Here is a 229,158-nt window from a genome sequence, read left to right as displayed (position 1 = left end):
TTCTTTCCAAGGGACTCCTGTAGAGGTTTAACCTAAAACCTGACTTGGAGCAAGGGGTTAGTGGAATCTGGCATTTGCTAGGTATGGGGGCAATGCTGTTTCTGCCATGAAGATTCCTGTTGTGCTTCCCTGCTGCTCATACAATTTTGGTTAGGGACTTTGACTTTTTGGACTGTTCTACTGGGGGAACACAAGCTACTTTATCAGAAAAATCGTATTAAATTTTCAACGCCTTTCAGGAAAAAATTTCTCCTAAAGGATCTTGTGCCCCATTAACAGGGTAGGAAAGGAGGTTCTATTCTGTGTCAAGGCTGTGACTTAGCGGGTTTGGGGCAAATCCTTCCCAGTTTTTCACTGTGATGTTCTTTTTGATGGAGGAGTTAGTGAGCTTTTTAAAATTGATCTTTTCTACAATATCTGAAAGTCACATTTTTTATTGGAGTTGGATCTAGTCTTTCATTCTCCTCCATTCAATATCAAAAGCCTTTTTATCAAGGTCAGAAAAATTCTAATGAACTTGTTTTTCAAAGCAATATGCAGTTTAACTTGCTCTGGGTGAGATTGTCTTACCTGAACCATGGCAAAGATCTGTGCTCTGCTCCTTGAGTAGCCTGCTGGTAGTAGGATCTGAAGATTTACCATCTCCTTGTTTGAGGTGGGATTAAACTGTAATGGTTCTATAGCTGCAGCATGTGTTTCTGATCCATGGAGCTAGAGGGAAAATTGTTAACATTTATCTAAAATGCACTGTGCATTGTGTGGCTTCTGGGTTCTTGCTACTTTCTGCTGGGGTGCTTTGACTGAAACTCAAGACAGGTGCTGTGTTTGCATTTTTATGTACATACCAGGCTGTCTTAGCTGTCCTTGCCTAAATCCATGAGCTGGTGCTGCACCTTTGCAGTTTCTCATTGCCCATCACTGCCACCATCTCGGAGCAGCCACGTCTTTCTTGCTGAAGAAAGAGAACCCCTCTCTGCAGAGACCGAAATTAGGACAAGCTTGGGGTCTAATTGCATTCAGCTGAGTGAGTGCAATGAGGTTTGGCTGAGGGGAGGATGAATTGTTCTGGGATGTTAACACATATCCCATCAGATCTTTGCTGACCCACTCCCCACTCCAGAAGTTGATCAGGAGTTTTTAGATCTTACCGTGTTCTGTTAATAACTTACTATTGTCAGCATATTGCACTGCTGAACATCTGCTTTGGAATTAAGCAGGGCATTCCAGTAGTCAGCCCCTAATCACAATTAAAGAGTATTTTTTCCTATTAGATTGCTTTTGAAAAGGAAGACATTCATAAGTAGGGGGGCAAGTTTTTTCAACAGCCTGATAGGAACCCCACCCTTAAGTTGGCCAGTAGTGTAAGCAAAAAAAAAAAAAAAAAAAGTGATTTTGATTTATGCTGAGCCTCAAAGGTTTAAGATTATTTTCTGTTTCTTGACAGCTGAATATACAGCCTCTTGGGTCAGAGCTGTGGGATCCGGTAATGATACATTGATCATGGTTTAAAATGTCAGAATTAACTGTCTGCTGGCCTAGATTCCCTCTTCAATTTCAAGCAGGAGTGGGCAGGTGAAAGTACCAAAGAGATCAGCAGAGGAGGACAATGAAATTATAAAGTCAAGTAGAATTCAGCTGTATTCTGAGCATTTCCTTCATTAACCTCTCTGTGATAATTGTTTCTTGTCTTTATCTCTTGGCCAAATCTCTGGAAAAGTGTTGCCAGAGGCTTTTCATGGTGCTTTGGACAGTGCCTGAAGGCAGCTATTTCTGCTCAAAATCCTGTGGCTTTACTCAAACCTGGATGCCCCGTTGGAGCTGTAATGGAAACTAGAACAAGTGGATGTCGAGATTCAGTAAAGACCATAGAAGTATTTTTGAAGAATGTGTCTTGACAATTTTTTGGCAGATGGAAAGCAGACACAGATTCAACACAGATATTTCCCTGGCCCTGTGAGAAGTGTTATTTGTTGTGCTGTGGGATCTCAGCTTTGCCAGAGTTTCTAATCACATGTTAAATTAGCAGAATGTTAAGCTAGTGTTGTAGCTTGTTCCACTGTGGGTCAGATTCGGCAGAACCTGCTCCATTCTTTCAGACTGTGGGTGGGAAGAGTAAAATCTGAGCATAACATCAAATCTCAGTAAGGTGGGACTGTGCATTTCTGGTGCAGCAGACTTGCGTGGCAGTAGCACAACAGCACATTTCTGAGAATGTCTCTCTTCAAAACATCTGGCAGTTGGAGATGCCCTGGTTTCAAATGGTTCTGCTCAATCCAGGACTGTACAATCCCTTTGAAGCTCTCTGTGTGCTCTTGTACTGAAGAGTTTCGAAGCCAGAATCCATCTGGGCAGTAACAGATTTCAGACTCCCTCTTGTGGCTGCGTTAAGCTGATTTTGGGCGTCTCTCTGAAGAGTCTGCCATCGTGAAAATCCAAAGGCCACTTAAATACAGAAACTTGATTAGATCTTTTGTCTTTGCTATAAAATTCACGTTGTCTCAACTTTATTTTTCCTACATATAAAAACTGTTGAGTATGAAGAGAGGAGAGGAAGAAAAATGATTTGAAACCTATTGCCTCAGTCACTTTTGTTGTGGTTTAAGGAAGCTAAGGTAGAGTCAAAGTAGATGGAGATGCTGGGAAGTCACAGTGTACATTATAATTCCTTCTCTGAATCCAGAAAGGAGATGATCCTGGTGCTGCAGAGAGCTGGGTGGTTCTGCACTTGTGGTGCTGGTGGGAAATGAGTGGGACAGGCAAGGATGAGAGCAGGTTAATTGCAATATTTACGTTTGTATGAAAGCGCATTATTTCTCTTTGTTAGGAATAGACATGGCCTCACCAAATGGGCTTACTAATGTTAATAACTCTGTTAATAATTTTCTGGTTTTTCTTGTGAGCCCTCCTACCTGGGGACTTGATCTGAATCTAAGGCTCCTTCTGCATGGCTGAGTGTGGTGCAAAGAGTACTCTGGCAAAGGGAGGAGTTCTGAGAAAACACAGCACAGCAAACTAGAAGCAAATAGTCTGTGGTGTGAATTTGGCTTTAAAGCAGTAAATCAGCACTGCAAGCAGAAGCAGATGCTGGAGGACAGGTGGCTCCCAGACCCCCAAGGCAGGTCAGCAACAGCTCAGGAGTTATTCCTGGGCTTGGTTTCTGCTTAACAAATTTCTCCACTCCCACGTGCTGCCAGAGCCTTGGCAAACCCCACAGGGGCACAGTGCAGGTTCCTCTGTGCTTGGCAAGGGCAGGCAGTGAGGGAGGAGAGCCCCATGCCCCAGTGCCCAGGCTGTGCCAGGCTGGAACACAAGCAGAAGCTGCTGGGACGTGAAGAGTTTTGCTATACGTCATACATCCAGGAACAGGGGTTCAAAGAAGAGAGTGTTTAATGGGGTAAAAGCTCTTTTGCATCCCAAGCATATCCCCACTGCTGCTGCCTGGGAAATATCTTAGATCGCGTTAGTCTGTTGCTGGTGCCTGAACAAAAGGATTCCAGTCTGCAAGTTCCTGTGCTCTTGGCTGGGCTTGGCCAAGGGCAGGTGGTTCAAGGGAGTGTTTGGTTCACACTGTGTTCTGCAGCACAAAATAGCAAACAGCTTTTGCACTTTAGATAGGGTTTAAATTAATTTTTCCCTTCTCACCAGGGTAAATGAGGGCTGGGAAGAATGGCCATGCCTGTTGCTTTGTTAAGCTCGGCTTTGGCTCCAATTCTGGCACCAAGAAAGGAAATAAAATACAGGGAAGGGGAGCTCTATAAAAGAGCTATGGGTCTGCTCCCAAGTTGATAGGTTAAACCACACAAAACCCTGAATCTGAGGCATTGCTCTAATATTTGTAAAATCAGCATGGCAGCTCTGTTAAGGGCTATGAGTCAGCCTGAGGGTGGTTCAGCTCTTTATAAGTAGTAGCACAGCCTTCTGCTTCCATGCAAACAGGAGCGAGGATTTTAATGGAGCCAGAATTACCCCTTTGGTTAGAGCACCGTCTGACCTCTGCTTTGTTCTCGCTGCCTCCCGTGTGCAGCTGTGTCGAGACAAGACCCTGACCCAGCTTTGGGAGAAAAGGGCTGAATGGAGCTCCTAAATGTGTGATCAACGCAGCTCTCCCTCCCCGGCCCAGCCCGGGCTGTCTCCGGGCTCTGCCGCTCGGCTCCTCGCGCTGCTCCCCGGCCCCAGCGTGTGCCTGAGTGCTCAGGCGTGGCCGCCCGGGCTGCGGCTCTCGGGAAGCAGCGGCGGGGCTGCCCCGGCCGTGTGCGCACAGCGGGAGGCTCTGCCCGTCCCCTGGCGCGGCCGCCGGCGCTCGTGGCCAGCCTGAGCTCCAGGCTAAACAGAGGAAGGTGAGGGTCAGCCGCTGAGAGCTCTGCCCAAGGCTCAAGGAGCACATTTTGGCAGAGAAAAGAAATACAATACAAGCAGGGAGGGAAACTCCACTTCCATCCAACTCCCTCCAAGAAGCTTTTGGCTCCCTACAGCTGCTGGAGTCTTTACTACCAGTTACTGGGCTCTTTATTTTTACAGGCTTTCGTGTGTTTGTTTTCTGTCTCTTAGACCAGTGTTTCAGAGGGGACAGAGGAGAGCAGAGCAGGAGCAGTGGGGACTGGAGGGTACAGCCCTGAACCGGGGGACAGGCAACCCAGCTTCCCTTTCCTGCCTGTCACTATCTCATTGTGTGGCCTTGGGGCACTGTCGCTTCCCTCTCTGCCCTGGCTCCTCTTCCATGGGGTGGTTCCACCCAACACAGCTCTCTGCTTGTTTACCATCTTTGTCCTTGTGAAGTGCCTTAGGGGAGTCTTGGAAGCTCTGCCTGGGCAGGGCAGGCACAGCCACAGGCCCTGTGCTGTTCTCCTTGCCCAGAGCAGCAGGAGCCACACAGTCACAGAGCGTGGGTGGGCAGAGAAGTGCCTGTCACCTGTCCTGGAGCCTCTGCCCTCTGTGGGCACCCAGCTCTGTGATCAGAGAGGCAGCTGGAGACCTCACTGCGGGGTAGAAGAGAGAAATGTCTCTCTCAGCACTCTTGGAGGGGTATTTCCCAGTTCTGAGCTGCTCCTGCCTGTCAGAGATCACAGTGGCAACACCCTGCCTTCTGCTGGGAGCCATCCTTTGGCAGTGCTGGGAATGGCTGTGTGCAGGGAGCAGGGGAGGAGGTTACAGCAGAGACAGTCCCCAGAACACGGGTAGCATCCAGCCCTTGAACACCCCTCTCTGCTCTCCATCACTGCTTGCTCAGAGCCTTTGTTTCTTCTAACCATGAGTGAAACCAGTTGTGGGAGGTTGTGCTCAGCCATGACATAATCTGAGTCTGGGACTCCACTGGAGGAATCCTTTTGAAGATTTACTAGTCTGGCTAATTACAATAAAACTATGAAGGTGCTGTGTTCTAAATCATCAGAAATTAATAACTGGAGGTTTCTGCTTTCTTGTGCTTTTTGCTAGGACACAAACCAGAGCAATTCTGGCTACATCAGCAGTGTTTTCTTTCAGGAAGGTCTGTCAGAGGCACATTAACATGTTCACAGAGCCATTGTCCATCACTGGTTTTGGTAGCAGATAATTTGATTAAAAAGATGTCACTTCCTTGCTCCTTCTCTGCATTGCCTTTCTGTGTTTGTTTCAGCTTGAGCAGCAACAAAGGCCTGCAGGTTTTATCTGCTGTTTATTGACATTTTCCCTTTCTGAAGTGCATCCTTACGTTACCCCACAAAGTTCAGCTTGTGTCAGCCACAGATGGCTGATTTGAGGAAAGGCAGCAGTAGCTGGAAATGCCCCTGCCATCCTCATTCCTTCACAAAACACCCATATTAGCAATGCACTTAAAAACTCTGAATTTGAATATCTACTTCCCTTTTAGCTGTTGTTGACCTTAAAATACGTATTTGCTATTTTCATCTGTATTTTACATTTTCATCTGTATCCTACTTTTGAGAGGGTGTGTAATTCCTTGTCATCTGGAGTAAGCCTGTGGTGTCTCATTCTCTGCTGGGACCGAGTCTGCTCCCTCTCGGTGTTCCTGCCAGGCTGTTCCTGCCTGGCCACTGATATTTCCTCTCCTTTTTTGCCCTGGGGTTGTAGCTGGGGTCACACAGGTTGGTGTCTCACCTGTAGCTTTCACATCCACGTTCACAGGTGAAATCTTGTGTTAAACCAGGACTCTGGAGCTGTAGAGAACCTCGTGGACTTCAAGCCCCATCTTGGTGTTTCTTTCTGCCATCACAGGCCACCTGCCCTGTGGATCTGGGGGAAGAGAGGCTGAGCCCCACAAGCCCTGCTGGAGCTTTGTGTCCACCTGTCTGCAGTGTTTCCAGAGCACCTGGAGCAGCCCAAGCTCCCGGGTCCTGGCGCTGGGCCAAGCCCCTCACTGGGATGTGGGTGGCTGGGCCCTGGTGGGCAGGCAAAGTGCTGTCGGAACAAAACTGAATTGAAGTGATTCTTTTCCTCTCCCCTTGGCCTGCGAGGAAATCTTTTTCCATTTACTATAAAACATGGTCCTTAATAGTGCTGAAGTGTTCTACATATTTTAAATAAACATGAGTGGATTTGAGCCCAGGAGGACATGAAAGAATGCAGCATTTGCGGGGTACCGGCCCGGCACACATGTCAGCAATTTGGCTGCCTTGTGTACTTTGGCTTTTAAAAAAGCATTTAAAAGTAAACAAATGAAGGAAAATCTGGCAGCTGGATTTCAAAGTAAATTGCTTTCAGCTGATATACCCTGTTTCCAGCTTGCTTGGGTAGTATCAAGCCATACACATCCAGCAAGAAGAGCGAGCGGCCAAGGAGAAGAGCGGGGGCGGGAGAGAGAACAAAAGCAGGGAAGTTCTGTGGATTTAATTCTTCCATTTCCTTCCTTTGCACCAAACCCTCCCTGCCTGTCAGTGCCCTCTCATCAGCCAGGCAGGTTCATGCTTCAGACAGCAAACTGTGCTCCATCTTCTCCTGGGCCCTGTTCTGCCAGGTTCTACCTCCCTTCCATCACGTCTGGAGCAGGAATGGGATGGTGTGGGATGGGATGGGAGTAGCATCCATAGAATGCTGTTCAGCTGTGACCTGTAGTGCTGCTTGAGCTGCTCTATCAAACCTTCATCCCAGCCACTGCCCCACCAAGCATGGGGTCAGCCCCTTCCCACAGGCCAAACCAGTGGGATGAATCCATCCCTGAGGGGTTTGGGAAGTGCAGGCTGGGATGCTGCTCCTTTGGGACTGCCAGGCTGGGGGGCAATCACTGCTCTGACAGTGGAGGGAAGCAGAGGTGGAAGTGACAGAGATAACAAGAGATAACAGAGTCATTAGAGGAGCAGGGCTGTGGGGAGGCCCCGCTCCTGCGGAAGGGCCTGGAGTGTCCCCGAAGGAGGAGATTCAGCAAATGCTGACAGATGACAGTGAGGTCCCGGGCTGGACAAAGAGGAGGTTGCTGAGGTCACACTTCAGCTCAGCTTAGGGCTCCTTCTGCTTTGACTTGCATTTCCTCAAGTTTATAAAACTTTCCACAGGTTGGTTCAGTGGAAAGGGCAGAGGAAACTGGTGGGTCTGGAGTCCCGGTGGTGCGGGGCCAGGGCAGGGCTGCTCCAAGCCCTCCGGCAGCCGCTGTATGCACAGCACTCATTGTTGGGACTGTGAGCTGTGGCAAGCCCCCAAGTGTCCCCAGGGGCTCCAGAGGGGACACAAGGAGAGTGCAATGCTGTGGGCAGGTGCCCTGGCTCAGCACCCCTGCAGAGCCCCAGGGGCCCAAGTAGAGCAGACACCTGCGGTGCCTGTGGTGCAGGTGTGGTGGCCCCATGGACAGAGTGTGAAGGTGGGACCTGCTGTGCCTGCACAAGGAGCTGTGGCATTTGTCCAGTCCCTTGGGGACTGCAGCCATGCCTCAGGTGATGCCAGGCTGGCAGGTGATGCCAGGGTCACGGGTGATGCCACGCTGGCAGCGTGCCCCTGCTGCTGCAGTTCCTCTGGAGCACCCAGGAGCCTGTATGATGCTCTCTGCAAAGCAGCAATTATTTAGTGTGTGTCCCTCTAATGGCTCTTCTCCTCCCTGGAGCCCAGCACATGGCCTCCCTTTCCCAATTTAGGACTAACTCCAGGCTCCTGGCAGTGCAGAGGTGCTGCCAGCTGGAACCTGCAGGGCAGAGCCTCAGGGTGGGCAGTGTGGGAGCTGGAGGCAGCCGGGGCTCAGCCTCTGTCCTCGGCTCGGGCTGCCAGCCGGGCTGACAGTGCCCAAGTTCCAGCATGGCTCCCATTATCCCTTGGCAGAGCAGGACCCTGGCACCTCTGCTGGGAGCTGGCAGTGCCCACATGCACCTGCCAGCACCAATGAGCTCACCAGCATTTTCTTGTCCCTCATTAACATGATGAAAAGTCATTTTTTGGGTCCTCTCCCCACTGCCACCCCCTGGATGAGGACTGGCATGGGAATGCCCAGTGGGCCCATGACCCTCCCACCCCAGGTGCACAAACCCCCAGCCCACCTCCCACCAGGCCAAGGGGAAGGAGGCCCTTCCCAGCAGCTCGTTTTTGGCTGATTCCATAAAGCTGGGAGGGAAAAGGGCCTTCCCCTCTGTGGAGCACATGGAGCCTCTCTGCCTGCAGCTCTGGTGAGTGCTGCGGGTACTGGGTTTTGGTGGGATAGGTTGTGCTGTGGGTCAGGCTGTGTCACACACCAGTGTGGCTGTCACAAGTCCTGCCAGGAGCCCTTGTTGGGCATCTCAGGTGCTGTTGGGCAGTGCTTGTGCCTGTGCATGAGCTCTGTCCCTGGGATGTGCCAGATGGCTGCAGCTGGAGTAGGAGGGTGAAACCCACTGGTGGTCCAAGTGCTCGTAACCCAAAAGTTCCTGATGACCTGTCGTGTGCCCACCTCCTCCCCTGCGGGATGGGCAAAGGGCTTTAAGGCTCTGTAGAAGAGACAAGTTGCTCCTATAAACCAAGAAATGAGGGAAGGAGGATAACTGAGCCTGCTCCTGGTGTCCCTGGCTGTGGGCAGCTCTGCCAGACCCTGCCCTTCTGGGTCCCCAAGCCCCTGGGGCAGAGGGACCCCTGGTCCCACAGCCTGTCCCTGCCCATTCCCGGGTCTCTCCACAGGCCGCAGGCTCAGTGTGCGAGGCCAGGCTCTGTCTGCTGTTTCCTTATAATTTAAAAGCCTTCCTCACATTAATCTTTTTATTTTTATTTTGACAAATGTATGTTTCCAGGAAGTTGCTGAGGTCAAAGCAGCATCTGTTGCTCGTTATTTTGGGGGATGCAGAGGGTCTTTGTGAGGGTTTCCAAAGCAACAAGGAATTAAGTGGTTTGTAAAGTGGAGAGGAGGAATGAGGAGCAGGCTGGGGCTTCCCGAAAGGAGGCTGAAGATGCTGATGAAAATCAGATCAACTTGGCTATATTTTCTTGGAAACTTGATCTATTTTTCTTGTACAACTGTCAGCTTGACTCCTGTATTCCAAGTGCTTGGCCACTGCCAGCTCCACGTTTCAGCGCTGGGATTAGCATGGCCCCGGTCAGACTCACTTTCCCCGGCTCGTGCCGGGTGCTGTGGAAAGGGAGTGGAGTTTTTGGGAGTGGCAGTGCATGTCCCCTGGGGTGGCCCTGATCGGGGACACGGGCCAGAGACCCCTGGGATGGGCACCAGGCCACTGTCCCCGGCCCCAGGGCTGTCCCTCACCCCCCAAACTCACACCATGAATTGCCCAGTGCACCCCACAGGGGGCCTGTAGCCAAAAGTGCCTTTTCTTTCAAAACAAGCTGAGGAGAGTCTGGTGCCAAGGCGAGGGCTGCAAGGAGCCCAGGAGATTTATCGCTGAGGAAATACTTTCTCCAGCGAGGGCTGACGGCCGCAGCAGGAACAATGGGAGATTCGCAACGTGAACAAAGCTGATTTCGTTCTTCTTTTTATCAATGCTTTTTCCTTGCGGATCCTCCCTTCCTGGAAGTGGGAGATGCAGCTTCCCCCGCGCGCCGGCCGTGTAATCAGCAGGAATGGCCATATCCTGGCTGGGAAGCGAGCTGTGAAACGCTGTCGCCCGCAGTGATTTATGAGCCCGTGGCAGCGGCCAGCGGCAGGGCTGGCCCGGGGACAAGGTGCCAGGGCGCGTGCAATATCCACGTATTCTTTCTGCTCCTCGCCGGGTCCCCGGGGAGCCGCCGGAGGAAGTTAATGGATTAGACACACACGTTCCACTTGATTTTTATTTTTTATTGCCTTGTCTTTCCAAATGCCTTTAGCAGATGTACAAGCACAATGGAGTCGGGCGATGAGCATCCCGGCCGGGCGGGCAGCGGGGCAGCAGCCAGGCTGGAAAGGTCAATGGGGAGAGTGCTTGCGTGGGGACACTGGGACAGCCTGTCCTGGCGGGTACCGTCCTGCTCCTGCTGCGGAGAGCAGGGATGAGGGGATTGCAGCTCCTCCGCAGCCGGTGCTGACCAACAGCCTAAGGCCGCACAGCCCCTTGCCCACAGGGCCACGGCGGAGGCAGCCGGTGCCTGGAACCGGGATGTCCTTCCCTGGGGGCTCACGCCTGTGGAAGTGGATCGTTCCGCCGCCAGGCTCACACTTCTGCCACATTATGCAATCTTCGCCCGATACTGGGAATATGAAATAATTATTCCAAGTGATCAGATTTTAATTATGCAACACAGAGGATGATTATTGTACACCAAATTGGTGCCGAGTGCTTAGTTATGTATATGCCAAATTTAGTCTATACTATTATACCCAGTGGGTGGCCGTAGACAATCAGGAAGTAATTAGTTTTGCTGGAGGTTGTTCGCCTGCCTGGTTCGCTGTGCTGTCTGGGGAGCGTCTTGCTGCGCTCCGTGAATACCGCGGGCTCCGAGTTCAATACCGTCTTTTTGTGACAAGCTAATAAGCTGTCTGCATGGCGGCCTGTAATTAGCGCTGTCGATATTCATTTGGAAACGGAGACCGCGCTGAGCGGCTCCGCCGACGGCGCTTCCCTTTGTCACGGCTCTGGGCTGGTCCCCCCGCACCGCCCGGGAGGGCGATGGGGATGGATGGGGATGGGGATGCGGATGCGGGCAGGGGCTGGAGGTGCTCGCGGCACCCTCAGGTCCCTGCTGAGGAGAGCCCCAGCCATGAGGGTCCTGAGCCCTGGAGATCAAACACCTGCCCCTCTCCCACTCCTGTGTCACCCCAGCCCTGTCCTCCAGGAGGGAGCTGCCCCTGGCCCCAGGTGTGGGATGTCCCCAGGGCTCTGTCCTAGACGGCTGAGCTGGTGTGGGGTGTCATGGGGATGGGGACGTGGAGGAGGCTTGGCCACCCCCTCCCCAGAGTCATGGGCACTCGGGGAGCCCTGAGCATCACTGGGGTGTGCTGAGGTCCTTTCCAGGCAGCCTGGTCCTGTGGGATCTGGGCTCTTTTGTAGAGGTCTCACATGCAGAATTCCTGAAGGGCCTGGGGCTACATGAGCTGGGAGATCACTGGAGCATCACTCCCCTGAGTAGTGTTTGCAGCTGGTCAGTGTTGTGGGGGCATGAGGAACTGTCCACTTCTCTTGGAATGGTCTGGATCTGCTGGGTGGGAATTGTCTGAAGTATGGAGCAACTTTTACCTCTGTTACACAAAGGAAACTTTCCTCCTCTTTCTGTCGGAGATGCTCACTCCATTGAGATGATTGGCATACTGGAGAGCTGAGAAACTAAATTGTTTATACACTAATGAATAGAAGCTTGATTGCAAGATCCTGTTTGGAAAATTATAGTGCTGAATTGAAGCCGTACAATTACATCCAAAATGCTGCATATTCATTTCATCTGCTTTGCATAGAGATTAACAAGCGAGCCCTAAAGCAGACTCTGAAATTAAAGCTAACACCAGATTTAGTCACAGGTTACAAACTAAATGGCATTGTTTGATGGATATGAATCTTTACCACCTGCCTGCCTGATGATTGCTAGCAGCTTAGCAGACAGCAAAGGAAAAAGTTTCTTCCCATGAAGGAAGCATAATAAGGCTCTGGGCTGGAAGTGCCCCCTCCCCACGCAGGCAGCCCCCTGGCAGATGTCTGCAGTGGGCCTGGGGAAGGGGGTCCCTGCTTCTCACTCTGCCATGCTGGAGGCTGCACCCACTCCATGGAGGGATGGAGAGTGGCCCTGAGACCCCACAGAGGTTCTGGGTGCTGGGTCCCTCCATTTGGGCCGCCTGTCCTGCATGGGGGAACAATCTCACAGGGTCCTTGTCACTTCTGGAGTCTCTGTGCTGAATTGCCCCTGGATTTCCTTCCTCACCTTGCAAGGGTCAGCAGTCTGCAGAGGGCAGGGGTCTCTTGCTCATCCTGGCTGCAGGCAGCCCTTGGGATCCCAGTGCTCTGGTAGCCACTGGTCCCATCCCATCCGGCTTTGCCATCTGCATTCTCCCACCCTCCATCCTCTTGCTGTGGCCAGGATTTATTTCAGCAGTATAAATGGGACCAGGAAAGAGCAAAAAGAGTATGTGGGAAGCAGGGCCCTGCCTGGTGGTGCCCATCCTGGCAGAGGCTGCTCAGGGAGCAGCTCAGGGGCTCAGCAGTCATTCTCAGCAGGAATCTTTCCTCTTTGGGAATACCTGGGAGTTCCCAGTCCACCCCACAGGCTCAGGACCCCCTGTGCACAGGCCCCACAGGGCAGAGACACAGCACTGGCTCTGCAAATCTGTTTATTTTTTTCTTTAAAAGTCCATTACCAAACCGCAGTGTCCTATGGAGGGGCTGGGCTGTCACTACCGCACTACGGGACAGCCCAGCCGAGCTTTACAACCCCCAGCCCGGTCCCCAGCCCCCTCCTGGCTCTGTCCCTGCCATGGCTGGCTCTGGGTGCATGTCCTGTCAGCCCCTCTCCCTGTAGAAGCAGCACCATGCCAGGGACAGGCAGCACAGCTACTCCAAGTCTCCATTTCTGCTTGACACTTCCCAACTCAACTCTCTGACACTTTCCCAACACCCTCTGACAAACAACCAAGGTGGATGAGCATCACCCCGCTTCTTCCTTAAACCTTAACTCCTCCCAGGACACTCACATTTCTGAGACCAAACCCAAACCACTCTGTAACACCCTAAAATCAGCACAAGGAGCAGGCTCCTGCCTGCAGCCACCAGCAGCTCGGGGGGCATGGGAGGGCTCTCTGCCCTGACCCCAAGACATGGGGTGCACCCTTCCTTAGGGGGTCAGCCCCCCTGCTGCAGGCTCCCATGGCCAGCCCTGCACCCATCAGTGGCCTCAGAGGGGTGGCCCAACCTGTGCAGTGGGTGCTGGGGAGTGGGAAAAGGCACCTATGGAGGCAGTGGTGGCTTCACTGCATGGGGACACAGTGGTGGCGCTGCTGTCCCCAAAGCAGGGCTGGGCACAGCGTGGGGCTGGTGGACACTGGCAGCTCTGGAGAGACCCAGTGTGGTGGCAGTCTGGGACATACCCTGGGGAGCTGGGCAGAGGAGTGACACCATGGCTGTGCTGCGTGGCCCTGCTCAGGCTGCCATGGGTGGCAACTGATGAACAGAACAGCCTCTTGTCCCACAGCGCTGCGCTGTGCCCTGCCCAGGGCTTCCACCCTGCAGCTCCCTGGGAATTCTCTGCTGTGAGCGTCCCTGGCTCTGTGAGCAGGGACAGGATGGCAGTGTGACAGCAGTGTGAGCTGGTGCCGACTGAGGCAGGGCTGGCCAGCCCCATCCTGTGGGGCGGCCTCTAGGTGGTGGGGGAAGCCATTATGTGGGACAGGAACAGGAAAGGGACCTGTCTTGTAGCCTGGGCACAGGGACCCCCAGTCCCAGTACAGGGTTGTGGATGGAGCTGCTGGGGCTGCCAGCCACCAGCTACCTCCTACTGTGGCCCCACTAAGGGGGGACTCTGCTGGGCCCCACAGCAGTGTCCAGCTCATCTTCGGAGAAACTGATGTGCAAGCAGGTGTCATCTGCAGGGGAGAAGGGCAGTGAGCTGTCTGTGGGGCTGCCCAGGGCTACTAACTCCTTGGCCAGGGTCTCGCTGGCTGTTGGGTCATGGATGCTGGCCAAGGGGGACATTGGCCCACTCTCTCCAGTCCTGTCCTTGCCCAGAGTGCGTTGGCAGGCCCCGCCAGGGCCGGGCTCCATACTGGAGGCAGCACTCCGTGCAGGAGTCCTTGCCTCAGGGTCCAAGAGGGTGAGGGAGCTGACAGTGATGCTGGTGAGGCTGGAGATGCTGGCACTGGGTAGGCTCAGGTGGGCAGTGCTCTCGGGCTTCACCTCCACTTCCAGGCTTGGGGAGGTCTTGCTTGACCTTTTGCGTAGGATGGGTGGTGGCGGGTTGAGCTTGGGAATGGGCGGCTGCCGCCTGCAGAGGGAAAGCAGAGAGAGGAGGTGATGGGCAAGTACATCCCTGCAGCACTCGGGAGACACAGGCACATCCCTGCAGCTGGCAGGAGACACAGGTGGCACACTCTACCTGTCCTCGTCCCCTCTGGCTGTGTCATCTGCCTTCTGCCGGCTGCTCCCGTTGGGCAGAGCAAAGTCGCCGACCTCGGAGCCCTCCACGCGCCGGCTGAGCCCATCCTGCCCCTCCAGACACTCGTCCTCCTCTTTGCTGCCGTAGCGGTGGCTGCCCCTGTCCAAGCTGGCGAGGTTGAGGTAGGAGTCCCTGGGGCCCAGGGAAGGCAGCGAGCCGGGGGCCACTGGGCTGCCCAGGATGCTGGCAGGGGTGGAGGTGGATGGCGGGTGGACATCCAGGCTGTAGTGGTTCTTCAGGTTCAGGGAGAGGGACTGGGCCAGGGACAGATTTTGCAAGGAGTGGTCAACTGTAAGACATGGACAAGGGGCATGTGAAAAACTGGGCGTCTCCAAAGCAGCTGCTCCCCTGCACTGTGAGGGGTGCAGAAATGCCCCAGACCCTCGGAGCCTGCTGGGATGGTACTGGGAGCACTACAGTTTTTTCCTGTGACTGCAAGGAATGCAGTGATTGTCCAGAGAGATGGAGCTGGCTGCATGCCAGCATCCAAACAACCCCCGTGAGTGTGTCACTGTCCTCACCCGACTGCCGATGCTCATCCCGGTGCTCCTCCCGGGCCTCCAGCACTGTGAGCTGCCGCACCAGCAGCGAGACGTGCTGCAGCAGGTCACGGTTGGTCAGCAGGAGCTGCCGCACCCGGGCCTGCGCCTCGATCCGCGCCGCTGTCTCGGCCGCCAGTTGGTCCTTCAGCAGCTGCACCTGCGAGACGGGACGGGGAGATGCGAACAGGGTCGTGCGGACGGGATGATTCGGACAGATTGGTGAGGGACCGAGCGATGCGGGACGGGAGGAGCATCCCCGGGAGCGCCCGGTACCGGCGGCGCCACAGCGCCCCCTGCCGGCCCCGCCGCGCCACCCCCGAAAGGTCCCCCCAGCCGGTCCAGCCGCGGGCGGGGATGCGGCGGCATCCCGGGGCTGTGTGGGGTGTCCTGCTGTCCCCTCCGGTAACGAGAAACGCGGAGGGCACCTGCCCAGACGGGAGGCACCGAGCTCCCCGCTCTGATGCTGGATTGGGGGTGGGATGGTTTCCAAAAACGGGATGAGATGGGGTGAAACGGGAGTTGGGGGCTCTACCGGGCCCTGCAACACTCCCAGAGCAGCTGGGGGCCGTGTGAGCAGCCAGCTCCGTGTCTGGGGGAGCTCAGCTGTGCTGCAAGCGATGCCGCACGTGGCGCTAAAAGCAATGCTGCGAGCCGGGCTGCAAGCGATGCTGCGAACGCTGCTGAGAGCTGCGCGACCGGGAACGCTGCCAGCACTGCTGCGAGGGCCCGGCCCGCTCCCACCTGCCCGGCCAGTCTGGCTCAGGGGGAGGAGAAGGGCTGGTGCCGCCTCAGGGGAGGGCAGGACGTGTACCTGGGCCACAGCCACCTGCGTCTGCTGCTGCTGCTGGAGGAGCTGCTGCTGGAGCAGCTGGAGGCAGTGCTGGGAGGCCAGCGGGGTGATGGAGGCCGAGGAGCAGGGGCTGCTCGGGCTGAGCAGCTGCTGGGAGCTGGCCAGGTGAAGGGAGCAGTTTTCGGCATCCTGGGCACAAAGAAATGGGCAGGTGAGCGGATTGACTGGCTCAGGCTGGCATTTGGATTTTGGTTCCCCATGGCACTGATCCCAGTGCAGCAGAGGAGCCCCAGTGCTCAGGACACCCAGGGGTGTTGAGAGGCAGCCCTGGGCTGTCAGCTCTGCACATCTGTGGGATCCCCAGGACAGAGTGTTTCCGAGAGGCTCCTTCCAGAGAGCTGGCAGAGCTGCCTTGGCTGTGTCTGGGGAGGGCGGGTCCCCAGTGCTCCCAGGAAGGAGATAGCAGGGAGTGACCCAAACCCTCCACACCTTTCCGTGCTGTGGCTGCCCCGGCTGGGCGGTGTCCCGGTGCCTGGAGCATTTGCCAGTGCCTGTGGCCACTGCCCTTCCTGCTGCTGCCCTCCCCTGCTTGGGCAGTGCCCGCAGGAATGTGCAGGAAAGCCCAGCCTTTGCAGGCACGCAGTCGAATCCCATGGATTCGGGGAGTGCATGTCACTGCAGCTGTTTCCAGGCAGCCCTGTGAGCGTTACTGTTGTGTGAGCTGAAGCAATGCCATTCAGGCCTCCGGGAAGGGCTCCCAGAGCTCTGTGGAGCATCCATTCATTAAAGTGGAACTGCTGCTGGAGCTGAACGTGCCGCGGGTGCCTGCGCTGCCAGGGCTGGGCCTCCTGGGGACGTTGCTCCCTGGGCCTGGAGCATGAGGGCAGCCAGGGACTGCTGCCAGGGCAGTCGAACAAGCAACTGCTGCAGAGCAGCACTGAGGGCACAGAAATCCAGCCTGGGGGGGTGAGAAGCCTGCTCAGCCATGCGCCGCAGCCCCCACCCCAGCCCTGGACATGGCCTTGCTGTGAGTGAACTGGGAGCTGAACAGCCTGTCCTGAGCAGGGAGCCAGGAGGGAGGGCTGCAATGGGGTCTCCATGAAAGCACCTCCAAATCAAGCCATGATACAGTGACCCTGAGCAGAGGGCCCTCAGCAGCAGCAGAGCACATGAACTGTTCTCCAGCCCACCCCCCAATTACCTGGCCATTCTTTTCCTTTGAGGTGTGCCCAGGTTTCAGCATGCCAAGGTCCCCCCTGGCACCTGGCAGCTCTCTGGGTCCCCTCTCGGACACACAGATGCCACCAGTATCGATGCCAACCTCGTCCACATCCGTGATCTTGGAACCCTTTATCTGGTGAACTTCAAACAAGATGGACACATGAATGTGAGCCTCCCTTCCCTGCCAGGACTTCAGGAAGAGCTGGGCCCCCACACAGGGCTGGGAGCTGGGGGAAGCTCAGGGACAAAGGCCAGGACTTGCTCCAAGTCTCAGCATGCTGTGAAGGGGCAGGAGGGAGGGATGGGTTGGCCGAGGGGCTGCAGACCCTCAGCTTGCTGAATGAGGGGGCTGAGCCTGCCCCTCCCCAGCGCTCAGTAGGAGTGGGCAGGCAGGGCAGATTCCCCGTGCTCCCCATCCCAAGGGGCCCAAAGCTCTCGCTCATGAAGGAGGTGCCACCTCGCGTGTCCCCACCCCAAAGCATCCCCACACCGCTGCCCTAGGGAGGGGCGTGCCCAGGCCCCTCGGGGCCGCCAGTCACCTTCCAGCGGCTGCTCCTCGGCCGATTTGTCGCTGGCACCATCAGCCTGCCCGTCGGCGTTCTGCAGGGCGTGCTGCAGGCTCAGCTTGTGGCACACCTCGAAGGCCTGTCCCACGGTGCGCACCACGCGCATGGCCTGGCTCTGCGGAGAGCCCAGAGCCGTGGGCTGCCGCTGCTGCCCCGGGGAGAACCGCGAGCCTTCCCTGCCTCCCGCCCGCCCTGCCGCCTCTCCTGCCGTGCTGGGTGCTCCAGCAGCGCCCCTGGTTCCCCACTCCGGCTCTGGGGGCTCCTGTCCCTGTGTGGAATGCGCCGCTGGCCGGGCCGGGCAGGAGGGGATGAGCACCAGGGACGCGGTTTTGGGGATACCCAGCACCGGCGCTGCCTCGGTCGCTCCCCAGGGACCTGCACCCTGCGGCCCCGCAGTGACGTGGGTGCACCCCCAGGAGCACCCTACCTTCTTCTTGGATTTGAAGACGTTGCACCTGAAGGAGTTGTTTGCGCCGTCTCTTGCGATGTAACTGAATATTTTCAGGTCTTGCGAGTCATGAGAGACGTAGAAAATTCTAGGTGGAAGAGAGACAAAGGGAATTAATTGAACACCATGGGGAGTCTCTGCCCTCCAGACCACCTCTGCTCCTGTGTGCCCCCAGGATGGGCTGGTTTGCAGCCCCCAGGATTGGAGGAACGAGGCAGGGCTGGTGCACGGCCCCTCCTGCAATTTTCAAGGCAGGAGGCGATGGATTTAGAGAGCGTTTCAGGCTTGATGGAAAACCTTCTGGTTTCTGAAGTAGGCAAAAGCTTTTTAAAGATCCTGTGGTAAACTGAGAAAATCTATAGTCTTGGAAAGCGAGTGGCTATTTTTAGCCCCAGCAATTAACCCCTGCCCAGGCTGTAGCGAGGCAGAACTGCCTGCATGGTGGTGTCGTTGCTGTCCCGCCCCTGGGGACCCAGAGGGTCCCTCCTGGGCAGTGGCAGGTGGCACAGCACAAAAGCCTCTCCCAGGGATGCTGAGTGCAGTCCAAGGATTTCTCTCTCTGCTGCTCAGGCTGACTCGCCTCCTTGTACTGCAAAACCATTTTGAAGATTTTGATACATGTTTGATCTAATTAGGTGAAAATGTAACAAGTGAGCTCAGCTCTGAATAAGGAAGAAACCAAAGGGATTCTTGAAATGTTTGTTTTCTTCTGCTCTTTCTGTCACTGGAATTTTCTGGGTGTTGAACTTGCAGTTAGAGCAGTTACTGCCAATGTACCACATCTTGTAGTAATCTTTCAAGAAAGCCAGAGGTGAGAAGTGGGCACAGATAATGCATCAGCACATCCTCTGCTTCTTCTCTCCTCACTAAGGGCTCTGATCCCAAAAACCAGTGTTGGGGATCCCAGTTCTTGGGGCTGTGGGCTCGGTGCTTGTGTACAAGGATTCACTTTGCAGATGCCAGAGCCTGGAGCACCCTGTGCTCTTAACCTGTCCCCAGGCCATGCATCACCCCTGGAGTCACTTCCCATCTCCAGGGGCTCCTGAGGCACCAGGTTTATGTTCAGGGTAAACCTCTGGATGGGGCTTGCGCCTCTGGAATACCTCCAAATCCCATGGAAGGTGCTATGGAAAGTCAGTGATTTCTTGCCATCTCTGTAAGGGTTAATTCCCAGTGAGCACTTACACCTTAGAGTAAGGCCCTGCTTCAGAAGCACAGGGAAGGAAAACCATGGGAAGCCTGTCTTCAGAGGCAGAACCAGAGAGAAATGCAGGCTGAAGCATCTCCAGGGTCACCCAGTCTAACCCTGCTCAAAGCAGAGCCAGCTTCAAAGTGAGATCAGTCCATCTCACTCTCCAAAATGTATGAAAAGGATTCTCCAGCAGCAGTAACTTTGTACCCTTGTTAATTTTAGATGCTCCTTTGGAAAGCCTTGGTGGAGGGGTCTCAGCAGCTGGGAGGAGGGCACGGATCCCCCAGGGCTGACTGGCCCTCCCTGGTTGCATCCCCTGCCATGTACCTGTACACAGGATCGTGCATCACCACCATCTTACTCTCGTCCCAGGTCCACTCCTTTCTCTGTAAGCAGAGACAAAATGACAGTAAATCAGGTGAAAGTGAAACTCCACCACACTGAAGGGCAGGGAACCTGGGAACAGTGCTTTTGTCCCAAGCCACAATCCAGGCTGCAGTGTGATTAGATGAGCCATGGCTGTTTCAACAATATCTCAGATAAAAATAGATTTTTTTTGGATCGTTTATCATATCTGATCACAGCCTTCAGGGCTGAAAATGGTCCCTAAGATTAATTTATAACATCAAATATGCAGAAGAACGACACGCTTTGGGGAAGAAGGCTTGGAGCTGGGGCTGAGGAGATCTGGATCAGTAACTTGGTGGAAAGGACAGTGGGGCAAAGAGCTGAGGGGTGCTCAGACCAGGCAGCCTGGAAAAAGCTTTCTAGTATTAGCAAGGGAAAGAAAAAATGTATCCCATGAGAGATAAATTTTTTGGATAGGAAAAAAATCCTCTTCCCACAGTGTAATATTCCCACTCTCTTTCCAGCAAGGTGTTATCATTAGTAGGATGGTAACTGGAGTGTTTTCTTGTGCAAATCCTGGGTGTTTTTTAGGAGAAGGCCAGTTTTGGTGAGCAGTGTGAGTATCCCTGGGCTGGAGCAGCCTCACCTTCTGCTTCTTGCGCAGGATCACCTTCACGCCGTCCACGGACACAATGATGCTCACCTTCTTCTTCTTAATGTTCTTGGCTTTGAATTCGTACTGGGGGAAGAGAAACCCGAGTTTGAGAGAGTACTGGGGGTACCTGGGACAGTGTGTGGTGGTCAGTGTGTGACAGGAAAATGTCAGGTGTTGGTTTAATCCCAGCTGCTGAGGGAGGTGGAAATTTGTTTCATTCTGCTGAGAAAAACTCTTTTGGGAAGGACTTGGTGCAGTAGCTGGGATGCCAGGCAGGATCCTGGCTTTGTCAGGAGCATCCCCTGGGAGAGGACAAGTGGAGTTCAATCCTCTGGACTACACCCAGACTGTTAATCTGGATCTGGAAAGAGTCTTCCCGATGCACTGGCCATGCCTGGTCCAGCAGGACTCTGCTCCAGAGGTCTGATGGGGAGGTGGCACCTGCAGCAAACACCAAGCAGTGACATCCCTGGTGCCCTTGTGTGTCAGCACTGCGCTGCACGGGGAATACAAAATCACTCAGGAGCTGCAGGGAGGGCCAGATGGGCGGCAGTAACGCAATTATACCTCAGTCATTTGCATAATCACATTAACCTCTGTGGGATCAGGATCTCTGGAGAAAAGCCCTGCAGGTGTCTGCAGCCTGAGCTCACCTCCATTTGTGTTAAAAATTAAACACTGACTTTTAAATGTTGCTTTAGCTGACAGTTAGAAGCATGGCAGAGCCCTTCTACTCTGGAGACCTTTGTTTACAGCATTCATCCTTCCTGCCCCCATTTTAAGCACCATTTTTAGCTTCCACACATAGCATTTTGATACTCTATATTTCTTGCAGTCCCTGTTTGAAATCCACCACTTTGTCACGTTGCTTTGGCAAATCAATACAGACTCTGATTCGTGGATGCGGATGTGGAGGAAAAGGCAATGCCAAGCAGCCTGAAATCTACCTAGGCCATGTAATTAGACATTTAATTAGAACTCTGATTTCTTTATAACAGCTGGGGACATGCAGGGAGCAAGTGAGATGTTAATGGAGTCCAGGCACCTCTTTTGGGATGCTGAAGTTGGAGGGCTGTGTGTGATTCTGTCACCCAAGCTCTGCAGAGAAGACAAACATCTTCCCCACTCCTCAGCACCCATTGTGAGCCACGCCAGCTTTACAGACAGAAAATTGGGTGGCTTTCATGTTGATCGGGCTTTTGATGCTGCTCATTGAATTCTTCGCACTCTGCAAGGTTTATGGTATCAGACAGACCCCGGATTAAACCACAGCCTTTTGATCTCCCCATGAATTATTACTTTCAGACAAGCTCTTTAAAAATCTATCTATGGTGCTCTTGCGTGTGAAGCTGGAACTAAATTAGCTGTACCCGTTTTTTATTTATGGGGAGGAGTGAGAGGAAGGGTGAGGTGCTGAGTGCATCCTGCAGGCTGCCAGGGGCCCCCGGGGATGCAGCAGGGTCTGGGGTCAGGCAGATGGACTCGTCAGGCTCAGCACCTGAGAGGGCTTCCCCACCCTCTGCCCCTCATGCCCAGTCCCCCCAGCCCAGCTGCTCCCCCGCCCTGTGCTCACCAAACTGTTTGTCCTTGTCTGCTCCATGAATGTCAATAAACCCGGGATAGACTGCTCTGCCCGCTAAAGAGCTGTTTATCTTTCTTTATACACAAATGGCTGGGAAAATACTAGCTGTGCTTTCCAAGAAAGAGCAATACAGTGTATTTTCCCATTGTAGCAACAGGGGTGCAATTACATTCAAACAAGGCTCTTTACTCAAAGGGTTTAAGCAAAGTCCAAGCCTGGATTTTGCAGAGATGCCTTTTCTTTCTCTCTTGGACGGAAAGGAACAATCGGGAGCAGCAGCGGTGAATCTGTGGGTGCTGCCAGGAGTGATGGCAAGACTCTAAACCCAGGGAACTCCAGCCAGCTCCCACACAGCACCACCCCAGCCTGGCTCTGCACAGGGCTACAGCTCCAGGCAGAGCTGTGCAGCACCACAAGCTGGATGAGGCCTCAGTGAGGAAGGACTTCGTTGGCCCTTCCCTCTCCATGGAGCCAGTGCCACTGCTGCATCCCTGCTGGAGCACACAGCCAAGGCACAGCTTGGCCTGGAAACAGTTAAAACTCATTGGTGCCTCAAATCTCTTCTAAAGGGTGAAACCCCTCAAGCAGCAGAAGCTGCAGCATGTCCCACATCCCAGCAGAGGAAGCAGGAGCACCAGCTGGGTGAGAGCACCAGGAGGAGGGCAGAGCCCCACGCTCATATCTCACCAGCTCGCCTTGGACTCTCTCTGCATCTCTCCACAGAAGAGGCAGATGGAACACAGCTTCAGTCATTTAATTGCTTCCTATCAAGCAGGAATCAGTATTTTAATGAACTGATTTATATAAGGGCAGGAAGGCACATGGGAAAAGGCACTCTGAGACAGCTGACTTTCTCCTGTAGAATGTTCAGGCACAACCCAACCTTTATACTGGCACAGGGCTCCAGGCTGACCTGTCACTGCTGTCACAGCACAGACTAGTCACTGATTTTCTTCTCACTATTGAATTGATGGGAGTTTTTCCCCTCAGATTTGTCAAGGTTACAACAAATCCAAACCCACACAGCAACACTTCTCTCTGCTGCCTTCCACAATTCAATCGTTACTCTCCTGTTGTTTTTGCTGTTCTATGGGGAAAAGCTTTCTGGATGCTAAAGGATCTGGAGTTTCCCCTACAAGTGGCAATACAGCAGCCTGGCAGCTTTCTTAACTATGCAGACAAGCTCGGACATTTTATTAAAAAAATGCAGGTCAAACAAGGGTAATAAATTTCATTTATTTTAGCAGTGTCATTAATTCTGTGTCTGCTGTGTTTGACCTGGAATACATTCCACTTCTGCTCTTAAATCCCTGTGTTCAAGACTTTGCCTTTCCTACGGTCCCACACACTGCTGGCATGAAATATTAACTTACCCATGAGCTAAAGACTGTATGACTAGAAATGTTAATGGCGCCGTGTGATGCATATTTCATTGGATAATTCCACCCAAGCAGATATAAATTACACATGCAGTTACCAGCTTCCATCTGCTGATGAAACTTGGGCTAATGCACATTGGAAATCATGTGCAGTTTCCAGCACTAGGAACAACCTGCATGAATACAGTTATTCAAGGAAGCAATTCTTAATGTGATTAATTACTGAAGGTATCAGGGCCTTCATTATGCAAATGAAAACTGTCATAAAATAGAGAGTTTGCAGGTCTTGGAGGCAGTCTCTGCTTCCAAAAAATGCATCTTCTTCATTAACAAGGAGCAGCAAGGCCAGAACATGCTCCTGGCCATGGTTCAAATGGTGTTTTAAGCTGTATTAAGGGAAATCAAAGCAGAGGCTCTGCAGGTTTTTGAAACTGGAGTATGTCAATGCCCCCAGTCACAGCTGGGTATGGACTTATTTGCATGCCCATAGGAAGATGCCACAGGCTTGGAAACCAGTGACTTCTCCCTGTGGCTGTGAATTCCCCAGCCAGCCCTCAGCCTGCTGTCCTGCCCTGGCCTCCCCTCGGCCCATCCCAGCCTGGCAGGCTGCAGGATCGATGTGTCCATAAACAACCCCAACAATGGCCTGTCCCAGCCCCTTCGCCAGGCTCGCCTTCAGACAGACACAGGGAGCATGGCAATGAGGAGTGGCAATGAGCTCGGCTCTGCCCCCCGACTGACCGGCTCCGGGCAGGGACCCCCAGCCCCTGCTCCCTTGCCTTGCCTTGCCTTGCCTTGCCTTGCCTTGCCTTGCCTTCCCTTCCCGTCCCATTTTAGGATTTAAAGCCATGATGATTCCAAGTATTTCCAGCTCAGGAATGTAATTAATTTCAAACCAGCTGACCTACACGGGGTGAGGACAGGGTGTTATCTGGGCTGCTGGTTGAACTACCCATGCTTGGAGTGCTGCCCTTGGAGCTGATGCTCCGGAAAACTCCGGAGCTCTCCCAGCCAGTGGGGCTGCCCTGGAGCTGACAAAGCAGCAGCGTCCATCCCCACCCCCTGGGCCACAGGCTGCTGGCTGTCCATGCTGACCCCCCTCGGCATCACATCCCACCTTCCCGAGGTCAGTGCCGCCCTCCCCTGGCTCTGTCTGGAGGCGTTTCCCGTGTGCCCCTTGGGAAGCAGGGCCTGGGGAGCGCTGCAGCCCCCGTGCCCCGGGGCTGCTCTGAAAGGGCCGGGCATAGCCTGGGCTGTGCTGCAGTAGCTGGGCAACACGGACACAAAAGCGACGCAGGAAGCAGCGGAGACCAGGAGTGCACCTCCTGCCCAGTGGAAAAATGAGAATTTATGATCCTTGGAAACATAAAACTGCTCACTGGAAAGCAGAAATCGAAAAGGGAGTACAATAGGCAAGGAGAATGCTGGCAATGTACTCAAAGTCTTTTTTTCTCATTTAAATGAGTTCCTTCCACCATCCAGCAAGCTCTCTGTAGATGCTGCAGAACACTTCCCAAGCTATCACGGGCCTGCTGGGTTTCTGGAAGTCCCAGGAAGGGCAGTAAGGAAATGTGACCCCAGTCCATCCCAAAGGATCCCTGGCTGACCTTGGGCAGGGGCAGTGAGGATGCTGCCCTGGCTGCAGCAGCTGGAGGCTGATCATGTCAGGGGGAGAAGGAGAAAGAGCTGCATTTTGTCCAGGTCTCCTTTGACACCTGAGGAATCCAGCTTCTGGAATCCAGCTTCTGTCCATTTGATGGACGTGGCAATACAGGCTTTCCTCTTCATCCCCCTTCTCCTCATTTCCAACAGATCCTATCCTTGGGAGGCCCCAGACTGCTGAAGTCTCAGACAGCCCTTAAGGATAACTCAATCTTTCTACCCTAAGGTGACACGGCAAAGGATGTGGCAGGAGTTCAGACATTTCTCTGTGCCAGTCAAAAGGACGTGGAGGAAAAAGCAGAGTTACACCCACAGGGCTGAGTGGGACTCCTGCAGGTGATGGGAGCTGGTGGGAGCCCAGGGCTAGCAGTGGCTCTGTAATTAGTCTGTTCCACCTCTGAAAAACCACAAACTGTCCTAGAACAAAGCTTCTTCCCTGCTTTTAAGAAAGGGTGGGACAAAAGCAGCCTTTTCATTGCCTCCTCCCTGTGGAAGAGATAGTGCAATACTGCTGAGCTCCATCCTGAGAGGCACAAGCAGCCTCACAGCCCAGCACAAGGTGACATCATCTGGCCTTCGGTGCCTCTCTGACAAAAGCACCATTGTGTGTCTGTCACTTCCAGGAGCTCCCTGCTGTCCCCAGGTTTAATAGGGAGCTTTCCCACACACAGCCCTTCAGTTCTTGTCTTGCCAGGGCAGGCCAAGCCCAGCTCATGGGGAAGCTGGGTTTTATTTTCCTCCCTACCTCTATTCACATTGCAGGAGGAAACAAATTACCTTTTCCATCTGCAGCGCCTTGGATGATTAATTAGCAGCTGTAATGAAGTAGTGTCTCGGGACCCCACCCCAACAGGAGCATGAAAATGTCCCTACCTGAAAAAGCTGCTAGGTTACTGCAAATAAAAAGTACTAATTTCATTAGAAGCAGGTCAGATTTACCTGAAATAACCCTGAGAAGTGAAACTGCAATTAAACTGCAATATCTTCAAGTCATTCCATATTCCCCTACAAACATCTGTGTCACCCTGCAGAGAAGGGCCTGGTTTAGTGCATGTTTCATATCCTACTTGCCCTCCAGTCTGGTATGTAGGACAAGAGGCAAGTTAGGAGACTGGATTGCTTTAAACCTTGTCCATCAAGGTTCACACAACAAAGCTCTGAAGAACAGGAGCCAGGACTCTGCAGCAAGCTCAGAGCTCCATGAAAAAGCCCCCGGCCCCCTGCATGGCTGTGGGAAGGTAACAGAGTATTTTCTGTGTCTGTTTCTCACTCACAAAGCAAGGATATTCATTTTCTACTCCATTCATTCAGTTGTTCTGGTTACAGCCAGCCCCTGCCAAGTGACAGCTACCCAGCACCTCGCTGGCAGGGCCAGGCCAGCAGACACTGCTTGTACAGACAGGAGCAGGAGGCAACTGAGGATTTCTGCAGCCTGCTCCAAAATTCCTGTGGCACCTTCAGTTCCTACCCAGCCCTCTCCATGAGCCTGACAGGCCACGGCAGGGGAGATGCTCCTGGCTCACTTCCTGGTGCTCTGGCTAGGCTGTGCAGAGAGGGAGAGGAGGAGCTGGTGTCCTCAGAAGCAGGAGGGGGAGATGGGGCAGGGGTGATCTGCTTTGCTCTGTCTCTGCAAGTTGGTGTTTATTGCTTGTTTGGAGAGAGAATAAAAGGCCAATTTTGTTCTTCTGTGGCTTTTCAGAGGTGTGTTTGTGATGCTGCTCTTCAGGAGAGCAGAGCATTGCTCAGAGCAGTTTGTGGCCATGGGAGCCAGGCAGGGCCTGCCACTGCAGAGTGTGGGGCAGGGGCTTAATGAGGGTCCTGGCAGGGACTCACTGGCACAGCACAGAGATGGGGAGAAAACCTAATCCCACGGCCATGTTCAGGCTCTGACTAAGGCAGGTACTGGGATTTTAGGCCTCTAAATAATGCAAGACTTTGTGTTTATGTAAGGATGCTATTTTAGTGCAGGTAGTCCAAGGGGAGGGGGATGGCAATCCAGAGGGAAAGGCAGCCAGAGCAGGCTGGGAGCCACACTCTGAGTGCAGGCATGGAGAGGGAATGTCAGCGCTCCTGAGACCTGGGGCAGGCACAGGAGGTTCAGAGGAAGAGGCAGAGAAGTGCCCACGTGTTCAGCCTGATGACCAAGTGAACCCAGCCCTGGCTCCCAACAGGGCCAGCTGTGACCTGCCAGGAGTCTCCATTTCCATCCCTGTGCTGCTCTGCAGCCTCCTCCCTTGCACTTCAGGGAGCTCAGCATGTCCTCCCAGGGTGGATACCTATCCAAAGGAGAAGGAGCAATCTAGTTTGCTGTTGAGAATCTGGAGAAGCTACATCTGCATGACTAACACCTGCTCTGTGTAAATGCTGCAGGGAGGGAACATCTCCTGGCTTCCACACTTGCTATCACACCCCACACGCATCTCGGGTGCTGTCCTCCAGCTCTGTGCCTTGCCACTTCTCCTAGCCACCTACTAGGGAAATTAGAATTAGCATTTCCTTTGCATATCCACAGCAGAGTCAGGAAGCTGGACTTGGCACCTTTATCTTTGAGCAAGCAGAATCCAAGCTAGAAGGAGGACCTGATCTCCATTTGCATTCAGAACCAGCACTTGATCACAAACTAGAGCAGAATGACAATGGGGGGATGCTGAGTGTGCTGCTGAGTGCAGACCAGGCTTCAGCACTCCTTTGCTAGGTGCAATCCATCTTTGTTCTCTTGCAGGGCTAAGAGCTCTTGGTTAGCTCAAGCCCTGGGTGCAGCTGAACCTTTCTACACCTCAGTGCCATGAACAGCCTTGCTATGTGCTCGTTTGAGACACTCAGGGACAGAAATAATCTGCTTTATTGCCAGGCAAGGAGACTTTTTCTCTGTTGCTGTTAATACTATCGATCTCCAGCAGTTCCACTTGAGCAAACATTTCTCACAGAATCCCAGTGACTTATAGCTGACCTCCAGGTGTGCACTGAAAGGATGAGCATTACCCAGATGTGCAGCCCTGAGCAGAGCCAGGCACAGCACAGCTCCCACACTGCTTCCCTCCAAGTGGGCCTTGCTTAGAAATTACTGAGTGCTAATAAAATTGCAGTTCCTAAATTTAAAGGGAAGTCTCTGGGCTCTCCTCAAATTGTCCACGAAACTTCACTCAAATTTGGAAACAAGACTGCTACTGTTAGAGAAAGAAAATTCAAGTCTAATTGTGTCATTTCCAAAACTCCAGAATATTAAGCAGTTCAAGGACTCTATTAGCCTCAGGGGAGCTACTGGGATTAGTGAATCATGATGAGAGAAAAGCCTGGGTTTAGATATGGAAATTATGGAAAAAGAGGGTTTTATGCTCTCAGTATTTATTGTCACTGAGGTCTTGTCACCAAAGCTGTACCAGAACATCACAGGCTCCTCTCTCCCTGCAGTGCTGCTCCCCGTGTCCCTGGGCTTGCAGTGGTGTCAGCAGGAGATGTGAAGTGTGGACATCAATGCATCCTGCCCTGCTCACACACAGGTCAGTGATTAACCCAGACAGAGTCCCTGCCCCAGCCCACAGCTCCTGCCACCTGCTGGGATCCAAGGAACCAAAACCAGCAGGAGACCAGCACTGCCCCCGGGGCAACAGCATGAAAATGGGAAATGTGCCTGGGATGGAAGTTTGTGCCTGTAATCATTAACAGAGGAGCACAGGCTGCAGCAGGACTGAGCAGGCCCATGGTGCTGGGGGATCACTGACCCTTGAGTGCTCCGTGAGCCACGTGTGGCTCTGCAGCAGGTAAAGGACACTCAACAGGTGGCAGGTGGCATTTGAGCCTGCAGGGAACCCTGTGCCTTACACACTCCTGAGGCAGCTGTGACTGCCTCATCCTCCACCACACTGCACCTGGCCTGAACATGTCCCTCTGCTCCTCTCCATCTGACAAAAATCATCTGATTTTTAGGAAGAAAAGCCTGTAGCTCAGAGAGTTTGGTGGGATTCCAGGGAGTACACTGGACCTGGCTGTGCAGGGAACAGAGTGATTTGGGGGCCTGGCCTGGGTGCTCCTTCCATGCACAGGGCCACATCCTGCCCTCCAGCAGAGCTACCCAGGCAGGATCTCTGCAGCAGCAGTGACAGAAGGATGGAGGAAGTGGGAAGTGACTCAGGTGTCCTGAAAGCTGTCAGGCAGCTGCCAATTAGTCCAAAGAACCCATCTGGTCCAGGGAAAAGACATTTAAATAATGTCTAATCACTGCTCCAGGAAAGAAAGAAAACCATTCCATAATGCCTTTAAAAAATCCCTGCTCCCTCATCAAAGCATCCTTCCTTCCAGGGAGCCATTCAAGACTTTTATGCTTTAGATTTATCACACTGTTATTTGGTCAAAACATGAAGCTTGTCAAAGTACTATGTGAAGTAGCATGGATTCTGTCTGTCCTCAGGCCTCATTCAGTACAGAGCAAAAGCAGATTGAAGAAAGCAAAAGCGTAGGACCAAGCTATTGTTAGTAAATCTTATTTCACTGGGCTGAATTTGGCTTTGTGGTCCCACTCCCTCAGGGTCCCTCTCCTCAGAACACTGATCAGTGAAGTACAAAGGGCCCTTGCATGTCACAAAATCAAGGCAACACCCACAGGGGCACCCACTGCTGTGCCCTGGCTGCCTCCTCCTGTGTCAGCACAGACTCCACCTGAGACCAGAGAGGCTCAGGCAAGGCATGAGGATTACCACTGTAGGCACAGGATGACTTTTTTTTCAGATTTTTCTCTGTACAGAGAGAGACTCCTGGGACAGATTTAGGTGTTTGTATCTTCATGGGTTATTTTGTTTTGTTCCTGGAACACATGAGCCTGCTCTGGTGGAAATCCAGCCCTGCACTTGTACTGGCTGGACAGGGAGGGTCTCTGCTCCACCCCAGGGCCAGCCCCAGCTCGGTGCCCCTGCAGCTGTCACTCACATTTAGGCAGCTCCTTGTTACCAAGCCAATCCAATGTGCTCTCTGCACTCTGGTTACATTCTCAATTACATTTTTTCAGGCACCAACAAAGGAGCAGCTTTGAGTTGTGGCTGAGTGTTCTTCACCAGAATGTAATTTGAAAGCCATTATATTTCATCTCTGTAATACTCTACAACCAGTAACATAATTGGTGAAAAAGTCTCTTTATTTCAAACTAGATAAAAGCTTTGCAGAGATCTCATATGGTGATATTTTAGCTAGGGAAATTAAATGCTTCAGTAATATAATGATAATACTGTTAAAGCCACTTTATTTTACAATTAAAAGGTACCTGCTTCATTGCCAAGATTCAGCATCAGACAAAAAGCTCTGTCTTGTTCTATTTAGCACTAACATTTTAATTTAGCTTTTATCCACTTAAATGCTGCTTTTATTAGCCTTCAACTAAACTCCAATCCACCATGACTCTTATGCAAAACAGAATTAATGTGCCTGACTGGTTCCACCCCCTCACTGGAGAAGCCAGGGGGTTCTGAGGGCTCTGAGGAAGGCAGGAAGGTCACTGTTGCCTGGAGATGACACATTTCAGTGACTGATCCCTCCACCCATCTGTTATCAACCCTGCACCGTGCACTCTGAACAGGGTGGAGGAACTGAAGCATCTCAGTCACCAGCCACTCCTCAAAAACTGGGTCATGAAATGTGGCTACCAAAAATGCCCTCAGCTGTCTTCTGGCACAGTGGCCTGTGTTCACAGCTTGACCAGTCCCACTCGTTTCAGCTCAGAGGTTAAGTGACAGAAGGTAACTAATTATTCTGTGGCAGGAAGTCCAGAGGTGATTTAGGGTTGGAGATGAGCAGGGTGGAAATCTTCAGGAGTTTCTAAGTCAGTGGGGCAGCTCCATTGTACAGTGAGACCCCCCAAGCAGTGAGCAGAAGGTTGGATTCTTGTGTAATCTCAAAGGTGTTTTTTCCTCTCCTCCCACTCAAGACACACACAGCATAGTCAGTTCTCCACCACATCACACAATGCTGCCTAGAAACACTGTGCACCATGCCACTGCAGAAAGAGCTCATTAAGAGCTTCTTCCCTTTGTTTCAAGATAATACAAACAGCAAAAAAATGGGTAAAACAAGCTTGGGTTTGTCTGAGACAAGGCAAACTCAATTTTTCTAGAAAGCCAGCTTCCACATTTTAATTAGTCTTTTGTAAGGCGAGGAAAGCAGCTTGTGCATGGAGCACACCAGAGCCTGTCAGGGTGACCAGAGAACACAAGGAGAGGGGCCTGAGGAGCTGCACCCCCAGGGCCCACCCTGCCTGGGGCCCCCTGGCAAGGGAGCTCTGGGAGATCTTGGCCCAGCTGGTGTTTTGGCTAACTGGTGCTGCAGGGCAGACTGGGAAGGGGAGAGGCTGCAGAACTCAGAGCAGGATGGGAGTAGGGTGAGGAGCAGTGCTAGGAGGCTGCAGCTCCTGCAGTCTCACACTGAAGCCACTTGTTTTGCCTGGAGAAATGGATTCTTGCCAGACATTCTGCCAGAGGGCTCAGCTCCTCCAGCATCCTGTGCTGCATGCAGGTAAGACCCATAACATATCTGTCATCCCTCAGGGTAAGGTGGCAATCCTGTCATGCTTTATCTTCCTAAAGAGCAGGAAACAGACTGTGGGAACCAAACCTGGGGGCCATTTGCAGTGTGGAGCAGTAGAATGCTTTGCAGCAGAGCTGTGCATTGAATGTGGTGGTTTCAGGGCAGCAAAGAGATTTCTGGCAAGGCTCAGAGACCCTCAGAGCACATGGTGGGACTCCTGTCTCCTGGGAAGCCCAGCCTGATCCCCATCTCTGTGCAGGAGACTCTGCTGTAGATGCAACAAACAGGAAAACAAACTAATGAGGCATTAGGGCTAAACTTAGCTGCAATTAACATTTAATTACTATCCTGAAAACACTTGCTGTATTTTGCCAGGGCCTGGAAAGGTAAACCCAATTAGCTTAATCTTGTGTGGTAGGAACCTTAAACTGGTTGAGATGCCTGTTCTCATGGATGGGACCCTGAGAGTAACTGGTGTTTCTGGGGCCTGGAGCTGAGCAGCCCTGTGGGCTGATCATGTACTGCCTGTGTAAAGCTGCAGAGCCTTTCTTAGACCTCTGCTTTGGAGAAGAGTCAGAACTGACAGCAGACCTTCTGCAGAAGGTGCCAGAGCAAGTTTGTACATGCTTGTGTATGTTGGTTTGGCTGCCACAGCTCCCTCCTGGAGGCCATAGGCTGTGTCCAACGCTTAGCAGGGTAAACAACCCTTGCACGGCTCACCAGAGAGCCAGGGGAGGTATCCTAGAAAGTGACGCTCTCTTGGAGCATGCTCTGGGGTGAATACAATGTCTTTGTCTTAGTGTGGGGGAGAAGGAGGAAGAGATGCCTGTGTTTCACACTCTAACCTTGTCAGAACTGTCACTGTTTCTCCTGCATCCTCCTGGAAATGAAAGGAAGGTGCATGGTGTTCTGGGAACTAAAGAAAGGTCCACCCCAGCAGTCTGAGGCTGCTGAAATATTTTAAGATACTAGACTTGCTGTCTGTCACAGCCCAGGGCTATCATTAGCTGAGCTTTGGATGCTCCTCCAAAGAGGCTGAAAGGGAAAACCCTCCAGGAACTGCAGCAGAACAAACTCCCATCCAACAACAACAACTCCTGGCGTGCAGCTACAGAGCTCTGTACCCCAGGGCAAGTGCTCCAGCAGTTTGCACTTCCATGTTTGAGTCTGTGCCTCAGCTACAGCTGACCAAATACCTTCATTCCAGAGGGAGAGGCTGCAGAGTCTAACCAAGAAACCCAGCTGGAAGTTCAGCTTCTCTCTTTTTTTTAGTTCTGATCACAACTCCAGCTCAGATTAACATGAAGCTGGCAGGAAAACATAGCTCTGAGCACAGTAACCCAGGAAGGGCTTATAGGCAGAATATGTCAGAGGAATCCATGCAGCAGTTCCTAGGTGAACTTCTGCCTGCCTGGGAAAACTGAGGGAACTGTCTTCTAGAACAATCTCATGGACAAGCCTATGAAACATCTCTACCTCTGAGACCTGTCACACAGTAATAAACTGAGAGGGCTGAAGGCAACCTTCCTGCCCTCTGCCATCTGTCCACCTGGCTCCTCTCCTTCTGTAGGAAGAGCAGATAAATCCCACCCATATTTGCTCCTGAACCCTTGGATTTTACAGCCTGGCAGGGCTTTAGGTGGAAGGTGCTGTGTGAGCCAGCCCAGCTCTGGGGCTGGGAGCTCTGGAGTGCACAGGCAGGTTCCCTGCAGCTGTCCCTGCTGCCTCTGCTTCACAAGTTTGTGCAGCAGCACTGTAACTTACTCATCCTGATTTAAATTGCTGTCATGTCACACTTCAACACCACCAGTTGATACTTGGCAGTCAGTCTGACTTACAGCGTGGCTGGATTGCACCTCCTCACTCAAGTACTGTGTGGAGAAACTGCAAAGTGCTGAGGCTCTGCTCAAAGATGGATGCAGCAAGAATGATCAGGATAAGAGGGAGGCTGAAGTGAGAACCCAGTTCTCATTCCAAGGAGAGCTCAGGCATTTCTCATGTATTCTGCACCGAGATTTATAAATGCTTCTGTTTCTCTGGCACACTGGCCTCTGGGGGAAAAGGCTTCTCAATTAAATTAAGCCCAAGAAATGTGGAGGTAACAGAAGACACATTACTCTGGATGCCTGCCCGTTTGCTCATCCTGGTGTTTGGACAGGCACAGCACCAGCTGGCTGTTCCCTTATAGAATGATTAAATAATCCAACACCTGGCTCCTTTCTGAGTGTCAATACCTGCATAGGGCCAAGCTAAACCTTCAGAGATTCTTAGGTGCAGATTCCAGGGAAACTGATTCTGTGCCTTGAAGGTAGACAAACTGAGTGTCTTGGGGAATTGCTGGCAGCAGGCTGCCTGTGGGGGTGACAGGCTTTGTCACTTACTCCTACTGTGTCCTGGTACAGCTCAGCACTCAAAATAGCAGCACTAGGCCTGCTCAGCTGGCTGTGAAGTGCTGGACTGAGGCTGGAGGTGCTCTGGGAAGGGAACAGCTAACCTCCTCCTCTGGTCAATGCTGGCTCTGGGGAATGCATGCAGGACGTGTGGCGATGGTAACCCTGCACCTGAAGCCATCCATTCCCTGGCTAGGATTTTCCAAGCAAACTCAGCAGCTTCAAGGAAGTGTTCTGTGTTTTACAAAACCCATCTTCACATTAGCTACCGCTTGAATTGTGAGGAGGAAAGATCTTGACTTGTACATAAACTCCCTGGAGTGCTGAGAAGGCTCCAGTACCTGCAGAGGGATCCACTCCAGCAGAAGGCAGCTCCAGCAGAACGCTGACAGAGCACAGGAGCTGCCAGACACCCAGACCTGGATGGCCTGGGGCAGCTGCAGGCAGCAGATGCTGCTCCCTGGGAGGTGGGGGAACACCTGCCCGGGGTGCTTGGAGCTCTGAGATGAACTGGAGTCTCCTGAGCAGGCCCTCGCTGTGCCTGTCAGGGTACAGTGTATTTATCCAAGCTGCAAACTCATTTCATCACCTCCCCTGCCAGGGCAAGAGGTAGAGGGATTAGCTTGAACTCTGATCATATAATAACAACATGGCAGCTGTAGGCAGCTAATAATCCACTGGGAGGATTAGCAAACTTGAAGTTGTCTAGCTCTGCATAATGGAAAGCTAAGAACAGCAGCTTCCCTGTTCTACCTCGTGCATTTGCATTCTCTCCAGTGGAAGCATAGAACATGATGAGACAAGGCTTTCCAGCCTGTTATGAAATGGGATCTAAAGTGTGACTAATGGAGTATTGCTGGCAATTCTACAAGCATCCATTCAGCCCAGAATATGGATTTAAGCTTTACTAAGAGACTGCACCTCAAATACCTACTGCCAAAGAGCAGGTCACGATTTCAGCAGGCTGATGCTAAAACTTGTTATTTGAGGCTGTCTGGGAGCAAGGTCCTGAAGTCTGCAGGCACAGTGCTCTGCTTACACATGGAGAATCCCCCTGATCCAGAATCCTGGTATCATTCACGTGTGACTGGCAAAAGAGCCCAGTACAAAACCCAGAAGAGGCCAAGGAGCAGACTCTGTCAACTGGTGCTGCTGCTCTCCTTAGGACCCTCTCAGGATATTTGGAGTTCCTGCCTCGGGAAGCTTTTCCCCCAAGGCGGTTTTGGCACTTGTATCAATTTACTGATGAGTAACCAGAGTAAGCAGCTCTGACACAGCCTGGAAAAGAGAGCTGTGACTCCTCATCCTCCTCCCTGCTTGCTGTGGAGCGGCACAAGCAGTGAGTAAGAGCCCTCCTGAGCTGTGGGCCAGCTCCAACAGCACCAGGATGGCTCCCACTCCTCCCATGGCACAGGGAGCACAGGGAATGCTCTGCTGGGGCTTGTACTGCACAACTTTTCTCTTCTGCTCCAGTGGAGAATTCCAGTGGAACACTGGAGTGCACAAAGGATGAAAGCTTCACCACGACATGCCCCTGCCAACACTTGGCAGGGCTGTGGGACCTTACTCACTCTTGCACTGCAAGCAGGCACTGCCACTCACAATAACATAGGAACAAAATACTCATTTCCCCCAAGAGCTTCTTCCACTGTTTCCTCCCAGTTGTAACTGGTGCTGCTGAGAGACCATGGGAAAAAACTCTAGTACAGACAAGGCCTCTGCATGCAAATGAATGCTACATAAATAACCCCCATCTTCCCTCCGTTCCTAGGTTGGGTACTCTGTGCACCAGAATTCTCTTCAAAGACCTCCCAGTTCATTCTTTATGCTCTAATTAAGGATCAGTGCCAATTAACTATCTTCAATAGAGGAGCATCTTCCGCTCAGCAGCCAGGAAGTGTCTGAATAAGATCCTGCTGTACAATGTGCACATGAAAAGGGAAGCCCTCCCTTTTTGGAATGGGCTTCCAAGATTAAAAACTCAGTATAGATTACTGGATGCCTGCTTTAAAAGTCCTGTGTGACAAGATTAAGTGACGGCACCCAGGAATGCAGAATGGGTTTTTCACATGTTTCTTGTGGTACTCAAGGATGCTATCACACTGCCAAGGCTCTGAGCTAGGTACCACTGTGGCAATAGCAGGTGTGAAAACAGAATGTGACACTTTATTTTGAGTGATATTAAAATACTGTTTGCTTTTTCTTAAAAAGGTGTCATAGATCAGCAGAAGTGCAGTGTCAAATCAGATGATAAATATTGATTGAGATGAAAAATTGCCAATAATTATGCCAGCACCTAAACTGCCCTGGAAGTCCTCACCTATTGCTTTTACTTCCTACTGATATTCACCTGTTCCATAAATAACCAGGCAATTTAGACTGCTGCTGAACTGTGTTCTGAGCAAGAGCTGTGCTAATAGTCTGAGCAGGCAAAGGGAGGGGAATGTCATTTCTAAGCTTGGCTGGAGATGAATACATCAACTCCCCAGCCAGTTACAGGCTAAGTTTAAAAAACACTATTCTAAAGGAAAATTAGATGGTTAAACACGGTGGGGGAAGGGGGGGAAATAGGATAATCCCTTCAAAGCTTTAAATGGAAGATTCTCAAACTTGCTTCAGCTGATGTGAGACATATGAACAGCTTCAGAATTAAGACCCCTGCAAAATTTCAGCCAGACACAACAGCTGCACTGCCTTTTGGGGGAGATGCACTTGAACTGGTTATACACGAAGCAGATGTAAGCCACCCAACCCTGCTAATCACAGCTAAATCTGGGGACCATTCACAGGCTGCTCTGCAGAATAAAGGGGCAGAGCAGGAAGAGAGCAGCCTTGGTGATGAGAAACAGGAACTGCAAAGCTGTACTGGAGCATGGGGAAAGCAGCAAATTATTCTAGGAGCAGCAGAATCCACAAAGTCTAGTCAGATGGGATTTACATCAATCACACCTGTCAGGGCACTGATATTTCAATATATAACACAATATATTTGGAACTGTCAAGGAACTCAAGTGCTTTGGTGAAGCACATTGTGTCCAGCTTATTTTTCACGCACACAAAATTCCAAACAGGCTAAATAAATCTCTTCGGTTCAAGGAGAAGCCCCATGGCTGCTCAGCACAGGAGAGGGGGTTACATTTGAGTTTTGATAACAGATTCCTTTGCAGAGAGCACAGGATGGGCCTATGCTAAGATGCCTTGAGAATTTCTTGTTGCAAACCTGATTGGGCTGAGATTTGAGCTGCAGACAGGAAGGGCTGTGGAGGGAATGAGGAACAGTAGATTGCAACCAAGTCACTGTGGGGAGTGTAAGCTTGAACTCTGTGTGGGGCTCAGCGCCTCTGGACTCACCCGGATCCTCCTCATGGCTGCCACGATCTCCACGCGGCTGTTGGGCCTGGGCACGTCCAAGCTCCCGATGTACTGAAAGACACAAGGTGAGATGGCCGGGCTGTAATGCACAGCTTCATGCGTGGGCTTCTTCAAAACAGACAGCATTCCTCACTTATTTAGTCCCTCCTTGCTTGCACTCCTTTGAGCCAGGACAGGATAGGAATATTTGCTGTAGATAATGTTATCAAGTTGGGGATTTCTGAGGTTGGGTGTGAGGCTCCGACCTCATTCAGGTTCTGGATTTGGCTTTACCAATGCTCTGCAGGGCGATGTCTGCTGCTAATTGAGTCATGATCCTGTGTGTCTGAAAATGGGACTGTCTATCCTTTGCTCCTCTTTCCTACACCTGGTCAAAACTGAAAGCACACAAGAGCTGTAAAGCTTCCAGGATGTGTAACAAACACCTTTCCTGGAACAGCCTTGTGATTCTAGCTTAAGTTTTCAGTCTGGACCATGCTAACTCTTGGTACTGCTGTCCCTGCTTGGTTAGACCAGCTCAGCGGTCTGCAGAATCCTGGCAAACCACCCAAATTTGTGTCCTACAACCCTGCTTAGGGGAGTTGCAGCCCTAACCAAACTGCTTGGGGTTGAGTGTGTGCATTCCAGTGTCTGTGCCAGTGCTAGCAGGGTCCCTTACTGGGGTCTGAGACATGGCAGATGGCAGGTTCCCATCACCTCCACCCCTAGCCCTGCACCACAGCTCCAGCTCCTCGAGCTGGTTGCCTATTCTCCCGAAAGGACTGGTAGCCCACTGCCCACGTTCCACAGGTTACCATGGAACACCCAGGGGCAGCTTCCTGCTGCTGGATTGCTGCCTCCTGTGCTGCCTGTTCTCTCCCCTCGTGTGCCAAAGCAGAACCTGCTCGTGCACCCCTTGGCACCGGTGACAGCTCACGGTGACAGCTCACGTGGCACGGCTGCACAGGAGTGCCCTGTGCTGCCAAGGGGAGGAGGCACAGAGCTGCCAGCTCAGCCTTGGCAATAAGGAAATGTGTGGTGCCCTGGACAGTCCCACGGCGTGGGGAGCAAAGGCTGCTGATGCTGTGAAGTGCTGTGGCTCAGCTCTGAGGGAAGACCTGCACGCCCAGGGCACGTTGGGGAGGACAGGGAGAATGTCACAGAGTGAGAGGCTGATGACAGCATGTGCTGGGAGTGGCCCTGGCAGCTGAGGGCAGCTGCTGGATTTGGTGCTGCTGGGGCCCAGAGGAGTCCATCAGCTCCCCCAGGGTAACACAGCCCATCTCTGCTGTTAGTGGTGGGGACTGAGAGCTGTTCACAGAGTTTAGTGACCCTCCCAGGAGCATTGGTTCATGAACTTGTCTGGTTTTTAGTGTGTGGTTACCAACTGTTGGTTTTTTGGAAGTTGTTCCCTTGTGGAGAGAAAAAGGAGCAGTTAACCAGGAGGTCCCTGCAAACATTCAAGGTGATATTATATATATGAACAGAGACAAAATAATTCCCCAGAACAGCCCCATAGGTATTGCTGTTACTGATAGTTCTGGATTTATTTCTCCACTGTACTGCTTGCAGATTGCAATGGGTTTTATCTTGTAAAATGTCTGCTTAAAAGGGCTTTCGGAGATGAGCTCTCCTGGCTCAGTCTTTAGTGCTCCTTCTCCTGCTTTGAAATAAACACCACAAGCAATCTGAAAGGTCATCTGGCTTTACTGCTGCTTCTGTAAATGCCTTTGCAAAATGGCATTTTTAAGAGCAGTTAAGTTCATCTATAGCCTTTGGGAAACCACAGGAGAACCAAGCTCAGAGCACGAGAGCTTGAGGGCAGCAGGGAGGGGAGCAGCAGAGCCAGGGCTTCCCTCTGGGCTGGTGGGGAGGGCAGAGCTGTACTGCTGCGATCTGCGGCCTCTTTGGTGTGCACATCTCCTTCCCTGCTCTGCTGGCTGTCAGGACAGTCACTGGTGATCCAGATGAGCTCCTTGCAGCTGGCTGGCCTTTTGTCTGCCAGCAGCAGAGCTGCAGTGGGGAACGGGCCATGCTCCTAATGACAAATTAATTGGGGCAAGAGGACAGCTGGGACTGCTGAGCCAGAGGAGATTCTATCAAACTCCCTGCTCTGGTCTGGCTGCAGAGTCTGGGTACCTGTGCTCCCACACAGAGCCATGAAACTCATGAAACAGCACACAAAACTCTGCCCAAACAAGCAGCTGCTCCCAGAGCTGACCTCCTGAAGATTATAGGGGGAGGAAGGCAGTTTGGAATGTGGAGATTAGAGAGCGAGTGTGGTCAGTAAGATTGCCTGGTGCCAGACACCTGCAGCCAGCTGCAGCCTTGTCATTGTCAGCGTGGCAGCTGACTGATGTGCCCACAATGAGCAGCATAATTGGAAGAGACAGACTGTAAAGCAGAACTGAGCAAGCATGTTACTAAGGTAATGCAAACCCCATCCCAGACCCACACATCCTAACAGGGTGTTATCCACTCTCCAGCTCTGGATGCCTGGAGCTGTCAATCTGAAAAGCCAGTTTCACTCAGTTAAAGGTACAGTTGCTTCCTATCTTTTAAAAATCAAATGAAGAATTTTTCTTCTCCTCAGCACAGTCTGCAGCACAGCAAATGCTAATTTAAATAGAGAAATCACAGATTAAATGTTTTCTTCCCTAAGGAAGATAAATTTTTTAAAATACATGATTAGCTGTCTATTCAGATTCATCCTGTATCCTGCTTAAATCTTACAGCTCTTTCGGCAGGAAAACCAAGAGGCACAAAATCCGTATTTCAAAGCTTTATTGGAATGTATATGCCCCTTCTTTCCAGCTCAGGAGACAGCAGGCGTGAATTCCATTTCTAATCTGTGTTAGGCCACCTGCAAAGAGGGGAAGGGAGCCTGTGAGTTGCTCCAGCAAAATGCAATTCTTCTTGTCAGCTGAATTATAAACCCATTCCCCATGCTGTCTACAGAATGCCAATTCCAATGGAGTCACTTTCTGAGAGTGCTGCTGTGCTGCCAGGCTGTTCTTCACGATCAATACGGAATTTCTGACAATATCAGTATTTCTTTCTGATGCCTGAAGGCTGCAGACCTTGTCTGGTCCAGCTTTTCATGCAGGGAAGGGGTCAGCTGTAGTAAGGCACTATTATTTGAGCAGGCCATAGCAGTCTGCTGGTTTCCAGGGGAATAGGGAGCTGTCACCCTGCCGTGGCAGGACAGGACAGGCACTGGATCAGGCAGGAATGAGCACCTGAGACAGCATCCACGGTGCTCTCAAGAGGGGTCATTCCAGAGCAGTTCCCAAACGCGGCACACAAGGCAGCGTCTAAGGTTTACACGGCCGCAAAAACACTAGGAAAAGAGCAAGAACCTGTTTGATTGTGCTAATTAAATGGAAGGCTTTCATAACGGATTGCTGTTTTCTTTAGACTCCCTTAGCATGGCCCAGGGGCACTTCCAGAGCTGAAGAACGGCCGTGGCAGGGCTGGGGGCACGGCGAGCCCGGGGCCATCGGCCCGCGGCCCGTGGGGGCCGCACCGGCGGCTGCTGGACAGCACCGGAGCGCAGCCCGCGGGGACCCCGAGCCCGCAGAGACCCGCAGCGCCCCCTCTGCAGCGGCCACAGCGGGGGAACCTCCCGGGCTCCGCTGCCAGGGCCCCCGGGCTCGGGGCTCGGGGCTGCGGCAGGCGGGGCCCGTGCGCCCCCCGGCCCGGGGGCTGCGGAGGGGAGCGCGCCCGGGGCTCACCTTGGCCTGGAAGTGGATGCCGTGCTGAAAGGCCTCCTCGTTGTGCAGCGGGACGCGGGAGTCGCAGCCATCGTCCACCAGGTTGTACCGGTTCTTCACCGGCATGGCGGCGGGCGGGCGGCCGCCTCAGCCCGCGGCCCCGCCGGGCATCGCGGCCGGCAGCGCCCGCCCCGCCGAGCCCCGGGCGCCGTGCGGGGCTGCGGGCGCCCGAGCCCGGCCGCGTTTTGAATGAGCGTCCGCGGGAGCGAGCGGGGCCCCGGCCCCGGCGCGGCGCCATTGGCCCGAAGTTCCCTCATGTGATGCGGGGGGCGGTGGAGCCGCCCGGCCCTGCCCGGCCGCCCCGCCCCGGCCCCGCCGCCGAGCCGCCGCCGGGACCGGCTGGAGCGCTCGGGATGCTCCGCTGGACGGACGCGAGGGTGTGAGGGGTCTGGAGCATCTCGGTTATGGGGAGACACTGCGGGAGCTGGGCCTGGTTAGTCTGGAGAAGAATGAGAGGGGATCCCACCAATCCATACAAATATCTCCAAGGGGTGTCCTGAACGAGTGGTCATTTACGTTATGTATGTTTCATGTCAATGTGACTTACAGCTCTGTTAGAAATTAGCACACTCCCTCTCTCAGAATCCTGACGCACAGTCGGTACGCACTGTGTCACTCGGTATCCTGTGATACTCGCAGGATTTGTGGCACCCCGTGTGCTCTCGGTGCTCTTTCCTCCCAGCTTTCTCTCGGTGATGAGACGCTGCCAGGCATCCCTGCGGATGCCACTCTGGGACACCTGGCACACCTGAGCGGGACGTTCCTCAGCGGGCACCAGTGCAGGGAAGGGATGAGACGTGCCCAGCCGTGATGGCAAGGCCCAAGGTTTGTCTTCTGACTCTTAGTACCGCCACACTCCATGTACAGGGATGATCAGAAATGTGAATTGTGTACAATCCAAAGGGTAGAAGGTTACATGTGTGCCAATGGATCTCATCTGGGTTCCCTCAAGTTAATTTTTGAGTCTTAAAAGTAACTCCCAGCCAGGTGTTTGAATGTTTTTGGACACCACCTTTTATGTGGCTTTTGCATTAGCAAGAAAGAAAAGTTTGACCACAGGCAGACAGTGCACAGTTCCCAGTATCCATCTCAGGAGCGTGATCACCCTGAGCTTCTTGGCATTTCTGAGTACTTGCAAGTCAGTGGGAGATGGGCAAGAGCCAAGAATCCAGAAACTAATAATTAAGACAGGGAGAAAAAACCCAAGGAATTAATATTGGTTCACAGACTATGACCCTACATGTTCAAATATTTTTAGGTATTAGCAGCTCTTTCTGGGGAGGGTTCTGTGGTCAGCCTTCTGTCTTTGTGAAGTCTTTCTGTTTCCAGACAGACTTCTTTCCTTCCAATCTATAGCACTGCATTATCTTCTCATTTAAATATTCACAAGTTTATGCTAATCCCACTTTTATACAGCATAACTCAATATGGGTTTTGTCAGTTGGTTTCTGTCCAAGATGCTCCTCTAGATACACATCTCGCCTGCAGATGCATCGGTTTAGTTCTTTGTTGGGGATTTTTTGTGTGGTCTGTGCTGGTGTTTAGTGTGTACTTAGAACATTTCATGGCACTTTTCTTATCTTTTACATATCTTGATCAAAAAAAATCTGTTGACCTGAATGAATAACCTAGATTTTGTGTGCAAATGTCCTTGGACTGATTGAGCAACGTTCAGGTCTTTGGTTCTCCTAAGCCCAAGGAGGAGGAGATGCCACCCAGTCAGGCTATGCTCATGCTTCCTTTGATGCTAACGCCAGCAAAGCTCAACTCATATGGGGAAGAACCTAACACAGCTACTGGTGAGTGTCTACATTGATTCTGCAATACTGCATTTCAGCTGAGGCGTGCAGGAACCTGCCATCGTGCTGAGCTGCTCAAAGCTTCTCCTCATTACCCTCCCATTGCCACAAAAGCATTCCTATATACGTGGGAGCATATGGACTTCACTTGGGATAGTTAAATTTTTAAATCTGATAGAAAGAACAGGATGAAATAACAAGAATGGTCTTTTTAATTCCATTCTGGTGCTCTCCAGTATCCCGCAGATTATAAAATCCTTTGGGTAGGAGGAAAGAAATATCTCATGGGAATCTTGAGAAAAAGAAAGCAACTCTTATTTAATAAAGCTTGCAGTGCCAGTTTCTGTTAGATCACAATTGAATGGAGGTGTTTAATACTCCCTGTTCATGAACTTCTGTGAACTTTTCATAGGGCTTAAACCTCCTGAGGTTAATGGTTTGGATCTGCGTTCGAGAATTGAGTTTGAAGGCTGCTAAACTTAAAAAGCCATTAATTTTCTAGTTTGTTTGTGGGGCAAAGAAAATTCTTTGACTCCACTGGAAGTAAGAAAGCTGTATGCCTTTTCTTCTGGACAATGAAACTGGGCAAATATGTGGAATGAAGCCTTTACACAGGACATCGTCACGGATTTAGTATAAACAAACCCTGAGTAGCATTGAACAGTTGGCCAAACCTCATGGTGGGTGTTTGCATCACATGGAGGTACTGAGTTATTCCTTTGATGTGCAAAGCACTCACAGAAAGTCCTGATTCTCTGAACACAGTAGGAGTGAAGGCCCAAGACAGCTTCTTGGCTCGGAGCTGCAAGTGTTTTTGCAGGGACCAGGTTTGTATCAGCTTTCTTTCTCGGGTGCAGGCTCCCAAGATTTCCTTCCTTCTCTTTCTCTCACATGGGTGCATGTTCCTGCCTGCCCCAGGACTCTGCATGAAGTCCATTTTCTTACATAACTTCATCTTTTGAGGAGACCTTGAACGTGGTGTAAATGGGGTGGTGGGTGTTACCTGCAGGGTGTTCTTTAATCAGCTCCTTGGCTGGTTTGTAGGGAAGGGATCTTTTGCTCCTGTCTGATCCTGTCAGATTTTTCCAAACCCACCATCACAGATAAAGGAGGAGCCCAGGTCTTGATGCCATGGAATTTTCCTCCTTTCTGCTAACCCTTTTAAGCACTTATATCTGCCCAGCAGAGTTGCAGAGATTTTGAATGACAAATAAGATGTGACATGGAAGAGCAACCAGACAGACATCCAGTCATGGCAGACAAAACCTCTTTAACAGGAGAGCCCTTCCATATCACACATAAGAGCTGTGAGGTCTGTGCATGCTTCCTGTCCTAGGAGATCTGGGTTTGTCATGCCACTTTAACATTATAATTAACATTATTAAAATGCACTTGTGCTGGTGCAATTTTTAGAGCACAGCCTCCAGTGTACTAACACACTGGGAGACTTCGTAGAAATGCTGCTGTGGGATGAAATGTGGGGGCAAGAACAGATAAACCAGCTGCTGTTGACTGTTGTGTGATGTTACCCCCTGATGCATTGGGGATTCCAAGAATGCTGAGAAAACTCTTAAACAAAATCTTTGAGTCTCTTGAGCTGCCCCATGAAGGGAACTCAGAGGGGACATGTGGAACTGATGGTTTCAGCCTCCTCAGCGACTGTCATACGTGTCCTCTGCAAGCACAGGGGCTGCTTGGTGAGATGCTTACAGCAGATTTGTGTTGCTCAAGAAGAAACAGAAGCTCCATGTCTGGGTGGTTCAGCTGCGCAGCACGGCCAGGCAATGTGCCCGTCAGGACTGCAAGCCTCTTTCATGCATGGCCAGCTCCAAAGGGCTATGCAGCAGGACTTGGCAAGCAAAAATGTCATCTACAATTATGCATATTTTCATCATCTTCTATCATGCAAATCCCCCCACCCCAAATATGCAGCAAATGTTTTGTTTGCATATGTAGGTCAACCACAAATCTTCTGTGGTCGAACATAAACATGGGCAGCATGGAGTGATGTATTTGGATTTAAATCCAGCCTGAAGCATAAGCCCACCACGGACATTTTCCAAGTGGAGTCTGTTTGCTAGATTTGTTTTCTTCTGACTTTTCATTTTATAGAGCATTGTTTTCTCATGGATTTGTGAAAGAACAACTGACAGGAGATACCATAGTTGCAAAGCACTATTAACTTCAGACACAGATGGATAGGATGGATAGTTCTTCATGAGTAACTTTTTTTTTTTTTTTAACAATAGTTTAAGGAATGTGTTCTTTTTCAAAAGGGTACACTGAAGTATTTCTGCAAATCTGCATTTGGCAGGAGGCCAGTTTTATATGATATTTTAAAAAGATGGTATGTTCTTTTTGCAAATGACATGCTACTTTGTTTTTCTTATCTTGGCTATCTTTAAAAAAGAAAAGTATAGAAAAGAATACAGTTATTGCCCTTATGATGCTACATAAAAGCTAAAAATGTTGATCCCACCTTGGAAACAAAAATGCTTACTAGAAGAAGGGAAATATATTAGTAAAGAAGAATGTTACTTGTTAACCTCATAAGCTTGACATGTTCACACGCCCAACTCATGAATTCCATGTACCACAGGTTGGCAGTACAGTCCCTCAGTGTGAGCTGCTGGGATCAGCATGGTGTCATGATGGAAAACTGTTCAGTTTGCTGTATCTGTAAAACTGCTTTATTCCTGGATTGCTCCTTGGACCTGGCACTTACCTGTGCACACACAGACATCAGGTAAGTGATGATTTCAGGTAAATGAGAGTGAAGTTGTTGGTCTGAGAGATGAGTGTCCAGTCAAACAGGATCCTTCCTCACTCCCATTAAATTAGGCCAGTACCTCTGCTGTCTTTGATATCCTGAATTTAATTAATGAGAGCATAGGGACATTACAGTTCTCCTGGATGGAATCCACATTCTTGTTCACTTATTATCACAAGATAGTAACAGTCTGTTCTTATCAACAACTCCCTCTGAGCAAGGGTCTCAGGAAACAGCCTTGTGTTTAAGAGGGCCCTGTAACTAAATTTCCCCTCTCCTCACAGGGAGCAGATGACCTCAAGTTTCTCATTTCTCTCCTGCTGCTAGACCCAGCTTCTGTATTCAGCAGGATTCTCCTTCTGCATTACCCTGTGCCTCACTGCTGCCCAACCTACACTTTGCTGCCCACCTTGCTGTACCTGAATGCCACGTGCAGCCTGACCCCACAGCGCAGCCCATCCCTGTTCATCCCAACAGGAAATTAAGGTTTTATCCACAGGCAAACCAGGTATGGGATCGATTACAGCTTCTCTGGTAGAGGAACAACTAGTCTGTTATTAGCCTGTAAGAAATGTGGATATATGATAATTAGATATAAAAATATTTCCCCTTTGCAATCATTTTGTTTGGTATTTCCCATGCTCCAATGTCTCTTAATGCTTTGGCCCAGCGTAACTCTATCCCTGGCTTTCTTTCAGCATTGCTGACATTGGTGAGGATAAATTTCTGGGTTAAAAATATTCATCTGGGAGCCTGGCAGTAAAATAAGAGACAGTCAGAGTCAGGTCACTGCTTTAAATCACACTCCAACATCTCTGAATTGCTTTTTTTACAACTGAATTTTTATGCCAATGTTGAACATAAGCAAAATATTAATTTTTCCTTCTGATTTGTACCTGCCCATGGAAGAGGTTTGGAATGAGATCATTAAGGTTCCTCCCAGCCCAAACCTTTCTGTGATCTGGTGGTGGTGGCGAAACCAAGGATGTGTCTTCAGTGATGGACACGGAAAAGACACCACCCAGACAGCTCATCCTGCCAACATTACCAGCCCCTCTGAGCTCCTGCTGGAACATGGAAACGTTCCCAAGTTTTTAATTAAACACTGCCACAGCTATAAAAAAAGAATGTACATCTTTTAATAGCAACATGAGAGCACCCAAGAGCAAGGTACCTGACCTCGGCCTTCCTGGCCCCTTCTCGTTGCAAGACACCACTCTATTTAATTAATTAATTTGTTTATTCATTTTCTGCAAGGGTAAATGATGGAAGACTGGCGAGGCACTGAAAAAATAAGCATCTTGACACGACCTTGTTATTTTATCTCGCAGCTAACTGGCAGTGCCAACTTTTTCTGCATTTATTTAAATTTTGATGTAGTTTAAATAATTTCTGCTGAGATCCTGTTTCAGTCCTGTTCCAGATCACGGCTCTGGTGATCGCTCCTTGACACAGAACCCTGATTATTCCCGTTTTTCCCCCAGTCCTGGCTCCCGGCCGGATTTCCCGGGGCGCAGCGCCACCGCCCGCCCGCAGCCCCGCGTCCATCACCCGGGCTGTGCTGCGGCCGCTGCACCGACCGACACGTTCTGCGTTTCACCGCCTCACGGCCCGACCGTGAGGGAGTCACAGCTCTGGAGTGGCTTGGGCGCGTTAAAGTTTATATAGTTCCAACCCTCTGTTCTAGGCAGGGAACCTTCCAGCTGCTGTTAAGGTTATTCATTGCATTGCTGACAGTGTAAAAGCCGTTTCCGTATTTCCCTGCTGTGCCTCAGAGCGTTCAAACTCCGCAGATGGGCTGTCCCGGCATGGATGCAGCTGAACCTGAACGGTCCATGGGAGCACCCTTTGTGAGAGGCAGCGCTTTGTAAAGGCGGCCAGAGCCCCGTCTCGCATGAGAACCTTTCGGGCGCACGGTAAGGAGCGGACCGAGTGTCGGAGCCGCCCGGGCGGTTCGGTGGGGAAGGGCACGGCGGGCACCGCGCCCGGCCTGAGGCGGCGCCTCGCCCGCTTCCAACATGGCGGCCCCGCCCGCTCCGGAGGCCATTTCGGGCTGCGCGGGGCGGGGCCTGTGCCCCATCCCAAAATGGCGGGGCCGGCGTCAGCGCCTCACGGCGGCGGGGCGGGGCCAGCGGGTCACCGGCCGCGCCGCTGCCATGGCAACGGGCGGGGAGCGGGGGCGGGATGGAACCAGCGGGGATGGAGCCGGCCGGGCTGGGGACAGGGGAAGAGGGGATGGAACCAGCGGGGACAGGGACGGGGACAGAGGGGACACAACCGGCGGGGATGGGGACAGAGACAATGGAGCCGGCCCGGCTGGGGACAGGGACAGAGGGGATAGAACAGGCGGGGACAGAACTGACGGGGACAGAGGGCATAGAACGGGCGGGGATGGGGACAGAGGCAATGGAGCCGGCCAGGCTGGAACCGGCCGGGCTGGGGACAGCGGGGACGGAGACAGAGGGGATAGAACTGGCGGGGATGGGGACAGAGGGAATAGAGCCGGCCAGGCTGGAACCGGCCAGGTTTGGGATAGCGGAAATGGAGTCGGCCGGGCTGGAACCGGCGGAGATGGAGCCGGCCCGCGAGGCGGAGGAGCCCCCGGGGTCCCCGGCCCTGCCCGCTGAGGCCCCGCAGGGCGGCCCGCCCGTCGCGGCGCTCTCGGGGGAAGGGGCGCTGCCCGCCGCGGCCGGCCGGGAACGGGAACGGGAACGGGAGCGGGAGCACGAGCGGTGCCGGCGCGGGGCCGGCGCGCAGGGCTCGGCCGGGCGGGCGGCGCGGGGCAGGGCCCGGCGGGCCCCGGGCCGCCGCAGCGGGGACGAGAGCGCCCGGCGGCCCGGGGTCACGGTGGACAGCTCCAAGGCCAAGACCTCCCTGGAAGCCCTGAAAATCAGCCTGCGGCAGCTCCGCTGGAAGGAGGTGAGCGCTCGCCGGCGGGACCCTGCGGGCCCGCGTCCCCATCCCCGCCCCTGCTCCGGCCCAGCGCCGGTCCTGCCCACACTCCGCTCCCCTGTCTCGGGTCTGCCCCCGGCAAAGCCTTCCTCCATTCTCCTCCTCCTCCCGTGCCTTCCGAGGGCCTCTGCAGCCGGGGGTCTCCCGGCTGTGCCCCCCGACCCTCGGGCTATTTCTAACCAGATGCCGGGTGCGGAGCTGATTTGATTCATGATCACGACTGGCACGGCCAGTTATGCAAGCCAGAACAGGGGTAATCGGGTATTGCGCTCCCGAGGTTAAACTGATCGGAGAGAGGGCAAGGAAGAAACCCGCTGCCCCGGGGAGGCGTTTGACGCGTTGTGTGGATTTGCATTTCTTGCCTGCCGCCCTCCCTCTGGGCTCGGGGCAGCGCAGGAAGGTCTGGCCCGGCAGAGCCGCTGGCCCTGTCCAAGGGAGAGCGCGGGCTGTGAATGCATTGAGCTAGCTGACAGCACACACATAACGGGCTTTAGCCTGCTAATTTACTTTATGTAGAGCAGCTATAGCTGTTTTTTTCTCCTGCTGCTCGAGTCATGTGTTTTCTCATTGCTTTGTGAGGATTTCTGTGACTGCCAGTATGTGCTGAACTGGAATCAGGACATTAGGGGAGCTGGCACAGAACTGATGCTTTGCAACTCTTTATTTAAATCCTGGAGAGATTTTTTAGATACATCTTACTATAGATGGTAAATAGTTCTCCAGCTGTAAAGATTTTCTTTACCTAACAGCTTTATAAATGGCTTTATAGAAGTTGAGATGGATTCTAGGAGCTTTGTGAGGAACTTGTGTAAGAAAAAGGGTACTTGTAATCCATTTGTAGGAGGGAAGTTGGAGGGAAAAGGAGGAATAAACCTGAGGATGAACTGTTTCTCACGTGCAGAGCTAGGACAGAGCTGTGTGATCTCTGACCTGCAGCTACTCCACTTTACAAAGCTGTCTTTGGGATTCCCACTTACGAGATGATATTTTTGTGCACTTGATGCCTATTAAGCAAAATCTGTACAGACTTGGGGTAGGCCGTATATTCTGTGCTGTTCCTTACCTTGGAGTTAAATACTGCAAATTTATTTTCTGGAGGACTGAGTGGCAGTAAATGTTGTCCATGTTTATTCATAATGTCCTGCGTACCTAATCCCACAAGGATATGTATGCTCTGTGTCAGGAAGAGTAGTGCTTTCTCCTTCTCTGACTTCATAAAATTCTATTTCAGTATTTTTGTTATTTAAATCCAGTGGCAGGATTTCAAAACCGCTTTGCACCAGCGCCCCAGTTCTCAACTCCTGCTTGTACAGCAAAATAGTGACAACATACCAGAGCCCTGAAATTCAAACCTGCTACATTTACCTCTCTTAGCCCTCAGTGCACCTGTGGGGTGTCTGTCAGCAGCCTTGCTCCATGTTTTATGCAGCGACATGCAGAGCAGGGGCACTTCATACTTAGTCTCTTTGTTTTTAGGGTTAAGTTTTATGTTCGGAGGGTGGGGAGCCATTCCAGAGAGGTTTTCTGGATCACTAATATCAGTTAGCCTTGCAGATTGTGCTGGGAATGAGCCACACTTAGTGGTAATTTTGTCTTTATAGTTTCCTGAGACTTCACTGTTTTGCATTTGTCTTGCACTTGATAGCCTTTCCTACTAATTGACTTGTTCCACAAGCTCCTGTTCCTCTCATGAATCTCTGTGCTGCATTAATCAGCTTTTTCCTTCCTGCTTTGCATCTCCCAACAGCAATTGCTGCTGCGTTCACTTCATCTCTCTTTGTTCCCTGTCTCCCTCGATATCCTCTCTCCTCCATCTCTTTCTTGGGTCAATATTTTTCATTTAGTTTGTTGCTTCCTCCTCTGGCTACTTTGTCTCTTAATAAAGAAGAGGCCTAATACGGAATTTTGTGATGCTTGACTGGGTGGCTGATAACTCATTCCCTGTAAACAAGTCACTGTCATGTATTGCTGTGTATCTTCAGCTTTTCAGCTTATAAATAGGTTAATACGATCTGGGCAAGGTTTGAAGAGAAATATTAACGAAATTGAGAAGATCAATCCAAGAAAAACTCTTGATTCAAGCCACATGTAATTCTGGAAGGTCTCCCTTTCAGACGGTTAGAGAAATAGCAGTAAAATACTTTCTCAGAGCTCTGTCAGGAGTGGCCAGAGCCTTGGAGCTGGTTGCACTGTTACAGCAGGACCAGCAGAGGGAACACGGGTGTTGCATCCAGGATCCATGAAAATAATGCAAAAAAAAAGTCCTGGAAGTAGTAATGAAATACATGTATTTTAAACACTGATGTGTCAGGGAGTGCTGTTTTGCTGTTATCCCTTGTACAATACTTTTGATCCTTTTCCTTCTCTACTTTTTTTACATTTTCCTATTGCTTTTGTTTAATTTCTGCTGTTTGCTGCTGGATGTGTTGGCTGGAGTATTTTGTTGGGAGGAGACAATATAATGTACTTTTTCAAGTAGTACTTTTGTACTTTTGATTCATAACTTTTGCTGTCTAATGTATAGCATTCTTACAGTGTTACATATCAATTTTTTATTATTTTATTATTCATTAGTGAACTGACATATGGTAAATATCATTAGAAAACACATAAAAAAGGGAAGAATAAACATTGGTAATATTGGTGACATATTCTGTGGTAGTGATATATGGGGAAGAGGTGAAGGGGTGCAAGACAGCACACTGACCATTGAGATTCTGTTCTCAGAAGCAAAAGACAGCAAAAAACCCTTTTTTTTTTTTTCCAGCTGTGGGAATTTTGAGTAAATGAAAGACTCAGGTTTGCTAGGGCTGTGTGGGTGGACCTTCCAAGAAGCAGTGCAGAGTTCCCCTGCGTGTGCCAATTCCTGCTCTGGGCTGGACCATCTGATGCAGCGTGTCAGATTCTTTAAATGAACATGAGATGCCAAATGAAATAATGGGCACAAATTGAGCTTGCATCTCGAGTTTATTCATCTCTTAATAAATTATTTCTTCAGCAAGCTTTCAATTACCAGGAAAATGGAAGAAGCAGATGTCCCAGGCATCAAATATCCCAGCGCCGAGCGTTTCATTTGTCTTGCTGTTCTGGAGAGTTTCAGGTTTTATGCTGGGAAAAGCTGAGGGGAAAACGAGTCATTTAACTTGTCATTAAACATGATGGAACAGACTGATGTGACCTGTGAGACAATTTAAATTACTGGCTTCTAATCCAAAGGTAGAAATGACCTGTCAGACAGATTTGACTGGGATGGATTATTAATCATGTCAGAGCTGTGGAAACAACTCTATTCTCTTTATGGCTCCTTGTTTCTTCTTTACTGACAAATGTTGCCCAAATCTGACTAAAAAAGATTTAAAAGATTTTGAAAAAGGATGGCTCCAGCCACTTTTCTTTTTCAGCCACTGTCCCACACCAGGAGCTGGAAATGTGGTGCAAGGGCCTCTCCCAGGACTATAAGATTAATTATATCTGCCTGGCACTGCCAGAGGCACCAAATAATCAAACTTGTTGGCTCCTCTCCAAACACCACTCTTACGTAAAGTGTAGTGCAGAGGTTACAGAATCCAGCCCAGCTCATTCAGGAGGTGAGTTTGATCCCATTGTTGGATAAATCCAGTTAATCTTGATTTCAGGAGCAGGGCCCCTGCTGTGCTGTCCCAAATTTCCAACAAGGGGGTGCAGTGGTTCCATCTTCCTGTCCAGAGCTGCTCACTCCTCATCTGTTGTGAAATGATTTCTGTGCAGTGTTTGTAGAGAGCTTTGATATCCTCTGTAGATGAAAGGTGTTATATAAATGCAAATTTTGTTCCTTTCATTTCAATTTCTTTTAATAAATAAATAAATTGTTCAGGTGTTAGTGGGAAGGGCACTCTGAGACCGAATGCTGCATCTGTATTCTGGATATACCTGTGGAGAGAGGTTAAGGCCACTGATTGTCTTTCAGAGCCCAACAGAATTAATTTTCACTTGTACAAAACCAGATTTTGCAGGCTGAATAATAATGAAATAAGTGCAGAATCCACTGGTTCTTGTTAAATTGGGTTTTTCATCCCTGCAAGTAAGGAAACAGAAAGGATGCATTGCTCAATTAGCATTTTAAATTAATTTTTCAAGGCTATTTACTGAGGAAACTGAAATTTTAATTAAAGTAGCAAATAAAGTAATGCACTCAAAAGGTTTATGCAATTCTTTTTTCTGTCATGCTCAAAGAAAAATGATCCACTGCGTAAAGAAATGTTTTAAAATAAGAAAAATTACATATCAAGTAAAGAACAAGAAGTTTCTGTGAAATACTGTGGTTCTTTCAATAAGTAAATGGCACTGGGTGGTAGATGGTAGATATTTAATGCAAATGTGTCCTAAAATGCTAAATATAGCAGATTTATTTGAAAAAGATGTAGCCTAGTAATAGAAGCTATTCCTGTGACTGTATTCCATATGGTAGTTAAATGGCATCTGCATGGAGCTGCAGATAAAATGGGGTTTTTGGATTGATAAATGGGGCTGTGTCAAAGAGAATAAGGGTGAAAAAGAAGAGCAGCTTCTTTTCTTTTTTATAAACCACTTTACTGCTATTAGAAACTTGCTCTCAGTAATTGGCAGTGCTGCTTCTGAGCTCTTCAGACTGCTTAAAAAAAGTGATCTTTTTGATAATAGAAAACAAACTACAGTTTTCCAATTTACAGTGGAATCATGTGTGAATCGGAAGAGAACCTGGAATACTTAATATTGTTGAAATAAGCACCTTAGTTCTTGATAGTGGGAATATGTATGCTCAACAAATGATTAATTGAATTGCAAGCTTTTATTTTAATTACAGGCTATTAGTACCAGAAAGGAATTAATACTGTAGAAATTAATACTTATAACTGGATATATATGAATGAATAATGCACTTATTGCACTTACATATCCTGCTTTGAGTGTCCACTTTATAACTTGACTGTGGTTGATCAGAGGCTCAGGAGTTCTCACTACAGCCATGCCTCAGTCATTTGGGTTTGGTTTTTAAAAACCTCTCTTGGGTTGTTCATTTAAAGTCTTTGAGTCGATCCAAATATTCTCAGTTTTGCAGCCAATGTACAGAGCTTGTTTTCTTTTGACAGTCAGAAGACTGTTCTTGAGCGGTTTATGCTTCAGAGGAGTGTTTAAAGCAGGCAGGAATGAGGAGATATTCCCAGATTGCTCCAAACTTGTCTGCTCTCTCCTGCAGTTTCCGTTTGGCCGCCGCTTGCCGTGTGACATCTACTGGCACGGGGTGTCATTCCATGATAGCAACATCTTCTCAGGGCAGGTCAACAAGTTTCCAGGTACTTCACTTCTCCTTCTAGATTAAACAACTGCTTTGAAAACAGGGTTATTGGACCTAGTTCTGTGTTTTACTGGTTTTTAATGCGAATTGTCTGCTAATCAGCTGATAGTATATTTGGCATATTACTGGGTTTGGTGAGGGGGTGAGAATATCACAGTGGGTGTCTGGAACAATTTCTGAACTGAAATTTGGTTTGGAGAGAAAGTGGTTTTGTTGAGAAGAATACTTCATACACGTGAAGTTAGGAAAAAGCAGAGTGTTAGGCCATAATTTAAGTGAAGTATGCAATTACTGACTGTTATCTGGCGCTGATAACAGTGCTGTATCTTTGGATTTGGTTTTGATTCAAAGTGGAAAGAATCTGTTTTGTTTCATACTCTGGCTTATCTCAGGGAGAAGCTCGAAGCAGAATTCCTTAAATGGATTTTTTAATATTGAAGAGTTCATGTCAGTCCTCATCTTATGATGACTCTTCTATTTTTTTAAGCTCCTTTTTTTCTCATTTAATCCCTGTTGAGATCTCTCTAAATAAGAGCTAAGAGCTTAGGTATTGACTTATCTAAGCCCTTTACTTCAGATTTATGGCTGCTGTTAGTGTGCTGTGAGCATAAGAACCTCAGCTATTGAACTCCAGGCTTTATTTACCCTGACTTTCTCCTGCCTGAGGGAAGTTCCCACTCAGGTGTAGGATGGTGTTGCTGTTTTCTGATGGTTTAAATCCTTGTTAGATGAATGTTACCTGTCTGTGTTTTGGCTTCTACCTGGTGAACAAGTGGCTGCACAGGAACCAAACCAGAGCGCTTCTGGACTAGACCTGATTTCCAGAAATGTTGTGCTAATGTGATGCAGGGTTTTACCAGAACCTTTTCCAGAAAAATATCTTTTTAACCATATTCCCAATGGACATAAGACTTCAGCAAATGTTTGTTTGGCTGTTCACAAAATAACCTGTTTGTGATGCAGATACTTAAATAACTGCAAAGGAAACGAACGAGGTTGATTACATTTAAGTTACATTTGTACCTGTTCCTGGAATGATAGATTAGAAAAATAATTTTGGATTATGGCAAAGGCACTAGTAAGTATTTGACTAAAGCTTTTATTCTGAGCTATATTTTTGAGAATTAATTTTTTTCTAATATTATACAGGAACACATACAATAGTAACTATGGCAGGGCAATGCCACAATTATTGTGTCAGATTTAAATCTCAAAAGATATTCAGCTTTATTGACAGCAATGACCAGAGGGCCTTCCCAGCAGGTGAGTAATGACACTCTGAAATGATTCATTTACTGTTGGGAGGAGGCTGCAGTGTGGGGTTTCTGTAACTTTGTTCTCTCCCCAGGCATGACAGAGACGGTTCGGAAAATCACCCTGAGCCGGGCCATGAGGACAATGCGAGATCTGTTCCCACTGGAGTACAACTTCTACCCTCGCTCCTGGATCCTGCCAGAGGAGCTGCCTCTCTTTGTGGCTGAGGTACAGAACTGACCCTCAGAGTACTGTCACTTGTTGGATATTGTATCCACGTCATTCTTTAATCTTCTATATCTACCAGATTTTTTAAAATCACACCTGGGGATGTGGATGACATCTTTTCCAGTCTTGGTCTGGATGTCAGCTTTGTTAGTTATGTTCTGGAATAAACTTCAAATCTCTTGCTCTGCTGTGCCAGGAGAGGTGTCTGAAAATTGAACCTTGCAGCATCAGCCCTTTCCCTGTATTTTCTGCTGGCCTAAGGAGGTTCCAGTACAGTGTGGGTTGTGTGGTGCTTCACCAGGTTCATTGTCACTGAAATAATTTTAATCCACTCGGCCTGTTGTACCCAAACCCTTCTGAAGAGTATTTTGCTTTGTTCATTTTTAAATACACTCACACCATCTCATGTCAAACTGCTCTTTTGTTTAAATATTCAGAATGTAATAAAATGCCATTATTTTTCAGCTTTTTTTTTTTTTTTTTTTGAAAAGAGTGATGCTGTGTGTTGCTGTTTGGTTCTGTTATTACAAATATTTTTAAATATGATATGTGTTTGTTTAACCCTGTCTGACCTGCCCAGGGTGTTCTTGCATCCTAGAGTATGCTGTGCTTAGAAATATGAGAGAAGAGAGGTCTGGGCTTTAAGAGACTTTTGCACTGGGTGCAACTTTTTAGCAAATTACCATATCCATAATCCAGTCGAATTCATTAACATATTTTAATAGCTAATCTTCAAGTGGGCTGGGTCGCTGCTGTAAGATCAGTCTGTAAAAGGAGTGTAAACAACCCAAGCAGTTTAGCAAGGCCAGGTAGATGAGTGCACATCACTGGGAGGCAGAGGGTGGGGAGGGTGCAGTGGGGCTGGGATGAGGCAGAGGGTGGGGAGGGTGCAGTGGGGCTGGGATGAGGCAGAGGGTGGGGAGGGTGCAGTGGGGCTGGGATGAGGCAGAGGATGGGGAGGGTGCAGTGGGGCTGGGATGAGGCAGTGTGGGAGGGTGCAGTGGGGCTGGGATGAGGCAGAGGGTGAGGAGGGTGCAGTGGGGCTGGGATGAGGCAGAGGATCGGGAGGGTGCAGTGGGGCTGGGATGAGGCAGTGTGGGAGGGTGCAGTGGGGCTGGGATGAGGCAGAGGGTGAGGAGGGTGCAGTGGGGCTGGGATGAGGCAGAGGGTTGGGAGCGTGCAGCGGGGCTGGGATGAGGCAGAGGGTGGGGAGGGTGCAGCGGGGCTGGGATGAGGCTTTTGGGAGCACGGGCAGTCGGGCCGGGCTGAGCTGCAGGTGACACGCTCAGCTGTGAGCTGGCACCAGGTGGCACTGCGAGTTAACGCTGCTCTGCTCTCACTCTGCAAACGCTGCCGCTTGTGTTCCAAGAGGAACAGATGTCCACTAACACACTCCTAGGAGTTTCCTTTGCATATGTTCTTCCATCTGTGTTGGAGAAAAGCATAGTTCTTGTTATCAAACATTATATTTTATGTTGTAAGAGTTTATGTTCTACTTAACACAAGTTTGGAGTGTAACCCCTCCAGAACAAGAAAAAATACAACCCAAAACATTCCAAACCCCCTGTGAACCATTAAAGGTTCAAAGCACTTTTCACTTGCAGTTTGGTGAGTTCTCAGCAGGAGTTCTCCAGTCTTTTCTGTTGTTTATTTGTTCATATGTGGTTTTGTTTGCTTTGCAACCCTAATGCTGCCAAAACTGTCAGCTCTCTGAGCCTGCATTTCAGCTTGCTCACAGCAGACAAGCGGGGAGAGCTTTGGTGGTGCCTGTATGTCAGACATGTCCCTGGAGGAGCTGGAACACTCTGGAATATGTTAATTATCAAAAGTCAGATTGTGTCAGTGCAGGTGTAGGTCAGACACGAGAAGATGGCTTGGTGCTGTTTGTAGTGTAGGATTTTGTTGCAAAGGGCTGGGTGAGAAATGAACACCTGTGAGATTTTGCCTGTAACAGAAATGATTATTGAAAGAAGAAACTCCATGAGAATTTAAATCTTGCTGCCTCTCCTGATGCACTACAGCATTTCAAAACAATTTATTTCTCAAATATCCTTATTGTGCCTCACTTCTGTAGTCACGATAGTGAATTTTATCATACAAATCTATTAATAATGAAATCAAATGCTGTCAGCTCTCCCCTATACCTAGATTCAGGTAGAAAACACTACAAGTAATGTAATATTAATCTTCTGTGCTTTGAAAGCCAGTAATTGAGAAAACTGCACTGGAGTTGTGGTGGATGAGCTTCATACTGGAAATACCAACAAAAAGGAGTTCCCTTAGTGTCATTTGTATTGAAATGAGATGGTAATAGGTGTTTTTATCAAAGGCTTAAAAGTTCGTTATACTAAGTAAATATCTATTTAGCTATTCTCAATATTCACAAATTTCTTAGTTTCTAAAATGTTTTGTACTAACATTTCACTGTAACAAAAGATGAATTACAGATAAGCAAATCTCTCAGGTACTGCAGTCATTGCTCCTTCACTAGCAGTGAAGAATCTCTTGGAATGTGTGTGCTAAGGACTTAGTTCTAACAATGAAATCCCAGTTTCTGAAGAGTAACTAGCTTGGGATTCAAACCAGGACCGTGATTGTTCTCATATTTCCTTCTTTGTGTTGTCTGTGAGGATGATGAATAGGCCAGTATGATTAATTTTTAATGAGAATCTAATTTGGATGGTCTAATTTCCAGCACAGCATATTTTTTGGTGGTTTAATCAGGTTTTCAGCTTTTGGATACCTCTTAGGCATAGGCATGAATATTCCAGTCTTTGTGCTGTCAGGTCTTATAGCCCATTATATGCATTTTTTCCAGAATACTATATTCATTCAGCATGTGTTTCCTCGTGAAAGCCAAACCTGCAGATTTTTACCAACTCTTCCCTTGCTGTTAACTGTAAATAGTTAACATGTTTTTTAAAGATAATTTCCTTCTGTCAAGCAAAGGACACAGAAATATCTCATTTCATATAAACTCATTTTCCTACATGACTGAATTTTCTAAGTCTGGACAAGCCCCCTCATAATGAGAATTTGAAAGAATATAGTTGAGGGGATTGCAGAGAATTTGAAGACGACTGTTGGGAATTTCCTTGAAGATCAAGAAACCATCTGTTTTCTTCAAGACAGTAAATCTGCTGAAAAACAGACTGAAGCTGAGTCTGGATTACTACTCCCCCTTTCCCTACCAGCCTGTCTTTATCTGCCATGTGTAGGTTTTGATGGACTAGAAAGCCTGAATAATATCTAGGCCTTTTAGTCCATTTAAAAAAATTGAACAGAATATGATGGAGAAAACTATTTGCTTCTTATTTTAAGAGCGCTCTCAGAGACCAGCGATTGTTAGAACGCAGTATTTTGAAAGGCAGGTTCTTTTTCATCTTCAGCAATAGTCCCTGGAAAGCATCATCTCTTTTGGAAAGCATCATCTCTTTTGGAAAGCATCATCTCTTTTGGAAAGGGGCTGCTGGAGCAGAGCAGACACAGTCTGAGGGGTGAGCAGCAGATGTGGGACTGGGGCAGATTCTTCCTCCTGGTGCCACAGAGGTTCTTCAGTATTTTCTGCTCTAGGACAGCACAATTGGCACTTTGTGTGTTCAGCAGGAGGCCCAGTGGGTGTGTTTGGTCACAGAGGGTTCGGATTAACCAGGTGTCTCTCCATGGTGCTGACTTTAACAACCGTGAGCCAGAGAACTCCTCTGCTCTGCAGGGTAATGTCACATCAGGGGAAGATTATTCTATAGTGGTAAAAAGACTAGGACATAAATCCTGCTTTCCTTCTTTGCTCATCTAGGCCTGCTGATCTACTTGGATCTATTTATCCACATGCCATTTATGTAAGCCTGACCTCCACTGAGGCGTTTATCCCTCGAGTGACCTATTTTGCAGAAGGATCTTTCACTGAGTCAGTGTGACACCTGTCCGTGAGAAAAATCCTAGTCTGGATAATGGATCTTGAATTCCTGCTGCAGCTGGTGGGAAGGCTCTTAGCAGTGTGACTCTGAGTGAAATAAATAACTGGGTGAGGTGGAGCCAGAAGTCCTTGAGGCCTTGGGAATGTCACTGCTGACAGAGCTGGGGGTCAGCACCTGGTGTTACAGCAGAGGTTGCTGCTCTCACGGTGATCTGACCATGCTCAGCCTTTTCCTGTGGACTGATTTTTCCCTCTTTCATTCTCCAGGGGTGGTGGTGGCAACTGATTTGTTCTTTCTTTGTTAGCTTTTGTCCACAGACTTCTAAAAGTCAATCTCCAGTTGTTGCTGGTGAGCCACAGGGTAAAACCAGCTCTCCAGTTGGGCTCAGCACGTGCCTGGCTGCAGGGAGAGGGAGAGCAGCTGCAGGTGGGGCCCTAAAATGTGGTGGGAGTGCAAGAAAGGAGTGGTCAGTGCTGGGACATCCCTCTGTTTTGGGAGAGAGAAGTTTTGAGAGCTTTATTGTTCTGAATCCCATGAGTAGCTGATAAACCTGCTAGCCTGCATCCTTCATTTCTTCAGCTGCTTTCTTTGTTAGGGCTCCCCTTTCTTTCTTAATTTCATTTCTGATTGAGGCATCCCCATGTGTGTAGTTCTGACTTTTGCTGTACAAGTAATAAATAACCTAGAATTTATTTAGGTAGTGGGAAATACACATGTAACACGAAAGCTCTGATGTTCAGTGGATGTGTCAGTGACATAGTTATACCTGTGCAGGGTTCAGCATTCCCCAGTTTTATTAACACTGAGTATCTGATGGTGGAAAAAGGTATTGTTAGTGACAAAGTTTTGCTTCAGTTTTCCTTCAGGTAGTATTTGCATTCATACCTCAATAGTAAGGCTCCTTTCCTTAAATTAATGATTGTCTTTGACAGTAGTTGTTCAAAATGCAGCATGAAAGTTTAACTTTGCAGTTTCATATACATTAGTGACTACTAGAATGGATCTCATGAGATATACCCCATTTCCTTCTGTAAATTGGAACAGAACATTAAAAAGAAGTTCCTGAAATGATTTGTACGGTGGCTTGTTAAATAAAATGACCTTTTATCTGTACTAGTAATTCCCTACTCATGCTTTTTTGTTTCTCCTTGTGCTTATCAGCACTGTTCATCTTCTGCCTTTTTTTGCATGCTGTTTACTACTCTGCTGATGTATCCATGCTATTTTTATTTAATTTTGTTGACTGGCTTTCACAGGACCAGCCCTTCTTCCCTTCCCCAGTTCGTGCCTCTCAGTGTAATGCTTTTCCTTCTAGGTTCGTACGATGAAAGACAGCAATCCCTCCTGGAAGCCCACGTTCATTGTAAAGCCTGATGGGGGCTGCCAGGGGGATGGAATCTACCTCATCAAAGACCCAAGTGACATCAGGCTGACAGGGAGCATCCAGAGCCGGCCAGCTGTGGTGCAGGAGTACATCTGCAAACCACTGCTCGTGGACAAACTGAAGTTTGATATTCGCCTCTATGTCCTGCTGAAGTCCTTAGAACCCTTAGAGATTTATATAGCCAAAGATGGACTTTCTAGATTTTGTACAGAGCCCTATCAAGAACCCACTCTCAAAAATTTGCACCAGGTTTTTATGCACTTAACCAACTATTCACTAAATATCCATAGTGGGAATTTCATCCATTCTGCCAGTGCAAACACTGGCAGCAAGAGGACTTTTTCAAGTATTCTGTGCAGACTGTCTTCCAGAGGAGCTGATGTCAAAAAGCTCTGGTCAGATATAATTTCATTAGTAATTAAAACAATTATTGCACTGACACCAGAACTGAAAGTTTACTATCAGTCTGACATACCAGCAGGAAAACCTGGGCCAACTTGCTTCCAGGTAAGTTGGAATTCCTGCCAGGAATGCAGTTACTTCTATGCATAGATTAATTTTCTGGGTGGTTAATGACTTTTCTGAAAGGTTTCTCTAGTGCTGCTCACTGGTGGGAGCTCAGAGCTCCTCACCCAAGTCAAACCTCAGTCTCCTGACCTGTGTTACTGCCAGCCCTAAGCAGATACAGAGAATTTTCAATGGCTGTAGTCTGTTAGTGACAGTTTTCACTCCAGATTCCATCTTCTACATGTTAGAAGTGAAGCTTTGCAGGTTCCTAACACAGTTTCGATCCTGGCAATTTCAAGACCCCTCTCCTCATGGGTGCCAAGATTCCATGTTGGCAGGTGCAGTGTTCAGGGATGGGGGTGCTGTGAAAGGAGCCATTGCTATGGGAGCCAAGGGCTTCTGGAGGTATTCAGCACTGTGGAGAGTTTCTCAGTTACTTCTTTTCTGCCCCTCAAATGTTTATTCCTCCTCAGTGTTGCCATATGGACAAACACTGCATTCTGTAGAACACCCTGAGTAGAACTGAAGTGACATATTGCTTATTATGCACAGATTTTAGGGTTTGACATTCTCCTGATGAAAGACTTGAAGCCCGTGTTACTGGAAGTAAATGCAAACCCCAGCATGAGAATAGAACATGAGCAAGAGGTAAGAGTTCTCAATGTGATACTGGAATGAAATTGCTTAGGTTGGGTTTTCTGGGCTTTTTTCCTTGTTTGAAAGATGAAAGCTGTCTGCTAATATGAAACCTCCAAGGTTCTCTGTAATTTTCTGCTTTGGAATCATTGCTAATCTTATACATAGGAAATATGACTTACTGGAATTGTGAAAGCTCTCCATCATCTCTGTCATAAATGCATTTATTCACCAGCTCCTGCAGTCGTTAATTGTGTTTAGGGGATTGTTAATAATCTTTTTCATGTTTGTATACATAATATAAATGATAACATCAGCAACAATCTTATTTATAATATTTCAGTTTACTAGAGGAATTTGTTGTAACATCATACTGAAAATGTGCAGGTATTTGTGCATCCTTGAAGAAGTCTTTTGTAATCCATCATCGTGTATTTAAAATATAGATGAAGCACATGGAGTTTCAGCAAATGTGGAATAAATCACCCTTAGTTCTGTAGTGAATAATTGTATCCCTCTGTGATGTGAAGCTTTCTCCTGGAGTATTTGAAAATGTCCCAAGCCCTGTTGATGAAAAAGTGAAAGTTGCTGTCATCAGAGACACTCTGCGCCTGATGGACCCTCAGAAAAAGAAGAGGAAGGATACTCAGTAAGTCTGCTGATTTTCCCTGGCTTTGCATCAGTGCCTTGCAATAAATAGAAAAATGAGATTGTTTTTCCCTGAGAAGGTCCACAAGCTGATAGCAAATCAGGATATATCAGTTTCCCTGGAATATCTTACTCTTAACTGGTGCAAACAGTTTAGAAACTCAGATTTATTTATTTACGCTTTCACTTGAGGCCTCTTTCTTTTTCATTCAAAACAGTAACGAGACATAAATTTGTGTATTAATTTGCTTGAAAGTCACAAATTACTCTGAATGAATTGCCCCATTGGAGCTGAAAAGTATGAATACTGTATTTAAAAATTGCTTCCTTAATCTGTGATAATAAACAGAGTTAAATCTATGATCTAGAAATGAGAACTGCCTGCAGCAGCTTGCACAGGAATGCCTGTGGTGGGATCAGGCTGAGAGAAATCATATCTTTTTTTTGATGAAACACTTCATTTTAAGCAGTTCTTGAAGACATGAAAGGATGGGGGTTTTTTCCTCTTATTTTTTTTGCCCTAGAAATTCTTGCTCATAGGTCTGCCTCCATGCTAAAGTATCCCTTTTGCTCTTCTCTTGGCACTTAGTGGTAACCTGAAATGTTATTCACATTCTGTAGTGATTTCAAGTGCAAATTTGCTGTCCTTTTGTAGACAGAGGCCCATGAACAGGACATGACTGATAATACTAACAAGTTCTGTATTACTGCAATATTATTAGGAGATCAAACTCCTCCTTCAAAGGCAGTGCCACACAGAGAAGTTGCTGTGGTCAGTGTACAGAACGTTTTGCAAAGCAATTTATACTCTGCGTTGCCCGTACTTAACCTGTGCCCTTAAAGATTACTTCAGTGCATGGAGCTGAAAAAGATCATTTTTTAACCTGTAATTATGTAACTAGTCGTGGTGGTTTTTTCTGCTGAAGTTATGTCAGGCATTCATTAACTTCATATTAGATATGGAAAAAAGGCAAATGATAATTACAAATAAATTGCTAGAGGACGCCAGTGTGTGGGGAAGGCTCATTCAGCTGAGGATTCTTCTCTGATACATTTAGAGTGCTAAATAATTTCTAACAGGATTAGTTGGTGGTGAGATAAACCACTGGCTCTTCACAGCAGAAATTCATCAGTGGTGCAGCTTTTCTTCCAGGGTAATCTGGTTAACAGAGCACCTTGGAGATGAATTATTTGTGTGTGCACCATAAGTCAGCCTGCCCAGGGCAGTGCCCTGGGACCTGCTGGTGGGGATGTGCAGGAACTCTGGGACAGCTGCCCATCCTTCCCATGACATCTCCCCCTCCTGCCTCCAAGTGCTTTTTAGGGAACTGGAGACAGTGTGTGGAACTTCTTGACCAAAACTTGGCCTATTGACAGAAAAAAAAAAAATCTGAAAGAATTGCTGTTCTGACAGCTAACCAGCAGCAAGCCTCACAGACTCAAATCTGGATGCTAATTAAGTAACAGGCATTAATCTCAGTAAAGTTTTAGCAATATATATAACATAGAGTTTGAACACACAGGGGAAATACTAAGAAGTCTGAGCTGCATCTCAGGTAAATATTCTGCTGTGGAGAATTTGATTTCCTGCTAATTATCTCCCAGATTAAAATAAATGAGGCATCTAAATGAAAGTGAGTTTTAGAAGTCATCCTGAAGTACTTCATTATCAGGAAGGATTAATAGCTCAGAATTTTTTTTTTAGTTTAATTTTCCCTCATCTTCATGGTGTTTTGATATTGCTTTCCTCCTTCCTATCATGTGATGTATAATATTGGAAAAAAAAGTTAAGCTGAATAAGATCGGTTTATCATTCCCTACATATCTCTTAATTTTTCCAGCACAACTCCAGTCTTACATGCAGGGATTGCTAGTAACTGTCTTGGCACTGCCAGCAATTAGGGGTTGAAAATCTGCATTGATACATGTTCAAATCAATGGAATGAAATATACATGGTGGCTTTTCTTCCACAGCAGAAGTGACCTTTTCCTAGTTTTAAGTCACTTATGTGGAACTCAAGTTTCACTCATCATTAAGAAATGAAAATATTTAATAAAATCTCACGGCAGGTACTGATGTTTGCTCTGTCTGTGTGGCAGTGCTGTCCTCATGGATTTGAGGGCTTGAGCAGATGATGGCAAACATGCAGGCCATTGACATGCTGGAGCTAACCCAGTGATTTGTGTGACTGAAACTTGTCTGAAGCCTGAGTAGTAATTATTAAACTTGCTCTGGATTCACTCCTTACACCAGAGGTGCTGTTCACAGCCTGCTGAAGGTGAGAGAAGGCTTCAGCTAAAGGAAATTTGCACAATTAAGTGAATGGTCTAATGACACCGAACAACATGTAAAGTAAATCAACGTTACTTATGTAAACAGCAGTTTAATTAAGATAATCACTGATGCAAATCATTGTGTATGTTGTGCCTCCAACAGAAAATCCATTTCAAAAGGCTTTGCAAACTTCTATTTTTCTGTGCCTAATTTGGAATCTTGATAGTAGTAAAAAGGTTTTAGTTTCACTGTTTGTTTAATTATTAGCAATTTATTCTTCCTCAAATAGCCTTAGATTGGAGGAGCAAAAAGGAGTCTCAGTCTCATGTAAATGCTGTGTATTCTCCACTGGATGTCAGATATTTGGAGGTATAAAGGCAAGCTGGCAGGATCATTTGGAGCAGGAGTGCTCAGCATGTTGTAGGAGGAACATTTATATCATCCCAAAAGTGCTAATGACCTGCTTTCCTGTCCTGTCAAAAATATTTATGGCCTGGTTTATTAATGCTAATTAATCCAGCAATAAGGACTCCTTTGTATTTCTGCTGCTGTTGTTTACTCTGTGTCCTAGTGTGATCTCTTGCATTTCCATGCCTAGTTTCTTACATATTTCAAGACAGAAAAGAACCATTTTATTCTTTTGATAAAGAAATCATAGCACTATGGCATGCGTGTCATTAGAAATATGAGTTTATCGCTCATGGAATGAAATCTGCTCTTTCCCTGCTAGAGATGACGAAGGTGCAGCCCCCTAAGTAATATAATGACTTTTATTCAGCTCTGAAATAGCCATTGACAGAAGAAAGAATTGAAACACTTTGGAAATGAAGTGTAATTTAATCTATGGCTGTTACAAAAACAATCAATTCCTTGTGCCCTCCAAACGGAATGCTTTTGGTTTATTACCTAGCACGCCCTTGCTGTTTCATTGCTAGTTTATCTTTTCTTGGGTGCTTTCTCTGTACATGCCACTGCAGTGCTTTTTTTCCATTTGAAACCAGCCTTGAAATTTATTTGTGATCTGATTTTTTTCCCCTTCTTTTTAAAAGATGTCAGGTACAATTCTCGTCTCTGGGTCCTGTGGCTCTAGAAAATGTCAAATATGATTAACTAATTTCCTGAGCAGGAAGAACCCCAATGTGGTTGCTCTCACATTTTTGCAAGATCAGCATGCAAACACTGGATAATGTCACTCTGTTCTGTGAGCACCCTGTAAATATTAATGTCTGTCAGACTGACTTCTTTTGTTTTATTCTTTTGCTGTTAGGAAGAAATTCAGTCAAAACAAGGTTTTTTTAGAAATTGCTACACAAAAGATCTTCCTCTTCTCTTGCACAAAACAGGGTGGTTCATTTTTTCCACTGTGTTGATTGCACAACTTTAGCTCTTGAAATGATTCCTTTCCATGACAGAGGAAAAAGTGAATAGTTTCTAGGAGGAGAATGGGATTTGTATTTAATGAAAACATGAATTAATTTCAGGTCATTATTTTGTATGTTCGAAAGACGTTTTCCAAATCCTAATGCTGTTTTTAATTTGTTGATGTTTGGGAGCAATTTTGTACTTTCTTAAGGAAAAGTCAGGAAATCACCTGTTCACACGTATTCCACATATTTTCCAGGTATTTTTCTTCAGTTTCATAACCTCCCCTGATGTTAGAGTCATGTTTAATGGAAAAATGAAAATCCACTGTGCAGAGATGTCTCGAGAGTATGATTAGCCTAGATGGTATTGGTGATAAAGTCATTCTTGCCATTTATTACTGTGTTTATCTCACTATCCACATTGTAGGGTTATGATTGGGTGACAGGGGTGGCTGAAGAGGGTCAGAAACTCAGTGCACAGACATGTGGAGAGGCTGGATGGGGGATGCTGGTGCTGCAGCTATCACTGATCAGGAAATAATGACTGTTCTTCAGGCTGGCTGTAATGCATCTTCCTTTCCGCTGCTGTGAGCAACTGTATTCTGTTCCTCAGGGATTCATTACTCAGGGCTGTCAGTGCCTTTTGCATTATATGGAGTGAGTTTAGTGCCTATCAAAATAAGCATGTAATAAACCCAGCTATGGAAATATCAGTGTTTGGGTTTCCATTTGCTAATTGACTTTATGGGCTGACTGCCAGCGCGTTTGGTTGATTCCTGCATCCTGCACGTCTGCTCAGGTTTGCAGCTATTCAAATGCCTCTCAAGCACCACCTCTTCACTCCAAGCTTTCTTTCTGCCTGAGACTGTGTAAACTCATGTGTGTGGCTTTCTTGAGATTGATCTTTCTCCTGTGGTTCATTTTGAAGGCTGACACAATTATTTTCTCCATCAGTCAAGATGACCCAGCATTCATATTGAGGCTCATTCTGCCAAAGCCCTTTGGAAGCACATTGAATTAGCCCCTTTCTCTTTCCTACAGGGCTTTCTGATTCAGTCCTTCATCAGGCAATCTGCCAGCTCCACTATCAATTCATGTCTGTTACATTAGCCTGGGCAGCTTTTGATGAGTTAGACATGTGAGGGAGACTTTTAAATGTGATGTTTGTCAATGTTCCTTCAGTTCAGATTACTGAAATGTTAACTTGGTTTTTCTGTAGTTGAGAGTATTTATTTCTACTGCTATTTCTCATCCTGCTCAAGGAACTTGCCTCAATGACTCTCTTCAGTTTTGTGAAGCAGATGTGGTATCTTGATCCTTGCTCTCTGTTCTTGCTTTTCCAATTATTTATCTGCTACATCCTTAAGAGCATTTAACCTTTCTCCTATTGATTAGGACAGGCCCTATTGGAAATTCTATGAACTACAGTGTGAGATGTCCCTCTATAAAGGGAAGGATCTGGTAATGCTTGACTGACAGAACAGTTCTACATTGGTTTTAAGAGCCACTTATGTTGTACTACAACAACAAAAAATATACTACTGAGTGCAGAACATTGGCAAATAATTTGAATGTGCTGTGGCAGAAGTCCCAACACAGAAAAGATAATTAAAGGTGATGATAGATCTTTTACTTTCTAAGTGGCTATAATCTGAAACATAATCTGAAATGTTTTAATTGACTAAAAATGGGTAATAATTGGTAATAGTATTTTTTTAAAAATAGCTAAAACCACTTCCCTTGCATAGATACAGATTAATTTATGATTATTCCTATTTTAGCTTTCACCACTGCAAAAAGTGCTGTTATTCACAGTCCAGTTTTGCAAGCAGGTCTGTGTTTGCTTACACACTGTATTCCAAGCACTCACATCTTGACTGGACAGGCTGTACTTTAACTTGAATTCACACGTAAAGAGTGAATTCAGTCTTATCCTGAATCTCTTGCAATGACCCCATATTGAGGGACAGCTGGAAGTGCTTACAATGTACTCAGCAAGTGAGTGGATGACAGGCCCAGCTCATTTGGTAATTTTAATGGACAAGAACTGATATGGGCTGCAGGACTTGAAAAGGTTTCATTTTCAGCACTGAGGAATTAATTGGCCCAAGCCCATGGTGTGCTTTAGCAGTAATTGGTGTGTGCAGTGCCCCTGGCTCTGGGGTGAGCCCGGCTCTGGGTCTGTGCTATCAAATTGGGACTGGAGACTTCTTTGGCCAATTAGACTTGAATCACAGTGTTTTGAGATGCAGCTAATCTAATTATTTTTTTATTGACATCTCTTTTCTTTCTTTTTTCTCTCTTGTGAGAAGTAGAGGAAGGAAGGGAGATAAGCTAAAGAACATGACCTGTCTCTCCATAAAACCTGAACTTTCCCAACATTTGAATGTATCAAAATATGCTCTAACAATTACATCTCTTAGATATTCATACCATATTACATTTTAAGTTGATCATTAAGAAGAGTTTGGGGTTTTTTTTTTTTGCTTTTTCCTCTCTTACAATGGTTATTACATAAAAGAAAGCCTTTGTGATAAAGTACAGAGGAAAGGAAAACAATGTCACTTTCCTCAAGTTTTTGTAGTGCAGTCATAGGATTGCTGTAATGTCCAAAAAGAAGGGAGGTCAGGAGTAAAGGTGGGGCTGCTTCATCTCTTTCCACATGGCATCAAAATGAACATGGAGGCAGCAGGTCTGAATACATCTTTGGATTCAGTAATTTGATTAGAAATTGAATCAGTGAGTCCTGGTGGTAGGAGAGCCTGGTTTAGGCAGGTTGAGATGCAGTTTGTGTCCCTCAGCACTGTCCCAGCAGCTCTGGCTGGGGCTCATCTCTGCTGTCCGAGCCTCCTTCCCAAGCTGCCACGTGGATCCTGGAGCTCCTCTGCTGTCTGCTCCTGCTTTGGCTGAATTCTAACAAACTAAGCTGCTTTGTGTTGCTTTGCTTTGTTTTTTAAACCATGAAGTCGCAGGACATCAGAGCATCCCTGGGAGCTGTGATGCATGCAGCTGTTTGCTGTATCCAGGCATTGCTGAGGGGCAGCTTCAGCTGGAACCAGTGAAAATTCCGGTTAAATATGGCCAGAGATGTGCTCCAGTTACATTGGGTAGGAAATAAAACAATAGCAATTCTGACCTTATCATCAACTACTGAAGTGTTTACTGAAGTGTTTGGTGGAGTCAGCCTTCTGCTGGAAGGCACCTTAGAGATCATTTCATTCTACCCCCTAGAATTTCCTCTCTAGTTTTCAATACAGTTTAAAGTTAAAACCACTTTTTTTCCCCTCTCCTAAAGTTAAAGGCAACATCTGTGTGTGCCTTCCCTGTCCAGGGGGGTTCACTGAATTTTGGTGTTCACACAGGGAAGGGCATTAATAGGTAGGTTTGAGTGCAAAGTGTTTTTTCCTGACACTTCAATATGTTAATCATTTGAGCTGAGTTTCTGCTATCAGCAAAATCATCTTCACCTCTGGGTAGCCTGTAGCTTGCTAACATAATCTAGTTTTTGGGTGGTATCTTACTGCAGGAGCAGTGATTCAGCTGCACTCTCGACTGTAGAGTTTTTTCCTGGCTTTTGTATATGCACAATTTCCATTACTAATCTTCAGTTAAATGCTTCTTGAATGAAATTTGATTTTCAGAATATTAGCTTAATTGCCTTGTCTAAAATGAAAGATATATGTATATTTAATTTGACTTTTTTTTCTCTTTCACCTTTTGGAGTGTTTGTGCTGCACAGAAGCAACTCTGCCTTTAAATCAATTTTCCCAGTTGCTCTGTAATGTAAACTCCAATAACTTCTAATTTTCTGTAATCTCTCTTACACTGAATTGCTTCCCACCAGATAGTTTTCATAGCATAAGTGTACAGGTACATACCACAAACAGAAACTGTAGTTACAGTGTGTGGATTTATGCCTGTATGTACAGCAGTATGGTATAAAAATGTCTTTATTTCTTACCTGTCTCCTGGATATCTTTACAATCTCTGTGTTACGTGTAACTTAAACTGTAACTAAAACTAAAAATGCAGCCAGCTGTGAGAGTTTTGTATAAAATATCTGGGGGAGCCCTGAATGCTTTGTCCTGGTCTCCAGTTCCTCATGTGACTCCTGAGTCATGGCATGTACTCTGTGTTCTCTCAGGAATGGCACAACCCATGAACAAATTGATTTCACAAAATCAGATTTCATGCAGCCTAGAAGATGTTAGAACCAATTGATCAGCCAAGGGCAGGCTGAGGTGCATCACCTCACCAGGAAAGAAACAAATCCCTCCTTGGAGCGGGGCCCCATCACAGACTCAGAGTAGGCAACAGTGAATGGAATAAATGAGTGTGCACACACAGATTATATCCCTGAACACCAGTGCAAAGTCCTTACATGCAGGTGCCTTGTAAGAATTAGAATTTAAAATAACATGGATATAAATGACAGCTGAACTACCTTTTTTCCTTTGACAGTACTGTGATTTCTTGGGACAAGTTGAAAATTTTATCTTTTTCTGGCAATATGTTTACATATCAAGACTTTTCTTCCCTGTTATAATTATGTGATAAATGCAAGCATTTATTTTTGCTAACATTTGGTTTTAAATAGACATGGAAAGAGAAGTGAAGGAAAAATGGAGACTATTTCACTGATTTTTTGCAGGAGGTTTATTATTCTCATTAGCTTCAGGCCATCAGAAAGGTACATGTCTCAGGCACTGCACATAATGAGTGAATATTGGATCATAAACATATTTGAGAACTGTTTGCTTATTGCCCTGTTCATACTCAAATAATGGTGAGGCAATGCGAAGCAGGTTTTTAAGGGACAGCAATATTAAGTGCTTGGATTTTGGTTTGACTTAAGCAGAGGCATTGAGCAGAAAAATAACATTTTCCCTCTTACAGATATCCTTCAGGTGTCAGTTCTGCAGGATCCTGGTTTTATTACATCAATCACAAGCAGCTTTAAGGCTTCCAAAAACATAGTCACAGACAGATGTTGAGCCTGTCTGGGGATTAGAAATATCCTCTTCCATTAAGTATAAATTAACTTAATCACCAGGTATGAAAGATAAGCAGCATAAACATCATTCCCTGAAGCTTTCATTAAAATTAAAATTCTATTTAAAACTAGGCTTGTACTTTCTATGACTTGATCCCCCTTCAAAGAGATTATATCTGCTGTAAATTTTTACAGTGACAGAGTGACAGAAATTAATGTATTGGGGGCAGTGATGTTCTCTATAATTTAGCTTCTGCTGCAAGTCATCTTTCAGCAAGAGAGATGATTGGCTTATTTTTAAGTAATAATTGGTCTCTAGTCTCTGAAACACTGAGAAAGCAATAAAACTGCCTAGCACCCAGTAGCCACCAAATGAAAGCATGAAGTCACATGACTTAATAGCAGTGTAATCATCAGGAGTGTTATTTTGTGTATGAGAATTCACCTGCTTTAATAGGAGGATTAAGGCTGATAAAATGCAATTGCAGTGCTGCTTTCTGCTCCCTGGGAGGACAGGGTAAAGCTCCTTTTCTGTCCCAGCATAAGCACAACTGCTTTCTAAGAATAATTTCCACATGGGAAGAAATATCCTGGGGTTTTATTTTTTTTTTTTTTCTGTTCTAATGTAAGACACTTGGTGGTCTTATTTCAGTGTATTCCCAGGCTTTACAGCTGGTTTGCCTTTGCACTATCCTGCATTATTATTTTTCAGGCACACTTTTCTAAAGAAACAAAAGAAACTCTGGAGAAATAATGAGGCACATAAGTACCTTGAAAGCATATAGTGAACACAAATAAATCTACTAGGAATAATAACAGCTACCTCCACAGAAAATAAAGTATTAGGAACTATATTTAATGATCTTTGTTCTGTAATAATTTTTGCTACAGTGGAACAAAGTCTTTGGATGCAGGATTTGCATTACTTATCCATTATTTCATTACAGTAATGCCATATTTTCTGCAGCACTCTTAGCTGACAGGTAATAACATGAGCATTCACTGCTTGTGTTACATTAAGAGTAATAAATCTGTAGTGAATACAGAATGATACCACCATTATTCTTAAGAGGAGAAAGTTGGAAGTAAAGAATCTCAATTAATAATTAGGAAATAGCTGGGTTTTTTCAGCACCTGAGACTCCTCAGATGCATTTCTCCTTTAATTATTTAAACTATGAATTAGGGAGGGCTACAGAGATCAAACCACAGCTCTAGACTTCTCTGCATATGAAATGAAAATGTCAGTAATGTTCTCATCCCTGGCTTTGTGTCCCTGGTGTGGAGCAGAGCAGGATCCCTGCCAAGTTTCTACATCTTGGAAACACTCATTAACACTGTGTGAAGGCAGAAAACTTTCCAGTCTTCTGTTTTCTGCCAAAAGCTATTTAATCTTTAATGAGAAGTGTTTATTTTTATAATAAATCCATCAGTCTGAAGAGGCAGTGAACCATCCTTCTCAGAAAGGGGGCTGATGGCTGTGGCAGACAAACAGCCCTCCAGAGACAGAGCAGAGAGCCCAGAGCTGCGGCTCAGAGCTGCTGGGATGGCTGCTGGCAGGCTGCAGGGGCTTGGCCTTCACTTTTCCAACAGTCTCATCAATTGTTTTGGGTTTGTTACTCCAATGGCAAAGCTATGGAGTACATTTTACCCATGGATTCACCTAGAATGTGTTTGCCAGCTCTCCAAAACAAGCAGCGTGCTCTGTGCCTTTCACCCTTCTGCAGGGACACCACTGTCAGGCCTGGAAGCTGCAGGTGAGGTTTAAAATCTTAAGTGAGGTGATTGACCCAATTTATTTCTTTAAATGAGATACTGGGTTTTTTTTTCTCTCAGAGAAAGATGGAAATTCTGCTTTCAGCATTTTCTGCTTCCCAGAGACAGGACAGCTGCTGAGTTTTCAAAATGTATTTGGTGTGATCAGAAGTTCGCTGTCTGCCAACGCCATGGTGATTATCAATCCTCATGTTTGATTGATTCTGCTCTTTGAAATATGTACTCTTTACTGGGGTTGCTCTGCCTCAAAGAATTCTCCAAAGTGTTGAATAAACTTGATATAAGAGCCCTAATTTTTCCAACATAATGTCAAAAATCTCTTACTCTGTGGGTTTAACATTCTTTTAATACTTCTATCTTTGTGCAACTATATTATTATTTTGAAAGGTGGAAATTTTTATGCTATTGATGTTTTTTTACTTTGCCAGAGGGTGAAGAGGAGATGAATATTCATTTTCTACAAATGGCACTCAGAGTGGCCAGAACAAAAAAAAACCTGATTACTCACACAACATGCAGGCAAACCATGAAACTGCTTGCTATGACATCCTGGCAGTGCTGGGAAGTCTCAGTGTTAATAAAATAATGGGATTAGTTCATAAAAGCAAATTCATGAATGGTTGATAATGCAGAGACAGTGCTGTGGCTTGGCCCAAGTTTCCTAAATGATTTATTTCTGTGAATGAACACACAAATGTATTTCCTTCCTACACGCTCCAGGTACAAACACTCACCCTTTCTTTGGGAGGTCCATATTCTATGGTGATAAATGGGTGGATAGATAGATTTGTCATGCACAATATCCTCTGCTTTTAACTATGTTAACATAGTCCTTGCGTGGAGAATAGAGGCTCAGCTGAGGGAATAATTATAGCTTCAGAATCCAGAACATGGTATTTTCTTTTATTAGGTAAGCAGTTGTAAGCTGATACTGAAATTGCTTAATTTATACTTCTAGCAATGCCCTAAATGTAAAATACATCAAGTAAGCATTCTTAGAAATATTAGTATTGTGATTCTTACCTCATTTTACTTTGAATTTGACAGCTAAATTTTATATACAAGTGTACAAAATGCTGCAAATTTTGAAGCCTTTAATTAGTAGTTGCAAATTTGTTTGTCCCTTAGCAACTTGTATTTGCATAAAGATTAAGGCTGGTCGGAAAGAAAGGAATAAAATGTAGATGGAGGAAACATTAATAAATTAGTAATAATGTATAAAAGATAAGTAGTCTTAGATATCATTTCCATAAGCTTTATTAAAATTTAAATTTTTTTTAAAACTGCACTACAGTTGATCCTTTCTAAAGAGTGATCTTTCATAAGCTGCAGAATTAGAGAAACTAATGTATTGAGGTCAGATATTAGTATGTAAATGAAGCTTTGCTTTTTTCTGTGTGGCAACAGAAGCATTACCTTATATTTGACCTTTCATTCATTTGCCTGACTCAGCTGTGTCAGTCGAAACAATTAATTCTAATGAGCAGCTTGAGAGAGTGGGGCTCAGCTCTCTTCTCCTCCCCTGGCCTGTTGGAAATCCCATGGCAGAGGAGCAAATGGAGGGAAGCTGGGCAGGGCTCTCTGGAGATGGGGAGTCCCTGGTCCCTCCCCCAGAGCCCCAGTGCAGCCCTCAGTGAGTCCCTGAGGTTGGCACCCCCAGCCCTGGCACAGGGTGCCTGGAGCAGCTGTGCCTGCCCCTTCCCTGGAATGTTCCAGGCCAGGTTGGACGGGGCTGGGAGCAGCCTGGCATAGGGAGAGGTGTCCCTGCCCATGGATGGACCTGGAGGGGCTTGAAGGTTCCTTCCAACTCATATTATTCCATGATTCTGTGAGATTCAGGTGAGATTACAAAAATGAGTACTTCTGTGTTTTTCAGGTGACTGCTGAGCTAAAGGTAGACATGGAGATGAAAATCCCCCTCACATTTTCACTGTTGCTTGACTCAGAGCTGTATTTCTGCTCTTTGTAGCTCCTTCCTCCTGCACTCTTGACATAATCTCTCCTCTCTGCTTGTTTTCTTTCCTCCTTTTTCTTCCTTCTGCTGTGCTCTGAGGAAGCTCTGACCCTGTTTTGGGCTGGGTGACCCCTGGGGAGCTCAGTCCCTCGCGGTGTGGCGCTGGCAGATGGCAGCCAAACACCAGAGAACCCAAAATGGGGCATTGAAGGGGGGCAGTTTGTCTGAGTGCTGAGGCAAAAATGGGCTGTGCACTCTTTCCTTGGAAATATGCAATCCCAGTAAAATTCTGTATTTATAGGCACTGCACTTGGCTGTAGGGACCTGCCCAGGCCGTTTGTCTTAATTAGTCATGTTGAGACCACACCGAGGTGGGGGCACACGGGTGTGTGAATAATACAGAAAATAAACTTTTACTGAGATAGTGTCTGTGGTAGCAGTGGAGAATTGTACCCTGAATATAGGCAGTGTAAATCAGGGAAGGTAAGTGTGCAGAATAAGCAGGTTTGTGGATCAATTCATAGTGCAGACACAGGCAAGCCCTTGTGCGCAGGTTTGCTTTGGAAAGTCTGAGTTTTATTAGAAGTGCAAAATATATATTTCACTGTAATTCAAATTGTATGATCATATTAATTGGGCTCTAGTGTTTTAAAAAAAGGAAAAGTAAGGAAATCTTGTGGGGGAAGCTAAAGAATGAAAACAAATCATTAAACTTAATGAAAGGCCTAACCTGCAAAAGCAAACTAAGAAGTGTGTTCCCTTTTCTTTCTTTTTTACTGAATAGCAGTACAAGATTTGGCAATAAAGACTAGATGAAATTTTCTTGTCCTGATTTAAATATTTTACAGACTTTCCCAATGTATAAGTGGAAAGGAATGAGACGTGGTAGCATATAAAAAACCACTGGTTTTAATTTTAAAATACTTTTCTAATAAGAAGTATGGATTTAAGAGCTCTCTCCAAACTTCAGTAAAAGTTTGAAATGGGATGCTGGTTCTGAGCTTTATGCATGACCTCAAAGACAGCTGTGGGCTTTTCTCCATAGAAAGGAGGGGAAGCAGGAAATTCTAGGTGATACTTTAGAGCCTCTACTTTATTGCATTCAAGAATATTTTTTCTTTGACCAAAGTACAATTTATTTTTTAATAAACCAAACCATAGATATTTTAGTTATTTGGCTGTGTCCATGTCCCCTTGGCCAGGGTGACAGAGTCTTCTGTGGCTCCCAGCAGGGATGATGTGTCCAAAGCACTGGGTCTGGTTTGGGTGTTCTCTCTGTGACACTTCTCATTGCTGTGGAGGATGGACGGTGAAAAATGAAGAGCTGAAAAAAACCTCCTTTAAAATACTCCTTCAGAAAATTCCAGGGGCTGCTGTTCAGCAGGGAAGAGGTGTGGTTTGGGAAGGAGCTGCAGGTTTGCAGAGGAGGAGATGCTGTTCCCCAGCCCAGTTTCAGAGCGTTGTGTGGATGGACAAGGCTCCAGCCTCGCTCCGAGAGCACTGGGCAGAATTCAGAGCTCTGAAGCTGATCCCTTTAATAGTCTTTTTTAGTGTTTGCTATAAAAAATGAAATATTCTCAACTCTGCTTCCGCCCTTTAAAGTAAAGCTTTACATTTTTAAAAATAAAAATATTAATGATGAATGAATAATGTACAATCCAAAACACTGTTGAATTTAGAATGAGAAAGAGTTTGGGGCTTCCAGGCATCATTAAAATGAGAGTTGTGTTAAAAACAGCACAACCTCCTCTCTGCTGAGTACAAGGTATCACATTTGGTCAAGGTCTGGTTCAGCTGGCTGAAGATTTGAATTTTTAAATTCATGAACAGACCTTTTGAGATTAAAAATAGAAGCCTGTGTACTTGTTGATTCTTGGCTGTACATACTCTTGCTCTTTTGGCAGGTGTTCAACAGCAGTGACACCCCCATCCCATCTTACATGAGAAAGAACAAAGCTAATAACTAAGCTTTACTTAACTAATGACAAAAATAATATGATTTTTCTGCTTCGCTATCTGCAGCAAAGAGGAACATTATCAAAGCACTACCTAAGGTTGTTATTTATTTTTAAAGATTTCTTAGGCTTTTATGAAAACAGTGATCACATTTATAGACATTCAACCTCAGTGAGTGTAAGTGTGGATACAAAAGAATATAATTATTTTAACATTTGGCAGCAACAGTCTTAGAAGGCCAGGTGCTTTGTAAACAGCAGTGTGACAGTGCCACCCCAACAGCAGTGGCTCGGTGTCCATGAGCACCCTGGTCTGTGGGAGGTGTCCCTGTGGTGGGGGCAGGATGGCTGAGCTCTGAGGTGTCCCTGTGGCAGGATGGGCTGAGCTCTGAGGTGTCCCTGTGGCAGGATGGGCTGAGCTCAGTCCCCCCAGGCTGACCCCTGTGGTTCTGTGTGCAGGTGCCAGAGTCCGGAGCGGGCGCCGGGAGCGAGCGAGGAGCCGCCGGACGCTGCCCCCGGCGCCGAGGCCGCTCTGCCCTCGCTGTGCCTCAAGCAGGTGTTCCCCAAGTACGCCCGGCACTTCAGCTACCTGCGCCTGGTGGACAGGGTGGCCGCCCTGTTCATCCGCTTCCTCGGGGTCAAGGGGACAACCAAGCTGGGCCCAACGGGGTTCCGCACCTTTATAAGGTCAGTGGGTAAAGGTGGCTCAGTTAGTGGTACCCTCAGCTTGCAGGCTGTGTGATGCCTTCCAATGTAGAGCCAGTGCCTGTTCTCTTCTCAAATACATTTTCATCAATCCAAGCTCCTGGAATACCTGACCTGTGAGTGTGTGTCTGGGAGGAAGTTGGGTCTTTATTTGACAGCAGATCAGTAATACTTTGGCAGATACAATTTGCCGTCTTCCTCAACGCATCACGTTCCCAGTAAATGGTGGAAATATCATTGTGAGGAAGTGACAACTGAAATTGGGTCACTTGATGTGATTCTGTTGGCTGTGGGGGCACTGCTGGCTGCCCCAGGCCGCAGGAAGGATTCCCAAATGCCAGTTCCTGGTGCACCGTGCAGGGAGGATTTGCATTGTGAAATTGCACCTTGCAATGTCAAGGAACTCAATTTATTTTTTCACATACTTTTTATTTAGGAGGGTTTTTTCATTGTTTTTTATGGCTATATCTGTTCTAGTCATGGTACAAATACCTCATTTTCTGTCTTTCATTGACTATGACAAAAGAAATGAGCAGCAGCAGCAGATGTACTCTTAAAACACAGATCCTGTTTCTATGCAGATGCATTTAGCATTCAGGAATGAATATAAAACAACTTGGTTTATACAAATGATGATATATAGAAAATGTCTGAAGGCATCTGCTCTATCCACAGACCAGCACAGGATTGCATCCAGTTCTGTATTTTTCGTAGTTTTACCCAGCCTTATTTTGGCACTTGTCAGAGGAACACAGAATAAATGCCAGCATTTTCTTTTAGGAATATTCAGATAAATTGCCATAGCTCAATGAAATAGCATTTGCAGTTTCTTAATGCATGTTAAATTAAACTTTTTAATACTGGCAGATATTTTTGTTTATTTTCTCCCAGAGCATCTATGCCAGCTATAAGGCCCTTTTTTGAAGAGCTGTCATTGCTGTTCATTTCAGAAGGAAGGTCAGGTTTCCGTGTGTTGTATCACTTTTCAGGAAAAAAATGGTACACGAGTGGGATTCTGTGTGTGGGCAGGTGCTTGCAAAGACTGTCCACCCAAATTCCGGCTCATCAAAATCTGTTTTCCTTTTATGTTTTCTTCATTCTAAAAAAGTAGCTAAAAGGGAAACACTGACTGTCTCTAGTTCTTGCTTGGATGCTGCCTGGGAGGTTTTGGGCTATCTAGGCAAGGCCTTACTCTGTTTTAAGGGAGCTCTGTTGAGGTTACTAAAGAGTGAGATTTGCTTCAATTGGCTGAGTTTGGGGTGGATTTTTTTTGTTTGTTTGTTTGTTTGTTTGTTTCTTTGGCCAGCTCGTTGGCATGGGCAGTGGTGGCAGCCAGGCTGCCAGACATCTGGAAATGCTGGACACAGGGCTGTTCCCAGGGCTGGTCACACAAATGCCAGCCCCACACCAGAGCTGCACCCAGAGCTGCTCTCCATGCAGGTTCCATTCCACGAGGGGCCATCCTGTCAGTGCTCAGGCATGGAGGAGCAAGGCTGTGCCTGAAAGCTTTCTCCAATCCTTTCCAAACAGGATCAGGCAGACAAATAAAAGGGTATTTCTCTGTGCAAACCCTGCCTCGTGCAGATAGTCTGTGCAGATTTGTGGTGAATTTTGCAGTGTACCAATTAATTCCATCTCTTACAGCCTCAGAGTACTGGCAATACCCTGGGAGAAAGCTCTGTGTAACAGTCGGGTCATGTTTTTAATTGAAGTATTCTGGGTTTGGGCCTGTTCCATTCAGATAGGAGCATTTAATGGATGCTGGTTTGTTTGCTCTCTGCTGTGTGTGTTTTATTAGACTAAGCACGTTACAGTGGGTCTGTACACATGACATGGGTAAACTTTTCTCCTGCAAGTTGCCCTTGCAGAATTTTTTCTTGGGAAAACTTGGGAGTTTGGATGAAATGAGAATCTCATCTTTATTTTGTTTCTTTTTAACAGAAACTGCAAACTGAGTAACAGCAATTTTTCCATGGCTGCTGTAGATATCCTATATATTGATATCACAAGGAGGTGGAACAGCATGGGCATTGACCACAAGGAATCAGGTAGCCCAGGTTTGTATTCAAAAACTATGAAATCTGACTTGGAGTTATTTTTTTCAATTTTAGTTGCTCAGGCACACCTCAAACATTGATAGAAATGGGAAGAAGCCATGTACACCTGAGGCATGCATGTACACAACCACTTCTCCTGGTTAGTGCTGTGGCAGTTACCCTTCAGGGTGGTATTACTTTAGGTACGTGAGGGTCACCTCAATTTCACAGCTATATACATTTCAGGGTGAGTATAAATCACTTACATGGTTGGCTGGTGGAATTTCACCAGGAAAAATAACAGATTAGCAACTGAATCTTCAGGCTTTCAAAAATGAAGAGATTTTGTGTATGGTCTCAATGAACCAGATGCTTTTTAGGTGTTCAAACCCAAACTGTCCACCTGTTCTCTTGGCTTCATGTTCAGCCCAATCCCAGCTGTAACCAAGACAAGCATGATTCTGTTGTTCTAGAACAGCTTCTAACTTTTTCCATAATATGCTTCACATGAGTGTCACTTCTGGGGAGAAAGTGTGTGTGTTACCAGAGGTGCTTTCCCTGCCTGCAGCTCACCGTGACTGATAAAATAATTTACTGAGCTGGCAGCTGCTGCTTTCAGATAACTCAACAATTCCTTTGCAAGCTGTTCTACAGCCAAGATCGTAAACGACCCCAGCTGCAGCCTTGGTTGAGAGAAATTATACTTCAGAATGTAATTGTCATATTTTGAAAAGGTGCCTTTCCTACAGCATCAATAAGCCAACACAGTTAAAAACCCCAAACCTTTCAATATCTCGTCCTAAAATAATCTTCTTAAGTGCATGTTCAAACTGGGAGAGCTTGTGGCATTCTGCACAACCAATTGGGGTCTGGCTTCTTAATTAAGAATTTGAGTAGGTATTACATCAAGGTTTTAAATACAATAATTAGTGTTAATACTCAGCTCCTCTTCCCCTTGGCTCTGGTAATGTGCTGTTAGCGAGATGTGATCGAAGAGCAGCTGAAGAGTCTCCCCTGCAGCACGGGGCTTCTGCAGGGGACTTTTGTGTGGGAAGAGGTAGAGCAGCTGTATTATAGCAGAGACATTTTTTGGCACTGCACTCTTCAGCTGTTTGTTTTTCATTCGGCTGAAACAAGTATTGTGGAGTTGCTGGGTATGACTGAAAAAATGGCCTCTTCACCTTCAAAAGGGTTTGTACCTGGTACAGGCTGTGTAGGAGGGAAGTAGCGCTTCAAACAAACTCATGTCTTGCTAAGGTGATACTTGGTAATGGGGTTAGCTTCACAGTGCTACAGACTGAAATAACACACTGCTGTGAACTTTTGGGTCAGATCTGTCTCTAAAAGACTCAATTCAGCTGCTGACAAAAACTTGTTTTTCTCTCCAGCTGGATTGTTTTCCTTGATGCTCAGTATGTTACTGTGTGTCTCATTTGGTTTCAACTTAATAATTTTGGCAGCAGAAATCAAAGCTAATACTACATCCGTGTAATGGTGTGATATCCTAAAATGGGTTCTTGCTGTACCACTTTGCCTCTGGATTGCAGGCTGAGGTCTGCAAAGCCAGAAGCTGCCTCAGTGATAGAGAATGTCAGCCATCTGTAACCCAGCCTGGGCCTACCCTGCCCTGAAACACCCAATGAGCGTGACAAATAAAACTTTGGTTTTTGGTCTTTGAAGGACAATTTCTTTGCTTTCTGAGCATTCCAGATTGCTGCCATTTAAAGAAAAAGATGTGAACTAGCAGGATTGTTTGTTTGTGTTCACACCCATCACACACGCCCTGCTGCCACAACAAACAAGAGACAGTATTATCCCTAAGGAATGCAGGCTGCTAGAAATGCCGCACTCCAGTCTCCTGTGAGCACCTTTTCCTTGCAGGAATGTGTCTGCAAGCCTTCGTGGAAGCTTTCTTCTGCCTGGCCCAGAAGAAGTACAAGGCGCTGCCGCTGCACAAGCAGGTGCTGTCGCTGATCGAGTTCTGCGAGTGTCGCCTGGCCGCCCTGCACGGGAAGCGCCTGGTCTGGGGCTGCGGCCTCGCCCAGCCCCGCGGGGCCCTGCGGGCCTCGGGCACCGCGCCCGGCCCCGGCTGCAGCGGCCCTGCCCGGCCCCACGGCCCCCAGGTGCTCCGGCTGCAGAAATCATCGCAGCTCAGGGCGCTGATGTGCCGGGACAGAACTGGGAGTTAATCCCCAGCCAGGCACGTGTACTGCTGGAGGAGAGACTGGCGCCGGAACCCCTTCATTTCAGAGTGACAACTATTTATTTTCAGCTGTATTTTTTATTTATGCTTTTCAAAAAGTCTGCTGCAACCTCCCGTTTTCAAATAATGACTCTGGCAATGGCTATTTCTTCACCTCTCTGTGGGATTTACTGTGCACATCCCGTGACAAACTGTGCATTCATCCTGTGTGGAAAAGAAGGACCAATCCACAGGGGATGATAACCAGCATCATGGGATTGGCTGCACTGACTGAGGCACACTCGTGTCAAAGGAATTACATTGCTTTGTGTGCACAGGACATGTCACAGCAACCAAGGAAGGAACTGCAGTCACAAATACCAGACTGGAGAACTGAAATCTGAACTTGCACTTGTGGTCAGACTTCAGGCCTTGACTCTCTTCTTTCCATGGCTTGGACTGTAGGTGTTGGAATCAATACAGATTTGGTCAATATCTATGTACTTATTTTTTAAAGTCAGTCTTAAAGCACTGAAATAATATTTTGGCTTCTACTTCTTTGTACATGTCTTTGCCATGACAAGTACTGTTAGTTTTTTAAAGAAGAACTAAAACTGTTTATCCTTTTGCTTCCACAAAACCAATAAGCTCACACTTATTCACAGAAAAAGATTTACTTTCTTAAGTCAAATTTGGTGAATCAAGTGGTGGTTTTGTCTTCAGGGATTCAGCACTGCTTCTGCAGAAAGCTGTGCAGTGTAAAGGCCGGAGAGGTCATCTAAATTCCAGTGGAACCAACCCTGTCACTGACTTTAGCCTAAACTAACCATATTCTAGGTTGGCTCATTTTTTGTCTTTTGCATGATTGTTACCCTCTCGGGACCTGCAGGAACATCTAGAGCAGATCTTCTTTGTGTCTTTGCTCATATTCTTAATTTTTCCCTTAAATAACAATGTAACTCTATACAAATTAGATCTAAGGATCTAAGAACTGCTGGGCTGTACTGCTGGAGTTGGACAGAGGGGTTTTATTATCCAGGAAATGAACCATGACTTCCATGATCACACAGTTCTTGTGGGGGCTGAGCAGAACATGAGACTGGCTGGAAGGACAGGAATAACTTGGAACTTCAGGGGTGTTGAGTGAAATTCTTTGTGGTCTCCCATTTATTACAATAATGAATGGCTACATCTGAGCTTGATTTTCCTCCTTTGTTCTACTCTTCAATGTTAATGACTTGGCTTACATTTTGGTGCCCTCCATGCTATCAGAAATGGCAAAGCTGTAAGATGGGCACTGAGCTTTGGGTTGGAGAACATTCCCTGAGCTCCGTGTCAAAATGTTCCAGTGGCTGATGCCCCCAAAACATCCTGTGTCACTGAGGGGGAGTCCACCTGTTTCAAGTCAGGGACTAAATGCACACATGGTGCATCAAGTGACTTTTCACTTCAGGGAATGTTTCTAGAGTTTTTTTCCTGATTTTAAGCAGCATGTGTTTTTCCCAATTGGCAATAGCAGCACAGCAATGCAATGCAGGAGTCAGGCTGAGCCCACACAAAACTAGTCCCCAGCATGTGTTAATCTCAGATGTGGGCATCCCTTCTCCTTACCTTTTTGTGTAACACAAATAAAACAGTAGTAGATGATCTTTTTTAGTTCAATGGCCAGACTTTGAAATTTTATGTATTGTACATAAGAGGACAATTGTAGACTAACTAATGCCACTGCCCTCAGCCTTGTTCAAATGTCATGAAGATTATTGCAGTATGAAGATAAAATGCAGAACTCCAAAGTCTGGCACCTGTCAGAACAAATGAAGCTGAAAGGGTCATTTTTTTCACACTTTCATTGTAATATATTTGAAGACATTCACAGGTTGAAAAATGGTTACTTCTCCTTTTGTGACATCTGACATTTGTCTTGCGATTGGCAGTGTGTTACTGGAAAATAGCTTACAGTTCCTCTCATCTCATGATTGATGTCCTGTAAAGACAGAGTTACAGAGGAGTCGGATTTGAAATGCTATGACTGCAAATGCCTTTCCCTGCACCTTTGAAGTACTATGATGTGTGGCCTGAAATATCCCTGTTTTGCAATTGTAGAACTCACCCTGATATCAGTGGAATAAATTAACTATTGTATATTGAACACTGATAAGATCTCTCTCTCTATGGGAGACCTTTATACTCTGGATCTAATAGAGGTTTTTATAGCTCGTGCATCCACAGGCTGATGCTGCATGCTCTATTCATCTCCCACTTCAAATATGAAAGGTCCCTTGTAGAATAGTCAAAATATTCAATTATCTGCCTCTAGTAATCCACTGTTCATGTATTTATATAATTGGAAAATTGAATGCTATATTATTCTGGGGGGAGGGGGGGAATAAACCAGGAATGCACCTTAGAAGATTTAATGGCAGTCACATTTCTCTTCCCTCCTGTCTAATTCAATTTCCTCTGAATATTATTTAGCATCCAATTGCATTGAGCTTTTAAGTTACCAGTCTGTGCCCATGCAAATGACCAGAGACACTTTATCCAGGATATGAATGCTAATGCACTGATAATCTGTTAATCCTGAGGTACCTCTCTAGCTAAAGAAACAATACAGGAAAGGCATCGGATTTTTAACAGCACTTTTGTGTATATTCTCTTCAGAGAATACCACAGTACTGCACTCATGATTCTATTTATGACATATATGATATGAATATTGTATACCAGTGAAATCTTTCATGTTATCAGACACACCAGGTCTGGTATTCCTTTCTGAGTAGAAATCAGAATAAAACAACATCTAACAAAAATTTGAGGCAAGTGAGTCCAGAATTTCAACCCTCTTCCCTGCAGGCTTGTGTGCAGCCTGAATGTGCACAGCCTCGCTCAGTGATTCCTTGTTGCATTTATGTTTTTTCTCTGCATCAGGCTGTTGCAGGTAAGGCACCTAAAATCTGCCCTGAGCTCTGGGTGCTCCTTGTCCTCAGTCCCACACGCCCCGTCCCTGCCGAACGTTCTGGAGCGCTGCACAGACCCCACACCGACCCCGCCGCTTGCCGCACACCTGTGGCCGCTCCCTTGGAAGCAAGCGCGGGGCAGGTGCTCGCTAATCAGAGTTAATGAGCACCTGGGAGACCCCGGCGCAGCTGCACCCGGCCGGTGCCCTCAGCGCGAGCCCCGAGCCCGGCTGTGCCCTCAGGGCCCGCAGGAGGGCACGGCCGCCGCCCCGGGACGGTGACGGCGTGTGGAGCCCCGGCGATGAGGAGGGATCTCGTCCCGCTCCGGCCCCAGCCTGGCGGGGTAGGTGCACTCTTCCTTGGGCTGGGTGCTCGGTCAGGCGGGGATTTTGGGGTGACCGGGGCGTGGCTCCTGCACTACTTTATGTGGGAGTCCCTGAAGCTGTGCTGGGGTTGTCGGAAGCCGGGCAGCCCCGCTCTGCTCAGGCCTTCTGCAGGGGCAGGATGGGGTCCGGTGTCTGGGATGTCCTTCGGTTTCACAGAGCAGAACCGTGGGGTGACTTCTCGGTCAGATCCTCCCGATGGAGCACCATGGGCTTCCAGGAGAGACCTGCGCAGGAAAATGTCCCCGGGAGGATCCCGGGCGCGGACAGAGGCCGGCGTTTCCAGAACCTTCCTGGCGGCGGGGCCGTGAGGGCGGGACGGGGCTGTGAGGGAAGGGGCGGCCGGGGTCGCGGAGCCCCGGCGGGTTGTCGCTGCACAGCCGGGATGAAGCGTTTCCATAGCAATGTCCAGGGTTTCCCCTCATTGTGCCGGACTGGGCCCTGTCAGTGGCCCATGGTGATGAGTGTGAAGGAGCTGGTACTTGCTTTGCTTTGTTCCACCTTCCGTCTCTGTCATTGCGGAGGTTGATTGGAACCTTCTGGAGTAGGGAGCACTCCATGGCATAGCTCGGTGTGGGGAATCTCATCACACTCTGTGCCATGGGCAAGGACACTTTCCACTATTCCAGGTTCCTCCAAGCCCTGTCCAGCCTGGCCTTGGACACTTCCAGGGATCCAGGGGCAGCCACAGCTTTTCTGGGCACCCTGTGCCAGGGCCTGCCCACCCTCACAGGGAGGGATTTCCTCTGCTGTCTCAGAGGTCCTGCTGCCTCTGCAGACACCTGGCTGTGCCTCGCAGGGGTCCCACAGCTCCTTGTGGCCCACCTGAGTAAGAACAACCTGCTCCAAGCAAAAGCAGAGCACTTGATTTTCTTAGGTACTGACTCTGCTCGTGGAGCCACCCCTCCTTCGGCCACACTGATGGGCACTCCTGCCACACCTCAGCCTGAGAGAGCGTGCTGGCTCTGTCCCTTTCCCCGCTGCAGATGTCCTGGGTGGATGCGAGATGGGCGTTTGGGCTCCAAATTCCTGCTGAAATAGCAGAGAGGTGTCTACATCTGCCCAGCTACGCTCAACTTGTCTCGTTCTACCCTCTGGTTGTTCCTCCATAAGGCGAAATTGATAAAGTATTTATTTCTCTCTGGCTGTTTCCATCTGTACTGCCTTGAGAGCATCCTCTGGCTCGCTTGGTTTGTTCCAGCAGGATGAGGTCCCAAGCTCCCACTATCCCTTCTCCAACCGCACGCAGCCCAGCTCGTGCTTTTGTCTCCGATTATTTCTGCCTTACTTACCTTCACTTCACCTTAAGCACACACACAAAAAATCATCAGCGCTACCCAGATAAATCCATCTGGTCTCTGTCTCAGCCTCATTTAACCTCCCATTGAAGAGATTGTATCACATGGTATTCAGCTGGAACCTATTACCTTGCATGCCCAAGCATATCACATTGAATTACCCTGGCCCACAGGCCTGCGGTGTTTGCTAATAGCTAATGGCTGCTTTTAACTTAGAGGTGATTTATTCGAGTGCGTTTCTATTCGCAGTGCAGCCCGGGGGGGTGTGGCAGTGTGTTAAGCCGAGCTCAGCGAGGGAGCGCCGGCGGGCTCCCTGGCATGGCTGAAGGCGGCCTTGCTTCACACCTCCACCAGCTGCTGACGCTTCCCGGTATTCCCGTTCCTCACCGCTGTCCCAGATGCAGCAAGTGTCAGAGAGCAGGAGTGAGTGCTCCTGGCTGCGCACAGCAAGGGATGCGGGACGGCACAGTGCTCTGCCAGCCTCTTGTCACCTGAGTGCCAGGGGGCATGTGGCACATCCGTGCGCTCAGGAATAGCCCGGGAAGGGGCAGTGTCCCCACACCATGTCCCCTGCCCTCTCCCTCAATTGCCTCTATGGGAGATGAATGTTTTTTTGCAGTTCTGATAGCAGAATTAAGTTCACTCGTGTCATTGCTGAATTTACTGCAGGTGTAGTGTGAAAGTGGTATGAAATTGCAGTAAAAGACAAAATTGAAAGCCTGTTGTGGTGATGTGATGCAATTTTTCCTCTTCCTTTGCCTCATCAGTGGAAATACAAAAGCCCTTCTGCAGGTCAGGTTCAGATCCATGGGTGAACAAGCAGGAGAAAAGAAGAATGAGAAGAATGAGAGTTTTGGAGGCAAACCAGCTCCCTGAAGTGTGGTTTGCTGAGTCTTGAGCCTTGTGTTTGTCCTCCCATCAGCCCAGGTCCTCCAGCACACAGCAATTCTCACTCAGGGGATGAGGAGGAAGAATAGTTAGTGACTGTAATAAATCAAAGGCAATCAACCTGGGAGCTCTGTTATTCAGGCTTCACTCCTTGATGATGCAGCACAAAAATCAAATGGTTGAGGTTATTCAACTATGGCTCATACCACCAATGGGGAAAGCTGATCATGTAAGGGGCCTGTATCAATATTATTTATGTGCAGAGGGGTTGTCAGGTTGGAAATAGCAGAAATCCTACAGGTGTCCGAGTCCTTCTCTCTCTTCCTCTCACTTAATAACCAAGTAACATGATCCACTGTCTGTCTAAAATCAATAATAGCACAGGGCACATTGTGACAAACTGAGGAACATTTTTCCTGAGTGTCTCAGGACATTGCAGGTGCTGAGGTGACGGTAGGGAAGGAGGTGCTGCCTGGCACGGGACACAAACCATCTCCATCCTGGCCTGGCTGTGGGCGGCACTGCCGGCCCTTTCTGCAGGATGTGGACGAGCGTAGGCAGTCAATAGACATGGATAAAATAAAGTTGTGAACAGCAGCAGGAGCTAAAATAGCAACATCAATAGCAGTTTCCAGATAATGATCTAATTAGCACAAACAACAAGTTTCCACTAATGACTCTTGTTCTTCCAGCTCCTTCCTTTCTGCTCTCCTGTCGTTATTGGCTCTCCGGCAGGGAGCGGCTGTGCTCCTGTCTCTGGGGCCAAGGCTTTGGAGGTTTGTTTACTGCCTGGCTTTGAATTACTTCTCCAGAGGATGTTTGCTCAGGAGCCTGGGCTGCTGTGTGTGGGATGGCTGCACGCAGAAGGTGGTGGGGGCGGAAGGAAAATCGGCTGTTTGGCTTTTGTAGCTTTTGGGAGGCCTTGGGAAAGTAGTGCTCCTACTGCACGTCCCTGTAGTGAAAATAAGGATGCTCATGTTCAACCACTGCAATGGAGTGGGAGCTGACTGCTTGTGAAGGGCTTGTGAAGCTGTGAGGGAAAGATGCTTGTGAGGAGCAGAGTAGAGACTGTTATTGGAGGAGCCGACACAAGCTGTTCCTGTCCCTTCCCTCCCTAGGTATGAGCCTCATCTCTGCACCTCCCTGCCTTCCTCCCACTAAAAAACAAACAGGCTCTTCTGTGCTCTTACAGATCCAGCTTGGCAAGTATTGGCTTAATGCTGTCCCTTCCTCAGTTTTCAGTGGCCACTGTTCTGGCTGCTGCTTTGTCCTCAGTTGTGGTGGGCAGGATTCTTGGATTTTGAAGATGCCCAGTTCTGACCTCTCCTAGCTGCCAGTTGCTGCTGGGCTTTGCTGGGGCAACGGAGTGGGACCACGGCTGCGCCACCTCAGCCTTGCCTGAGGTGCTGACTGGGCTGTGCTGGGGAAGGTGCTGCCTGGCACCAGGAGCAGCTCACGGGCCAGTAACTCTCACTGAACTCAGAACAAACCCTGTACTTGTAAGGGTGCAATTACTGGAACATCATTATTGCTAATGAGTCTTGTGCTAAAATGACTCTCCAGATTAAAAACCCCAAGCAAACACATCTGCACTCCCCAGCCTCCCAGCCCCGTATTCCCATGGCTGTTCTGGCTGCTGATCTGCAGTTCCGAGTCTCTCTCCTCCCAGCCCTGCCCGTCTGCCGGGGCCCACTGGGAATGGCTGCAGCCGGGCTGCGGAGCTGCAGATGCTGAGAGCTGTCAAGAGCACAGAGATGTTCTGGGTGTTTTTGGCTGAGAATTCAGCTTTGCTCTAATGAAGCTGAACAGCCGCTAAGGAGGTTTTATTCAAGTCAAGGTGGTTTTGAATAATCCCTCCTTGCAGCGTTTTCAGAGGTGCTGTGTATTTCCAGGGCTGCATTTTTCTTTCTCTCGGCCTTCAAAATCAACAGTGTTGAGGGAGAGCCCTGAGAGAGGATTTTGGCCTGGGTGGGTTTTGGCTTCCCTCCCTGGGCAGGGGCTGGTTCCTGACAGGAACAGGAGGAGTGTTGTCCCGGCCGGGCGGAGTCCAGTGCCCAGCCCAGCTCCAGCCCTGCTGAGCACAGGTATAGCCACAGGTGCCCTCCACATCCTGACCCATTTTGATGCAGCCAGCCTGACTTCCACCTCTCCCAGAGGGGCTAATTATGATTATGTTAATGAGGCAGAGGTGCTGATGCTGCCCAGGGTTTTAATGACTTTCCTCCAAGTTTTCTGCTACTTTTACTGGAGGCAGAAAAGTGGTTTGTAAGGACTGGTGGGGACAGGAGCAGGCCTGGCTGTCAGACCCCCCAAGCAAGTGAAGGGAAAGTGGTGGAGTCAGAGCTAAAATTCTACTGGGAGCAAATTTCAGTGATCTCTTTGGGGAGGCAAGTAAGACAGGTTTGTGTGTGCATATGGCATGTGCCAGGTGCCAGGATGCTCTAAAAGCTGGAAAATGACTGAGTAGAGGTGCTGGAGCACTCATGTAAAATATCTAAATAAATCTTTAATATTTCTAATTGCAAATGTACATAAATTGCACAGCCACATCATTTCTTTCAACACCAACAACTTTCTCTGTACATTATTACATAGTTTAAAAGGAGCTGAAGGAGATTCAGCAAACACTTCCACTTTGCATTTTTGTTTTTTAAACATACTTACAAAAAAAATTTGTTTTTCTTTATAAGAGGATATAAAACATAGTGACTGCTTATCAGGAACAAGTATCAGCCTAAGCAGATATACAGAGAGAGGTATATCTTAAGACACAGTGATGTATGATAAAGGAATATGTGAACATGGAGGCTGCACTCTGGGGTACTGGTAGCTGATGCAGAGCCACATGGCATTTACAGCAATGTCACAGCTCAGGTGATTTGTGAGTCAATGCTTGAACGTGACACCCTTTTTAGAAGCATGGTTGTTTCTGGATGTTGTGCAACGCCCTCAGGAGTGGATTTGGTTTGGACGGCCCATGAGCTGCATGTTCTCATGCTGCTCTTGTCCTCCTGCTCCCCCACGCGTGATTTTCCCCAAGGGAGAAGGAGAAGGCAGCAGTTTGTCTGTGTGGGGTCAGAGCAGGGCGGGTGCCACTGTCTGAGCCTTCTGGCTGAGCAGCCTCCTCTGAAATGGCCCTAAGGCTCAGAGACTGGCTGGGGATGGGCAGGGACTGCTCCTTCCTGTGGCCACTGCAGGGAGCTCCTGGTGGCTCTGAGGCTGTGGCTCTGCCCCACACGAGCTCCCAGTCCTGGACAGCCTGGAGGCCTGGACTGCTTTGAACACAAACCTTTGGGAGGAAATGCCCCAACAGTCACTGCAGGTGGGAAGGACGGAGCGTCCACCTAGGAACGGTGTCACAGGTGTTCCCTTTGGACTTTTGCTTTGTACTGTCCAGGCAAAGCTGTGTGAAGGACAGGGCAGGGACTGTGGTGGAGCTGCTGGACCCACTGGTCACAGGCTGCTGTCAGGAAGGCCTCGCCCCAGGGCTGCTCCCCCTGCCCTGGGACTGCTGGGGAAAATGAGCCCCTTTCAGATCAGACCCCTGGGCCACAGCCTGTGGCTGTCCTGGCTGAACACATCAATGCACCTGCCATCTGTGACTGGAAATCCTCTCTCTTTGTCCATCACAGAACAGACCTCAGCACATTTTCTATTACATCTGGGCGTGGACATTAGGAACAGGAAAAAGCTTATGAGCTATCTAAGCTTTGGGAATGATCGATTCCTTGCTGATCGCTTTTCTAGGAGAGCCTGTGACACCTCAGTGAGGTCCAGCAAGTCCCTTTGCCCTTTAGGAGTATTCATAGTAGCAGAACCTGTGTCCTGCAACCTTGCAGCAACCTCTGGGACTGGCTCCCAGACCAGAGGGTTCCACGTGTTCTCACAGTGCAATCAGTGCTTTACAGCTGCAAAAGCAGAAAACAAAACCAACCAGACTCAAATGACAATGCAAAGTGACACCGGACTCTTTGGATGGCGGCAGGATTTGCTTACACTGGTGCACAAGGGGCTGGTGACTACACTGTAGTATTAGTTGGCATGGGGAGGGACTGGGGTCCCTCCCATCTTTTGGCACTGAAGCCATAATCCCTGTCCAAAATGATGATACTTACAGTCTGCAGAAACCTTGGGATACCGGTCAGTCTCTTTTATCTCCCTTCACAGAAAACCGCTCATTTTTTCAGGAGTGTTCACTACAGTTTAACAAAACCCCAAATCAAAACTCTAAAAACAGAATCTTTGAGGTGGGCCCACCACAAATCTGGATCCATGGCTTTGCTCCCTTCCCTTAGATCCCCAAGGGAGGAGGCTGGAATCAGAACATGGGTCTGGATCTGGATTTGGCAGCCTGAACCCACCTCTCCAACACAGCAGTGAGATACAGCCAAATCCCGACCGAATAAGCAGCACCAGAAGTAAGTTACTATATACAACTGTTAGTGAGATAGATACGGTACAGTAAACACTGAGAACATTTACAAAAAAATATTAAGACTTGTATTAAGATAAAAATTGTTTTTGCTTTGTTTACACTTTGACGAGTTTGCACTAGAACAGCCTCTCACTGTAGAAAGCGCAAGAACCAGGAAGGAAATGGAGCCAATCACAAAACCTTGGGGACAGTGGTGGTTTGCTCTGGTGCTGCAGCACCTCTCGGGATCCAGGTATTGCTATGCCAGGTACCAGCTCCGAGGCCATGGCAGGGAACACGCGGGGCTCCTGCACTCACACACACATGCGCGCACACACACACACACACACAGAGAGAATGTACAGCTTATAAATAACAGAACACAAACTGAAGGAACAGAACTGAGCCTGGGCCTGAACACCTGCCCCCAAACCTTTTTAGGGGAAGAGTCATGGTTAGGTCCAGTTGTTGACAGTTGCAAGAAAAGGAAACAGGGAAAAACAGGGGGAAATCTCTACTGTAACGAGACTTCATCCTGATTTAAATTTCTTTTTGTACTGGCTTGGGAAACTAAGCATCAACTCCAGAAGGTGTTGGCACTGGAACTTTTTAAGATTTTAATAACTGGCTGTGGAAGGATTTAAGCATTCCTGCTATTTCAGCAGAACAATGTGTTCAGTAATTTGCAAGTTTGAGGGTAACCAGGAGTTTGTGACAGATTGGGGTGGGGAGGGAGCAGTGCCTTGGCTTGTGGTTGAGAAGATTAAGATGTACTGTGCTTAGCTTCAGCACTAAACAATTGGCTTGTGGGTGTTTCTTTTTCCAGCTCTTACGGAGAGCACTGACTGCATCCCAAAATTACTTCCATGTATGAATGGAAACGTCGCTGGTGGGGCGCCCGCCCCATGCCCTGTTAGCGTTTCCATTCCTCTATGTCACTTCTGTCTTGAAAAACTCCAGTCTCTCGCAACACAAATATTTAGAATTCAAAACAATCAGCTCTAAACAGGCATCTTAGGGCAAAAGCATTTAAAATAGTCTTTTTTGCAGGGTTCTTATGTATTTGACTCTGAGACAGTGGCAGGTGTAAATCTACGTACCCAACGGTTCACAGTACCCTGTATATTCCTAACCTGTCTGGGTCTTTCTCCAGTTGTAACCTTGTCAGATTTGTGAGGTTCTTCAAAGCCATCTGTGCTAGTCTCCAAAATTCAAAGGTGACTGTACTTGCCATAAGTACTGAGTTATGACATTGCTCTGAGGAGCTCCGTTTGGGGTCTGCTGTGTGCTGCACCCCTCGGCAGGTGGTGGCGGGGTGTGGAGACCTCAGTGCAACACGTTCGCTCCTCCTGGGCTTGGCCCAGGGCTTCCAGGGACCAGAAAAACGTGTAGGAAAAAGAGCATCTTAAATTTTGCAAACGATTGCATGAGGAAGAATGCTGTTAAGAAGCCTTACGGCTGTGGGGCAGCATGGCAATGCAGAGCTTACTGGCAAAGTGTTCTGCTCAGGCTGCCTGGGAAGTGTGAGGCTGGAGACGGTACCTAAGCAGAGCAGAGCTCAGGGAACGTCCTAGTCCCTTGGGCTGTACATTTACACATGGCAGGAGGAGCTAGGACAGGCGTTGAGCAGTGTTAACCTTTAGAGGGAGCATAGGCAGATGTCCTGTACACTGTACACTGTCCGTATCTCAGAGAAACCTCTGGCTCTCGGTACGAGGGACCTGCTCTGAGAGTGGGACTTGTGAAGGGCTAACTGCAAGAACCACAAACCCACAAGCACACCGTGGCGGCAGGTCAGCGGCATAGCCCCCGTGAAGGGGCGCCCCTCCGCTGAGCACAACGTGTCTGTGCCGAAGCTGCGCGTTTCGGCGCTGGGAAAGTCTAATCCTGGCTTATGCCTGCACAGTGCTCCTGACAAGGGGCCTTTCGGTGGTGGCTGCTGTTCTTGGTGGTTACTCCCTTATGACCATGTTTTACATTCTTCAAGCCGGTTAATTTCCATGCAGTGCTCATTCCCAATTTAAAGAGGACAGTATTCCAGAAAATGGGATCTTTTTTTTTCTAATGCATACTGTGAAAGAAAAGAAATACAATTACCGATCTTCATGGTTCTTCAGGGCTTTTTCTTGTTTCTTTGTCTGTTTTTCTCCCCAGAAATAGTAAAACTCTCAGCACAGAGCATTCCATCCCCACAATGAACCCTTGATCAAGCAGGAAGCTGCCACCTCACTCCCCCTCTACCACAACAGGCACCAGCAAATCCAGCCCCTGTCCCTTAATCACAGCTCAAGGACCAAGCTCAGGCAACATTCACTTTATTCTGTGGCAGGAAGTGTGCGTGGGACAATGCCTGGGGCTATTGCTTACAGAACTCTTCCCCTTTATTTGTGAGAGAGCAGAAGCTGTCCAAAGGAATCGAGTTGCCATTCACCAGGTGCCAGCTCCTCCCTCCACTCCTGTGCCAGAGCCTTGGCCTTGCTCTGTGCCCCTGGGCTGCCCAGGAACCCCCAGCAGCACCAGTCCTGCCCCCCTGCCACCGGGGCTCCCCACACAGCACCCCTTTGGCCACCACACCGCCCTGACCTTCCATCTGCACTGTACTCCCTGGGTGGGCGGAGTTAATTAACACTAATTAGCTGCATAAATGCCCTGTGGATGATGTAAAAGTCAGCAGCCTCACAAAAGCCTCCAGGAAGGATGCTGGGCTCAGCTGGAGTTCACTTTGGGAGGGCTGTGCTCCGGGGGGAGTCACAGGAGGAGCGGGCCAGGCTTTGCTGCCTTCCCTCGGATGCTACATCCAGCAGTACACTTGAACTGGACTTACTGGGCCCCTGCCTGCTGCAGGCTCTGCCAAGCTCCCTTTATTTCGCTTACTGCATGACAAGGACGTTACTCCTTGCTGGGAGGGGTGAGGCATATCCTTTGGGCGGTTTAGAAGGAAAAGGTTACTTTTGTTTGAACATTAAACACTGACTCAAATCCAACAGTGACAGCGATTCTCAAATATATGTTATTTCCTTATGCCACTCATCTCACACTCGACATTCCCGTCCCTCAAAGTGCTGGCAGGACATCTCCCAGCAGGGTCAGTCGGCGCCGTCCGCAGTAAGGAGCTGGTGCTCGGGGAGCAGCCGTTCTCTGAAGCCGCGGCTCACGCCTGCTGTGCACGGTCCCTCCGGCCAGGCCTCTCCTGCGGCAGCGCCCTCCGCACGTTAACAATTACTGCTGTTTCTGAATTCTCCATTCTCTGTAATCTGCAATTTAGTTGGGTTTGTGGGGGAGATCCCATTACGTGTCTGCATGCTGTACCTCTCTTTCAGCTGAGTAAGGGCACTCATTAGCCGTGCGTTGGCAGCATCCAGGGAAGCAATGCGTTTCTCCTGCAAGCAAATGGCAGAGGCCATGGTCAGTGGAAAGGCACAAGCCCTGTCCCTCTGGAATGTCAGCCCAAGACCGTGACCCAGAGGCCTTTTGGACCAGGACCTTTCTCCTTGGCATTCCTAGGTGGGGGGTTTTAAGTGCCACACAGCACTTTTTGAAATCCGCAGGGCTACAAATATCCCTGCCTGTGCAGTGTGAGCTATATTTATTTCAGGATCCTGATGAAAATGGAGCTAACACAGTTGCTCTAATTATTCAGTTATACACTGTACTGTTTGTTCTAACTCAGCTGTTACAAAAGATGGTAGGATTCCATTTCTAAACCCAAACTCTCCCAAGATAGTTATTCCTGTCAGTATTTAATTAGTATAAATTAATAGTTTAAATGACTTGTAGCCTCCCAGGCTGTCTTTGATGGCAGCTCTCACCGATTACAGCATTGTAAAGATGGGAGCAAGAGCTTCCATGTTGCAGCCTGATTCTACCACTCCTGTTCTTTGTGACACTGAACAAATGTCATCTTCCTGTGACTGCCATGAGCAGAGGAACAGAACCAGCTCAGGGACATAGCAGTTGCTTGTGTGTAACTCTGAAAGTCCAGCAATGAACACGTCCAACACATGTACAGCCTGAGGTGACTGAAAGAGAACAGCAGAGAGTGTGCAGGGGTATGGTCAGAACCTCACGTGCACCCCACGAGGTGCAGGGGACAGGAGAAGATCCCAGAGCTGCTGGGAGGCTGCAGGTACCACCACTGACACCTTAGGGACACCCAGGGTCTGCCTGGCTCTTCTGCAGTGTGGAACAGAACAGGATGAATGATTTAGCAACTTTGAACAAATTCCTCTCCAGAAAAGCTGGGTGTTTTTTTACAAAGTTGCTACTGTCCCATTAGCTGTACAGTGAATTAGTCCTGAGTAGTGATCAATAGAGTTGTTACGTATAAGGCCGGAATATACTATCACTTCCAAGCCACAAGCTGTAGGGAGAACCGGATAGTGAGGACATGGTGGTCTCTGTTAAACAAACTAGAAGATTATGGGCTGTATTTTTATATTCTCTTTTCCAAGCACAGTGTTTTGCATCCATCATGTGATGCTCTTCTTCCACTGTAACTGATTGCAATAACTGAGCTTCCCAATCCTGCAAATCACAATCCAAAGGCTGAAAAAACATGTTGGCTTGGCTGTGGGCAGGGTGTGTGTTCCTTGTGTCCAGGTTCTTGGGCATTGATGATCCAGGCATTACTGGGACATCAAGCAATGCTCCAGGGGATGTGATCCTTTCACTGACTAAGTTGTGGGCATGATCTCTCCCCAGACTACCACTCCACGCCCTCTGTGCCATGCTGCAAGGCTGCACACAGCTGTGACAGTCACTGTGTCCTGCTGCAGCTGCCCTGGCCCTGCCTGCAGCTTGGTGCTGACTCACCCACACAGTCTCACTGTGGTGGCATTGCTGCAGGGAGTGTGTTGGCAAACCCACCCTGAAAACTGCAGCAGCCTTTGGCATGGGGCACTCACCTGTGCATCAATAATCTTCTGCTTGGAATCCACAGCAGCCTGCATTTCAGCGTGGTCCTTCTTTAACTCCTCCTCAACCGACATCAGTCTGGGAGCCAAGCACACAAGAAAAAATTACACTGGCTGGGCTCTGCTAAACCCAGTTATTACCCTCACACTCTGCTTCTTCTTATCTACATACCAACTGTTTTTTCTTGGCTCTTACTCTTCCCTGGAGCTCTTTCTAGCAGAGTGCCCCAAAGCTGAAGTGACAGCCCAGCAAAAGCTGACCCAGTGGTGAGGGCTGACTGAAAGCACTAAGTGGGCTTGGCTCAGGTAAAGGTGAAACCTGCTGCACTGAAACAGCCCTGGACCAGTGTAAACCACTTTCCACGGGGTGGGAGAAAGGCTTTTAGAGTTATAGATAAGGGATGGTGATGAGAGCCATAGCTGTATGTACAGAAAAAGCCTGCCAGAGCCTCCAAACTCTCCCCTCCTGAAGTTCTGTCCGTGTGCATCAGGAAAACATCAGGGTTTTCCTGGTCCCAGGTAACACTGAGGGGAAAACCCATATGTGAAACCTGCCTGCATCTCCAAAGAATACTGATTCTCTTGAGAAGGGGTGAGCTCTAATGCCAGCCAGGCTGCCCTGCCTCACTGCCATCCCCAGCACTCCCATCTCCCTGTACCTGCTGATGATGCCCTTCATCTGGATCTCCTTATCCTCCTGCTGCCGCCGGAGCCGCTCCTCGCTCTCCTCCAGCCTGGCCTGGTACTCCAGCACCAGCTTCTGTGTGGTTTCCTCCTGGCATTTGAAGCGAGTCTCATACTCCTCCAGCTTCTTGTTGGAGATGCGGAGCTTGTCCTGCAGTACCACCAGGTCCTGCTGGTACTGAGCACGCAGGGACAGACACAGGAGAAAAGACATGTGGCACGTTACCTCGTAGGGTTTGCCCTCGCCAGGGTTTCCCCCAAGCCCGCTCACGCCCCTGTCCTTGTATCAGACTATAGCTGCAAACCCGTATCAGACAACCCCGCTCGCCGACACCTCCTCTTCCGTCTTCTCCGCGGCGCCAGGGGCGATGCCGGGTCTGCGGGGCGGGCAGGTCGCTGGCAGGTGCAGAGAGTGGGCTGTTAGCAGAGTCTGGCATTTCACAGGGGAAATGCAGGTTAGAGCAGGCCCTGGCAAAGGCGGCGGGCAGCTTCTCACACTGACAGCGCGGGGCTCGCTCAGGCAGGGAGGCTGCAGCGTGGAGTTTGGGGTTCACGCAGGAGCTCTTCAGTCTGCAGCAGTAAATGGGGGGGCTTTGGGCAGGCTGGGTGCCAAGCACGAGGGGCAGTGACAAATGCAGGACACTGCTGTGTCAGCACCCTTCATCGAGCCGAAGGCACTGTGCCAGCTGAGCAGGGCACAGAGCACTGCTGCCTTTTGGGGCCCAGCATTTAACTCAGATCTCCAACCAGGGTTCAGTCCAAGAAGAGCTGCTGCATGAAGCCAAGACCCCACAGTTGTACTGTTCACTTGGGTGAAGCTATAAATCAGCAGCAGAATTACATAAAGCAATTAAAAAAATTAAGAGCTTTTGAACTCGGTAAAACTGGGTTCAGCTATTGCAGCAGCACAGCATTCAGTAAACTTGCTTTGCTAAAGGAAAATCCAGTGAGTGTGTGCACAAGAAAACTGCTCTGATTTAAAAAAATTATATTTGGACATAGTCTTTAAAAAAGCATCTCAACTGGAATAACTTTAGAGTAATTAACATGCAGCTGATAATGTGACAAGATGCTTTTAAAGTCAGATACAGGAAAAAGGCTTCCATCTGAGTCATGTAGGCTGTTAAAGCTACAAGTATTATTAATGAACTGAGAGAAGTGCACTCTGTTATGTCTTAACTTGGCCTTTTCCCTTTGGCCATCATACCTGGGTAGGCACTGCAATGATGGGCTGGGTCATGTCCCAGGTCGACAGTCCTGCTCGACCGTGTGACTCCAGACCAGCCCTAGGGAGAAGGGAGGGCAGCCAGGCTGCTGCTGGGGACTGGCCAGCACTCCACTCAAAAATAACTGCAGCTCCCAAGGATTGAAAACTTAGAACTCAGGAAGCTGATGGTTTCCTGAACTGCAAAAGTACTGGAGTGAGGTGGTTTTCCTTTAGCAAAGCTCTTACTGCAGCACAGGAACGACACGGTTTGCACATGGAACCTGAAGCAATGAGGGAACAAAGCTGCACAGTAGCACTAAAGTCAGACAGCAGGGAGTTGCTTGAACAGGAAAGATTAAATACCTACCCTAGCCTTAAAATAGGAGCAGCGTAAGTGAGCTCAGAGGAGAGCAGGAGAGGCCTCAGAGCCCGAAGGAGTCGCTCCTGTCTCTAGAACACTTGTCTCATTCTCAGTTACCATTCAGTTCTTACAGTAATGGGGAGAGAGGTTATGCTAATGGTGATCTTGAATGTCAGTGACTGATGGGACAGCAGAGTAAGGAAAGATGCTGCATGGCAATGAGACAGCTTGGGCCAGGGCTCCTGCTGGGCTTGGGGCAGGCACTGGGATGTTGCAATGCCATCAGAGTTTGTAACCCCATCACTGCCTGCCCTGTGCCCAGTCAGGATGGGCTGAAGCCACAAAACTGCCCTGATCTTCCTGGGGCAGCTGGGAGCCGCTGCCTTGTACCTCCTAGCTCCTACAACTCCTGCCCTCGGCATTTTCCTTGGGTTTAAGAGGTGACAGCCCCCAAATGACACAGCACAGCTGAATGAGCACAGGAAGGCTATTGGAACAAAGCCAGAGACACGTCTGTGCTGGGAAACAGGACGGGGACTTAGGGAAGGATGATGTCTGCAGTGCTGGTGTGATAGAAGAGAAGCACATTGAGGAAACATCCCAAATGCTATAGATGCTCAAGTGCCACAATCCTGGCAGAGCCAGGCTGCTGAGAAAGAACCTTGCAGAAGCAGCAATCAGCAAAGATGGGATTTTCCCAGATTCTTACTGTTGGATCCTCATTTTTAGCCTTCTTTGTCATCCTAGCCAGGCCTACTTTGTCTCTTCCCAGCTTCTCCCACCCCAGACTTGCCCAGGAAGGAGGGGAAGGGAGCAGCACCCCTCTGCTTCAGAGGCACAGAGCCTCTGTGGGCTCAGGGGCTGAGACTGAATACCCTGCACATGGCTTCCTGGCAGACCCCTGACTGGCCAGGCCCCCTGATGTGTGTGACACCGCCATAAGCTTGTGGAAGTGCCACAAAGTCACCCCAGACACCAGTGATGTCTCTGAGACCAAAATTTGGACTTAATTTTTAGGTCTGTGAACAGCTTTTTGACATGGAAGCTTCTTCCTCCTCCATGTCCCTGTTGTGAGGCATGAGGCTGCCTGTGCCTTACTCCACCTCTGTTACAGGTGTGCTTAATCCCCTTTTTAAGCTTTCTTCCCAGCAGCTGGGTGAGTTGGAATGGGAAGAGTAAGAGGCACTGGCTGGCTGCAGAGTTTGTTTTAGGGCAGCATCAGCACTTGATTCCTGGCTCCCGTCTTTCTTACTTGCTTTCATCAGAAGGTGATTCCAGTCACTGAGTGTGTGAAAGCCTCCCAAACATTCCCCACAAGTTCCCTGTGAGGCCAAGTAGGACAGGGAGCAACCTGGCCCCTCTCTGCTGCACAGGGATGTGCACACAGCCCACCTTCTCCCCAGGGTGCTCAGGGAATAACATTCAAGGAAATCCTCTCTCTATTCAGAAACTTGTTTCAATCCAATCAGGTTTTACCTTTTCTGCTTGGCTGAGCTCGTCCTTATTCCTGAGCTTATCCCTGTGCTTGGAATCTGGGTCAATGCTTTCATCTTCTAAAAACTGCATGTTCATATTCAAAAGCCAAGCAGCAGTGCGGTCCAGGGCATTGGGGTTCACAGGAGAAGGGGCCTACAATGAAACAATGATACAACCATGACAAAAGAAAAACCTGTAACACAAATGGTCATGAAGCTGGAGAGAGAGAGTTTCCTTCCAAGCAGACCCTCTCCCATGCTGCTCAGACAGCAACAAGCCAGGTTAAGCTACCAGAGCAGCTGGGACTGGAGCAGGAACAACTCCTGTTCTGCAGTTGGACATGATTTTGGGTCAAGCAGTGGAACCTGCTCGAAGTCATGGCCCTGGTGTCTGAGCAGATCCTGTCACCTCACAAGGACACGACCTGCGAAGGTGCTGAGCTGCAGGAGAGCAGAGTGACTGGATGTGTTTTTTTCACTCCATGAGAAAAGTTCTCTGAAGTCTTCATGTTGTTATGAGCCATCTTTGCTTCATGGATTCCATAAAACAAGATCTGAAAACTGAAATTCTCCTTATGACTGTGCAGGTGCCTTCTTGGAGAAGTTTCTTTCCAGCTGAGGCTACACTAAGGATGCTGAAGAGGTCTAAATGCTCACTATCACTTACTAGTGATGTTCCATGGTCAGTGAGCTACAGTCATGTCTGCTGCCTTTCAGTCCTGGCCTGGGCAGGAACTGCCAGTGGCACTGCCTAAATATTTTCCAACCACAATACCAGGAAGTCACTCTTCAGCTATTTCCTTTCCATCCTGCCTTGTTATAAGCTGCAGTAAACATTGAGATGAAAACATGGGATCTGCATGACTTGGTCATTCAAGTTAATGACTTGAGAATTCAAGTTAACAAATCACAAATGTCAGAAACTTTCTCCTTCATTCCAGAGAAACCCAGTCACTGTGAGGCAGCAGAACAGGAGGTTCTGTGTCAGAAGGAGTAGGGACTGGTTTCATTTCCTCATTGGGGTCAGGAGCTTTCCCATGCCATCTTCCAGTCTGGTCTTCTACCTCCAGACTTATGAATTGGAAGCATCAGACTTGGCTCATGAGCACTGCTGGCTACAAATCCTCATGCTGCCAATATGGAAATAAAATGTGCACAGGAAGGGTGGGAGAGGCATTCTGAGACTTCAGGTCTGAAGACAAACTTCAAGAGGACCACAGGTGTGGGTGGAGGAATCTGTGAAGAGAACCTCGCAAGAGCTTTCTGATGGCCACCTGGAGAATCCTTGTCTTTCTGGAAGAAACCCTGCTACAGCCAGGCCTCTGGTCCTTGCCCAGCTCTGTGCCCTCTGTCCCTAACGAGCATTGATTGCGTTATACAAAGGCTGCTGCACAGCGCTGCTAATGCCAGCGCTTACAGATCGATACCGGAATCACAGAGCAACCTTCTGTGGGCAGCACTGACCAGGCTCCACAGCTGCTGTGTGGGAGAGGCAGGCACAGCAACACTGAGGGCTGGAGAAGGGCCTGAGCTAACTCAGGGTCTGGGTGCAGTGGACTCTTGCTGCTTGTCCAGTTTCTGTGTTTGCTTTTCTTTTACAACTCTTCTTTGGCACAGAGGTCTTACTGTGATAATATTCTGTAGGGCTGGTTTTGAAATGTAGAGTGAATAAATAAGCACTATAAAAACCATTTGTCCATGGCAGGACATCCAGAAGGCCTTAGGCCTGTGACCTACTGCCTTCTGTTTTACTCCACAGACAGTGGGATGGAATTCTGTGCAGCCCAGCAGGTGGTGTGGGACTGGGATCACTGCAGAGCTCTGCACAGCAGGAATGTCACTCTGGGCTCCTTCCTCCCTGCTCCTATGGGAGGGTTTCACAGAGCAAACAGGAATATCCAGGAGTGCCATGGCCCTGCTGGGACAGGAGCAGCAGCAGGGAGGCTCTTAGTTACAGAAGATGAGGGTCTGTTCCAAGCCTGGGGGATGGCACGGGGTTGGCTATGGCATGGGATGAGAGCCTGGGCATGGACAGGCAAAGCAGTGACAAGATGGTAGTGCAGGACAGCGGCGTGGCTGCCGTTGTCCTTGAGCCTCTGCCACCTACCGCCGTCACCCTCCAGTGTGCCATGTGACAGAGGGACACCGGGAGTGGATGCTGCTCTGTGTTCCTGTCCGTGGAGGGCCTCTGTCTCAGGCCGGAGGTGCCAGAGCCGAGGTACATCCCCACATGTGATGCCACTATGGGGTTGGCACTGATGTGGCAGTTCAGAGCCACATGCCCTCCCATGGCAGCAATATCCATGGGCTAACCCCACCTGGCCCCTTCAGTGCCAGGGCCAGGACAGCCCGAACTCACCTGTTTGTGCATCGTGCGCTGCTTCATCTCAGGGCTGTCACCCTTGGAGGAGGAGGACTGCTGCCGGAGCCGCGCCCCGCTGCCAGGCCAGTCGGGCGATGAGGACATCATGCTGCCGCTGGAAGGTCGCTGGTACTGCACCGTGTTCAGCAGGGAGGGCGGCGTGCGGCCGCGGGTGACGGGCGGGGGCGGCGGGGGCGGCTGGTCGATGCGCCGCTGCGGCCCCGCGCTGTTCTGCCGCGGCATCGTGGGCTGGCCGCCCTTCTCGGTCAGCGACAGCTGCCGCCGGGCCAGCTCCCCCGGCCGGCGCGAGAAGTCCTCGCCGGCGGCGGGGCCGGCGAAGCCGTGCTTGTTGGCCGTCAGCTCCTCGCTGTTGCTGTGGGAGCTGAGCGAGCTGTGGCACTCGGAGCCGGAGTCGCCCAGGCCGCGGGGGGACAGCGGCAGCCCGGCGGCCATCTGGTACACGGGGTTCTGGAAGGACAGCGGCGCCAGCAGCTGGGGCCGGCCGGGCGCGCTCTCGCCGCTCGGCGTGGTGGGGGTCTGGCCCACCCGGCGCACGGTGGCCATGCCCGTCACGCTGTTCTGCTGAGTCCGTGTGGTCCATACGCCCTGCAACTGCCCCAGGGACGACTGACTGTCATTGAGCGAGTCGGCTGTGCCGGGCGCGTTGGCCCCGCTGTCCAAGAGCCGATTGTCCTGCAAGTCCACCATGGACAAACTCTTGCTGCCATTAGACATCTGCACGTCGGGCTCATTGGCCTCTGAGTAACTGGAGCTTCGGGCAGGCGAGGGCTGGGCCCCAGCAGACCTTGTGACAAAAAACAAGTCCTTGTTTTCAGGGGTTGGAGATGGTAACCGTGTGAAATCTATCAGACTGCGGGGAAGTCAGTGCGTAAGAAGAGGAGAGGAAAACAAAACAAAAAAGAAGAGTTGTGAATGCTGCACCGGAGCAGGAAAACGAAATCACTCAGAAATCAGGGTGGCGCAGCTGTGTGGGACAGGGATGGGGACAGGGACAAGACCCAGCCCTGGCAGGAGCAGGGATAGGGTTGGCTCAGCCAGGGACAGTGTGAGGAGTGGGGAGGGTGCTGTGGAGCCCTGGGCTGGCCTGGGAACAGGCAGGTGAGGGCAGGTGAGTGAGGGCAGTGTGTGCACACAGGGCACTGCACTGTCACGAGGCTGAGGGACACACTCCTGGGGGCTGCTCTGCTCTGGCTCAGTGCGGTCACCCTTCCTGCTCCCAAAGGCTGTCTCCATGCCAGTCCCATGTGCCTGCTCTGTACCTGGGCAGCAAGCTCCTGTGGGCACACTGGCAAGGATTTGGACCGCACAGAACACTGTGGGGGCCGGGTCCACACCAGGCCTCCCAGGTCAGTGAGTGCTCACACAGCAGAGCTAAAGCCTGGCACCTGAAGGTTATCCCTCCACTCCTGCTGCAATGCACATTCATGCAATATTGATTTCTTGGGGATAGGAAGAAAGAGCTTTGCAGTAGCTTCATGTGAATATTCTGCTGATCAAAGATGGTGCATTGTAAGCAAGTATTGGGGGGGAAGCACATTGTCAGAGATCCTCCATAGCATTGGATTTAAATAATTGCACCTCATGCTGGGAGGCACTAGAGATGAAAGCTCTGATTAGAGCAAGTCCAGTGCCATTGCTGCCTTTCATTCCTAATTAAACTGTTAAATATTTTGCAGTTTCCACTTACAAACTATTTTACTAGCACAGTCTTTCCGTTTGTGTGGGCTCCATTTAATTTTCCACAAACAGAAATATTAGAGGTCTGCAAAAGCCTCATCCTCCCCATGAATGAAGCTCCTTACTTAATCAGGCCAAAAAGTATGTAGGTGACTGTGTCTGTGAATCACTGCTCAGCAGTGAAAACTCCCAGAATTATAAAAACTGGACAGAGTAAACTGAAGTTCCTTGTGAGGCCTCTACAGCGTGGATAGTTACAGAACTATCCATGTCTGGATGCTAGTGAATTCAGCACACATCCTACTTCGTACAAAGATGGGCGAGGCCAATCCTGTACATCTCTCACAGCCCTTAACACCACCATCCATCACCTTGAAGTCAGCACTAGCAGACCCTCAAGTCCTCAAAGGATGCACCCTTTGCTTCTGCAGCCACATCTCAACACCTGAGACCACAACCACCAGGTTCCTCATTTCCCAGACCACATCCCCAGTTTTGGCTCTCAAGGGGCCCAGGAGGGAGCCATGGACTGGCACTACCACCCACTGTTCTCTCCAGAGTCAGAGCTGAACTACATCCAGCGCCACTTCTGCAATGGGAGAGCCTGGTCAGTGGATCAGCCAACTCCACACTGCACCCTGTCCAGCCTGTCTCTGCATGACTGTTCTGTGTGTCCCTGCTGCGTGGCCAGGCCCCGCTGGTCTCTTACCCAGATAAGTCATTCTCTATGACCATTTTCTGCAGCCCTGCAGAGATGCTGTTGCCAGCACTGGGCGTGGAGGCGGCGTGCTCGGCCGTGACTGACACCTGCACACAGGCCGGGTTACTGAGAGCGGCGTTGACGTCCCGCAGGATCCGGGGCAGAGGCCCCAGTTTGGTGGCAGTGCCCTGGGCACAAAAGAGAGAACAATTACCACCAACAACAATTACCATCTTGTGCTTTTTGCTAGAGAACTATGGGCTTTGCCAGTTTCTGTAGAGTCTCTTCAGAGAATCACATGAACAACATTTTCTCCATCACTTCCTGCCCCCAGAGCTGTCCCTGTCATCCCCTTGATACCTGCTCCAGTTGGGAAATGACTTCCCAGAGTAGTGAGTGCAACGTGGACAGTTCCCGGCCCAGGTCAATGTAGCCCTCAAAGCCAGCTGTGTTTGAGATGGTTTCGGGATTGGAAATCTCCAGGAGAAATCTCTGCATGTTAGTCCATTCATGTTCCAGGAACTGATTCATAAAAGACATGTATTCCTCTTTGCTGCCAAACCTATTGAGAGAGCAACACAGATTTCAGCTAAATCAGGAAAAAAACTGCAGTCCATGGAAAGGAGAGGTACAACACAGCTAAGAACCTTCCACTGGCATCTCAATCCTTCCAACCCTTGGGGTCCCTGGACTGTGAGCAGACACCGGGGACACCTCACTAACCGTGGAACCAAAATCAACCCCTGCCTGATCCAGCATCAGTGTGTGATCTGCACATCAGGAACAAAGGTGAAAACAGGAGAAACAAAGGAGTTCTTGGTAGCCCAGTGTCTTCTGGGTCAGGGCACAGCCTCCAGAAACAGGACCTGTCACTGGAAATCAAGATGCTGTCACAGCAATCACCCTCAGCTGACTGGAGCCCAGTGACAGATGGGGGCAGTTGCCACTCTCCAGCAATGTCAGCACAACTGCTCTGGGATCCCCCTGGAGAGTCCCCCCTGCAGCTGGGCCAGCCCCATTGTCCCCTCAGGCTTCCTGCCACCTCCTTCTGCCCTCCAAGCTCTTCACCCGCAATATTTTGTTTGATTTAGAGCACAACAGGGTGGGCCCCGTGGTTGGACTGTCCTGGCAGCAGCTGGTGCTGTGCCAGCGGTTCCGTGGGACAGGCTCGGCCCATGCACAGGACAGCTTGGCTTGATCACTTCAGCTTGACTAATGTCAGCTTAGTTAAAGAGCCTTTCCTGCAAAGTGCTGCAAACATGAAAACCCTTTAGTTAGGGATTGGTCAGGAATACAGAGAATTTCTGTCATCTAGTGTAACACACTTGTACATCTCCTGCCGGCATCCGCAGGCGCATCTGTGCGTTGCTGACTGTGAGTGTGAGCACTGAGCCAGTTTCCAGATCTAAGGAGCTTTAGATAGAAACTGTCCATTCATGTTTCAGAAAGCTCATCATTTTGTTATCAGAGCTCAGGATAAGTAGCTCAGAGCTACAGCCAGTGGAAAGATTTTCAGAAATCTCTCGCTTTGTTTCCATCAAACCAATGGGCTTAGTTAGAAATTGATGGTGTCTCTGTTCTCAGGCCTTCCCAGTTCAATCAGCTGCATTTTAATAGCAGGGAAGGTCCCAGAGCTCAAAGGAGGGATGGAACAGTTCCTGAGCGCACATCACTGCTGCTGATCAGGTTCTGGTCCTACATCTGCAGGACATCACAGGACAAAGTCCCCACTGCCACCCCACTGCTTGTCCATGTGGTCAAAACAGCCTGTTTTCCTGCTCATAAAATATGTCCTGTTTTGGAAACTTTAATGATCTCCCTGACCTGACAGTGAGGGAACAAATCCCAGAGAGATGTGGGGAAAAAGCCAACAGGAAGCAAACAGGCCCTTTCCAGTGAGGAAAGGAGTGGCCAAGCGTGGGACTGTCCTGGTGCCGTGGCTCTAACCACGCACCCAGAGGTTCTGCCCCTCCCCAGCCCTGCCCTGCCCACAGCTTGGCTTACTTGGCAAAGTTGGCGAGGTTCTGGGTGACCTTGGCGATGAGGGTCAAAGTGCGTGCGGTGCGGTCATCGGGGTACTCCTGGAGCAGGCTGAACAGGGACGGGGACATGATGGCCGGGCACAGGAAGCGCAGGAACAGGGAGGCACTGATCAGGCGCTCGCTGATGTCGGGGCGGCCTCGGTTGCTGCACTCCTGTCTCCACGAGGCAAAAACTTCTTTGAGCTCTCTCGGGAAGACACTGAAATGACACAAGGACAGGCAGTGTCTGTCAGGGTTGGAGTGTCAGGAGTCTGAAACCACCTAGGGGAAAAAGCAAAGCTGCTCTGTAAAGTTGTGAGAGAAGCAGCTTCTATTGGACCTTATGCTGGATACCAAGATCCCAGAAAACTGGGGAGACTGGCATATGAAACAAACTGCACAGAAACTCTTCAGGACTCAGTGGCTGTGCCATGGGGTACTCTGAGCTAGAGGAAGCTTAGCCAGTAAGGAGAGCATCTCCTGAAGAATCACCAGCAGCACAGGAATCTCTGGCACAGCTGGAGCTTGCAGGGGGGGCTGTGCAAACTGTAATACTCTGTTTAAGCACCTGGATCAAATCCCACTGTGCCTAGTACAAACACAGAGCCCCACCAGAGTTACTCCAGCCTTGTAACTGCACAGACCTCAGCCTGCCTTTCCCGGATGCCAGAATTCCCTGGGGGCCAGCAGACACTCACTGCAGCAGCCCTTATCGCTGGAGAGCTGCTGCCTGTTCCTGCTCGGCCCTCCCCAGCTCCCTGTTCCCACCTTATCCTGTTCCCAGCATGTGTTATTTATTCAGCTGGAGACTCCCACCTGGAAGCAGGCTGGCACTGGGCTGGCCACTGGTTCCAGTGTCCCTGGCACACAGATCTCAGTGCCCTAGGCAGGAACCATTGTCCTTGTGTTACACCCAGAGCTGTTCCAATGGGGGTACCACAGCAACTGAGGGGGGGCGGGCTCCATTTCAGGCCATCTGACCTTCTGACACAGCGATGACACTCCAGCCTGGAAAATGCTGCCATCCTGTTCAGCTTCTGCTCTGTGCTCCCTTCACACTTTCACCCCCACGAGCTTTTTTACCCTGAGCTCTACAAATAACATTAGCCAACATTTTTGGCTGGATAAATTCTCCTCTGTCTTTGGCTTGATCCACACAATTGGACAAAACCCTTTCACTTCATGGTATTTGCCCAGAAACAGGAGAATCCTTTAAGCAATTTGAGGCTTGAATGATCAGGACAGGTTGTGCAGTGACTGGAGAGCAAACCCCTGAAATGCAGCACCCGCACGTTCCCGTCACAGGCTGGAGCCCCTGGAAGTTTAATTGTGTCACAGCGGATGGAATCCGGATCGTTGGCTTTATGTGACAAATGAGCCCGTAATTCATTACCCAACTTCCCAGTAACGAGCTTCCACATGCTGAAATTCTGCTTACACTGAAACTTTCCAGATGTCCAAATTATGTCATAATTATAACAATTTTCGGTTATTGTGAACCTCTTTCCTCTCCCTGACTCTCTGCACAGATGAGCACACACACTCCAGTGCTCTATTTAAAGCGGGTTCGTTGGCTGTTGGGATACCTTGGCCAATCCCAACACTTATCAGCCCAATTAATCCCCAAGAACCGCTGAGCTCAAAGGACTTGGGGAACCACTCAGAGCAGCAGCTCAGCTGCTCCAGCCTTCCTTGGAAAGGCAGGATGAGAGGAACAAACTTCCCGTGCATTCCTGACTTTCCCTGGGTCACTTTTCAAGACTATTTTTAGAGTGACCTTTGAGTGCTGCTTTGGGTATTTTTAGGAAGACATTAATTCAAACCATTATCATCCACTGCTGACTAGAAGTGGTGAATCCATCCTGGGAGAGCAGGTAAACACCATTCCTGAGTCAGAGTTATTAATTAGCCAAGGATAAGGAATAGGATACCTGTAAAGAACCTGCCCTTCATGTAGCTGTGGTAGATAATGGCAGCCTGAGCAAGCCTCTTGCTCCTTGCTCTCCCCCTAAGCAGGATGAGTTCCCTTCCTGGCTTCCAGGAGGGCACAATCAGTATCTTGGGAGATTATAAATAATAATTTTTCTGACCTCAACACAACGGCTAGGAGAGGAGAGAAAACAAGAAATCCTTGTTATCAAAGACCTTCTTCCTCCAATATTATCCCTCATTGATGTTTTGTAACAATAGTATTGCTGCTAAATACATTAATAAAAACTAAGCCCAGATTTTAAGCAGAAAGGCTGGAAATCCAGCAGTGAGACAAAAATGCTCCTTCTCTCATGACAAGGACCAAAGTCTCTTGGTATACTAGCAAAAAGCAGAAAGAAAATATTTCTGTTTCTCCAAGTAAGGAAAGTCCCAAGTCCATCTTCTTCCCCTGTGAGGTCACCTCTGCAGGCAGCAGTAGCCACAGACCCAAGGACTCTTGGCTCCCAGCACAGCTGTGCCAAACACCACCTCCTCAGCAGGATCCAGTGCCTCACACCAGCCCATTTGGGATATTCGGGCCTGTCCCAACCAGTTACAAGAACCTTCACCCTGAGAACAAACAACTCGGAAATGCCTCCAGCTGCATACCAGGCCTTGGGCCAAGGAGGCAAAGGGCTTCCATCACCCAGCAACCGCCCAGGGCTGGGAGAGAGAGGGGTTAATCCAGAGGAATGTGGGATGCTGAGCCAAGCAGGGAGAACAGCATCCTCCTCCCAGCTCCAGCACTCTGCAACCAGAGAACATCTGCCCAAACAAAAGCTGCCTGTGCTGGGGCAGCTCCTCACAGGTGCCACAGCCCCTGCCTGCTGCAGGATTTCTGAGCTTTGCTGGATGCTCCTGGAGGTGTAGATCTGTCAGTCTCATCCAGACTGACTTGTTCCAAGGGTGGAAGATCCAGGACGTGCATCTGCCTTTCATTTCAGAATTTCATACACATTTAGCATCAATCACACTTGGTGTTCCCTGCCTCCACTGCCCTGTCCCTGTGCTCCAGTGACTCTGGTACCTCTGAAAACAAGTGTGCCAGAGAATCTGGGAGGGTGCCACATCCCCAGAGCAGATACTCCAAACTCTGGCAGCTCCCCCTCCACAGCTCTGCCAGAGCCGCGGACAGGTCCCAGCTCCTGCAGACACAGCACTCCAGGAGGAGGGAGTGCCACTCCTGGGATACCCACCAGTAGGAGTTGATGATCTTGCAGAAGGCCAGCTCACAGCACATCTTCAGGTTGCCCTGATGTTCAGGGAGGTCTGAAGACGAACACTTGCTGGGATCCACCTCACAATTTTCATCTGATTCATACAGTGCCTTGATGAACTCCCCTGCAAAACAGAGTTGGTGATGGGTTTGGAGACATGGGAAGTGCAGCCTTCAAGCAGCTCTACTCCTAAGCCCCAGTGCCCAAGCAGCTCCCTGGCACCCCGTAACACTGGGGGAAGACGAGAGGGATACAAGAGCACGTGGTGGCCCCTGGGGCAGCTCTCTGGCTCTCCATGTCTCCAAGAGGACCCAGGAGAGCCTGGCAGTTCCTTGGGAGCTCACGCCCAGCACAGCTCACCCAGCACATTCCATCCCTGTTCCCAGCTGGCAGTGCTGTCCCCGTGGCTCTGGGATATTGCATCAGGGCTGCACTGCCCAGCACCCCCCTGGGCCCCTTGCCCCAGCTCCAGAGATGCTCCCTCAGGCTAATCCAGGAGGAAGGAAGCTGGCAGGCCCTGTAATTATTGGTAGCACTGCCTGCTACTGCAGCCTGTGCCCTGGTGCTGACAAACCACTGTGATTCACAGGAGAAATAGGTAATTAAAGAAAAGAAACAAATTACTTGGCTTATTTTGAGCTGAACATTACATAAAATGAAATTAAAAATATTTCCTTGAGTCTTCCCGTGCTCCTCTTTGCTGCCTGGCTGTTCCTCCTCACCTCTGCAGAGGCTCACACTGAGCTGCTCCACCAGCTTCTGCTCTTGTGCCACCTTTCACCACAGCATAGCTGGGCACAGCCCCTGCACTCAGGGTTGGGGGTCAGTCCTTCATCCCAGCAGTGACTGGGGAGATATGGGACAGGGTGACAGGGATGAGGAGGCAGCATTTAGCTTGGGTAATGTTCCGGGAGAATGGTTTGGTTTGGTTTTCTTCTAATTCCAGTTGGTTTGCTCCTAATTCCCAACTGTCTTGGATTTTCCCATTCTGTTTTTTCCCCACTCCAATCTGCAATCCTTCCCTATTGCCAAAACAAATTTTAATTACATACTGGAGAGCCTCTCCAGAGTATTTTCAGCTCTGCCAGGGAGCTCTGGAGCTGCTCTGCTCGCCTGCAGGTGACGCCTGCTGTTCTTCCCTGGCCCCATCACCTGCTCCACGGTTCCAAGGACAGTGCCATGCTGCCCTGGGGCACCTTGTGACATGCAGGTGATTCATCTCCCTGGGAAAAGGTCACTCAGAACCAGCACCCCACAGTGAACAGGAACCCCAGGTTCCTCTTGCACGAGATGGAACTGGCCTGGCAGCACTGAGCCCCCAAAAGGGAATATTTCAAAATTCTCTGATATCATTAATCTCCTGGCTTTTGAGAATTTTTATGAGTAATCTACTTACATACTTGCCTTCAACCAGAAAGCATTACAAGGCAGAAATAAGTAATATTTCTTTTGCTATTCTTGTGGGCTCTCTGTCTGAATTTGCTCAATTATTTCCCTTTCCTCAAGGTTTTCATTATTATTATTATTATTCTCTTAATAAAGTATTTATGCTTCTCTGCTCCTTGCCAAAATTATACAAATCCACTAGCAGGAACCCAACATAGTGAAAAATTAACACCTCAATAGAAACTCTGCTCATCCTGCCCTGGGATGTGGATCCAATGGAAGCTCACAGAGCTTGCAAGGCAGCCTCTCCCCATCCTCGTGCTGTGTTCCCTGCATGCAGTAATTCCTTCCTGACCTGCCCAGAAGCAGAAGCTTCTAATTATTTTCATTTGCATCAAGAGAAGTATTTTTGGAGCCATAAACAGAGCCAGCACTTGGAAAAAAAAAAAGCACCAGGAGGGTTCCCAGTACTGGATGCTCCGGGAGGCAGCGCATCACTGCGACTTGGGAGATCTCATCTGACTCGGGAGCGCTGCAGGAGCCGGGCACGTCTCTGGTGGGGCTGCAAGGGGGGAGATTCAATCAGCCCGTGACAGCCAGTGCTGAGACAGGAGCCTGGCAGGGAGCAGAACGCCTTCAAACATCCCCTGCTGATCTCCTCTGAAAGCAGATGAAGGTGCCAGCTCTGCGGTCACCTTCCCCTGGCACAGGGAGCTGCCCACTGCGGCCATGGCCGTGTCCAGGCTCGGACCTGCTGCCAGGGACACCCTCCAGCAGAAAAATGCTGAGGGCTCTGATGGCCATCAGGGCTCAGGTGAGCAGCAGTCTGGAGCAGCCTGGACAACTTCTCTGGGCGAGACCTGCCAACGCTCTGTACGTACCTAAGGCATCTTGTAAGTATTTCTGCCCCACCAGCTTCAGGTATTCTTCGATTGCTTTGGTGGCCAGTGTGTTCTCCCTGAAAATGAGATGCTCATTCTCACCACAGCGATCAACTTCAGACATCATCAGGTCAGTCAAGAAATCCTGGAAAGCAAAGCCCATGGTGGGTCACCACGCACTGACATTGGTTCCACAGAGCTGCAGCTCCCCAGCCCTGAGAGGTCCCACCTTTGGGAGCCACCCAAGGGACTGGACGTGCTGCAGGTGATCCTGTGTGAACACACTGCCTCGCCACCTGCCCAAACTTCCTCAGAGACGAGGAGAAATAAACCTCTGGAGAGCCTCAACTCTTGCACCCCAACAGTGACACATCCCAGACCCGCAGCTGCCTCTCCATCCGTGCTGCTCTTTGGCTGCTCTCGTGTCAGCCTCACATTCTGTGGGCAAAACCTTTTCTCCCCTATTAAACATGGCTGTGTTTGGTGTCCAACTGCACTGGCTGCAAACCAGGGCCATGCTCCAATATCATGAGTTGTGCCCAGTTAATGGCTGAGACACAAGCCCTAGATATGCACTGAGATACTTAAATTTCCCATTTCCTCCCTATTCATGGAGATAAACAGCATTGACAGTGCCCATTTTGGGCACATTCTTGGTCTGATGTGCACACAACCAAATCCATGGGATGTGATAATCCCCTGTGCTGCAGAGCAATGGAAGGGGTGAGCAGGAGCAGCCCCTGACAGCTGCCCCTGCACCAGTCTGGCCTCAACTGCAAATTCCAGACGAAAAACAGTGTTTAAGAGAGAGCTCCAGATCTGCTTCAGCCACAGCATTCACTGAGCAGGGGGTCAGGAGCTCCTGGGCACGCACTGATCCGAGTGTGCTGCAGCCAGGCCTGATCCAGGAGGAATGCCAGGCACCTGCTAATGCTGATACATGTTCTCTGCACTGCTAATGGACAGAACAGCTCTGCCCGGCTCCTGCTCCTCCTCACGGCACCAGGTGCTGAGGTGTCACCACTCACCTGAGTGACAATGGAAAGAGGGCACTGGCACTGTGCAATCACCCACGTTAACCCTCTGACTGCCTCCCATGTAGGAGACAGAGAAATGATGACACACACATTCATTCACCTCCACAACCAAGGGCACCTTCTTAAACTCCTTTCCATTAAAACAACATCACCTGCTCAGTAATAACCTTCCCTGAGAAATTCTTCATTCCCCCTGAGGGTCACAGCCTGTTTCCCGCAGGGGCAGCAGGAGCACCCCAGGCTGCCACAGAGTGTCCCAGGTCCTGTCCCTGGCACAGCAGAGCAGCAATGGTCCAGCCTGTTCCAACGCACACTGGGAAGAGGGGACATCAGGTCCTACTCCCTGCCAGTGGCTGGATGGGAGTTTTGCACCAGATGCAACTTGCTCTGTTTCATTTCTCACACGGACATCTCTGCATTGAAAGTTTAATCAAGGTTCAACAAACAGCTTTCTCTGAATCCAGGAGGCCCAAATAATTTAATCCACAGACCCTTCATCACTGTGCTCCTGTCCCAGGCAAAGGCAAACCCTGGGGCAGGCAGGTACATCCCTGTGTAAGAGCACATGAGGAAGGGAGGAGACATCCCTGCAGTAGGCAAGGATCCAGTGCTCCCACCTTCCCACAACACTCTGGGACCAACTCACTGCCTTGACCTTCCCCCAAGACCCTCCAAAAAAGCCAGAGGAGGAGCTTTGGGCTAAAAAAAAACCCCACTTCTATTATTTCTTTAGCCAGAAGATGCCCTTCCTCAAATCCCGCTACGTCTGCAGTGCTCTGGCAGCTGCAGAGGCAAAAATCCCTCCTGGAAACAAAGCACGTGCCTCCCTCTGCTATTTTCTCTCATTTTGCCCTTTTTATCAGCCAAGCTGGAATGAAACTTTAAACCCTGCTCAAATCCCGTTAGCTGCTATCTGGGTAACTCTATCACCTTTATCTTGCCGGGGCTCTCCCAGGGTACGTTTCAATTCCAAGCCACCGCTCAGGCTGACACAAGGTGCTGATTCTTAATTAGCAGCCGCTGACCTTGGCTTTGCTTGATTCTCTTTCCTGTCACTTTCCCAACATACTAATTATCTCAGGAACACTGAGTTTTACAGCATCTCTCAGCCAAGTGTTTGCTTTTCCCCCTCTTGTCAGCTGAGCACTGGCTGCTGAGTCCTGGAAACCCAGGGCCAAGTGGGAGCCAGAGTTAATGTGAATTTGGGTGACTTGGGCTGATCTACAGAATTCACTAGAATATAAAATGAGGCAAGATTCCATGGCAGGACTCAACACAAAGCCAGAAAAGATCCCCTGGAAATCTCTGCTGCTGTTATTATTCCCTATGGAGCATCTGCAGCTCAGCAGCTGGGAAAAGGACCCCTTGTCTCTGAAGTGGAAAGGAAAGCTGCTAAAGTCCCAGAGAATTCCATTATGGCACAGCACCCAAAGCTGAGCAGTAACACTGCCGAATCTGGCCTCACAACTGAGCAGGGAAGGAGGGGGGAGCCAGGACACCCAGGATCCTCCCTGTCCCTGCAGGTCTGGGCTGCAGAGCCGTCCAGCCAGGCTGTAGGAGCTGGCCCTGGGATGTGTCAGGGGTCAGAATTCCCCCAGGCAGTGTCCTAGGGCGAGTTCCTCTGCAGGGACTGCTCTGGGCTGCTCCATGAGCCCTGGGAAGGGTGCCTCGGCTGCAGGTCACTTCCCATGACATCCTGCCATCCCTGGCCCTGCCACTGGCCAGACCTTCACTTCTTCCCTCCACAGAAAAGCCACATCAGCTCTGGATCACACTTCTGCTATCTCTGCCTTAAGTACTCCAGCAGCCAGCACTCAGAAGACACAAATGGAATGCAAATACTTGTGGAATCCCTCCGGGGGCCTCACTCACCCACATACAAGGTCCTGAATAAAATGCAATAACTAAAGCCAATAAAACTCCCTGTTTCTGAGCAGCAGAGATCAGCAGGGGGTTGTTTTCAGTTAGGGCCCCTGGCAATGGAAGAAAATAAGATGCTTTATTTCATTACATCAGAGTTGAGAGGGGAAGGAAGAGGTCTACAGTCAAAATTAAGGGCTGTGGCAGTGTTCTTCAGGCTTGTTCCCATGTTTATTTTAAGGCTTTTTGCTTCAGACTGGACGAATCTGAACCTGTGTGACCCCAGCCACTGCACATATGCTGATAAAGAAGAGCAATTCATAAATAAATAAATTCAGAGCATGACAGCACAAGGCTGCACTGGTCTCCCCTTTGCACATAAACCAGCCTGTGCTATTCCAACCAGCTCCTCCCAATGCAGGCAGGAGTGGCAGCCCCAGTCCCGAGGGGGTCCAAGTGCTGGTCCCTGTGCCTGGGGGGTGGCACTGGCAGCGCTTGCCCTCCAGCTGCTGAGCCCCGGAGGCAGGAGGATGAAGGCAGCTGGGTGCCTGGCAGGGCTGTGGTGGGAGCAGGAGCACTGCCAAGGGAGCCAACGAGCAACACAAGTCTTGTGTGATGTGTCCTGTCCAAATGCAGGGAGGATTCTGCACTTTGGCATCCCAGGAAGGTCCTCCCAGCCCAGCCTCTCCGGGATGAGTCCAGAGCTGGAGCACGTGGGGTGCCAAGGAGCTGAGGAGCCCCACGGCCCTGCACTCCCCGTGGTGGTCACACACCCTCTGGGCTGCAGCTGGTCATTCCTGGAATTGTAACTGACTGATGGGCAGATTGACTTTGAAATAATAAGGTTCTCCAAATCACAAGCCTGATTAATAGGATTGACTTAACCTTAAGAGGATTGAATTGATAAAGGTAATAAGATTATTGCTTATTTCAAAGACTAGCTCAGAGTCCAGCTAGGCCCTTATGCAAAGGTGAAAAACACCAGTGGTCGGTAGGTTTCAGGTGCAGGAGCACTGGGACACACCCACGGGGGAGGGAACTGCGGCACAGGAGGCTGAGGAGGAGAGAAAGGGGAGCGGCAGAGGGGCAGCAGCTGGGTCCTGGACAGATGGTGTGAAACTAAGGAGCCCAGCCCCAAGTTCTCGACTCTTCCATCACAGCTCCTTTGAGGATCTGCTCCAGACACTTCTCTGCCAGGAAACAGAGTGATGTTCCCTCCTTCGAACCCTGGAACTCATCCCACGGCACTTTTGACCTTTTCTAATTCTCCTTGGGAAAAGGTAGTGAATGGCAATGTCAGGGTTAACTCACAGCAATCTATATCCATCACCTTGCTCAGGGAAACAAGCAAACCTGAGGGACACAACACTAACACACTGAGTGACGTCTCATGTCCCTGCCTGAGCCCAGCAGTCACTTTTCAGCCCTTTTCAGTGTGGAGTCTGCAGGTGCCAGAGCCCTGACCCAGCCCTGGCTCTGCCACTGGAACGTGGGGTTCCAGCAGATCCACACGGGGGGAGCAGCTCCATCTGCTCAGCTGAGGCACATCCTTGCAGCACAAACAAACAGGGATACATGTTTATTCCTCACTCCATTCCCAACACCATAAATATTTATTTCCAGTGAGCAGCTGGTTAGTTAGAGCTTTGTCTAATGCTGGGTTTGATCTACCAGTGCTCTGGACTAGAGAAGTTTTTTGTATATTTATGGTCATGAACTGAGCTCTGGGAGCTCTAAGACAGCCCTGAAACAAATCTAAGCATGGGAAGTATTCTGGAAGCATCAGAAGTCCTTTGGGAAGGATGCAGCCACCTACCCACAACCACATCACAGGGGCCACACCAAGCCCTGTAAGGCAGAACTGAGCACTCCTGATAACTCCAACCCTGGCAGCAGAACTGCTTTAAGTCTTTGTGTCTGAGAGCTGCAAAACACGTGAAAACCGTTGGGCATCTCCACATCCTTACAGGGAACAAACACGGCATCAGTGCTCTCACTAGGAAGGTAAAAACAGGTGACAAGCGAAGGACCGAGCTGAGAGGCCACATCTCTGCTTCAACCACAAAATATCCCTCTCTCAGCCTTTCTTGCCATAAGAGACGGGACATCTGTGTGTGCCAAGAACTGATGGATGTCTGTCAGACTTTCCAGCGGGCTGGAGCAGCTCCCTCCCTCCCTCCCTGAGTGCCTGCACTCAGAACCTTATCAAAACCCTCTTCCCCTCCCCTCCACCCACTGCCCTGGCAGCTGCTCAGGGCTTTCCAGGCGTGCCCCGTGCACACCAACCCAGCACTGCAGGGATGAAGTTCTTCCGTTTCCCACACAGAGATCAAGGGAAGCACGGACTCTGACTCCAGAGGGGGCTCTCCTTTCATGCTCCACTTTTTAAGCTATTGCGATACGTTAAAGCCCAGGAAGAAGCAGAGATTTAGGGAAAAAAATTCAGCTACAGCCCTGGTCCCCCTTCCACCTGCAGCCCCAGGTGTTCCTGCCCTCCTAGCAGGAGGGACTCTGGGTGTTAGCAGCTCCAGGTAACCACACCTGGCTGGCAGGGTGTCCCTCGGTGTCTGTGGGTAGGGATGGCCCTGCCTCCCCAGGGACACTGGTGGCTGGGACCTTGCTGTGTCTGGCACGTGGCACCACCACACCCCTCCCATGGCACCTCTCCTGCCCCGACACACGGCCCCATCCCGGCCTCATTAAGGGATTACCCCGTATTTACAGCAAATCGCTGCAGGAAAACACTGCCTGAAACAGCCCAACAGCAATTAGCTGCTAACGAGTATTCCAAGATAATCTACTGGACACTCGTGTCACAGTCTGACCGTAACTGCTGCTTCAGCCCAGCTACAGCAGCCAAGAGCCACAAAACCCCTTCATCAGAGAAATCCATCAGTGGCTGCCACGGCCACGGCCGCAGGGCAGGGGGGATTTTGAAGGGCTCACTGGGAAGGCTCCTGGTGATGCACAAGGATGAGGAACCCACCTCTAGCCCGGGAAAGCTTCTGAGAGACACCAGGGAACAGAGGCCTGGAGAAGGGGAAGTCCCTGCCCTGCTGCCCCTCACTCAGGGGTCAGGGTGTGGGGGCAGCCACGGGGAACTGTCCTGAGGGGTACTGGGGTGCACTCACATACCCCAAGCAGGGCTGAGAGGGTGCTTTCTTATCTCATTCATTATTTTTCTACCTTTCTGCTGCTTTTCCCACTCCCTGCTTGTCCAGCCCAGGATGCAGCACCTGGTTCCCATGCTCCAATAACTCCTGTTGCTCTGACAGCTCCCCAAACCCTGCGCTAATGCTGATGGCAGATGACAGGCAGCTAAAGCAGAAGCTCCATTTTAGGGGAAAAGTCATCAAGTCTGTTTACTGTTTGCTGGGTCCCCTGTGTAAAGCCTCTGGGATCTCAAGCACTGATGCAGACACATGTCTGGAAACACACTTGCTCCCTCTGGAGCCTCTCCAGTACTGAGAGGCAGAGGAAAAAGGTTGGAGCAGTGACAACCACTCTCAGCCATGCCCACACATGATCCATGGTGATTAAGACTGGGATGACACCTGAAGCCTTTTGCACCAGAAGCGTGTAAACTGTGGACAGGGTCTTCCATGGGAATGTTATTCCCACAAAGCTCTGGCATTAAAGCTGCAGGAGCCACAGAGAGGGGCAGCAGAGTTCCTGGTGCCAGCACGAGGCTGGGCTGTGCCCAGGAACCACGGGCTGACAGCTCTGGAGCCCTGGAGCAAGGAGTGAGCAGAGACACCAAGCACAGCTCTTACAGAGGAGCCACAGCCTTACTCCCCACAGGTCCCTCCCTGCACTCCTGGGATCAGGAGGCTTTAACAGGGCTATTTTCTCTGGTGCTGGAGCAGCAGGCCCCCAACTCCCAATCCTCTCAGCGAGCTTTGCCTGCCTTGAACTAGATCAGGAAGCCAAGGCACTTCTCTGTCTGACAGATGGTAACTCAGCCTAATCCACGAGCCCGGCCACGGGCCCGGCAGCAGCGGCAGCTGCCAAGGAAGCAGAGCCTTGTGACTGCCCCTCAGGTGAGGAGCTCACGTCTCCTCAGCACTGCAAAAGCTTTGGACATCTTGCCCTTCCCCAGCTCTCCCTGGCAAAGTGCAGGGAGATGGTCACAGAACAACAGTGATGCTTTAACTCCTGCAGCCCCGACATGGGCACTGCCTGCTGTGGCTGTGCCAGGTCACAGGAATGGAGGATGCTCTGCAGCAGGGGTCACTCCCTGCCCTGTGTGCTGGGGACCTCAGCTAGGAACGGCATTCCAGCTCTGCCCACCCTCCTTGCTCCCTCATGGATCACAACCAGGAGTAACTCCCAGTCTCTGCCTCCTCCTGCCCTGCTTCTTCCCCAGACCTGGCAGTGCATTCCCAACCAGGAAGGAAGCTCAAAGTGGTCCACAAAGGCTGAACTTCCACCATGTGCAAGTTGGTGGCATCAACCTCCAATGAGCACTGCCATGGAAGTATCCTGGGACCCCCTTCCAAAAGCAGTAGGGCAGACCCTGACGACCAAGAGCTGATCCAGACATGCATGCCTGCAGGCACTTTGGTCTGGAATTCTGGAGAGGCTGCTCCCTCCTGTTCAGCTCCACTGCGCAGGGTGCTCAGCCCAGAGGGAGCAGAGCATGGAACCCAGGAACACCCAGCACACAGAGGGTGCACAGCTCAGGCCAGCACTGCTTACATTCCAACCTGGAAAACTGCCTTCTTGCTTACTTTCACAACTGTGCCTGTTTATACAGCAAGGGCCTGGCCCCTGAGCCTCCAGAAGAAAAGTGAAGGAAAGTGGCTCAGCTGGGGTCTTGTGGTCCCACCAACCTCTCTGCTAATTAGGCAACTCGTGCTGTGTGTGCTACCAACTTGTTTGCAATCAAAAGAAAACCAGAGCACATTAACGATGACCCAAAGCCCAACTGACGAGTTTTCTCAACCAAACCCCACCCCAGAGTCTGCTCTGATGGTGTCTGGGGGAACACTACAGGTGGCAGGGGGTCCTACCTTGGCCTTGCCCGTGCTCTGCAGGATGTGCACCAGCGCCGACGCCATCTCCTCCTTGTTCTTCACGCTCAGCGAGGGCTCCAGCACCGAGCACAGCACCATGTAATTGTTGGTGATGTACTCAGCAAACTCCTTGTACATCTCCATGGGGAGGATGCTCATGCTCTGGTAGCGGGACTTGATGCGGATCATGGGCCCTGGGGACTTGCCCTTGCCAGGGTTGGGGCTCACCACTGGGTACCATTTCTCCACAAACTGCCGGCCCGTCACCGAGCTCACGGGGATGTTCACCTGCCCAATGAAGTTGGTCTTGTCCTTCTTCTTCTTCTTGTCAGTCTCTTTGTATAAGTGCACAGTAATGTTTTTGAGAGATGGGAGGTTATTAAATTCAAAGTGCTCCCCCCAAAAGACATTATCAGTTTTCAATTTACAGGTAGTTCGTGCATAAAGAACGTCATCCAGGCATAATTCACACAAGTACTTTTTCTTAGCTGGCAGGTCCTTGGCTTCAATAATCCATAACTTTAACATATTCTCTACCCTTCTGCTGTTGTCCTGAAAAAAAGATGCAAAGAAAAAAAGGTCAATAAAAAACCCCACAAAGGCAAGAACAAAACTGAAGATATGAATTAATTATTTCGGATGTGCTAAATGAGCGGAGGCTTAATTACACTTTATTTTAAGGAAATACTGGCTCTCAAGAATTTGCATAATAACACTACTTATGTTAATTTTCCAAAATATCATCGTGCTCTCCATGTCTGTTGGTGCCAATTAATATAAGGAACAAGGAAGATAAAATCCCTCCAAATCATAAATGTACCATTTCCCATTCCCTGCCAAGAGGGCCCCTGAAGAATACAAAAGAACCTCACTGGTCCTGAATGGTTTGTGCAAAGCAGAAGCTGTCACAGGTATCTCACAGCCTCCTCTATTTTCAGCAGAGCTACTTTACAGCAGTACTAAGTTCATGATATTTCCTGTAACACAGCAATACAAAGGGACCTGAAAGGGACCCAGGGATCACCTCATCCACGTGGGAATGCCACCACAAAAGGCAGGGAAAAACCTGTAAAACCTCACCATATTTTAGGGCAGAAGTCCAGAGCACCCAAGTTAAACACTGAGAGGAATCATAGGAGAGGGCGTCCCATGGAGAATCATGATAATTCAGAGACAGAAATCTGCCTTGGATATATTTTAAGCAGTAACAGAGCCAAGAATACTGTGGATCTTTCAGAGCTCCCTCGTGATGCTGACCTCATCCTGGAAGAACATCCAGGGGTATTTGCTGCAGGAGTGACTCCAAAGATAAAGCACTGGCAGCTGCACCACTGCTGGGATTCTGCAAACCCTGTTTTGTTTGGAAACCCCTCACTGAAACAGCAGCCACGGCTTACTCTGCTTAGCCCAGGAGTCTGGGCAGGAACACTTCTGCTGGAAGTCCACAATGGGGTACTGTAGGTTCAGGAAGTACACACAGGAACTGCACAAGAACACTGAATTCCTGACAGAAATATCAAGCTGGATACTGAGAGTTTATTGTCTACGAACTCAAACAAAGATGGAAAGTCAGTCATCAGTTACTGCAGGTTTTGAGATGATGGAAACACTTCCAAATGGATTTCCACTCCACACTGCACCTTGAAGCCATAGTACATGCCCAGCCCCAGCTTGCATTCCCAGGGGTTCTCTCATGCTAACTGTGACCACACTAACCTTACACAGCCCACTCAGGTCAGGATCACCAGGAAAAGCCCTGGAAAGTACTGGAGCAACTGAACTTCACTAGAGGAACATGCTGCCAGAGGCAGAAGGCCACCTCTCCCCTCCACTGCTCACACTCTGATATTACAGGAAATCTTTTATTCTGACATTTGGCACTGTGCTGGGAACAAACTCTGAGACTGAGGGCCCCTTCAGAACCCACCAGGCCTGGACTGAATTACTGTGCACAGCCAGGAGTTCACAGGATCCCATCATTTGTGTCTTCTCTGACCTGCAGAAGAAGACTTGGTTGAGCTCATCAGCTGTGGAATCCTGCATTAATCCAATCTTTGCAGCCAACTCCAGCACAGCAGGGAAGAAGCAGCTGTATGTTTTATTTTAGGATGTACTTAGTGGGCCATAGTCTTAGTCGGCCATAAAAATGCATTTTGGGTGTCCCTGTGTTCTAGTGAGGAGAAGGATTTGTTCCTGTAAATCCCAGGAGAAGTCTTTGCACCTCGATTGGCTGGAGAAGGGAAAGCTACATTCCACTGTCACCTCTGAAAATGGACATCTGAGCTCCTCCATCACTAAAGCAGGAGCTGTGTCAGGAGCTGACACGTGAACTCCTCAGACTGTTCAGCCTTGTGACTTTGCTGGCAGCTACCTGACATCTGTCCCACTGCTTCTGGGAGGTGACAGTCCTGTGGATGTGGCAAGGACGATCAGTAACAGCAACACTGAAGATTCATCAGCTCTGATCAATTCTTAGCAAGAGCTGAAGCAGCATGTGCTGAGAAGAGAGGGGAAGGAATAACTGGCGCTTGTCTGTAAATATAATTGTGGAAGAAAGCAATATGGAAAAAGGCTGACCCAGAGCTGCACTTACTCACTCCAATGACAATACATCCCCTGCTGCTCCCATGCACTGGGCTATAAAATGGAATAACGAGGAACTGAACTAGAGCAGAGGCAGTTCCTCCCAGCCCTACCTTGTTGGGGTGCACGGCACGCCGCAGGTTCTCCATCCATTTATCTCGCTCTGCAGCCGAACGACACGAGAAGCACTTACTTCCTGATGAAGTCGTCACCTACAGGGAAAGGAACAGGATTATGTCTTGACCAGCACACTGCTGAGTGTGGCTGGGGAGAGAGGGGGGCTTAGGGAAGATGCTACTGGATTTTATTTTTTTTTTTTTAGTGAACAGCTTTACCCAAGCATGAAGCAACAGCCCCTAAGGCTGGTGGAAAAACAGGACAACTCTGTATGTCACAGAAATAATCATAGAAGCAAACTCCAATTACTTCTCCTCTTCCACACCAGAAAACACTAGATAATGGGCCCCATGCATGTGATGCTTTGAACCACCAAGTTCCACAACTGAGGGACTGCAAATCCTCAGATGAACTAAAGATAAATTGGAACTCTGAGTGGTTACTTGGCATTCCTCCAGGCTCAGCCCAAAGCCTGTGACAGTAACAACCCATTCCTTGTTCCCAGCAGAACACTGGCTCAAAAAGCCTGCTTTCCCACCTTCCCCCTTGGTGTCCTGTGGCTCCTGGAGCCCTTGCTGTGAAGATCATGGGGACAGGTCTGTACAGCCCAGTCCTGGCCATGGCACAGCTTGTGCCAGCTCATGGCTCAGCCAGGGCACTCAGAGCTCACAGCGCCCATCCTCAGCTGAGGAGAACCAGGGGGGCTTCCCAACCTGGACACAGCTGGAAGTGCTGCTGAGCCCTCCTCTCACTTCTCATGCTTCCAGGTCAAGGGATTCTCTGCAGTATTTTTGTGACTTTCTCTGGCCATTGGGAGTTCATAGCCAGGGTTTAAGAAACACACTCACAGCAGCGACATTTCCAGTGGTGCCAGTGGTGCCCCTTATTCCTCATCACACTCCTGCTATCCCAAGGAAACGCAATCCTGATAAGCCCATGGAAGCACCACTGTCTGGCAGAACAGAATGACAGGCACCAAATTTCCTTCCTATGCCCCCATGTCAAACTTCCTTGGCATCAAAGCCAATAGCTCCCTGCACCTGCTCCTCACAGACAGGTATTCCCCAAGCTCCTCCACTAGTGCTGGTCCTGAGCACCAGGAACGTGGCTCCAGCTCTGCCCTTCGCATTTCTTTTGCCCACCAATATTTACCATGTACAGCTCTGCTGGGAGGCTGAATGGACCTGGCTGGTACTTTAAATAACTCCCCTCCGAGCTTCATTTCCGCCAGTCTCAACCTGCAGAGTTATTTGTGAGTGCTTTATCATCTCCCAGTTTTGTGTTTACACACTGTGCTCTGGGTTATCAGCTTCTGGGAGACACAATCTCTTTTAATTTCATGTATCTCCCAGAAGCCCAACCTGTTCTTACAGCAGAGCTGGCACTCACTGAGATTTGTCATTAGCAAACCTCAATGATAAGTTGAACACATCCCTTCCTTTGAACACAGACCAGGGCAGAATGAGAAGAGGCCTGTTCTGTCTTTACACAAAAACGCAAAGAATCTTCCAACTCTTGATGTTGCAGAGGCTTTCTCCTTCACACAGACATTCTCCCAGTCCTTGCACACTTTTATATTCTGCCTGTAAAATATATTCAGCTGAGCACAAGCTCTCCTGTAGTTCCAAGAACAGACTCCATACTAGCAGGCAGAGCAGAGTGAACTTTCCAGCCTCCTTTCTCACTCCAGAGTATTTCCAGCTTCTTCAGAATACCCCATGACAAACCCCCCTGCCTCATCTCCTCTCCACTGCTGCTGATGCTCCTCTTAACCTCCATCCCTGAGCCTTCCCACACAGAGCTCTGCTGGCACACAGGATTGTCACTGTATTTTCCTGCCACACTTAGGTAAACACATGCATTATCATGGCCAAATTCCTTATTCAATTTTAAGCCAATTATAAATTAATCTTTCAAAACCTAAAAAATCTCTAACTATCACACTGAAGTGAGAGAAGGGGGAAATTGTGTTTCCGATATGAAGTGTGTCTTGGTCTGATGGGAGCTGAAGATCACATCTACCATGTGTGACCAAAAATGTAATTTCCCCCAGATTTGCAATCAGATCCCAGCTTTGAGTTCTGACTTAAATATCATATGGCATTAATGATCTTTATGAGATATTAATTAACTTTATAAAGAGTGTATTCTGGTCTCATCAAGATTTTGGATATGCTGGAATGCTGTTAATGTACAGGACAAACTCAATTAATAAAACTCATTAATTCCTGAAATGTTACTTTTCGTATTCATTATCCCCAGTCCTTGGATGGACAATCTGTCCAGATGAAATCTTGTCTTTTTAAGACAGTCCTGGGGTGCAAGGTGGCTTCACTTGAAGGCCCATGCATGGAGTACCAGGGGATGCTAACTGAGCACTGAGGGTGCTTCACTCCCTGTCCAGAGGATTTTCCAAGGCTCAGGCAGGGCTCAGCTGCACCCCTGGCCCTGCAGCTGCTCCAGGCATCCGAAGGGCCACGCGAGCAATGGCCAACGTTTGCACAGCTGCATCAAATTTAGTGCTGCTAAATTTAGCTCCACTAAATTCTCCCTTGCTGAGGCAAGGCCAGGATGAGGCAACAGGCTCAGCTGTATTGGAGCAACCACAGTTTGTCTTTCCCTCAGCTGTGTCCTGGGACGGTTCATGCACGACTGTGCAAGGGGACAAGGCTTTGGTCTGCCAAGACCTAAGAGAGCCCCTCAGCCCTAATGGCCCTGCCTGGCCCAGGACCCCCGAAAACCAGAGCCAGGAACAGGCTCTGGGAGCCTGGGCCCCGAGCCTCTGGTACTGGCTGAGATGCCCACTGTGTATTTAGCACACGCAGCACGTGCAGCGGCAGGGGATGATTTGCTGACTGAGGAGTCTTGCAAGGAGAAAGAAGATGATGCTGAGTAATTTAAAAAAAAAAAAAATCAATGAAGGAAACAAGTAAATACCGACTGCCAAGTACTCAGCAAGTGAGAAAAAAAGCAAGTTTCACAAAACTAAGTAAGTAGAAAAGCCAAATGCAGCCTGTGGAAAAGCCCTGCTCTGGTGCTGACTGTGCTCCCTGGCAGAGCTGAGGGGAGCAGGGCCGAGCACGTCTTAATGCAGGATGGTGGGGACAGAAGGGAGGAACAATTCCCTGCACCTTCATCCACCAGCTGCCTCCCAAGGAGCCACTTGGTTGTTTTCCACTGCAGATGGCTCTGGCACCTCTCGCTTTTGTCTCTGTCTGGGTGTGCTGCCAGTTCCTCTGGAACCCGCTCTGCTCCATCTGCAGCCGTGTCAGATCCTCCTGGCCCGTTCCCCGAGGCTGCTGGGGCAGGAGCTGTGTCAGGTGAGCACTGATGGCCCCAGGCCAGCTGGGGATGGGAACAGCTCCCAGGCACTGTCCCTGCCCGGCCACCCCAGGGCCAGCAGAAGGTGAAGGACTGAGCAAGGCTGGCACTGCCCAGCAAGAGCTTCACTTCCCAGCTGGAGACACCAGCCCTGCCTGTTCCCAGCACATCTCCCGAGGGAGCAGCTCCACAACAGCCTCAAGGGGCAGGGATGAGGCACCACCACCAACTGCAGCACCTTCCCCATCTACTGCACAGAAAAGACCTCAGCTCCCCTCATCCCTGTGATCCCGGCAGGGCCTCCTCACATCCCCTGAGCTCCTTGGTGTCCCTCCCTCAGTGGTACCCGAGCGCTATGGGCTGTAGTCACTGCCTGGCCCCCAGCTGAGATCCCAGGAGATCTGCAAACTCATTCCAGTGCTGACCTCACTCCCAGCTTCCAGAGGCTCTCAGGAGACACGAGACCAAGGCATTGACACAAAGTGCCACTTAGCTCTCACCTCGGTCCCTCCTGCTGGAGCTTGTTGGTGAGCAGCCACCAGTGACAAATCAATGTCCCTGTTGTTTCCTGGCATTCTTCCTCTCCTCTGCAGGGTTTGCAGAACAGCAATTAACACATTCTTTTTTTATATTGTGACTTCTCTTTATCCAACTCAACCCCAAAATTTTCTTCCTCCTTCCAAGTGCATGACTTGTATTACTTCCCTCTCACTCAACTTTGTACAAGCTCTGTTCTTATCGTTTTCTCTCCTCTTGTGGGCTGAACAGAATTGGTAAACAACTCTTATATTACGGATGTCACATCTATTTTCCATCTAGCTTCATTTTATCTTTCTTGAGTGGAATGTAATAGAGGAAACATAATTTACAAAACTGTTCCCCTCCTGACCCATTGCACTTGCTCAATTCCACGAAGAATGAAAAGCAATGCAAAATTTATACTTCAGCCAACTACAGAGTTTGTCTGAGGCTATTTTTTTGCAAGACTGTTTTCATGTTACCCACTTATATTTTAAGAAATAGATCTTTTAACTCACTTATTTCAAAATGTGCTGATTTCAGTAAAGAAAAATATCTTTATCTTTCCAGTCTGACTCCTCTTGAACACTGACATGTGTTCTCATCCAGCACTGCCCATCCAAGGACAGCCTGCAGCCCCATCACCCCTACAGCACAATCCAAACACAGCTACCCCATTTATCAGCTTCCCTGTGTCGAAGCACAAACAAGTGTTACCTGCTCTTCACAGAAACACAAATATCCAGTGCCTTATTACTGTAAGAAAACCATTTCCCAGTTCTGTACCCAGCCACTGCCATAAGCAATAATACTTTGCCATCCACAATTCAGGACAAATGATTCCCAAGATATCCTGTACTGAATTACCCAGCTACAGCCTGGGCTGTACGTGTCCTACTCCCTCCTGCTAGCACAGACCTTACCACATGCTATAACAGATGTCAAAGGAATCTGAAATGCTCACAGATTTTTCTATTTACCCAAACAAGGGAAACTTCAGTATTCTAGACAAAGTCCTCCACACTCCCACTGACAGCAGCAGGCTGGCTCTGTGACCACATGTAATGTCTCTGGGAACACTGAGTAGGGATTAGCACTTCCCAATATCTGTATGAACATAAACTGTAGGGGCATAAACAAATTCCTGCTCTGCTGATACACAGCCCGAAGCAGTGCAGCACCTGTGCCAGCAGCTCTGCTTTACAAGGAGCTCATTGCTCTGATTGTGCGGATATGATCCTCCTTGGAAAGATGGGAGCAATTTTCTGCCTATGAAATGGTCTCTGTGCAGCAATTCTGAGCAGCAATGTTTGGGAACAGCCAGGCCCCAGATGCCAGCCCACACCTGGCTCCCCAGGAACAGCCCCAGCACGGCTCCTTACCTCAAAGCAGTAGTCTTGTCCCAGGATGCTACTGTGGACTGGCTTGATGACCACTTCCTCCTCCATACTGAGATCCAGAGCCTCAACAGCACTACTGGGACTGAGCAGGGACTCGTGGGAGCGCGACTCTTTCAGCCTCGGCATTAGATGGGATCTGGAGGAACAACGGCACGTGTCAGTGGATGCTCTCCTTCCCAGAGAAACCTGTCAGCAACATCTGTTAGCAACAACTGCACAATATTCCTGGGAATGTTCTGCCATGAAATAACTGAGGGCCCTGAAGAACAAGGCCTGCTACCCTGTGCCATTTGTAATTTCTAATCTAAAGGCTCTGTAACAGGCAGTAGGAGCTGTAAAACAGTTTTTCCCAACTCCAATGCAGTCAGGAGTCAATTCTTTAGAGGTTTGCACAATGTGGGGTCTCTGAACAACTCAATCAAACTCTAAATAGCCACCACACCTGCTGAGGGAGACTTCCCAGGTGTGGGGTGCTCCTAAATGAGGCTTCCCAGGTGTGGGGTGGAGCAGTGTGGGTGCACTGGAGGCCAGCTGGCTGCAGCACCTGCTGCTCTCTCAGCAGCACCACGAGGTCGACAGCCCCTGGTGCAGAGCTCTGTTGGTGCCAGAACCTCACCAAAACACCCACATCTGGATGTGCACTCTGTCACCAACAACCCTTAGGCTCGTGAGCTCTCTCTCATTGTCACACACATCCCTGGGACGGGGACAGTGTGGAAAATAAGGCTGTGATAGCCCTATTGATTGATCTAAATGCTCTGGAGTCCCACTGGCAGCATTTAGCAGCGGGGAGCCCACAGAGAGTGAGCAGAGCACCATGTTTGAGACAGCCAATACAATCAATGGTGCTGTAACTCTTAAAGCAAGACCAGAGAGCTCAAGGGGAAGAAAAAAAATAAAGAAAGATAGTTAAGTACTCCCAGGAAAACACAGCAAACCCATGAAGTGGCAAGGGAAAAAATAACTTGAGTGCAAAGGGAGCAGCTGCCTTCTCCAGAGCCTGCACCACGTCAGATGTTGCTACGCCAGAGCTCCGATCCCGGTAACTCTGACCTTTAAAACCTCTGGCAAGCACTTGGGAGCTCCCAAAGACACCAAGTGTCCCTGCTACAAAAGGGCTGGGATGCCTTCTCCAAAGGCACAGAAGGACAGCAATAAGAGGAGTTTGTGATATTCTCAGCATGGTCTTTCATGAGTCAAACAACAATGCTCCCAGTATACTCCCAGCTTGCTCTGTCTGTTGGGTTTTGTTGCTCTCCAGAATGAAGCTGACCAAAACAGAGAGAAATGTCAACAGTGCATGCAAAATTCATTGCTTCCAGTGAATCACACACCAGGCTGGATCCAGAAAACAGCCCAAGGAGATTCTCAGATGAATGGCAGCAGCAGATAAACAGGTGCTTCTCTAGATTTACCATTAAGATTCAGGCCATGCAAGAAGCCCCAGGTGATAACGGAACAGCCTGTGGCTGCTCCCTGCCTGAGCTGCTCCATGGACAGCTCTGAGTGCCAGGGCCACCTCCTCCCCAGGGACACCCAGCCTGGGGACACGCTGCCCGAGGGCTCTGGGACACCCAAGGTGCTCCCTGCACCCCCCAGGGCACCAGCCAGGACCAGCTGTGGTGACACCAAAACATCTGCACAACAGCCACCAGCACAGGCTTTCTGAGGGGACAACCTGCAGCCCCCAGTGCTGAAAGCCCTGCTGGGGTTGGCACGGTCCTGTGCCGGATCAGAAGCCCGAAGGCTCTCGGTGCCATCAGCCATTCCCTCAGCTGCCCACTCACCCCACATCTCTGTGGTGAGTAAATTGATCTTTAGGAACCCTGCAGAGTCATTTCCCAGTACTTTGTGGCAATTTTACACTATCTTCAGAGAAGAGGGTCCCTATGCTTTTCCTCTGAATGATACTGTAAATGAACTGTAATAGAGGCAGACAGATCAAGTTACCTCTGGATGCTGAGTGCAGAACTAATATCTAGGAGCTCAAGAACTGGCAGTACAGACTTCTCACCCAGCCCAGATAAGCCCAGAATCAAGGCACTTCTGGTAAATCTTATTTCTGTATTTTACAGATGAAATTAGAAAAGGTAAAATAATCAAGTTGAGACTTGCATTCTTGTGTACAAATATAAATACTGATAAAATAAACCACAACTCAGTACATCACTGAGTTGCATCGCCTCATGCTGGCCCAAGAATTTTTGTAAAAAATTAAAACAAGTCTACTTTTCATTTAAAATTACTGCAGCTGGATGGCCCCGGGTGGGAGTGCAGATGTGCTATTTGAAGGATTACCAAGGGAGAGTTTCTCAGGACCCACTACACTCTCACTAGATTTAGCAAATGTGTTTATATCCCTCCACATTCTGCCGAATGCCTCTGGGAATCCTAAAATGAAGGGGACTTTTTCAGGGAGTGATTTGTCAGGTCCTTGCCTCAGCAGGACCCGCTCCCACGATGTTTCTCCCTCCCTCCTGGCCGCTGGGATCCAGCCCAGGTCAGCAGCAGACACGTTTCTCACCAGACGCTGCTCTGTGCAGGGGGAGTGCTGCAGGTCTCAAACCAGCCCTGAAAAGCCAGCATCTGTCTGTGTACTAAGGCCTAAGTGGGGAGATGTCATTAATTAGAGCTGTTGGAAATCTCAGCAGCAGGGATGAGGATCTCTCTGCCAGAGCAGTCCTGGCAGGGCAGGATGAGCAGAGCCCCCCTCCCAGGCTCTGTCCCATCTCTGTTCCACCCCCTGCCTTCACAGGGCACATGGTCGTTTCACTTTAATCCCTGTTCCAGGGCAGAGAGCACTCGTGTCCCTTGGTGACATGGCATTGTGGCAGGAGCCCATTAACTGGAAAACATGTGCCAGTCCCCATCGCTGCTCCCACAGATTTCCCCTCGTACCAGCAGTAAGAGAAAGGCCACAAGCTGCTCTCCTGAGCCTGAGAGCAGCACCCACAGCGAGAGGGACACCTGAGTCCCTGCAAACCTGTGCTGGCCATCAGCCCCCCCAAAAAGGCAAATGCACCTGGAACACCATCTGCTGACAGTGAACACACACTTCCAGGATGACAGAGGTACTTTGTTCACATCCATCCCCCTACCACCACTGTGCAGATGCTGCCTGTGGGGCTGTCCTATCTCCTGCTCCAATAACTCACTGTGTACTCCAGGTCCTGTCCTAGTTTACGTCAGCTGATCCAATTCCAATCCTACACCTTTGTTTTAATATGCTGGCAATGGCCAGCTGCCCAGAGCCATCTCACAACAGGAACCCTCTTTCCAAACAGCACATTCAGTTCTTTTTGCCAAGGGCCTTTTTAAAATCCCTTTTTACTTGCCTAAAGTTCAGTTGAAATGAAGAGGGAAGGAAAAAATCTCATAAAAGACCACATTAGTTCTAAAGAGAAATAACATTACTGCTACCGGCACTGACCTGGCGAGTCCTGCGGAGCAGCAGCCAGTCTCTGGTTATTAAAGAAAGAGCTCTGCTGCCCGAGAGCAATCAGAGAGGATTGTTGTGCTAAATAATAAAAGTCATAAAACATTACCATGTGAAGGGATGTATCCCCTCTGCCTGCACCCTCCACTGCCACTTGAGTGTCACCAAATCCAACCGGGACCATGTGGACTGCAGGGAAGACTTGCAAAAACAAGGATGGAGAGGCAATCCATCCTCTCCTCACCCAACTCCAGGGTTGGCTTTTGAGCAATGGAGGCAGCAAACACTGCTGCAAAGAGGCAACTCTGTCAGTCCTCATTTCAGAGCCTCACCTGCCTGAAACCACCCAGCTGCTGCTCCTGTGGTTTTATGATGAAAACGTTCCTGATTATTTCTGAGAGACAGAAACAAACAGAGAACCTGGTGGGTGGCTGCAGAGAGATGGAGCAGACACAAAACTTAACACAAAGGGGGGGGGGGCAAGGGGAATGAAGAGCGTTCCTTAAATCTCCTATTCTTCTGCTCTGAGAACATGAGCAGACTGGGAATTCTGAAGGAAGTCCAGGCCCTAAGCTGAAGAAGTCCCATTGGCACCAGCTGCAGAGCTGGCAGTGTGCACGCTTCCCCAGTGTCAGAAGGATTTGATCTCCCAAATTACGTTTGACTCTGTGACACTTCTCCCAGCCAGCAAAGATTCCCTGTGTGCAGCTTTTTGAGGCTGACAGTTCTTTTGTGTGCCCAGCTGGGTGCAGGCTCTCTAGGGCAGCCCTGACCCCCTCCCCTGCACTCGCCCGCTGCAGGGGTCCCTCTGTGCCCAAGCGCAGCAGAACAGCCCGGCAGATCCACACGCAGCACAGACAGAATCTAAATCTGTCTCCAGCCCAGGGATTAGGGGTTTGTTATGACTGAGAACAAAGTGCACAACTCCAGTAAATTGATTTGCAACATCAGATGGGAGAAGGATTTTAGCAGTCGCAGATGGGAGTAAATCACCCACCATGCTCTGCCAGCTCCACCCGGGAGCTCTGCCCTGTGCCACTGCCCCTCCTGAGCCTCACTGCTGCCGGCTCACTCTGGGACTATGCTCTGCATGGCCCAGACTGCTCTGATTTGCTTCCCACTCTCCTCCACAGCAGCTCTCCCCAGGGTTCAGCAACGCCAGTGTGACCCCCCCGCCGGGGCCAGCTTCCCACTGACCTCCCACCACCGCTGGGAGTTCTCATCCCTTCCTCCCCTGCGCCTCATCCTGCTTCAATGTAACAAATAAATATGAAAGCGATGTTATGGGAATAACCACCCCCAAGAGCACACAAGAGAACTAGCAGGCTTCCAGAAGATGAAGAATGATTTTTTTTTCCTGCAGAAGAGGACGTGGGGATGAAGTCTCAGCATGCAGCAGCACACCCTTCTCCATGTTCTGCTGCCCTCAACTTTCTCCTGCCGTTCCCAGAACCCCAGCTGCTGATCTCTGCCTGGGAAACACTGCTCAGCATACTCAGGATGGGAACCTGGCGTTACAGGTTGCCCTCACTAATGCAACACCTTCCCTGAGCAACACAAAGGACATGTAATTAAACTTATTAATGCCTGCCCTTGTTTTCAGACTGTTCTCAGTTTCAACTGGCAGCAGGATTAATTACATTCAAAAGGACTCTGTCAGCTCATACCAGATTCCAAACGTTGTTTTTGCCAGAGCAAACCTGAAGGATGATTTTAACCTGTGACATTCACCTGAGCATGGGTATTTGTTTAACAACGTGCCACTGCAAAGTTTGTTGGGGCAGCCTGCAAGCCCAGCACAGGACAGCCAGCAAGGACACCGATGGCATTTATGATGTGCAAGAGGAGAGGGCATCAGGAGCAGGATGCAAAAGGTGACCTGAATTCCAATCATCAAAAATATTTCCAAGGAGCCTCTTTCCCATAAGCAGAATGACATCAACATGATAGTTTCAAAAGAAATCAACACTTATATTAAAAACCACTTTTATCACATCAGCCTAAACCAGCCTAAATAGTGTCAGATCTGGGGACATCATACACAAACAGCAGTAACAGATCCACCACTCCAGTCTGGAGCCCGAGTCACAGCACAGCCCTGGAACAAGACATTCCAACAGCACCGGCCTCTGGAGCGAGCAGGGACCGTAGGGCCCCAACAAACACCAGGGGCACGTCCATGGCACCAGAAGCAAAACCGGGACGCAGGGACCGAGCCAGAGCCCCGTGCTCCCTGCCAGCACTCACGGCAGAACTCCCGGGGTGCTCCCAGCTGCACCCCAGAATCACCACCTTCCACGGGGGGAGCAGGGTGGGGATAAGGGGTTTGATTTTTACCACCTAAATTTTGCGTAACATCAGTCTGGAGCGGAATCTGGACAAGGCGGCAAAGGCGAGGCAGGATGTGTCCTCCTGGACCAACCACACGGAAATGGAGCCGCAAGGCCCATCTCCACAGCGCGGCTGCCGAGCCCGGGCGCGGATGATGAAACGCCGCCCAGGATGGAAACAAACCGCGAACGCACGGAACGAGAGACGGAGCGCGGCCGCACATCCCCGGCCCGGGCCGGGCCGGGCGGGAGCGGCTGTCAGCGCCGGTCCCTCCAGCGCGGCGGCCTCCGCGCCCCGGCCCCGCTGCGCGCCCGCCGCCCCCGGCCCGCCCCGGCCCCCGGCCCCGCCGCTCCGGGCGCTGTGCGGGACCCGCCGGTCGGGGCGCGGAACCGGGCGCGGAGCTGGCGCTGCCCGCGCACCCCGGGCACGGCCGCGCAGCCCCGCACTCACCCGCAGGGCCCGGCCCCCGCCGCGCCGCCACCGCGCCGCCGCCCCGCTCGGGCTGGGCCATGCCGCGCTCCCGCCGCCGCCACCGCGGGCGGGGACCCCCGGCCCCGCCGCCCCCGGCCCCCGCCCCGGGCCGGCCCCGCCGCCGCTCCGCCCCGCCGCGGCCCATTGGCTGCGCTGTAGCTGGGCAGAGCGCCCCGGGCCCGCCGCCCCCGGAGCGCGGGCTGGCTTTGGGGGGCAGCGGGTGCGTTTCGCTCTCCGCCGCGGCCCGGAGCACCGAGTACCCCCTCGCCTCCCGCCGCCGTCCAGAAGCGCCGTCCCCCGCTGTTCCCGAGCCTCTCACCCCTCGCCTCATGCCGCCTCTCCGCCCGTCGCCCTCATTCTGTTGTGATAAACAGGGGTACAGCGCGGCTCTCCGGGAGCCCGAGTCGTGCGGCGGCTGCCCCCGGCACCGCTGGCCCCGCCGCGTCCCCCGGCCCGGCACCGGGAGGGGAGGGACGGCGCCGCCCGCCCGCCTGTCCCTGCCCTCGGCCGCGCACCGCATTCCTTTCCCGTTTCGGAGAGCCGAGTCACTGACCTTTGCAGCAGCGCGATCCACAGCAGGGAGTAGCGCCTGCAGCAGCAGCCGGCGGCCCCTGCGTGAGCCATGGTCCGCACCCCGCACGGAGCGCGCCCGCATCGGCGCGGAGTTCACCGGGGGCTCCGGGCCGGGCTCCCCGGCGGGGTCCGGGGGCGCGGGGCTCAGGCCCGGGCGGCCTCACGGAACGCGGGGCCCGGGGCAGCAGGTGAGCGGCAAAGCAGATGTGAGGCAGCGGAGAGGAGACGGAAAGGCTGCGCGGCATGGTCCCACTGTCCCGACTGCCACCATCCTCAGCCAGCCCACGCCGACACGTTCCCAGAGCCAGACTGCTGCTGTCATCCTGGCGTATTCAAATGCCTCCATTACTCATCAAGAACAAAGTAGGACTATCTAGTAAATGAAAAACCACCACATGGCACTGTCCCCTGCCTCTTACTGATGGCTGCTTCCTCTTCCACTTTTCAAAGGCTACTGTCCATGTCTGCAGCAAAGCACAAATCCTGCAGCTCGTGCGAGTTAGCTCCGGATCAGCGGAGAAAGCCGACACCTGGGCTGCAAACGCTGGTCAGCTTTGGAGGGGCAAACGCCAACAGCGATAAACATCCCCAGGTGACAGGAATACTCGAGGTTCCTCCAGAGCACAGGAGAGGGAAGCAGGTCTCAGGGTAGGAGGTCACAGGAGCAGGTCCTGCCCGAGGCAGCAGGCACAAGTCTCGCCTCCTCCTGGGACACACAAGCCGGATTCCCAGACAGACCATTCCTCCGGCCAGTGTCACCATGCACGGCACTGACAAATGAATCAAAATTCGCAGGTTCTCTGCCCAGTTCCAACACTAACTCTCTGCACAGCCTCCCCTACGAGCCTCTCGTCCTCAGCCAGAGAGGTGGCCATGACCCTCTCACTGCCAAAGGATCCAGAAAACATGAAGCAGCATTATTACTGGGCTTGGCTAACAAGGAGCGCAGTCACCTAAGGCCACTGGGGTCCCTTCTTCCTTCCAGAGCAAACTGGTCCCCAGTGTGCGCCAGGGACAACGGCACCAGCTCATCAGCCACGCTGGCAGCAGAACACCCCAGTCTCTGCCTGTCCCACCTTCCCCTCCTTAGTGGAGGACATGCAGACCCCCGTTCCCTTGAAGTCTGCAAACAGCGCTCTGGATTTAGCACATTTTGCCTCATTTTTGCCTCCCCCCTTCCCCCCACCAGCAGTTTGAAGTTTTCTCACCCTTTTCTGGCAGATGCCATGCAGAGAGACAAGCTCGCTGTCCTTGATCTGCTTTTCAGGGCTTCTATAAAGTAGGGCACCAGCATCAACCCAGCATCAGGTTTTTGATACATTGCTGGAGTAGCCAAAAATAACAACAGGCAGCTTCAGTCAATCTTCTCCTTCTCAAACCAGCAGCAGCAGCAGCACGGGGCTCCTTTGTGTGGCAGAGCAGAACTACGGTGCCCGGCAGCCTCGGTGCCAGTCAGCAATGCAGGGCCATGCCCGCCTGCCAGCCAGGCTGCCCCCAGTCCCACTCGGGCTCCTCACACGGAGCTCCTGCCTCGTGGGGTCCCCTTCCCCAGAGCCATCCGTGTTTTGCTCTCCGTGTTTCCTTCAGCAGCTTATCTCTGCGTCTGCTGCGAAATGCTAAGGTCAAGTTACAGTTTTACCAACCCTTTTATCTTCCTGGCAAGGCACGAGAACGCAGAACCTGAACTTTGGAACGAGCCTTCGCACCTGCAGTGGGTGGAGAGCGGAGCAGACCCAAGGCAGTGGGAGAGGGAGAATTCAGGTTCTCTCAGCAGCCCAGCACTGAACAGTCTCTGTTGCACATTCAGACACTTTATTGGGACGCTCTGGAAGGAAGTACTGAACCCACCAAGCCTGCACTGGCTCTGCTGGGAACTGTGGCAGCTCCAGCTGACATAAGGACCCAGCACAGCTCTGCTACAGCTTCCACATGACAGCAAAGACCAGCAGGACCCAGCGAGAGCTCTGTCTGCTGGGAACTGCCCAGTTGAATTCCCCCTGTCCCAAACCTGAAATTCCAGATGGTTGGTCTGTGCAGGACTGGGAAGTGAGCCAGGCATCAGGGGATGAGGTAATGTTTGACCTTGTAGCCTGTGGGCCTATCGTGCTGCACATTGATTCTCCACGTTCACCTCAGCAAATGACAACTGTGTTTTCCCAAAGTGACATGGGGAGTGTCACTGTGCCCCTGTCCCACTGATCACTCTGGGGTTGGGCTGGTGTCTTAAACACACAACCATGTTGGGACACAGATCTGGAATGCACAGGCCATTCCTTGCCCTCTCCCTCTCCGTGGTCTCTGGACTGAACACCTGTGTGGCTCAGGAGATACAGAAAGAAACTAAAACTCCGCAGACCAGGACCTTGGGGACTGCTCTGTCCCTGTCCCCAGGGAGTGCCAGGCAGTGAAGGAGCCACCACATTCCACTGACTCAGTGTTCAAATACTGCTGCAGGGAGCATTTACTGCCACCAAGAAGAACTTGTACATCAACATCTCAGCTCATTTTGTCCAAGCCAGGGTTTATCCAGCTTCCTTCCAGCGAGCTCGTAGCTCACTCCTCGTGCGCACAAGGTGTCGTTTCCCTGCAGACAGCTGTTCCCTCTATGCAGCAGGTGATACAGAGGTGCATGGCACAGCCAGAGCTGTGACTGCCCCTGCAGTGCTGGCATTGTCCCCAGGCACTGTGTGTGACCTCCACCCCACCCCTTCTCCACATTTACACCTCCTGGTCCTGACAGGATCCCAGCACCACCCACCTTGCTCACTGCTCAATAAATGGCATTTGTGAAAGAAAAGCCACTGTGCCCAGTCAGGGCAGGTAAAGAGTATTTTTCCATGGGTTATTAGAGGAAGTTTTCCATTCCCAGTTATTATTTGTATTATTTATAGTCCCTTTTCTTGGGTCATGTTTTCTCCTCTGGTCCCAGCCAGGCCTGGCTGACTCTTTTTCCTTGGCTGGGCAGAGGAGGATGAGGATGGTCACAGCTTTGCCTCCAGCCCTCTGGGGAGCAGCCTTTCCACACTCCAGCCATGTTTGCCTTTCAGAGCTATTAAACCCAGATATCTCTCACTTTTTATTGACTGTGAAGCCAGTGCTTTGTGCTTTATGACCACGCTGTCTATCACTGGGAAACAAACAATTTCCTAATAACCTCAAGGAGTTAGCAGTGGAAGGGATTGTGATTATCCACATCTACTCCAAATTTACAGTGAAACTAAATAGCCTTTGATGTCATAAATGCACTTGTTTTATAAAGTTGGAACAATCCCATATTCCAGCCCAATTAACATTATAATACATGGGATTGCACAGCTGTTACTGATTGCTGCTTCTCCACCTGCTGCACTGACCCCCAAAGCTGAGCTGCAGTGATGGGGTAGAGTTGACTCGAGCACTCCTGAAAAATGGGACACTGTTTCAATAGTGTTTATACTGAAAGAATATTTCACTCTGCCTCCATCCCACTTTCACAGCACTCAGACAGTGCATCTGACTGGCCAGTTTCTCTTTCTGCTTATAATTAGTTTCACTTTTCTGCTCTCCTGGATAAGCATTAGACTTTCCTCTAGGAATGTAATCCCAATCCACAGGAAACCTGTCTTTACTGAGATGCCACTCATCTTTTCTGCAGGTTTTATTTAAAACAGAACATTGTTATTAGCAGCAGATTTTTCTAAACCTTTTTGTGAGGTCCCATTCCTGCAAACATCCAATATCATTCTGTGTGATTAGTCTCGCTTCAGAGACACCACTTAACATTCAACAACAATTTGAGCCAAGGCATTTGCAGGAGTCAAGTTTTGAATTTCAAATCGAAACTACAGAGAGGTACCAGTGGCGAATGACTTTGAGCCTGACAAACACAAATAGGTGTTTTAGCAACTAAACTACATATTCCTGTGATTTGTCCTTCTGTCTAACCATACTGGCCTGTATAATGGCATCAGTTTAATAGGGAAGAGCTGACTTTGGAGGCTGAATGATGTTCAACAAAATGCTGTTCTTAAAAAGCAATATCCAAAGAATGCAAAATTTATAATCAGAATAAAGTTGGGGAAATATTCTTTTGCTGTTGCTTAACTTCCCTTAAAGAAAAAAAGAAGAAAAGCTCAAAGCATTTTAAAGTTTGTTTGTGGTTTTTTATCCATAGCTGGCACCAGGATATAAAGCTAATTTCTTCCAATTGCTATCTGCCTTTTAGCCAGATAGGTTTTAGTGTCTTCTAGGGATGGATAAAAAGCACATCATTCTCATGGGAACCTTCTTTTCAGATGGGATTAGAGGTTCTTCTTCTATGGCCTTTTCTGGGAATGACCCCTTTGTTCCCCCCAGAGCAGAGTGAGGGACAGCTCTGCACCAAACCCGGGTCAGCCCCAGGGACCTCACTGGACCATCCTGACTCCCCTGGACCACTCCAGACTCCACGAGCAGGGATTAAACTTGGCAGTACTGGGGTGCACTGCATCACTTCTCCAGCTCATTTTTTTAAGTGCAAGTATTGTTACTGCATTCTCCATGCAATGCCAAGGGCTGCTACTTCCAGAGCTGATGTAAAAATTGTTATTAAAACTTACAAACTGTGAAAAACTCTTAAAAAAGTCCAAATCCTGGCACTGCCCTAAATTAAATTACAGCCAGGAGCTGCCAGGGGTACCTGGATAAGCGCAGAGCCAAGCGTGCGTGCAGTCCTTATCCACAGCCCACACCTGCTGCTCCCTCCTGGAAGTTTCACTAATGAACACAGAGTACAGCCCAGAGGATTTCAGATAAGGGAAAGGTCAGGGTGAAGACTCAGGAGTGAAGAACAGATTGAGTGGGGTTCATAAATGAAAACCCCATTTTAAATCTAAAATTAATTTTTTCAATAAATTAGGGCAGGTGAGCTATCCTCCAGCTCAGACAATGCAGCTTTCCCTGGATATGGACCACTGGCAGGAGGAGGAAGCACGTGCGCTCAGGAATCAATGCTAATACCCTCAAAAATTAATCTCTGAAAATTGCTTCAATGCAATAGAAACGATTTCATATAAATCTCTGTATAGCAAGAGCTGACAGAATATCAGTGTGATACCAGGAGTAGGTAGAGTCTGAAAAAACCAGGCTTTGTCTTTTCTCACACAGGGTTGGTGTGGTTGCTCTGTCTTTGTGTGCCTCAGTTTCCCCACTGCAGACACAGGCAGGGGTATCAGGGAGTCTGTGAGAGCTGCTGGGGTCTGCTAAGGGCCAGCTGGGGTTAGCCAGGGTGGATGTGGCTTCTCCAAGATGGAAACACTGCCCATCCCACTGGAGATGAGAGATGTGGCTTGGCTTTCAGCACACAGCCATGACTGCTCTCCCCAGGGAAGGGAGGCCATGGGGAGTCTGGGAATGCCAATGTCTGTGCACTCTGTGCACTCTGCTACCTGCAGGACCAAGCCAGCCACGGTGGCAACAAGCTCTGCAGATCTACATCGGCTCTCAGAAGAGCAGAGTCTCTCAGCCTGGCTGAAAAATGTATTAATTAAAAGAAGACAATGAGCAGTGTCAGCTTTGCTGCTGACAATTCGCCCGGGGAGCTGCAGCCCCCCGTTGGCTCCACCTGAACTGTGCTCTGCTGAGCTTCCAGGGGGTCCTGCTGCTCCTGCCCGGAGCACCCAGCCCACAGCTCAGCACAAATGCTGGGCAAGGGACCCAGAGCCTGGCTGCCAGCAAAAGGAGAAGGAGCTGCAGAGCCATTCCTGTAAATGCCAGGCAGTCAGACCCAGTAAATCATCCTGACCTGAAACATTTTTTACGTTTTTCATGTCTTCTGGAGGGGACGTGGAGATTCCTGAATGAGTTCTCCCCATGAGTATCTCCACCCTCATTCTTCTAAACAAGGGAGCCAGAGGGGAGCTTGACCTAAAACTTCACTGTAGAAGGGAAGAGAGGCAGGAGCAGGGGCAGGTGTGAGCCCCAGTTCAGGAGCCGTACAGTAGAAGCAACTTTCTAGCCAAGCTATTTTAAATCAATCTAGTTAGACACATGCAAAGCACTGACACATGCACTGAAACTGGTTTGATCCTTGCCTGAACAGGATTAACTTGCCTCAGTTATTAAGCAAATTAAACCCAGCTCATCATCATTGCAAAAATGACTTTATTTTACACTCTCAGTTGTGCAGAATTTTTGTAGACAGAACCTGGAAGGATTTTCCTTTGTGACGGGTGTTCAGGGTCACCACAGAGCTCCGCACAGCCCAGCCCGGTCTCAATTAACTCCCTGAGGTAACCTGTGCCTGTCTCACCGACAATTTTTTTCTATTCTTAAATGTCTAAACCTACATTTTAGGCCATTAGCCTGTACTGATCACAGGAAGATTTAAAACTACTCAGACACACTAAGAGCCTGTGTTGATGTAAAGTAGATTGAGTTAAAATAAACAGAGTTGCACAGACACCTTCCTTTCTGCTGGGGTTCATTCCTTGCTCCCAGTCTTGGCTCTGCCTCTTGCACTCACCACCACTGGCAGTGCTTTCCAGTTCCCTACTCTGCAGGGTTAAATCTGCAGGGCAGAGCCCAAAAATTCTTCTTTTACTTTCTTCTGAGAAAAAGCAAAATGTTTGGATCTGGTTTAGATTTTGTTCTTGTATTTAATTTTTCAAAACACCAATTTCCACAAATATTTTCTCTTCCTCTGATGGAATATAAAACCATCATCCAAGTGGGAAGAACCAACAACCCCTCTGCCCTGTTGCCCATCCGCTGAACTGCTGCTATGCCCCTGCACTAAACCACTTGTTCTTATCCTGACAGATGCTAGGCTTAGCTCAAATCCCTGGGAGTACGCGGGGCCAGCGTATGTTCCCAGAAACAAAACTGCAATCTGCTCCCGAGCTGATGAGGCTGCCCTGGATTTACACCGTGGCTGGAGCCCGTGTACAGCTCCATGCTGGAGCCTGTGCAGAGCTTCCAGGTGCTGTGGCCAGCAAGGAAGCCAGAGAGGGGAGTAGGGAGTGCTGGCCTGGGTGGGCACAGCCTGGGAATGTCCCATCGCAGAGCCAGGGATGAGCGTGGCTCACCTCCCATTAGTGACAGGGGCTGCTCCTCCTGTCCCTGCCTGGCTCCAGGAGAGGGCCTGGCTGCCTTTATCTTCCATTCCAGCGAATCAAAACTGAAAGCACCGGGTGAGTTTCCAAAAGAGCAAATGTGCTCTAAACACAGAGAAAAAGCAAAGCCCATCCTGGTCCGAGCAGCCCCAGCTGCTTCCTACTCCATCACTAACAGCAGCCCCAAGCCTCTGATGTCACCATCCTGCACCAGCAGCATTAAAAGCCTAAAACAGCTCCATAAATCAACTGGATCTGTTTGAAAAAGACATTCTGTGTGGCCCTGGATTGTACTGTCCTCTCCAGGACAGGAGCCTCAGCCATGTCCTGATGTCCCTGTCACAGGGTGGGAAGCAGAGCAGGATTCATCTGGGAGGACACAGGCACAGCTGAACGCCAGGGATTCAGCTGAAGCTCTGAAACAATTTAGGTGAGAGGGGAGCTCATTTCAGCAAGAGCTGTGCCACTCCTGTTGTGCTCCCCAGAAGCAGCAGGTCTGCCCTTCCCTGCCCATTTGGTCTCAAGCCCTGAGGCACACAGCTGCATTTCCTGTCACCAGCCCGGTGTCCCTGCTCTGCCCCGCTGTGTCTGCAGCTCCCTGCCTCCATCCCCCAGCCCAGACCAAGGCTGCCAGCTCCAAGGCCCAGCCACACACACACAGAGCCACAGCCACACAGGGGACTGGGAATGGGCTCCTGGAGCCGGGCACGTGCCCGTGATTGACTCCTGAGCTGTGCCTGCCCTGCCAGGCCTGGCTGTCCCCAGGAACGCACCAGCCTGTCCTGGCTGTCCCCAGGAACACACCAGCCTGTCCTGGCTGTCCCCAGGAACACACCAGCCTGTCACCAGCGATTACAGGGACAGAGCTGGCTCTGGGAGGGACCGAGCACAGCCTGGCACCGAGTCACTGCACAACCTCCACTCCTGTCTCACTCACAGGGCACGAGGGCGACAGCTCAGACTGCTGGGCTCAGAGGTGGCACAGGAACAGGGACAGGCCTGGCACAGGGGACGCTGCTGAGAGATTAAAACAACTGCCAAGTGAGAAAAACGTTCCATGATTTCTTCACTTCTTTGGACACTTGAGAAAAGCACAAGTGATGAGGATCTGGCTGGCTGATGTGAGGACAGAGCAGGAATCTTCCCTGGGATGAGGGATGGGTTAAATGCTCTGTGCTCTCCAACCTACAGCTCTTGCAAAACCCAGATGCACTAGCAGCTGCCACACAGAATACAGAGAATTTGGGAAAAGCTGCCAAGTGCCTTGTCTGTTAAGTGCCTACAACACTCACATCCATGTTACAAATGATGGGATAATAACTTTAGATTTTTTGCTTATGGATTTTTTTTTTCCTTAGCTTTGTTTTTTTTTTAAGTGATTAGAGCTGAAGGAATGTGTTAGCCCAGTCCCTGGGCAAAAATCAGTTTCAGTTCTGGGAGCTGCAAGGATGCAGCAAAGGACTGAATATTATACCCAAGTCTGAACATTGTGGTTTGGGAGAAGGCAATAAAAACCTCCCTGCATTAGATTGATGTGCAATTCCTGAATACAGTCTTGGCCTGCCTTTGACATGTGGCTTCCCTTATTCCATCCCTTAAACACTTTATTACTTTATACACTTTAAGAAACAAAACAACTTTTTAATTCCTTTGCCTGTAGAAGTGTGAAAGCAACTTCTTCCTAAATGCAGTGAGATCCCAAGTGGAGCCAGGAAGCCACTTGAGTTGTGCACCATAAACACTTCCACAATGTGAATTAATAAGTCTCTCTGAGGATTGGGAAGTGTGCCACATGCAGCATTTCTGAGTCCACAGCCCTTTTATCTAAGTTGTTTTTTCCTTTATCCTTGTCTCCCTCCATGACAGTTTGGAGATTTTTGGCATCCAAACTGCAGCCTGGCTTGTCAAGCTAAACATCAACTGAGCCTTTATATGTACGTGAGAAATGAGAATAGAGACAAAAATAGTTATTAACTGTGCTTTTAGAATACTGAACAAGCAGAATGGCTGTGTGCCAGTAAAGACAGGGTTTGGAGCAGTTCTGATCCACATGTGTTTGACAGTGGCCAGCGCTGCCGGCTCCAGCGGAGCCGCTCCCAAGGCTGGACGGGGGAATCGTCCCCTCTGCACGGCTCTGTCACCCTGAGGATGCCATGTTGGGGCAGTGACCACACCAGCAGGTGGCAAGGGGCAAGTTTTCCATTGCAGACTTGGTGCTGCTGCACTGTCTGCACTGTGGGAGGAGAGGAGGCTGCTCCTGGAGCACATCAGCGCTCCAGGCGCTGGCATGGCTCCGTGGTGCAGACCCAAGCATGGTACATGGGGACAGTGGGGACAGTCCCCTCCCAGTCCACCTTGTGACACTGGCAGGGGTCCTCTCGGAGCCCTCAGCATTCCAAGGAAGAGCCAAGTCCATCCCTTGGCTCTCAGAGGGCCGAGTGCCCTGCAGGGTCCCTGCTTCCAGCACAGTGACGTTCCCTCCCTCAATCACATCCACACAAACTGTTTCTCAGAGATGATCCCAGCTTGCTGCAAACACTAAAACAAGTTTGGAAACACTGGGAACACTGGACTCCATTAAAAAGAAGTGATCCATGCCAAGGCTGAGAGAACAGGAATGTGACCCAGCGGGACAGCCTTGGCTTGCAAATGGCTCGTGGACAAAGCTCGCTCTCTCCCTTGCTTTTCACCATTGCCAAGCAGTGCCTCGCTCCCTTTATTCTGGCAAGTGCCTCCGGTAAAATGTACAAGAATTTCTCTCCATGGAGGGAATTTTAGAGGAGAAAATGGAAAATATTGCTGGGTGACCAGCTGGAGTTCAGCAAGGTGCTGGAACAAAGTCCTGCAAGGCTGTTATGGATGGCAGAACACCCAGCCCAGGACTGCAGGATGCTGCAATACCTGTGCCACACTTCGAATGGAATTTTAATTATAAATAGGAACAATAGACATGGCCCAGATCCTCACTCACTGCCTGGTGTCCTCCCCACACTTTGAAAAAAAGCCACTAAAATCAGAGATGTTCAGCTCCCCATTACAAGACTGCTAAAACCTCCAGTTCCTTTAGTAATTACTATAAAATACTTTCAGGCAGTTTTAAAAGGCATTAGTGAGACAAAATGAAGAAAAGAAATACTGCTGTTAAAGGTATGTTAACCATTCCCCTTATCATCCAGCCACTTTATTTTAATGAGGTTTGTTTTACTTCTGCTATTTGCTTTGTCACACGGTGCAAGTCTCTGAGTATTTCTGGGTGAGATAAATGACTTTGGAGCAGGTGGGGCTGGCAGAACTGTGGGCTGGTGGATGCCAGCCAGGCTGGGCACGCTGGAAACGCAGTTGTCACTCATGCCCTGTGTCACAGTGGGCAGGCAAAGCCTCTGCTTCCATCCCAGCACAGCTCTGAGGGCTGCAGATCAGAGGGCTTGGAGAGAGCCTCACGCCGATCCCACGAGCGGGAACACAGCTACAGGAACTTTATTTATGGTGATATTAAATATGCAACAATCATTCCCCAACATCAGAGTAATAAACATCACTGCTCCATCTGATCTGGAATCAGCAAGCATGCTTCTCACATTCACAGGGAGAGACAAAATGCTGAATTATTTATGCTTTGACTACGAACAAATATAGAGAAAATAAGTGAGTTTGGTACAATGCAGCAGAGCAGATTCAGGGCAGATTATTGTACATCTTTCAATCAAAACAGACTCTCTCATTACTCTAAACAATTGTTTCTCCTTCAAAAGAAGTGAGTTAAGGAAGTCTAATTAAGGGATACAGCACCAGCCACAGCAGTTCCATAGGAAGGCAGGGGCTGACTGACTTCCCAGGACATGGGAAGATCCATTCAGCTGGTAGGAGCACACGTATTCCCAGCCGTGTTCTACCAACTCCTTCTAAACCAAAAGAATTCTATGTGGTCACCAAGTACCAAAGAAGCAAACACAAAATTGGGCCATTCTGCCTCATATTTGCACTTCTCATTGTGAACCATACTGTGACAGGCTTCTGTGGGGAGCAGAGGAGCTCTCTGAACGTGGAGTGTGTGGCTGTGCTGAGCCTCAGCCCCGCCACAGACAGATCTTTAATGTCCCAGGAAGCTCTGTCATTAAATGAATGAGAGGAGGATACTCCAGAGCTGCACAGACACCTTCCTACTTTCCATATAAATGCAGGATCACTGTTACACCTTCCACTGCCCTGAGACCTGCAGCCAGAATTAGCCGATGTTTGCCATGCCCCGCTGACATTTCAAGCTTGGCAGGAATAAAAATCCACAGCGAAAGTGGCGCAAGTGCAGGAGGAATGACAAGAATTCTGGGACAGGAATGCCCTCAGAGCCTGATTTTCAGCAGCCACATCAAGCCCTTTGCTACCCACATGTGTGTGCATGTGATAGGGAAGGGGATGAGATGGGAAAGAGGGGATGAGAGCTGTCCTTCAATTTCTCAACAGTTTCTTAACTTAAATCCTTCGTTCTGAGCATAAGTACTAAATCAGGCTCAGGGAAGGAAAAACTTAATTAATCAGAGGTAGCCAAGTTCAAAGTGCGCCTGGGGTCGGCTTTATTACTCTCCTTCACTTTGGAGGTACAGGGTTTATGGATAATCCCTGTCTGCTGCAGGATGACAGCTATGTGCTGCTGAGTATTATTTCCTGGCAGTAACTAAATTTGAAGGTCTCCTTTCCTTCCACTCATCTTTTTAAAGTTTAATATTGTCACTGAAATATAACCGAGGGCCATATATAGCACAAGGGTTTAAAATGCTGTGCCCAGCCTGGTGACACCTGGTTCCAGCTCCACTTGTGCCTCGCAGACTCCCCTCACCAAGGCTTTTGATCCCAGTGAAACTGGGAATTACTGGAGATGAAAAAGGGCTGCGTGGTGCCCTGAGGTAACAGGCCAAGCAAGCCCTCTATTATCTGCTTGCTGAGTACCTCCACATCCAGAACTCTGCTGCTCAGCCCAGGGAACTGTATCATCAGAAAAACCACTTGATTATCTCCATAACAAACACTTGATTTTCTCCATGCATAGAATCACTCCGGAATGTAACCAATACCAACAGCCATCCATTACCTGATTAAACACCAGCAGTGATCACACCATCAAAAGCAGAATCAGGTGTTTGTGGAGCACCCCTTGGCAGAACCAGTCTGCAGAGCTGCCCACACGCTCTGCACCAGCCCACGGGCTCAGGGATCTGATCCCTGCCCTGAGCTGGGTGTTCCCTGCTCGCAGTGCTGGCAGCCAGCAGCCAGACATTTCCCTCGGTGTGGAACAGCCCCAGTTCCTGTGTGTGGGGCAGGGGGCACAGGGGTTCTGTGCCCAGCAGCCAATTCCCCCACCAGGGAAGGAGGATTCTTCCACAACACACTCAGAACTGGTTTTTTCCTTCTTCCCAACCAGCTGGCAGCAGGCTGGGGGAGTTACTTCTTCAGACCTGGACATGTTTGGTTATGGATCATCGTGCTCACTCTGGACAGAGAGCCCCGTGCCATCAGCCCCATCAGGAGCAGAGGGATGGAAGGAGCTGGCTGGGCCCTGGCCAGGGCTGGGCAGGTGCAGGAGCTCCTCAAGGGCTCCCTCAGTGCCCTGAGGTGGGAACTGTGCCAGAGACCAGCAACTTCCAGAGAAGCATTTGTTGAGCCTGGGATGGGGAGTTCTACCCCATGCCTAAATAGTAAAGCCAGCATTTAGTTCCTTCATCTCCACACGAAGTATCTCATTTCAATTTAATTTCACAGTTGTAATGGATTTTTCAAAAATATTCAAGAACATATTTACTTTCCAACATCTTATTTCCTTTCGCATTTGAAAAAACTTTCTATCTAATCCCTCAAGTCATCCTACAGTCTGAATAATTTCAGGTTTTTAATCAATAGCTGTCAGACTTGTCAAATTACTTTAGGGACCACAAAGCAATTTTTAAACATTCATAAACCCTCGTAGAACAGTTAAGTGCACTGAATTTTAAAAGAAAGAGGAACTGAATAACACTGATCAAATAGGATTATATTCTGGCAAATTATAAATTAGTTTTTTTATGAATCTTCTCACAGCTACTTATCTAGTGTCAGGATTCTTCTGCTGCAGGAAGAAGTGACTGCTCACCTCTAGAGAAAGAAGCCTTTTCTCTCCTGTCTCCAAGCCTCCTTAGCAGGAGCAGGGTGCAACGCCTTTTTTGTTGTCTTTTTTAAAAGCAACATCATTACCCAGCCAGCTGCCCAGGGGTTCTCTCCATCATCATGCTGCCTGGGCCAGAGATGGCCAAGCTGCCACTCTGAAGCTCTGCAAATGCATCTTGGCTCCTGGCATCCTTCCCAACACAGTCTTTGCTTCCCAGTGTGCTTCTGGCATGTGCATCTGTCTGACACGTCAGTCTAGAAATGAGGGTCGCCAAAAGTTCTCAATTTATTGGACATCTGTACCAAACCACAGCTTGAACCTTTTATGGGGCTGATTTTGCACAATGCATTAAGTCAAACTCTGAGGTGACTGTGGGAGCCTGTGCTGCTGTTGCCTGTTCTGTGTTTGTTCTGGGAGGAGAGATCAGGAACATCTGAAGAAGTCAAACATGTTTCTCCAGAAATGACTTTACACACCACAGTCCCACGTCACCACTGCGGCGTCCTTCCTAAATTGGAGGGATGTGGCCTGAATAGGGAGGAAAAAAGGGAGCTTCAGAGCTGTACTGAGAATGCTGGAAGTCTTCCAGGAAAAAGTACAGTTCAGATCAAAGAGGAGCTGAAGGATGGTGAGAAGAAAGGAACGTTTGCTGAGAAGAAAGGAACGCTTGGCTGGCCATGTTTGGCTGGCCACATGCAAACAAACAACCCTCCATCCTCCTCCTTCCAGCTGAAGTGACTCCTCTGCTGCCTCAGAACCTCCCCAGACACACCTGCCCTGCTCCTGTCCCCGTGGGAGGCTGTGACCCCCCTTGCAGCACCCCTGCTCAATGGGAAGAGCTGGACACCAGGCTCAGAGCTGAGAGCCCTGTCTGCGGCACTGGATCCACCACGACAGCAGGGACATTCCTGTCCCCTGGCTGCTGAACCCAGGATGGGCAGGACAGGGCTTTCCTGGGGAAGAGCTGTTGCCAGGAGGGATCAGTGCTCAGGCAGGGCTGAGGGAGCAGGACACAGGCAGGACATGGGGGTGCTGAGGTGCTGGGACTTGCACTCTCTGCTGCTGCTTCACGTCCAGTGTGGAGAGAGCCAAGAGCCAGGGCCCAGGCCCCTCTGGAATGCTTTACCTTTTCCTGTGCCTTGTTTCAGCACTGTCTGTCTCTCTGCCCCTTCCCAGTGCTCCTCACACACAGATTTGTGGCTGGTCAGCTCTGTCAGCCCGGCTCCCACCCCCTGCATCAAACACACGCCCAGCTCCAAGCATCTGCTGGAGATGTCCTTTGCTAGAGATGTGCAATTTTGTCAGCAAAGCCCCTTCATACCAAACAATGGCTCCTTTTAACCTCTGCACTGGTTTCTGGTTTCCAGAAGGACTCTTGCTGTTGCCATCTCCATCAGCTCAGCACTGACAGCAACAGGGGAGCCCCGTCCTTCCGTGGTGCAGCTGCTGCCGCCTGCCCAGGCACAACTGCCCTGGAGCTGGAGATCAGCAAACACAGATTTTTGATATCCAGCTGACCTAGTTTTGACAGTGGTTCTATGTCTAAAGCATTGCTCTGGGAGCTGAACCCGTCCCAGCTTTGGGAAGCCTCATTCCTTGAGCCCAGGTGGCCAACATCTGCCCCAGCTGCTTGCTCAGCCTCCAGCCAGGCCTGGGGCTCATTAACACCCAGGGCTCCAGGAGCTGGGGAAGGGCACTGCAGGAACTGCTTGCCAGTTCAATCCAGCCAGAAATGAGGGATGGCTGCCTGATTCACAGCTGCTCTTTTTGTAGTTCGTGTTGAAGACACAAAATTTTTTCTCAATGAGAAAATCTCAGCAAGTTCTGAGGTTTTTGAGGCTTGCTTTGCTTTTCTTAGCGAGGTGCTTAGTGGGTCTGTCAAGCTTGACATCACAGACATCAAAAATGTGATATTCTCATTCAGTTTTCTCTATATTTAGCTTGTTTCCCTGTATTTAGCTGATTGCTGTTTGCCCAGTGAAGCAGAAACCCAAACCTCAGAGCACTGTGATCAACAATTTGATCACAAGACCTAAAAAACCAGTAAATAATAATAAATCTAAATAAACAGGAGCAGGACACTGAGCAGATGAGTTCAGTAAATGATGGAGCAAACTTTTCCTTTCAGCTGAAATTACTAATCCCCCTGAATTACACTTGATAAGGATTCAGGCATGTCATTACTTTGTATTAGTAATAATAATAATAAAATCCAAGTACCTTTTGTTGTGAGATACCCTGATCAGGGATTTGTTAAAGAACATTTTATTTCAGAGCTATTTCATTAAATGTAAAAATTAAAACTGGAGACAAGAGGCTGCGATTTGTGGGGGGAAAAGTAAAACTGAGAGAAGCCAAGTGAATAAAATACAACCAGACAAGGGGGAAAGCTCCAGAAATGGAGTAAGAAAGCTGAAACAATTACTCCAAAGATGAATTTTAAGTTGTGGTCAGTGTCCTCAATCTGTTTCCCCATCCTCTGGGTGCATTCCCTTCCCCAGAGGACAAACCAGAGGCAGCAGGGAGAGGAGGCAGCAGCTGGCCTTGCCACCATGCTGGTGTCCCTGTTCCCCCACCACTCCTGGGTCTGCCCTCCTGCACCCCCACTGCAGCTCCTGCAGAATGTTTGTTTTGTCCTTATCTGTATTTGTGAAGCATTTCACCAACTCCATCAGTGCCTCAGGGAGCTGTGCCTTGGTCTGCATGGACTGGGAGCTGGGAATGGCTCAGGAACTGGCTGGAACGGTTCAGATCCTGCATGTGGAGGGGTGGGAGCTGATCCAAGGTGGGCGGGAAGAGGAAGATGATCAAACAGAAAAGCTTGGATCTCTCTGAATACATCGGGTTTCTCTTAAGCCAGGCTGTATCTTCCCTTTCCAGAACATCTCCCTCACACCTGCCAATGCTTTAACTTTTAAAATAGTTGGTGCCGCTTCCAAAATGTGTCTACAACACTTCCAAAAGTGATGGTTTCCCTAATAAGAAAAATAAAGCCCTTCCTGACTGAATGCTATCATTAATATCGCTTCAGTGTCCTGCTATCCCCAAACCCCAGAGCCATTCATGTGTACCTGCCGGCTCGAGGCGCCTCTCGGAGCCCAGCTGTGGGACTGGCACTAAATGGATCCCACCCAGCTGGGCTGCTCTGGGCACTGGTGCTAATGGACAGGAACAGCCCCTGCTTTCAGATCCCCGAGTGCTTTTCACAGCTGAGTGACTCAGTCACAGCCAGGCCGCAGCTGCAGCGGGAGAAAAGGAAAACGCCGCGCGCCTCCGAGGACTCTCGTGCCTGTCATTGGTAACAGCGAGCTCTGAACAGAGATCAACTGCCAGCACAGACAAATTGATACCCATTTTAAACTCCACTGAAATGCTCAGTGCTGCAGCAACATCTCTAGGCAGAAAAGTGGAGGAAATGCCAGATGAAGTGGTAAACTCTGTGGACCTGCAGAGGAGAGCATTCTGGCACGGCCTGTGAGTGGTACTGGGACAGGGCTTGGAACCCAACACCACAGGAGTTATCCTGCACTGCACCTCACTCCTCTCATCACAACAATAAACCTGGTTTAGGAATACAGTTCCATAGAAATACTGGCAGATCTGGCCTTAATGCACGGGTTTCTAATTAACACCAACTTTAGTGTCTATGTGAGCAAAGAGGTCTCTGGGGTCCTTGATCAGGGAGTGATTCTGTTTAAGGCCTGGATTGATGGTGTGGTGCAGCTGTGCAGAGGGGGCTCAGGGATCCAAGAGTTTGGTTCCAAAGCACTTTTAGGAGATCTTCCCATGGCACAGAGGGCACTCACAGGGCCCCTGGTGATCCATGAGGCTGCCAGGACAGGGTAGGGACTGGAACATCTTTTCCAACCAGCTCCTGACAAAGCAGGAGGAAGAAGCAGAGATGGAAAATATCCTGAGGTTATAAGATGGTATTTTTTAAAAAAAGTTCCATTGAGAAATTATTCCTGGGATTTGATTTGTTGCCATTTCCATTGGCATTTCTGGGAAATTTTCTTTTTATAAATAAAATATATTTTAAAGTAAAATGTCTTGCTTCTAGGTTTACTGGTGCAACCCAGTGAAGAACACTGCATAATATCTTTGTAGAAAATAAAGCTCAATTATCTAATAGGCCTTGGATCTGTGCTGCAATTGTAGCAATGGGATGGGCGCCCCGAGCAACAGGAACTGTGCAAATATAGAAAGTGAACAAAGCCACAGAGATTCACCATTTCAAACAAAAACTGCTGCAGTCATCCAGTCACTCAGCTCTGCATCTGTGGAATGGAAAGAATATGGTCTGGAGCTGCTGCCTGCTGGAGAGCCTAGAATCAAACAATCCAGAATGGTTTGGGTTGGAAGGGCCATTAAAGCTCAATCCATTCCACCCCCTGCCATGGGCAGGGACATCTTCCACTATCCCAGGTTGCTCCAGCCTGGCCTTGGACGCTTCCAGGCATCCAGGGCAGCCACAGCTGCTCTGGGCACCTGTGCCAGGGCCTGCCCACCCTCACAGGGAGAAATTTCTGCTGTGTTTCTGCTTTCACCTTGAGCCAATTACTCCTTATCCTGTGACTACACTTCCTGATAAAGAAGTGTAGGCACTCTCTGATGCTAGGAGGACTTATACAAGAGTAATTAGAAAATATTATCTATATATGTTAGATTTTACTGTTCCAAGAGCCTTTTCCTGTAAGCTGCTGGGAGGCCTGGCTGGCTTTGTGGCCTTTGGCAAGATTCTTCTCTGTCCTTTCACTCCTGTTCCCAGCTCAGTATCCTAGAACAAGCTCCACCTAACACAGGATCCTGCCTCCAGCACGAAGGCAATCTTGTTAGCAGAGGGAAAACACAGCTCCTGGCCCTTGAAGGCAGGCAGGCAGGCTGAGCCCTGAAACTTTGGATTTATTCTTCTTGCTGATGTTGGTTGCTTAGCTACAAATATTCTCAATGCTTGTAAAAGCCTCTCTCCATTAGTCCTCACCACAAGGTTTTAAGTCCAGCCACAGTTTATTTTTCTTGAAACCTAGGTGATGAAATTTCTCCATGTGAGCTGGAGAATGCCCTGTTCCCTGTGCAGAGCCTGACAAGCGCCGTGAGCACGAGCAGGAGCAGAGGAGATGTCACCCTCCAGCACCGAAGATGGGCAACAGATCCTGGCTCTGATGTAAAAGCACACTTAAAAAAGGAAACAGAAAGGGAAGAAAAAAGTAAGAGCCAAGACTGATGAACCAAACCGAGCCTGCAGCGCAACCAGAGCTGCTGGCAGCTCGTCCTGTGGAGCTCTTCCGAGGCAATGCCTCGAAATGTGATGGGTCTGCTCAGCATCTGCTCCCAGCAGCCCGAGGCTCCCAGGCTAAACCAGCCGTGGGCAAATCAGGCTGGATGGGATCAGCTGGTACAAGTCTGGCACAACACCCCCAACACATGATGCTGTCCCCACTGAGCTCTCTCTCCCCAGCCCCTGACGCGTGTCCCCCATTGCATGTGGCTGTCACCAACAGCTCTCCCAGGCTGCTGGAAGGTGGGAGCATTCCTTAACCTGAGGAGCACCAGCTCCATCCCACCCTGCACTGCCTCTGTGTGAGGGACAGGAAAAGGCCATCAACAGGTGACATGAGTCACTGGGAAATGATGGTCTGGTCTCAGGCAGGGAGAAATAAAATTACTGTGGAAACAATCACTTCATGGAGCTGCCCGGTGGAGAACAAAGGAAGTTGGTCTGGGTAGGAACCCGGGGACAATGGTGGCACCAGCTGTGGGGACAGGGCAGGCAACAGAACTCAAAAGTGGGCTTTTTCCTGCCTGCTGAAATTAGAGAACAATGAGCAAAACCTCTGTGGTAGGAAAGGGAAGCAGCTCAGCAGGAACACACAGCTCTGGCACCCAAGTGCTTCCAGCAGACCAGCAGCACCCAGCTCCTCCCAGCCCAAACTGGAATTCTGCAATCCCAAAATTACTGGATAGGAAGGAACAGACAAGCACATAGAACTGTGAGTGCTGTCACATTCTGATGACTAAAAGCTGGAACACTTGAACAGTGAAAAGCACCTTTTGAGCTCACAGTGCCTCATGTTTGGTGAGCAGGTAACAGAGGAACACACTGGGAGTCAAGGGTCTCTTTATCAAACTAATTTTTTAACAAACAACCTTGCAATGATGCCAAGAGAGAGCAGAAAGCTCCCAGTCAGCACTGCTCTGCAATCAGCGATTAATTTGTTGCCCGATGCTTTGCTTGCTGCCCATGACAGAGCTCATAAATCCTCATTTTTATTGATGTCCTGGCCGAGGGGCCATGCTGGAAAAGGCTGGCTTGTGCTGCAGGTGTCCTGGGCAATCACCTTGCAGGATATGACAAACTGCTTAGAGGCTTTCATAAAGCCTTTTAATCATTTTATCCGTCTAATTCTTGTTTTTATTGTCTTTGCTGTAAATCCATGGCAGCAGCTCAATTTGCATCCTGCTCTTTCTGGGCAGTGGAGTGTGAGACCCTCCCACGGCAGCAGGGCAGAGGCTGTCACCCCTCAGTGCCACAGCCCCAGCACCACAGAGAGCATCTCCAGTGCCACCAGCGAGGTCCCAGTCAGGCCCAGTGGAACTGGGGCCATTCTCCCCCCCCCATTCCTGGCTGCTGCTGTTACCAAGTGGAGGGGATGACGTGAAGAAAAATGGTGCCTGTTTAAAAAAAGACAGAAATTTCCTATAGGGTGAAGACGCGGAAGAAGGAACCAGTGCTGGGGGAAGGGAGTCTCTACTGGAAAAAGTTTCCAGCCACCAATGTGTACTGGACAAGTCTTTAGAAGTATTGAAGTCTGGGTCTTAACAAGTCTTAAAATCTGGGTCTCCAGCACCTAAAACTGTGACTGAACAGAGCAGTGCCTTTGCATGTTGGTATCCCAGGCGATACAACTCCAAGTTCTGTGAATGTCTCCTCTCAACACAAGTGACAATTGTATCTTATTAAATCTGTCATCAAATTGCAGCTCTCTGAAACGGTGCAAGTCAAAGAGAAGCAAAGCAGGGGGGTGTTTCTGTACAATACCCAGTGGAGCTGAGGGAGCCTTTTACATAAGAAAGGTGTTATTTCTGCCACTTTGAGCAGAAGGAAACTCAGGGAATTACTGAGTGCTTTCTCATCCCACTCACGATCTTCCCAGCTTCCCCAGTGCACGCCAGGACAGCCTGGTGAGTGGCTGGGACAGCACCAGGCATGGGGCTGTGGCTCAGTGAGGTGGAGCTCCATGCTCTGGGGTCACTGGAAGGAACAGAGGCTCCCCTGAGGAACTGGGGCTCCCCTTTGCCTCCAGCTCTACTGTTCCACCTGCTCCACTCCCATCTCCCTGTGCCAATATTGGCACTAACAAGGCCACAGGAGGCGGCTCAGCCTCACCAGAGGCTCTGTTATCTTCTCAAGCCCCACAGCAGCTCTCTTCTCCCGAGCTCCAGTCCTGTCCAGGGACACTCCCCACTAATTGCTGTGCAGTGGGAAGGAGGATGGTGCCAGGAGGTGCAAACAGCCTGCAAGGTCACACGTGCAGCTGGCTGAGCCTCTCCAGAGATCAGCCAGACCCAACCCTGCTTCATCAGTGCCGCTCAAACGTCCTGAAGTCATGGCTGGGAATCAAGAGGAAGCAAGGAGAGTCCTATCAGCTTACCTCTGAGCATTAACACAACCATTAATTACCACTTGCTCATCAAGCTACAGCTTAATGAGGACCAGTAGAGATGGGGCCATGACCTTTCCTCCCTCCCTTCACACTCCTTTCCTTACACCCATGCTCTCAGCCACGATCCCTGGTCTTGCCTAGCGCAGATGCTCCGTGCCACTGCTGGCACAACTCATCAGCTGTGACCAGCTCACAAATCTGAATGAGGCTCAAAGCAAGCATTGCCTGCTTTCATTATATTTAGGTGCTCGTTGTAGGTATCACAGAATTCCAGAACAGTTTGGGTTGGAAGGGACCTAAAGTTCATGCTGTTCCAAACCCTAGTCATGGGCAGGGAACCTTTCACTAGACCAGGCTGCTCATATTATTACAAATATGCTTGTTTTTAAGCTTTGCTGGGATTATTATTTGCTGCATTTATTGGCCAGTGCATGGCTATGAGGGCTAAGAGGGATGTTTAAGGTAATGTTGCTGCTGTTTAAGGTACTGCAAATGATACTGGCCACCCTGCAACTTTTGGGGAAAAGGAGATGGGAGGGAAGAAATGTGTCTGAAGCCTAATGAGGACACAAGCACTTGCCAGATTTTAATTTGAAATACTTTCTTTCTTTTCAGCCATATCCTTTTCCGCTGGGCTCTGCAAAGAGCAGAGCTGGACAATCGTACGGGAAGCTGGGAGAGACTAACAATAGAGGAGGAGTGGAGAGGGGAGTGGAACCAGCCTGTCTCCTTGTACTTAAAATGAAACATGATAAAGAAACAAATTGCATAAAGGATGACTAACAAAGACAGCTTTAAAAATCGTTTCAGGGTTAGTCTTCTCAGGTTGACAGCAGGGACAGCAGGAAAGGACATTCGGTTTCACACATTATGTAAGTTTTAGTCCATCTCCCTTTCAAGTTCTCTGTCTGCTCCTACCACTGATCCAGCCACCCACACCACGGGGACTGCCTGCAGACCCCCAGGCACGGCCACTTCTTTCTTTACAATCACACAGATCTTTTACAACGGCTTTGGAAAATCTGTGAATTCTGCCTGGCCCCTCCGCTCCTCTGCGCTCCCCATGGATGTGAGGGAATTCTTGCCTGGAGTCCGTGCTCCCAATCCACCGGATCCCTTCTGCAGGAGCATCAGGGCCCAGATCAAACCCCTTCCCAGCAAACCCTGTCACCACTTGACTCCGGCATGCTCCTGTGTCCCGGCGCTGCGCTCCTCGGCGGGTGATGGAATACAGAGGCTGGCTCCAGGCGCAGCTGCCCCGACCCCCACAGGCTGATTCCACAGGAAACAGCACAAACATCTGCACCCCCGAACTGCCGGACAGGGCTCGGCAGAGCTCTGCTCCAGCGCTCCAGCCTTTGGAAATCCGGCTCACTGCAAGCTGCTGTAGCCCCAGCAGTCCCCACCAGCTGAAACAACGCGCTGGAGAGTCTGTTTGCTCCATATCTACTCCCTGTCCCTTTTGAAAATGCAGTATATCAATTCAACGATTGTAAAGGTCCAGCTTTTCCAATCTGGATCATCCACTTCCAGAGCGAGCTCCCAAAGGTGCAGGGAACACTTTGTCACTGCAGTGCCACTGCACCTCGGCAGACCCTGGTGAGCCACCGAAGAGAAAGGTAAGTGGAAAACTACCAGGCACTTACCCAAGCCTCCACGGGACAGGGAAATAAGATCAGGACAGAAGAATAAGATCAGGACAGAAAAGCAATGCTGAGGTCCCCAGGAAAGTCAGCTGCTCCGGGGGCAGAGCGAGTCCATCCCCCGGCTCCCTCCCTCGGCCGCCTCTGCCCGGTTTGGATCCAGCTGCTCGGGAACCGCTCGCAGACTCCGGGACTGCGAGACTTCCTCTGCAGCTGATAGTGGGGTTATGAAAGTAAACTGACTGCTGCCCTTTGTGAAGGGAGGAGGGGGCTGGGAAGCTCAGCCCCTTCCCTTCCTTTGTAATTCAAACCCTTCCTCGAGGCTCAGTGTTTTGGAGGAGAGGCATCTGCTCCAGCCCCGTCCCTGCTGCCGAGGAGCTCACACCGGTGCTGGCGGCGAGCCAGGCTTGCAGACTGGAGTTTACATGACAAAGCAGCTCCTTCCTAATTAAACTTCATCCAGCACTTTTCTGTCTCATACATAATTAGCGCAGAACAACAAACATAGAGGTAAGAAGGGAGAGTTTGAGCGCGGGTTGCTCTGTCTGCACCTCTGATTAATTTTAAGATTTCCTCTTTATTTATGCAGTAACTATCTCCCATCACTTCCAAAACATTCCGTATCCACCATCCCTGCTGGGGGCACTTGGCCTGACGCCACTGCCAAAGACTGGGCAGGGCTGGGAGGAGGGATGAGAGGATGGATTCCAGCAGGGATGGAGGAAGGATGGCAGCAGGGTTGGGAGGAGGGATGGAGGAGGGATGCTGGTTGTGTCAGAGCAGTGCACATTCCCGAAGCCTCCCTTACAGGGCGCTGCTCCCGAGGCCTGTCAGTGCAGCGTCAACATCTTTCCATAGGCAACTGCAGCAGGATGGGGCAGCTCTGATCTTTATTACCTCCTGAAGGCAGTTAATCTTTAAAGCTCCAACCACAACTGCTGTCAGCTTAGCTCGCAGCCTCCTTCTGTTGGTATTCACAAGTTACATTTTAAATTGTAAAGAAGTCCAGGCACACGGGAGTTTGTCCACAAACCAGACAGAGGGGAACTAAAGCACATTCTCCTCAAATCTGCCTGAAATCTAAACTTTTATTATTAGCCATCCCCAGTGTGATAATAAACTCTAGTCCCTGACAGCAACATATGGATCTCATCTCCACTGTAGTCCAATATTACAATAATCCACAGTGACCTGGTAAACAGGCCCAATCCAACAGATTTTACTTCACCCTGTCAATGAGAAAGTTCCGGTATATGACAGAAATAAAAGAAAAAAACCTGGAATATTTTGTTTCATTTCCCACAACCCGCTACGACTCCCAAATATGTGTGTCTGTATTGTTCTAAGACACAAGGAGCTTGTTTTTCTTCTAATTACACTGGTTTGAAGTAATTATTCTCATTTATTCTCCATGTACATGAGCATATCAAAATAGGAATTGACCCAGTATCAAATATTCCCTGTTTTAGGAATTATTCCAGCTGCTTGTAACAGTGAAGGTCCATGAGAGCCTGGGAGAATGTATCCACATGCAGGCTTATCTCTTCATTTCAGACCATTCATCATTCCTTGCCTGGAAGCAACAGTTAATTTCCAACAACTCAATGTCAAGATGGCAGTTTAAATCCTCTTGAGGATTGCCCCAGGAGAAGATTTTGTCCCAGTTCTTTTGCAGCCACTGTAGAGTCAGCCTCTTTTGATGTCACTCAGTTTTAGAGTGTGATAGAAATAAAGAAAGAGTGAAGATCTGCTGGTGACCATCCCAACCCAAGGAAGGATCATCTCTCCGGAGCCTTCTCTTGGGATTTCATTAGGGACAGAAATTAAGAGTCAGAATGGTTTGGGTTGGAAGGGACCTAGAAGATCACCCATCTCCATCCCTCCTGCCTTGCTCAGGGACACCTCCCACTATCCAGAAAGGAAAAACATGGCCTGCCAGAAAATGCTGCATGTCATGGAGAGGATTTTCTCTGGATATAGATTAGCACAACTCTTGCACAAAGTAGGAGATACTTCCAACTTAGAGTGGAGGAGAAGGACCTGAGCCAACACCAACAGACTGGAGCTTTCTGAAAAGGACACATCACAACCAGACCTGTCCCCCAGACCTCCCATACAGCAACCCTGATAAAATCCCCAGCAAGAACCCTCAGAGCAGAGCAGAGCTGAGTCTTGACATCCCCTTCTCCTCTTTTCTGTCTCTTACATTTATTTGGATTCAGCTTTATCTCTTCATTTTAAGGACTCTTTCACCATGTTTTATTGGTGTCGATGGCCCTTTTACCAAGGACAATCTGCATTGAACATTTTGGGAAGCAATGATTTAGAAGCTGCAGGTAGCATGGCAGAGTGGCTGTCGAGCCATCTCTGGAAATCAGAAGGTGTCTAAAGAGGGTGTTTACAAGCAGAACGCTGCTAAAAGTCTGCCTTGGTTGCAGATAACAAGGCTGAGACAATGACAGATTTCCTTCCCCTGGCAGGCAAGAGCAGCTCCCCGTGATTGCCTTGCCGTGTTTATCCAGGATGCTGGGAGAGAGCAGGCACCAAATCTGCAATTAATTGGCAGTTTGCAGGAGCATATTGCCTAAAGATAAACAGAGTGGGTGATCGTGTCGTATGGAAAACGGCTGAGTGCTGCAGATGTAGTGTTGACCCAGTTTAAAAAAAAAGAAGTTTTTTTTGTTCTCTTGGAAAATAAATGTACTGAAATGAATACTTTTTTTCTTTTTGCATGGTCCCTCTGGCCGTTGAATATTTTGTGTACGTAAGCCATTCTGAGTTCTTTCTTAATCTGGAAGGACATAGTAAATTATGAATTAGCTGAAAAGTTTTCCTGCTGACATCAGAGGAGCAGGAGGTGCACTGTGACACGGAGTTAATGGCCGTCACTCTTCACAGAGGGGGCTTTGTGAACAGGAGAAGACATGACTGGATCTAAGTGGGAATCAGGTGATGTGGAAAGGAACAGAACTGCCCAGGTCAGTGGATGTGGAGATCAGGTCCAGAGGGGGAAATGGTTTTTCACAGAATCACAGAATGGTTTGGGGTGGAAGGGACACCTCCCACTATCCCAGGTTGCTCCAAGCCCTGTCCAGCCTGGCCTGGGACACTTCCAAGGCCGGGGCAGCCACAGCTTCAGGGAGGATCTGGACCAGGATCAGGGGCTTGGCAAATGGAGAATGCTGTGAGTGGGAGGGACAGGCTCTGGTTTCCAAATACAGATATTGTCAGACAGAAAGGCACAAAGATGACATGAAACCCAGAGTCAGGGAAGGAAGAAGATAAAGGAGAAGGCTGCTGAGGAGCTCAGGATAGGATACCCACTATGGAAAATACGCTGAGGCTGGAAAGGGAAGGAGAAAAGCACCCTGAACGTGATGCTGCTGGAGCTGGGAAGATGGAGAGCCAGAAGAAGGGATATCTGTGACACCATCAAGGCAGCAGCACAAAAGCTGTGGATCAAGTGCGAGGCACAAATGCTAAAGAGAGAAGCTCTCACTTTCAGGAGATGGAATTCATTAGGAGCAAAGTCCTCGATGCAGAATTTCAGACAATGTTCTGCAGCTCCCGTGCATAGCAGTAGCAGGCAATGAAAATCAGTGCCCTCACAGGACAAAAGGACACTCTCCCCTCTCCTTTTTTATATTCAGTGCTATAAAACTCAGGCTCAAAGCATGTGACAGATCTCTCACTTCATTTTACTGCAACCACACTGACCTTACCAGCACTGGTCAGATCCAACAGGAAAACAAGTCACAACCTGGCAACTTCTTTGCAGGATAATGCACCGAGATTGTATCTGGCCTGAGCAAGGTGATGACACCAAAATGCCTTTACAGGAATTCCTGATCCCATGGGAAGATTGCTACAGCAGGCTTGGACTTGTTGTGTTGCTGGATCCTCTCACTGTGCCCTGGGCCCAGGCTCTGAACAGAGTGGATGGGGTGCATTGCACACTCCACAGGTGAGGACCTTCCTTCTTCTACAGTGAGGTGATTCCAGGTGAATTCTTCATGCAGGACTCAGTCCAGATTTCCTTTGCATTCCCCCAAAGGCCAGGCCTCAAGGAAGAATTGGAACACCAACACAGGAGCTTGGTGTTTCAGAAGCATGGCAAAAATTCAGAAGCTTTTTAAAAAATCTTTTTCTTTTAGATCAAAGTTTCTGTATTTGGGTACCTAAAATTAGCTAGCAAAATAAGTGACATTTTATTCAGAGATGCAAAATTTCCATTGATTTTAATGGATTCAGCATCCCAGAAAACTAGGCCACTTATTTATGTACCTACATAAGCATTTGAATCCCTAACTTGAAGGAGCCAAGTTTGTAAATGATGACCTTATGTTTTAAAAATCATGAGACAGCTCTGCATGCATCAGTCTGTTATTCCCTTTATTTCTGTCAGCAAGACTCATTCAGAGGTAGATTTAAGCTGTAAAATGTGCCTTTAAAGTTTCCTGCAATAAGGTCTCCTCTATTTAGCAAAACACTTAGGCACAGCTTAATGTCTTCCTGAAGAGAAGCACTTGAGTGAATCAAGGCTAACAGCTTCCTCACAGCCCTCCTTGAGATGAGGAACGAATCTCTGTCTCCCCACAGAAAATTGCTGATCCTGATGGGAATGGCTCAGCAGCCTTGAAGACTCTTTCTGCCTCATCACTTTACCCTAGGAACAGACTAACATTGCACAGTACTTGGGTCTGCAAAGCACAGCAAGGTAACAACTGAAAAAACACTCCACAGGTGTTCCAGGCCAGGCTGGATGGGGCTTGGCGCAATCTGGGACCATGGAAGGTTCCCTGCCCGTGCAGGGGCTGGGACTGGGTGATCTTTAAGGTTCCTTCCAACCCAAAGCATTCTGTGGTTCCAGGATTCTGCAGGGATGTGTGTTTTGGGCAGGGCTGGGGTGGAGGGAGGGAAGGGGCAGCAAGAAGCAGCCAAGCCCCAAGCAGGAGGTGTCCCTGGGGAGGGCAGGTGTAAAGCAGTGAGGCACCATCCCTTTGCTGATGCAAAACCTCAACCTGCTCCTTACCTTGTAACTTCTCTCTGTTAATCCTGTGCCACTGTGTGCCCCTCAGTAAACTGCCATGTGGCTGCTTAAGGAAAGAGCTGTATAATTTACCTCTGATTGTTTCAAACACTTGGAAGGCAACAATAGATAAAAACTGACAGGACCTTCACAGTTAACAATGCAACCTAATGAAGTGAAATACTGCTCAGAGAAATATTGTGACAGGTATCCATGGATTCAAATAAAGGAAAAGACGTGGTGGGGTAGATTGGGCTCTGCAGTCCTTCAGCCCTGACTGTGAAGAGAAGTCAGCAGATCTTCCTTCCCTCCGTCTCAATTGTGTCAGGCTGGTTTGGTTACACAGCACTGAATGCAAGTTTGTGAAAGCACAGAAGTTAAAGAATTTCCCAGAGAGGAGCTAAAATGAGTTGAGCTCCATTCTGCCACATTTTCACATTCCTGCAGCTGTTTCCAGCAGGAGTTCACCACTAGAATGACACTGATTAAAAAACATAACTGACAATGGCAAATAGCTTAAAGGATTTAAAACCCCCAAAATGAAATCCATCCTCTACCCAAAAATAAAACACACAGAAAATCTTTACTTTTATGCAAGTCAAAGTTAATTTAAAGGCAAGGCAATACTCTAAAGGTCACATGGATCTTTCATGTATCCATGCACCTGATAGTTACAGCTCTGTTTTTGAACTGTACTTGAAATTAATTTAAAATTTATTGATGTTTCTGAACTCATTAAACTAGAACTTCACAGGAGAAGGCAAATAGGGGCAACTGGATTAGATCCAACATCATTTCGTGGGGGGCAAGAGGAAAGAATCCTCCTGCCCGGAGCACTGAAAAGATTCCAGGAAGTCTCAGGAGGAGCTGGCCCTCTGCCCTGCCCCAGGGACCTGCACCCCGGGTACCAAAGGCTCAGAGGTGTCTCCACTGCCAGGTCCAGCCCCCACTGCCCCCCAATTCCCTGCATGGCACAGACCTTCCCACCAGGAATGGCAGCAGTTTTGTTTTTCAGCATGTTGTTCTCTCTGGGTTAAGCAGAACTTATGTTCCATTCACAGAAGAAAATCACTCTCTGTGTGAGAAAACACACAGCAGGCTCGAGTGTGACACTGCTGTTACCACACCCCAGCAAAGATGAAAGAAACAATAATAATAGTAACCAAAAGTTTAAAAACATCTCTGTGCATATTTCACTATGACAGAGATTTGCATGTTCATCTCCAAAACTGGGTGAAAAGAGTCTTAAAATATTGTTTTTTCTATTTTAACTGTAAATACAGGAAGCTTTTTCTGTCTCTACCTACTCAATGACACCATTTCAAGAGGTTTTTTTACATTTTTGCTACACAGAAAGGGGAAAAATAGAAGTAAGGAAAGAAATAAAGTCCTTGCTTTTAAGTAGTGAAAACTCAAAGTAGTCAAAGTTATATAATAATCCCATGAAAGTGGGGGAAGTTATTAGTATGGAGTGAATCAGAGGAGGTTCTGGAAAAGCTGCACAGGGTGAGTGCCCCGAGCTGTGGCTGGAGCCAAGGACAGTATTGAGGAGGGAATCTCTCTGAACCAACACATTTGAAGGCTGCAAACAACCTGGATGTTCAGTTTGGTGACTCACAGCTTGTGGCAGCCCATAAAGACCTTTGTGTGATTAATCTCTCAGATACAGCCCCAAAATCCAACTTTCAAAGGCCCCTGGCTGCAGCATTGCTGGGTCCCTGGGGAATGAATGCCCCAAAGCTGCCCCTGGTGCAGCTGTGCCCAAGGGACTGTCACCCAGGGGACTGTCCCTCCCCAGGAGCAGCAGGGGCTGTCCCCAGGCAGGAGCTGGGCAGCTGGGAGGGATCAGGGCTCTGGAGCTCCTGCACTCATTCCTCCCCTGTAGCCAGCCTGAGCCTGGAGTTCGCTGCAGCCACCACAACACGATCCACCAGTCCCGTGTCCTCCGGATGCCATTAATAAATACTAAATGGCATTAATAAATACTAAATGAAACCACTTGGAAAGAGGGAGAAAAAACCTATCTCCAGTGTTTTGGAGCACACTGAGAGGCCAAGAGCAGCTGCTGGCCCGAAAGGAAAAGTCTGAGGGGCTGAGCTCTGGGGACCAGCAGCTTTGCAGCGTCACACGGAGGGCTTTGCTGGCACTCCTGCTTCACTAACAGGCCTTGTTTCACTGGGATGAGGGTGGAAGAAATCTGCTCCCCATCACTTTTCCTGTGTTTGGGCTGTGGGAAGTATTATTTCTTAGAGGATGAGGCAGTTTATTGGCCGGGGATATTTCCAGTGCATTTATTTTGTTGTTGTTGTGAATTTGGATTAGAGGCATCTCCTTCCTCCCCGCAATTGCTGGCAGCATGCTGTAAAGATATGATTAATTAAAGTGTGACTATGAATCCACTCAGAAGCTTAGAGTTTTCCTCCTCTTAAGACTAAATAGAGAAAGGGCCACTTAACAAAGTTCAGACCTTGAAGCAGATTTCAAAGTACACTCAGTTCAGCTCAGCAGTTTAGCTCAGCACAACGAGGAGGTTCAACCTTCAATATTTAAAATCTATGAGCCCTCAGAGAGAAGAGACTTCTGCTTCTGGTCCAATCCCAAACACAGAAATAAATAAATAAGAGATAAATAACCAAGCCCTGCTCAGAAAGGACTCCAGCAGCACAGCAGAAATACCCTGCTCACCTGGGGGACTCCACCTTAGCCTGTGTCACATTTTTACCTTTGTAGGCAGCTCAGCCACGGAACACACGCAGTCCTGAGGTTTTAGATTAAAACAACATATTCTGCCTCTTGCTCTGCAAGAAGCCACTGGAAATCCTGGAAGACCTTCAAAACTGAGCAGTGTAGTACTTGAAAAGGAGACACAGCTTGACTAAATTGAAAAATCTGAATTTCCTAACATGGACTTAAAAGGTGCTACTGAATCTTTAATGACTGCAAGACAGAGTTGGCTCAATCTGAGCAGGGCTCAAGGTCTTCTTTTGAAGAAGTCAAACTTAAAAAAAAATAAAATAAGAAAAATGTCTGCTACATTCTAAGGTCACAAAGGGTTCCATGAAACTCTGCACATCTCCCAACTCTGACTTCCTAAATGACAGTCACTCCTGAATATGGAGCACCCACTTCAACCGAGCATAATTAGCTGGGGAAGGAAAACACACCAGCCTGAAAGAGTCCTTCTCTAACAAGAGGTTGTGAGGGGCAGTGTGCTGCAGAAACAGATGGAAATGGGGCTATTTATTTATTTCAAGAGCACAGAATTCCTATTCATTAAATGTTACTTTTAAGCTGTTTGGCACCCACAGTTTTCTGACTGACGGACGGCTCGGAGGGACGGCTCGAGAGGGGGAGGCACAGGTTCTGTTGCTTTCTGGCATCCATGGGGTCATTCCCAGCCCACTTTTCCAAGCTCACACTAATTTCCCACCACCAGTATTATCTTCAACCCCCACACTCAGTTCCTCTGCATCACTAATTCTGTTTTAGACAAGAACTCTGGCTCTTCTGTTTTAGACAACACAAGGCTACAGTGAAGCACCTCAAGAGATGAGCTGTTAGGCAGAGCTGTAAATTTAGATGGTGCAAGACCAAAAATACAAATTTAAAATTAAATATTTAAAGTTTGGGTGAGGGCAAAAAAATAGATAAACTCTTTGAGAGAATAGCCATTATTAGAGATTATAAATCTGCATGCTAATTTATGTGGTTACTATTGACATTTTCTTTCTAATTCAGCTTTTAGCCCTTTTCTTGCATGCAGATAAATTCTAGTTAAGAGCATTGTGATGTGCAGAAGGCTTAATCCAACAGAAACCCCCTAATATGCAATTTAAGGATCTCAGGTTCATTAATAGTCCTAGGAGCAGCTTGTTTAACAGATTATTTCATGGGGCTGAGTCCATCTGAGACACTGGGGACAGGAATTGCCTTCCCACAGCCACCCTTTGGAATGTCCAGGCTCCTGTGGGGATGGAGCTCCTTTCAAGGGCATTCTCCACTCTCAGTCCATTTACTGGACAGGTAGAAACTGCAGAATCCTGAAGAGGTCTGTTTCCCAGAGATCCCAGCATGATCTGTCCTCTCTGCAGGCATTTTGATAAGAAAATGAAATTAATACCCAAACACTCTGCTCCTCATCAACCATCGATTCACCTACGGGCAGTTTCAGTAATAAATTAGATCAATGTAATTATTGTGTGTGCACACAGATGTCAAATCACAATCACTATGATCAGATCAGCTGGGTGTTTCCTAGAAAAACAGTATTTATCCATATTTGGGAGAGGAGAGAAGGTTCATCTGCCCATCCAGAACCCGAAAGAGACAAGCTTCCCAATGAGGTTTTGACACTGTGTTTCATGGACTAAATCCTGAAAACAATTTACTTTGGGAAACAAATGCATTATTTTTCCAGTTCTGTGCTCTATCCAACCACTTCCTCACCAACTATTAGAAAGGCCAAAAATCCCCCAAACTCTGTAGCTTTCAATGCCCTGGAACAAGTCAATATTTTGCAGGCACGATGCCCATCTCTGGTGTTGACAGGCAGCAGCTGAGCTGACACAGAGACCCCAAAGGAAAGCACCAAGACCCCCAGAGAACAAACCCTGTCCCCCGGCCAGGACATCCCCACAAGAGGCACCCAGACATCCCCCCCTGCTCCCCCATGACCCCCCTGCACTCAGACCCACACTGGGATCCTCTCGTGCCACTGGGAAGCAGAAGAGACCTGTTGGGGGCTTGGCTCCTCCAGCACATCCTCCAGGCAGGGACAGGGCTGGGCAGCTTTCCCTGCTTCTCCAGGCAGCCTGCTCCAACTGACAGTGGGTGCAGGCAGGTGAATTCCCAGTGCCTGGATGCTGCATCTCCCCACCCTGTCTCCTGTTTACCTGTCAATTATCCACCTTAAATTCTTTCACCTCCCCCTGCTGCCACCTGGGAAGCACAGGGTTATGAAATGCATGTTCTGTTATCTGTCAGCGACCCAGATAACAGCCCTGCCTGTGCTCCACACTCCTGCAGCAGCTCAGGAACTCATCCTTACCCAGCCAGAGCTGCTCCCTGAGCTCTGACTGTGGTGCTGCCAGGGCTGTGCTCAGATCACACACCAGGGCCTTGTCAGATGCCATCCCGAGAAGCAGCCACCAGGGCCCGAGCCGACTTTGCTGCCTCCAATTTAGCTTGTTAACCATTCCCAAAAATGAGTATATTTTAATTACTGTTTTCTGAGAATTGGGATTATTTTCCTTCTAAATATATTCGTCTGATTATCTCCAGGATGAAATTCATTTGGTTAATTACCATCTTTTTAATTTGTTTAAGACTATGTTTCAGTTTCCTGCGCTGTAACACCTCCTTGCCAGCTCTGCCTGCATTTATTCAGTGTCTGACAGATTCCCATCTCAGGGAACAAACAGAAGGTTTCCATAAAAAACATACAGTGCCCCAAGCCTTGCAGGCAGCCTGTGATCCCTGAAATCCAGGGGGAGGAGGAGCAGAATTCAAATGTGGGACCCTCTCAGCCTCCAGTTCCACTTCCAATCCATGCACTCAATCCAAGCCCTCCTGGCAGACACCCCCTCATGTAACATCTCATTCATCAGCCAAACCCCAGCAGTTTGTACCTGGATCATTCTGTTGTCATCTTATTACTACCCCAAAACAGCAATAGACAAATTCCAATTTCATTACCAAGATCTTGATTCCAGTCACTGATGCATTTACTGGAAGAACCCAAATGTAATTTCATTTCCAGTTTCCTAGAATGTCCCAATAATAAAAAATAAAACCTTCCATGGGTAATGCAAACAAGACCAATGGAGACATTAGGAGAAATTTCAGATATTCTTAAGCCAATAGAAACCCCACCTAAAGGGTAAGGTCATGGCACCTAGTTAAATTATATACATGGGCTTGAAGAGCAGGAACACCAGGAGAGCATCCAAAAGCTCAGGAAAAGATGTTTACATGGAGAACAGTGACTGTCCCAGCTGGGTGGACATGGACCTTGCTCTCCCCATGACCTCAGCCAGGTGCCTCAGTTTGCAGGGATTTTGCACAGCAGCTCAGGAGGCTGTCCCAGGGCTGCCTGGAGTCCCTGGCTGTGCCCCAGCACAGCCCCTGGGCTGCCCCAGCCTCAGCTGCACCCACGTTTCTTTTCCATGCCAACATATTTCCATCTTACTCAGAAAGCTGTTTGTCCCTTAATAGGGCACATTTTCCAACCAGCTTTGTTGTTCTGCAAATTATGGGCTTTAAAGAATTAATGGTGGAATATAAATCAATTTAGTTCACTGAGAGTGTGTGTGTTTTATGTGGTAGAGGTTTTCAAAGAAAAGTAATTAGTTGATTTGGCATTTTAATCTTCAGAAAAATAAAGAAGCTATTTTTCTCCTAAGAGGATGTGTTTGAACACATAAACATATGCTGCATTTTCTGAAACTATATTAAGAAATATTATTTATTGGTTAGATGTGGCTGATAACTATTTCTATTGTCTCAGGAAGATTCTTTGTGATAAAGATTTCACTACAGGGACTGCATTTCACTTTCCAAAATACCTGACCAGAGGCTTTAAAAAAAAAGCCAGAGAGGTCCAGTTTGCTTCTGTGCCAGGTATGTCCCTTTCCCAGAGATGTTCTTTTCTCCAGGTGGCCGCTCCTTTGTTTTGTGGAGATTCCATGGCCACGGGGATGACCTCTCCCAGCAGCTCAGCCCTCCACAGCTGTAGCAGGCACATCTGGCCACATCCATAAGCAGCAGACAGGCACCGGGGAGGCTCAACTCCTGCTCTGGTGCCTGTGTGTGTGTGAGGAGCAGCTCAGGCACAGCTGGGCTGATGGAGAGCAGCAGCCCCCTCCCGGGGACTATTGCATAAGATGCCTCTGCTTTGCAATTTGTTCTCTCCCTGGCTGCAGCCCGAGTGTCTGAAGCCAAAGGGCTGTTTTGTGCTTTGTGAGAGAATAAGCCTGTCCCACTGGTGAGTGTCATTTGCCCTCTCGATGTCTGTGCCACACAAAAAAAGGATTCCACCTTCCTCCCTTTGCTGAATTTCCCACATTAACATCCTGGGTGTGTTCAGCAGAGCCAAAGCAAAGCCAGCCAGCCACGCATCTGAGTTTGCTTTCCCCTGCTCCCCCAGAACAACTCATTTAACAGCAGCACAGCAATTAGAAAATCAATATTCCATACAGACATGACTGTTTTGGCTGCAGCATTGCTCAAGGAACTTCTCTGGCAGCCTCATCTTTGCATGGACAAAGGATAAGGCAGGAAGGACACTCCGGTGTTGGGAGATCTGATTGATTTAAGATGATTTCTCTTAAAGCCCACACGGTATTTGCAGACTGTTTCAGGTACAGGCAGTGTGGAGATGACATTCTCCTAATAAGCAGCTCTGTGCCAGGAGTGTGCATATAAATACAGCTGCAGAGAAATGCAAGCTTGCTTTCTTGTTTAATATCACACCACCCACCTGAATAAAACAGAACCTGACACATGTCATAAGGAATTACTGGAAGAATGCAAGGCCCTCAGGCACCAGAGCCCCATTTGTATTCCAGTCGTATTAACCAAAAATAAAATAAATAAGTAACAATCACATCTTTGCCATGAAAGGATTTTCCAGCCATTCAAGCACTTACTACGATGCTGCTACACATTCCCATGCTGGAAGAGCAAGGGCAGCAAAGGGGAGGGAAACAGAGACAAAGCAAAGAGCAGAAATCACAACAGAGAAATGAGTGAGATTTGCTGCTTTGGAGTTCATGCTGGAAGGTTCAGCCTGGCCCAGCTCAGCCTGGTCCAGCCCTGCTGTCTTCCCCGAATTCTATAATTAGCATCAGTGATTAATTCAGCAGGATTCAGAACCCTGCCCATCTGCAGAGTGCAGGGTGGGAGCAGCCTGCTTTGTTTTCATGTTATTTAAAATAAGAACCGTAATTGCCAATTGTTGTGGTGGAAAACCACTCCCTTATGGAGACAGGCAGGATGGAAAGCACTGTGTGGGCTCCACCTTTCCCAGCCACTAGGGAGAGTGGGAAAGCACAAATTCCCCAAACTCTGAGCAAACCCACCCACCTTCCCCAGAAAAGTGAAAATCAGATCTATGGTTACTAAATTAAGGAGCAGGAACTCCTTCTGCAGGGAACACGAGTGCTGAAAGCCGTCCAACACAGGCTCCATCCCACATAGCAGTCCCTGGTTTGTTTGCCTGTGTGTGCTGTTGTGTAAGCCATAATTATGCAATCTCACAGTTTAGCACTGAGGACATTCCCAGCTTGTTCCAGCTCGGCAGCAGCAGCTCATGGCCATAAATGAAAAAGCCAGACTTTTCCCACAAATCTATTGACAAGGAATAATGTGACCTCTTGTAGCACGGAAAAGGGCACTGCAAAGATGAGCTCTGGGAAAAGGGGGCACTGCTGGCCAAAATTACCAGCAGTGGACTTCCAGATAATGCAAAATGAAGCCAGCCATGGCAGGGACATGTGGAACCTTTAAACTGGTTCTGATGAGGTTTCTCTAAACTGGATGCCCTGACACAGCAAAGTGGGAGATCTGTGACCTCAGGAGCAGCACAACAAACAGCTACAGAGACAGACACTGCACTGAGAGAAAACATTTCCCAGTGCACTTTCTGATGGAAATTGTAGATAAAATCCCTGGACAAAACAGCCCATCCTCAGTCATCACCACAAACTGCTGCATTTCATGACTTTTCCTGGGTCATTAGTCACCCAAGTAATTTTTCAACAAAAAATGAAGATTTCTCAGTTGACTTTTTCAGGCAAAATGAGTCTGATTTTGAAGATTCACAAACAGCTCTAAATAATGGTCAGATGCTGGGAACAGCTGTAATCACTGTTTCAAACTATTTTATCTCCAGAAGCATCCAATGGGTTTTGAAGATCTCTTTATGTTATCTCAATTTTAGAGTTGAACACAGTTAGGAGGAGCCACTTCCTCCAACATATTGTACTGACACCCAAGTGTTGTTCTTTATGTCCCAAACACCAGGAGCACAAATCAAATTGAATCCTGTGCTCTTTATGCACTGACATTTATAGAAATAAAAACATGTCAGAGGAAGAAAAGTGTCCACAGAAGCACTCAGGGCTGAGTGATGCCTTCTCAGCTTATCGGGGACAGGGCGGTGGTTTCACCACATCACGGGCAGGAAATCAAAGTGCCAAGATGCAGGTGATAGAGCACGGGAGCTCTGGGAGCTCTGACACTGCTCCAGCCTGGGGCTCCCTGCATTCCCCCTTGTTCTATCACTTGTAAAAATCCCTCTCTTAAATGTTTAAGGGAACTTGGTATTTCCAAAACCTACAGACTTACAATTGGACTGGTGGAATTATTTAGGTCAAGTCATGCTTTGCATGTTAATTTGGAAAAATAATCAAATCTAACGTGAGTTTCAGAACACCAATGCCAGGACAGCCAGCCTAGGAAATTATTGATGAGCTTTCAGAGAGGACTGAAGCAATTAAGTGTCACTTCTGGTTGTCTGAAAGCAGCTTGGTGACCTGAGTCCAGCTGTGAAGCAGAGAGAGGAGATCCCTGAGCTGTCCTTCAGGGCCACATTCACACACAGGATGTTCTTTTCCCATTTCTAGAAGCTGTTATTGGAAAATGTCACTATTCACTGCTGAGGTTCCCAGGATGCAGCAGCTCTCATTACACCTAAGCCCTCTCAGCACAAAGTAGCCACAGATAACCTGGATGTCTTTGCTGCAGCTGCTGTTCCAGAGGCTGCACTCCCATTCCATGGGGGGATTCCCATCATTATTGGCTCTGTTATTTTATATCTCATTGCTCTGTGTAATGCTGACTCCAGATCCCTTCATTTGAACAAAAGGATGTGTTCCTCTGACACCAGCAGGGATGAGGAATCTCAGGGATGGGAAGGGATGCTGGAGGAAAGGCAGCAGCTCATGGTGTGTCTGGGCTGAAGGCATGGAGCCCTGGAGCTTCTGTCCCCGTGGGAGCCCTGGAGCTTCTGTCCCCGTGGGAGCCCTGGAGCTTCTGTCCCCGTGGGAGCCCTGGAGCTTCTGTCCCTGGGGGAGCCCTGGAGCCTCTGTCCCCATGGGAGCCCTGGAGCCTCTGTCCCCGTGGGAGCCCTGGAGCCTCTGGCCCTCACAGATCTGGTTGCTCACAGATGCCCAGAACACACCTGTCAGTGCTTTCAAGGTGTAGAAAAGATGTGTCTTCCAACAACATAATACTGTACGTGAGCAAACACACTGAGTAGGGAATGGCTCAAAGTGATAAAAACCATGGAAAACAATTCAAGTTTAGCTGGAAAAGACAAGGAGGCACAAATAACACATGGTAGAATCAGGAATGAATTGCCTGTTTCTATTTACTGTCTTTTCTAAAATGGCCAATGAATAGGTAAGATAATGGACTTTATTAGATTAAAAACTCTCAGTGCTATAAATTATCAGTGTTTGTCTGTGGCACTCATTGATACAAGATGCAATTGAGACCAAAAACTTCACACCACTCAAACAGGATTATTGTTATTTTTTTAAGACAATGGAACCTTTTCTGCCATTCAGAAGAGAGAACAAAGCTCCCAAAGGGAATAACAGGGAGCTGGCCCTGGCTCATGGGCCACCCCTTGGACATGCTGGAGTCCCTGTGTCCCTCCCTCCCTGCTGTCAGTGTGCACCTGAGGGTGTGTGGAGGTTCTGCTGCTGTGTGAGAGGTTGGGACTGCGATTAATAAAGTGAGGGAGAGCCTCAACATGAGTGACTTTATCTAACAAGGGTGAGACACCCCATACAGAGAGAGCTGCAGCTATAAAGGCATCAAGGCAAACTTCTCTCAAGTGTGTGTCAGAGCAGGTACAAGAGGGCCGTGATAATGAAAAAAAAGACAAATAATTCTCTGCCCTTTTCTTGCAGGCTTCACTCAAGGACTGGAATTGCTCTATGAATACATATCACAGAGCTGCCAACAGACTTGGGAGGCAGCAGTGTTATACAAAGATCATAAGCCACACTTAAGAGATGAGAGTTAAAAAAGAATCCAATGCTGCAGTCAGCTGATGATTTTTCCTATCTTATATCTTCTGTTAGAACATGTTTAAACAGAATCAAAATTATTACCTGCTCTGTAGGGCTCAAATGCCCGTGTAAATGAAGCTGGAGTAACTAGTTAGAGGAGGAAGGATTGAGGAGATTAATGTGAGCTCCACTCACTTCCCTAGATGGCTCAGAGAGCTTATAACAGAACTGGGATGCTGGAAAGCAATTAAAAGAACTAACTTAAATAAATCTCTAGTGCTGAAGGTTTGCCAGCATATACCTCTAAATTCTCCTCTGATGCAACCAGGCCCCTTCCTCCAGGGATGTTCTAACAAGCTCTCAGACATCAGGATAATTATTGCAAAGTGTGACCCAGACTGTGGTTACTGGTATAATCAAAAAAACCCTCGAGGTTTCTAAATTAGACACAGTCTCCCTGGTGGAGCAGAGCTCCCAACTCTTGGTAACTCTTGTAATGACTAAACTTCCAATGCCACTGTCTGTGAGTGGGACAGCCCTGCTGGGCTGGGGGTGACCTTGGGGCTGCTCACCCTGATAGGTTTCCCTTCTGCCAGAGAGGATTCCTGGCAAGGAGCACACTCCAGGAGTGGCAAGGGAAGACAAGAGATAAGGGCTCACAGAACCACAGAATGTCCTGAGCTGGAAGAGACCCACAAAGATCATCCAGTCCAAACCCTGGCCCTGCACAGACACCCCAACAATCCCACGCTGTGTGTGAGAGCGTGTCCAAACACTCCTGGAGCTCTGGCAGCCTTGGGGCAGTGCCCACTCCCTGGGGAGCCTGTCCAGTGCCCCACCACCCTCTGGGGGAAGAACCTCTCCTGAAATCCAGCCTAAATCTTCCCTTGCAGAGCTTTGTGCCATTCCCTCAGGACGGAGAGAGACAACACCTAAATGCTGTTATTGTTAAGGTAAGATATGGCTGCTGAAGTCCCTGCTCCAGCAGACCAGGCACTGCTGTTCCCTCACACCATTTCCTAAGCAAAACATGTTCCCCTGATATTTCAACTTCTCAAACTGAGTATTTGATCCCTTGGGGAAGCTTAAGGACTGCAGTGGATTTGCTGGTTTCTGGTGCACGGGGAACTTCCACTGCTGGGATGCAAATCCTTGCTTGGTGCTAACACGCAATCTCCAATTTAAGCAAACAGGGAGCAAGGGAAGGAATGAAACACTAATTGCAATCCAAATTGCTCCATCTTCCATCCACCCCCTGCCAGCCCTGCTCCCTAATCCATAAGGTCTGAGTGATGATCAGTGAATAATTAATTCAGGGGAGCTGGAGAAGTTCCTGCAGAGCCTCTGTGGATGAATATCCTGTTCAGGGACAGCACTGGGAGCCTCGGGATGACCAGTGCCCTGCAAGGCACCCCCTGCACGTGGCCCTGTGTCACTCACTGATTGCACCTCGTTGGACAAGCCCTGGCTCACCCACATGGCCACTGCACAAACAGCTCCCACTGCCACCTTCCCTGGGAGCACTGGGGAAAGGCAGGAGATGCCACAATCCAGGGAAATCACAGACACTGCCATGTCATGAGAGAAACCATTCACATCCTGATGGCACTTGGCCTTGCTGCATGCCCAAGGGGATTATGCCCAGGCAGAGGATAAATACCAGACTCCAAGATGAGCAACAACAGCCCTGGGCCTTTCATTCCAATCCTCAGAGCCAGGCATTGGTAAAAACTCTGCTCTCACCAAAAGAATTTAACATAGAAATCCTTCTCTCTCTCTCTCTCTCTCTCTCTCTCTCTCTCTCTCTCTCTCTCTCTCTCTCCCTGGATTCCCATCATCTAAAGTGCTACTATATAGCAACAAACACATCCCTAATGGAACAAATCTCCCCACACAGCCAGGACAGCAAAATATTAATAATTCAAGGTACATAGAGCAGAGTTATGGAAATCATTTGGGATCTGCTGCAGGCCTGCTCTGCACAGGGACTCCTGCAGAGAGGCAGCACTGGGGGCTGGGATGGGCACGTGGGAAATCCCCCCTGGACTGGGGGCAGCTTAATCCCAGAGACATCTGTAAATGTGAGCAAAGGGCACAGCCTGATGGAATAGCTCTGGCCTTCTAATTCCTACTGCATTTCCATCCTTTGGAATGAGGGAATGCCAACCTCCTGCACATTATCAATCACACACAAGGCACGCCACAGCCCTTTCTCATATAATTACTTATATAACACATGTGGATTAAAGCTAAATTCATAATTCTGGCTTTAGTTCAAATCAGTTCAGTATTTTTAAACAAATTACATTTTAATTCCACCTAAAATGCATTGGTTTAATTCAATTAAAATCAGTTTTTGCTTTTTTTTTTCATCACACCAGACCAGAATTGTGTGGAAGAGAGCCTGAGACATTCTGTAGTTGTACACAAGATTTGGATTGTAAACACTGCCAACCAGATAAGCATCATAATATCACTATCATAAGACATCCATAGGTGAACAAACTACTTGAAATCTCACTAATAAGCATTTCAGAGGCTCTTTAGCCTAAGGTTTTATTAAAGAACATGGTAAGGAGGAAGCATATTTTTTCTTCAATCTGGTTTTTCCTTCCCTCTGAGCTGATGGATGAACTTGACAGAGTTATTTGGTATTCACAAGTCCTGAGCATCATTACAGGCAGTGCTCTCTGTACAAGTCAGAGCCAGCAGTGAGCTCCTGCTCCAGCTGCTGCCTCCAGCTACAATCAGTGGATTTGAGCACTGCAATAAGAGCTGGGATAACAAGGAACGCACGTCAAACATCGGCGTCTCCCAGCTCTGAACAAAGGCTTGGAACCCTTCCCCACCTCACTTCCATGCTCACTTGCAACTCTTTATCCCTCACACAGATTTTCCAGTCGAGGTCTTGCAAGGTTTCAATAAAGAACAGAGCGGAAGTTGGTTTGAGAAGTTTTTTAAAAACATTCATTCCTTCCTTCCTTCCAAGAGAGAAAACCATTTATTGCTAAAACTAATTGCCACTAGAAATGACAGAGCAGAGGACAGCAAAGCGCCAGCCAACATGCAATGGATCTCTCCTAGGAGATGGGAAATTCCAAGGAAGGTGAAAGTGGAGGCAGATGCCAACTGGACATCCCTCCCCCAGGCCCACAAAGCACCAGGGGCAGAAACTGAGAGTACTGTTACATCCCATTAAACACAGCTACACATGCCAGAAACAGGCAAAGTCCCTGCTCTGCCATCTTCCCACTTCTCTGCAGCTACTGGAGCTGGTTCAGTGCCCCAGCCAAACAGAAAATCACCCCTGAAATAATAATTTCCCATTGAATCCACTTGCTGCCCTTCCCAAGATCGTGTGATGGGAAGAGTAGCATGTGGGGAGGGGGCAATGGGCTGGGGAGAGCAGGACTGCTCCTCTCAGTGTAAGAGTGATGGTTTCATCAGGAACAGTTTTCACTGCATGCCAGAATCACAGAACCCCAGACAGGTTTGGGATGGAAGGGACCCTAAAGCTCATCTCATTCCACCCCCTTCCACAGACCAGGTTGCTCAGGGCTGTGGGAGGTGTTCCTGCCCATGGCAGGGGGATGTTTTAAGCCTGGGATAGAAGTATCTCAGTATCTATTGCAAACAAATGATAATTAGAAAAGCAGAGAAGAGTCTAGAAGGAACAGAAAGCATCCTCTGGTAGAAAAGCTGCAGCGATGGCATTTTCTTTCTCTTTTTTTCCTTTGAGGTTATTGACATGAAGAGTAATGCTAATGTAATTGCACTGAAATTCATGCACATGAAAACCTCACCAGGGCAAAGTCAGAATAAATGGTCTGTTTGGAAACATAATGTTGATGCAATGGAGTAGCAGTATCTGTCTTCCACCTGAAGAGTATCACGACACCACGGGCCACAGCTCAGCGGAGCTGTCACCCTGGCTCAGTCTGTGCTCGAGGGACACGAGCAGAGCTCTCTGCTTGTACCCCTGAGGTGTGCACTGCTGCAGCACCACATCCCAGCTGCCAGGCAGTGGCCACACGAGTCAATAAAGCGTATTCAGGCTGGGAGAGCAGCAAAATGAAAGCAAAAATCCTTGTATCCATTAATCAACCTGATCCTCGGCCGCGCAGACAATGGCTCGCGATTGTCGGCATTTCCCAAACATCCCTCATGTGCTAACCATCTGCAGCTGGAATACAATGCTTTGATTACAAATGTCAAAAAGATAGAGCAGAAAATTAACTTCTCCTTATTTAGTAGGTTTGCAGAAATGTGGCTTCACGCTACACTAATTCAGTGCCCTCGGTATGAAAACTCCCCATTACGATGTCTCGTCAAATTAGAGCCGACGATCCAACGATGTCATCTCCCTCCTCACACAACGCTCTATTTTGTAATTAAGCAGGACAGGGAAACAATGGCCTTGCGTATAGAGAAAAGGTCAGGGATGCAAAACATATTTTTGCAAGCTAATTGTAAGATGCATGAAGCCAATTATCCCAGCAGCGCTGCATATGCCGGAGCAGGAAGGATTTTCTAATTCTGCTCCGTGACTCCGAGTCGAGTCAACGCGCCGGCTGCACCCCGTGGGGCACGGGGCTGTCAGGAAGCAGCGAGTGCAGAACTGGGCAAAAGGCTGTGAAAATTCTGCCATGATTCTATGATTCTATGAAAATCAGTCCAGTGTCTTAGCCCTTCCCCTGACGTTTACTATGACTTGAAGAATTACCAGGAACTAATACAGTCTTTACTGAAAGCTTTAGGCATGACCCCCTGTTCAATTAGGAAGCTGGTTTGGATACGTAAAGGAAAGTGTTTCTGTGTCCTTTGAGAACGGGAATGCACCTACCTCAGACAGCTTCTGATACAAGTCCACAGGTATCTGCAAAAGTCAAATTAACAGGAGGGACAGCTGGGACTTTGCTGCTGCCTTGGGAGAAGCTGAAAGGCCCCACATTGCTTTCAACCCATCTCTCTTCCTCTTGGAGGGATTATGATTCTTTCAATGCCTTCCAGAAAAGTCCTTTCAAAATGCCCTCTTTCCATTAACAACATTCTCCTTTTTAAAATGTCTAAACTTCCTGATACCATGAGAAGAAGATGAGGAACATTACAGTTTATGGAGAGAAATGGTGATTTCTTCCTGCATCTCTCCTTCAAAGCAGCTCTCTCTGATTTTACTCCAGACTCTTAACACGCCACTAATTAGAGATCAGTAATTAACTTTCTGGTTCAAGAAATATTTTGCAAAGGAACCCCATTAAAAGGCTGATTTGCTTATTCCAGGACAAAGCAGCCTTGGTATAAATGCAGGTACTGCATGAGGCCCATCTGAATTCTGAGACTGACCTTGAATCTTGATTTTTCTGCTGAAATCTGTTCCCTGATGTGGGGGGAGTGGGGACAGGCACCACCCCTGGCATGAATGACATGGAGTGTCACACAAGGGACTGCTGGATGTGCCTGGCTGTGCAAGATGTTTTATTCTGCATTTCAGTCACTGCTGATGGGGCTGGATGGTTCCCCCACACAAACTGCACAGTGTTTCCTCAATATCTTCATTACACTCAAAACCAGAGCCTGGTTGTCTGTAGTTGTCAGTGCCATCCTGCTGGGGGTTCCCTCTGGTGTAGGTTTCCCTACTCAGCCAGCTTCCCTGGATAATACCATTTAAGCAGAAGCCAGAAACGGCAGCAGCTCTCCAGCACTTGTTCACACAGATCTGAAAGCCCTCCGTGGTTCTGGGGTCTGCCAGTGTCCTACTTCTGCAGGATGAGTCATTCCTCTTTCCAATTCCAGAGGAAATAGAGCAACTTCATCCTTCACCATGCAGCACTCACCAGATTCTCAGCAAAGTTAACCAATTTCATCCTGCCTAAAAATATTTGGCATATCAGGTTTGTTGGGAATAAACAAATTAGATCTCCAAGAACTCCCCAAACTAAGTTTGCTGCAGGAGCAGCATCAGCTCCTGGTGCACCAAAAGAAGCTTTGTGCACATGGAAAACTCCTACAACAGATAGCATGGGCACTAGAGTAGAAACTAAACGTGTTGCAGTACAATGTTGTATAATTCCTCTTCTCTCTGGGGGTTAGAAGCCAAAAATTTTGGATGGGCTAAAGACAAAATGGAGTTTAAAGAGGAAGTCTCAGTAGTGCAAGTTGCTGCTGTTATTAATCCAGGGCTGTACCCCTTCCAAGGCTGAGGCTCATTTAACAATCAACCATATGCTCAGGCTTTTGTAGTGCCAATAAAAGCTTAAATAGAATGTTATCTCCTGGAATTATAAAAAACAAAAACAAAAACCTTGCAAAATAATCACAAATGTTGGTACTCCAGAGTAGCATTAAATGGATTCTAGTGCACTGAGGAAAGGTGTCTCCAGCAATGATCAGTTCAGGGATTCCATCAGAACACGGAGTTACCCAGAGTACCCATTTTTCACCAAATCAAGACAATCTGAGTACACTTGTCCACACAGTGTTACTGTGGCCCTGCTCTCTCAGTGCTGGTATAAAATCCCCTTTGCCACTACCAGAAAATCATCAGCAATACATCCCCACCAATAATTAACTACTGCAGCAGAACAACCTTCTCTCCCTTCTCTGGCTCTATGCCCTGGGCTCCAGGGCCAACTCAGAAATTTTCACCATCACAAATTTTGTAGGAGAAATGTGGGTCCAATTAAGAAAAATCCATCTGCCAAATGCTTGATTTGTGGCTGATTCCAGAGGACACTACAAAGCCAAGCATTCAGCGCTCCACGATAAAAACTTAGTGAGCTGCTGTAATAAATCAGGAGGCAGGAGACATTGTTAGCAAAAAGCCACTTCTTGGAACCCTTTTTAGCTCTAACAAGCAATATAACCAGCCAGCAAATTGAAAGAACACTCATTCCACAATTCTCCTTTAGATCTCATATTAACATACTCTGATTGTACCATATTAATGCACCTCTCACACAGAAGGTGAGTTACACTTGCTGTGATTTTGTTTCTTTTACTATCAATAATGGTATTACTGTTACTGTAACAGGAAAAAAAATAATATGCACAAGACTGGCAAAATTTGGCCAAATCCATCCCTGTGAACCCCACAGTAATTTAGTGAAATATATTTGTTTACACTCTCTGCCCCACACACAAACCACATCCGTGTCATTATCTGCCTGAACATGCAAGTGCATAGTTCATGTATTTCAAATATTCATCTGCAGGATAAACAGGACATGTAAGGAAGAGGGGAAAAAATGGAACTAAGAGGCAGGAACAGTCCCCATTTAGATACAAAGAAGCCAAGTAACAGAAGCATTTACAATCTACTGTAGCTCAATATTTCAACCTGGAGTGTTTTGACTGAATTTACTGCACTATTCGTTTTGCTGTGGCATTCCCACAAAAATTGGCCCACGCTTCAGAACAGAGCACTGTTATAATGGTGACTTCCAGAGCAGAGGAGTGGTTCCTGAACAATCAGCTTCCATACAAGATGGAGTCAAGAATCAAATATTTAAGAGGCGAATATTCCAATACCAAATGCTTCTCTGAAACAGTTCTTGGATTACAAGCAAGAAAAGCACAGCAGCACATGCATGAGAATGATCTGAGAGACCTGAGCTCTTTCATATACATTGTGCACATACAATGGGAGGGGAATGTTCAGAAAGATAAAATTATCTTCTGTAACCAAAGCCTCACTGCATGACTGAGAGGCCCAGCTGCTCTCTGCTTTGCTTTCACCTCTCTGAGAGCAACAGTCCCTAAGGCCAAGCTCTCCTGCAGAGGACTCCTGCTCACCTGACAGATCTGACACTGCCATGGCAGCGAGGGACTAAGAGCCTGCTGTCAAAAGCCTCTGAGTCCCAGTGTCCTGCAGCTCAGGGATGTCTCTGTATCACAGAGGAAGTGCATTTTTGAGAGATGCCTGCCAAACAGAAGGTCTAGTCTCAGGCATGAGAGGCATAATTCATTTTCAGTTTCTCATACTCATATAAGCAAATCCTTGGTTATTCGAGGCTGCCAAGTGCCAAGTCTCCTCTAATCCACCCTTTAAGCCCTACACTGCAAATGCACTCCAGGATTCCCCGAGCCTATTTAAGGAGAACTTGCAGTATATCTGGGTCTCGGGAAGCCCAGCCAGCTCCCGGGCCGCTGTGCTGGGAGGGCAGGGAAATTACAAGGCTTAATTTGGGAAAATGACTCTGGCTGCAGGGCTGGCCAGAACAGTTAAATCCTGTGTCCTACCCTGCCAAGTCACAAACGAAACAAAACTCATCCAGGTAGAAGGGAAACCTTGCCTAATCTGCCTGTTCTTGGAGCAGTCAGCAGCACCGTGGGCACATTCCCGGCCGCCCGGCTCCGCTCGCTTCCCTCTGGAACACAGTGCCCTACTTCGAGCGTTTGGGAAAACTGCAGCACAGGAATCAAACCAACTCTGTGTGCCCAGCTAGTAATCCCTGAAATCTTACTCGGCACTAACCAGCACAATCATTTCACCTGCAGAATCCAGAAGGAAAAAGCTTAGGAGGCTGCAATAGGTCAGGTAAGGAAAAATCCAGATTGACAATTGTTGTTTGTGAGCTTCAAAAGCTCATGGCCCCTCCAATGAATAAGTACAGCTAAAACAAAGTAAGTTGTCATTGCTTTTCAAAGTGAAGCACTTACTCAATGGGTTCTCAAGTACCATCCTGGTGTATTAAACTGCTCTGCTCTGAACTGGGTACATCAGAGTATGTCCAGCCTGGAGGAATTTTCAGACAGACTTTTCCTAGCACTTCAAGATTTCTGCCAGTCCCCAAAATTATTTGTCTAAGGTTGAAAGATCTTCCTTTTGGAAGCAAACCACTGGTTTGTGGTTGGTAAAGGAATCTGTCTTCCCCAACCATGACCTTGATCTGCATGTGAATTTACACATGAATTTACCTTGAACGGTGCCTGTCTCATGCTCATACTAACATAATCTACACAGACATAAATACACACAAACCCACTAAAGAGCTGTTCTACTTTCTAACCAGCTGAAGAATCTCAAAGATCTCATTTCTCTTCTATTTTACTCGCAATTGCTCCAATACTGGCCACCCCACGTGAAATGCTTTATCAGATCCATCTGCACATTCCCTGCAACACATCCCTCCTGGGCTGAGCTCCTGTCATGGCTCGGGCAGGGGCAGCAGCTCCGGCCACACGCCGAGGCTCCATCTCCGGGTAATGACGGCAGCCAAGGCGGGATGGAGACGGATGAGTGAGAGGGGGAGACAGGGATTTGGGGAGATTATGGTTGTTATTGTTCCACGGTATTGTTCCTACCGTGTGTAACCCAGTTGCGATCGGTGCAGTCCAGTGCGGGAGCATCCCTCCCCTCCCTCCCTCACCTGCATCAGTCGGCTCTGGCTGCTGCATCTCTGAGCTATTTATACGCTGGCGCCTCAATTTAGGATTTATTGGGGAAAAGAAAGCAGAGCAGTCAGGCTTCTCTGCACCTGGAATTTAACCTGAAAAGGGAGGGCTTGCACCGTACCCACAACAACAAATTAAAACTACCCCTCTTGCAATTAACCAAGTCTACTTGTATCAGAGAGAGATGCAGCCCTTGCTCTGAATAAGACAAGGAAGATCTTAACAAGAGCTGGAAAAATCAATATCCTCCTGTCTCCCACACCCTCCGCGAAACGTCCCCTTACCTTTCATGGTCCACACTCCTGAAGCCAGGTAAAATGTGCCGGAAGCTGCTGTTCCTATCGAGCTTCGGTTGGCTCTTTGTCCTTTTGATGGAGCCTTTAAGCCGACGGCTGAGGAACCCCTGTGGGGTGAGACAAGAATACTAAATTACAAGGCAAGGGGAGCGGGGAGCGGGAGCGGAGCCGCCCGTGCAGCCGGGCGCAGCGTCCTCGGCAGCTCCCGCATGAGCGGCGCTGGCAGCGCCTGGCGTCAGCCAACATCTGCTCCCGGCGCTCCCAGGCCGGGGCTGCGGCGCGCCAGACTCCCCGAAGCCTCCGTTGCCCTGGCAACCATCAGCTCCCATAAAAATCCCGTCTGAAAGACAAGACTGGCACATCGCAGCTCTGACGGGAGCAGGGGCTGGCCGCGGGTCCGGCCGCCCCAGCCCAGACGCCACCCACGCCGGGCCGGCGGCACACGGGCAGGGCGAGCTCCGTTACCTGCTCGGAACCCCCCGGATCCGCGGCCATGGCCGGCACAGCCGGGCTCAGCTGCTGCGGCCGCACGGATGGAGCTCCATAAAGCCCGTCCTAACACCGCCTGTGGGCTCGGGGTACAGGCACCACCTTCGAGAAGACAGAGACCCCGGCTCGCTCCTTCTTCTCCGCCGAGCCTCCTCCCTCACGGAACATAAGTCACGGCTCCTGGAGAGCTCCACAGCAGAGCCAGCGCCAAACGTTTTAACAGCAAAGCTTCTAATGTGTTATTTGCTTATTGTTAGGAGTTAATGTTCTACATAATCTGAACATTACATTTAATCTCTCCGCTAAATAAGGCAATAAAAGCATTATACTACTGTGCTGGCCGGCATCTACAGTGTGTGAGAATGGTGCGAGAGGGTCAAGCACTTCGGCCAGGGAAAGTGTGGGGGGAGCATTTTAAAGAGAAACCAGGATTTTGGGGTGAAGCCTAAAGGCGTGTTCCTTCTATGGACCATCACACTAAAGAAACAGATCAGCTCCACATAAACAGCTCAGCAAATCCCCGCAGAACTGAGGTTCTGCACACACCACTTCCCTTCCCCAGCCCCAGGAAAGGGGGAAGATACCCACGGATCAAGCCCAGATCCTGACACGTGTGAGGAAGGAAGCGTGAGAGTACCAGAGCAGCATCCCAGCCATGCCCACAGCGCACCCTCTGCTCCAGGCAGGAGCCTCAGGAGTTTCTCCACTCAGCATACAGGAAGGGATCCTTAGCAGCTCACTTTTACAAATGAGTACCTTTAATACGTCTTGCAGGGCGATAATCACAGTCTAACTTCTATGGAGCCTGTCATTTGTTCATGCCATTTAAACACTCCTTCCCCACCTCGGATATTCATGGCTCACATTATGTCTTTCTCAAGCTGCAAAATCTCCCTGGGCACTCTGTGTGGCTCTTATTATGGAAGTGACTTCCCTGTTCGTAAGTGCACCAAGAATTTCAAACATCTAGATAACCAAAGGTGTTTCACATTTATCAAGTGCCACTTTACTTACAAACGAGGTATGTAACATGCATCTGTGTGGACTGAATATTTCTCCGGGAGCTATTTGCATGACTCAAATAGCAGGAGGTATAACACACAGGCCATCACATTGTACACTCTGTCATACTGCACAAAGCCAACCCGGGAGATCACAAAGGCCTTTTCAAAAGAGTTCTGTCCCTGAGAAATACCTTTAGAGAATTTTATAGTACAGAGAAACATGGCTGTGAAAAGCAAATTTGAGGATTTGCATTATCTAGAGCATTGTTAAGATATTTCCCTCAGTACTCAGACCTTAGCCAGCCTCCTACTCACGGTATCAGCGTGGTATCAGCCCCACACTCTCTGTATCACTGTGGTATCAGCCCCACACTCTCTGTATCACTGTGCTATCAGCCCCACACTCACCCTATCAACTCCCCATGCACTTGTTCCTCTGACTGGACCAGGCTCTGGTTGCCTGCTATGGACACTGGCCAATATTTACTGGGAAGGGAAAATCTAACATACATGACTGCCCTAAACTCTGCAGGTAAGAAGGTTCTGGCCCAGGAATGAGAGATTGGAGTTCCTTAACCACTGCCAGCCCACCCACAAATATGTCCTCATTTTATCAAGCCCCTTCTTCAATCCAGGAATAGCTCTGAGCTCTGGACAGGGCATTGATAAGGAAAAACCCAAATGCCTTCTACAACCAATGGTGACATTTTTCCCCTCATTTGCGTATTCCACATCTCCACAACTGTCCCATGATTTGTGCAGGATTTGGAGATTAGAATTTAGGGTTGTAGCAAGACATTACTTCTGTTTGCCACTGTTTTTGCATTTGTTGCCACCAGAAGGAGATCGCATGGACCCATTTTCCATTTTCATTGCCAGCTTCCTTGGGAGAATGAGATGTCAGAGATTTTAATGCTGATAAATTATGCTGCTATAGTGATACTTTGCACCTCCATAGTGCACATCAGAGATCAGAAAGCCTAATGTGTGAATGAATACCTTCTGTAATTTTTAGGTGGGGTAAGAAAAAAAGACAGAAGTTTGTCTCTGAAAATACAAGAGAGAGATTCTGACCTGGGGTGTGACCGCCGAGCTTTCCTAGTGAGATCATAAGGACATGATCCATTTCTTCTTCATTTATGACTTTAAACAACATTTGATTCTGATCTCCAGACAAACAAGGCTAATCCCACCCTCTGAGCACTGCCTGCTCCTCTAGCTGAGCTGCATTCTTGGCAGTTCCAGCAATTAAAGTGCTGCCCTTTGCATGCATGTTCTTTATACACTTTTAAGTTTATACTGAGAGCTGTCTGGGGCAGAATTGTGTCTTCCTGTGTGTGGGCAGCATTCACCACCAGTAAAAATATCATAGCAAAGATTAAACTAGTAACTGAGAAAGGTTTCATTCAGAAGTTAATAGTCTCTATGAAATGACAAAAAATAGAAATCTGCAGAGCCCAAGAATCCCTTCAGTTAGAATAAATCTTGAAGTATCTATTACAATGGAAGCAGAGGTACCAGCTATATAAATTCATCCCTGCACAGCCTAAGGTCTGAGCAAGAGGAGAGCTTTTAGGCTCTTTAGAGACAATCATTGCCCCATGCAATCCCTGAAAGCCCACACAGCAATGTGGCACACAGAACTCATCAAGCCTAGCAAGTAAAAGGTGTGAACCATGGAATCACAGAGTGGTTTGGCCTGGGAGGACCTTCAACAGCATCCAGTGCCACCCCTGCCATGGCAGGGACACCTCCCACTATCCCAGGGTGCTCCAAGCCCCGGCGTGGGGGTGTTCCTGGGACACTCCCAGAGATCCAGGGGCAGCCACAGCTTCTCTGGGAACACACAGAGCTCAGTGAGCACTGATTTCACTTTTCAAGGGCAAGGGCGTTGCTTTTCTTGCTTTGTTTCTGCTGTTTTGCCTCTGACATCTCCGAGCCCGGAGTACAATCGCTCTAATCACAAGAGCTGACTGAAGTCATAATAAGACACAAAGAACGAAGGCAGAAGAAAACAAAACAAATCCTTTTGAGGAATGGCTTAATCACAACCACAGCAACTTCAGCTAAAACAGGATGGCACAATTCAAAACAGCACAATTAAATCTGCTCTGATTTGGGCTCTTTTCTTACATATTTGACAAACCCAAAATCCAATGCCATCATCCCACTGCAGACTGAGGAAGGTGGGACTCTCATTTAAATTTTTCTTCCTTATCAAATTTGGCATTTTCAATTACTCTAGAGCCTGGAAATAATCTTATATTCTATTATAATGTTTGAAAATTTTTGGTATTATAATACTTTTAAAGCATATGTGCAAACCCATCAGCACCATATGCCTTTGAGATGCAGGAACTGTAGAATTCCACACGCCCTGGGGCAACACGAAAAAAAACTAGAAAGGAGAGAGAAAAAGGGAGGGGGACAAAACTGAGCAGAGTGTTAATGACAGCAAAATCTGGAGCTCCTGTTTTATTAAACATAAAGTAACGATGCAAGTCTTGTGTCTGGAGCTGACTCCCACACCAATAATGTTCACTCACAGAGAACCCACAGGATAAAGTTATAAAGGTAAAAATTCAGCACCATGGAAACACAATAGAGATGAAATTTTAAAAATGATATATCAATAAATCAGCTCACGAGCAGCTTTCTTTGGAAGAGTCCTGGCAGCTTCCCGTGTTCTCTAAGCCAGGAAAACAGGGAGAGGCTGGGGCAGAGTGAGGGTTTGGCCTGGGGCTCTGGGAGGGCACTGGGGGAGCACTGGGAGGGCACTGGGATGGTCAGACAGGAGCACAGACACAGACCTGGCTTCTCTTACCCCAAGCCCACACAGAACAACCCCCACAAAGGCAGATCACAGGAACTACTGAACAGATGGGGTTATTTTTCTAGTTCTTCGACATCTTTTTGTTTTAGTTCAAGCAAATCTCAACTCTGGGGGACATGAGAGTACATCAGGAATTTTTTCACAACTCATCATAAGGAAACTGCTATAAATAAGTGTTTGCTGAGAGTACAAGTGTGCAATGTAGCCCTTCATCCCAGGTCTCCATGTGTTCTGCTATGTCAGGGATAAGGTATAAAACTGCGAGTAAATCTTTTCTACCAGACCCATCCTTATTCTGGGTTTTACAATTTTTATTTTTTATATTAAACTTAATTTAATTCTGGAATTAGTTTGGGGTTTTTTTCTGTTCCTGCACAGCACATGGAAATACCCTCTTATTGAGGCTCCACTGAATGGATAATTAATATTTGTATTTGTGAAATAAGTGAGCTGTGCCAACACTAAGCATCCTTTTATAGCCATAAATGTTCCAAACAAATGAGTTTACCCATTTCTACAATTACCAATGTTAGTCCCAGCTTTCAACATAAAAGAGAAACATTTTTTGGGGAACATCTGATACCATTTGTTACAAGGTAAAGACATCCAAGTGCACGTTTTTACCCTTCTCTCTGTAGAACACGACTGCATTGAGCTACCCCAGGAATGCAGAGTCCAAAACAACCCTGAGGCTGAGTTTAGGCACCATTTGTGCCTAAGAATAGAAATAATCCCCTGAGTGGTCCCTGGCACTGAAGCAGGGCAGGAAGGGAATTTCTGTACCGCACTGACCTTTATGGATCAAATATTTTTCATTTGTTCAGTGTTAGAGGCACAGGGCTGGACGTGTCTGTAGCCCCTCAAACACTTCATATATCATTTATTTCTGCCAGCTCTTTCTGATTTGAACTTTGGTGTTGTAAGTTGCTTTGCCATCCTGCAGCTCTGCTCCTGTCAGGTGTGATGGAGGGCTCTGTGCAGGTGACCAAGCACACGGCCCCTGTGGAATTCTCTTCCCCAAAAAGGGCATTTCCAGGACACATGAGGCCGGCATGGGGGCTGCTTTGAACTTGGGCACATGGGAGGCAAGAGAGTGCCAACCCTGAGGCTGAAGACACCCCCAAACGTAGGAGAAATCTGCAGAAACCTTAGGAAATGACACTTTTGCAAGTTTATTAACCAACACCTCCACATTCTGTTTACATGGCAAACCACTGGGCAGCTGTTTCAACACTGGACAACCCTTTCCATGTAGAAATTTCTCCTAATATCTCATCTAAACCTCCCCTGATGTCTCACTAGGAGCAAGGAACCACCACTTGCTCTGACTGATGTTACCCTAAAACCTTATTCTAAAGGGATAAAGGAAGCCCCTCTGAGACAGAAGTGTCTTGGAATTAGGCTAAACCCCAAAGGAATGACAAAACCATTGCATGGCCAGAGGTAACTGGCAATAAAAACTCCAATCCTGCTGCTGCACTCTCTGTGGGCAGACCCATGCTCTTTGTTAGAGGATAAACACGGAGATGCAGCAGCCAGGATCACGAGAGGGGCTGTCTGGGAGGCAGGCCATGGAGCAGCCCCAGAATGGGAGAAGCAGCTCATGTTGTAAGTGCTGCTTAGCAACACTGCCCTGCCACGGCCAGAGATGAATCAGATCTGCAGTGTCATTGCAAACACCCGGCTCAGCCCAGCTGAAAAATCAGATGAAGATGCACTGATGTCCCCCAGGTCACCCAGGGGACAGTGTGGGTCTAGCCAGGTCAGGAAAGCTGGAATTACATCAAATTAGAGGCACTGAGGGTTAATTATGAATGTGGCAAATCTCACACATGTGAGTATCAGCAAATCACAGAGAAGCAGCAGAACACATTAACACACAACATCTCATCCCTCTCCCACCTCTGGCCAATAAAGGATTGCTGCTTGAGCTCCATTTTCATAAAGATTTTACCTATCTTGTAGAAACTGCCTTGGTCAGGGGGTGTTCTCCCACTGCCCTGGAGAAAGAATTCTCAGTTCTGGACATCCTCCCTGATATTTTCAGCTAACTGCTTCTTTGCAGAATTTCACTTTCTTCCTTTTCTGTTCTGGGAAGATTCCCTTCCCAGCCTTTGGTAAAAAAACAGAAACCTTGGGAAGTCTGGGTCTGGATTCTCCCATTAGCACTGATTTCCATGGAACATGGACAGGGAACAGGTGAGACATTAATAAAGGATGAAGGAATTCAAGAGTCAGGAAGAGCCCAGATGACAACCACACTTCAACAGTTATTATTCAGGGATCACTTGGTTCTTCAATTTGGATTCTTTTGTTCTCCTATTAAAACAAACCCACACTACTCTGGATTATTTGTTCCCAGCTCTGTAATTATCATACTGACAACATTTCACATCCGAACAAGACAGATAAATATTCCTTGGGAAGGTAGGAGAAGGGTAATTGAGCAATCAGGGATGAAAGATGCAGAAACAGAGATACAGGGAGAATGCAAGTAACCTTGAAGAGCAAACCCAGTGATCCACCCAAAGACAGCAGAACTGGGGACAGCCTGACCCAGGGACACCAGGCCAGGATGGCACCTGCAGGAGGATTTCAGGGGGATGGAGCAGTTTCCTTGTTTAACAGGCACAACAGAGTCCCCAGCCCAGAGGACAGTCTGCTGTATCCAAAACCCTGAAACATCCTGAGCCAGGTTCCTTTGGGGTTTTGCCAAGGGCTAAGGAGCCCGGGAGCTTTCAAGAGCTGCACGTTGGAGCTGCTTCTGTGGGGCAGCACTTCAGCTCCAGAGTCACTGACCACTGGGCTCAGTACAATTATACCAGGCACAAAACCTGTCTAGGAATGGTTGTGCCCTTCTATTTCAGGAAAAAGGTACTTTTTCATATAAAGGAGAGTAATTTAATTCTTTTCAATCTGAGAAATAATAATATGCCTTTTAAAAGCTAGTCCCCAGGCAGATCCATGCTTCAGCAAGCTTACTGTCCAAGGAGGGAGAAAGGAGGGCAGGCTGGTGGAGGTGGGAGAGCAGGCAGGAGCTGCTGTCACAATGGAGGGGCTTGGCAGGCTCAGAGGGAGGGTGTGAAGGCACAGCTGTCCAAGTGATTTGCTACACTGACTATGCCCAGATAAACTGCAAAGCCAGGATTACTGCTCAAGGGCTCATTCCTATGCCAGCCCTCCAATCCTGGTAAAACAGGTATCAGAGCTCACCAGGATGAGCAATAAACACACAGGGGAGAGGGGAAAACCATCTCCATAAATCTCTTTACATTACTGCCCCTTTTTAAAGTCCACCTTTGGGTGTGATAGAGAGTAAACTGGTTGATGAGTGTGTTTTAGCCCTGCTTTGATGTATGGTCTTGGAGCAGCACATGGATGTCCTGCTGTGTCAGGCACCTCCCTGCTCACTTCCACCTGAAACCTCTGGGGCAGAGCAAATTCTGGAAGGGAGAACCCCATTCTCCACAATATTGATGGCCAACTCTGAGTCTGCAGGAAGGTACCAACACCAAGCTGCCTCATTTGCACTGACAAACCTTGTGTGCTTTTGGTAACACACTTTCTACAAAACCAGCTGCCAAGCCAATAAATTTTAAAAAGCAGTTGGTAGATGATGTGTTTAGAGTAAAAAAAATATTATTATCTTTTGAATGTAGGGATTCATTGTGTAATTTTGCAGTAAAAGTTACTCATTCAAATATGAAACTCATGTTCCAGGCAGATGCTCTTGGCTTCAAAGACTTTCCTCACATTTCTGCAGCTTAAATTGGAACATTTGTATTCAGCAATAATTACAGCTGCAATCAAACAAAAATGCTCACTTTTGTGAAGGTGTGGGGAATACCAACTGGAATTCAGATGATACATCAGCCCTGCATTTCCCCTATCTCCCTCCCTAGACAACTCACTTCCCCGACATTGTGCAAATACTGAAGATGAAGTTCATTTATCCTCATCTCAGAATTTATGAAAACGATTATTTCAGTTTGATTCAGCTCCTACCTACAGCACTGGAAAAAGGGAGAAAAATTACAATGGAAGGATAAATATAACACACATATGATATTTCCAGGAGTACCAGCCTGGCTTTCATGCTTTCTCCATCCTTCAGAACACATAGATCAGAGAGCTTTTTGATTAAGAAAGCTCAGAGAGAAATGAAAACCAAGGCAAGACTACTCCCTGGTCTTTTTCTCCACCTTTACTCCTTTCCTTTCCCTCCTCAGCTCATACTTTGTGTCTGATTTTGGGCTGAGGCGCTGAGGAAGGTGATATGAAACAGCACAACTGACAATTCTCTTAGAACTCACATTGAAAGATATAACCAAAAAGAATATCCTTCAGGAACTGGAGGCAAAAATTAAGTTCACAGCTGGTTTATCCCTCAAAATAATAAGACAGACATTGCAAGTGACAGATCCTATTTTTGGGTCTTAGCAGTCACTATTTCTTGCCTAATTATTAGCAGTGGATTTACTATCTTTAAAGCAGAATTTTGTCACCCTGCAGGAAATTTCAATTCTATCAGGCAGATTTAAGTGTCATTCATTTCTTCCTCAACTATTTTTGACTTGGTTGCTAATTATCAAGGAAGGCTTCATTCCTGGAGGGCCCGAGGGCAGGGCCAGCACGTGTCCCTCAGTCCCAGGCAGTGCCACAGCAGCTGGGACACTCCCTTGTTTCCCAGGAAGGGATATGAAGGTCTCCTCCTCCACCCTCTAAGAACAGCAGAACTTTTTTCCTCTTGTGTCTAAATGGCTTCTGTCCAGGAGCAACCTGTACCCATCACTCCTCACCTTTTCCATGGGACTCCTTGGGAAATGCAAAGTAAATTTCTGTACTCAGTCAGGCCAGGCTGTGCCATCATGGGAATGCCATGGAGATGACCTTGCAAGAGGCAGGAATGAAGGGAGGGACAAGGGCAGGGACAGGCACAGGGACAGGTTATGCTGCTCAGGGTGAATCCCATTCTGCAGAGCTGTGTAGGGAACTGCATGGAGCCATTCAGGAAATAAAGACATGATTAGTTCTGGAGCTAATTTCCTTGGTGCTTTGAAAAATGTTGCAGGGAAGATATGATCCACTGTAATTATGGAGAAAGATAAAGACAAGAAAGTTTCTGGAAGAGTGCCAGGCCTGGAACACCTGAACACCTCAGGAAAAGCAGCAGAGCTTCCCCACTCTCTCTGAAATTATCCTTGATGCCTGAGCCATGAATATCACTGGGAAAAAGAGAGTGGGGAGGACAAACACAGCCTACTGCTTATCAGAGTACAGTGCTGAGGAAAAGTGACAGCATGGAGGAGAAAGGGAATCTTGTTTCCATGGCAACTAAAGTTTGAAAAAAAGTATCTAGAAATCAATGTCATCTTCCCAAGTGTGCTCCACCCAGAGCCAGGAATCCAAGTTCTCCAGCTGCAGTGTCCTGGGTCTGTGCAATCACCAGGAGAGCAGGAAGCAGACCTGCTGTGCCCGCAGCTGCACTGGGTTTGGAACAACAGTGTCACCACCTGGAGAAACTGCCTCACACGAGGCTGCAGTGGAGGGGAAGAAGAAACCTCCAAAACAACTTCCAGACAATCCAGTCAAAGGCCATGAGCTCCTCCACGTCTGTTAAAGCTCAGCCACTTCCACGGGGGGACAACACAGACAAGAGCACTGCCTGTCACAGCACCCTCATTATTACCAAAGTCCACAGGTGCCATGTGAACCATCTGCAGTGAAAGAACAAGGAATTATGGCTCAAAATATGTTCTGCCAATTAAGGAGAAGTGTCTAGTCTAAACTAGAGGAAAAATCTGTCTCAGAAACAAAACTTGGGAGAAATGTATTGAAAACTGTTCAGGGTGACTGTGGCAATGACACAGATTTCTATGAATTCCAGTGCTATGAATTCAGCATTTAAGCAAATACTGAATAACCCTGAACCAAAGCAGCACAAATTCCCAGTAGAAAAAGTTCAGAGATGAAGGTCCTGATGCAATGGGCACACATGTTCCAGTCTCCAGGAGATTCAGATAATGCCTTCCACTCTTTGACTTGTTTTCTGAAAGCACAATGTCAGTGCTAGTGAAAGAGGGAGAATGTGTTTATTATCCTACCTTTCATATCTGCAGGACAATTCTTTATCTGTGACCCAGAAACAAATTAAAGGGGCACTGTCATGTTGGATATTCTAATGGCCATCTTTTCTCTGTGCTACCAGCAATGTGAGAGCTTTCAGTGCCCAGAGGTTTAAACAAATTGAAGCTTTTGTTTGTTTACCTTCTGCCTCTCATTCACTCCACAGAAATGAAACCAGTCAGGTCCATTTGCCTCCCTACAGCCTATCAATTAGTCCAGGCTGTTTGCACTTGGGCTTCCTGGGAAGAGACTGAAACAGTATCAAATGTTTCCTGTAGTAGCTTTGAAATGAACATTTCTGTTCAAATCATCCTTTGGAGATGTCTCTAAAGAATGGAGGTGGATCCAAGTACGTAGCTGAAAAATGCAGGGAGAATCTGAGATGGTTTCTCTGTCTTTGTGAGGGGAATTCAAACAAAAATACACCAGAGCACCCAAGTGTATATTGAATTGTTAAAACACCACAAAAAATGCCAAACAAACATGTTTTAGAGAGTAAAGGCCTGTCACCTGGCCCGTTTAAACCACTTTCCCCATTTATAGTGATGCCTTGAGTTGATTTTGTTTCTTATGAGATGACCAGCAGCAGTACTACACAGCCCCAACTGTTTCATACAGATTCTGAATGATGTGGAAAGTGGCATCATCCTCCCAGGCCTTAGTTTCCCATTTATTTTGAGGCATTATGGTAAATTGTAACCCCCCGGTGCCTGCAAGCCTGAATTCATTCAGATTGGCAGAACACTTTAACAGCTCCAGATGAAAGGTGCTACAGAAGTGCCAAGTACTATCACTGTAATTATCATTCAATATACACTGATCAAAAGAATGAAATGTGAATTAGCATTTCCTATTAGCCCTACTTACTGCCTAAATGTTAAATATTCCTCCCATGGGCTCTCTCCATGAAAACACATAGGAGCTGTTGGTATTTCTCATCTGGCTACACCACTGCTTCCCCAGGAGTGGAGGAATGGAAGGATCTTAAGAGAGTCATGAAATCAGGAGAACACAGGTTTATCCCACAAAAACTTGCTCAGGCTTTCTGGGGAAAGGGAGATTGGAGCTGCTTTCTCACTCCCTCCCTTCTTATTCCTGGCACAAGGAAATCTCTCCCACTCCATTGATTTTCTGCTGTTCCCTCAGGGATTCTGAGCCCTGCCTGGAGTCATGGGTTTCACACAGCCCAGAGGGATCAGTGCAGCATCCTCAGAGGCTGAGAAAGTGTAAACATCTGGAGAAGCTGAACAAAATCAATGGAACTGATTGGAGGTGCCAATCTGGACCCTCTGCAGAGCCAGGCAGCTTCCTGAAACATTTGTTTTCCCCTTTCCCACTCAGTATTTGACCTTATCTTCCCCAGAAATACAAATTTCCTTGTTTATCCACTGCCCAAGCTTCACACAGGAAGCAACAACGTGAGCTCCTGCCCTAGTCCAGAACACATTTCAGTGGTGCTGGGGCACAGAAATTGGGTGATTTGTGGCATTTCCCTCTCAGTGGAAGCTGCAGGTTAACCCAGGGCTCTGCCTGGACACTGTGAGGATCCTCACAAGGCTCCTCCTGCAGCAGCACCAGGTCATGTCCCATCCCCTGCTCACTGCCCCACAGCAGAGCCAGCCCTGCCCCGGGAACCCTCTGCTGTCCAAGCACCCCAGTGTGACAGCAATCAAAAGCAAGCCAGAACCCCACAAAAACTACAGCAGGATCACTCACATTTCTGTAGAGGAATGGCCTGAGTGTGTGAATTAAGCTGTTGATGAGCCCTATGCTCTTCTTTTCTCTAAAACTGTCCTTCAGACAGCTGCAGGCTCTGACAAAGAGACCTCCCTGGAACATACTCAGTTCAAAAAGGGAAAAAATCCATACCCTGCCTTGCTGAGCCCCTTTCAGTGAAGCAGGTCATAGCACCATGTCTTTTATCCTGTCATTCTTGTCTCCTGCTTGATGCACATCATAAATCCTCAGTGGTTTGGACTGCAGCTCTGTGCTGAAATCTGACAGTCCCTCCTATCTCTGACCATGCTGCCTTCCAGTACTCCCCATCTGGAAATTCCAGGTTTACTTAAAAAAAAAATAAATTCAAGATACAAGGTCAGACTCAAAGAATTAAAAATATCTTTACAGTCAGGTTCACTTTCCAATCCCTGTGCTAGGGAGCACTGAGTAGGGAAAAAGATTCCCTTTTTCAAAATGGAATTTATCCTTTATACCTTAACTAGAATTTATCTCATGTCTCATAAAGGACAGCAAAAATTAAAGATCAAAAATACTCACAGATTTATGTTAATAAGATGACTTAGAAAAATAAGGCAAAGGGCTCTAATTTAAATAACGAGCCATTAGAAATGTGACAACATGAGGCGCTGGCAGAGATAGTAAGAAAGTCAGGGCCTTTCTGCCCAAGGAACAAGGACTTGGGAGTCCAGGAACCCATTTACTCATTTTCACATTACAGCATCAATTTGGAGAATATTTAATTCTCTTGAAACTGAGGAGGATTTCACAGAGGTAATTAGGAATAGTTTAGCTAGTGGTTAACACCAGGATTGGGAATTAGAAATGAAGAAATTCAGCTCAGGATGAATTCTTGGGCTTTGGAGAATGATCAAATTTAAGTTAGCTAAGTTTTCCCTCCCTCAGTTTTCCCAGCTGGAAAATGAGGGTGGTAAGAACGAACCACCTTTGTGGAGAGCCTGGCAATCCCTGCACAAAGGATGCTCAAGGTGCAAGGTCTGGGTGCTGGGGTACCTGACAAACCCCTCTGGGCGCCAGATGAGCCCTCCTGATTTCTGCCAAGCAGTACCAGGGGGACTGGAAACAACTGCAAAGGCTGAAAATCACCTCATTTTTCTTCCAATCCCTATAATGCTCACAACCCCAAAGCTTCCAAGCATGTCCTGTTGCAGAAGTGGTGACTGAACTGACAAATACATTCTCCAAGTAATTTCCATATTTCTTGCTGCCACTAGCACTGGTTACCCGAAGTCAGTTGCAGCTGACAGTTTAATGATAATGGCTTTATGTTTATATATCATCTGTGATAATGTTCCTATTCTCCTAAAATTCAATCCCTGCAAAAGGGGCACTTTAATGTATGCAGCCACAGACCAAAATGACAGTAATTTTCCCTTTGAGCTGCAATGGTTTAGTAAACAATTACATTTCAATTAAAGAGGGTGATCATGCCGAGGGAAGCGCCATTCCACTCTCCACATAATACAGGAACATAAATTCTCCAAAGAATTTCTCAAATCATTATAATATATGTTACATGACTGCAAAAAAAAAAAAAAAAAAAAAAAGAAAATAGAGGGTATTATGCACAGGCAAAAACTTGGAAAAAACAAAAATCCTTCAATATCTTGTCCACAGCAGCTTGAACTGGGATCCCATTATTTAGGATTATGTTCAGTGAAGAGGAATGGCAGAAGGGCTCTTCACTTTCATCTCTCCAGGAGTTTCCATTTACTGCCATTAGTATTTAATACTTCATTTATCAAGGATTAAAACCAGGATAGATGGAGGAATGCTGTAAGAGTAGCTTATGATGGATCACTGCAAATTCAGCTGTGTACTGAGCCCAACCAGGCAGGAAAACTGCAGGAAAACAACTTCATGTTACAGGGAGAAGAAAAACTGTGTTTTGGTGTGGTTTTGGGGAATTTTTGAGGCCAATGTGGCTTCAACCAGAAGAAGTACTGAAGTGTTTTTGGTGCTCCTGGAAAGCAAATTATTAATGCCAGAACTGAGGATTAAAGGGCTGGAGAAAGAAATCCTAAATTCTGTCTAGTAAAAGAGAGAATACAGATGCTTCCTCAAGTTTTTTGGCAATTTGGACTTTGCTTGGCCTGGGATATTCTCCCAGAAAACGAAGGAAATCGGGCTCTAACAGAAGGAGTCAATAGATGGCAGTGCTTGATGGGATGGGAGTGAGTCCTCCCCAGTGAGCCTCAGCAAATCCTCCCCTGCAGCACTTCCCTGCAAGGGGGGCACAGTGAGGAATTTCACTGGCACTCAGCAGACTTGCCCAGCTTCTGGCCCCTGAGTTTGACAAAATACCCCACAAACTTCATGTTTAACCCATCTCACACCTCGAGCTATTGGGATTCAATGAAGAGAGGCAAAATGCTTCTCTGCCTTCTCCTAAAAGCAAGGCTTTAACCAGGGCCATGGAGAAGGGACACGGTGGTGTCTGCAGCCCTGCAGCATCACCAGCTGCTGCCAGGTGCCCACTGTAAGTGCAGACTAAAATCTGAACACTTGGCTCTGAGAGCAGGCTCAGAACAAGGGACCTCAGCTCAGGTCCAGCCTCACTGGGACTGAAGCCTCGAATTTCTCATTCTGCATCAGCTCATACAGAGCTCTGAGAGCGTGGAAGTGAAGGGAGGGATTTACCTGGAAAATAATTCTTGTACAGACTGAGATAACCAGGACTAGAGGAGATTTTTCCAAGTTTAGGAAGCTTCATTAAAAATTTCTTTCAGGAGAAGGGGTTGAGACAGGACTTGATTTTCAAGGTTTATATTCTATTATTCAAAAACTACCAGGAGCTCTTGTTTTCAAAAACCACAATGCCCAATTATCTGTAACCTGCCTGGCAGACTTCTGTATGGGAAGGGAAGTTCCCAAATTTCCACCCTAGTTTGCTCTAGTTTTGAAATGAAAGAAAGCATCTGGGAATGCAACACTGCCAAAATAGCTGAAACCAATGGCTCCTGAGCTTCCCAGGCCCTTGGAGACTCAACAGCAGAAGGATGGAGATGTCAGGGAAGAACAATCAGCTGTAAAATATGAAAAGCTTACAATTTCCAAACCTACAACAGCAGGCTCAAAAGTAATAATCCCATTACCACTAAACTAAGGCACTAATTACTATTCCCAGTGGCTGGAGTGGACTGACTGCTAATGTTCCTCTGGTTAATGAAGGAAGGTGAGGGAGAATATATTTCTAAAGTCAGACATCTGCTGAAGGCTGGGCAGCAGCACCAACTGCACCTAATGAAGCCATTCATATTAATGCAGTGACACTCGGAGGGGGCGCAGGGGAGAAATGAGATGAGGCTGGATTTGAACTCAGAGAAGACAAATGTCATGTATTACCCATGTGATGGCTGCCCTTATTTAATCCACACTGAGTAACAGAGCTGCTTAAAGCAAAGAACTGCATCCCACATCAGCTGTTCCACCACCAGCTGCTCAAAGCTGGAATAGCTTCTCTAAAAACTCAAAAGCAGGATATATGCCATTGGAAAGGAATAAACAGCTTTTTCTTTTCTTTGACTACAGGGATACTAAGAAAATATTCCCAAATCCTTTGTCCTGTGAAGAATCCAGATTTTCCCATCATGTTTTGCTGTTTTCACCAACCAGCAGCAATTGTTTAAGGTTCAAGGATACTCATTCACTGAGATCAATAGGTTGTGATGGCTGGAAGAACAATTTCTAGAACTAAAATAAACTACTTGTCCAAACTGCTAATCATGACTCATTCACCAATGCAAATGTTCTCAGGTGAACTGGGTGTGCTCAGATTATTTTTTTTCAGATTGCACCATTGTCTTTGCTTTGAAATTCTGGTTCTGCCTCCCTGAGTTTGGTAAGCAGCAGCTGAGTCTGTAAAGAAGGTGTGGCCTGCAGAGAAAACCTGCATGGAGCAAACCTGCTGCAAGATCATTTGTGTCTTCTCTGAATAAAAATATCTGTGTGTGCTGAGAGCCAGCCCAGACACCTGATGTGAGCAAGGAGTGGGGAGGGGACTCTGTGCTCACACTCCTCCCACTGTGCTGACACTGGGCAGGGCCAGCCAGGGCCCAGCACTGACAGATCCCATTCCTGGGGTCCCTCTTCCTGTCTGTCAATGGACACAACAGTGCCCTTCCCATGGAGCACCGAGACCACTGGCAGTCATGGTACAGAACCAGTGACATCTCAAAGCACAGGGATTGAAGCCATGGAAAAAGTGGATGGCTCCTCCAGGCTCCTGCTGGAACAAGATCCCAGGCTCTGGGCAATCCCAGCTTGGCAGGTGTCCTGTGAGTTAATGACAGGTTCCTCCAGAGGAGATTTGCTCTCTGTAGGAGTGTGAGCACACACTGTACAGCCGCAGACAGGTAAATGCACCCAGGAATACACTGCACCAGGGCTCACCAAGGAAACCTCTCCAGGAAAGTCTCCCAAGTGAAGCTCCAGGCTCCATTCAAACCCTACTGCTCCACCAGGATACATCTGCCAGCTGCTTGTTGCTAACAGTGTCTAACAGCACCCATTCCCTACAAACAAGTGAGCAGCCAGTTTCACACACAGCACTTCTCCCAGAGTGAGCAGGTTCCTTTCCCCCCAGGTCACTCCTCAGGATCCCACAGCCCTGCTGGAGAGGGGGGACACTGACCGTGACCCGGAAGGGCGTGGTGGCCGCGGGCTCCATGCTGGGGTTCTTCTCCGAGATGCCGCTGGGCATGCTGCGCCTCTGCCCGCAGCGCTCCGGGGGGGACTCTGGGGACAGAACACAAGGGACAGTTACAAACCCAGCAGCACAGGGACACAGGGACAGCCCAGCAGTGCCAGCAGCCCGTGCAGAATGTGGCATCTCCCCCACCAGTGAGGCGGCGTGACCACCCCATGGATTCCACTCACACTTCCCCGAGCTGCCTGGAACAACATGCCATCAGCAGGACTTTCACCTTCAACAATTAGCATTTTTATACAACTGTAAGCTTCAGATAATGCCTGACAGGTTGGCATTATCATTATTTCCAGTCTGCAGATGAGTAAACAGAAACTGCATTGAGATGAGTGAGAATTATATGCAAAGTACAGATCCGTGCACTCGTGGATTTGATCCTCCTCAGGGAAACTGCTAATGGGGTTAGAGGCACAGGATGCTTAAGTTACCTCTCTAATTCCTCTAGCAATTTGCTTTGGAACCAGGAAAAAATAATTAAATCCTGCTTTCGATAAAGTATAAAATGAGGATAAGAATACTTACCTCCTTCCCCACCGGCAAGGAAGGGAGGGGGCTGAAAAGGTAAAATTAACAACTATGCTCAACACTGAGGAGATTTAGAAAGATGTTAGGACAGGTCAGCTACAGCATTGTAGGGTGGTGTTTCCTCAGTTCACAAACCCTCTTTGAAAGCACCGTGGAACTCAGAGAAACAGGTTTATTTCCAAGCTGCCATTCAGTGATGCTCAGACCTTGTAACAAGCTTCCCTTCCCAAAACCATTCCAGAGTCCTCCTTAGCCAAGCACTTCCATGGACGTTGTCTCCTCAGCAAGGTTCTGCCCTTGCCAAAGCCTGACTGCAATAAACTAACACCCAACCATTCCTGAGATGCGTCTTAAACCCCTCCAAAAGAACAGATTGAGATTCCAGCCATGGATGGGGTGAGGTGTGGCTCAGTGACATCTTCCTTGGTTGCCACGTAACCTGTGTGAAACTCAGCCAGCCCAAAGCAGCAGCTCACTGCCTGCCCAGCTTCCAGCCGAGCCTTCAAATGGCTGGGGCACTTTCTCTGCAGAAAGCTGCACTTTGAATTTCAAGCAGTAAAATGCTTTGGTGTCATCTCCTCTCAGAAGATTCAGGCTCCCACCCCATTCCTTTGAACCTTCTTTTGTTTTTGGACTGTCATAAAGAAACGACTTGATTTCAGCATTTTGAAAGTGAGCTTGAGATGACAAGTGAAGACGCTGCTTTGCATTTTCTTAATGACCGGAAAAATGAACCTTGTTTAAAGCATTTCTCACACACCTGGCTGGAAAACAGGAATGATGGCATTATGAGAAAGGCAACTACAAGAAATTACTTTCCCCATGTGCTCCCCAGCCCCAAACACTGCTCAGCACCAAGGGAAAGCACCCGTATGGGGGTAACAGCCCCCCAGCTTAGCTTCTTATTTCATCATTAAAATATACCCCAAGCAGAACCAGCAAACACATCACTGTAACTCGAGACCAAACACAGAGCTGGCTTAGCACCTAAACCCTCCTATAATTATTGAACTTATGGTTCATTAAATGTTTGGAGTCAAATCTCCATTTTAGCTCTGTTTAAGCACTGTGGGTTTCATTGCAGGAGAGATGTTACAAAACCCTCTGTAAGAAACCAGAAATAACCAGAAGGAGGGGTGGGTGTGGGTGTTGGAGGGGATGGGGGGAAGCTGTTTGTTTTAAAGGTTAATAAAAATAGCTTACAGGTAAATTAGTAACTCCAGGAATGTACAGCATTTACTTGGTGAGCAGTATGAATATATAAAGGTTTAAGTGCCCTTTTTACTTCTTCAGGGCTGGAGACACCATCTCAGGCTGGGTCACTCTGCCCAGGGCCTGGCATCAGCCACGCTGCCATGGCAAGCCCAGGGCCATGGAAAAGGGCACTGTAAGCCAGTAATAAAAACTCTCCACAGTCACTAGAGGCTGAGAAAGAAACGTCTTCATTTGCAGCAAAAGATATTTGGGTTAGGCACTGGAAACAGTCCCATCTTGCCATGGACAGTTACACCCTGGGACTGCTGGTGCAGAGAGGGAGAGCTTTCCCTGCCCAGAGAGGTTCAGGGACAATGGGCTGCCTTACCTCCCCACTCCTGGGGCAGACAGATACCACACACCTCCTGAAATTCCTTCCAGCCTCATCTTCTGTGATTTCTGTCAAATTTGCCCACTTGTGCATAAAATAAGCAAGCTTCAAGGGGTCAGATTCAGTGTCTGATTTTGGCCTTTTCTTCTCAACCTCTCCTGAACTTCCACCTCTGTCTGGACAGACACGGGGGCAGTTCTGCGTCACCTCTCAATAGCACAGAGGGCCCAGGGCTCATCCACCTTATACAATCCAGGAGAGGGAAAATAAACAACAGGGCCTCCCGCTTTTCAAATATTTACATAAGACTGCAATGTTTTGGGCCTCCCCCTGTGCAGAGCAAGATCTTCAAAGAGAAACTTCCTTGACATTATCAAACCCCTGAAAGCTCTCCCAGGTTATCCCCACACAGCTGGGCCAATACGTTGTTGGCTGTGGAAGGCACCAGGAGGTTTTTAAGTTGAACATATCCCACTGCCAAGAGGGCACACAGCACTGCAAACACTGCACATTAATTTAGGACCTCAGGCTTATGAGTATTTCTGAAACTCTTTCTGTACAGTAATAAACACATTTGGTTTGTTAACTTATTCAAGGCACTGGAACTGACAGAATAATTAATCCTCACTTCACTCTTCCACGCCTGCTTTTCATGCTGTGGAATCGTTATGGAGCAGCCCAGCAATCTCCCCGGGGCTCCAGGGCAGCAGCAGAACAGGCTGTGAGCAGCTCCCGGCACCCAAACTCTTGTTTAACCCACCCGACATCACTGCCTCCTTTGACTCCACTTCCCAGACACTGCTCCAAGCAGGTTGTTACGTGTAACAAACACACAAACAGCTGTTACTACTGTTTACTTTTCACTTAGCAAGTGAGGTGTTCCTCCATTTGCATTACCTGCTCCTGAGAATCCCAAGTAGTCCAAGAGATCATCAGGATTACACTCTCATTATGGAGAATAAAATACATTAACTCCTGTTTGTTCATCTCTCTTCACACTCCCCCCCGCGCACAATTCCAGGGATCAGCCAGTGGAAGAGACAGCTTGAACAAAAGCAAAGCGAGGCTGCTGGATGGAATAACAACAAGCAGGCACTTCCCAGCAAGTTGATCTCCTGATAAGAACCTGCTCCAGCTCCAGACAACAAAGGGAGGTCCAACCTGAGTGCTGGGAGAGAAGTCAGCAAGGAGAAATGGTCTCCCAGAACTCACCAGAAGGAAGCCGTGCTGGTGAGCAGCGCACATGCCATGGCACTCGGAAGGAGCCGGGAAGGAGGGAAGGAGAGGTGATGACTTCATCAGAGGCAGCGAGAAAGGGAAGAATGTCTGGAATGCCAGAGCAGGCAGCAGCACCGGGACACACGGCAGGAGCGCAGGTTCCTGCTCCCGCCGCGGGATGTGCCTATGGAAAGGAGACTTTGGAGCACAACAAAACTTCACCAGATCCTCTGGAGTGATGCAGGAAACTACGAGTTCCCCAGAGCCGAGAGCCGGTGGGAAAGGCGCCGCGGGCAGCCCCGGAGAGGTCAGGCTGCTCCCGAGCTCGGCCCTGAGCCGCCGGTGGGGCTGAGCTCCGCCCTGTCCTGCCCCACCGGGCACTGCCCGGCATCGCAGGTGCCCCAGCGCCTGCCAGGGCGGAGTTTCTGTGAAACCAGAGGGAACAGGAATTACCGGTCTCCTGCTCGTACAATTACAGGCCGTGAATTAATTTTATTGCTTAATGAATTTAGGTGTTATTCCTCTAATTTCTGCATTATCTAATAAGTCCTTATTACAAACCCAAGAGAGGAGAGGAGGAGGCACGGTGACAGTGATTTAACGCGGCTCACGGTAGCATTTACGAATTAAGAACAATCCCTGGAGAACAGGTATCTGTAGTGTCTGTGTGATTCCACATACTCAGGAGAGGCTGCAGAAAAATCTACATTTCAGACAGCTTTGGGTGGCCAAAGGAGCCCAGAAGAAAAGATGGATCTTCAGTCTGAATCCAAATGGGGATTTAGAAGGGAATAGAGGCACTTTAAAGAAGCGTAATAGGCAACGACAGAAAATAATAAACATTGATCTGAGCCAACTTTCCTTGTCATAAGGCGTGAAGAACTTTGAGTGGGAAGCAGAGGTGCCAAAATGTCTGATTTCCAGGGACAAAGAGGCTGTGAGAGGTTATGAAAGCCCTTCCTGCTCCCATCAGCTGGCCCAGGAATGCAGCTGCAGGGCCACCTGCGTGGTTCAGTTACCTGCAGGAGTATTTACTGGAATGTATCACCCAGAGCCCTGATGACCCTGTGAATTCCAGCTGAACCCTTACAGCAATGTCAGAACTATACAAAATTAATTTAAAACCAAACCTTTATTAGGCAATAAAATAGACTTTTAAATGAAAATGGTCATGAGGCAGAAGTTGAGGGCAGGTGCTGGTGCCCTCTGAACAAGCAGACTCCTCTGAAGGCAAAGCTAATGAACACAGAGAGGGTGTTCTCCAGGCTAAGGGAAGCCATGTCACCCCTGCTTCTTATCTCAGAATAAAATTATTTCTTTTTGCATCTTAAAATCTCTGGCTTAAACATTCATAAACTTCCATAAAGCCCAGCAATCCCCCTGGCTGTACTCACAACTCTTCCACATCAGAATCACTGATTTACTCCCCAGTCATTTCATGCTCCAAGCAGAAATAGTTTCACATTTTCTCATGCTCTCATGACCTTTCCAGACAATTAAGGACACTGTTTACAGAACTACAGCTTGTAAAAACCTCTGTCCCTTATCTAACTGTTTACATACAGAACAAAAAAATAAATTGGGATCATTACTTGCCTTCTGGGCTACACTGGCATCAAATACTTCAAGTTAAACAACTGAGTCTATGCCTACAGTTAATGCTCCCCACCATGACAACACCAAACTGATCCAGCTTCTTACCAGTGCCTTTGTTTCCCTCCCAGGTGACTTCAGTGGTAGAAAAGCACCACATTCAGTGTCTCTGATGACTGTGCCCCTGCCTAAAAGCAGCAAAGCGCACCTGAAGCACCACTTAGAGCCACACAATTCTCTGCAGCTCCAAGAAAGGTGGCTGGGACAGTTGTGTGAACTGAAGAGCCTTGTTAGAAGTGGCTGGAATACAGAAAACAAATCCCAGAAAACATCAGAACACACTGATGGTTTCACATCAGTGAAAACTGGTCCCCTCAGCTAAAATCTGTTACCCTCTTCTCTCAAAGTGGGACTAAGAACTCCTGAAAGAAGAGCTTTTTCTTCGTTAAATAATGATTTGGAGTGACACTGACCTTTGCCACGGCACGCTGTGCACTTTAATGGATCTCCTCTCATCTCTGTGTCAGGTTCCTGGATATCATGGATTTAATATTCCTCATTCTGCTCCTGAGCCAGTGCTATTAATGGCTCTTGAATCTAGTACTGAAAAAAGCTCTGCTATTTTTCTGAGTACTTGATATGTATCTATTCCTCTATTTTCTCTATTACCCAGTAAGAGAATTCCTCTCCCAGCAGCTGCCACGGTGCTTTCTGATGCGTGCAGGCAGCAAAGTCTCCTCTCTGGACTTTCTGCGGGCTCTGGCTGCCTGGTGCCGCAGCCCCTTCTCTCCCGGAAAGCTCGGGTGGGATTTCCATGCCCCAAGGCCGGGACGAGGCGCCGTGCCCGCTGCAGCAGCGGGATGTGTGTGCCAGCCGCGATCCCGCTGCCTCACTAGATGGAGCTGGAGGCCCTTGGCTGGCCAAGCGCTCCAGCCCCGGCCCAGCTGCAGCGCTGGGAATTCTCCACTTGCGCTTCGGCTGCTGGGTGACCTGATGGTCAGCGGAGCTAAGAGCGCTCTCCCTGCGCTTTCCCTGCACTTTCCCTTCTGTGGAGCCATCCCAGCACAGCCGGGCACTCTGACAGAGACCCAGGGCAAGTCCTGCCCTCCAGAAATCCAGGCGGAACACATCTTTTACCTGAGGAGACAGATTAAACCTATTTGTCAAGGGAAAAATCCCTCTCCAAGGGAAAAAGGGAAAGAAAAGAATTGCACTAATGGTAAAGGAAAGCAGAGGTAATTCTCATTGCGAGAGGTCTGAGTGCTACAAGCCTGGAGACCAGATCAGATCCGCGTGCATGAGGCACAGCTGCAGGTCCCCAGAGCTGGTGCCAGGGACAGAATATAAAGCATCCAGAAATGACCCTCCCTTTCTGAAGATAAACAGCAAATCATGCTGATTGAGCAGCCCATAGTGCAAACTCTGGTTTACTGTCTGGTATTTTTTAACTAGATATGTGTATATATATCTGGTATTTTTATTCTTTCATTATTAGTCTCTGAAATAAAATATGTATGATATTTATCTTCCTCTGCTATGATATCCACAGAACAAATTCCTCCTCTGCTAACGGCATATCATTAGGAGCCTTTTCTCCAGGGTGAAATTGAAATCAAGCTCAGACTTAAAAAATACATCAGAAAAAGCTGAAATTCTATCCTGGTTGGGGCCCAGACTGTGGTGACTGCCAATACCCTGGTTAAAGTGGAAAGGATGATAAAGTGAAGTGGAACATCAACCTCCTCCCATGTGATGATAAAGACAAGCAACACGGAGTGTGGAGAACAAGGAGTCAGCTCTGGGGAGATTTAAATTAGGCTCATCCATCATGCTGAACCTTCCTGCAAAGATTCTGCTCTGTCACCACGAGCTTTCTTGCAGCACTTTATCCACAGAGGCAATCTGAGGGCAAGGAGAAACTTCCATGCTCTGCAATTCCTGTCCCTGTCTCTGGAGGTGTCACCTGGACACACCACCCAGGACAGGGCTGGCTCTGTCCCCTGCCTGTGAGGGCTGGCTGGGGGCTTTCCCCAGAAGTGACCTGGACAGCTGAGCTGAGCAGGCCAGAACAGCTCCCTTCACATGAAGCACCCTCAGGAGAAATGGAAACTTCACACAGCTAATTCCCCGGCCATTTTTCCAGCTGTGCACAGTGGCTGCTGGAACAGGTCTGTACTGGTAAAATGCAAATTAAATAAATAAATACTTAATTTATAAGCATGATTCATCAGAGGTTTCATCTTCTACAGCAAAGAAACAGATGTTCTATTGATGGCACTTCATTAGAGAGATAAATGGGGTCACACACGTATCTCTGTTCACATCCATCTGCATAATAGACCAAACATTAAGATTTGAATTTCACATGGTGCATGTGGCTCTCAGAGCAGCCTCAGAGAGTCTCAATGCCCAGAGCCTGCTCACCCACCTCAGATTGTCTCAACAGCTAAGGAACTTTAACTCTGCTCAGAAAAGCAGAAGGTTGGGATTTAACACTGGCTGTTTAGGATGCAGTTTCACTGGAAACACAGAAGAATGCTGGACTTTAAGTAATGGATGGCAGTGATTTTTGGTACCCCCCAAAATACAGTATCTCTCATGAGGAAGCAACTCAAAGCAGCAGTGACAGCAAAGTCTGGAACCACTGTTCTTCCCCCAGTTCAAGTCAGGGAGGGTTAGGACGGGGGACAGGGTTAGGGATAGCTGAGAGGGATTTTCTGGTTTTCCAAACATTATTGCAGGAGGCCTCAGAGCTCCCCTGGCAAACAGAAACAAGCCTCCTGCCCTTCAATAGGCATTGATAGAAGATAATGCTTATAGAATGAGTGGTATCCTTTGCACAGATGTGCCTTTGCTGTGTGTGGATGTGAGTGTGTGCACAGCTGTGTCAGGCACAGCAGCTCTGCACACCTGGGCAATGCCTCCCTGTGCCCAAAGCACTGCTGAGAATCCATCCCTGCTCACTGCTGTTCCCCATCCATCTCTCCTCTGGCTGCTCAGACTCTCTTAGCAATTGTTTCACTATTAGAAATTGTGGAATGTAAATCCTAATTATTGTGACTGATCCTTTTATTTCCTCTGGGGGTGGGTGGGTATTTCTGCTCCTCTCCCACAAACCTGCTCTGCAAACACTCGCAGGTGGCAGCTGCACACTCACTCTGCAGTTTTCAAGCAAACAACACCAGTGCCAAGGAGAGACAAGGAACATTAAAAACCAGTCGTGTTTTCACTTCCCAACCTATTTTTGAAACAGGAGGGAGCAGGAGAATGTTCTTACCTACACCAACACTGACATTTGCATTTTCCATCCTAAAAAATATGCCAGATCTGTGTTGGAGTTTCTCCCTCCAGAACTGCCCTGCAGTCACTCTGAGGAGCAAATGGGCACTTGAACAGCAACACTGCAACCCTGCAGAACAATCCAGCAATTTAGTGACCAACATTCACCCTCCTGGGGAGGTTAAGGCACCCCACCCCACTCTCTGAAATTTCATTTTGGTGTTCACCCGACTTTTAGCTGATCCCAGAAGCAGAGTTATGTAAATGAACACCAAATGTTCTCACTTCAAACACACCAGCCCCATCAAAATGTGTTCTTGTCTAAGGGTATAAAGGTAATAATTGGTAACCTTTGACTGCTAAAAATGTAAAGGGAAAATATCTTTCATTTAAAACTTGCTCGTTTGGTTACCATGGACACTGCTTAATCATGAAGGATGACTATTACTTGTTCCTATAGAAACCAAGAAGCTCAAGAAGCATCCTGTAATTTAACTCCAGACGCCAAATTTTACACCAGTCCCCCTATTAGCACATTTGGGTACTTCAGAACAAGCCCAGGCTTGATCTCTGACTCTAAAAGAAATTCAGTGATGCAGAAATGCTGTAAGAAACCAAAAATATGAGCATGCAAGGTACAAAAGAAACTTGCACTTCACATAAATTGGTTTCTTCAAAAGGAAATACTAAGTGCTCAGCATCTGAGGATTCCTCTTCCAGTGCAAATGTTAACGAAGCAAAACTTTGGTTGTCTTTATTCCTGTCAGTGTTCTCCAAGTCCATACAATTGCAGGGCATGTTTTTCCTCCAACTGAATGCTTCAATGCTCAACTTAAGATGAACTTCTAGTGCAATGTCAGAGCCTGGGATTCCTAATGAGCCTCTGGGAGCTGCTCGTGGCCCCAGCCTGGCTCTCCAAACCAGACCTACAATAAAAACATGCCCCTCATGCAAAGAGAAAACCAACGGGCAGCACAAACCTGCAAACTTCAGGCCATGTGCTGCTCGAACAAGTCTTTTAGAGTTTATGCTTATTAGTAAAACCACAACACTTATCTGGCATTGCTCATCACCTCAAAGTTTTACCTTCAGCACCAAAGAAACATCAGTCAGAATCTCTCTCTTGTGTAGGTCTGGGGGAAAAAAGCTTTCAGAAATTACCTGTGGCTGACACTGCTCCTTGACCCTCACCAGCTCTAGATGGGGAATGGTTCACAGTTCCCAAAAAGCCATCCATTTTTCCATTCTCTGATTCCCCAAGGGGCCTGAGGGAACTCAGTGTAAAAGCCTGACCCCGAGGCTGCACAAACCAGTCAGGAGTTCTGTGCACCTTCTTTCACAAGCATATACACAAGCACACAAACAATTAGTGTCTGACTCTAAAATATTCTCTGGAGTGTTGCAAAGGGAAGCAAACTACGCTCAGTAGTGTCTGAGCTGAAAAAAGCAAAACTGATAAAGCCCAAATGAGAACGTTCCCTGACCCAGCTCGTTCCCATCTCTATTGAGAGCAGAGTGAATTAAAGGATTAGAGAGTGCCTTCAGTGCAATAACTTGGGGGATTAGTGGCACACTAGAAGACCTTCAAGGGAAATACAGGTTTAAAAGCTTTAAAAGGCAGCTCTGTGTCTAAATTGTTTGGACTGCCACAGCTGTAAGGAGACAAACTTACTGTAATACATGAGTGATCATGAAAAGTCTGCTGAAACCCCTCGAAGCATGTTTTTGGAAGCAATTCTAGTCTGGACTCAGACCAGGGTTTTTAACCTCTTTCTCATTTAGTACCCACAGCTTGTAGATAAAAACTCATTCTGCATTACTCGAGAGCAAATCTGCTACTTCATTCCTTGCAGAGCAGTCAGCCCCTCTCAGGAACTCTGTCAGGAGAAAAGGATGGGACTACCAGGAGGAGAGGGCTGGAAACAGAGATAAAGGAAGAGATGAGCAAAAAGTGACAGTGCTCCTGAGAGATTCCCACTGGGGTTTCCCAGGGGAACTTTTACAGTTTCATTCATTTTTGATCTCGTAGGAATTTCTCAGAGACAACACTCACTAGGGTGGATGTTCCTGCATTTCTGGAGGAGGTGGGGCAGGTCAGAGTTTGCTGTAGGAGCAAAGGGAGTGAAGGCACTACTGCCACCTCCTTCCTGCTGAAGGGTCAGTGCAACAAATTTGCCTGCAATAAATTCACTCTAAATTTTTGCTTATTAAAGGGATTCTGAGATTTAAGCGTTGTTTAATATCAAAACAATTCCAGAATTCCTCCACACACCACTTCCCAAGTCATTAAATTTAGTCTTGATTTTTACTAGACAATGAAGCATTGAACAAACACAGCAAAGTCTCAGCTGGAGCCCTGGTGCTAAAAATAGCACAGCTGTCAGTGAATATTTCCTATAAACAGCACAGCTTTAAACATTTTGCATATCTTTTCTATGGGCATCTGTCAGCCATGCTGTTAAAATTTCAATGAAAGACTGCAAGACTTCTGTGGTGAAACAGAAAACGCCACAAAAGAGACTTGAAAAACAAAGCAGTAATCATTAAAAAGTGCAAAGCAGGAAGGTCTCTTTTTCCTGGCATTTAAAAGACACCACCCTTAAAAAAAAAAAAACCAAGCCTATTGCTAATATTTATTACTGGGCTCCTCAGTTGCCTGCTCCCAGCCCTTAAATGAAAAACAAAGTCCTGCAGAGGTGGAAAGGGAGAGATTCCACCTGGCATTCCTTGTCCAACATCACTTTTTGTTAACATGCTGCAGAACAGATTTTCAGCTAGGGAAGATTAGTGAGAGGTGAGTGCAATTTCAGCAGGCTTTAAATATAATAAAGCCTCCTTAGTTGTTATGTCACTCTGGGACATGCTGAGACAATCTTCCAATAGTTGCTTCCCTTGTCCCATGAGAGTGCCTGAACCTCCAAGGTATTGATTATTTGGGTATAAGCTCATCTCTCATTTATCACTTAAAAGGCTTTGCTTTCATCAAACAGACAGAGAAAGACTAAATTCCAGCTGTTTTCAACAGATGTGTATCTGAATAGCCTGTGCTGAGAAAAAAACCCAGGCTGACCTTGGCCTCCCAGCTCAGTGTTCGGTGCACTGAAATTCTGGGTTTTGCTGAAGATCAGTCAGTTTCCTCTTCACAGCAGCCATCAAAGGAAAGGAAGAAGAAAGTCTGTTTAATAAAAATCCTTTTCATAAAGCACCTTGAAAAGCATCTGTGATAAACAGAACACAGAGCAAGACATTTATGTCTGAGGCTGACAGAGGCAGAAGGATCAGGAACACTAAACCTTCAAGATCAGGAACTCCAATGTTCTCAAATTCTCAAGGCTTTGATGCCAGCTGATTGCCTGCTGAGTTTTACACAAGAAAGCCCTGAAGCCAAAGCTGCATTTGCTCAGAGATGGGGCTGGGAATGGAGCACCGTGAGTGGTTTCTGTCAGCAAAGGGAATTTTTAGAACACTTCCCACTGACCCCCATTCCTTCATCGTGTCCATGATTAAGGAGAAGCAGGGAGGGATCCTGAAGAAAGCCACGGACCCAAGTGCAGCCACAAGCAGGTGCTGCTGTCACTGAAAATTCTCCTTCTCCCCTCTCTGCCTCCCAAGTACCTTCCACTACATCAGATGGGTCACCTGGGAGTAATTGTAATTACTGCCATGATTCCTCCTGCAGTCCCACACATCTCTGAGCTGAACAGATGGTCCAGGGGTTCTGCAGGTAGATTTTTACCTAACTAATGTTTACCTGCATCATGTTCTGACTCTCTGTGAGAGCAGAGCTGGGGGTTTCAGGCACTGTCCTCCTTCCAGCAGAGATTTCCAGTGCAGTGAAGCCTGTCTGCTTTACCCACTCCCAAACAGGCATGGTTGAAACGTGTTGGAGGCAGGATCTCATCAGCCTTCCCCTCCTGCTTGGCTTTGCCCTCCCCACCAGTGCCACTGGTCAGATATTCCAGCCTGGGCTCCCAAAGGGGCAGAGTGACAAACACACTGACATGTGATGGATGTGTTAAAGGCACCAGGGCTGACCAGAGAGCTCCAGAACAGAGGGTGCCATCACATGAACCATTGAACAAGCTGCTGTCACTGCCAACAGCTCCAAGTCCAGGACATTTTTCTGCACACTGAAGCAGGCTGGCTCCATCTGGAATCCCAACACAAAGCTCTCCCCTCCCTCCCGCCCTCAGATCCTTGCACAGAAAAATGCAAACTCCGCTCACTTTGCCCAGCTGGAAGCACCACAGCAGTCTTTCCTGAGGGAGTGGCTCTCTCTGTACCTCAGGAAGTAAAACCCATGTCCCAAACTGGGTCTTAGCCCTCCCAGAGCTGTGCAACCCCAGCCTGACTTTTCCTGCTGCTCCTGAAGCCCCCAGACCCCTACAGTTCATCAGTCTTCCAGAGGGAACAAAACTGTTAAGGAAAGTATTCCTGCTGCATTATTCCAGCACTTCCATCACCCTGCCCAGCCTGGACAAGCCCCCTCTGACCTGCTGTGTGGCCTGGCTGCGTGACACCACCACTGCACAACAGAAACAGATCAAAAATAAAGAGAAAATTCTCATCCAGCTTTGCAAATCCCTTTCAGATGTACAGATAAGAGGAGCTCAGGCACTGCTGAGAAGCAGGGATCCCACAGACAACACAAAACACTCCAGGAGAGATCAACAGCAACAAGATTTCAGCTGGTTCAAATCCAATTTCTTACAAACTTTCGGGCTGATTCCCATTTCCATCAAATCTGCCTGTATATTCCTCATGTTCCTGACAAATGATGCCATTAAGTTCACTTTGGGTTACCTAAACAAAACTGAACACATTTAGTTTGTCACAGTAACTGAAATGACAGTAAAATATTTTGGTTTTGCACAGCACACAAATAAAGAGGGAACGGGAACTGGGACATGTTTGGGAGTTTACAAACACTCCTCCCTGACAGGCAAAACAACAAAAAAAAAAATCATGCAAAGAAAACCACTGTCTGAAGGAAAAGCTCAGAGACTGATTTAGCTTCCTATTGTTTTCTCAGCAATGATTCAAAATCCTTAACATCGTCCTGAGTGCCAGGAAAAGAGGAAAGAGGACATTGCACTGAGCTAAATCTTGCAGTGCTAAAGTTTAAAATCTGCTTCATAAATTAGAATTAACTGCATTGGGACAGACAAGTCCAAGCCTGGATTTGCACAGACACCTGATGTAAAGTTGCAGTTTTGCTTTTTATTCACACAGTAACAGGAAAAAGGGAAATCTTTTCAGTTAATGGCTTTGATTAGGCTCACAGCATGATAAATACACCAGGACTGCCAGACTGCAGGGCAAACACAACCCTCTCCCCTCCTTTCTGAAAAAATTCAATAGGAAAACACTCACATACTCCCACTTTTTGGCTGCTTTAACAACAGGGAAAAGAACGAACCAATAAACAGTTATTTCACAGCAGAAGAAAGAGAAAGGCAGAATAGCTGGTTTTAAAAATGCAACTGGGTCAGTTGCTGCCTCCAGTAGAAGGAATGGGCTGCCTGTGCCCTACAGAAACATCCCTCTGTGGACCTCCCTCCTGCTGCTGAGGACAAATAAGCCCTTTAAGAGCAGGATTTTTAAAAGTGCAAAGTGATTTGGGGCTTCAAGTCCCACAGGTTTCTGCAAAGCCTCGGGAGCCCGATCTTTAGGCTCTTTGCAAAATCCTACCCCTAAACTGTTCTCAGCTTTGTCATCTCAAGCCCCTGGTGACACTCGGCTCACGAAGAACAAGAAGTTCCAGCCATCCATCTCTGCAGAGAGACCCCATCTCCTAAGCACGGCTTTCCAAAGCTCTGCAAGCATCAGTGAGGCCTCCAAACATCTCGGAGAGGCAGTTCCCTCAATGGCACAGAGCGCAGAGCCGGCCCCGGTTAGGTGGAACGCCGGGGTTAGAGGCACCACACGGGGTTAGAGCAGCCACGCTGGCCCGAGTCCCTCGCACACTGACCTTGTGCAGAGCCCGGGCCGCTCCCGGGGCGCGGGCCAGTGCCCCTCCTCATCCTCACCTACCTACGGCAGCGGGCTGAGCACGGCAAGGAAAGAGCTCGCAATTACCCCTGCTAAGCCTGTTCCGGCTGCGGGATCTGCTTCGCTGTCTCTGCAGTCGTGACCTCCGGAGCAGTCGGTAGTAGTAGGACGGTCTCCCAGAACTTTTCCTGCTGTTCATGGACATTTTTGGATCTATTTTACACACACACACATGCAGGCACAGGTTCGCTCTCCCCTCTGGTACAGGAGCAAAACAGTCCCAGCGTTTTAATGAACTGGAGGGTGGTTCTTTGGAGGGGAAAGGGAGAGGGGGGAAGAGGAACTCTTCACTTGACACATTTAAAAAGAAAAACAACAAGAAGAAAACATAAAAGAGAGAGAGAGAGGGAAAAAAAAGCAGGCGGCACCGGAGTGCGTGTCTCAGCCGAGGGAGGACTCCAAACGAGCAAGATAAACTGTGCTAACAACTCCTGCCCCCAAAAAGATAAGGCTGCTGGAGTAGGAATAGGAAGCCAGAGTTGGCCTGGGCTCCCGAAACGTGAAGCATAGGCTGGAAGAAATCCTGGACTGGATCCTGTCCGCCAGACATCTGATCAAAGTGTCCTGGAAGGATTCCCAGCTGCCTGTGCAGCGCGGCCCCGGCTCCGGCCGCTCTGCCCGGCCCCGAGCAGCGGCCCCGAGCAGCGCTCATCTGCTCAGGAGGGATCGGGAAAGGCTGCGCTGGGAAAAGGGGATAATGATTTCCTGGCCATGGGACACATGTTAATAATCATCATGGAGCAAAAGCCCCGGAAAATAAAGTGAAATTTGAGAGGGGAAAACTTTAATTAGAAGTTGAATGAACAGAGCTCCAGACTTCCCTGGAGGCCCATTTCCTTTCAACATTCAAACTGAGTTATAGCACATCCCACAAATTAGAGAAAGGGCCTATTTACCATTTGGGTCCTGATGGCAGCAAAGATTCTGCCTCCGGCTCATACTGCTCCATAAAATTACATTTCAATGGGCAGAATTAACACTTTAAGCCATGGAAGGAAATAAAAGTGTATATATATATTAAACAGATAAAAAATTTCACTCCACCTTTACTGTTTCAAAAGGTCAGAAGTGAATTGTCCAGAATCCTGCACCTAAGCTCCTTCCCTTGATGGCACAAAAACGGCTCTGAAGGAAGTGACAGAAAACATTTCAGAGACCCAGAATGGTGGCCAAGAACTGAATGCGTGGCTGCTGTTTCTCCCAGGCTGGCAGGTAACAGAGACACCTCATCTGAGTGGGATGAGCTGCAAAACAACATCTGCACAATAACTCTCTGTGTTGTGTCCTCAGTTGTCATTTTTCTCAGACTTCTCTGCAAATTGATCTTTGTGGTGTCTCATGACCACATCAGGTTTTGCTGTGGATGAGCTCCATACCCCCGGAGCAGGAGCTTCAGCAGGAGCTGGAAAGCTTCCCTGGATTATCCTGCCTTGTACCTCCAGTAACAAGAGGCAGAAACTGCTCCAATTCAGCAACTGCACCGGGACAGAAGTCCCTTCCCCAGCACCAAGCATCCTCCCCAATTTTAGGGTTTTACACATTTCCGCAGCCATGGAAAACATCAGAATTCTACACAAGCCGTGCTTTCCTATTCCCATCGAGAAGTAACCCCGCGCTGTGAGTCAGCTGAGAAAGGCCCTTCCAGGATGAAACCCAAGGCTCGCTCTTCCTTGAAGTCCATGCCTGGTTTTGAGGCCACACGTGAGGAATTCGGCGCCAGCTTTCAGGCAGTGCAGGAATGAGCACTCGGGAGGGCAGCGACAAGTTCAGGTCAAGGAGGCAGATCCCAGCTGGACAGCGGGGGCTCCCCGGCCCGGCAGGGGGACGCTGCACCGGGACATCGCTCTGCGCTCCAGCGGCACCGCGCCCCGCAGCAAACCCCGCACCAAGGAAAAGCCTTCACGTGCTGCTCATCTGCCCTTCTCTTCTTAGCCAGAATCACCTTCTTTTGCATATTTGGATACATAAAAAAATAAAAATACAGGGACAACTCTAAGTGTTTTCCAGATGAGCAGAGACCCGTCCTGTGCAGCTGATTCGATTCCCGAAAGGAGCTGAGAACATCTGGAACACAGCGATGGGAAAGGCTGAAAATACTGAGGTTTGGTTAAAGATTTGCTGTAGACGAAAACCCAAATATTCAGGTGTCTCTCTGCAATTCTGTGTCATAATAACTGGGATGAAAGCTCTGAAGAGAGTCTTTCACAATTATGCTTTTATCACTAGAAATATCTTTAAAACGGCCTACCCAATTTACTTTTGTCATTCCCAATAGAAAAAAAGAAAAGCACTGATGGAAATGAAAGTTTAAAGAAAACCATTTTAAAAGCTCACTCAAATTTAGATGATCTGAAAGGGGAAGGTTTGATTTTGTTTAACTGGAGCCAGGTGACTCATGCTCAGAGCTCTGGGGATGTGGCAGAGGCGGCTGCTGGGGATCTCCTCAAGCTCTGAGGGAATGTGAGGTGGGAACGCTCAGGGGTTTTTATTTTTAATCAGCCAGGTACCTTCAGAAACACTCATACAGGTGACCACGAAGCAGGAGAGTTTAATGAGGCACTATACACTGTATGACAAGAGAAAGCAGCCCTATATAAAAGCATAAATAAATGGTTGGGGGTTGTGATCCAGTTTCACCAGCTTGGCTCTGTCTCTCTCACTTAACAATGTTTGTGAAGGATTTAACTTCATGCTACAGGATGAAGAAGTATTAAATATAATTATCTTTTTTTCCTACAGCATCTTTTGTCCACCAGAGCACAGACACTTCTGCATATTTGCTTCTGCAAATACTTTCTCAGTTGAATGTACTTAAAAGACATAAACTTCCTCTTTTTCATACAGGTTAAAAAAAAATCCAAGGAATGTGCCCAATATCGAGTGGGGAAGTCAGTTATTTGCTTCTAATAAATAATGTCCTGACTTTCTTTAAGGAAGAGCCACAATGTCTTTTTAAAATGTGAATAAAAGAATTTCTCAGATATCACTATCCGAAAAGGAAGTAAGGGAAGCGACACCTCCAATTCCCAGCAAGCTGAGGTTTGGATCACATTTAAATTTCTTCAGCTCCTTGGTGGTGGGAATTCACAACAGGCTGGCCCCAAAGAGGCCAACAGGAGGAGGCCAAACCGCGCTCTGTGTGTTACACAGGGGGAGCAGAGGGGAAGGGTCTCTGGCCCTGGCAGGGCATGCAGAGCCGGCGTGTCTGAGAGCCCCGGAGACGTTTCCTGCGCCCACCGTGAACTCCGGGAACGGGGCAGAAACACCGAGCCTGACTCAGAGCACGGCACATTTCCTGCCCACTTCCCAGCAGAACAATAGAGCTAAAGAACATCAGCTTTCAGCAGCTGGGGGAGACCACAACAAAATCACTTCACTTGCTCTGCTGACACAGAACACTCCACTCAGGTACACTGCTTTATGACCTGACTGCTAATGATGCTAATAAAATTTACAAAGCCAAAATCCATCTAAAGACTCGTGCTAAATTTCCACAGACCTAGTGAAGCAATTAAAACACATGGAGTCCAATGCAATGGAAGAAGAACCTTCTACCAGAATCAAATATCCAGTGCCTCCAAGCAGCCTGCTCCTCTCAACAGGATGAAAAACTCAAGAGTGTGAAGTCTCCACTGTACAGCAAAAATGCCAAACTAAAAAGAAAAATCTTGTACAAGTCCCTAAATCAAACAGAGGCCCTCAGATGTAACTGGGACTGCAAAACACTTCCCAGCACTGTGTCTTCCACGCTGAGCTACTGGCAGGAAATATTTTGTTTAAGCAGGACTGTTCTTCCCAAATATCCCTCATTACTAAAATAAAATGCTAGCAGTGATTCACTGAGTGATTAACAGAGTAACTTCAGTTCTGGGTTTCCCAGGATCCCCCATTTCCTCCTTCAACACAAACTGTGGCAGTTCTCAGCTGTGATCCTGGAGGGGCTCGAAAGTGACCTCAAAATCTCACCTGGTCCAACCTTCAGTGGGAAGAGAGCCCAAATGATGATTTTTACCTTCCTATCTGCACAGTTAAATAAACAAAACCACATCACCTCTAGGTCAGGAATCTAATTCTTAGATGTAATAACAAATTACTGTAATAAAATAACTAATAACGAAATCTGCATTGACCTTGATCAAAATATTCATATAACAAAAGAAATTAACTCCTAAAAATATTTTTACTTTGTATTTCAGCAGTTGACTTGCTGTTGTGTTGCTGCAGGGAAGGAGTTGATAACAGTCTGGCATCACTGCCTTTCTGTGCCAGATTTATGGGTTATTATTAGCAGAAGGCTCAGCTATTTATCCTGAGTTCTGTTACAGTGGCTTTCCAATGTGGCGTGCTAAAAGGTCAGGGAAGAAGCCACGAACCCTTCAGAAGGCTCCTGCAGGGCATCACTCTCCTTGCCTGCGTGGAAGCTGAGTCTGTTCCTACCCAAGGTGGGGAGAAGAGGTTTTCCAGGTGCTGCAGAGCCCAGGAACTCCTGTGCACACAGAGAACTCCCAGTGTCAGGAGTGCCGTGGGCTCAGGGAAGCAGCCACCTCCCCTCCCAATGCCATCTGGACACCTGAGGCTCCCCCTCAGCAAGAATCAGCTCTTGGGGTGTTTAATCTCATGACAACATCCACTGACAGCAGCATCTCTGCTGGCAAGTGAAATGAAAGATTAACTAGATTACACATGCTATGTAAAACTTATTTCCTGATTAATTAATAGATTAGGCACTTCCAATTCATGTTTAAATGACTGATAATGATCTCACACTCATATAACAAATCACTGATTTATACACACACAATCTAAACTTCATTTTTCATGTGACAGATTATTTTCTTCCTTTCCTTGCCACATAATTTGCAAACTCCAGTGCAAATATAGTTGCTCGTTTCACTTGCTTTTTGGCATCAGATGACTCATCCAAGGAATATTTTGGCAAGAATGATCTTTAGCCATCTTCCTTATCAGGCTGACATGACAGAGCAGCACAGAAAACACCCTCTGTTTTAAAAGAATTCCCTGTTAACAAGTTGAAAAATGAAAATGTAGCTATTGTTTTTAAAGAGGGCTTTACAAAAGTGACTGGAAGTCCTGCAATCAGTTTTTAAATACCATTGTGAGGGTGGTTTATTTAAATTTACGTTCTTCCTTCTGGCACAACAACACAGGGCTGCCTTGAGAGATGTTATTGTCCAAGAACAGCTGATTGCAAAATGTGGAGAGAGCCTCCCTCAAACAACAGAAATATGAAAAACACTCCAAGAGCAAAGCAAGGGCTGGAATGTTTTGAAGTGTGGAAGCTCAGGGCATCAACACCTCCAGTGCCTGAGCTCTCATAAACCAGGATCCAACGCTGGGAATTCTCGCCCTGCTGGGTCCTCACCAGCCCTGAGCAGGGAACTGGGTGATGATCTGATAAAGGACACTCCAAATAAAAATAGCAGAAAATATCTAGCAAGGCACACAGTGACCAATAGTGCTCCTCTATTGTAGCATCAGCTCAAATTGCTTTTTTCTGCTTCTCTTCCTACTTTTTTGTACAGATCTTCCACTCACAAGTGTATGGAGTCTATATGTTCCCATTCCACTAATACCCCTGTTACATTTTTAGAGAGAAAAAGCTACCAAAACCCCCTCTTCCTACTGAATTTAGATCCTTTATTCTTCTAATATACTCATTTTTCCTGGATTAACAAGTCTAACATCACATCCACATGGCAGCAGCCTTGGACGAGCTGGCTTGGAGGGTTTGTACAATTCATTGGTCAAAATGCCACATTGATGCAAAGAAGGCAAAGTTTGTCTGTTTGGTGTTTTATCTAAGACAGTTGGGTGGCCTCAAAGCGATTTTGGGAGGAGACACAAAGAGCAGCTTCTTATTGATACAGCTCATGCTTGGTGATGAATGGCATTGCAGGAATCATCGTCCCATGTCCTTCTTCTCCACCCTAAACCAGAACTTGGTTGCTGACCCCTTTGCTGAGCCTCCCAACGGGGACATCTGAGGTGAACTCTGTGAAAAGAGAACAGCACCTGGCAGAGCAGAGCACTCCCAGCTCTGGGGATGGGGCATCACATGCACTGTGCAGACAGCCCTTGGGTTTTCATCGGGGAAGCAAATGCAAACACCTGCTGGAACTCCGAATGCAGGACTTCAAAACAAATGCTATAAAGAATGAGGAGTTCAGTGGGACTTTGATTTAAAACACCAGTGAGTGTGCAGCCCCTAAACAATGCACAGATATCCATACATAGATCTGGATCTATTTCTAGAGCTATTTATCTCAGGGCAGCAATGGCCCCTCTGCACTGCACAGCTCCCACCAGGATGCAGCCTCACAGCTCAAACTACACAGTCAGTCTTTGCTAATCTTGGCCTAACTCAAAACTCTACTTATCTTTTCCTTTCTAAATCATCCCCAGGACAAGACTAGAATCTCTTTTGAAATGTAAAGGTTCTATAATAAAATTTAGAAAGCACATATGGTACAAATATCAAGCGTGAACATCTCTTCCCATCTTGTACGTTTCAAAGCCTGTGCAAACAGCACTTTTCCCTGGTTTTGATCATGCAGCCAAAATGAGTCATCTGTGAACAATTATGGCTCTGGCAGGGGCCTGACTGTTGGAGAATGAAAGGAAACACTTTATTATTGAAATGATCAGTATGCCAAGCTGAGAGGCAACTGTAGAGAATGTTAAGAGTCCTTTATGCTCCTTCAGCCAGCAAAATTGAAAGCAGAGGATGCAGCACTCCCCTCTCGGACACCTGAGAACACCCGAGTTGAGAATGGGCAACGCAAAGCACGAGAAAGTGGGAGCTGTGAAGATGACCAAGGGAATATATGGCAGGAAAAGAAACACAACCTTAAAGCAGGAGGCCTGGCTTAAAAAAGTGTTGGTTATTCCTGGCTTAGTTCTCCCAGGGGAGTTGTGAACGTATTAAAGGAACACAGATTTGTGCTGAAATCCAAAACTATTAAAGGACATTTGCTAGGAGTTCGGGACTGGCTGAGTTTAACAGGCTCTTCTGAAAGGGGATGAATGGAATTCCCCTCAAGGAGAAAAAATAGCAACCAAACAATTTAGTAGGAACACGGATCTCCCTATGTGCAGCCCCTTTCAGCAGTGATGCTGTGTCTGGGTTTGCTGCCAGCAGGGACTGGGTAGGATCCCCCTGGAATTCCAAGGGTAATTTGGGATCTAAGCTGCTCCCTGAGGGCTCAGCAGGGCAGGGAGCTGGGCAGGATGAGACAAGCAGGGGATGATTTTAAAACTGGACTATGAACAAGCAGTGTATGAGAGGGGGATGGGGAACAATGTGGTGATCACCACCCAGAGCCTACAGACTATTTAAAGACCATGAGGGTTGACAGGATGACAAGGGAGAGTCATGTACACAGAACTGCTAATGGAAGGTGTAGGGGGGAGATCAGCGAACAATCTGGGAAAAGCACATTTTGCACTCTGAAATTCAGGTCCAGTTCTCAACAGAAGAGATGCTGGAGGAATTTGAGATCAATATTCTGACAGCAGGACCTCTCAGGTCTGAACATTAGCTGACAAATTCTTCTTGCTATTTCTGAAACCCTGAGGTTTGACAACCTTTGGAACAGATTATCCCTCCATCACCACAGTTTGGGCAGCCTGGATCCAAAACAAAGCGCCCTAGGAGGCCTGGAGCCCAGGCTGAGCTCATCAGTACGGGGGATTTGTGCAGGCCAGGGCTAAAATGTAACTTCCCTGGGATCCTGAGCAGGGCAGGGAATGTTTACAGGCGTGGTATTTGTCTTTGCAGGAATCAGCCTTGGAAAAGGTCAGATTCTGACTTCTTCAGTCTCACAGCAACCAGGAACCCTACACTGTGTCAGGGCAAACACAAGAGACTGCAGATTCCTGTTACTAAGGGGGTTTTGGAGGGTCCTGTTCAGCTCTTTATACAAAGGCACTTTTGCTTCTAACAGAACTCATCAAGGCAGGGCTATAAACTTCCCCCAAGATCTCCCCCAAACAAGCCTGGGCAAGCAAGAACACACTAAGCATAACCCTAACCCTATGCAGAGCAGTAAAAGCAGTCTTGGGTGATGTCTTTTTCCAGGTGAGGTGGTAAAACACTTAGCAGCAATGCTGAAAACAGACATCAGGAATTGGAATTTCCCAAAATGCTCATTCTTTGCAATTCCAGGAAGTAGCCCATGGCTATCTTCAAACAGTAAGTGGCAATGCTACATGGAAGGCGTCTTGTTTCAGTCAGGAGCAGCCTGGAATGTCATCTTGGCAGCAAGCGGAGTGTTCTTTTTGTTTGGGTCATGTCACTTATAAACTTCCTTCCATAACTCACTGAGCTGAGTATAAACCCACAGAATGCAGGGTACGGTGGAGCTTTTCCCAGCTGTGGCCAGGCTGTGCTTAGCACACATGCACTGTACACCTCTCTGCAATTTGGTTTGACTTTTCTGAGCATTCCTAGTCACAAACAACTCCTCAGTGTCCATCGTTGCGCTGACTATTGCAACAGAAATGAGACAGTTTCAATTTAAACCATAGAAAACTGAGACAATGTCAGTGGTCTCAGAAAAACATTTGTTAAACGCACTGAACATGGAGGAGCCCGGGAGAAGGGAGGGAGCTTTTCCAGCTGAAAACGCCAGAGCTGTGTCAGCACGTTAAAACCTAAGGAAAACTGCTCTGTTCTGGACACGGCCCTGCTGCAAATCCAGCTGCTCAAAGGGAATTCCCTCTCAAGGCAGCACCCGGGAAGTGCCCGAGGTGCGAACTGTGCTGTGGTCAGCGCTGGCTCTGAGGTTCCCTCATTTCAGCACCGGCCTGGGCTGTTCCATGGCAGGGCTGTCCCGGGGCAGGCGGGGATGCGGACGCAGCGGCTCCGCTCCGCACGGCTCTGCTGCCGCCCGCAGGCCGGAGGACGCCGGCTCCGCCTGGGATCGCTGCCACATCCCCGGGACGGGATCACCGCTGCCTCCCAAGAGCGGGCTTCCTTTTAGAAATCCCTTTCTACGGGGATTAGAAAACATGTTCCTTGCTTTTTTCCCTGCCCAAATGCTAAAGAACATTAAAAAATTAACATCGTTTTTAGTGAAGTTTGTTACTGTAAGCTTCATTACTTCCAGCCTAAAAAACGTCAAATAACTACAAATCCTTGTGTTCTGAAATAATAATCAAATAAGGAATAGTCTAGGTGAGACGATGACAAGTCAGCTGAGGAGTAAAGTCAGTGGCAATGCATCAGAGTTAAACATGTGTAGGTTTTATTTCTAGTGACACACTGAGGAACAGTTCCTAACTCGTGGTGCTGTATCCCAGGTAAATTCACCCAGGTTTCACATACAAAGAGGTCAAGTGGGTTTTTCGGACTTGCGCTGCATTTTCTCTTTTGTTCATGAAAAAGGAGTCAAGTATATAAGATGCTGACCAGTCTGAGGGCAAATTAGCAAAACTCTTACACCCGTGCTTAATTCCAAGAATATGACTGAAGGAAATCTGAACAGCCCAGGTTTCATTGCTTCCATCTGTAACAGCACACAGGCCTGGGTATGCTCCCAAGCTCCCAAATCACTTCCTGACCATCACAAAGGTTTTACAGCCCTGCCTGGGAACCTGCCCAGCTTTCCCAACCTGCTTTTTTCCATGTCATACTAAAAAGCCTATGTGGATTTAATAATTACTAATCCAATGACTGCATTACTTTACTGCATACAACTGAGTTAAATGTGCCAGCATCAAATGATCCCAGAGCCCCAGACAAAACTGCACGTCTGGAATAGGCCCCTGTTTCAGAAACACGTGGTATGCAGCCAACAACCACCATGGAACACAGCCTGTGCCCAGGGCAGAACTTTGACAGGGAATGTGACTCCCAGGTGGGAGCTGAGGATCACAGAGCTGAGGTATGGCATCCAGTCAGTCTAAGGCACAGCAGCACTTGGAGCAGACTTTAGGGAATCTTTTCCCTATGTAAGGGGATCAGAGAAGCATTGAAGAACAGGAGTTATTGCTGCAGTGCACTCCCAGACCTTGGTTTGGACACAAGAAGAATCAAGGACTTGCCTGGTGATTTGTGACCATCAGATGAAGCAGCTTCCCTCCCTCTCAAGCCCCCTGTGATGGGATGACCATTCCCAGTGAATTTCCCCCTCTCCCATGGAAGAGGCCCTAAGCTGAAGCACACAGAGGATTTTGTACAGCTGCCTCAGCCCAAGCAATACCGTCACTCACTGTCCCCTGTGAAGTGCTCTGACCCATGGGCCCAGCTTTACTCTCCAAATGCCCAGAGTACCTCCAGCCCGTGGGAGGATGACGAAGAACATCCCACCAGGAGCAAGGGAGAGGAGGAGGAGGCAGCTCCTGGCTATCTGCCAAGCCTCACCACTCTGCTTTTTCATTTTTAGTTTCTGCTCTTTGCTGCAAAGTTTCTACTTATGCTCCGGTTTCCACGGCAACTGCATTTCTTGCCTTTCTTCTGTAGCATTAAATTTTTTATTTGATTTCCCTTCTTCCCAAGACTTGACTCTCTTTTCCTTTTGTAAAATGAATTAAGTGTTGTCTTCTCTTTGGCTGTTGATATTTTTAAAGGAGGTAGGAGACACTTTCACTCAGGCGCAGAATCTGTCTAGAACAGCAGCAGAGATTTCATCTCCCAAGGAAGAATGTCAGGGGATTCCCTTGCAGAAAAGCCATCTACTGTAATTATCTTAACAAGGTTATGACATGTAAGAGTTCCAGGTACTGTGGAACCCAGCATTTTAAAAAAATTGCATGCTCATTTGAGACCAAACCTGGCCATTTTTTCTCTACAACTAAACATTTTAATTTCTTTTTAAAGCATTACTTGTGACTCTTGAGCAGTCTCAGGAGAGTAGTTTAATACTGGAAGTGCACTAGAAATGTGGTCTTCAGTTCCAGACTGTAGGAGAATTCAAACTTTTCCCTGACAGTGTTCTCACCTGGCTGGGAGAGGGGTGTTGGGGTGAAGCTGAAGCCCCTCTTTCCCCTGCCATGGTCAATCACCCACGGTAGTGCCCTGCACAACCTCACACAAAGCACCCAGAGACAAAACCCTCACAACTCATGGAGCTTAAGCTAATTAATTTGTCTTGCCCTTGTCATGTTGGGACTGAATTAATCTGACAACCTGAATTCATTTGAGAAGGAAAAAATTCATCAGAAGAGCAAATCTGGATTAGATCTATTTGGTTTTTCCAAGCTTTAGCTCCATCGTAAACACAATTTCCATGCTGCAAAGCCCTGAAATAATACAGGTTTTCATGTCAGTTCACTATGAAAAGAGTCTCTCCAGATCTAAATTCTCCAGCACATTCAGGCCATAAACTGACCCTCCTGTACAGTTGTAGATTACCAGGTTTCCATTCTTTATCTCTGCCTGTGGGATTTCATAGTAAATTCTTTCAGGACTGAATAAATAAAAGAAGCAAAACCACAGCATTTGGCTCATAAGGCAACACAAACAAATCTGTCCATGGGTGCTATCTTGTTTGCAGCACATGTGCACAGATTTACATGCAGGATTGAGGCTTAGTGCTCGGCTTGTTTAGATTTTCATTATTCTGTACCCCAAGCATAAGGTAAATTGTATAAAGACTGAACTTGGAACAACTTTAAGAGTAAAATGATCTTCCTAAATCATTTTATTAACCCAATTTTGCAGGTTTTTAAGATTCTTACTACTCAGAAGAAATAAGGGAAACGGGTCAGAAGTGAGGAGCCCAGTCTACTATACTCAGTTCATGCCTCTCTCCTGCTCTTGAATTCTCTCCTCCAAGGAATATCTAGGTCAGGAATTCACAGGATCTTATAGAAATCTGGCAATGTTCAGTGTGCTTGCCAGCCAAGCTATTTGAATTGTCAGATATTAAATATATGTGCTAGGATCTGTACTGTAAAATCCCATTACAAATTACACTGTACATGAACTCCCCATGGATTGGCTTCACTGCAGGCCAGGTCCCCCACTTTGAGTCAGGGTCAGGAAGAAAGTTTTAGACATCTGAGCACAGCCTCCCTGCTTTCTTCCCTCGGAGCTCCCAGGATTAGGGATTCAAAGAGCTGCTTTAGGCGTAGTCCCCTAAATCGCAGCCATAATGCAGCTTTTATGTGGCCACGGACAGGCTTCATGTCTGCACTGTTTCAATTCCCAGAGTGGGGATTGATTCAGGCAGACAGCAGCTTACTCAGCTCTCTCAGCTGCTGTGCTGAGGCGAGAACATCCAGCAGCCCCTTGCTCATCCTCGCTTGATTTAATGATTTGCTGGCCAGACTACAGAGAGCGGCTCAGGAACTCCTACCCAGCGTGCCATGATTTGTGGGTTGCTGTTGCTCATCTGTAATTGCAACGAGAAATGCTCATCAATCATTCCAGCTCTCCAGCAGAACGTTGGGAGATACAGCAATGGAGAGCTTTCAACCTGGCCTATCTTTTCGAAAACATTCTAATCCTGCAAATAAAGATCTGGACTCTGTCCCGGTGCCAGGACGAGAGCAGCTCCTTCCTGATCCCAAGGGGCACAACCATCCCTCAGTGAAAAGAACCAATATTCCTCCCCTGAGAGCAGGGACTAGAGGAGGCTGGGAATAAAATCTGATCTTCATTGCTGCACTCATTAACATCAAACTCTCAAGTCACAGCATCAAAACATTTTTCTTCAGCTCTTTTGGAGCCCCTTACGGCACTGGAAGGGGCTCTAAGATCTCCCTGGAGCCTTTAGTCCAGGCTGAAGAGCCCCAACCCTGTCAGCCTGTCTCCAAAGCAGAGGGTCATCCTTCAGCATTGTCCAGAACTACAGTCTGACATGAGTGCCCCTCTCACATTCCCTGTGCCTGAGCTATCTGAGCACCATTGCAAATGTCTCCTCTCCTCTGTGAAGCACAAGCTGAAAACCATCATCACTTAGTCCCCAGTGAGACAAGAGGATCCCTGCAGGTAAACCCAAGACTGAGTGGGGATTCCTGGGAAGCTGCACTCCAGATCTCTACAATCCTTATCACCCTCATTATTGCTCAGTCAGATTTGAAAACTTTTTTTCCAGCAGCCCTGTGAGCAACACTCCTTCCCAATAACGTCCAGATTCCAACCGCTCGCATTCATTTCCTGCAGTCTAATAGAACACAATCTTAACACGATTTATTGAGACAATTAAAATTCAGAAAACAAGCTTCTCCTTGCTCCATAAAGCACAGCAAATTTATTTGCTGCAGTCAGTAAAAGTCTGCTGCCTAAAGCTGTGCAGTAACTCAGCAGGGCCTGGCCAGGCACCGCGGGACCCTCAAAGCTGAGTTGGGATAATCAGTTAGAGCTGGGTCTGCACCAGGGCTGCTGCAGGGACCCCGCAGCTCCCAGGCCCTTCCACACCTGGAGAAGCAGAAAAAAGGTTCAGGGAAGAAAAGCTTTGGAGGGTCTGTGGTTGGTCTGTGTTCAGCTGCCATGCCTACCAGTCCTACCAATAATTGTGACCAGTTTTGAAACTGTACATTTGTACTACCCAATTTCAAATTCCCTTAACCAAAGACAAAATAGAACGGGTTTTTCATCCACCAAATAAGAAAACCTCCCTAATTTGGAATTATTGGAATCATTACAAATGTGTAAGAAGGCTGCAAGCATTTGGATACACCACGCTCAAGCCCCAGTACATATATTATGCAATGAAATCACTTAATTTGAAACAGATCACCAAAAAGCCCGCTTGCATTTAGGCTGCCTCAAAGACGAGATGTCACGCTAGAGATTTTCCCAGTTACTTATAAAAGAATCAGTTCTTTAAAGTTATCTGGTTTGAGAGGTAATTATTGAGTGAATTTAGAATATAATTGCTCTGAACAATGATAAACTTGTATTATACCCTGAGTAAGCACTACAGGCAGGTGATAAATTGCAAAAGTAATGCTACATCAGTTTAACTTCCTGACGAGTCACCCTGAACTGCTCCAGCCTTGCACAAAATAGCCCCTGCTTTCATTACTAATAAAACACAGAATTAATTACTCAAAATAAAAGAGGCCTTGAAAATGTGCCCAGACACTGAACCATGCTGGCTTTTGCATTCTTTTTCCTTTCTTTTTTCTCCTATAAATGAACCTCAAACCCATTCCTATGATTTCTTCAAAGCCAGCTGCACCACACGAGGTTTCATTCAGGTCTCTTCCATTCCCAAGTGGATGCTCAGGACCTGCACACACAGCAGACTCTCCAATCACCACACTCCTCTCAAAATACTTCATCTGATGGCTGACTGCACCACAAATTTCATTTCTCTGTCTGGATTATGATAAAAAAAAAGCTCAGTTTGGAAATCCACTCAAGCAGTAGAAATATTTTAGACCGGGATCCAAATCTTTCAAATGTTTAGTGCTGGACTGGAATTCTCCAGGGACATCCAGGCAATTCTGCTCCAGCTTGAACAAGAAGAATCCCTGGCTTGTTATTATTAACAGCTGGGAATCTTTATTTCCCTACTCTCCTGTAAGAAGGATTCCAGCTTCTCCCAGAATCTCATCATTCTAAAACATGCAGGTTTAGAGCTGCGCCTGTTTTCATCTCAGCAGCCCTCCAGGAATTTGCTTCAAGATGAAACATCACCCAAAGTTTCCAGGAGATTTTAGCTCCTGTCCCCTTTGTGTCACCCCCCACACACTGACATGGGGCTCTGGCAGTGGGTGACCTGCATCCTCCTCCCTCAAAGTGACCTTGTCATGAGCAGCACCAGGAAAAAGCCATAAAACTT

General features: G+C 48.3%; 3 protein-coding genes across 10 annotated transcripts; 1 reads left to right on the top strand and 2 right to left on the bottom strand.

Annotated features, from left to right (window-relative positions):
• Positions 1 to 13,768: 13,768 nt before the first annotated feature.
• LOC311161728 (carboxyl-terminal PDZ ligand of neuronal nitric oxide synthase protein-like) lies at positions 13,769 to 40,923 on the bottom strand (the record flags this gene model as incomplete). Its single annotated transcript, XM_084219552.1, has 11 exons — positions 13,769 to 14,277; positions 14,389 to 14,737; positions 14,970 to 15,147; positions 15,802 to 15,969; positions 16,982 to 17,142; positions 17,541 to 17,682; positions 17,995 to 18,103; positions 19,535 to 19,593; positions 20,202 to 20,294; positions 37,085 to 37,156; positions 40,819 to 40,923. The coding sequence occupies 11 exons, from the start codon at positions 40,921 to 40,923 to the stop codon at positions 13,803 to 13,805; spliced, it is 1,911 nt and encodes a 636-aa protein (XP_084075678.1). The 3' UTR covers positions 13,769 to 13,802.
• A 7,010-nt stretch (positions 40,924 to 47,933) lies between these two features.
• TTLL11 (tubulin tyrosine ligase like 11) lies at positions 47,934 to 83,248 on the top strand. Its single transcript, XM_084219837.1, has 9 exons — positions 47,934 to 48,345; positions 53,594 to 53,690; positions 55,041 to 55,174; positions 60,407 to 60,982; positions 61,535 to 61,630; positions 62,149 to 62,267; positions 77,042 to 77,269; positions 79,229 to 79,344; positions 81,205 to 83,248. Exons 1-9 carry the CDS (start codon positions 47,968 to 47,970, stop codon positions 81,510 to 81,512), a joined length of 2,052 nt encoding a protein of 683 aa, XP_084075963.1. The 5' UTR covers positions 47,934 to 47,967; the 3' UTR covers positions 81,513 to 83,248.
• A 6,290-nt stretch (positions 83,249 to 89,538) lies between these two features.
• Positions 89,539 to 214,758, bottom strand: DAB2IP (DAB2 interacting protein). 8 transcript variants are annotated; one of them, XM_084219811.1, is made up of 17 exons: positions 214,385 to 214,692; positions 200,077 to 200,180; positions 183,222 to 183,340; positions 128,156 to 128,309; positions 122,930 to 123,028; positions 120,231 to 120,785; positions 112,322 to 112,466; positions 110,034 to 110,178; positions 106,850 to 107,086; positions 105,206 to 105,407; positions 104,855 to 105,033; positions 102,445 to 103,318; positions 100,087 to 100,239; positions 97,018 to 97,220; positions 96,350 to 96,437; positions 94,755 to 94,825; positions 89,539 to 93,516 (listed from the first exon to the last, which is right to left on the bottom strand). In XM_084219811.1, exons 1-17 carry the CDS (start codon positions 214,545 to 214,547, stop codon positions 93,507 to 93,509), a joined length of 3,501 nt encoding a protein of 1,166 aa, XP_084075937.1. In that variant the 5' UTR covers positions 214,548 to 214,692; the 3' UTR covers positions 89,539 to 93,506. The 8 variants fall into 8 exon arrangements, with proteins under 8 accessions (XP_084075937.1, XP_084075939.1, XP_084075943.1 ...); XM_084219813.1 differs by having other exon boundaries at positions 89,539 to 94,825; positions 214,385 to 214,758; XM_084219817.1 differs by having other exon boundaries at positions 89,539 to 94,825; positions 214,430 to 214,758.
• Between the last annotated feature and the right edge of the window lie 14,400 nt (positions 214,759 to 229,158).

The sequence above is a fragment of the Fringilla coelebs genome, assembly GCF_963513975.1.
Source record: "Fringilla coelebs genome assembly, chromosome: 21".
Lineage (NCBI taxonomy): Eukaryota > Metazoa > Chordata > Aves > Passeriformes > Fringillidae > Fringilla > Fringilla coelebs.
This window is presented reverse-complemented; position numbering and strand designations above follow the sequence as displayed.

Bases quoted from the DNA above. Each gene is read 5' to 3' on its own strand.
- TTLL11 (XM_084219837.1), top strand. From the start codon at position 47,968: ATGGAGTCGGCCGGGCTGGAACCGGCGGAGATGGAGCCGGCCCGCGAG. The intron at 60,983-61,534 runs GTAAGTTGGAAT...TATTATGCACAG, and splicing joins CTGGGCCAACTTGCTTCCAG to ATTTTAGGGTTTGACATTCT. The intron at 62,268-77,041 runs GTAAGTCTGCTG...TTCTGTGTGCAG, and splicing joins AAGAAGAGGAAGGATACTCA to GTGCCAGAGTCCGGAGCGGG.
- DAB2IP (XM_084219813.1), bottom strand. From the start codon at position 214,547: ATGTCCATGAACAGCAGGAAAAGTTCTGGGAGACCGTCCTACTACTAC. The intron at 105,408-106,849 runs GTAAGCCAAGCT...CTCTCTCAATAG, and splicing joins AACCTCGCCAACTTTGCCAA to GTTTGGCAGCAAAGAGGAAT. The intron at 105,034-105,205 runs GTATCAAGGGGA...TTTTGTGCCCAG, and splicing joins TCATTTCCCAACTGGAGCAG to GGCACTGCCACCAAACTGGG.